This window comes from Bubalus kerabau, chromosome 4 (assembly GCF_029407905.1).
Source record: "Bubalus kerabau isolate K-KA32 ecotype Philippines breed swamp buffalo chromosome 4, PCC_UOA_SB_1v2, whole genome shotgun sequence".
NCBI classification, from domain to species: domain Eukaryota; kingdom Metazoa; phylum Chordata; class Mammalia; order Artiodactyla; family Bovidae; genus Bubalus; species Bubalus kerabau.
Window position 1 is genome coordinate 8,541,069 of NC_073627.1, and position 230,967 is coordinate 8,772,035.

At 52.4% G+C, this 230,967-nt stretch overlaps 15 protein-coding genes, 1 long non-coding RNA gene, 1 other non-coding gene and 1 pseudogene across 30 annotated transcripts; 5 read left to right on the forward strand and 13 right to left on the reverse strand.

Annotated features, from left to right (window-relative positions):
- Positions 1 to 380: 380 nt before the first annotated feature.
- WBP2 (WW domain binding protein 2) lies at positions 381 to 7,915 on the reverse strand. 2 transcript variants are annotated; one of them, XM_055575166.1, is made up of 8 exons: positions 7,758 to 7,915; positions 5,452 to 5,560; positions 4,144 to 4,279; positions 3,361 to 3,453; positions 2,431 to 2,565; positions 2,119 to 2,241; positions 1,599 to 1,675; positions 381 to 1,479 (listed from the first exon to the last, which is right to left on the reverse strand). In XM_055575166.1, exons 1-8 carry the CDS (start codon positions 7,814 to 7,816, stop codon positions 1,426 to 1,428), a joined length of 786 nt encoding a protein of 261 aa, XP_055431141.1. In that variant the 5' UTR covers positions 7,817 to 7,915; the 3' UTR covers positions 381 to 1,425. The 2 variants fall into 2 exon arrangements, with proteins under 2 accessions (XP_055431141.1, XP_055431142.1); XM_055575167.1 differs by lacking the exon at positions 2,431 to 2,565.
- A 9,814-nt stretch (positions 7,916 to 17,729) lies between these two features.
- Positions 17,730 to 19,759, forward strand: LOC129651115 (uncharacterized). Of its 2 annotated transcripts, XR_008714013.1 has the most exons (4): positions 17,730 to 18,045; positions 18,451 to 19,043; positions 19,184 to 19,325; positions 19,539 to 19,759. It is a non-coding gene; the product is annotated as an uncharacterized LOC129651115 (long non-coding RNA). The 2 variants fall into 2 exon arrangements; XR_008714012.1 differs by having other exon boundaries at positions 17,737 to 19,043.
- A 2,546-nt stretch (positions 19,760 to 22,305) lies between these two features.
- On the reverse strand, positions 22,306 to 26,727 carry TRIM47 (tripartite motif containing 47). Of its 2 annotated transcripts, none has more exons than XM_055579814.1 (6): positions 26,009 to 26,727; positions 24,942 to 25,037; positions 24,415 to 24,645; positions 24,055 to 24,253; positions 23,509 to 23,580; positions 22,306 to 23,242 (listed from the first exon to the last, which is right to left on the reverse strand). In XM_055579814.1, exons 1-6 carry the CDS (start codon positions 26,675 to 26,677, stop codon positions 22,605 to 22,607), a joined length of 1,905 nt encoding a protein of 634 aa, XP_055435789.1. In that variant the 5' UTR covers positions 26,678 to 26,727; the 3' UTR covers positions 22,306 to 22,604. The 2 variants fall into 2 exon arrangements, with proteins under 2 accessions (XP_055435789.1, XP_055435788.1); XM_055579813.1 differs by having other exon boundaries at positions 23,509 to 23,583.
- A 5,554-nt stretch (positions 26,728 to 32,281) lies between these two features.
- On the reverse strand, positions 32,282 to 32,533 carry LOC129651117 (40S ribosomal protein S27-like; annotated as a pseudogene).
- A 2,991-nt stretch (positions 32,534 to 35,524) lies between these two features.
- Positions 35,525 to 40,495, reverse strand: TRIM65 (tripartite motif containing 65). 2 transcript variants are annotated; one of them, XM_055575169.1, is made up of 6 exons: positions 39,946 to 40,495; positions 38,853 to 38,948; positions 38,389 to 38,622; positions 38,129 to 38,303; positions 37,924 to 37,989; positions 35,525 to 37,346 (listed from the first exon to the last, which is right to left on the reverse strand). In XM_055575169.1, exons 1-6 carry the CDS (start codon positions 40,357 to 40,359, stop codon positions 36,667 to 36,669), a joined length of 1,665 nt encoding a protein of 554 aa, XP_055431144.1. In that variant the 5' UTR covers positions 40,360 to 40,495; the 3' UTR covers positions 35,525 to 36,666. The 2 variants fall into 2 exon arrangements, with proteins under 2 accessions (XP_055431144.1, XP_055431145.1); XM_055575170.1 differs by lacking the exon at positions 37,924 to 37,989.
- A 1,330-nt stretch (positions 40,496 to 41,825) lies between these two features.
- On the reverse strand, positions 41,826 to 46,434 carry MRPL38 (mitochondrial ribosomal protein L38). The gene is made up of 9 exons (XM_055575171.1): positions 46,281 to 46,434; positions 45,967 to 46,146; positions 44,882 to 45,016; positions 44,594 to 44,802; positions 44,027 to 44,099; positions 43,814 to 43,859; positions 42,757 to 42,915; positions 42,375 to 42,511; positions 41,826 to 42,164 (listed from the first exon to the last, which is right to left on the reverse strand). Exons 1-9 carry the CDS (start codon positions 46,345 to 46,347, stop codon positions 42,028 to 42,030), a joined length of 1,143 nt encoding a protein of 380 aa, XP_055431146.1. The 5' UTR covers positions 46,348 to 46,434; the 3' UTR covers positions 41,826 to 42,027.
- A 5,334-nt stretch (positions 46,435 to 51,768) lies between these two features.
- FBF1 (Fas binding factor 1) lies at positions 51,769 to 73,231 on the reverse strand. Its single transcript, XM_055575168.1, has 31 exons — positions 73,098 to 73,231; positions 72,439 to 72,504; positions 71,621 to 71,704; positions 70,556 to 70,583; positions 69,932 to 69,973; positions 68,341 to 68,434; positions 67,653 to 67,713; positions 67,059 to 67,109; positions 66,314 to 66,452; positions 65,723 to 65,800; positions 65,030 to 65,149; positions 64,568 to 64,706; positions 64,317 to 64,450; positions 63,201 to 63,300; positions 61,552 to 62,001; positions 60,444 to 60,542; positions 60,012 to 60,100; positions 59,790 to 59,848; positions 58,875 to 59,015; positions 58,645 to 58,745; positions 58,322 to 58,528; positions 57,495 to 57,602; positions 57,266 to 57,405; positions 57,060 to 57,178; positions 56,005 to 56,127; positions 55,735 to 55,920; positions 55,137 to 55,313; positions 54,920 to 55,057; positions 54,699 to 54,816; positions 53,415 to 53,524; positions 51,769 to 52,861 (listed from the first exon to the last, which is right to left on the reverse strand). Exons 3-31 carry the CDS (start codon positions 71,621 to 71,623, stop codon positions 52,778 to 52,780), a joined length of 3,438 nt encoding a protein of 1,145 aa, XP_055431143.1. The 5' UTR covers positions 71,624 to 71,704; positions 72,439 to 72,504; positions 73,098 to 73,231; the 3' UTR covers positions 51,769 to 52,777.
- LOC129651903 (U6 spliceosomal RNA) lies at positions 56,647 to 56,749 on the reverse strand. The gene has a single exon (XR_008714400.1). It is a non-coding gene; the product is annotated as a U6 spliceosomal RNA (small nuclear RNA).
- Positions 73,232 to 74,138: 907 nt separating the features above from the next.
- ACOX1 (acyl-CoA oxidase 1) lies at positions 74,139 to 98,329 on the reverse strand. Of its 2 annotated transcripts, none has more exons than XM_055575172.1 (14): positions 98,036 to 98,329; positions 97,585 to 97,744; positions 86,955 to 87,115; positions 84,291 to 84,398; positions 82,859 to 82,978; positions 82,601 to 82,716; positions 82,027 to 82,196; positions 80,884 to 81,046; positions 80,168 to 80,358; positions 79,722 to 79,901; positions 79,484 to 79,589; positions 79,214 to 79,357; positions 78,838 to 79,044; positions 74,139 to 77,978 (listed from the first exon to the last, which is right to left on the reverse strand). In XM_055575172.1, the coding sequence occupies exons 1-14, from the start codon at positions 98,142 to 98,144 to the stop codon at positions 77,931 to 77,933; spliced, it is 1,983 nt and encodes a 660-aa protein (XP_055431147.1). In that variant the 5' UTR covers positions 98,145 to 98,329; the 3' UTR covers positions 74,139 to 77,930. The 2 variants fall into 2 exon arrangements, with proteins under 2 accessions (XP_055431147.1, XP_055431148.1); XM_055575173.1 differs by lacking the exon at positions 86,955 to 87,115 and adding an exon at positions 93,575 to 93,735.
- Positions 98,329 to 121,415, forward strand: TEN1 (TEN1 subunit of CST complex). Of its 5 annotated transcripts, XM_055575178.1 has the most exons (5): positions 98,363 to 98,461; positions 104,591 to 104,642; positions 109,437 to 109,533; positions 113,048 to 113,205; positions 121,062 to 121,415. In XM_055575178.1, the coding sequence occupies exons 3-5, from the start codon at positions 109,445 to 109,447 to the stop codon at positions 121,181 to 121,183; spliced, it is 369 nt and encodes a 122-aa protein (XP_055431153.1). In that variant the 5' UTR covers positions 98,363 to 98,461; positions 104,591 to 104,642; positions 109,437 to 109,444; the 3' UTR covers positions 121,184 to 121,415. The 5 variants fall into 5 exon arrangements, with proteins under 5 accessions (XP_055431151.1, XP_055431152.1, XP_055431153.1 ...); XM_055575176.1 differs by lacking the exon at positions 104,591 to 104,642 and having other exon boundaries at positions 98,329 to 98,461; XM_055575177.1 differs by lacking the exon at positions 104,591 to 104,642 and having other exon boundaries at positions 98,340 to 98,478.
- Positions 105,574 to 106,165, reverse strand: LOC129648655 (DNA-directed RNA polymerase III subunit RPC9-like). The gene has a single exon (XM_055575175.1). The coding sequence runs from the start codon at positions 106,083 to 106,085 to the stop codon at positions 105,639 to 105,641; it is 447 nt and encodes a 148-aa protein (XP_055431150.1). The 5' UTR covers positions 106,086 to 106,165; the 3' UTR covers positions 105,574 to 105,638.
- Positions 121,416 to 121,989: 574 nt separating the features above from the next.
- CDK3 (cyclin dependent kinase 3) lies at positions 121,990 to 125,926 on the forward strand. The gene is made up of 7 exons (XM_055579815.1): positions 121,990 to 122,277; positions 122,587 to 122,664; positions 122,745 to 122,865; positions 122,976 to 123,146; positions 123,230 to 123,331; positions 123,603 to 123,806; positions 125,051 to 125,926. Exons 1-7 carry the CDS (start codon positions 122,162 to 122,164, stop codon positions 125,174 to 125,176), a joined length of 918 nt encoding a protein of 305 aa, XP_055435790.1. The 5' UTR covers positions 121,990 to 122,161; the 3' UTR covers positions 125,177 to 125,926.
- A 462-nt stretch (positions 125,927 to 126,388) lies between these two features.
- Positions 126,389 to 144,471, reverse strand: EVPL (envoplakin). 2 transcript variants are annotated; one of them, XM_055579817.1, is made up of 22 exons: positions 144,374 to 144,471; positions 141,933 to 142,032; positions 141,194 to 141,348; positions 140,952 to 141,078; positions 139,832 to 139,957; positions 139,593 to 139,631; positions 139,330 to 139,491; positions 139,135 to 139,242; positions 138,864 to 138,959; positions 137,369 to 137,494; positions 136,337 to 136,483; positions 135,875 to 136,029; positions 135,612 to 135,709; positions 135,155 to 135,327; positions 133,719 to 133,897; positions 133,492 to 133,630; positions 133,170 to 133,363; positions 132,672 to 132,822; positions 131,422 to 131,505; positions 131,183 to 131,293; positions 130,992 to 131,084; positions 126,389 to 130,078 (listed from the first exon to the last, which is right to left on the reverse strand). In XM_055579817.1, the coding sequence occupies exons 1-22, from the start codon at positions 144,469 to 144,471 to the stop codon at positions 126,641 to 126,643; spliced, it is 6,099 nt and encodes a 2,032-aa protein (XP_055435792.1). In that variant the 3' UTR covers positions 126,389 to 126,640. The 2 variants fall into 2 exon arrangements, with proteins under 2 accessions (XP_055435792.1, XP_055435791.1); XM_055579816.1 differs by having other exon boundaries at positions 135,155 to 135,361; positions 135,580 to 135,709.
- Positions 144,472 to 153,749: 9,278 nt separating this feature from the next.
- On the reverse strand, positions 153,750 to 178,575 carry SRP68 (signal recognition particle 68). Of its 2 annotated transcripts, XM_055575181.1 has the most exons (16): positions 178,181 to 178,575; positions 176,264 to 176,330; positions 174,125 to 174,238; positions 170,961 to 171,156; positions 170,278 to 170,360; positions 169,924 to 170,033; positions 169,511 to 169,593; positions 169,052 to 169,192; positions 161,984 to 162,082; positions 160,993 to 161,057; positions 158,707 to 158,863; positions 157,736 to 157,830; positions 157,128 to 157,257; positions 155,471 to 155,546; positions 154,980 to 155,032; positions 153,750 to 154,563 (listed from the first exon to the last, which is right to left on the reverse strand). In XM_055575181.1, the coding sequence occupies exons 1-16, from the start codon at positions 178,362 to 178,364 to the stop codon at positions 154,336 to 154,338; spliced, it is 1,881 nt and encodes a 626-aa protein (XP_055431156.1). In that variant the 5' UTR covers positions 178,365 to 178,575; the 3' UTR covers positions 153,750 to 154,335. The 2 variants fall into 2 exon arrangements, with proteins under 2 accessions (XP_055431156.1, XP_055431157.1); XM_055575182.1 differs by lacking the exons at positions 169,052 to 169,192; positions 169,511 to 169,593; positions 169,924 to 170,033; ... (3 more) ...; positions 176,264 to 176,330; positions 178,181 to 178,575 and adding an exon at positions 166,635 to 166,939.
- A 6,343-nt stretch (positions 178,576 to 184,918) lies between these two features.
- On the forward strand, positions 184,919 to 187,457 carry GALR2 (galanin receptor 2). Its single transcript, XM_055579819.1, has 2 exons — positions 184,919 to 185,286; positions 186,601 to 187,457. The coding sequence occupies exons 1-2, from the start codon at positions 184,919 to 184,921 to the stop codon at positions 187,349 to 187,351; spliced, it is 1,119 nt and encodes a 372-aa protein (XP_055435794.1). The 3' UTR covers positions 187,352 to 187,457.
- A 1,212-nt stretch (positions 187,458 to 188,669) lies between these two features.
- Positions 188,670 to 192,169, forward strand: ZACN (zinc activated ion channel). Its single transcript, XM_055575187.1, has 9 exons — positions 188,670 to 188,763; positions 188,842 to 188,966; positions 189,105 to 189,149; positions 189,295 to 189,401; positions 189,645 to 189,814; positions 190,591 to 190,715; positions 190,828 to 191,035; positions 191,184 to 191,348; positions 191,979 to 192,169. The coding sequence occupies exons 1-9, from the start codon at positions 188,670 to 188,672 to the stop codon at positions 192,167 to 192,169; spliced, it is 1,230 nt and encodes a 409-aa protein (XP_055431162.1).
- A 937-nt stretch (positions 192,170 to 193,106) lies between these two features.
- EXOC7 (exocyst complex component 7) lies at positions 193,107 to 210,725 on the reverse strand. Of its 3 annotated transcripts, XM_055575184.1 has the most exons (20): positions 210,570 to 210,725; positions 210,321 to 210,386; positions 208,771 to 208,955; positions 208,488 to 208,593; positions 206,213 to 206,435; positions 203,611 to 203,778; positions 200,699 to 200,791; positions 199,746 to 199,814; positions 198,605 to 198,750; positions 198,203 to 198,355; positions 197,866 to 197,964; positions 197,442 to 197,504; positions 197,109 to 197,175; positions 195,572 to 195,637; positions 195,160 to 195,280; positions 194,848 to 194,943; positions 194,017 to 194,080; positions 193,775 to 193,816; positions 193,534 to 193,667; positions 193,107 to 193,286 (listed from the first exon to the last, which is right to left on the reverse strand). In XM_055575184.1, the coding sequence occupies exons 1-20, from the start codon at positions 210,627 to 210,629 to the stop codon at positions 193,184 to 193,186; spliced, it is 2,124 nt and encodes a 707-aa protein (XP_055431159.1). In that variant the 5' UTR covers positions 210,630 to 210,725; the 3' UTR covers positions 193,107 to 193,183. The 3 variants fall into 3 exon arrangements, with proteins under 3 accessions (XP_055431159.1, XP_055431160.1, XP_055431161.1); XM_055575185.1 differs by lacking the exon at positions 199,746 to 199,814; XM_055575186.1 differs by lacking the exons at positions 199,746 to 199,814; positions 200,699 to 200,791.
- A 15,867-nt stretch (positions 210,726 to 226,592) lies between these two features.
- Positions 226,593 to 229,542, reverse strand: FOXJ1 (forkhead box J1). Its single transcript, XM_055579820.1, has 2 exons — positions 229,045 to 229,542; positions 226,593 to 227,360 (listed from the first exon to the last, which is right to left on the reverse strand). Exons 1-2 carry the CDS (start codon positions 229,540 to 229,542, stop codon positions 226,593 to 226,595), a joined length of 1,266 nt encoding a protein of 421 aa, XP_055435795.1.
- Positions 229,543 to 230,967: the final 1,425 nt, after the last annotated feature.

Genomic DNA, 230,967 nt, shown 5'->3' on the forward strand with positions numbered 1-230,967 from the left:
GCTCTTCTCAAGGAGGGCCCCAGGGCCGCCTCGCCCTTTAGACCCACCCGGCACCTCAGGGCAGGGCAGTGACCATGCCAGCCAGTGGCGTGGAACAAACACCCATCCAGACCGGCTCCTGTATCCCAGGCCTCCCACTCCAGGCAGCTGCTGGGCCCGGGGCACTCCGTGGGTGGACACTGTTGCTGAGCAACCCCCGTGAGATGGACACAGGAGAGGCCTCGGTATCCTGGGCCCAAATGGGCCAAGCGAACAAGGGACTCTCACACGGGACGGAACACCATCGTCCCGGAGCCTTCCCCGCCCTCCTGGCCCGGCCGCAGGCCAGACAGCTCTCTTCCCCAAGAGCGCCTCCCTCGCCACACAGAGCCAGACAGGGGTCCAGTCACTTCATTTTTACTAGTTCACATTTTCAGCAAACAAATCAAGGTGCAAACAGGATTTATTTCACATTAATATATTAACTGAACTTTTTTTTTGGTCAAATAAATAGGGAATCCTCTAAATAACCATCTCCTCTCTTCACAGCCAGTCCAGGAGCAAGTGAGAGCAAAATGTTAGTGCATCTAGGGACACAGTGCCAACCAGGTACGAAGCTTAAAGGGAAGAAGGCGGGCTGAGGGGCTGGCAAGAGCTCACGGTCAACGCCCAGGCCGGGCCCCAGGGCTCTGGTTCCCAGCCCACCCGGCGGCCCCCAAGTGGATATGCATTCTCCAGTTCCAGTCCGAGAGGCCCCCTCTAGAGGGAAAGGAGAGGTGAACGGAAACAAATTCCAGAAAAAACAGCGAGGCAGCAGAGGGCTCTGCCCCCAGCCATGGCTGCCCCCAGACCACCCACCCTGGCGGCTGGTAGGAAACCCCAAACGTCGAAAGCGGAGGCGACAGGAAGACCCAGGACGAGGCAGGGACGGGAAGGTGAGTGTGAAGGTGGGCGGCCGGCTGGGGATGGAATGCAGGTGGACAGTCTGGCAGGCAGGAGGCTCTCCTCAGCCAGGCACAGACGAGGGCAGACGGAAAGAAGAGTGGTGCTTGGCAGGGTGCTGGGGCGGGGGCAGGGACGCGGGCAGGGCTCATGAGGCTGGGGGTAAAGCAGCTACAAAATCAGAGAGCTGGACTGCGGCGGAGGAGGTGGCCAGAGAGTCCCTCCATGGGCAGAAGCTACGAGAGCAGGATGGGGACAGGGCGCCCCCCGCCCCCCAATGGGATGACGCAGGAAGCCGGCGGGCTCTGGACTTGCGTGGGAAACTGGGAGGCACCGCCCCAAGTCAAGGGGCCCCCCCTTCCCTCGAGGCGAGTTCCTGATAACCGTTTTATATCAGAGCTGGAGGAAGGACAAGGCCCTCCCACTGTGCCCCACAACCCCGACTCAGCCCCAAGGGGAGGGGAGGAGAGAGCGAGGGGAGGCAGGAGGACGGGGTGGCGGGGTCTACTGGGTCTTCTTATCTTCGGGGGGGTAGTAGGGAGGTGGTGGAGGCTGGTTCTGAGGAAGAAAGGAAAGATCACGTTAGGACCGTCCGAACAAGGAGAGGTCTCTCCCGCCTCTGAACACCAGCAGCTAGGGCTGCGGGTCCCCCTCCAGCGTGTGCCCACCCCACTCACCGTGGGCATGTAGACGTTGTGTGGGTTGCCCGGGTTGTAATAGGCGCTGGCAGCTGCTTCCGCGGCCTTGGCTTCAGCTGTGAGAACACGCACACTCGGGACGAGCCCCAGAGACAGGCCTCCCCGCTGCCTCCAGCCGCCCTGCAACCCCGGCCCCCCAGTGCTCGGGTGGCTGGTGCCAAGGACCCAGTTCCATGAATCAAGCAGTGGTTAACCTTCCCTGAGTGCTTCCGGCACTATCGAGACACCCCCTGTACACCTCCCCATCCAATCTTCACCACGACACCCCCAGGTGGTTCTGTTGGCACATTTTGCGGATGAGAAGACTTGAGATACAGAGGGAAACCTTTCCCAGGGAGCACGGCCAGCTAAAGACAAGAGAGCGGGCTGCCATCTACTGATCTTTCTTCACCACCGGCCACCATGAGGCTGGTCCCCTGGGACTGTCCCTAGGCGAGTGGTCATGTGTTATCTGGGGCTTCTGCGCACCCGTGGGGAGCAGCCCAGGGGCTGAGCTCACCTGCAGAAGTGGAGGGGACATCAGGGCCACTGACCGGAGGCTCCATGGGCCCAGGGTAGGGCGGCGGTGGGGGCTGCACGTACCCCATGGCCCCATCCATCATGGGGGGTCCCGGATAGAACTCTGCTCGGCGAGAGGGACGGGACCCAGTGAGCGGCTCCGCCCTGGCCCCTCGGCTGGTGCCCCCCAGGCCCTCCAGCTGCTCCATCCGTCCTGAAGCAGGTCCAAGAACAAGTCTCCCCTATGCAACCCCTTGGCTTGGGTGGGGGCGGGAGGCGGGGGTGCGGGGTGGGCAGCAAAGGACACACTCACCAGGTGGGGGCGGTGGGTAGGGGTAGCCAGGAGGGCAGGGGTACATTCCATTGGCGACTGGCGGGGGGAAGACATAGGCCCCACTGGGCATGTAAGAGTAACCATAGGCTCCGCTGGGGGCTTCGCCTCGGGAGGCTACAGTACAAGGGGAGAGAGAAGTGAGTGTCTCCGGCCTCGGGCGGGCGCGGGGAGCTGCAGGGTCCCATGCCCCTCAGCCCTCCCCGCTCGAGGCTGCCTCGGGCAGGGACAGGGCGAGGGGTCTGGGTGGGGACAGAGGTCAGAGCTGGGGCAGAGGAGATGGGGCGGAGGGCATGGGGTGGAGGGAGGGATGGGAGGAAGGAGGCTCAGGGAGGGGCAAGAACAGAGCTGGGGGAGCCTGGGGCCAAGGTGAGGAGGTCTGCGGAACACAGCCCTTGGGGACTTCACAGGTTGCCTCATAGGAGCACAAAGGCTGGGTTTGTTTCTGTGAGGCCAAATGTCCTCGAGGCCAAATGGCTCTGGCAAATTGTCCTATACCTGCTCCAGGCAAAGGAACCTCAGCCTTTGGGGTACAGGGCGGTGATGTTAATTACAGGTTTCCTTCCCATCGCCTTGGTGGCTGAGACAGGAAAGAATCTGCCTACGATGCCTGGTCGGGAAGATCTGCTGGAGAAGGCAACGGTCACCCACTCTAGTCCTCTTGTCTGGAACATTCCATAGACAGAGGAGCCTGGCGGGCTACAGTCCAAGGAGTTGCAAAGAGTCAGAAAGGACTGAGTAGCTAACACTTTCATTTTCCCCTTCCCAACTCCCAGTCCTGGGCAGCCTGGGGCCCAGGAATTCACCTCCTGACTGCTTAAAAAGCAGAACTAAAAGGAAACAAACCCGAATGAACAAAACAGCACGCGCATTCCACGTGTCCTCAGCCCCGGATTCTGAGAGCCCCGATACCTTGAGACGCCGCCTGTAACATGCGCTGTCCAAATTCGATGGCGCCTCCGGACATAAAGGTCAGCTTGTAGCATGCAGAGCCTTCCCAGCCACCTGAGAAGAGAACAGCGCATCAACAGCTCAGGAGAAGAGCGTTCCGCCTGAAGAGATGGCTATACGTCCTCTCCAGGCCCCATCCAATGGCCTGCCACGCACATCGCACGCCAGCGCTGCGCCCAGGCCGGCCCCGTCCACTTCCTGCGCAGCCCTGTAAGCACAGCTGCACGGCCTCCCGCCCCCAGTGAAGCAGCAACAGCTGATTCAAGTTCAGAGCGGATCTCTCACTCCCAGGGGAGGGGGTCGTGGTGCTGAGAACAAACCCCTGCACCTCCAGCCTGGCTTCTGTCCAAAGGGGAACTGTGAGCTCAGCAGCAAGGCTCAGGCAGGGCTGAGTGTGGGGGAAAGTGAGAATGGTGCTGGGGTCTCTGGGGTCTGCCAAGAGCCTGCTGGCAAGCAGGCTGGGCGTGAGAGACGGGCTTGAGGGAAAAGGCCCCTGCCTCCCGCACACCTGACACAGCTCCCTCCCACACCTAACATCTGTCACGTGCCCCAGGTCACAATGAGCGTTTTCACTGGGTCTGCAGTCATTGAGCCGCCTTCGTTCTCTCTCTCTCTGATCTGAGCTGTCATCCTGAATGCCAGCATTTCCCAGCTCTTGGCAACTTCACCCCCCACTGAACGGCTGGCAGCCCAAGGGCTGGTCTTGGAAGCTACTCCGGAGCCCAGAGCCCCGTCGTCACCCACCTCCTGCTTCGGCCTTCACTGTCCCTTTGACGTAGTTTGCCCCAAACACAGGCTGCTTGATCTCACAGTCCTTCATCAGATAGAAGGGCATCATGAAGGACTGCATGGCATCCCTCGCCTTGGACAGAAAGATGACCTGCAAGGAGAGACCAGGGCCATCACCGCTCGGACCACAGCCAGCCTGGCTACCGCTTCCTCTGTGTGAGGCCGCCACTCCCAGGGCTGGGGTGGGTGGCCGCAGCCAGCACCCAGCAGCCCCAGGGCACTCTCTGCAACAGCCACCCCTGGAGGGTGCCTTTTGGAGTAAAAGGCCCCATGTGCAGCCGGACTGGGGAGGCCAGATGTGTGAATTCACAAGAAAAACGCGTGACTCAGGCCACATGTGTGAACAGGATGGCCTGCTCTTGTCACTCACGGGTGGTGAGGAGGCGGCGGACGCGGAGCCTCAGTGAAGAGGCTGCGAGGCGAGGGCAGAGGTGGGGGAAGGGCTCCCGAAGCAGGGGTCCAGCCTGAGCTCCACAGAACTGAAAGGGGGCAACGGCAGCAGGTGGCGGACTCCGGGAAAAGGGACGGCACTAACCTGCCCGTGGACTCTGCCCAATCAGCAAGGCTCTCACCCTGCGGGCAGAGAACCTGCTGTTTTATACCCATGACTTTAACCTGTGACTGGAGATGCCAACTTGAACCCCCAGAGACAGCGTTTTGAGACACCCATCCTGGGTCTCCTCTAAGGCCTGTGTGCTTCTCCCCTCTCCACCTCTAAGTCAGTTCTCGGGTGGCCCCAGGCAGCCATCTTCTTCCAAGAACATCATTTGTGTTTCTCTGGAAGTGTCTCTGAGTGTGCCCGGGGTACTCTTAGGTGAGGCCCATTCTGCAGGCTGGCATTTCTTGCTCTGCTGGGTTTGGCCGGGCTCTCTGCCCAGCCCAGAGGCTGCGGCTGTGCTACTGAATCCTATGGACCACACTTATCACTCTGGACGTTCACAAGGGCCTCATGGGCTACTCCTACAGAACTCAAAGTAACCACGGCCTCTCCCCCCAGGCCCAGGTCATTCCAGCAGCTGCACTGAACTCCAGACTGCTTGCAGCAGCCGCTGGGGAATTTGCATGGATTCACTGTCCAGCCGTCAGTTTTGCTGCACAAAGAGCCTGGTGGTTCGAGAACCAGAGAGATGTGACAGAAACATGCTGACATTCACCAGGGTTCAGAGGCCACTAAACTCACGAGGCTGAGGCTGACCTAAGGCTCTCACATCAGCCTCCTGGAGCCACGAGTCTCCAAACCAGCTGTCTCACTGTACAACTTACCCGGTATGGGGTAAGGTAGACGGTGCCTTTCTTGGTCCCTTTGAAGGCCTCTGGCACATTCCTCATGTCACTGAACGTAAGCTCGACATGGTCATAGGACATCAGGATGCTGTGAGAAAAGAGAACAGGCCCTGATGAGACTGCTGGAGTCACCATCTGTCACCCCCAAGGACTGAACCCTCCTGGGGAGCAGCTGCTTATGAGTAGCGGCCAGCATGTGGTTGTTTCAACACTGCTGTGAGGAGCATAACAACATAGCCATGGAAAAAATGAGCAAGCTGGGTTCCCCGAACCCCACCCACACAGCCCTGAAGTGACCAGTGTAGGGACTTCCCTGGCGGTCCAGTGGTTAGGACTCCCCATTCTCGCTGCGTAAGGCCCAGGTTCAACCCCTGGTCGGGGAACTAAAATCCCACAAGCCGCAGGGCACAGCCAGGAAAAAAAAGTGACCAGTGCAGTAGAAGAGCCGCAGGGCTTTGCAGACACCATAATCCCTCCAATCAGGTTAGACCATCTGGGTTAACTCTTCTGTTTTTCTTCCAGGTCCTTATGGCAGGTGCTCTGTTTCTGTTGGTTTGCCTTTTTAAGCCTGATGCCTAACTTTTTAAGACATGACTCTCCACCTTACCAAAGGGCTCACTTCAGGGTTCCTCTAAACCTGGGGTGCCTAAGCTGAGTCTGCAGGGGTACCAGTCCATGAGTCCTTGAGATGATCACACACGTGCTTTTTCCTGTGACAGTCCACAGCTCTCATCGCTCTCACAAGGATTCTTGATTTGAAGAGTGAGGTTCACTATTTAAGCTTTATATGCTGAATGGAGACTTCAGTTACTGTTTACACAACTTCTTCAGAAATGGGCTCAAGCATTTGCTAAAAACAAGGCACACCATTATGCAGCAGCACTGAGTCCTAAACCAGGTAGGAGGCCCAGGAGGACAGATAACATTCTTTTTTGTTTTCAAGATAACATTCTTGTCCTGGAAAAGCCCCACTGAGAGAGAAAGAACAGTCCCAGGAGATGGTACCAAATGGCATCAGCGGGGTTTGTCCACCCTGGGACTGGCTCGCACACAGAGAGGCTACACACCCAGGGCAATGTGAGGTTTCTCTGATTACAAGACAACGCAGTCCAAGTTCACGTGGTTCTGTTTGTCTTTTTTCCCCTCCCAGATATCACAACTTCCTTCACTGGGGAGGGCTAAGTGGAAAGAGGACCAGTACCAGAAAAGACAAGGAAAGCTCAGAGAAAAGAGGTCATGATCAGGAACAGGCTGGGCCTGGCAGGCCCTGAGCCGGTAACATGGAGAAAGAGTCAGTATTCTGAGCTCCCTGAGTGCTTTCCTCTGACTCAACAAGCATGCCGGGTTATAGCCCTGGGCTGAGTGCTGACCTTAACCAGTATCTAGGCTTTGATCCCACCAAGTCTCTTCTGGGGATTCTTTCTTTGCTCCTTCAAGAGGTGCTTTTGGGTCACTCCACCAGGGATGGCTGGTCTGATTCTCAACGCCCAAGGAGCAAGAGGAGAGAAGCCATTCAAGGAGTGGAAGGTAGGAGGAGAGACAGAACTGAGTGGGCAGTGGGCAGGACGGTGGGAGACTGCTCTGGGGAGTGACCCGAGCCAATAGGAATTCAAGGGAAACAGGCAAAGATGGACCTTTATAGGAAATATGTCAGGCATCTGACGATCGTTAACTATGTAATTTCACCTCTGGGCCTCAGTTTCTCACCTGGAAACTGAGCAGTTCTGGAATATACTGGAAGGCTACATACTGGTAGTTAAGGCTACTGACTTTGGAATCAAGACTCCTTTGCTGTTACAGCTCTGTGAGCTCAAGCAAGTTTCTTAACTTTCCTGTGCCTCAGTTTCCTTACATGTAAAATGTGTAGAGTAACAGCATCAGCCGCACAGGATTCACACACTGAAAAAAGGCAGAACAGATGTAGCCCCTCCCCAACACACAGTAAACGCCTAAATAAATGGCAATTATTTTTGTCTAAAGCTTTCCGTGTATCCTAACGTCTCCTACTCTGGGCAAGGGGTTCGAGGACGACCCGCGGGCTCCACTTGTCTCTGCAAGCCCCGGGTCCCATCCGGCCGCCCCGACCCCATCCCACAGCTGATCGCAACATCCCGGCCCCTCCCTCAACACCCACTCAGCTTCCCGCAGCCCCGCCCCCAGCCGTTACCCACCCCCCCAACACCCATCAGTTTCCCCTCTCCACGGGTTCACGCCCCGCCGCCCACCGCCCACACCCTCGACGCCCGCCCCTGCGGGCCTCTAGGGTTCTTCCGCACTGTCTTCACCTCTCGGTGTTGTTGACGATCACTCCGCCGCCCTCCGAGTGGTTCTTGTTGAGCGCCATAGTCCCTCGGAACAGGGTCCCGAACCTGGCGACGCAGTGCGCTTGCGCCCTTCTTCTGCCCGCCCCTGGTGGCGTCGTTCATATAAGTGCCAGCCAATCACAGCTCCCGTGCGGAAGCTGGCCCTACAGCCTGATCACTGGCGTCACGTGCTAATAGTTTACGGCCTCGCCCCCTCCCCCCTCCCCGGGTAGCGCCTGCATCACAAACAAGCTCAAGACTACAACTCCCAGAAGGCAACGCTCCCTCAACCCCGACCTCTCCCTACACGCTAGCGGAAGGATGCATTCTGGAACTTGTAGTCTCCGAGACCACAGGCCCCGATTGACTCCATGAGTTGCATTAACTAATCCCCACCCACCTCCACTCCGTCCTCCCAGGGAGCCGAATGAATAGTTCGGTTCGCCACAGAGGAATTAATCGTAAAGGCGCTGGAGGCAAAAGCTCATACCCACAGGACGGGGGTTGTAACCTACCCCAGCTGTAGGAGCGCTGATCACTAAGTGGGGCAGCTTCATTCCGTCTACAAACGTTTGGGGAGAACTTCTTATATGACTTTGCCCCCCACCCCTCACGCCAACACACACACACATACACACTTGAGTAATCACTGAGCCAGACAGATGAGTGCAAGACCAGTCTCTGTTTGGCAGAGAATCGTCAGGAAAAACTGCGATCGCTCCCATGAAATCAAACTCAAACCCTCCGAAGTGGGCGGTGGGAATCTCGGTGCGGGGAGAACCCGAGCCCAACGCCTGCATCTCATCGCCTCGTCCACCGCAGCTGGCCTCGCGGTGGCGCTGCTCCCTCTAGAACGTTTTGGCTTTGCCGCCCGGCCCTCCCAGCATTTTCCAGGCTCGAAGATTTTAAACCAGAGTAGGAGGAACTGAATGCAACTGGGCACAGTGCGGGACCGAATGCTTAGGGCTGACTCACGGTGACCCGGCACTGTGCGGTCCCCGCTCGGCCGCTGTAGTTTTGTAAACTTCCCCCACCTTCGAGGCGGGTCTTTACCGGGAATTATCGGAGTGGGAGTTCGGGCGGGGCAAGGGGGGTGGTGGTGGTGTCTCACTCCCCGCGGGGCGGTGCTGGTGCGTCATTGATTTTAAGGGATCAGAGTTTGATTTGAAGCACACTGCTAATTTCCTGACAAGTGGTGGCCAACTTTGTGATCCACCTGCTTGACTTTCGTTTTGAGTGAGATTTCTTAGGTTAAGGGTAAAAAACTAGAAAATATTATGAAGCAGGTAACAGTTTTCTATAAGGTCTTGTGTAAAACCAGGTTGGACATTGCAGGACAAGTGCGATGAAGTAGTACATCAGGGGACATGATGAAATCTGCCCTTGAAGGTTAGGTTAAATTCCATACATATGGGACTTTCCTGGGGGTCCAGTGGTTAAGACTCCCTGCTTGCACTGCAGGGGACAGTTTCCATCCCTGGTCAGGGAGTTAATGAAAGTCTCCTAGTCGTGTCTGACTCTTTGCAACTCCATGGACTGTATAACCTGCCAGGTTCCTCTGTCCGTGGAATTTTCCAGGCAAGAATACTGGGATCTTCTGGACCTAGGGATCAAACCCGGGTCCTCCTGCATTGCAGGCAGGTTCTTTACCGTTTGAGCCACCAGGTGGTAAAGGCAGGGCACAGCCTATATCCCTGGCACAGCCAAAAAAAAATCCACACATGCAATCTATGCAGTCGTTGAAAAGAATGAAGTCAAATTCTGTGTGCTGAAGTGAAAAGACTGCTAAGGTTCGTCTGAACAAATGGTGTATAAATATACTTACATTTGTCTAAAACATAAGATCTAGGTATTAAGTCTCTTGAAAGATCCACCAGGCATAGTTTTTGGCATTACTGCTTTGAAGCTCAGCTCTGGGAATTGGGGTGGGCAGGCTACTTTTTGTGCATTGTATGCTCTTTTATAGGACTTCCATGGTGGCTCAGATGGTAAAGTGTCTGCCTACAATGCAGAAGACATGGGTTTGATCCCTGGGTTGGGAAGATCCTCTGGAGAAGGAAATGGCAACCCACTCCAGTACTCTTGCCTGGAAAATCCCATGGATGGAGAAGTGTGGTAGGCTACAGTCCATGGGGTCGCAAAGAGTCAGACATGACTGAGCGGCGTCACTCTCATGCTCTTTTCTCCTGTTTGTTTACTGTGCACATTTTATTTATTTTTTGTCTATGCGGCATGCGGGCTGTCAGTTCCCCCACCAGGGATCTAACCCGTGTCCCCTGCAGTAGAAGCGCGGTGTCTTAACCACTGAACCACAAGGGAGGTCCCTACTGTGTGCATTTTAAATGTTAATAATACATTTCAAAAAGAAAGAGAGGAAAAAGAAAACTCACCCAATAATGGGTGTGCAAGAACAGCTGCTGTAAATACCATAAGAGGGAGAGTCTTGTTTTGTGGAGCCCGAAGCCTTCCCCGGTTTGGAGGCCCTGTGTAAGAACTAAAACACAGGATTATAAACACATCATGCTGTGGCCACACTGAGGCCTCAGGACAGGAGGGGAAATGTGATGAAGAGGAAGTCTGAGTGGAGCAAGATAGCAGGCTTAACCCATTCTGGCTTAAGTGTCCAACTTTTGCAAGTTTTGTAAAACACGTGACCATGTGAACGCATTGTTAGGGCTGCTCCCAGGCGGTGGACAGGGCAGGTCCTTTCCAGGACCACACTGAGGGACTCAAGGGCAGTTCATTGTTGAACCATGTCAGGGGTGGAGGTGGAGATAAATTAGAAGTTTGGGATTAACGTATACTACATATACTACTGTATGGCTTCCCAGATGGCTCAGTGGTAAAGAATCCGCCTGCCAAGCAGGAGACACAAGTTCGATCCCTGGGTCAGGAAGATCCCCTGGAGTAGGAAATGGCAGCACACTCTAGTATTCTTGCCTGGGAAATCTGATGAACAGAGTAGCCTCGGGGGCGACAGTCCATGGGGTCGCAAAGAGTCAGACACCACTTAGCGACTAAACAGCAAACAGCAGCAAACAGAAGGGACCTACTGTATAGCACAGGGAGCTACGCTCAATATATTGTAATACCTGTAATGGAAAAGAACCTGAAAAGGAATATATGGGTGTGTGTGTAACTGAATCATTGTGTTGTGCACTTGAAACTAACACATTATAAATTAACTATACCTCAAGAATAAAGTAAATAAAACAAAAACTGCTTAAGCATTTTGTCATGAATGCTATTTTTCCCCAGAAGGAGACTGTGAAGTGTATCACCTAAAAAGGAAAAAAGAAAGAGTCACAGATCAGGATTGAGACAATTTTAATTTTATATTGTGATGTCCTCTGAGGTTTTCTGTAATATGTTGTCTTTTAAAATCTGCTAATCCTTGTGCCCTAAATTGATTTCGTAATCCTCACTTTGAAAACTCCTATTCCAAAAGAAAGGATGAGGGTAGTGTGGGTGGGGGAAGCGGAGGAAAGGACAGGAGAGTGCTGGAGTTGATGTGAGTAATACCCCACTACGTTCCCCACGCCAGCCCGCCAGAGATGGGACCTGCATCTGCCCAACTCCTGGAGCTGAAACTGTCCCATATTTACGGTTCCCGGATTAGTTTACTAAAGGGTGTGTCAGAGAGATTTAGGTCATTCTCATCCTCTTGGTGAGGAGGAGAGTTTTGTTTCTCTTAGTACTTTTTAAAATTATTTATTTATGTATGGTTGCACTGGGTCTTCCTTTCTGCACTTGGGCTTTCTCTAGTTGCCATGAGTGGGGGCTACTCTGCTGTGGTGCACAGGCTTGTTGTGGGCTTCTCTTGTTTCTGAGCTCAAGTTCTAGGTGCACAGGCCAGCTGTGGCACACGGGCTCATTATTTGTGGCTCTCGGACTATAGAGTGTAGACTCAGTAGTTGTGGCAGCAGGCTTTAGTGCAGACTCTTCCTGGACTAGGGATTGAACCTGTGTCCCCTGCATCAGCAGATGGATTCTTATTCCCTGTACCACCGAGCATGTCTGAGAGTTTTTCTTTAGATGTCACATCTTTGTTTCACCCTTCAAGGCCTGCTGCTGCTGCTGCTGCTGCTAAGTCGCTTCAGTCGTGTCCGACTCTGTGCAACCCCATGGACTGCAGCCTACCAGGCTTCTCCGTCCATGGGATTCTCCAGGCAAGAACACTGGAGTGGGTTGCCATTTCCTTCTCCAGTGTGTGAAAGTGAAAGGTGAAAGTGAAGTTGCTCTGTCGTGTCTAGGAGACTCAAAAGACTGAGGGGCTTTTTTCCCTTTCTCAACCAAGAGGGCAGGCAAGCCTTCCTGTTCCTTAATAATAGTTCCCAGCTCTGGCTGAACACAGAAATTGTCACATAGCCTGAAGGTACACAGCCCCAGGCTCTTGCCTGGAGCCTACTATCTGTGACTGGGGCTGTAGGGGCTGGAGATTGCAGACGACAGAATGACTGGACCACTCCAGTACTCTTGCCTGGAAAACCCATGGACAGAGGAGCCTGGTGGGCTGCAGTCCATGGGGTCGCTAAGAGTCGGACACGACTGAGCGACTTCACTTTCATTTTTCTCTTTCATGCATTGGAGAAGGAAATGGCAACCCACTCCAGTATTCTTGCCTGGAGAATCCCAGGGACGGCAGAGCCTGGTGGGCTGCCGTCTATGGGGTCACACAGAGTCGGACACGACTGAAGTGACTTAGCATAGCATAGCATAGAGAGGTAAGGGGTGTTTTCCAGAGCCCTGAACTGGAGCGGAGTTTGGGGAATTCTCCAGTGGTACCCCCTCCAACCTGCCCTCTCATCTGTCCTGCTCCCACATAGCAATCCGAAGAGGTGGGTTGTGGTCAATGGGGGTCCTGAAGTGTGCTTTGGGGGGTTGTGTGAAATTGTCCAGCTATCTGAACAGAGAATTCAGTATAAAGAATTAACATAGGTATAAAGCTAGGAATGTTGCTTTAAAGGTAGGTCGCTAGGTAACAGAAAAGGTGAAAATAAATAATTCTAAGGTGTTCCAAAGGGACCTGAACCTAGGACTGGAGGAGCCAAAGGGCAAAGTCGGAATAATTATAATAAAACATAGGACTGTGAAGGAAATGCCCCTGGGGACTAAAACCTAATGCTTTGAGTGGGGTACATGCTCGCTGGTGGCGGTGTCTCTGAACAGGGCTCAGGGTAGCTAGTTCTGCAAGGGATGGAGAAACTGGCAAACTGCGTTTAGCTGCAGTTCCCTGGTGGCTCAGTGGTGAAAATCTGCCTGCCAATGCAGGGGACATGGGTTTCATCCCTGGGTCCAGAAGATCCCCTGGAGAAGGGAATGGCAACCCCCTCCAGTATTCTTGCCCAGGAAATCCCATGCACAGAGGAGCCTGGGGGGCTGCAATCCATGGGGTGGCAAAAGAGTCTGACACGACTAAACGACTAAACAAAGGAACTGCAGCTTCCGGGGTGAGGAAGCCTTCCAGAGATGAGGAAACAGCCAGCAGCTGGGAAGCAGTCGGCCCGCTTCTCCCCGCCCTGCAGGCCCTCTAGCGCCCCCTGTTGGCAGAACCCGACAAGGAGCCTCAGGTACTGGAGAATTGCAGCGTCTTAGACCCTGTATCCAGAAAAGGCAATGGCACCCCACTCCAGTACTCTTGCCTGGAAAATCCCATGGACCGAGGAGCCTGGTAGGCTGCAGTCCATGGGGTCGCTAGGAGTCGGACACGACTGAGCAACTTCACTTTCACTTTTCACTTTCATGCATTGGAGAAGGAAATGGTAATCCACTCCAGTGTTCTTGCCTGGAGAATCCCAGGGACAGGGGAGCCTGGTGGGCTGCTGTCTATGGGGTCGCACAGAGTCGGACACGATTAAAGCAACTTAGCAGTAGCAGTAGCAGCCCCTGTATCAACATTCAGAAAATGAAGATCATGGCATCCGGTCCCATCACTTCATGGTAAATAGATGGGGAAATAATGGAAACAGTGACAGACTTTATTTTCTTGAGCTCCAAAATCACTGCAGATGGCAACTGCAGCCATGAAATTAAAAGATGCTTGCTTCTTGGAAGAAAAGCTATGACCAACCCAGACAGCATATTAAAAAGCAGAGACATAACTATGCCAACAAAGATTCGTCTAGTCAAAGCTGTGGTTTTTCCAGTAGTCATGTGTGGATGTGAGAGTTGGACCATAAAGAAGAATTGATGCTTTTGAACTGTGGTGTTGGAGAAGACTCTTGAGAGTCCCTTGGACTGCAAGGAGATCAAACCAGTCAATCTTAAAGAAATCAATCCTGAATGTTCATTGGAAGGACTAATGCTGAAGCTGAAGCTCCAATACTTTGGCCACCTGATTCGAGGAGCCAACTCATTAGAAGAGACGCTGATGCTGGGAAAGACTGAAGGCAAGAGGAGAAGGGGACGACAGAGGATGAGATGGTTGGATGGCATCACCGACTCGATGCACATGAGTTTGAGTAAACTCTGGGAGATGGTGAAGGACAGGGAAGCCTGGCGTGCTGCAGTCCACAGGGTTGCAGAGTCAGACACGACAGAGCGACTGAACAACAACAAGCCCCTGTCCCACAGAGACCCGTTTACAGGGTGGATGTTGTGAGTTGAACTGTGTGCCCCCTCAAATGCATGTGTCAAAATCCTAACCCCTAGTGCCTTAAATCGTGACCTTATTTGGAAGGAGGGCTGTGGTAGATATAATTAGTTCAGATGAAGTCATTAGAGTGGGCCCTAGTCCAACATAACTAGTGTCCTTATAAAAAGGGGAAATTTGGGCACAGCTATGCACACAGGGAGACTGTCATGTGAAGACAAAGGCAGAGTGCCACAAGGACTGCCAAACATCGTCAGTAAACCCCCAGAAGCTATGGGAAAGGCTGGAACACATTCGCCTGAGAAGGGGCTGATCCTGCCAACACCTTGATCTCAGACTCCGGCCTCCCCAGAGCTGGGGGACAATGCATTTCTGTTGTTCAGGCCACCTAGTTTGTGTTACTTCGTTAGTCTGCTCAACCCAAGCAGACTCACACAGTGGGGCTGGGGCAGAAAGACAACTGTAGGTCACAATCTCCAAATCCTTGGGTGAGAGGAGGCTCACCACACGAGGACCCCTGGGGCCCAGACCACGGGCATCTCAGCTACTGCCCCATTGGAGACGTTTTCCTATCCCATGTGTATGCTCTTTTCTTAGTGACTGAGTCGTGTCTGACTCTTTGCAACCCTTTGGACTGTAGCCCATCAGGCTCCTCTGTCCATGAGATTTCCCAGGCAAGAATACTGGAGTGGGTTGCCATTTCCTCCTCCAGGGGTTAAGGGTCCGAACCTGCATCTCCCGCATTGCAGATGGATTCTTTTCTCGCTGAGCCATCCAGGAAGTCCCCTTCTACCCCATGGCACTGTATAGTGTAAGTAAGTGTTAGTCACTCAGTCGTGCCCGACTCTTTGAGACCCCATGGACTGCAGCCCACCGGGCTCCTCTGTCCATAAGATTTTCCAGGCAAGGATTCTGGAGTGGGTTGCCATTTCCTTCTCCAATGGCACTGTATAAACGCAGACTATCATTCTACTGAGGGGAAGACCCCCCAAATCCGCAAAAAAAAAAAAAAAAAAATCCCGAGATTGAATTTCTTACCCTCTTGGTGAAGGGCAGCTCATAATCAAATTTTATGATTTAGGAAAAAAATCAAAATTGACATTTCTTGTACCTGAGCATTATGGAACCTTTTCATACTCGATAATCTGCATTTTTTTCCTTCAGTCAGCCAGTCATCTTCTTGAGAAGGAAAACTCTTGGTAAGCCTCAACTTTCCGCCATCTGCTGTTGGTTGGTTGGGCTTCGAAGCTGGAGCGGTAGATGCCACGTGGGGCGGCAGTGATGGGAAGTGAGCTGTGTCAGGGCATGTCATTTTGGCCGCGGGTATTTCAGTAACACAGGTTCCTTGCTCCTCCATCAGGAAGCCCAGCCAGGGCTTGTCTGGGGCTGTTTCTGGTTACTATGGAGATGAGCTCCACCCGGCGGTTCCCCATCCAGACCTCCCTGCTCTGTGGAGTTCAGTATCCCAGGCACAGCTGCAAGGCCGATTCTGAGCGATTCCTGCTGTGGGAGTGTTTACACAACGCCCCTGCTCTCAAGTTCCCCTCTGTGCCTCCCACATCCCAGAAAGCCAGGAAGACCCAGGCATCACCTCTGACGTTGTCTCCACCCCAGCCCCGAGGAGTTGTGTCTGGAGGGACCCTTGTATAGGAGGAAGCTCAGGGAGGTGTCTGGAGGGGCTCCTGTGGCTCTGGGCCCCTTTCTGCTATTTCTGGGTCTTCCTTCCAAGAGGGTGGGGGGCAGGGAGGCTCCGCTCCATCTCCCTGGAAAGATGCATGATCTCTCTCATCCCTTTTTTTTTTTCCTTCTTTAAAACCATTTTTCACTTAAATAATAGAGTTGGGTTGGGGTTTTTTTTGGCCCTCCCGCAAGGCACGGGGGATCTTAACTCCCCAACCAGGCATCTAACCCAAGCTGCCTATAGTGGAAGCATGGAGCTCTAACCACTGGATAACCAGGGAATTCCCTATAGAGTGATTTTAAACTTTCAAATCTGATTGCGTTGTTTACCCATGTGAAACCCTGCCATGGGCTGCCCATTCCTCCTGATTAAAATCCAGAATCCTTACCAGGCTCTGCCCTACCAGGCCTGGCTACCACTTCACACCACTTGTCTTCCTTAAAACACTTTGGTCCCTGGGTGCTTGGCCCAGTCCCGAGCCCACACCCATCCTCTCCGTCTTGCTCACTCCTTGCCCTCCAGGCCTCAGCTGTCCCTTCAGGGAGGTCTTTCCTGAAAATGCCTGTCCGCCAGCCCCACTAGGGCCCCTTCTCAAGACCGCTATCTAATATCCTTTTTTAAAAAAATTTCTGTCCCTGGAAAATTTGTGTTTCGTTTTGTTTTGTAATATCGCAGAGGCAAAACTTTTCTTCAGCGTAAAAATACACTGGCTACATCACATAAAATTTACCACCGTTAAAGTGTGCAATTCGGTGGCATTAAGCATGATCCCATTATTGTGAGACTATGCCACGATCCTTCTCCAGAACTTATGCAACACCTCAAGTGGGAATTCTGACTCCAGTAAACACTAGCTCCTCAATCCCCCCGCCCCCCAGCCCCTCCCCCCCCACTACTTTCTGTTTTTATTAATTTGCCTATTCTCAGCGCCTTGTATAAGTGGAAACACACAAGATTTGTCCTTTCACATTTGGCTTATTTCACTTAGCATAATGTCTTCAAAGTTTATTCATGTAATAGCATGTGTCAGAATCTCAGTCTTTTTTAAGGCTGTTGTGTATTCAGACCACGCTGTGTTTATCCATTTGTCCATTGATGAACACTTGGGTTGTTCCCACCCTTAGGCTGTTGTGAATTATGTTGCTATGAACTTGGGTTTACAAGCATCTGAGTCCCTGCTTTTAGTTCTTTTGGATGTGTCCCAGGGGTGGAGTCCCTGCCCTTTTCTTGTGCAGTACTTATTAGGGCTACGACTATCATGGGGCCAGTGGTGTGGCTCAGGCATCTCTGTTGGGATTACTCACCACGGTATCCCCAGCCCTGAGTACAGCACATCGCACTGAATGCATAGTTGAGTGAGTGAGGGAAGTGCCCCATCTTGGTGGGTGGAGCAGTCCGGAGCGTCGTGGCACGTATAGTCTGGGCTAATCTTAGCTCCCAAAGAACAAATTCATGGAGTTTCCCAAGGACTGACAAAATTTCCAAGAGTATCAGTTTTATTTATTTTTGAAATATAAGTATACACGTTTTAATTTATTTTTAAGAATATATTCATATTTTAGAATCAGGACATGTACATGTATGACTAAGCAGCATGGTTGACACAGACCACATCCTCACCTCCTCCGTCCATGGGATTTTCCAGGCAAGAGTACTGGAGTGGGGTGCCATCGCCTTCTCCGAGATGGGGCTAAGTACCCTGCCTAAGGGCATATGGCTAGGAAATGGCCAAAGTGGAATTTTTAGCCCAGACTTTCTGATTCCAGAACTCACACACAAAACCATTCTTCTCCACTGCTGGAGCAGAGAAGTGCTACTCTTTATGTTATAGCCAATCAGAGATATTACAGAGTAAAATTAAAAACTGAGTGTCATTTACAGACAAAGTACCCAGGACCTCAAGGACTACCTCCTACCTGTCTCCGTGCTCGGGCTGTGAGCGCCTCCCCGGCCAATTCACTGAGGATGCTGGGAAGCAGATGGAGGCTTGCACCCAGGTGGGGCCCGTAAGGACCACTCAGGACCTCCTGCAGTTCTTAGGCATCTCCTGGAAGACATGATGGTGCAGAAAAGGAGTGACCTTGTGTTCTAGATTTTGAACATTGGCATCAAATGTTGAGTGTGTGGCAGCAAAAATGGAAATGAAGTGTTTCCTCTCCTGAGAACAAGAAAAGTAAAGAGAATGGTGAACAGGCTAGAGAAGAAATGTAAAGGGGCCTGAAAGACTTAATCACTCCTGGTTTTATTTCACCTGTCACTAATCTGTAGCGTCTGTTAGATTCGTCCTTCACAAAGCTAACCTATCACCCCCTGATGATATGTTTATTGCATCCTGCACCTGGCGTTAGCTCTCTCCTCACTCTCTTGAGGCAAATCACCCCTTATCGCTGTTTGCTTTTCAGAAAGAAGGTCAAATGCAGATGACCCAGAGACAAATAAACCCAGTTACCGGACTGTTTTGAAATAACACAAGAAGAAGAAAAACACAAGACCTTCATTACTTTGAGTTTATTATTTACCCTAAAACCATGAAATCCAGGCTACATAATGTCTCTCAATTCTCCTAGGAAGGGGGTACAGTCCTTGAGATGGTATCCTGCTGTGTCTTTCCCCCATGCATGGCAGTGAAATTAAGCCATCTTCCTTTTATTGTTGCTATTATTGATTAATTTATTTATTGGCTGAGCAGAGTCTTCGTTGCTGCGCGGGCTTTTCCCGAGTTGCAGACAGCAGGGGCTCCTCTCTAGTTGCGGTGCGCGGGCTTCTCATTGCCGTGGCTTGTCTTGTTGAGGAGTACAAGCTCTAGGGCATTCAGGCTTCAGAAGTGGCACACGGGCTCAGTAGCTGCAGCTCCTGGGCTTTAGAGCACAGCCAATAGCTGTGGTGCTCAGGCTTAGTTGCTCCACAGCATGTGGGATATTCCCGGATCAGGGATCAAACCCACGTCTCCTGCCTTGCAGGCAGCTTCTTTACCACTGAGCCACCAGGGAAGCCTGTAAGCCATCTTTCTATTTCCTCCAAATTCTGTCTCCATGTTTCTATTTGGCATCGGTGGACAGGGAGCGCAGATCTGGGGGACAGGTATGGGGCTGAATGGGACACAGACCCTGCAGCTAAATGCTGTCTTCTTCCCAGGGGAGAAAACCCAGCAACAGCAGAGACAACTGCAAGCCTCTGCCCCTCCCAGTTCAGCCCCATCTTCCTGGCCAGGCCCTCACTTTTAGCCAGTCTCAGTCCAGCCTCACCCTGTGCCTGGGAAGTGAAGAAAGGCACTTCTGTGAGTTCCTTGAGTGGGCTGGAGGAGGAGGAGGAGGAGGAGGGCGGGGGAGGTGGAGGGAGGAGGATGTGTCTACTCCTTCCCTCCTGGAATCGGGGGTGGGGGGATGGTGGGAGCAGGGAGGGGTGGAGGACCTAGCTGCCAAGAGGGGAGAGATGCTTGAGTCCGTTGACCAGCCTGTTGTTTGGAATTCTGGGGCTCATTTTCCCACAGAAACAAAGCTCAAGTGGCGGTTGGCTTCCCGCCTGGCCCAAAGGAGCCAGATTCGGCTAATAGCAACGCAGCCTCCGAAGACCCTTCACACTCTTCCCACACTGCCAATGTCTGTTATTGGCCCGACTCCCACGGGAGCTTCGGCAACCACAGGGCCTCAGGCCGCTCTGGAAGAAAGGACTCTGGTGGCTGTGGAAACTGGGGTCTGGGCTGGGAGCAGCTCTTCCACAGGCGACAGCACTGGGGAGCAGCATGTGTGTGTGTGTGTGTGTGTGTGTGTGTGTGTGTGTGTAGACATTTCTAAGCACATCCCTCAGTTTCTTCATCTGCAAATGGTGGCGCTAAAAAGCAGGTTTGGACTAGATCGATGGTTTTCTAACCTTTGTCTTTTTAACAGCTTCTCTTTTTTGCAAGTCATCTTGCATAAAATCTGTTCTGATTATAAAGCGTTGGCAGGGCCAATGAGGGGCTGGCCCCCTGGTATCCCTTCCCACCCCGCCAGCCTGCCCTGCCTCAGTGTCCCTCCTCAGAATTCCAGATGTCCTCAGAGTATGTTTGAAAAGTCATTAGGCTGGATCCACACACACAACTACACCCAGACAGACATGCAGACCTATACACTAATGCACAAACAACGTACAAGCACAGACACACACAGAGGCACACACAGACACCTAAACACACACATAGGCAAAGAGATACACCCAGAAACACACAGACGCTCACATACACCACATCTCTCCAGCTCTAGTATGATCCTACAATCAGAGAGGAAGTGCAGGGTTGCAGCTAATACTCCAGACTGGGGATGACAATGAAACTTGGGGTCAGCCTCAGCCAAAACCTTGTGAGCTATGTGGCCCTGGGTGAGCCGGTCCCCTGCTCTGAGCTGTAAATGTTAACCCTGGGATCTGAGATTAAGGTGTACAAGGTTCTGTGAGTCTCGAAGCTGGCAGTCACTCTGGTAACTTTCCAGGCGGCTCAGTGGTAAAGAATCCGGCTGCCAATTCAGGAGATGCGTGTTCGATCCCTAGGTCGGGAAGATCCCCTGGAGGAGGAAATGGTAACCCACTCCAGTATTCTTGCCTTGGAAATCCTAGGGACAGAGGAGCCTGGTGGGCTACAGTCCACGTGGTCGCAAAGACTGAACATCAACAAAGTCGCTCTGCAAGTGGCAGGGACACTGTGGCTGCAGACTTGACTAGTCAGGCCTGAATTGCAGGAAGGAAGCACCAGTCCTGTGCAGGCGCCTCGTGCATCTAACTCACTTTCGGTGGCATGCCGGGACCCTGCAGAATCTGGGACCTGAGTGTTCTCGCTAAGAGTGGGATGGGGCATTCCAGGGCAGGGGTGGGCGGGGCTCTGTGAAAGGTGGGAGGGTTCCGGAGGTGAGGGGACTCCCTATTGGTCTACGTTGCCACAGCAACGTGGAGGCGCAGCCTCCCCCATCAGCCCCCCGGCCCCGGTGAGCTGGGGCCCTTGGCTGTCAAGGAAACGGTGCCGAGAACACAGAGCCCCAGGAGCCAGCAGGCCCCGCCCGGAAAAACAACATCCTGGCTGTGGGGCACCAGCAGGCTCTGTGGGAGGGGCTATTTTTAGCTGGTGAGGCAGCCAGAGCAGGACTTGTATGGCTTTGCTGTCTGGCTGTATAACTCAGCCATTGTCCAGCTTGACCTTAGGCCCGGGGCTCAGAGGCCTCTGTCTGCCCTTGCTCTCCAGGCTCGGCCCTCCCTGGGGTGCACCTGAGCCACTGAGAACCCCCCGGGCGGCGGAGGCTGGCCTGAGAACACACCTTGTAGCCTCGGGAGCAAGTTCTCTGCCTTGAAATCAGTATGCAGGCGTCGCAAGCTGGGATGGGGTGGGGTGGGGGGTGGTCCTAGGGCCGCAGGGGGCCCTGGACCTTCCTAGGAGAGAGGCAGAGGCTCTACTGGGGCACAGAGCCCAGGGTCTCCCCAGCGTGGAGGCTGAGCCTGGTTCCAGCCACCCAGCTGGTGCAGAGATGTCAGGCAGCCTCTGAAGGAAGAGACAGGTCCTTTTAGGGAAGACATTCCCAGCTCCAGCCACACCCTGGGGTCGGTTCAGCCGCAGCCCTCATGAGCTGAGAAGGTGTGCGTATGAAAACAGCTCTCGTCTCAGACTTTGTTGCCCACGCCCAAGCGTCCTGCCCTGCTCTTGCGGAGTGTGAGGTCTGCGCTGAATCTTGGGCACTCTCCGGCAGGTTCCAGAACTAGGCTATAGCAACAAGGATGAAAATAGCTGGTGGGCACCAGACCATCCAAAGCAGACACGCGGGCAGCCAGAATGACTGTGGGGGTGGACCCCTCTGGGAGAAGCCACCTCTGGCTCTCCCTGCTCAGAACCTGGGAGTAGGGGGTGTGCAAAGGGTAGGCACCCCGTTTCAGCCTCCTTTTCCTGGGTCAGGGCTCTCCCGCCCAGTAGGAATCCTGGGACCAGGGCTTTGCTCCCTTCTCCTGCCTTTCAAGACCAGCTCAGGAAAGATGAGAAGTACGGGGAATTCTTGGTGGATGCAGAGAAGGTTGCTTCCCAGGCGGCTCAGTGGTAAAGAATCTGCCTGCCAATACAGGAGACGCGAGTTCGATCCCTGGGGTCAGGAAGATCCCCTGGAGGAGGAAATGGTAACCCGCTCCAGTATTCTTGCCTGGAAAATCTCATGGACAGAGGAGCCTAGAGGGCTGCAGTCCTTGATGTCACAAAGGGGCACAACTGAGCACGCACTCACGAGAGAAGAGTAGAAAAGGGAGTCGTTCAGAGACCAAACGTTTATTGAACACCTACTATGTGCCAGGCACTGTCCCAGGAACCTGGGAGAGGAGGGGTCAGGGTAGCCTGGAACTGTCCAAGCTGCAGTTCCTTCTCCCAGAAACAAGGCCTGCAGGGGAACAGGGTCTGGGGGGGCCTCCTCCCTGAGAGGTAGAAGGCCTTGGGTACAGAAGGTGGAGGCCTCTAGGAATGAGAAGGCTGGGGAATGTGTGGGGGTCCGAGGCTGGTGCCTTCTCTGGTTCAAACCAGGGGTGCAGAGAAGCAAGCTTCCCAGGAGCTGGGTCATCACCTCCTCTTGAGCACGGATATGCAGGACTTCTTGAGGGGCCCGATCTGCAAATGGGCATCAACACTCTCCAGGAAGAAGGCGGGCTTGAGCCTGCGCGTGAAGAGCCCCGCAAAGTGACTGTCCAGGCGGCTCTGAAAGGGGTCGACGGGGGAAGCCGGCGTGCCACTCCGGCGCCGGGAGGCCCTCAGCCTCCGTAGGAGGCTCATCTTGCCATCCCGCACGGCGTAGAAGGCCAGGGCTCGGTCAGCGTATTCCAGGCAGATCCCCACGGTGGGCGAGAAGGGGTGCGGCAGGGGCGCCTCCTGCCCGTGGAACCAGACGGAGAAGCTGCGTCCGTTCCACTGCAGGCAGCAGGAGTAGGCATTGCGGCCCAGCCGGCCCCGGTCGTAGGGCTCTTGTGGGGAGAAGTCTTCAGCCATGACCCCCACACTGACCCAGCCCTCGATGATCTCCACCTCCCAGTAATAGGTGCCCCGGTCCAGGGCGCCCTCGCCCAGCACCTGCTCGCAGTGGGTGAAGCGGGTGGGCGACTCGGGGTAGTTAATAGGACACAGCACCCTCTTCACGCCCTTGGTTCCAAACAGCTGCAGGAACTTGTCGGCCGTGTCACTGTCCAAGTCCACGATGTAGGCAACTGCCCCCACGGACCGGAGAGAAATCGGGGCTCAGGTCCAAGGTCAGGCAGGGCAGCCTTTCCCCGAGGGGCCCACCTCCCCCAAACACCTCTCCCGTCCTTTGCAACAGGCACAATTCAGCCATCACGGGGAGACCCCCGTGAGCTGACCTAGTTCACTCTCTGAACCGGGGACAGGAATCCCGGCCCATGGGCACTTAGGGCCCAGCCCAGCAGCCTTGGGAGAGCCCAGGTGAGCATCCTGGTGAGCCCAGGTATCAACTTACACTTGAGGAAGTAATCCCTAGGAGCCTCACTCTCCAGGTTGTTGGTGCTGTCAGGGTCCTGGGACTCAGCGTCTGCTGCCAAAGAGGAGACAGACGGTGAGGGTGTCCTTAGCTGCCTGTGGCTGGGCTGCACAAGATGACCCAGCTCTGAACCTGTGATTGAAATCCTTCTCCTCCTCCTCCATCCTCCCAGCACCCCAGGCCACCTGGGGACAGACACATGCCCAAATACGGTACCCTGTGTCCACACGCATGCTGGTCCTCGTTCTACGTCCCCTCCCCATCCCCGCCCCGCCCCATGTCCTCCCTGGGCTTCATCCCCTCTGAAGCCAGAGGGTGTGCCAGGACAGGCCCTCTCTGCCCCCCGCGCTGCGGCCAAAGGGGCTGACTCGTGATTACAGGGTGGTGGCTCGAGTCCCTGGCAGGGTTTGGGGTCCCACCCTGTGCTAGGCACAGTTTCCATCCTCCACTCCTGAGCGGGCACTGGGCCTGGGGCCCTGTGTGGGTAGCCTGGGGAAGGGTGAGTCACTTGCGGGGGGCGCCCACCTTCCGTGCCCGGCTTCTGCAGCCCATCTTCGTCACCGCCCAGCCCCTGCAGCTGCTCCCACTGGCTGGAACAGGCTGCAGCCAGGACGGCTCGCACCGCGCGCACAGCCTGGGAGGACTTGGTGAAGCTGAGCTCCTTCGGGGGTCCGGGCCCAGGGCCACACCCCTCCTCCAGGGCCAGCCTGAGCGCCAGGAGCTCCTGTGCCAAACAGATGCCCATTAAGGCTGAGCCGGCCGCAGCAGCTCCTCCGGGCAGGAGACAGACAGCTCCGCCAGGAGGCCGGCACAGCCACGAAGGCAGCCCCCCGCAGCCTCCTCCTGCAGCTTCGGTGCCCGCCGCACCCACGGAGCCGCCCTCACCTGCAGGAAGCTGACTGAGTCGGCTTCGGGGACCTGACTGAGGTTGTGGCGGGCCCTGCTGAGTCGGCTCCGCTGCTCCTCCTGCCGCCGCAGGTCACCCTGGGAGCGGCCCAGCATGGCCGCCTCCCCCTCGTCGATGAAGCCCAGCACCTGGGTCTGAAACCCCTGCAGGACGGCCGCAGCCTCGGCAAACAGCCGGCTCACCCTCTCCCGCTCTGCCACGGCTGCACTCTGCACAGGACAGTGGGGGGGCAGGCATTGAGGACAGAGAACACCCCGAAGACGTTTTGGCCACCTTCTCAGACCCCCGCCTTCCCACTATGTCTTGTTTGGGGGGGGTGGACAGAGGCACAAGCCCGAACTGCCCTGGGTCTGTGCCAGGTCAGGGGGGAGACAGGCGTGCTCAGTGGAGCTGGGCCACGCCCTGGGCACGGGTTTCTCTGGGGTGGAGGGTGCCATGCTGAAAGCTCACAGTGCCGGGAGCCTGCGGCAGGGGTGGACGGGGGCGGGGTTGGACGAGATCTGACCTTGATGAGGGCCACCGTGCGCCGGGACTGAGCGATGCCCGCGCCCAGCTCGTCCATGCGGTCCTCCACGGCGCTCAGGACTTTGGGCTGCTCGGCCTGTGGACGACACCCTCGAGGAGAAAGGGGTCTGGAAGTAGGGTCCCGGGCCTCACCAAGGGGGAGGTGGGGGTGACCAGGGGTCCAGGTGGACTGGGAGTGGTGATGATATACCAAAGGGGCCTCAAGCCCAGGCTGGTGCCCTTTCGGAATGCCCGGGAGAGGGCAGGCTGGTGGGCCATGGGCTGCCTGCCTCCCCTCTTTGGTGAGCAAGTCCAGGGCCCTCCGGGTTCTCCATGTTGCTCACTGTGATTTGAGAACTTCCCTCCGCGGGAAAGAAGCAGAAAGTGAGGAGGGGTCCTGCGCAAGGTCTGAGAATCACCGTCCCTCAAGAATCTGTGTCCCCAATCCAAGCCTGAAAAATGGGGATTCCGGGCAAATCCCCTGGGTCTTATGAGTCAGCACTTCAGGCAGGAGAGACGGAAAATCCCAAGGCCAGAGGCGCCAAGACCAGGCCTGGGGCCAAAGGAAACTGGGGGCGGAGGTAACAGGGCTGGACAGCCAGTACATGCGCCCACCACCAGCCCCCGGAACAGCCGGACAGAGCGGTCTGTGTGCTCAGTCCACCCTCCGCCGCACTCCTGTCGTCTGCCACACCCATCCAGACCCTCAGCCCAGGCAGATCTGAGCGGGACCGGCGGTAGCCCGGCCAAGGCACCGGCCGCCCGCCGGGTACCCTGCGGACCCCACCAGGCTCCTTTAACCACCCCCTCACCATGGGCTCCGCCCCAGCCTCAGTCTTCCAGCCCGATTTTTGCATCCTTTTCGAGTTCTCACTGGGTCCCTCCAACCCCCATTTTCATTCCAAAAAGAATGTCCCACAGCGAGCAGGTGACGGTCAGGGCTGGAAGGCACCGCGGAGATCTTCAGGTTAGAGAGGGGAATTAAGGATGGCAAAGCAATGAGGGGTCCTCGGCCGGCGCGCGAGCCCCATCACCCGCCCCAGCCCGCCCGCCGCGCCCGCGCCCTACCTCCTGGAGCGCGCGCTCCTGCTCCAGTGGCACGAGCTCGTGGCCCCGGTGCTCCTGGGCGGCGCAGGCCTCGCACAGGCACACGCGCTCGGCGCGGCAGTAGCGCTCGAGCGGCCGCAGGTGGCGCGGACACAGGCTCTCCTCCAGCCGGCGCAGCGGCGGCACCAGGCGGTGTCCGCGCAGCGCGGGGCTGCGCTCGTGCGGGCCCAGGTGCGCGGGACAGAAGGACGCGAGGCAGGAGAGGCAGGAGAGCGCGGCGGGCAGGGCGGCGCCTTCGGGGCACGCATCGCATCGCACCGGCTCCTCGCCGGGCGGCCATGACTCGGGCGCGCAGGGAGCCGACGGCTCCGGGGCGCTGGGCGGCGCGCTGGGTGTTGCTGGCTCGGGGGCCGGTGCCGGGCCGGGGCCGGGCCCCGGGCCCGAGCCCTGGCGGAGCTGCAGCAGCTCGGACAGCGTGTGGTTCTTGCGGAGCTGGAGGCCGTCGGGGAAGGGTTCCTGGCACAGCGGGCAGCGTGCCGTGCCTCCGGGGCCTCCGGCGCCACCCGCTCCGCGGTGCGGCCAGAGCGCGCCCAGGCAGGCGAGGCAGAAGTTGTGGCCGCAGGGCAGTGTCACCGGCTCCCGGAGCGGCTCCAGGCAGATGGGGCAGCTGAAGGGTCCACTCCCGTCCATGGCTCCGCGGCCGCGGCGCACCGCCTCCGCCAATCTCGCCTGGGAGGGACCCGGACCGTTGGCGACGCGGCGCCGCCCCCTGGGACAGAGGCCAAGGGTCCGGCCCCCGCCCGCCCCCGGCTCGGACCGCCCCCCAGCGCAAAAGGCCGGCCTGTACCCGGCCCCGTCCCGGACAGCGTGGGGTGGCCTCTGGGCCCCAGTCTGACCCCTAGGGGCTCCTGGAGGAAAGGGCAGAGAGAGAGAGGGCAGAGAGCAGAGAAGGCGACTGGAGGGGCCACACTGAAAGCAGGAGAGGAATTCACCCCTCCATGACCCACGATGGGGGTCCACCCCATGGCCAGCCAGGGCCTCCAGAGGGGCTGGGCAACCGCACGGTGTCAGGCAGGCACCTTTGCGCTCCAGACCCCTCCGCAGCACCTTTAGCCAAGTTGCTGAGCTGCTGAGACTTCCTGGTGGTCCAATAGCTAGGACTCCCCGTGCTCCCAGTGTTGGGGAACTGGGTTCCATCCCTGGTCAGGGAGTTAGATCCCACATGCTGCAACTAAGCAGCTGAATATTCCACATGCCCACAACGAAGATCAAAGATCCTGCATGCCACAACTAAGACCTGGCTCAGCCAAATAAATATAAAAAGAAAAAAGACAAAGTTGCTGAGCTGCAGGGAAAAATAACTGCTGATGGGTATATGTTTTTGCCTCTTAGTGACTCTATTTACCTCTGGTGGGGAACTTGGGCTTCTCTAAACTTAAAATGGGAAGTTGATGTCGTCCTCCAAGTCCACTGCCCTAGGAATTCAGTTCCAGCCCATGGACACTCACGCCATGCGCCAGGGGCTCAGGCTGCGGGTTTCCCAAGTGGAGGTGTTCGCTGAGACTAGTCTAACCACACACTTAAAATGGTGCATTTTAGTATATGTAAACTACACCTCCGTAATGTTAAATTAAAAAAAATAGAATGGCAACAAAATGACTAAAGGAGCACTGGTTTGTAACCCTAAGTATAAAACAAACTTCCATGAGTTCATGCTGTTCTAAATAAATCTCTGGATAAATAAATAAATGAGGGAGAATAGACAAATTTCCCACTCAGAGGAAGTCTGAGCAGTTTTGGCACATTCTCCAAGATGGAGAGTGGCTTCCCACTCTGCACGTGTGGAGGGTGCAGAGTGACTTCCTTCCAAAGGGAGCAGAAGAGTAACTTGACAGGGTACAGTGATGAAAACCAGCCCAGCCAGGTGATCAAGGTCAACATCAACAGTGATGTCATGTTCGGCAGTAAGTACCGTTGATATGATGTGGTCTTCCTACCCACAGTCCCACTCTGCTGCTGCTGCTGCTAAGTTGCTTCAGTCATGTCCGACTTTGTGTGACCCCCATAGATGGCAGTCCATCAGGCTCCACCGTCCCTGGGATTCTCCAGGCAAGAACACTGGAGCGGGTTGCCATTTCCTTCTCCAATGCATGAAAATGAAAAGTGAAAGTGAAGTTGCTCAGTCGTGTCCAACTCTTAGCGACCCCATGGACTACAGCCTACCAGGCTCCTCCATCCATGGGATTTTCCAGGCAAGAGTACTGGAGTGGGGTGCCATTACCTTCTCCTACAGCCCCACTGTAATTATTATTAAAACTTTAGACAGATCCCAATGGAGACACAGTCTACACAGCGCCTGATCAGAACCCCTTGAAACTCTCCAAGTCGTCAAACAGAAGCAGCTGCTAAGTCACTTCAGTCGTGTCCGACTCTGTACGACCCCATAGATTGCAGCCCACCAGGCTTCCCCGTCCCTGGGATTCTCCAGGCAAGAACACTGGAGTGGGTTGCCATTTCTTTCTTCAATGCATGAAAGTGAAAAGTGAAAGTGAAGTCGCTCAGTCGTGTGCTATTCTTCCCAACCCCATGGACTGCAGCCTTCCAGGCTCCTCCATCCATGGGATTTTCCAGGCAAGAGTACTAGAGTGGGGTGCCATTGCCTTCTCTGAGACAGAAGCAGGGAAAGTCTGAAAAATCGTCACAGCCAAGACGTGTGACGTGATAAATAAATGTCCTGTGTATTCTGGACATGTTCCTGAGAGAGAAAAAGGATGTTAGGGGGAAACAGGAAATTCAAATAAGTTATGGAATATAGTTCATAAGAATGTATTGATATTGGCTCTTTCATTGTGACAAATGTACCATAGTCATGATATGAGCAAAAGGACAAATTGGGAGGGAGGTGTAGGGGAATTCTGAGTGATCTTTGCAACTTTTCTGTAAACGTGTAACTATTTTAAAAGTTCATAAAACAGGTTCCCCTTGTGGCTCAGTGGTAAAGAATCCGCTGCTAGTATAGGAGACACAGGTTCGATCCCTGATCCAGGAAGATCCCACATACCACGGAGCAACTAAGCTCCTGCGCCACAACTATTGAGCCTGTGCTCCAGAGCTCAGGAGCTGCGACGTCTGAGCCCACGTGCCACAACTCCTGAAGCCCGAGCCCCCTAGAGCCTGTGCTCTGCAATGAGAGGCGCCTGCACACCGCAACTAGAGAGTAGCCCAAGCAGCAGTGAGGACTCAGCACAGCCAAAAATACATAAATAAAATTATTTTTAAAAAATTCATTAAAAAAAAATAAAGTAGCTGAGGCAATGCTTCCTACACCCAGGCCTGCAGACCTCCTGCTGATGAGAGGCCAAAGTGGAAGGAATACACAGATGGAGAGGGTTGATCCACATAGAGGTGGGGATTAGCCTTTCTTATTCCTCTAGGGCCCTTCTCAAAGGCTAGTGTAGTCTCAGACGTCTTTCCAGAGTGATGTTTTTATTTTTATATATTTATTTTTCTAGTGTTGGCCACACTGTGCTGCCTGTGGGATCGTAGTTCCTGACCAGGGATCGAACCCATGCCCCCTGCAGGGAAAGTGTGGAGTCTTAACCACTGGACCACTAGGGAAGTCCCCAGAGTAATGCTTTTAAATGCACAAAATAAAATGCACAGGGTTCCGTGGCAATCAATTACATTGAAATACAGGTGCAAAATATAAAGAAAACAAATTTGTGATAAAGTTATATCTGTGTTTCTTTAACACAAGAACAAGTAACAAGATCTGATGGAGGCCTAAGAATTCCTGCGTTTCTGAGACAGTGATGAATGTAAACATATTTCAAGTTCTCTGTCATTTCTGTAATACGCTATGAAAAATCTGTCATTTTTATTGGTGACAAGTCACAGCTATGGCTAATATCACTGTGGTGTGTTTTCTCCATTTGTAATAGAAAGAAACACTAGATTACCATTAGAGGACATTGAAAATAAAGAAAATTCCCACCTCCTCAAAACCCTGGGTTAAACATGTCTAATTCAGGGGGAATTCCCTGGTGGTCCAGGGGTTAAGACTTGGTGCTGTTACTGCCGTAGCTCGGATTCAGTCCCTGGTTGGCAAACTAAGACCCCGCAAGCCATGAGGCTCAGTCAAAAAAAAAAACACCAAAAAATCTAAAGCAGGAAAAGAGTCACAGATATAGAGAACAAACTTACCGGGGGGAAGGAGGTGGGACAAATTGGGAGATTGGGATTCACCGTGTACAATGTAAAAGGTATACACTGCTATGCATAAAATGAGAACCTACTATACGGCACAGGGAACTCTACTCAGTAAATGGGAAGGAAATCCAAAAGAGAGGGGATATATGTGTACGTATAACTGATGCATTTTGCTACACAGCAGAAACTTAACACGTTGGAAAACAGCTACACTCCAATAAAAATATAAAATCTGATGTAAAAACATGCTGTGCAGAGCCTCCTGGAAGGAGAGAAGAAAACTAAGATCTATTAAATATTAAAAGAGGGGTGGAATCCACTCCTGAGGAATCTGTGGGACGTGGGTGGGGGTGAAGTCATGGAGGCCTTCATGGAGGAAGTGTCATTTGAGTTGGGCTTTCACAGTCTGCTAGGGCTCGGAGGCCTGCAGAAACTAGGGTGGGAAAAGACCTTCTGGGCAGAGCAGTGGGTGGACCAGCCTGGGCGTGCCTGGTTTGGCAGAGAGGCGTCTAATGAGTTCCACAAGGAGCACTTGATCTTGATTGTCTCTTGTTTGCCAAGACGAGAGATGGTTCAGAGGCTCAGACATCAGAGGCTTGGCAGTCAGGCTGCCTGGGCTTGCTGAGACCACAGACCCGCTTGGCTTTGGAAGGGAGAGGAGGCACCACTCAGGTTTGCGGGTACATGCAGGGGACAAGTTCCGCCCTCCGCTCCCCACCTCACAGCCTGTTCAGGAAGGTGTACTCCTCCAGGAATGCCTGGAGATGTGATTTGTCAGGGTGGTGGCATTTTGATATCTCATCTCCATTATGGAAGCTTTTAAAGTTGCCCAATATATTAATTATTCTTTTTGTGGCTGTGCTGGTTGCTGTGCAGACTTTTCTCTAGTTGCACAAGCGGGGGCTACTCTCTTGCTGTGGAGCATGAGCTCTAGAGTTCCTGGGCTTCAGTAGTTGCGGCACTCGGGCTTAATTGCCCTGCGGTATGTGGGATCTTCCAAGATCAGGAATCAAACTCGTGTCTTCTGCATTGGCAGCTGGATTCTTTACCACTGAGCCACCGAGGAGCCCTATATTCATTATTCGTGAAATGAATTGGCTCTTAAGTAACTGACACTCTGCTCACGGCTGCATCTCACTCTGTCCTCTCCAGGACTCTCATGAAGGAGGGGTAATGGAATTCCAACAGGTTACATATCTTGCCAGAGGCCTCACACCTAGTCTTCCAGAGGAGGCAGAACTTAAACCCAGAACGTGCACCCTGAAAATAATCCTAAACCTCATAAATGACCCTGTCTGGCTGCTGCTGCTGCTGCTAAGTTGCTTCAGTCGTGTCTGACTCTGTGCGACCCCATAGACGGCAGCCCACCAGGCTCCCCTGTCCCTGGGATTCTCCAAGCAAGAACACTGGAGTGGGTTGCCATTTCCTTCCCCAGTGCATGAAAGTGAAAAGTGAAAAGTGAAAGGGAAGTCACTTAGTCGTGTCCGACTCTTAGCGACCCCATGGCCTACAGCCTACCAGGCTCCTCCATCCATGGGATTTTCCAGGCAAGAGTACTGGAGTGGGGTTGCCACTGCCTTCTCCGTGTCTGGCTGCAGTATTGCTTAAAAAAAAAAAAAAAAAAGTCAAGCAGGAACAAAAACAAACTGCAAAGGCAGTGGAACAAACAATAGTACTCAGCAAGCCAAGCTTAGCTTTGCTTGACTCTCTGGAAAAAGGAAATGGGAACCAAGCCATATCCCACAACAGCACTTCTTCTTTATGCTACTGGTGTACTTTAAAACATACGCATTTATTTCAAAATAATATATCTAGAGTATCTGAAAAATAAACAATTTAGTGAGGTGTATAATAAAAGCTGCAGTCCTGTATCCCACCTTTTTCAGATTCTGGCTTCCATGGACAACTAGGTTCAACCCTTCTGTCTCTTCTAGCACTTACCTCCATATGCCTAAAGCACACGGGTGTGAGCTTGAACATCTGGATGTTTGTGCTTGTATTTCTGGAGATTTTGATTTTTTTTTTTTTGATATCCAAAATGTGTTTATTGGGATGCTTTCCCATGCGTTCTGATACAGGGTACTTTCAGTGTTGCTTCTGTCTGAAGGAGCATCCTCCTGGAAGCCTTGCTTTTCCTCCTGTAGGTGGTCAGAGGACAGTTGAGCAACCAGCACACAAAACTACTCTTTGTGCGTGGCTAAAGCTGTTGGTGATTTTATAGCATCCTGGGCATCTCACATCCATGAAATAGGAATTGGGGCTCTGCACGAGGCACTTCTGATGGGGTTTCCTCTCCTCTTCTTGAGAGGGACAAAGGAGATCCTTTGCAAGAGGCATGTTCTCATGGCAAGGTTGTCACCGTCAGGAAGCAAGATATTGATTCCTTATCATTTCTCCTTTATGTTAAATTCCCCATTGCTTGGATCCCGGGGCTTCCCTTCCCTTCATTGATTTATTTCTTTATTTTTGAAAATTACATCCTCTGGGAGTTTCCTGGTAATGGATGCGGAAGTGTCTGCAAATGTCTTTGTTCAGGCTTCCCCATGATTGACAGTTTGGCTGGGTATGGAATTCTGAATAGAAATCCTTTCCTCCCTCAGAGTCCCAAAGACCTGGCTCCATTGTCTTCTAGTTTCCAGCCCTGCGTTACTTCAAGACACGTTTCCTAGTCACCATGCTGCTCCTTTCCGTTCCTCCCTCCACAGGCAGGATAGCCTCTGATTCTCTTTACCCCTCCCCTCTCTGGCCTCCAATCCACCAGCCCCAGAGGTCCCTGTCTTTTAAAATCTCTCCCGCCCTTCCCTTCTCTTGTTTTGTTCCTATGCCCACCTGCCAGGAGCCAGCACGGGAGTCCCCACCCATAAAAAGGTTATGTGGGAGAGTTCTGGTGGGCAAGGCGAGCCAGAACTCGAGGGGTGCCCCTCTGGGCCTGCCTGAGCGTCTACCCCCAAACCAGAGTCTGTCTGTTTTACTGCTTCATGACTTTCACCAACTCCTCTGACAGTCACAGGGGGCGGGGAGGGGGGGGTGGCTATCTCCGACCACCTTTTCTCTGATGGAAATCAACTTAGAGCTCTAGCTAATTAGCCTCCTGGGCATAATAGGAGTGTTTCAATCCAAACCCCTCAGATGGCTCTCTAACTTGCCTGACAGGCTTACCCGGGCTCCTACAGCTATGCATACGATTGTTTACAGTCTCCCAACTGTGAAAGGCACGGGAAGCTTAAGATATTCAAATAGTATAGAGCCTCTCGGAGAGTTAGAAATTGTCAGAATAGAACTAGTAGAAGATTTCATTGTTGAGCCAATGCTTGCTGCCAAGTTTCCACATCCCCTGTATTGTATCCTTGGAAGTGTATTAATTAATATAGTTGGTATGTGGAAAAAATAAGTAGTGGCCTTGATGTTAACAACTTTAGACCCTTAAGGTAATAAATTCTTTCCTTTGTTGTAAACCCACTGCACCTCTGCCCTATAGGAATGCAACTTTATCTAACACCTTCGGAGGATGGCGCCAAACTTTAAAGTAATTACTCTTAGAGAAAATAAGTCTTATGGTTGACAAACCTTTATCAGAGTCATAAAATGTTAACAGGCCTTCTGGCCAAAAGATGATGTAAATCACCTAAACCATTTGTATACGATAAGTTTGCAGAAAAGAAACCCTGGTTTCGATAAGGATCAAAGACTGCTGACTTTGCATGATTTCACACCCTCTATTATCCTCTATGTGCAACTTAGGGTATAAAAGCCCCTGTTGAAAATAAAGCTATGGGCCTTGCTCACCGAAGCTTGGTCTCCCCATGTCGTTCTTTCTCTTACCTTCTGGCTGAATTCCCATCTGGAGCGTGGAGGCTCGTCAAGCCTACTAATTTTGCCTGGGCTTCTAAGATCTGACCGGGGAGGCCTTAGTGTCTCCTCTCCTTCAGGAGAACGGGAGGACGCCTGCGGCCTACATAGGTGGTGCAAATTCCTTGTCTTGGAATTTTATTGGTTTTCCACATAAACCAAGTTATTCAGCCTCTTTTCTCCACTGAATTTCTTCACTGAGCTATCCCTATTTAACCACTCTTTATATCTTTAATTAACATTTAAGTAAGCTATTGTTTCCTGATTGCCAACACCATCCCCCCTTCGAATTCCCTGGATCCACCAGGGCTGGACCCCAGCACCCACCCTCCTGATTCTGCCTCACAGATGCCCAGAAACTGTGAGGACTGGAGCAGAGATGCTGGAAACACTCCTAGGCTCATCAGATGTGTCCCCTTTACAAATGTTATGCCCCAGAATCCATGTTTCTTTCTCCCTCTGCACCAGGGCATTTTTCCTGGTGAGGAGGGGGAGAGTTGTTAGAATCAGCAGGGCTGAGAGAATTTAATCTGAAGTAACTGTCCAGGAGAGTTAATTCTCGCCCTCACACTGACATGGGAAGCACTGCTCCACAGCACTCTATGGAGTTCATATAAATATGAACATCCCTGGTGGTCCACTGGTTTAGACTCTGAGCTCACAATGCAGGGAAGTGGGTTCAACCCCTGGTCAGGGAACTAGGGTCCCTCATGCCACATGGCATGGCACTCGCCCTCCCCCGCAAAAAAAGGCAGTAGTGTCATGTAAACAAAAGTTAGTGGTCACAGTATAGAACATTCCCACAGGACAGTGTGGAAAGGACCAACCACCTAATAAAAAAGTACATCCATAGATTAAATGACCCAAGACACTTTGCACTATGGAAGCAGGAAGGGGCTGGTCTTCCTCTCTCTGTCCCTTTTTCTGTGGGCTTGGCTAGCTGGACATTTGTGTAGGGGCTCTGGGATCAGGAGGGATGGTTAGAATCTGTCCGCTGGGGTAGCCAGTGAGAATGGCTACCTGGCCAGCCCAATCCTGTATCTACCCTCCTGGGGCTTTCAACTCCTGCTGTTAACCCAGCTGTCAGACTGTCACATAGTCAGACTGTCACAGACTGTCCAGGGTTAGAACCATCTTACCCTGTTTGGGGATCTCCCCACCTTAGGAATCTTTCTGGAAGCTCCTTGCCCAGGTTGCACCGATCACAGGCCTGGCCCCACCCTTAAACCGAGACCTGACAAGTGAGGCCACAAGGTGGAGTCTGCAGCCGCGGCACCACCAGGGACCAGTGACAATGTGGGGAGGGAAATCTATCTTATAGAAATATAAAAATATTTTCTAATTTTTGGAGTGTTTTTGCATGTTATCCTTTTCTAAAAAAGCTTTTATTGTCAAATACACATGAGTCTATAAAACATGCATGTACAGTGTAAAAAATTAGAAAGCAGACACCCTTGGGACCACTCCCCTGATCAAGAAGTACTTTCTTGTACAAAATTATTGCTCCCCAATGACCCAGCACCCTCATCTCCAGAAACACAAGATAAAACATGTACAAGGACCTGCAGGGAAACATGTTCTGAATGGCAAAATCCAAAATCAAAGGAGCGGGAGCTGTGCTGGCACCTACGCTTGATGCCCACAACCCGGGTAGGGATGAGCGGAGAATGATGGCAGCTGAGGCTGTGCCGTGACGACTGGCTGGCAGCCCGGGGGGCAGGAGTCAGCTGGCCTGATGCAAGGTTTCTTCATTTCGGTCCCTTGTATAAGAATAAAATCTTCAAGTCTCCATTGTGTCTTTGTTGAGTGATTCCTCTTTAGGGAATGTAGCCCACGTACAGGGCGATAAATATGGCCAAAACTTCCGGCTCAAAAGTCGTCATCTCAAGACTTCCCTGGCCAAGTGGTTAAGACTCCGACTCTCCACTGTAGGGGGCAAGGGTTTGATCCCTGGTTGGGGAAACTAAGATCCCACATGCTGCAGGGTGTGGCCTCCTCCCAAAAAGTCATCACGGCCATATTTTTATAGCCCCCACATAAAACATTTTGAAGTCCAATAATGGGTAAACAAATTCTGATTAGAATTTGGCTTTGTCATTAGGATGACCATTTATGTTGTGGTCATTCAGGGAGAAAATTTGAACAATGTGGAAAATGCTTATGTTAAATAAAAGATGCAGAAAAACACAATTGTTTATAGAATATGAGCACAGGATGTACAAAATAAAAGAGAAGATGAAAATATACCAAAATGTGAAGGAAAATAGAAAAGAAATGAGGACGGAGAAGGTAAAAATCAACCTTCTCAAGACTGCCTCTAGGAATCCTCTGTTCCGAGGTCTACACTGTCTTGGTAGGAGGTAAACTGGTGTTGCCCTGTGAGTGACTCTGTCCCGCCGTGGTGTGTCCTGCCCTGCATGTGCGCTCCTGCAGGACCTGGGCACCATGCTGGTCTCTGAGGTCCAGGCAGCCCTAGAACTGAGCTCCCATCTTCCTCCCTTGAGCCTCGCCCCCTTCAGAGAGGAGGGGAAGGTGAACTCCAGTTTGGAGGCTTCCTCCCGCCTCTTTCCAAGTGGCCCAGCCAGCTCCTGAGTTGGTCTTCCAGCCAACAACTGGTCCCACTAGAGCTGTGGCCTCAGGTCCCCAGGGGAGCAGCTGGGGCGGTTCTGGGGCCCATGGGAATGGTGGCACCTGGCCACCGGGGTGGCACTCGTCCCCTGCCTTTCTCCGCTGAGCCCCGAGGACTCTTTCTGGAGCCCTGGAGGAAGGGTGGCCTCGGGCTGATGGCACAAGGTCAGGGTCCGACCCTCGAGGAGCCAGAAAATGGGGTAGAGGGGCCGGGTGAAGACGGCATGGAAGGTGTGCAGGGGTTGGGTCTTGGGTTCCAGGCTGTAGAAGGTGAGGCAGCCAGAGGCCAGGTTCAAATCCACGCCCAGGAGCCGCCCTGACACGACTGGGAGGCGCTGGGCCTTCCCGTTGTGCCAGGCCTGGGTGCAGTCCTCCTGAATGCAGAGCCCCCAGGAGCTGGGCCCGCGGCCGATGTTGTCCGTGTGGGGCCCCTGCCTGCGCCTCGTCAGTTCCGAGTAGGCCACGCCCAGCGTCACCGAGTGGCTGGACGCACGCACCTCCCAGTAGTGCTGCCCGGCCTGGAAGCTCTGGGCACACTGCACCTGCCAGAGCTCGAAGCTGCCGGGCCCATCTGGGCCCCGGGGCTTTAGAAGGTGCTTTACCCGCTGGTCCTGCTGGGACAGGTAGAGGTGGCGGTTGGCGCTGACAGGGTCGAAGGTCAGGTTGCGATAATCTGTTGGGCAGAGGCAGATGGAAGGTGAGTGAGCAAGGGTGCCTGTGCCTAGCCGTCACTCTGTTGTCAGAGGGGACAGACAGCAACTGAACTTCCATCGACGGACCCCCAGACATCTGCGGGGGTTGCTGGAAGCTGAGCCAACGCGGACATCCTCTCAGCATCTGATCCTCCACGCGACCCCTGAGGTGGAACCTTCCATCGGCCTCATTTCACAGATGAGAAAACTGAGGTTCAGAAAGCTAATGTCATAGTGAGTGGAAGAATCGTGGTCGATCCCAGGTTCGTGCACCCAGAATCTCCTTAAACACTACACTCGCAGCATGTGTAAGAGGTGTGCACCCTGCAACAGGTACAGGGGGAGGGGGGGTCAGGCCGGCCCTAGGGAGGGGCGTGAAACAGGTTTCCTGGACAGAATAGTCAGGAAACAGTAGGTGCCCCCCGACACATGCAGAGGGACACACACATGTGCTCACAGTGCACCCATGAACACACACATACCCACGTGTGCATACAATGCACTCACACACATATGCTCACACAGGTGCAGACACACGTGTGCTCTAGGCCTTCTTACTCTGCCAGAGTCTCCTCCTCAGTGGACACACTGGGCTCAGGACTGGTGCCAGGAGACCTGGGGACTCTACGGAGCAAAGCAGGGTTTTAGGGGAGTCATCAGGAGGAGCACTCATGGGGGGCCAGGCCACTGACTCCTTTCCCACTCCCAGTGGGAGGGACAGCTGGACCCAGAGGGGCAGGCAGAGGTCTGGGATCAGCCTTACCCACAGAGCCCAAGTCAGCGGCTTCGGCTGGTACTCCGGAGTGAGCCCCCTCTTCCAGGAGGAGGGCACACAGCTGGCTCAGTGACTCCTTCAGGCCGCCCAGCTGCTGATCTTCGTCCCACTGTGGGAGAGTCAGTGGCCCGAGAGGGCCTGGGGGCACCAGTTGCTGTGATTCCTGAGCGCAGGGGACAGCTGCAGTAAGCCTGGGCACAAGGGGCAGGTGCACTGGCCCCCCGGCCCGCCTCCCTGAGGTCCGGTACCTGGAGGAAGGTCCAGTCATCCAGATGCTCCAGGAGGTGGCGAATCCTGCGATCACAGAGGGACACGGCCTCCAGGTGGCCCTGCAGGCGCTGTTTCTCCTGCTGGGCCTGCTCCAGGGCCTGGGTCTTGGCCACATTGATGTCCCTCAGAGCCCTGACCCGCTGCATCTCCAGGGCCTGCAGCAGGCGGCTGAACTTGCCAGAGATCACGGAGGTCAGGGTGCAGGCTGAGTTCTGGGTGGGCACGGGAGGAGCTGAGGACAGCTAGGGCCCTGGGCTGCCCACTGGGCTGAGGGGTGGGGAGCCAAGGTCTCTCTGCCCCCCGCCCCCCGGCCCTTCATTTCCTGCTGCCGGGAGGCATTTTCAAGGTAGCTCACACCTACTGCCCAGTGTCCCAGGGGCCGCTGGTGGCCGCCTGAAGGACACAGCACAAGAACATGTTGGGGGTGGCAGGGGCCTGGTACCTGGATCTGGCTGCTTCGCTGCTGCAGCTCCTGTAGCTGCCTCTGGGCCTGGGCGGCCTGCTGCTGGGTGACCTCCAGCGTGGCTCTCAGCTGGGCCTGTGGGCCCACCGGGGGACGAGTGACAAGAGGGAGCCAGGACTGGCTGTGAAGTCCCCCCTTAGCCAGTCAGCAAGCACCTGCAGATGCTCAGCCTCCCCTTGTGCCACCCGGGTGAGGCCCGCACACAGGGCATCAGTCTTGGTTCTGAGCCCTGGGGGAACTGGGTCAGGGTCCCAGGGAGGCCTGGACAAAGCCCCTGCCCTGTGGGGAGCAGAGTGGTGCCCAGGTGGTACAGAAACCTCGGGCTGAACACAAGCAACACGGCTGCTATACCCTCAGGACTGCAGGACGGCACCCCCGCTAGGACTTGGGGCCCTGCACCCGGTCAAGAGCCTGTCTTGCTTCTGCTCCCCCCGGCAACACCCTGAAGTGAAGGACCCATGTTATCCCCACTTCACAGAAGAGGAAGCAGGTCAGGGAAGTTCATAACTTGGCCAGGTCACTGGATTTTCCCAAGTGCAATGCTTGCGTCTGGGTCCGAGGCACAGAGCCTCCAGCACAGTACAGCGTGCTGGAGGTAGGAAGGGGCAGGGCAGAGTTTCCTGGTTCACCCTGACTCTCCCCCAAGGGCGCACAGTCCTACCCTCACACTACAGCATCACTGCCCCTCTCGCTAGCCAAGTTCTAGCTCCTTCAGTGCTTCTGCCGTCCAGCTGCACCACCTAGTTCTCCCGGCAAACTTCCACACCCCCTGCTCTGTATTCAGCCCCCAAGGCAGTAACCTCTTGTTCTGACTCTGCGTCCTCAGCAGCTGCGGGGATTGTCTGTGCTCCAGCCTCGGCTCTGGGCTCCTTGACCTCCTCACTCCATCCCGGCTACTCACTCCCGTATCCTCACCCTGGACCTGGCACCGGCCCTGCCATCTCTATTCCAAGCATTCCTGTCCTGACTGCCACCTCCTCTCAACCCGGAATCAAAACAGGGCCAAACCCGCGGCTGAAGCCGCCCGCCCCTGCCCGGGCGCAGAGAGCTGTGCGGGTCCCCGGCGAGTCACCTCGCGCGCCCGGCGTTCGGCGTCCAGCAGCACCCGCTCGTGGAGGCGACACTCCCGCACGGTACACACGCAACACACGCAGAGGCCCTCGGTGCGGCAGAAGAGCTCGAGCGGCCGGCCGTGCCGGGGGCAGCGCGCGCCAGGGCTGAGATCGGGGCCGGGGCCGGGGCCGGGGCCGGGGCCGGGCGTGGCGCGCAGCTCCTCCACCACGCCGCTCAGAGCTACGTTGCGGCGCAGCTCGGCTCCGTCCGGGAAGGGCTCCCGGCACTCGGGGCACACCTTCTCGCAGAGGCCCCACCAGTCCCGGATGCAGGCCCCACAGAAGTTGTGGCCGCAGAGCAGCGTCACCGGCTCCTTGTAGAGCTCCAGGCAGATGGAGCAGGTCAGCTTGTCCTCCAGCTGCTGCGCGGCCATGGCTGCGGCGGGCGGCCCCGGGCGCGCGGAAGGAAGGCCGGGGCCTCTTAAAGGGACCGCGGGCGCCGGGGTGTGGGTGGAGCGGGCGGAGCGAGGACCCGCTGGGGTGACAACCTTTCTTCCCCTCCGACCAGACCAGCCGCCACTCCCAGCGCCTGCCCGCTGCAGGACGCCCGTTCCGCCCAGGGCCGATGGCTCCTGCTCCGAGGCACCCCTGCCTGCCTTCTACTGCCCAGCCTGGGAGATGGGGTCCAGCTCTCTCTGGTCCCACCCTGGGACCTCATCCTGCTTCCCGAGAGCCTCAGTCCAACAGTTCACGTGCAGGGGATCTGGCCCCAGGTTCTGGAGACTAGAGCCTTGGGAAAGCCGTTGGGCTTCCAAGCCTCCTCCTGGCCAAGGGCCTCCACCAGAACCTCTTCTGAAGCCCTCATCTGAAAATCTAATACAAGTAACACTGACAAGTTATCTACCTCCCAGGGGGTTTGGCCATTAAATGAATCAGGACAGCACGTGGGAGTGTCTGGCAAGGAACAAGGGGCACACAGCTGGTGCTCATTAAATGCCCTCTGAACCATGGGGCTCTGCTGCGCTTTTTTCCTTGAGCTGAGTTTCAGCACTTGCCTGACTAGGGTGTCTCCCTTCTCTGGGCTATGCCTAATTTTGGTTCTTTTAAAGTAAACAGTGAGGTGGAAATGTCTGGTTACCAAGAGACAGAGACCAGAAAATAGTGGTTCCTTCTTACCCCCTTTAATGGAAACTCAAAGCAGTCTTCAACTGCATCAGAATACTGTGCTGGTGAGAGTCCTTGGTTTGCAGGTCCAAACTGTTCTGGAACCCTACTTCTTAAGAGAGTTGGTTTCCCTGCAGCCAAGCAAGAGGGGGTCTTGACCACTAGCCCACCATCCCTGGGGCAGTGTGCTGGGCCAGTGCGAGAGGCAGGGTTAACGTTCTCCTTTCTTTCTAACCCAGCTGGTTTAATTTTGAGGCAGGACATCCTCTCACTTCGATGCAGCAAACCTCGTATTGTCTTGTTTTGTAATATGTGTATAGTTTTTCTTCCTGATCTCTTGACTGGCTCCTAGGCAGTCTTCTCCTTTAGAGAAGAGAGATACCCTAACCACCCAGCAAGCATCCAGGAGCTTCCAGGGCCCTGAGCAGGGCGGTGTGCCCAGAGACCTGAGACCTGCCTGTGCCCCACCTGACAAACCTTCAAAGCACCTGGAGGCTGGGAGCATGAGGAAAGCCAGCGAGGGGACAATGCCCAGGGCTGCCAAATTTCTTTCAAGAGGCCTGTGGGAGCAGCGAGGGCCACTACCTGCATTTCTTCTGTACCCGTCTTCAGCCACTGGACCACAGGGCCTCTGACAGCGGAGGGGGCACCTCCCAGGGTGGGAGGCAGCCCTCTGCCAGCCAATAAAGCAACAGATTTCCACCAGGGGGCGCTCAGAACACAAACCCAGACCAGCTACAGCAAAAATCTTTATTGGAAACCCTACCCCCTAGCCTTCTTCCCTCCCAAGCCCTGAGCCTGCTGGGAGGGTGGCAGAAGGGCAGCCTTAGGCAGGAGAACCCTCATGCTTGGCCCCTCTATTGCCCCCACCTGCAGAGCCTGGCAGGGTGGCCTGAGAAGCCCCGTTCACTCTCTGAGGTGGGGGGCACTCCAGTCACTCAGTAGAAGCCATAGGTGGGTTCGTGACTGTCCCTGTATCGGTCCAGGTAGCGCAGGGGCTGCCGGTGGGGGAAGCACTTCTGCTTAGGGTGGTAAGGGGGTGGCCGCACAAACTCAAACACAGGCTCTCGCATGTCTGCAGAAGAGTGAAGGAGAGACACAGGTGTGGACTGCTGTTGGCCTGAGCCCGTCCGTCTGTCTGCTCCAGGGGACTGCCCAGCCAGCCCACCCCAGGAATAGCATGCCTGCTGCTGGCCCTCTCCTGCAGGTGCTTCTCCTGGCATGTCAGGGGAGGTCTGTGCACTCAGACTAGCTGCCCCCTCCCCCTTGCCCACTCTGCCCTTACCCAGGAGCTGGTGGAAGATGTGGGTGACTGAGTCATCCCAGCGGCACTGGAAGAAGGCCAGGCCAGCTGGGGTCATGGCATCTTGGTGTTTCTTGTAGAAATCAAAAGTGTGGAAGGTCCGCTGGGCAAGCTGGTAGCTGTAGGAGGAGGGGAGCATTTGAGAGTTGTGGGGGGACCAGAGCCCCACACCCCACCTCTGGTCCCACAGGCAATGCTGAGAAGCCCCTTAGGGTCTGCCTAGCACAGCACAACTACCCTTCTGCTCGCCTCAAGGCCCAAATGATGAGAGAGGAGACCTGAGGAAGACTGCCCATTACTGGGAAGCTGGCCTGAGCCCAGGGGGGAGCTGGCCTGAGCCCAGAGGTGGGGAGGCACAAATTACCAGGGTGAGGGCCGGGTGTCCCCAGAGAAGTCGATTGGCTTGTCCTGCTTGAAGAGAAGGAAGGCAAAGCGGTGGAAGCCAGAGCCTCGGGCAGGGAAGGGGGGCAGGTAGGGACACGTCTCCTCTCCTTCAGCCACTCTGCTGCCCGGGATGTTGGTGCTGGAGGGAGAAAAAGCATCTGTTAATTGCCACTCACCGCAGGCGGCAGCAGGAACATCCCCACACAATGCTCCCTAGAGACTGCTACAACTCTCCAGGAGGACCCTAAGATGATCTCCACTACACAGTCAGATAGGAAGAAGAGCTTTGTACACCCTCAGATGGAGAGCAGACGTGTGGGGGGCAGGGAAAGTAGGGGCTCAGAGGCCAACAAGAGCCCCAGGAACTGTCAGGATGAGAGCAAGCTCAAGCAGCTGGTTCCTGGCGCCAGGGGGCTGGTGGGGCGGCAGGGCCGCTCAGGCGGGAGAGCCACGCCACCTGGGACCGCTTCTCTCCTGATGTCCCGAAGGCTCTGGGTTTGTCAGGGAGTGTCTGCCCAGCCTGGCACTGGGATGGCCACTGTACCTGCCCCAGGTACAACTCGCCAGAGGGCCTGCTGCACAGGGTGGTAACTGCAGTCGAATAAAGTGCATGACCTCTGCCTCTAGGCCTGGCGCTCAGAACCAAGGGCCGCTGAGCAAACAAAAGGCAGCCCACAGGTGCCAGAGGCCTCTCATGGTCTCCTTTCCCATTTGTTTGTCACTGAGCCCCTGAGTGGCTGAGGCACATGGCGGCACGACCCTAGTCTCACAGGTGAGGAAATGAGTTCAGGGAGACAGAGGGGCCTGCAGGAGGGGCCGGAACCCACCGCCTGCTTTGCTTCTGTACCCTGGGTCAGCCCCTGATCATCCTTCAGGGTCCCTGACACCCTCAGGAAGCAGAGGTGAGGGACCACCTCTAGGGTTGGGAGGTGGTGGTTAATCCATGGTGGAGCCAAGACTCAAGTTCAAGTGCAGCTCTTTCGAGGATGCCGGAACCCCCTCCAACGCTGAGCCACACAACGATCCCAAGTACTTACACCAGCCAGTGCACGTACTCGGCGTCCGGTTCCAGCAGGTGTCCATCTACACACAAACACACCCCACTGACTGCGGGCACTGCCGCCCCCTCCCTCCTCCTCCCCTGGAAGGAGCTGGGTCTGGAGCTTCCACCTAGCCCTTCCCCCAGCTCCCCAGGGCCTCCCCAGGGAGGTGAGGGAGGCAGACATCCCCGTGAACCCCCAGACCCTTACCCAAGTTGGTGAGCAGCAGCGTCCACATGGAGCCCTCATCTGCCTCATAGGTCACCTCCGGGGGCTGGGCAGCCTGGTGGGGAAAGAACGAGGGCACTGTCACCCCATCAGGGACGAACAAGCTGTTCTAAATAGACCTTCATTCTGGAGGGCAGGAGCCTGAGGGAGCCTTGGAGAAAGGAGAGCCCATTCTGGACCAAGTGCCCTGGACAGCCCCTTGAGAGGCAAGTGAGCAAAGACTTATCAAAAGAGCCCTACAGAGCTGCCTGTCCAGAGATGTGAATCCCAAGAAGGCCAATGGCTAGGGGCCGGGAGGGCACTCTGATGGAGCTTTTTATTTTACATTCCCTTCTTTGTGATTACTTTATCATGGTGTTGTTTACTGGGAAATCAAAAAGAGACAGAGAACAAGAAAACCCCAGGTGAGCCTACACAGACACTGTGCTTGTGCCCTTGACCACCATAAAAACCGCCTCTGTAACTGCTTTCAAAAAGGAGCTGTCTCTGGCCCCATGGTGGGATGTGTCTATGCACACAGGGCAGGGAGGGGCACAGGCCAACAGTTACCTCAGTTGGAGTGACTTCATTGCCATAGTACACAGGTACCAAGTCGTCCTCGCCTATGGCATAGGCCACATGCAGGGGGACTCGGGGCACGAAGGTGGCCCCATGGAAGAGGTCCCGATAGAGGCCATAGTATTCGGCCAGACGCTGCTTGTGGTAGGGGCCACAGGTTCTCTCCCACTCGGCTCGCACGGCCTCCAAGGGGATGCTCGCTGGAAAGGAATGATGCCAGTGGGGAGGCGGGGTGGGGTCAGGGACACACTCAGGACCCCGTCCCTCGGGAAGGCTTACCTGTGCGGAGGTGAGTGGCCCGCTCTTCCTCCACACTGGCCCGCAGCTCCCGCAGGACCTGTTTCCGTTCCAGCAACTGTTGGGTCCGGCAGACCTTAGGTGAAGGCAAGCCAATGTCAACCGTGTCTTTGGGATCTGCGGAGGGAAGATGTGTTGGAGAAAGTGGAATCAGGGCTTCACTAAGCTCCCTGTCCATACTTTTCCCTTCACAGGGCAAACTCTGCTACTAAAGCTTAGCCTTTAATTCACAAAACTAAAACATACTGTGTTGTCAGCTTCACAGATGTGGACTTGTTCCAGTCACTAAGTAAACTGGATACAACGTGAGATTCTGTTTTCTAATCCCGAAACAAGGTTACATCTGTCTGCCTGCATGCATGCTAGGTCACCTCAGTAGTATCTGACTGTGCGACCCCATGGATTGTATGTAACCGGGCAGGCTCCTCTGTTCCTGGGATTCTCCAGGCAAGGATACTGGAGTGGGTTGCCATGTCCTCCTCCAGAGCATTATTTGTCTAGGTCATGGGAAACCCAGGCGGATGGTGACCTAATTATGGCTGGGATCACCTTCAAGCCTGTTCACAGCTGGCCGTGCAGGGTCCCTGGGTCACCATCCCCAGGGTTTTCAATTTAACTCAGCAAAGTACTGGTCATCTGTGGCAGGTGTAGAGATCTAGTGGTGGTCAAGGCAGGCAGGATCCCCGTTATTAGAGAGCTCACAGTCTGGGAGGGAAGCAGCGAAGAGTCAGGATGCAGTGTGGTGGCCAAGGTGACATCAACAGTGTTCTAGAAACACAGAAGGGCGTTCCAACCCAGAATTGGGACGGGGGCAGTTGGTCAGGAAAAGACTTTCGGTGTAGAAACATCAAAGGTGGAAATCTAATGATAAAGGAAGAGAATTTTCCAAGGAGGGGGACCAAAAGATATGAAAAATGCTGGCGGGACTAAGCCGCCCCAGTGCACACAGGAACGTGAGCAGGCCGTCTCCGTCAAACTCGGGGAATCCAAGCCGGCGGAACCCACCCCCGCCGCAACCTCCGAGTCCCAAGGCGGTGGGGTCACCGCCCAGCTCCGGACACCCCCACCTGACTCCTCTCCGAAATGCTCCCGGTACGTTCGCCACCAGTGCGGGTCCCGCGCCTCCCGCTCCGCACGGCGCCGGTAGCGGTCGAAGCTGCGGTACTTCTTCAGCCGCTCCAGGTTGCTCACGTCGATGTCCTCGTTGGGCATCGGCCCCAGAGGAGCGGCCCGGCGGCTCAGGGCGGCTGCGGGCGGAGAACAGGACATCAGGCTGGCCCCGGCCCGGCTCCCGAGGAGACCCGGAGCGGGAGCCGGCTCGAGCCTCAGGGTTCGGCTGGACTGGGACCTCCAAGAGCCCCTCACCCCCCAGAGCCCTCACCTGAGGTGCTGAAGCCCCGCCAACTCCAACTCCCGTTCAGCACGAACCGCCACCAGGGCGCCGCCATCTTCCCTCAGGCCGGCGCGCCGCCGCTCTGTGGACCCCGCATAGGAGGCCGGAGCGGCGCCTGAGCGCACAGCGCAGGTCCCGCCCCCCGCGTCCTGGGAGCCCCGCCCCCCGCGTCCTGGGAGCCCCGCCCCCCGCGTCCTGGGAGCCCCGCCCCCCGCGTCCTGGGAGCCCCGCCCCCCGCGTCCTGGGAGCCCCGCCCCCCGCGTCCTGGGAGCCCCGCCCCCCGCGTCCTGGGAGCCCCGCCCCCCGCGTCCTGGGAGCCCCGCCCCCCGCGTCCTGGGAGCCCCGCCCCCCGCGTCCTGGGAGCCCCGCCCCCCGCGTCCTGGGAGCCCCGCCCCCCGCGTCCTGGGCCCGAAGTCCTCCTCTTCCGGGCTGGAGGTGGCTGCGGGCATCCGGCTCCCCGGCTTCGGAAGTACCCAGTGGGAGGCGGGGCGGACCTGCGAGCGGTCCCGCGCTATGCCTGCCGTCGGCCACCAGGGGGCGACACAGACTGGGGGCGGTCGGGCGGGCTTGTAGCCGCCTTTGCTGGAGAAGGTCCGCCCGTTGCAGGGCTCTGGGTGGTGTTCTCGGGCTTCCCTGGTGGCTCAGCTGGTAAAGAATCCGCCTGCAGTGTGGGAGAACTGGGCTCAATCCATGGGTTGGGAAGATCCCCTGGGGAAGGGAAAGGCCACCCACTCCAGTATTTTGGCCTGGAGAATTCCACGGACTGGATAGTCCATGGCGTCGCAAAGTCGGACACGTGTTGTTCTCAAGGGTCATCTAACTCCTGAAGGTGGCGTCCTCAGCCCCTGCAGTGGTGTAGCAGCACGAGCAAGCAGTAGGGGTTGTGAGCAGGGACTCAGGAGTCCCCCTGCTTGGGTTCATATTCTAGGATGTGACTTTCCCTTCGCCTTTGCAGTTTTCCTCATTTGGAAAGAAAGTTGGTAGTAGTAGTGCTTATCTCATAGAGGGTGTTAAGGATTAAATGAATTAACATAAAGCATTTCCCGTGGTATGAAAGTGCTAGTCGCTCAGTCCTGCCCTACACTTTGTGACCCTACCGACTGTAGCCCGCCAGTGTCCTCTCTTCATGGGACTTCCCAGGAAAGAATACCGGAGTGGGTTCCCATTTCCTCCTTCAGGCAATCTTCCCCACCCAGGGGTGGGACCTGGGTCTCCTGCATTGCAGGTGAATTCTTTACTGTCTGAGCCCCCAGGGAAGACTAAACTGTGGTATGTGTGCTCAGCTGCTTAGTCGTGTCTGACTCTTTCCGACCTGGTAGACTGTAGCCCACTAGGCTCCTCTGTCCATGTGATTTTCCAGGCAAGAATAATGGAATAGGTTGTCATTTCCTCCTCCAAAACTGTGGTATATGTGTTAGCTTTTGATTACCTCCAGTTTTTTGCCTCTGCCCTATGAGATGGTTGGATGGTATCACCGACTTGGTGGACATGAGTTTGAGCAAGCTCCGAGAGTTGGTGATGGACTGGGAAGCCTGGCGTGCTGCAGGCCATGGGGTTGTAAAGGGTCAGACACGACTGAGCAACTGAACTGAAACCTTTTCAGAGTTGTGTTGTTCTTGGGATCCGGTTCTAACAAGATAAAACTTGATAACCAAGGTGACCTGGAGTGGCTTCTGCTCTGGCTCCTCTGTCCTGGAATTCAGGCTTCCATGACACCAACCCTTTGGTAACCCAGCAAAGGGCTCGTGTGCCCATGATGCAGAGCCAGACTCTGACAGTGGGTTTGGTTTGTGGCAAAGTAAAGACTTATTGCCAGACACCAAGGAGGGGAGTGGGAGACAAGCCTCAGATCTACCCCAACTTGGTCTTTGAGTTTGGAGGGTTTTTTTGTTTGTTTTTAAGGCTAGAACGAAGCTGGGGTCATCATTTTGTGACTTTTTCCCCACCCCACCCCCCATGACATTTCTTAGTTGAAGTTTTGGGTATCTGGATGTTTCTGGTTTACGACTCTCTAGCCAGGTGGTCCATGGCTTGAGGGGGTCTTTTGCCTAATCTTGTCCTTGAGAAACAGTCAAACTTTGCACATTAACAGTGATATCTCTAGTAGCAATCTTAGTATATTAACGATGTTATCAACAGCAGCAGTTTTAGTCATCTGACCTGATTAGTGTCCAGTTACCACAGGATTGAGGTCAGAAGGTAAAGGAAAGGGAATAGTTTTGGACTGAGAGATTAATTATAAACTTTATAAGGGAACACGTTTTTACGGGGACTTGGTTTCACATTTTTCAATTACTTAGCACTTTTCTCCCCTGCACAGGACCTTTGCATGTGCTGATCCTTCTGCCTTTCCCTCCTTACCTTTCCCCCCTGTTGCTAAGTTACCTCCTAGATCCAGTGAAGTTGTCCCTCCAGGAAGGCTTCCCTGATGTCCCAACCAGGGTTGGTGACCCATTCAGTTGCTCTGGTACTAGCAGAAGCTTGACCCTCACATTCACACAGAAATGGTGTGAGGGATCTCTTCATCCAGCAGGAAGTGGCCACACCTTGCATTTGGTTTTCATCAACAGCAGCTGAACAGCTGAGCTCACCGTCAGTGCACAGCTGCTGTATGTTAAGGCCAGTAAGACCAGTTCTGCCCTGAAGGAGTCATTGCTTATTAATTTGTGAAATCCTGCTCATCAACAGGAGGAAATGGCAACCCACTCCAGTATTCTTGCCTGGAGAATCCCAGGGATGGGGGAGCCTGGTGGGTTGCTGTCTACGGGGTCGCACAGAGTCGGACATGACTGAAGCGACTTAGCAGCAGCAGCAGCTGATCAACAGTATAGCCAAAGGTTCTGTAAACAGAGCAGGACCATGCCTCAGGCCAGGAGCACAGGGGTTCCTACCTTCTTAGCGTCCTGTGTGTTTACACCTGGCTCCTTTGCTATTTTATCTTTTACTTTTGCTCTGAATCCTCTTCTACTGGCCTCTAACCCCCCCACCCCCCACCCCCAGCCCGCCCTCTAGAATTGAAGACTCATGGGACCTCCAGGGGCAGAGGCACAGAGCTTGCTGGTCAATCAGATAGCTCCTATTTCTCCATTATGCCTTACTTTCTTTTAAAAGATGATTTATTTCTGCCCTTTTTTTTTTTTTTTTTTTTTTTTGGCCACACCTCACAGCATGGGGGATCTTAGTTCCCTGACCAGGGATCAAACTCATGCCCCTGCAGTGGAAGCTGGGAGTCTTAACTACTGGACCAACAGGGTAGTTCCAATTATTCCTTACTTTTGAAAAACATTCTGTTCTCTCACTGTCCTAGAACCGTCTAAGAGCGGGGTTAACTGGGTTCTAATTCAAAAGCCCAAGCAGGGATTCCCAATTGCGTCAACTTGAAACAAATAATAAACATGAATAACTCTTGAAACTGGAAGTATTAGCCCCACCGGTGTCTTTTATCACTGTTACTCCCTACCAATATTTCTCTCTCTACAGGGAACATCTAGGTTATGACCTTGAGGAGCTGTTTATCATTATGAAGGGAAAAAGATCAGCACATACATACATAACACTCCTGTGAGCAGCCTTCTCCCGCCTGTGGCCTACTGCTGCTAAGTCGCTTCGGTCATGTCCAACCCTGTGCGACCCCATAGACGGCAGCCCACCAGGCTGCCCCATCCCTGGGATTCTCCAGGCAAGAACACTGGAGTGGGTTGCCATTTCCTTCTCCAATGCATGGAAGTGAAAAGTGAAAGTGAAGTCGCTCAATCGTGTCCGACTCTTAGTGACCCCATGGACTGCAGCCCACCAGGCTCCTCCATCCATGGGATTTTCCAGGCAAGAGTACTGGAGTGAGGTGCCATTGCTTTCTCTGCGCCTGTGGCCTAGGAGAACGTTAATGAAAAGGGGATGAGCAAGCCACCTGCCACACCTTAATGCTGGGGACGGTGATTCAGAGCAGTTCCAGGCACTGGGTGAGTCAGCATGACTCAGTGCCCCTGGAACATCTCTACGTGGCTGTTTCATGGGCACCCAGTTGCCCAGGCCAGGAAGCTGGGGTCTTCCTTGGCATATTCTCCTTCCTGATCCTCCATGTCAGACCCCGGGTCCCCGTGCCATGTCCAGCACAGTGCCTTCTTGTCCCCACTCTTGCCCGCTCTGGTCAGTCTGGGCTCCACCCACAGCAGGTTTTCTAAAACATGAATGCAAATATGGTTGGATTTCCCTGGTGGTCCAGTGGTTGGGAATCCGCCTGCCAGTGCAGGGGACACGGGTTCGATCTCTGAGCTGGGAGGATGCCACATGCCGTGGGGCAACTAAGCCTGTGTACCACAACCACTAAGCCTGCACCCTAGAGCCCAGGCTCCGCAACAAGAGGAGCCACCGCAGGGAGAAGCCCACGAACCACAGCAGAGAAAAACCTGCACACAGCAATGAAGACTCAGCGGCACAGTCAAAAAATTAATTTAAAAAACCCACAAGTATGGTTCCATGCTGTTTTAAATCCTTCATTGCATACCCATTGCCCTGGAGGTAAAAGCTCAAACTTTAACAAGGTATTCAGAGCCTCATCAACCTGCCCCCTAATTCTAAGCTCATTCACTGTGGCCTTCTGCACAGCCTCCAACGTGTCATCACTTGTGATCCCCTCCTGTGATCACCCATGTATCTGTCAAGTGCTTGCTTAAATGCCAGCTTCTCCTAGACCACGCCCAACCTTAGGCCACGCCCCCAGCTCACCACACAGGTGGGAACTCATTAAGAGTGTTGAGAGGACTGAATTCCCAAGCTTCAACAAGGCTTTTAATAGCACATGGATGCTTCCCTCCTGGGTGTGGGCACCACCCCCAGCAGCAGTAGGGGATCTTCTACTTCACAGAAGCTCTGGGTACAGCACACTTTTCTAGGAGGCAGCTGTGATATGGCTGAGCGTCCTGGGCTTTGGAAACTGCCCAAGGACAGCTCAAACCCAGGTCTGGCTGTTTGCTGCCACCCTGGGCGGGTTATTTAACCTCTGAGTCTCAGTCCCTTCATCTGTGAAGTAAGGGTGGTAATCACACCCTCCTCTGGCCTGTGGTCCAGCCAGGAGAGCGGGGGCGGCTGGAGGGTCCCAGCCAGTCAGTTTTAGAGCAAATAACAGCCCTACAGAACAAACATTTCTGATAAATAGGTTCCAACCCTGATGAGCCGTGGCAAATTCTATGAACCCAGTCATGAAGGATATAGCAGTTCAGTGGGTCCAGGAAGAAGGTTGTAAATAACACGAGATCCTGCTGGAGGCTGTTCTCAAAGAGCAGAGACGCCCCTGGGCCCTCATGACCCCCTCGGCACTGCCCTCCTCCACCTTCCTGCTCCTCGGACAGTTCTCTCTGATGGGAGGTGAGAGAAGCCGCTCTCGAGGTAACTGCTGATTTTTCTTTTTCCCCAACCAGGGATCAAACCTGCGCATCTTGCGGTGGAAGTGCCAAGTCTTAACCACTAGACTGTCAGGGAAGTTCTGATAACTGCGATTTTATTAGTTGAGTCCTTGGGTCTGCAGCAGACAACTACCAACCCCCTCAGCCCTCTCCTGGTGCCCCTCTGGAAGGCCTTGGCCCACTGCCTGTACATGGAGAAGGGCAAAGCCCCCCACCTCGGGCAGCAGCCAGGGTGCGGCCCCTTCCGTTCCCCAGTGCTCTGTATACTCCCAGACAGGGGTGTGCTCTGTCATCTTCGTTTCCACTGCTGGGCTTCTGCAGCCAGTGAACAGCAAAGAGAAAAGCCTTCCATCCTTCCCCGCACCCCGTCACCCTCTGGGAAGTGTATCAGAAGAAGCCGATGAGCCCAGGGTCTGTGCCAGTGAGTCGGTTGCCCTGGCAGCTGGGAACAAGGCGCAGGTTTTGTGTGCCAGCCTGAGAGCAGGACGGACTGGCTGAGCCCCAAGAGCACGTCAGAACTCGAGGTAAAAGCGCCAGGCACAGCGCCCTCCTTGTCCCTGCAGCACCCCCACCTCATCAGCCAGGAGGCCAGAAGGCCCTGTAACATGTGTGGCCCGACTCTACATCCCCAAAGCGGGGAGATCCCATGCTCTCTGTCGGCCATTCCTTGTGGCAAGGGGGTAGAGAAGCCCCCGGCCTCAGGAGAGGCCCAGATGAAAAGATTCTAAAACCATCCACAGGCTGAGGGGCCCACAGAGCCCAGTCAGACCCTGGGTCCTGAGGTAGGAGTCTGTGGGAGCAGACCCACAGCTGCCACTGACAGTGTCGTGGGGCTGCCTGCCCTCAGGACGGCATCTCCCCAGAGGCCGCTGCCTCCTGGGGTGTCTGAGAGGCCTGGGCGCACCCACCTGCCTCAGCCATGGGCTGGGGGCTCACAAAGAACCCACTGGCACCCTGTCCACAGGAAGAGCTGAAATTAGGCCCTGGGCATCGAGGGGCTCTCCCGAGTGCCCCTGCTATGAGCTGGCAGCCAGAGGGTCTGTTGCAGGGTCTGAGGCCTCTGGTGAGGAAGCAGCTGGGCCTTCAGGCTGAGTGGGATGCCATGTTGTAGGAGGCTTTCTTAAGGGTCTCCAGGAAGAACTGTTCATTCTCCAGAAAGTCGTGGTCCTGAAAGGCAGAGCTAGGTGAGCAATCGCCCTCTGGCTCCTTCCTGCACCCGCTTCTGTGGACAGGGATGCAGATCGCTGGACTGGGCGTGAGGGGACCCTGGGGGTCAGCGGATCGATCAGTCCTCTCCCGACTGACGTCCTGGCTCTGCCTGGCTCTGGATCCGAGGGGGTGGGGCAGGGAACGTACCAGCTCTCCCTCCAGGGGAGGCCATGTGTCAGCACATGACATGGGCCCGCTCGGCCTGTCTGCAAACTGGAGAAAATTACAGTACCTGCCAGGGAGGGCTGTGCGAGGGGAGGCTCACAAGGCTCAGCGCAGAGCCTGGCGGGTAGGAAATGCTCCCTCAGTGACACCACGAGCGTCTGTGAGGCCTGGCCTTTACCTGCCGTGCTGCTCTCTGCCAGGAGTGGGGTGGGCTCGGCCCTCCCCGGGGCCAGGCTGTGCTTTCTCCCTCCTCTGCCTGAGCTTCTTGTCCCCACTGTGAACACGAGGAGCCCTGAGTCCAGGGGCAGCGGGTGGGCCTGGGTGGCCACTGCTCCAGGACGCTTACCTGCTCAGCTGTGTGTTTCAGCAGCACCAGCTTGGCGTAGAGATGTGAGGGACCCAGGCCGACCGGCGGTTGGCTGCACTGAGGAACGGCGGGGGCAGGTGCCACCGTGGCTGAAAGGCAGAGGAGGGCGGGGTCAGGGGGCAGTGTGGCAGGAGACCAGGACAGCCACAGCTGGATTCTGGGGCCTTCTCACCGCTGCGGGTGGGTGCGACCCAACCGACCTTCCGGGCACATCCAGCTTTCAAAAACCTCAGAAAATGCTCATGAGATCTCAGCTGCTAAGTCCAATTCTGAAAATTTATTCAAGGGAAATAATCAGGGAGAGATGTATGTATTTAACAAAGATTTCCACTGAAGTGCTAGTTACCTTATCAACAACAACAAAAAAAAATCAGTAGGAAATTAGTAAAAATATAGGACAACTCATAATGAAAATTATGTGGATTAAGAGTTAAATGTGTAATTACTGACATGAAAATATGTTCCATCTGAATATTTCTGAATGGAAAAAATAAAGGTACAAAACAATCTATGATGCAATCTCATTTTTTTTTTTAATGGAGGAGAAAGAGTAGCTTTATTTCTTTACCAGGCAAAGGGGGTATGGGCTAGCACCTCAAGAACTCAATTTTGTTTTTAAAAACATACACACAACAGTCTAGAATATTATGCACCAAAATGTTTATAAAGTGGTTCTAGAGAGTGGGTTGAAGGTTATTTTTTTTAATATAAGCATGGTCCACTTTAAAGCTTATCTGGCTGTGCTGAGTCTTATTTGCAGAACACGGGATCTAGCTCCCGACCATGGTTTCAACCCTGGCCCCTGCACTGGGAGCTTGGAGTCTTGGACACTGGGCTGCCAGGGAAGTCCGGAGGGAAATATTTTAAAAACTAGTTTCCCTTCTTCTATTTTTGACCTATTTTTCTATAACATGCATTACTAGCATAAAAAAAGAAATAACAAGATGACTTTAAGCTGCGGACTTCCCTGGTGGTCCAGTGGTCAAGAATCTGCCTTCCAATTCAGGGGACATGGGCTCCATCCCTGGTCCAGGACGATCCCACATACCACGGGTCAACTAAGCCTGTGTATTGTCACAAAGATCCACCAGAGCCAAAATTTAAAAAAAAATAAATGAAATAAAAATAACTAACTTAGGTTTTAAAAAAACAAACTCAGCTGCCTCCTATATTGAGCACACAGGAGGCTGGGCAGGATGTGGCTGGCATGCTTTGCCCAGTGGGCGGGCTGAGCCGATGTCCCCTCCTCCCGGAGTTACTTACCACTCAGGCTGGAGGCTGCGGGGTCCTGGGCCCTGGAGAGCAGCCCCACTGGGCCGGAGGGCAGGTCCTGTCGGACACGATCCAGCTGCAGCCGCTGCTGGGCCAGACTCAGATGCTCCTGTCCCGGGCCCCAGAGAGGAGGACACTGCAGTGAGGGCAGAAGGTGGGGGAGGGGTCCTGGGGAGGGGTGCCGGGGGCAGAGCCTCTGGGAGACACCTTGCCTGGTGCATGTGGTGCTCCTGCTGCCGCAGCCGCTCTTGCTGCTCCTGCACCAGCTGCAGCCGGGCCTGCTGCTCCGACTGCAGCTGCCGGGCGTCACGCAGGGCCCGCTCCCCTTCCTCGTACTTCTTCGAGGCCACCTGCGGGGAGCCCGGCTGGGTCAGCTGGGCTGGCAGAGGTCAGCGTGCCGCCCCCCACCCCCCGGCTGCGCCGTGGCACCTGGCTCATGCTCTCCACCTCCTCCGCACGCAGCCTGATGCGCTGGGCAGCGGCGCTGACCCTCTCCTTCTCCAGACGCAGCTCCTGCCGCTCCCGCTCGAGGGCCTCCCTCTCGGCTGCCAGCTGGTCCTCTTTGGCCCGGAGCTCACTGGCCCTGATCTTCAGCTCTGCCTGCTCCTGGAGATGTTAAAGCCTGGCTGCATTCTCCTTCCTGGAGTTGAACTGGGCTCTGGGGACCCGCAGGTCACCCTGCCTCATTGCTGGGGCTGAACTCCACCCTGACTCTGGGAGGAGGTGGCGGGAGACCTGGCGCCAAACCCCAGGCTCAATTTCTCTGAATCCATTTCTTCATTTCTAGAATATCTAAGTCATGGGAAGGTGATGAGGATTAAAAGAGCAAATGAGTATAAAGAAGCAGTAAAAGCAAGTTGTTACTATGATGATTGTGGTTGTTTCAATTCCGCAGTGGTGACTCTTATTACCGCTGCGTGCTTTCTGAAGCTGACCATCCTGGGGAGGATCAGACCGTGAGGGCCAGGGTAGGGAGAGAGGCAGGGCTGTGCGGGGTTCCCACCATCCGGGAGGCTCTGGGTCCTACCTTGGCCAGGCTGACGAGGGTGCCCTCCCGCTGGGTGTCCACCTGCAGCGCCCGCTCCGCCTCGCGCTCGGCCCGCTCCTTACTCAGCTTCTGTTGGGTGAAGAACTCGGCCCACTCGGCCGCCAGGCGCCGCCGCTCCTCCCCGCATTTGTGCATGACGGACTTCTGCTCCTCCAGCAAGGCGCTCTGGGGCGAGGGGGCAAGGGCCCCGGTGAGCATCCCTGGGCCTGATGGCAGGGATGCAGCCAATCGTGGTGCGTCTGGACTCACCTTGGCCCTCTCCAGCTCCTCCCGCTCCATGGCTATCTGCTGGACCATGACCTTCCTCTGCTCCTCCAGAGCGCGCTGTGCCGCCTCGGCCTTGGACTGCTCGGCATGCACCCGCCAGCGTTCCTGCGGGCCCGGCAGGGTCAGGGCTGAGCGCTCCAGCCCCTGGAGGCTCCACCTGCTCCCAAGACAGGCCTGAATGCTCCCCAGGGAGCTGAGCAAACCACCCTCATCTGGCTTTTCCCACGCTATGCCACAAACACCAACTTTCCTGAGCAGTAAAAATGGGAAGGAGCCTGGGGACTGGTTTGAGGCAGGCACTGAGTCAAGTGCTTGATAGGGCTGAATAAACATGGTTCAGGATATAAAAACATCTGTGTCCACATACTGACAGGTCTATAGGGTATCTGTGATGTCATCAGTGGCTACCTCGGGCTACTGGATACTTTTTCTTTACTGTTGCCAGTTATTCTAATTTTTTCAATGACATGTATCATCTTAGAACTTTGTACAAAGAAAGAAAAGGTTATTACTATTTCTGAATTCATCAAATATTTACTGTATCAATTCTCTCAGGAATTGCTTTTTTGTTTGGTAGGGGTCAATGTGAGTTGTTTTTTCCCACAAGTGCAGCCAATTATTTTCACCACTTATTAGATTATAACCAATTTGCCTGTCCTTGCACTGGGTCATGCTAATCTTGTCTATGTCATTCCAATTTTAGTACATGTGCTGCTGAAACAAGCACGAAAGGGCATGATTTTTTAAAGCACAAAGCCTGCTCTTATAGATGCAAGAGATGAAGGGAGTTTAAAGACAGCTCAGGAGACAAGAGCATTTCTCCCAAAGTCACATCAGTGATGGCATCAGTGATGAGCGGGTAGGGGCTAGACGGGGTGGGCTGGGGGCACTTCTGGAGGCTGGGGAGGTGGGAGTCCCTGCAAAGGCAGGAAGGGGCAAGAGAGACAAAGAAAAGCACCGAGGAGGCCAGGGCAGAGGACAGCTGCCCAGTGCCGGGTAGACAGGCCCTGCAACAGGGGCAGGAGGACGGGCCCCACCTGCTCCAGCAGCCGGCTCTGCTCGCCCAGGCGTGCCTCCATTTTCCCGATGACCTCCTGGAGCCGACTCCGCTCTTCCTCCATGTCCCGCTGCTGCCGGCTCAGCCTCTCCTGCAGCGCTGGAGGAGGCCCACAGGGTGCTCACTGCCCACCCACCTGCCTTCCCATCGGCAGGGACAGGACGGAGGAGCCCGGGGCCCCAGTACCTTGGAGCTGCTTGTCCTGCTGCCGGATCCCCAGCTCCCGCTCCTGGGAGGTGCTGAGGTGTGAGGCCTCCACACGGGAGGACAGCTCGTGCAGGCTGCTGGAGAACTTCTCCATCTGCTCGATGATGCCGTTCAGGGACCTGGGGTGCAGGGGGCGGGGCTCGGGTCATGAAGGCCTGGTCCCCCGGCCCCGCCCTGCTGGGGGAGCAGAGCCTGATGGCGAGCCTACCGTGTGTGGGAGGTGGCGCTGGTTACGGCGTCAATCTCCCGGTCCTTCAGCAGCTTCAGCCGCTGCAGCTGCGCCTCGTGGTCCTTGCGCATCTCCAGGATGGAGGCCCTAGGGGATGGGGTCGGGGGGAGGGCGGCGCAGTGAACACCCTGGGCAGCTCCGTCCGGGAGGGGGCTGCTCTGGACGGTCCGTGCTCTGTGGCCTCTCCTCCCCGGCACCAGGCACTGCCTCCGTTTCCCTGGCTCCTACGTCTTCTTATCTTTCTTGCTGCCTTGATGCCACATCCTCTCTCTTGGGGAAGATTCCTTGTTATTCAGCCAAGGACACCTGACAGGGGCCTGACAAGCCTTTCGTGTCTAGCCAATCTGAGCCGTGGGGAAAGGCCGACTCAGCCCACCTTGGCCGACCCCCTCATGTGCCTTTTCTTTAGTTCTGCTTTCCTCTGGAAAGGCAATCAGATCCACAGGCCAGGCACAACCTTTTCCAGGGCTGATGCAGTTACTAGCTTCGAGTGGTCCGGCTGATGGGTTGGTTCACCTGTGCTTAATTAGCGCTTGGGTTACTTGCTGCTGCCAGGCCCTGCTTCAATAGCCAGTGACCTTGGGCCCTGCCAGGATGCCCTCGCTACTCTGAAGGAGTGGGGGGATCCCCACCAGGGGTGGGAGGGTACGTGAGATGGGTCAGTGAGGTGGGCCTCAGTTCTCAGTCCTCATCTGGAAGCAAGGGGTCAAGCCTTGGTACAGAGGCTGCTGAGCCCACGGCTTGGGGTCTCAGGGCAATTGGCTTCCTCTGGCCAGCCCTGAAGCCGGCCCCCGGCCCCTCCTCACCGCTGCAGCTCCCGGAGCCGCTCCATCTCCTGGTCTTTCTCCTGTGTGGCGGCCGCCAAGCGCCGCTGGTGCTGGGCCGTGAGTTCAGCGCGGGCCTGCTCGGCCTCCTGGCAGTGCGACAGATACTGGGCAGACAGCTCCTCGTTCTCTCTCTGCAGCCGCTCTTCCCGTTGCTGGTACGATGCTTCTAGCACCTTGACTCGGCTCCTGCCAACAGAACACCCAACCGTGAGGCTCAGAAGGGGAGGCCAGAGGGCCCTCAGGGCACCCGAGCTGGGGCTGGCCCTGAGCCACGGGCAGCCTGGGCTGGAGGAGCTGGGTACCTGTGAGCACACTCGATGAGCTCCAGGTCTGCCTGGTGCCGCTGCTGCAAACTCTCCAGCAGCAGCTTGTGCTGGGTCCGCTCTAGTTCCAGCTTCCGCACCTGGGCCATGGCATGGAGGGAGGGGACGGAGTGGAGAGTCCCTCAGGCTGCCGGGGGAAGCCGTCCAGCCCTCACGGCACACCCTCCCACTAGCCCTGCCCTGGAAGCTGCTGCCCCTCTGCCCCTCACCTGGGCCTCGAGCTCCGCCAGCCGGGCCTGACTCTGCAGGAGGGTGGCCTGGAGCTCAGCGGTGCCGCTCTGAAGCTGAGCCTGTGCCGCCAGGAGCTGCTGCTGGTACTCAGAGCCGGGCAGCAGGCTCCAGGCCAGGGACTGGAGGAGAGGGGGAGAGACGTGCCCCATCAGGTAGGGGACAGGACCCCAGCTGAGCTCACCTCTGACCTGCCAGGCTCTGCGCCTGACCTGTGGCTGGAGACAGGGACAGGGTCATGACACCCAGAGGCCAAGGATGAGACCTGGAGGGTCATATGGTCCCTGTCCTCCCCTCTCAGGTCAGGTTGGGGAAAATGAGTCTCCCCCATGCCCTCAGAACAACATCCTCCCAGCAGGGGTTCCACATAAACAGCGGGTCCCCACAGAGTTCCAGCTACAACAGAAGGTGGTGACCCCGGCCCTGCTGTCAGGCCTGAAGTCCCAATGCAGAGCAATGCTCTGGGTCCTGCAGGCTGCCCACCACCCACCCACCATCGCAGAGGCGCTTCCAGGTTCCCGGGAAGCGCTCCACAGGGGCTCCTGTGGGGCCAGGCCTCCTCGGGCCCGGCGGGCACAGGTGCTATTGCGCCTGGGCAATGTGGGCGGTGGGAGGACGGCAGTGGAGGAGGTTTTCTAGATGGAGCAGCAGGACAGCTGAGCCCTGCACTCTGAGTGAAGCATTCACAGCTGCCTCTGCCTGGGGGCCACCTCAGTTCTCCACTGGTGCCGGCAAGTGAGCACCCAACCCTGTCCAGGAGAGGCAGGCGATTGCTGGTAGGGAGACAGGGGCGCCGGCTGAGAGGACAACGCATTCCTCCTGGCAGTTTGGCAGGTGCTGCCTCTGAGCACAGGAGAACTGCCCCATGAGCCCGCCTGTTTGTTCACCCTCCCTACCTGAACAGGCACAGAAGGCCCTGAGGGTTCCTGGGAATTCGGGAAAACAACTGCAGGCTCTGAAAAATCAACGGCACAGAAATGAGGAGGTACAGGGAGGCCGGCAGTCTAGGCGTGTGCTCGGGAGAGCCTGGCTTCATGTCTGCCTGCAGGGACCCCCGAAGGAAGCTCTCAGTGCCTCTCCACCCAGAGTTAACCTCCCAAACAAAGCAGAACACACACCTGTGCCAGAGTGGTCTCCAGGGGCTCTTCCCCTTTTTGGGTCACCTGCATGGAGGGCCAAGGCGGCCTTGTTCCAAGTCACGGGGGACCTGTGGACATGGGGTGGGGGTGGCAAGGTGAGCAGCCTGCTGCGAAGGATACAGGGAGGAGGGGAGGGCTGGTCTGGCAGGAAAGGCGAAGGCCAGGGTCAAGTCATAGGCTGGAAAGGCCTGAAGGCTGGTAGCTTACTAAGAGTGGGGTCTCAGCTGGAAAAGGGGACGGGGATCTGGCTTCAGGTCCCCTGACTCAGTGGGTCTCGTGCATGGTCTTGGATCCCATACACCACACTGACCACGTGGAGCCCAGCACAACCGCCCACTGTTCTAGGGACGGGGGCTCGGGCTGGCCCCCTGCACCTCACCCGCCTGCAGCCCCGCCTCGGACTGGACGTACCCAGAGGCGGCAGGCGGGGACCGTGGCCCTTGCGCTGCTGTTCCTGGGATCTCCCCAGCAGATGCTGGCTCGAGCCCTTGGGTGTTGGCAGCAGGCTGACTGAGAAAGCAAGTGTCAGTATGAAGGCAGGAGAAGGTCTGGGTTAGGCTGGACGAGGGCGGGCTGGGACAAAGCCCAGGAGGGAAGCTGCAAGGCCGCCCCTCTTCCCAACCCCCTCCACCTTCCTCCTGTTGCCACCATCCCGTCTTGGGAATCCTCCTCACGGTCTGAGCCCCTGGCCTTCTGCAGCCCTCCCAGGGGCAACCACCTGGTAACGTCTAAGGAGCAGCTGTGGCCCTGCACGGGCACCATGGCCCTGCTCTGGTCCATGCCATGCCCGCAGCGTCCACTGAGGCCCTGCCCACTCGCCCACCGGCTCCAGTGCCCCGTGGTTCCTCTCGTCTCCATCCGCTTTTCCCTGTCCGTTCTCGGCTCTCGGGGCCAGTGAGGAAGCTTTCCCTTCCCTTGGGTTTCAAGTCCAGGTCCAGACTGCCCTCCTTGCTTACTCAACCCCAGGGTGGGGTGACATGCCCAGCCTGTCACACAACTGCCCACCTCACCTCCCCTTTGCTCTGGCTGCAGAGCTTCCTCTGGATGGTCCCAGCCCACTCTGGGGCTGCTCCCTGTCCTCCCCCACATTCCAGCCTCCCCCAGGAGCCCCCTGGCAGCCACTGTCTTCTCGAACACTCCCCAAGAGCACAAGTGATCCCCCACACATGTTGCCTGCTTTAGCTTGGTCAGCAGAGCCACTGGACACCGGGTGTCCTGCCAGCCCGAGGGCGCTGTGGACAGAGCCCTGCTCGGAGGCACCAGGAAGGCTGTGTGAGCCACATGAGGGCACCCTGGGTCTCCTGCCCAACCAGGCCAGCGCCTGGCCCCACGGCAGCAGGGCGTGAGCATCAGCAGCCCCCCAGCTCCCAAAGGTGGGGAGCCAGACGCTCTCCCCATGCCCAGAGATGGGGAGAAGCATGGCTGAGAGACTGCACTCTGCCCACAGTCAGCACAATGGGGGCGCTGCTGACGGAGGCGCTGAGTCCTCCCTCCGGAGAGACGGCGGCCTGAGCCCTACCTGCGGGAACACGGCCGGCCGGCTGCCCCCGCCAAGTGCTGGCCCTCAGAGGCCGCGGCGCGCTCCGCTCTGGCCAGACCTTGGGCCTTCTTCCGGGACAGGGCGTGGCTCAGCCAGTCCTCGTCTGCCTCCTCCTCAGATGCTCCTGGCTCTGCAGCCTGGCTGCCTCTGGCAGGAGGGCCGGTACCCTCGGCGGGTGCTTTTGCCCCCGAGGAGGAGGGCAGCCCAGCCGGGGCAGGGTGGCGGATGGGGGCGGAATGCTGGCTCGCAGGAGGGGGGCCCCTCCGAGCCTCCCTGCCTGGGGAGTGGGGGAGCAGGTCCGAGCCGTCGTCCTTGAGACCCAGCCAGTCGGCGCCTCCCCTCCTGGGCGGGGTAGGGCTGGAGGCTGCGGGGGTGCTCTGCCTGGAGCCAGCTTCTCCCTTGGGGTCTGTGCCGCCATCTAAGAACCTACTTCAAGACAGAGAAGAGGGGAGTCTAAGGCAGGCCAAGCAGCCTTTCCCAAGAACTCTTGACGGGCCTTTCCCTTCACTGCCTGGGGGGACTAAGGGGCCCACAGTAAGAAGTCAGGATGCCTGGGGCCCTGCTCAGCCAGAGCCACGGCGAGCCAAGTGAGGTCTGCAAAACACCTTGATTCAGTCACGAAAACCAGGGACAAATCCATCTGCAGCAAATAGGACCAACCACAGGCACACACACCCAGAGAAAAGTCAGCTGAGTCAAGCACTTCTAGGCTTTCCGTCAACAGTCATTCCGTCACTCACTTATGCATTTGGCCATTGTCTCTTGTGACTCAGCTGGTAAAGAATCCGCCTGCAATGTGGGAGACCTGGGCTTGATCCCTGGTTTGGGAAGATCCCCCAGAGAAGGAAAAGGCTACCCACTCCAGTATTTTGGCCTGGAGAATTCCATGGACTGTATAGTCCATGGGGTCACAAAGAGTCAGATACAACTGAGCAACTTCGCTCTATGAGTTACTGGCAGGCGGTAGCAGGTTCCAAGGTTTAAGGGAAGAGTTGATACACATGTGTGCAAGGTTACTGAGATGGAAAGAGAGGCTGAGGAAGCCGACGTGACATAATGTTAACACCATGGAGCCTGGAGAAAGGATAGGAGGGAGTTGTTCTCACAACTCTTCCATCAGTTTGAAATTATTTAAAAATATAAAGTTTAAAATATATATTGGGAGAAAAAAAAAATCTCCAAATTCAGAAAAATCCATGCACTAGCTTAACATTTTGTTGCCAACTGGGACGAGACCACTGTTAGGACGGTCAAGGCAGAGCCCAGGGCCGGGCTTCCCGGGAGCTGAGTCTGAGAAGCTGCTGCCCGAGATTCCCTCTTGCTCCCCCGGGTCTGGGTGTTCCTCACGGAGAAGGGGACCAGCTGACATCACAGCAGTTTCTGGTTCCCTGGGGCTTCCAGCTGAGTCAAGTCCACCTCTTCCTTACTCTTCTAAGGAGGCTGGGAGCAGAATCCAGGGTCCGCTCCTTCTGGGGAGGCGTCCCAACCCCTTGGCCTGGACTGCTGGGCACTGGCCACTCCCCTCCTTTGGCGTCCACGGAGTCTAGTGCCTCCCAAACAAGCCTGGTGGTGGGATGGGGTGAGGGGGCCCCCCACTTTCTCAGCAGGGAACTCTGCCTCAGGCTTACCTGACAGCCTGCCGGCGGGACTGTCGGCCCTCCGAGGAGCCCACAGTGGGCTGGTAGGCCCCAAAGGTGAAGTCCTTGTCACCCCAGGTGTCTTCTTTGTCTGTGAATGAAGGAACCCGTGATCTAGAGCAGGTGGAGTTGACCTGTGAGTGCTGCAGAATGCTGGGTTTGAAAAGGGCTGAGCTAGCAGCTTAATGGGTAAGACGAGTGATGGGGACGCGGAGGCGGAGGAAGCCATGTGAGGGGCTGGGCATCAGTCTACACCTCTAGCCTCAGCACACAGAACATCACCGTGAGCTGTGAAAAGTGCACCTGAGAAGCCCGGCCCCGACCCCTGCGGGTGAGGCCGGGTGAGCTCGTGTGTCCCAACAAGGGCTCCGAGCCGATGGGCCGTGGGCCGATCCTCTGAACAGAGCAACACTGGCCAGAGCAGCGTCTTTCAAACCGTGAGCTGCTGCCTATTAGCAGGTTGAGAAACTAATAAGTTACAACCGATATATTTAATCGTCAAAGTGCTTAGTTGCTCAGTCGTGTCCAGCTCTTTGAGACCCCATGGACTGTAGCCTGCTAGGCTCTTCTGCCAGTGGGATTTTCCAGGCAAGAATACTGGAGCGGGATGCCATTTCCTGCTGCTGCTGCTAAGTCGCTTCAGTCGTGTCCAACTCTGTGCGACCCCATAGATGGCAGCCCACCAGGCTCCCCCGTCCCTGGGATTCTCCAGGCAAGAACACTGGAGTGGGTTGCCATTTCCTTCTCCAATGCATGAAAGTGAAAAGTGAAAGTAAAGTTGCTCAGTCGTGTCTGATTCTTAGCAACCCCATGGACTGCAGCCTACCAGGCTCCTCCGTCCTTGGGATTTTCCAGGCAAGAGTACTGGAGTGGGTTGCCGTTGCCTTCTCTGAGTCAAAGAGCATATAAACCAAAAAAAACAACAGAGACTTGAACACGGTGACGATTATTTTCTGACACTTTTGACCCAGTTCATAAATATGAATAATACAATGTGTGTGTGTGTGTGTGTGTGTGTGTGTGTCATGATGTAAAGCTTATTTCTTATTATGGCTCCTGGTAAAAACCTGTTCTGTCCCTCTGCCCCCACCCCACAAGCCTCCTCACCCTGTGGCCGCTGGTACTTCTTGTCCAGCTTGAACTCCCTGTGCTCGCCGGTGCCTGGCTGGGCTAGGAGCTTGGCAGCAGGGCCCCGACCCAGCAGCTCATCCAGCTTGGAGCGGGCAGGGAGGGGCCCTTCCCTGCAGGAAGGGACAAGGGGCAGGTACCTGTGAGCACCAGGGGTTCCTGGGGGGGCCACACTGTACCCTCCCTCTCGCTTTTCCCTGGTGGCACTCTCCACGCCCAGGGACCCTTACTGGTCGCCCGCCTGCCTCTTCTCTGCCTTGGGGCTGTCTCCAAACCCCAGGGTGGCCATGATGTCGTCCCCATCGTCAAAGAGCAGCTCTTCCTTCTTTCGGACTGGAGTGTCCCCAGGAGTTAGAGGGATAGAGGGCCCTGAGAAACAGAACACAGGGCACAGTGGCCTCAGCCTTCTGGTCCTCAACTGTGCGGTTTGAATGGGCTGAGGGGGCGTTTCTCTACCTTTGAGTGGAACAGCAGGCACAGCAGCGTCTGGTCCCACCCTGGCACCCGACTCCCCCCCAGCCTGACTCCTGGGCGCTCCCATCCCCTCTCCCTTCCCTCTTCCCAGAGACTGATGACCTCTTGGTCCAGGATCTAAGACCCCTGGTCCCTGCCTGGTGGGGTCTCTGGATCTGCACTGGCAAGTTCGGTGAGTCAACTGCAGCAGCTCCAGGAACGTAGAAAGCCCACCCTACCGTGATCTCCGACCGGGGCTGGGTTCTTTTTGGAAGAGGTTTTCGTCTCTGTGGAGGGCAGCTTCTTGGGGATTCCATCCTCATCATCAGAGAGAAGTCCTGCCAGGGGGTCTTCTGAGCCTCACGGGCAGAAGGGGAAGCAAAGGGCGGACTGTATGTCGCGTTCAGGAAAACCAGTGCTGTACTGCCCTGGGGGAGTTACTGACCGGAGAGCTGTAGCTGCTCTGGCACCTATGCAAGGCGCTCAGCATCTGGGGGCCTGGGGTAGCGGGGCGCCGATACAGGGCAGACTGGGCCAGGGGAGAGGAAGCAGGGAGAGCGGCCCCAGGGCCCGCATTCCAGCGTGACTGCCCCAGGCTCTGCTGTCTGCACCAGCCTTCTAGGAACATCCCCGAGGCTTGAGAAGGCAAGTAAAATGTCAGGGAGTGCATGAAGGACAAGGGACTTTCCCTCACGCTTTATAATCTTCAGTTTGACCCCTGGCTTCCAAGTCCGGGCAAATAAGTGCCCAGATATCCCAGCCAGAGGGGCACAATTAGTCCCTTCCTCAATTCGTGAGGAACAAAATCAACGGCACCAACTGTCTGCTCCACATCTGACAGACAGTCTGTCAGCCCTCGGGCAAACAAGCATCCAAACTGGAGCGATGGAAACTGAAGCGTCCTAGAGCCATGACTGCAGGGCCTGCGGTACCTTCCAAGGAGAACTTCCTGTACTGATGCCCAAAGCTGGAGGGAGACGGAGGTAGCTTCTTGGTGGGAATGGCATCTCCTACAGGCAGCAAAGAGGAGCCAAGGTCACAGGCCTGGGTCTCTTCTGGCCTACATGCTGCCACACCGTGACGGGGACCCCGGGCTGCCGTGTATTTCCATCTGGTGGCTGAGGGCTTGTGGCCGTGGACACAGCTGTGGGACAGGTCTATACCGCCCTGGATCTCAATCAGGCTTTTGGCCTGGAAATGCGGTCTGGAAGTGACCTTCGGCCCTCTATTCACAAGTTGCTCCAAACAGGAACATGGGTTGGGCCGAAGCAAAAGTTACCATAAAATTCTGCAATTTAACTCAAATGGATTCTCCAGGAGTCCGAGGAAGTGGGGGCGGGGGCGGTGGGAAGCTCAACTCATCTCCCTCCCCAACCATAAACGCTCCAACACACAGGTGCACAGTGAGATCCTGGTCTTCCCCCTCCCAGGCAGAGAGAACCCACAGGGCATGAGGCCTTCTGTCTAAGCATCTCCCACATCCCCAGAGTGTCTTCTCATTTGAGGAGCTATGTCCTACTCACCTTTCTCATTGGCGGTTAACACACCGGCGATTTTAAGGGGACTAGGCGGCTCTTCTTTCCCAGAGTCCTTTGCAGGCCTTTTGTTTGAGGCTAGACTTGGCTTCAGCCCTAAGAGGTCAGCATCCATTTCATCGAGGTCCTGGAAAAGCAGGAAGGAGGAAGGAATCCCCACAGGTGCTCAGCTGGCAGGTGCTAAACACCCCCAGGCTCTGAGAAGCCTGGTAAGGATGCTGCCTCCAACTTCCATGTGGAACAGATGGGGACTTGGGTGGGGGACCCATCCCAACAAGGTTACAGGACAAAGACAGAGGCAGGGCCGAAACCCAAAGGCTCCACACAGTCGGTCTCAGATAAGCCGAAAGGTTTCCGGCTGGTGCTCCCACCAGCCCTCATAAGCAGCTGCCACCTCGAGAGGAGAATGGGAGGGAGCCTCAAACTTGCTTTCAGCAGCTTCTCACAAAAACTTAGCAAATGCCGAAGCTGTTTGCAGTAGAAACGAAACAGCAGGGTCCTGGGGTTTAAGGTTACCCAAGGTGTGGACTTCCCTGGTGGTCCAGGGGTTTAGAATCTGCCTTCCACTGCAGGGAAGGGTGTGGGTTTGATCCCTGGTCAGGGAACTAAGATCCCACATGCTGTGAAGTGCAGCCAATGAATACATAAATAAATAAATGAAGGAACAAGAGGGAGAATGAAGGCTTGGTGTAAAACAGTGTCCCAGCCCATCTCCTCGAAGCTGTTTCCTTACCTTCATGGCCTGCAGCAGAGACTGCGGGTCTGCATCAGAGATGTCTGAAACCTACATGATGGAAGGGTCAGGAGAGACATGCTGGTCAAGGCCCAACAAAACTCAGGACCCTTATCACCTGGCTCCTGTTAGGGCAGGAGCAGAGCTGGGCGAGGGGAGGAGCATAATTTGGAGGGTTCTGCCCTCACGGTGCTCATATGAAGTCAAACCTGACCAGCTGTGGACACTCACAAAGCGCTGCTGCTTTCGGGTCCTCCCAAAAGGAAGTCTACGGCCATCACAAAACAAATTAAGCTACTTTCCCTCCCCATGATCGGACAGCGTGGAGTTTATTATGGGAAGTGCCATAAGAAGGGGCAACTGTCGAGCCTCCAGCAGCTGCTTGGAGCTCTCCTTTCTAGCTCATCTCACCGGGAGGAATGAAAAGGATTTGCTCTGAGTCCACTTGGCAGCCCTTGGGTACTGTTTTAAGAACAAACTGGCTTTGTGGGGACTTGTAAGCCTTCTGTGGGCAGTCCCTCAGACACAACAGCCGTCTCACTGTCTCTGGGGGTGAGCAGAGCCAGTGACGAGGAGAGAACAGGCCAGGCTCACCTCGGCATCAGCTCCCGCCAGGCCTGCCTGGGTGATGAAGGCATCGTCTTCCAGGAGGGACCTGCAAAGGAGCAGAGTCTATACCAGCACCCCCACCCCCATGGTCCCCAGGGCACTAGATGATTCAGGGAAGGAGAAGGAGCTTAGAGGGGCCAAGTGAGCCTAGACAGACTCCAGAAGGACAGAATTGCTGAATGGAATCTCACAAGTCACCGAATGTGATGATTTTTAAGTTTGTTAAAAATGTACAGTCCCTTTAAAAGCAACAGGTAGGAGAGAAAAACAGAACTATCTGGGCTAAAATGAAGGTGGAGAGTGGAGTGCTCACAAAGTGCCTCCCTCTTTCTCACAACCGTGGGGAAAGTTCAGAAGAACAATCTGAGTCACCAATTTGAGAGTCAAGCATCTAGGCCAATCCTCTTATTCTGAGGGTAAGAAAACAGAGGCTCAGAGAGCTTCAGGAATTGCCCAAGGTCACACAGTAAGCAGGACTGGAAGCCGGAACCTCTGACCTCCAGTTCAGTTCCCTTCCCACCCCTCCAGGATCCTCCGTTGCCCTGGAGTTGAAGGGAGGACAGGAAGGTTGTGGCCCTACAAGCAGGACCCACCGTGAGTGGAGAGGGAGGGAAGGGCAGGAGCATTCGGCCTGAAATGGGGCTTGGATGCCCGGGCGGCCCCATGTGCTCACTTTGGTCTAGGCCCGGAGGGAGGGGGCACCTGGGCTACACCTGGGGCGTCTCTGGCACGTGACGTAAGTTTAACGGGCTTCTCAGGTGGTGTCACTGAAAAAAAGAAAATAAAAGATATGATTCGGCCACAGAGAACTGGAGTCAAGATGGAAAGGACTGCACCTTGCCCACCAAGCTGTCTCCCACATCTTCCTACTGAGAGAGGGGTCTTTTTGGAGAAAGGAAACTGATCCTTGAGGCAGGTCTCTTAAAAAACCTGAATGGAGGAGGGCATCATATATTTCCAAGCAGGAAGTCAACCCAACTGGTGCCAAATCAAGAGGCTGTTCCCACCCCCGACCAGGAAAGCGGAAACAACGCACTTCCATCACCCATGGGCTTGCTTTGTGCATGTTTCTGGGCCAAGGTGGGGGGAATCTCAGCCACGCTGCGGCTGGTGAGCTTTGCTGACCCCAAAGCCCTGTTTCTCAGTGCAGCAGACATGGACACACAGGGCAAGGGACTTGTGTCCAGAATACAGAAAGAACTCTTACAAACTCAGCAATAAAAAGGCAAATAACTCAGTTTGAAAACTGGGTAAAGATCTGAATAGACCTTTCTTCAAAGATATAAATGGCCAGGAAACACATGAAGAGATGTTCAAGGTCATTAGTCATCATTAGTCATTAGGGAAATGCCCATCGAAATCACAATGAGATTTAACTTTACACCCACTAAGACTGCTATTTGTTGTCGTTTGTTTAGTTGCTAAGTTGTGTCCGACTCTTCTGTGACCTCATGGACTGGAGCCTGCCAGGCTCCTCTGTCCATGGGATTTCTCAGGCAAGAATACTGGAGTGGCTTGCCATTTCCTTCTCCAGGATGGATATAATGAAAAAGAAAATAACAATTACTGGCAAGAATGTGGGGAAATTGGAACTCTCTTACGCTGCTGATGGGAAGGTACACTGGTACAGTTCCTGTGGGAAATAGTTTGGGGGTTCTTCAAAAACTTAAACACAGAGTTATCATATAATCCCATAATTCAACACCTACGTTTATACCCGAAAGAACCGAACACATAAGCCCACACAAAAACTTGTATATGGTTGTTCATAACAGCATTATTCATAACAGCCTAGCTGAAATGTGGAAACCACCCAAACGTCCATCAACTGATGAATGGCCAAATGAAATGGGGCGCATAGAACAATGGAATATTGTCCAGCCATGCAAGGGAATGGAGAGAGGAATGTTACAGTGCAGACGAGCCTCGAATACGGGGAAAGGAAGCCGGATGCAAAAGCCTCATACTGTATGACTCCATTTAATGTAAGATAAGGCAAATTCATAGAGAAAGAAAGTTAATTAAGTGGTTGCCTAGGGGTGGAGGAGGGGAGAGTGAGCAGTGACTGCTAATGGTGTGGAGTTTCTTTACAGGGTGACGAGAATGTTCTAAATTCAGCTGTGGTGGTGACTGCACCCTTTATACTACATGTCGCTGAACCGTACACTTTATACAAGACTGAACTTTATGTGAATTATATCTCAGTTAATAAAAGAGAGAGAGAGCAAGCCTGAATCAGGGGGTTCTGGGGAAGGGGCACTTACCCTCATCTCCCAGGAGGTCACCAAGGACATCATCGATGGAGTCTGGAACAGGAAAAGGGCCACCGTGACTTCAGGAGGAAAGAAGGGTCCTTTAGGGCCTCCTAGCTTGAGACCTCATCCAGGATACCCCACCTGGATACTTCTGGATACAGAGCCCAACAAAAAGGATTTTTCCCTGAGTCCCATCTGTTGTTTATTTCTGAATTACTCTGAGGGCCAGCAAGGCGGCATAGGGAGTTCCGTAGGAAAGTACAAGCTACCTTTGGGATTACAGGGAAAACAGCAAGACTCACACCAAGGGACTTCCTGCTCCCAAGGGAGGGGGCCTGGATTCAGTCCCTGGTCAGGGAACTAGTGACTGCATGCTCCGTTGTATCTGACATTTTGCAACCCCATGGACTTTGTTGCCCTCCAGGCTCCTCTGTCCATAGAATTTTCCAGGGTACTAGCTAGATCCTACAACTAAAGATCCCAAGCGCCAAAACTAAGACTTGGCACAAATAAATATTAAAAAAAAAAAAAAAGACATTCACTGAGAACATTCAGGCAGACATTTCTAAGTCATGTGGACCCAAGGCGGGGGAATTATTTTTGGCTTATGGGTGATGTTTCATCCCCACTTACCTTTCAATCTTTTCTTGGTTTTTGGTGCCTAAAAAGGGAAAAACAAATCCCATGAACAAGATCAGACAGTGAATGTGTACTAAAACCCAGAATGCAGAATGAATTGTTTTGCCTTTTGCAAAGATGGGGACAAGGAGCACCAGTGACATTTGGGGACAGATGGCCTTTATGGTTTTCTTAGAGTTTCTCAGAATAGACTCATTCAGAGCATGAAAAGGGCCACCCCCAACCAGCAGTGGATGCCACAGTGGGTGCTATCTGGTGGGTGGAAGTCTCTCCTTTCCCCCAGATTTCAGACGCCACATATAACCCCTCCCAGGATGTAATGTTTTCCTCTAATCCATGTCCCTGACTGTTCAGTATCAGTGACAGACACGTAAAAGTGCTTTCCAGATGGATATTCAGAGGCTCAAAAGAGATGCTTGCTTACTGTTTAATAAGAAGTTGCTTTTTTTCTTTTATGCCGTGCTACACAGCTTGCTGGACCAGGGATCGAACTCATGCCCCCTGCATTGGGAAGCACAGAGTCTTAACCACTGGACCTGCCAGAGAAGTCCCATTAGTAAGTTTGATATCCAAAATCATCACTCTTCTTTGGGGCCACCCAGTCCCCAAAGTACTTCATGCAGTCAAGCTCTTGGAGGTGGAGGCAGGGGGGAGGGTAGACTCCCATTTCCACACACCTGCTCTGATTCTGTGCTGTTGGAGAAGACTCTTGAGAGTCCCTTGGACTGCAAGGAGATCCAACCAGTCAATCCTAAAGGAAATCAGTCCTGAATACTCATTGGAAGGACTGATGCTGAAGCTGAAACTCCAATACTTTGGCCACCTGATGTGAAGAGCTGACTCATTTGAAAAGACCCTGATGCTGGGAAAAACTGAAGGCAGGAGGAGAAGGGGAAGATGAGATGGTTGGATGGCATCATTGACTCAATGGACATTGAGTTTGAGTAAGCTCTGGGAATTGGTGATGGACAGGGAAGCCTGGTGTGCTGCAGTCCATGGGGTCCCAAGGAGTCGGACACGACTTAGTGACTGAACTAAACTGCTCTGCATTCTGCTTACCATTTCAAGGCTCTGGGGGCTGCTTCTAGCTCCTTCACAGTGCTGTCCAGCTCACTGGAATTCTGCCTGTCAGGCTCATCCTCCCTAATGAAGAAAATTAAAGTGTCTGCTCACAAACAATTTGGCTTTAACAGTGCTTGAGTCAAAGATTGATAAAGCCTTCTCTCACTTTACTCATTCAAAAGGTCAAAACCTATTTCCATCAGTTAAAAATTTCTTATGGTGGGTGATTCAGATGAGAGGCAAAGTGTTCTGGGTAACTTTTTGAGGCTTGGAGATTATTTGAAAAAAGTGCAGTGGTCCTCATTCCTTATTCTGAAAGAGGATACAGAAAATAGCAGGTCCCCATCTTAGAAAGATGGGCTTCCCTGGTGGCTTAGATGGTAAAGCGTCTGCCTGCAATGTGAGAGACCTGGGTTCGATTCCTGGGTCGGGAAGATCCCCTGGAGAAGGAAATGGCAATCCACTCCAGCACTCTTGCTTGGAAAATCCCACGAATGGAGGAGCCTGATAGGCTACAGTCCATGGGGTCCCAAAGAGTCGGATACGACTGAGCGACTTCACTTTCATCTTAGAAAAGAGGTGGGGGTCTGGCTCTGTGGTCAATACACCTTTCCAGGCAACACTCAGGACTACTTTACCAGCAGCAATCAGCACACAGAACGGATGTGAAAGCTGGTTACTCTTTGATAGTATTTTCACTATTGGTGGAAAATTTCCCCCTTTAACTGTAAATCCAACTCACTCCATTAGTGGTGAACTGTTTTCCCCAGAATTATTCTTTCCCGCCCGCTCCTCAAAAAGTTACGCAAACTGACCTTTGGCACAGCTTGGAAGAAAGTAATAAGAGGTGGGCAGCTCTAGTTGTCTGGTGCCGGCCTGTCCTGTTATTAGAATGCAAAGTTAATGTGGGGTTACTACACAGGGGCCACTCTGAATGCTTGAGTTTCTCCTTCTCTGTAATGGCAGTGTTCACGACCCAACGTGTTTTTGTCTCCTATCACATCTAGGAGCGTCTCCCATTTCCCAGTGATCCTGTCCCAGCCTCGCAGACCGTGGGAATTTCTAAGGGAGGCTGCAAAGGCCTCAGGACCACAAGGACCATCGCATCGTTGTGCACAGCCAACTCCGTGCCAGGCGTTTTAAGATCCCTTAGCTAGGGCCCTCCCGGTGTCACCCCCTCGGTCCTCGCGCCCAGCCCATCTCGATCCCGAGAGCAGCCTATGATCCTTCCAGCCCCTGAAATCCTCCCCACGCTCCCTGCCCCCCGCCCCCCGGTTACGTGCCATTCCCCTCGGAGACGCAGCCCCTGGGACGTGTCCCAGACATAGCTGACGGTCCAGGCTCCACTCCAGCCCGGTTCAGTAGAGGCCTCCAGCTTCGGAGCGCTACGGACGCCAATCTCTCGGTCGCCCGGCCTCCGGAAGAAAGGAGAGGCGCGAAGCATCCTGGGGGTTGTAGTCCTAAGCCCGCTCACCTGCTAGAGCCAAGGGAGTCTGGGGCGCTGGAATGAACCACACTTCCTAGGGTGCCCCTCCGCGGCCGTTAGTCGGCTCACCGCCTCGTTAGCCGCTGGGCGCGTTGCTAGGAACTGCCTGAACGCCCCTTTGCTAAGCCGGCGGTACGTGGGTTCCGAGGCCGGTGAGCTTCTTTCTCCCGGTTTTCTGCAGAACTACCACTACCTGGGCTCCAAAGTGAAGTGAAGTGAAAGTCGGTCAGTCGTGTCCGACTCTTTGCGACCCCATGGACTATACAGTCCATGGAATTCTCCAGGCCGGAATACTTGAGTGGGTAGCCTTTCCCTTCTCCGGGGATCTTCCCAAACCAGGGATTGAACCTAGGTCGCCCGCATTGCCGGAGAAGGCAATGGCGCCCCACTCCAGTACTCTTGCCTGGAAAATCCCATGGATGGAGGAGCCTGGTGGGCTTCAGTCCATGGGGTCGCTAAAGAATCACACGACCCAGCGACTTCACTTTCACTTTCATGCATTGGAGAAAGAAATGGCAACCCACTCCAGTGTTCTTGCCTGGAGAATCCCAGGGACAGGGGAACCTGGTGGGCTGCCGTCTCTGGGGTCGCACAGAGTCGGACACGACTGAAGCGACTTAGCGGCAGCAGCAGCTCCCGCATTTCGGGCGGATTCTTTACCAGCTGAGCCACAGGGAAAGCCCACCTAGGCTCCAAACCAGTTAAAGTTCTTCCAGGAACTTCCCTGGTGGCCCAGTATTAAAACTCCGCACTTCCACTGCAGGGAGCACGGGTTCGATCCCTGGTCTAGGAAGTAAGATTCAACATGCTCTACCGGGCAGCCAAAAAAAAAAAAAAAAAGGTTATTTCAACATTCTTTTGAGGGCTGACTGGTGGAAAGGTGGAGAGCATGAGAAATGTGCTGAGTGGAAAATGATGGGCAGTGAAACCATAAAGACTAGGAAAGTGGCTGTGACCTTCAATTATGAACGCAGAAGCTGTGAAGCCAGGATGAAACCCAACACCATCACCTAATAAAGACAGTAACACTTTTTGTGTTGATTATAGAGTTTATTAAGGGTTCTTCAATTTTACAAAAGAAGATGGGGTTAGTGGCTTAGCTTATTCGAAGGTTGGTGGGTCACCACTGTCCAACCATGACTCAGTCTTTGGACCTGTGCACCTCCTCAACTACTCCCACCTTCACTGACATGTCCTGCCAGGCATGCGGAACAATACATGCTAAATACACTCCATCAGGTAGGAACCAAACTCAAACCACGACAGTTAAAGGGGTAAGAAGGTAGCAAATTATATGCGCCAAAGTAATTTCCTCAAATTCATAACAATTGGAAATGTTTACAAGCAGTCATCAGTTGGATTATTATGCAGGTGATTCACATTGTTACCTAATCTGTGAAACAGTTGACAGTAATGTGGTTAAACTGTTTTGCTTCAGAATTCTTAATATCCCTCCCAATGTTCCATGATTTTCCTAGAGATAATCAGTGGCTCACTTATATTTAAGAAAAAATAAAAATAAAAAATTCTCTGAAACCTAGGAATTTGCAGTCTACAAAGGCTAACATCTGGTAACTCTAAAATTTCCTTATGTTTCTATATTTACTATCATGGACCACAGGAATAATAATGAAAATTTGAGTTTGAGAGCTATAAGCAAAACTCCACCAGTGTTTTAAAATGAAAAGACATTTTATTCATTTACGGTGACTTGGTCTAATCCTCCAGGAATGGAATAATAAATATTCAATTAGCTGATCTCTGCATTTTTCCATGAAAACCTTTATGAGTCAGGAGACTCAACAGAAGATTCTTGGCCTCAAGTAGAATCATCAGTTTCCTGGCAAGGTTCCTCTCCAGTTGGTGCAGCAGCTACTGCTTGAGGACAGTCTATAACTCCAGGCATACCTTGCACAGTACACAAAATGGTTAGTGGGTGTTATAGGCCATCTGCATCTAGTTTTCTTTTTACTGAGATGGATAGAAAAAGAACTCAGAAAGGGGTAGGACTCTGAGCAACAGTCATTAGAGGAATTTTTGTTCCCTAGAGAACTCAAGGATCATGAATCAATATATTTCCGCAACCAAAGCCTTGCACTGAAGAAAATCCAATAATTGAGTTCTAATAACATGTTAATGTTACAAATGGTTAAATGCCTCCAGGTGTATGTTATCTGAAATTACCACCAGTGAGTTCTCAGAAAGTATGTGAACATGGTTAATGTTGCAATTAAGTGAATGTTCTGAAGATAAGCTGCTACTTAGTGGTATGATGTTCTGAAGACAAGAACAGGAAGGCCCGCAAAGGCTTTGGGACCAACTGTGCTTTGAGGTCACTTATGTGCAACACTGAAGTACTTCTCAGTGTCTACTGAGTAGATACGAAGTAGAAATCCAAATACTTCAGGATGTAGCAAACTTCATCCATTACAAACAGCAAAAACCTCCTGGATCTTTCAAAGGGTTATGTCAGTATCATCTAATAGAAACAATAATTCTGCTCAGGTTTATCATCATTTTGGAGATTAGGTTGAAATTTATCTGTACTCTTTATGAAAATGGCTCACAAAAGAACCCAACAGAACCACCCTTATCTGTGGCAAAGTCTGGCTTCTAAGGGATAGCAAGCTGGGCCTGCTGCTTCCTTATGAGAAACCAACAAATCTGTATTCCTGCATGGACAGAGCACTCAAATACTCTACAAAGACAGCACCATCTATCTGCTGAGGCAGGTCTCACTCCTTCCTTCCTTCTTTTGTTCAGTGTTACCTAAATCTACATCTTAAAATTCTTCATAATTTAAATTTGTTTAATTTTATGTGGTACATTCTTTCCATCTTGATAGTGACAAATTCTTGAGGTCTTATGGTACCTTTATTCTTTAATTACAGTGAATAAGTTCAAAACATTCCAATGTTAATAAAAATACTATCAATATGAGATCTAGCTTTTAAATATAAAGCTCAAGGTGCTGGACTGAAGGTGGCTCTGACAGAGTCCACCACCATGTTTCAAACTGCTTAGATCCCAGATCTATGAAGCTGGATTGTGTGGGTGTCATTTCAAAAACCCTCATGTCCTGGCCATGGGTTAGCCCTCTGTGAATAAGATTTTTAACCACTAACTGGAAACAATTCTATATTTAACAGTTTAATATTAAGCAATCTGAATTTACTGTTATTTCCCAGAATCTGATCTAGTCCCAAGAGATACCCGTACGAGATTTACAGAGTGCTTTTTAACTTCAATGTTAACACAATTATCAATTAGTTCTCCTGGTGGAAAGATTAAGGCTTCTGTCAACAGGCAGTATTTCTTCTGCTGGACCTTAAAGTCTCCTATTACTAGTTTCACTGGGATAGATTTTATGTAAGGTTCCAAGAAGGGAATTACAGTTCCCTGAATTACATACTACATTCTCAAGACTGACTCTAGAACAACTGGCTTCGTGAGACAGAGGTTACAAATACAGTTACAACAACAAGAAAATTAAGTGATTTGTTTTACATTGATTTGAAGAAAAAATTCATCATGAGATACATGTTTAGCTTTTAAATATAGAATGATTGTACAAATTAGACTTCAGCTGAAAGGACAATTTAGCAAGTCAGATAAAGCTCCTAGAAACATACTGAAAATAAAACCAGATATACCGTAAGAAACATTCTATGGATCTTCCATTTATCCTTTAGCCACTGTTTCAATGATTATATTTTCTGATTAAAAAATCAGAACACATGGTTTGTCAAAGGACTTTCCTGGGTATAAGAGGCAATGAGTGACGCTTTTATTTTTCTAAGGCCAGACCTCCAAGCATTTTAATGGCTTCGGCCAGAGTGCCAGAATATAGGAAATTTGGATTGTTCTAGAAAATGTAGTTACCGTGGTCACCAAAGTTACAGTAACCATAACTGATAGCTCTCCACGCCCTTATTCTTCTAAGAAGGAACTGTGACTATTTTTCTCCTTTCTTTAGCATCTTTCTCAGGAGAGGGAGATCAAAACCACTGATCTGGAGATCTCATCAGTTGCCAAAAGTTATATGTAGAGATGACTTGGCTGCCTCCCTCTTCCTGAGAAGTTGAGGCAAAGGGAGCTATAATGCTACTAGAGGGACAATTTAGGGAACCCTCCGACGGAAGCTTAGCTCCGAATTACACAGGGCAGGGACCCTGCAGGAGCCTGTGCTCAAGAAATCTTAGGGTTGGAAAGATGCTACTGTGAACACTTAAGGTAGGAGCAATACATCAATAAAGAAGGGCAAGCAGGCAGGAGAGGCGTCAGTGTGTCAGGCATGAGCTCACAGGTTTCCTGATTAGTTTCTTTTCCCCAGTCTCTCTTCTTCGCTCCTGCTTTCTAGCCGGGACCCCTGGCAGCTGTGTTAGGACATGAGCAAGAAAATTGGGAAGGGTTCTACCCTGCTTAAAAAAACACCTCTGCTTAAAAACACTTGTATATCCAGTGATTAGCAATTAAGATGTGAAAATAATTAACTACTTAGTAGTTAAATTTTACTAATTATCAAAAGTCCTGGCCTCCTGGGATCAGCAGCAATACAGATGGAAGTCGCACTGCATTTCTTAAAACTTTTTCTGAATGCTTAATAGTCTCTTTCAGTGTTAATTGCACTTGTAAAACACATCTGGTTTTCTCCTTTAATTTGCAAAATCTGTTTTCTTTTTTCATTTATAAAAAGAGGAAAGGGTCAATTTATCACTTGCTCTACAGCTTTTCTGAATTTGATCAAGATTCCACACAGTTTGTGTGACAGGTGTAAGAACAGCTCCTTTCAGGGCAGACTGCACTTATCATCAAGCCACGTCAGAGCTTGGACTGCATCGACTTTAGGTGCTTGTAAGACTCATGGACCTGCAGGGAAAGGAGAGAGAAAACATTACTGATAAGGAACCTGCAATTTAAAATAGCTTTTTTTTTTTTTTTGCTGCACTGGCTCTTTATTGTGACTCGGAGGCTCTTTGTTGTGGTGCAGGGGCTTCTCGAGTTGTGGCGCGAGGGCTCTCTAGTTGCCCCATGGGATGTGGGATCCCAACCAGGGATCAAACCCCCGTTTCCTGCATTGGAAGGTGGATTCTTAACCACTAGCCCACCAGGGAAGTCCCAAAATAACGTACTTTTAATCAAAAAATTATTTGAACCTTATATGGATCCTGATTCAAAAAAATCAAAGGTGGGTGGGGGGAGAATTGAGCTAACTGGGGAAAAATCTGGACACTGACTGGCTAGTTCATGATATGAAAGAATTATTGTTAATTTGTTTAGGTGTGAGAATGGTACTGCAGTTATGCTTTTTTAAAAAAGGAATCCTTATCTTTCAGAGATACATACTGAAATATTTATGAATAAAATTATCTGATACCTTGGATTGGCCTCAAAATAATTCTCAGTTGGAAGGTTCAGATGAAATGGACTGGTCATGGGCAGACAGTTGCTGAAACACGCTCAAGGGAACAGGGAGATGCACTGCAGTGTACTATTTATGCGTATGTTTGAAATTTTTCAATTGTTGTTAGTTAAGGAAACTAAAAGCCCACATACTATAGGAAAGGTCTTGTTCCCTTCAGAACCTGTTGCTCAAATAAAGGGACTGTCTGAAGTGGTCATGAGAGCTCTCAAAGCTTCCCCAGGTGGTCATTCTCTGAGGGCCTTCCTGCTTTAATATTTAAATGAATAACTTCAAAAGGTGAAAGACACTTTTTTCTTTTTTTACCTCTGTTTTGTTCAGTGGGGATTTCTTGGCCCATTCAAACAAGTTTTCGTACACATTTCCATCATAGCGGCCAAGCACAGAGCCCAGTGTCACATCCTGAAAATCAAATGCATCCACCAGAGCAACCGCGTCAGGGCGAATCGCAGTCAGCAGCTCCTTGATGCGCCCATTCACCTGGGTGATCTGAGACTCTGTCATGATGCTCCCCTAAAGCGAAGAAACGAGCAAGCAAGCACAGACGTTATAAGGTACATATACAGACAGATGTTTATGAATATATAGACACACATATATGCACAACTACAAATAAACCAAAATTATTTTCTATAAAAAATTAAAAAGTAAATAAAGGGACTTAAACTTAGAAAATCCTGACCTGAAGAAAATCCCCTGCATTCTGACTGATTCCATACAAAGAATACAAGAGACACAAACGCCTTAGGACAGCTTGGATGGACTTCTCTTGAATCTGGAGGACTTTTTCCGAAAAGAGCTTAACCGCCACATAGTGGCAATGTGCCTAGATATAAGGAAAACACCAGAATGTAAGAATCTCTGAAAAAGATTCAGCAGTGATAAGGTTTCTGTACTAAGACAATGAGGGGGGTGGTGAAGGACGGGGGAGGGGAGGAGAACCATCACTGACCTCACTTGCCCGAACAAGGTCAATGGACGTTAGGTTCCACGCTACTTCCTTGCTTTTTCTGTGAATCACTTCAGTCTGAAGGTTTTTAGCAGCAATTTCTACTAATCTGTTTTTTAAAAAAAAAAAAAAAAAAAAACCTAGAAAACTGGAGCCCAAGAAGGTGACAGTGAATACTCGTGCCTCCCCCTGGGCCTGGGGCCCCTGCAGCTGCGGCCCCAGCTCTCTCAGGTGCACTCACCTGGCCGCTCGAAGCTTGTACGCCTCTGTCAGGCTGTCGGGGCTGTTGATATCCACCATGGTTGGCCAGACGGCCACTTGCTGTGGCTGGATGCGCTGGCTGGGCAGGTCATTCAAGTAGGACACCATGCCACACACCAACTTGCCTGAGTGCACCTGGTCGTAACTTTTCATCAGGAACCTAGAAGTCACCAGGACACATGCTTTCAGTAACTATGCTTCCCGTGAAACAGAAATAAAGTGAACTCCTGTAATGACTTTAAACTATGTGACGGGGTTTCATACTAGTCTGAGCACAAGATAAACATCCTGCGTCAGGATGGAAGGCAAAATGACATCTTTCAGGAACAAACATAATGCGAAGAGAAAACACGGGAACAGGTATCAGTGGAAAGGACTTGGACATTCCTGAGAACATAGGATAGAAATCATGAATTAGACTCTAACCTGGCTGTCTGCAACATCATGACAGTGTTTTCCCCCTCGAAGGTGCAGGTTGGGGTAAAATTGACATAAATATTTGGAAGTCCACTGCAGTGAGAATAGCCATGTCCGCCACAAGCCATCCGACAGGCTTCAATAGCTGTGTTCGTTGTCCAGGACGTGAAAGCCTTCAGCCCAGCGGTGAGCGCGTGAAGCTGAAGGGGGAAGCACAGGTCATCAGGACGTCTGCAGTGCTGACAGCCTGCGTTCCAAGTAGACACACTTAACAGAAACTGTCACTTGCAGAATCACTTGCCAGGGTTAAGTGGCAAGTGCTTAGTTGCTTAGGGCTCTGTGCTGTCATTGCCAGGGGCCTGGTTTGATCCCTGATTAGGAAACTAAGATCCCGCAAGCAGCCTGGTGTGGCCAAAAAAAACAAATAAAATCACTTGCCATGTATATAAACTGAAAAACATCCTCATCTAATTAGTCTAAACTAGTAACATTACCACATTCCTTTCTGAACTGTTTTATGTAGCAAAAAAATGTACCACTTAGGTTCTTTCGCTCAATAAAGGACCAACATAGTACAGTAATTCTGAAATTTAAAAACATGGATAAATCCATAAAAATATGGATTCTTTTCAAGGTATCCCAATGTTTAATTTTCTCTGCACACGATCGCACAGGGAAGTATGAACAAGAAGGGTTCCCACAAGGGACAGAGACCCGACACAGACCTCGGGCAGCTCACTCAGGTCCCCGTGGCCAATGTCTTCATTAATCCGAAGATAGGTCTCTTTCATGTATGCGCCTACAAACTGGAAGGCATAGGCAGTGGCCAGGAGGGGAAAAAGTTTATATTGCTGGGTTTGATAATCCAAAATCTGTGGTTCTGGTTCACTAAAGTATATGAAAAAAGGAAAAACGAACAAAAATAAATAAATAAATAAATCCCTATACAGAGCTCACTACATGCCAGATTCTGGACTAAGCACTTTGATAAATTAATTTATCTAATCCTCACAAAGATCCTGTGAAGTAATTTTTATTAGCTCTATTTTACAGATGGGGAAAATGAGGTTAAGAACCTACCCGGGGTCACAGAGCTAGTAAGCGGCAGATTCTTGATTTAAATCTAGGCTATTTGGCTACAGAAGACCACACTCTGAACCACCCTGTTGAACACGTGAACAGGATTTTCTAGTTGACATTTGTATTTTTCTTAATCTTTCCAGTCTTTCCAGTTTGGCTATGAAAATAGTATCTCATGGCAACATAAAGAACCAAACTTCGTTAACTTCACAGGAGAAAGGCAATGTTAAAGGGTGTAGCTGGTAGAATAAACTATATTGTGACCATTAATAGGAGAAGACCCAGTGTACTAAGTTTAATATTTAAAGTCTAAGAAGGTCCACTGAGCATGCAAAAAGAGTCTGCTCTTACCAATTTCTTTATTTCTTCTTTAAGAGTAAAAAGTTTATCAAAGAGTCATGCCCAATTAGTAGGTGGAAATAAGAACAAACTATGTCCAGGAACACAACAGGGAATCGAGTTTAATGTCCCTTTCACTATACCCAATTTGTAGTTGTTAGCAGCAATTAGAACCTTCACACCACACCTTCAGTGTTTTGAACACTTCACTTATAAAGCTCTAGTAATATTATCGTTTTTCTTAGAAGGTTAAAGGTAATAATTAGGTGCTTATTCTCATCCTTCCACTTAAGGAAGTTTAGATTCTAAGTAGCAGACCTAGTACACTGCCATTCTAGCTAATTTTATAACAAATGCACTTTCTCCACATCACATTTGGGAATTTTGATACCTGGATGGGGTTCACGCCAGACTTTTAGTACTCAGCTCATCTCAGACTTTACCCTTACCCTGGATTGATTTCAGACTGATGCCTCACAGCACTGTATCGGATGGCAATGGTGCATGCCTTAGACAGACACCGAGCGGATTCTCCCACGAGGAAGGACCTGATGAACACCATGGTCCCGTAGGTCAGCTTGTTATTCAGGGGTTTTACATATGTGCCATCAGGCTTCACCTGGAAAAAGAACATGAGATGGATGCTTCCTTCTGTTAAACCCAAGTGGCAGTTTATTCTCAAAGTGTGGTCCCCAGAAAGGCAGCATCAGCACCACCTGATGCTCAGTCCCCGACCTGACCTCCTAAATCAGAAACTCTCGGCGCTAAGTAGTCTAGGTTTTAGCAGCCTTCCAGGCGACTCTAATGTATGCCAAAGTGGGAGCCCCACTGGTTTAGCAAACCAAGACATGCTCTTCACACCTGTCAACTGATCGGATCTCATGGTCACAATAAAAGCATCATCAGAAGTAAAAAATCTGTTATACCTTCTAAACGAACAGACCATTCCAACCCTATGATTATCAATGGCCACTGAAACCCCCATGTCTGACACGTCTGCTCCTATTTTCCATCTCACTGTACCTGGGCATGTTTCATCAGCATGTTTTCTCTGGGAATACGATAGTTGTCCATCTTCAAGTAGCCATTATCCATCTCATCATAGCCAAACTTGGGGCCAATGTCTCCTACGGTAATACCTACCGCAGATGAAAGGAGAGTCACAAGGTGTTTAGGTTCTGGGATTCCTGGCTCCCCTCCTCTTCTTTAGTTACATATTCTACTTTTTGCAGAAGATAGTGACTGGTTTAATTTTCCATCTCAACATTAGATAATCCTAACCTGGCAAAGGCTTATGGGTCCCAAGTTCACGAATAGGTACAATGAAGGCATGTAATCCATAGCATTCTCCCTGAGTGAAGAGCTGGGCAAGTACGATAGCATGATTTGAAGTTTTTCCAACTGCAATATAAAAGAGAACGAGAGAGGAAAGTGAGCAAATGTTCTTACATTTTCAAAAGACAGAAACAAAAGAGAGAAAAGCATATGTTAAATATAAGACTAAGATTCCATCAATAGCAAAATTCATTAAATTTTGGCAAAGTAAGCCTTCATTTTAAAAATACACACGTATGTATATATGTGTGTGTGTATTTTTACTAGAGTATAATTGACATATAACATTATCTAAGTTAAAGGTAGACAACATGTTAATTTGATAGCATTTGAAAGAAGATAGTTTTACTTGTTCTACTTATTTTTCATTCATTTACATAAAGACATTTTTAGGATAATCATAGAACATTAAATTACTTCCTTTTTCTCCCTTAAGGCAGGGCTTTCCAAAACAGTAGCTACTAGCCACATGCGGCTATTTACATTTAAATTAATTATAATGAAATAAAATAGAAGATTCAGTTCCTCAGTCAGCTAGTTACATTTCCAGTGTTCAGGTGGCCAGTGGCTACCACGCTGAACGGCAAAGATAGAGGCTATTCCACCACTGCAGAATACTCCATTGTACTATAGGACACAGCTGCTTTAAGAGATTTTTGGTTAGTGCATTCAGAAATATTTCCCTTTTATTGCATGCTAGTTTTTTTCCTTATCAAAATGTAATACCACATATTAAAATATATAATGTGGATAACAAAATCCTTCATTTGAAATATATGTATCCTAAAACAATAATTCAGAATAGAAGACAATATTAAATAAATTTTACATCAAAGCTATTATAACAAAAATTTAAAAACTAAAATACTTTTCTTTTTTAAAAAATATTCATTTCTATTTCTGTTTTGATTATTTATTTGGCTGTTCCAAGTCTTAGTTACAGCATACGGGATCTTTAGTTGAAGCATGTGGGATCTATTTCCCTGACCAGGGATTGCACCCAGGCCCCCTGCATAGGGAGGGTACAGTCTTAGCCACTGAACCACCAGGGAAGTCTCTCAAATACTTTCCAATACATAAATGACTAACCAAACTGGGAATACTAAATTACTTTAAATGATGATTATGGAAATTATGCTAACACATGGGAATGCTAAGATAAAAATCTATGAAAAGCAGCAAAATTGACAGCTGTCCTCTGCACTTTACAAGTGTATAAATATCTGTAACAGGTAACACAAGAGAATGTGAAAAGCTCAGCATAGTTTAAGCCCTAAGAGTTCTTTGTATATTTCAAAATTATATTCTCATAGACGCTATATATTCTAAACACAATGTTATAATAAACATCCAGTTACTATTAAAAAAATTCACTTACGTCCACCAGGCCACCACTTGATGGAGGTCACAGTAGGACTGTTGAGAATGAACTCCTGGGTTTCAGGGTCATAAGTGGCTGTGGTTTCCAAGCCTCGAAGGTGGGTTCCTAAGGAAATGAATTATACCTACTTCAAATAGAATATGGGAAAAAACAGGTACAGGGTAAAATCTGCCCAGTTCCTTTAAAGCGCTAGCATCTCAGAGAGTAACAACATCTAACAATAAAACATCTGTAGATGAGCTACAAATGGTTGATAACCAAGATCCTGAATTTCTGATGCTTAAATCAGATAGTTCGTATTAAGCTGAAAATATAAATGTCAAGCATGTTCCATTTCTGTATTTGATTTACTGCACTGCAGTGGATAGGGAACATTTATTTACATCAACCAAAAGAAAATGTAAAGACAGATAAGAATCATAGTTGCCTAAGATCACAGGCTATGACTTTAACATGGAAGTTAACTGTCCTTTTAAAAGCATCTCTGAGTTGTTAGTGTGCTAATTTCAACTCATTTGTCTTGTGTCCACCACACCAATTCAACATTCTGGAATTCTGTATTATAACAAAGAACGAGATAACACATGACAGAAGAGACTGAAGCTAAAGTTCTTGTAAACTGAGAATTTATTTCAGAATGAATGCTAGAAAGGAAAACAAGTTTTAAAACTTTAAAAGTTATAACCATTTTAGGGAAAAGAAGACCTGGAATGGTGACTTTTTAAAAATTTCTAAAAGTCCCAACAATAAGGTCCAAGTTCACCCTGTAGGCTTCTAACACTAGACTTTCACTTATTCCTGACTGGTTCACAACTTTCATGTTCATTGGAGATGGACAGGGATTTGTGTTTTAAACTCTAATGAAAAAGTGAAAGTCGCTCAGTTGGGTCTGACTCTGCGACCCCATGGACTATACAGTCCATGGAATTCTCCAGGCCAGAATACTGGAGTGGGTAGCCTTTTCCTTCTCTGCTGCTGCTAAGTCGCTTCAGTCGTATCCGACTCTGTTCGACCCCATAGACGGCAGCCCACCAGGCTCTCCGTCCCTGGGATTCTCCAGGCAAGAACACTGGAGTGGGTTGCCATTTCCTTCTCCAATGCATGAAAGTGAAAAGTGAAAGTGAAGTCGCTCAGTCGTGTCTGACTCCTAGCGACCCCATGGACTGCAGCCTACCAGGCCCCTCCGTCCATGGGATTTTCCAGGCAAGAGTACTGGAGTGGGTTGCCATTGTCTTCTCTAGGAGGGATCAAACCCAGGTCTCCCGCATTGCAGGCAAATTCTTTACTAGCTGAGCCACAACGGAAGCCCAAGAATACTGGAGTGGGTAGCTGATCCCTTCAGTGGATCTTCCCGACCCAGGAATCGAAGTGGGGTCTCCTGTATTGCAGGCAGATTCTTTACCAACTGAGCTATCAGGCAAGCCCTTAAATCCTAATACAAACGTGCCAAAATTCTTTGAAAAAAGTTACAGAAAAGTGTTCTATGTGACCCTCTCCCTATCCTGAAGTCAATGATGAGAACTTTTTACCAGATTGCTTTGAAAATGCCAGATTTCATTCACCACTTAAAATTAATTGTAAAACATTCAGAAACTTCCAAGTTGAATAACAGAAATGGCCAGTTTATGGGTGATCAACCTTCCCCCAGATGGGAATCAAGGAATCAGACAGTGAGACTCCTTTCACCAAAGAAGAAACTTTTATAGAACAGGTAATGACAGAGGGTTTTCAAATGCACAACTGAACCAAATAGTATTCCACTTTGTGTCTTAGGAACATCCTGTAAAATACTATTTAGCATCGAAGCTGAAAGTTAAATGAGTAATCAAATTAAGATAAAGCTGTTACAGGAATAAGGAACAAAGAGCAAATATACACTAGACCAGCTGTTCTGAAACCTCTGATTAGGCAAACAGAAGCCAGAAGTAGATGAATGGGTACCATTCAAACACAAATACCAATACAGAATGCGTGCTACCAGGAATAGCCACCAGCTTGAGCCCCATCCAGTTCACAGAGAAAGGTAGGTCGGGGATGCAAAGAAAAAAAGAAAAGTGGTACATACAGAATGTGAAATCAATTACCTGGAAGTACAACTTATCTTATTTTTACTAAACTTTGGCCAAAGCCACCTTTAGAAGTCTACTGAATTTAGTGAATCAACACAAATAATGTCAAGGTAAAAAATCCTGCATGTTTTGGTTATATAGGCCACTCACTTCCCTTTTGCACACATGCTATTAACATGTATTTCTTCTGGAATCTGTGTAAGTTCATTAAGGTATCAGTATCAAAGGGAATCATAGTAATGAAGAAAAAGAGATGGGTTCAGACTCTCCATACAAATTCTGTACAAAAGCAGTGAACCTGAAAAACCACTTAGTAAGTAAGACCTAACTCTTAATTCTTGATCTGCTGAAGGGGAAACGTGAATAAGTAATCAGTATATCTGTGATAACATGAGCTTTAATTTCCGCTGACCAAGGCATTGTCTACGCCAAGACTTCCACATGTGAAAACCTGGAGCGCTGCAGAAAGACTGCATTTAAACAGATCTCACACAGCACGTGGAGACACCACCGCTGGCACCGATGGACGCTCCATGTGCCCTAGGCTTGCAGAGCCCCACCCAACCCAGAAGGTAGACTGAATGCACCATACCATGACCCATCTCTGTTTGGGCATAAGTGCCAACGATCTCCAAGTTCCAGGCAGGCATGAAGAAGCGCTCCTGCTGTTCCTCGGTTGCCTGGTGCAGCAAGGTGGGCAGGAACATGCCCAAGTGAAGATCCAGAGGCCCAGGCCGCCCTTGATGCACAAAGCTTCAAAGAAATACCAAGGATGGGCATTTGAGAGTCATCAGATGTGAGATCAGCAATTTGAACAAACAGCAAGGAAAGGAGAAAAAAAATACCTTCTGTTAAGTATGAATTAGTTGAGTAGACTTCATCATGGATAGGAGCACTGCCCCTTTCTGTATTACATTATAACTCTTGGTTACTTCCATTTTTCTTAAATTGGTGAGAAGTATTTTCTAATGCGACTCATTTCTAAAATAACTTGGCAGGGACTGGGAACTGATTCCAAAGCCTGTGCAGCCAAAACTATGTGACCAAGGCAAAGGATTACAGCCTTGAAATTAAGGTAAATAAAAATTCTGAAGAGGCTTGATGGAATGGAAAATTGAAGTTGTATAATGACATATATTCTAATGAAAAGTTGAGATGGGAAAACACAAAAGTTCTCTTGGAAAAAATTTTTCCAGGATCTAATAATAATGTTTCTGGGTTGGAAAACTTTTCTATTTGTCTATAAAACATCCAGCATTAATCCATATTCCTCACATAATTTTGGTCATTTCATTTGGATTCATTAAAATATCCAGCCACATGCTATTGAAACAATTTAATACAAAAACTGACGGTGCTCTTCACTCCAGTAATTAATTTCAGAAATAAAAAGACATGCAATTTTTAGTGAAGATCATGATATTCACAAATAACAAATTCATGCATAACAATCGCTCCATTACAATCATATGGGAATTATCAAAATTATAATAAACATGTTAACTGTCATTTAAAATCCAATTTCTAAAGTCATTCTTTTTCATTTAAAATTTGCAAGTGCCCTAGACTTTTATGTGAATTTATTTCTAATAGGAAATAGTGCTATACAGCTTTGTAATGTTGCATGCTATTGGCATTTTTATCTAAATTCCAGCTCTAAATTAATCAATTCTATATTGCTCTTACTATGTTCTTTATCTTAGAAATGAGCCTAAACATTTCAGTTTCAAAACTTCTCCATTTGTTCCACCTGAGGAAGAAAATAATCAAGGGGAGGGTGCTGTAGGTGAGGGCTGATCTGTAATGTCTTTCCACAAGGGTTGGGGTGAGCTGAGCTTTCAGCTAACCAATCACATGAAAATCAAAAAATGCATGAATAACTTCCTCATTTTACCAAGAAATTAAAGCTGAGGTGAATTAAGTGTTTTCAGGTCAGAAAGACAATGGCAGGACTTCCCTGGTGGTCCAGTGGTTAGGACTCCAAGCTTCCAATGAGGGTAGGGGGACAGGTTCATTCCTAGTTGGGAAACTAAAGATCCCACAGGCCTCAAAGCACAGCCAAAAAAAAAAGATCATGGCAAAACAACGACAAGAATCTCATAGCCTAATCATGTCTTCTAGTGCTATCTGTGCTGAGGATGACGGTGGGGACATTAGAAAGACCTGCCAAATCAGTTAAGATTTGGAAGCGTCAAACTGGAAATCCTGTAAGATATTACCACTGGTGGCAACTGAGTGAATGGCCCATGGGATGTTTCTGGGCTATTTTTGCAACTTCCTATGAATCTATAGTCATTTCAAAATAAAAAGTTTTTTTTTTTTTTTTTAATAAATAGTGAAAATCCTTGGAAAAACAACATTCCTGGGATGAGAGAGTACCTTTCACTCACAAACAGAAATGTCAGCTGTCCTGTTTTTAAAGGAACGGTGTGCAGGAAGAAAAATTAAAGTGTGCCTGCTGCTGCTGCTGCTGCGTCGCTTCAGTCGTGTCTGACTCTGTGCAACCCCAGAGACGGAAGCCCACCAGGCTCCCCCGTCCCTGGGATTCTCCAGGCAAGAACACTGGAGTGGGTTGCCATTTCCTTCTCCAATGCATGAAAGTGAAAAGTGAAAGGGAAGTCGCACAGTCGTGTCCGACTCCTAGCGACCCCATGGACTGCAGCCTTCCAGGCTCCTCCGTCCATGGGATTTCCAGGCAAGAGTACTGGAGTGGGGTGCCACTGCCTTCTCTGAAAGTGAGCCTAGGAGAAGGCAATGGCACCTCACTCCAGTACTCTTGCCTGGCGAATCCCATGGACGGAGGAGCCTGGTAGGCTGCAGTCCATGGGGTCGCTAGGAGTCGGACACGACTGAGCGACTTCCCTTTCACTTTTCACTTTCATGCATTGGAGAAGGAAATGGCAACCCACTCCAGTGTTCTTGCCTGGAGAATCCCAGGGACGGGGGAACCTGGTGGGCTACCGTCTATGGGGTCGCACAGAGTCGGACACGACTGAAGCGACGCAGCAGCAGCAGCAGGAGCTGTAAGAAGAGAACTCTGAACTACGACCAAAAGTTGTGGCCTGAGGCCAACCACTCTCAGTGCTGAGAGCCTACTTTTCCATGGCTATAAACCAGAGCAATTCCTGGTGAAGGAGAGGTCACTCTGAGGCGCCCTTCAGACTCATCGTGGGCGGGTGTGTATCAGGGAATAATGCCAATACCAAGGGTTACCGCAGAGTACCCTGAGAAGGGCAAGGGGAAAACTACTATCATCACAAACTGTTCTGAAGCTGAAAGTTGTTTCCAGGAGTAAAATGTCTCTTGTAACTAGGGTAAGGATTATTCAGAAGCGAAGGAAATGTAGAAACGTTACAAGGACAAAGTTACCTGGATAGTTTTTGATTTAAATCAAGTATTGATATTTGCTGTAACCTTTATGCATGATAAAGATCATAAATTATTTTAAATTAATTTACTTTATAATTGCAAAGCACCAACATTTTACTTGGTAAGGAGCTGCAGTCAATTCTTTCAAAAGTGTCAACACCAAAAGGCTTTTTCCCTGTATCTCCTACATGATACAGGGCAGGGAAGGCTGGCCAGTAGTGAGGACAAACGATTAGATTAACAACATATTGAGAAAGGAAGAAATCAAAATAGCAACTCAGTGGACAGCATGATTATAATCCTTGGAAATCAACAACAAAACACCAACACCATCAATCATAAATTAATTTAGCAAAGCTATAGGCTTTAAAAAATCATTCATTCTTATCCATTAGAACCATTCAAATAGAAATCCCACTAAAGAGAAAGGTGATTTATAACAGCAACAAAATATTTTTATATTTTAAATAAGTTAGCTCAGAATATTAAATATTTAATTATGAAAACACATAAATACCTACTAGGATGAATGAAAGATCAGAGTAACAGAAAAGAAATTGCTAATTCTGAGCTCAGAGTATGAAGGAAAATTAGTACTTCTCAAGAAAATACTGGGATTTAATGTAACACAGGTTTTAAATTCCTATAGAATATGTTTTAGAACTTGATAAATTGAGATCAGAATTTATCAAAAAGAATAAGTATGCAAGAACACTAAATACAAATATCTTGAAACATAGGCTGTAACAATAGTAAGCTTATCCTATCAGATTTTTAACTATCTTTAAAATAACAATGAGCCAAAGCTTATGATGTTAGAGAAAACAGAAACAAATTAATGTAATATATTTAAGGTTCCATAAATAAATTGAAACTATTACAAAACTCTAAGATAAACTAGAAAGAACGTAATAAAGTGAAAGAGCTATTAGTTAATAAACATGAATACTGTATGTGAGACTGATCACTCTGTATCATACATAAGTAAAAACATTAAACACAAATTCAACAAACAAAAACGGGAATAAAATGGAAGCTAATTACCCAAGATATGAGAAGAAAACTTATACCTAGTCAGAGACAGATGCACTAAGGCCAAAATATTTAATGAAATAGAGCCAACAAAAACAATATAATTTTCTAAGATCAACATGCAGATTCTATTTATCCAACACTCAAAGGAGAACATGCCAGTTCATACATATGAAATGCAGAGAGTAATATCTAGGCTCATTAGCATTGGTAAATGAAAACTTTAATTCTTAGATATAAAAGTAGCAAAAAACCAAAGTGACCATGTTGATGGGACAAAGGAGACACGAGTACACTAAATACATCAAAACCTACTCCATGTCTTATGCAACAACATCTATAAAGTACTCATTCTCTTCAAATGTAATCATTCGTCTCTGAGGAAGGTATTCCAAAGGCATAACCCAAAGAACACAGCTTTTGTAGACGTTTATATTGTTATTACTAACAGTGGGGAAATTAGAATATCCAGGGAGCAAGTCTCATGGGAAGGCCAACAGGGAAGAGAATCACTCTGGGGAAAAAAAGAGGATGGGAGGCTATCGGAGAGACAGAGCAGTGAGATCCAGGAAAAGGAAGATTAGAGACTTACAAGATCAAGTGCATGACCTATTTTTCAAGCTTCAAAGGAAGAATATTTTCACCGTTTAGTATTAGAGATGGGAATCTGCAATGATACTGCAGCATCTTCAAGGATGGTAAGTATGTACTATAGAAGCTCTATTTTCCTGAATAATTATAATAACAGAAAAGGCAAAAAGAATCCCTATGAAGTGGCTAGAACTTGAAATGATCAAATAACCATGATGACCAAGACATTATCTGCTTTGTGACCTGGAGAGACATATGGTCTGGAGATGATTAACCCTAGACCATGTCCCAGACAGTCTCTTTAACAATGGAGCCCCGGGGAGAGGGTGCCCTCCTTGGTCCAGGATTCTGCCTTTGATTAGGGCTCGCAGATCCACAGACCCAGTATGTGTTGGGCTTATGTGCCTGTACAGACAGAAGTGTGTTTAAAGGAGGGAAGAGAGAACACTGGTGAGCTAGACTTTCTGCAGGTGGTTGAATTTTAAGATTCTTGAGGATCCTGGAATAAGACTGAGCACTTTTAATTTCTTCACTTCTCAGAGGCTTCCTAGAAGTGAAAGAATCCCAAACTGGAAGTTACAGCTAATTCTGTAAGAACGTGAGACAATCACTGTTGACCAATGTTCCAAAGTCTCAGAATTTAAGTAGTCAAATCGTCATCCTGTACAAGTTGCTCTATTTCCAGTCCCGCTGATGCTGAAGTACTTTTTATATATTCTCTATAAGATTATACTCTCACGGGATGTTAATTAGCCAACAGACTAGCTTTTTAGGAAAAGAACAGCACTCAGCGAAGCACAACTAATATGAACTGACAAAGTTCCAGCAAGAAACAAGACCTAATTTTAAAACTCTGTTCTCTAATAAACCATAGAGATCAAGACAAAGTTGGTTTCAAACACAAGAAAACATTTGGAAACTAGAAGGAAGAAGAGAAAAAAACTAACAAATACAATCTTGCCCAGAGCAGCACAGGACCTTAATCCAACCCTCGGCGCTCCTCAAATCAATGAAGTTTAAGTCTTCAATTCTTCCTCTCTTCTTGCAAATATACATGGGAAATATACTTCAAAAATAGAGGCAGAAGGATAAGACAGACCAACAAAAGATAAACAGATCAGACTCATTTAGTTTCACAAGAGTTTACATCTAATGTCTCCGGAAAACAGTATACCTCTTAAAGTCAAATAAACTCATTGATGAATTTGAAAACAAACAAACAAAAAAGGATTCTGTACCACAAAGCTATTTCAAGATCACAAAACACCCACACACACTCCAGGAGAGGAACACTGTAGGAATGCGATCTTTCTTCCCTTAGGACACCTTCCCTCAGGTCTGACCATCCTGGGGTGCCTGGTAGGGTATTCATAAAACTGTCCCATGACCAGGATCTGCAGTGCCCATAGGCATTATGAGAAAGGACATTTACTTAAACCAATTCACAAGCCAAAAAGCACCAAATCAAACACAAAAGAGGAATGTCCCTGATATCTGCATCCTTTCTTCCTTCCTTTGCTTTCTTTTATTTACACGAGGGAAACATTTTGATAATTAGGAATGACATGGGGCAGCTCAAATTCAAGACCCTTAAGCCCGTCAGTGGCCTTGTCTATGAAAACAAACTTGTTCCACAAGACCAAACACAAAAACTTTTTTAAAGGTTTTCAGAACAATTTAACCAAGAATTCCTGGTAATTCAAAGTCCATGGGCAGGTACAGAAAAATGAATAAAAAGAAACTAAATGAAGAGCATCATGGACTTTTTCCCAAACCCCCTAGCAGCCTTCAGCACTTTAACCCTCTGTCTCATTAAAATCCACATTTTTAACTTCATTAAAGCAAAGCATCTTCCACGTGTTGCTGAGGCATGAAGCCTCTTAAGAACTTCCAACTAGGTCTTTTAAATCAGACACCCACACAATGGAGCACTTTGCCATATTTTCAACCCCACCTTTCCAAACTGCTCGATACCCATTTTAACTGGGTGTACACAGCAACGGTAAAAAATAACAATGATACATCTTTCAGGCCAGAATCTTGGACCAGTTTATGGGGAAATAAACTATGAAGAAACAGGTTGAATTTTAAGATTTATCAATTTAATAATAAAATTCCAAACGTGTAGCAGGAGGGTAAAAAAAAAGGTCAAATGCCCAGAGTCATTTGTTAACTGAAGACCTGACTGGGCTACCCACTGACCCTCAAATGTGGACTAACCGTGGCCCATTTCCGTTTGGGCGTAGGTGCCAATTATCTCGAGTCCTTTGGATGAATGCAGCCATTTCTCTTGCTGAGCAGTGGTGCCCTGATTCAGCAAGGTAGGAATAAACATGGAGTAATTGAGGCCCACAGGTTCCACAAAATTGACCAAATGTAGTCTACAGGAGAGAAAAGAAAAGGTTCTCAGCCTTATTCTAGAAACTGGATTCTACCACCATTCTCGCCAGACCCATTTGGCCCTGAGGATGAGTTAGACAAATTTAAACCCCTTTCTTATGAAATTAAGACTCAAACTTATCATACGCTACCTAAAAAGCCAACGGCAGAATCTAGTGGTATCTCTTCTCCTCCTAGTCATGTCAGGGCCAGGATTCTGAATTTCACACTTAATCCAGGAAGCAAATTCTACCCATGTTTTAGCCTCAGACCTCTTTTGTTTATTATTTTGTTGGTTTGATTTCTTGGAACATGAGTGTGTGTTTTTGCTTTATTTTTAGGCTTTACTTGTCTTGAAAATCAAAAGAAACTCCATAGAACATTTACATTTGCTGAGCTGTTATCAAAATGTCCTAAAGAAGAATAATTTAAACTACTTTCCCCTAGTAACCAAAGCAAATGTCCAGGATAGTATGTATACATTCTGGGGCCAAAGCACAAATCTATAAAGATCTTCAGAGTTTACAGATGGGTAAAGCAGGTAATGTGAATATGTTAAAAATGACAAAGGGTCTCTGAAAATTAGTCCAGATTAAGGGAATTTTAATTTTAATGAAATTCAGTCTTTAATGATTTTCCACTAAAAGAATCTGTGAAGTAGTCAATACAAGTTATATACACTAGTCAGCATCAGCCATGCCAAGTTAGAGATTTTACAGGGGTCTGTTCTGTCAGCTCTGTCTATATAAACAGCTTAAGGTGCAAAGTATCAGGTGACCCTCATGATGTTCCAAGGGAGGGACAGAAGCAGTGTCACCACCAGGTCCTGGCTTGAGAACAAGCAGAGCATAAATTCAAGAGAAAGAGGGGGTAGGCTGCCAACTCACTTTTGGGGATGCCCTAAAACCATACCACCACCTTTTAGAGGACAGATTCAAACATTCAAGGAGTGCCTGGACTAGCCAACATCAAAAATGGTTTTTAACCCTGAGGTTCTCTGATTTTCACACAAATACTAAAAGTTAATTTAGACCCCAAGGAGAGAAAGAGGGCAAAGGAGGCGGAGGAACAGAAGAGGCGAGTGAGTTTCTAGGTAAGTCTCACAGAAGCTGTTCTAGAGAGAGAAGTAAGACGTTCTGCAAAAAACATACCCATCTCATTACGGTGGGATAATGTGGAGGTAAATATAAAAACCGGCCTCTCAAAGGCAAGGGCACCATAACACTCCCTAACAGCCATGCTTTATTGACTTCCCTGGTGGCTCAGATGGTAAAGCATCTGCCTGCAATGCGGAAGACCCGGGTTCAATCCCTGGGTCGGGAAGATCCTCTGGAGAAGGAAATTGCAACCCACTCCAGTACTCTTGCCTGGAAAATCCCATGGACAGAGGAGCGTGGTAGGCTACAGTCCATGGGGTCGCAAAGAGTTGGACACGACTGAGCCACGTCACTTTCACTGAAGGAGGAAATGAACCTGCAAGACTTTCTGAGTAATAAAAGCAGTAATTCAGTTGCTAAAAACAGTAGCAATACAAGACACAGCCATTCCCTTATGGGAAATGAGAAGGCTCTGGGTTGGTAAAGTGCTGATGCTGACACAAAATAATTAATTCTAGCAACAGAGGGAAAAAATATGTGACACAAAATAAAGACTGTCAAATACTTATGTTTTTGACATACTGAGATTTTTTTTTTGAGGCCTCTTGAAGTTAACTAAAGAACAATATCTGAGCACTGTTTTAAGTTATGTTTTTTTAAGCACTGTTTTAGGTTATGTTTAATCCTCCCTGAAGACTCTTTTCAAGGAACTAGCTTTAAAAACCTAAGAGGGATTAAAAAAAAAAAAAAAAAGACTGGTTCACATTTGCTACTTTAAAAATACTTTAGTTTTTGCATAACAAAGAGTATAGTTAAAAGACAACATTACAGAAAAGGAGATCAGGAAAGGAATTTGTATATTCCCCAAATAGCAAAGTCTTACTTTCTCAAGGAATGGAGAGAAGAATTCTTCTACTGCTTGAGTTGAGAAAACTCAAAGTATTTTACTAATATTTTAGTCAGTTTCAAAATATTCTCATGTTTCATTTTGTGATAGGGAAACTGGATATAAAATGGACCAGTAAATGCCCCAAATCCCTAGGAAGAGAAATATTACTATATTTCATTAATCATAGCATCCCTCTCCCCAAAGCCAATTTTAGCATTTAAGACATCCAATATATCTGACAATTAATGGTAGGTCACAGTTGAGTTTTTTAGTGATACATAAAACATAGATGTGAGTAACAATCGATGGTGTTCAGTAACTGCCAAGACTAATGAAACATTCTCTAACAAACATTGATCTTCCTGTCATAGCCCAGAAATACTGAAAGGATGTCAAAGGGCCTGCCACAGGTTGTATTTTGTCTTTTCCCCAAATAGTGAGGTCTGAGTCATAAAATACATTAAAGAAAAAAAAAAAAAACCAAAACCCAAAAAAACTGGCTTGGTGTCCCCTGATTTTTAACTCACATGAAGGACTGTGTTCTATGCCACTGTGACTTCACTGGAGTCTACTTACACGTTGCACACCACCACAGATTATGAAATCTAACTCTGAAACACACGGCCGCAGCCATTTAAAAGTAAAACAAAACAAACCTCTTGTTTTAAGAAAAAATCTAATTTTACTAATTTTACAAGTTCACAAACTCAATTCAGGTAAATCAGAAACAGAATTTTCTAGGAGTTACTCCACCTCAATATCCTCACAGCCACAAGTTACAAATTTTAAAAAATAAAAAAAAGAGCATTTGGAAGTTAGTAAGTACTCTGGACTACCAAATTAACTGTATTTTTATAACTAAAATGGAAAGAAGTTCTGAGTGTGGGCTGGAGTAAATTTCTTCCTGATAAGAATAACCAGGTCGAACTCGAAAATAGATACCAAATATATCAGTTGGTAGTTGTATAAGGGAGGAATGCCTATTGCAACATAAAGACAGAGCCTGTAACATGTTTCATTGTTTCATTTTTCTTGGCTCTTAAATATGTACCATCCAAATCATTTACCCTCTATTGATGAAAATATTGGCGTTCTTAAAAAATGTAGAGACCTAAAACAGGAAATGCCCAGTAATAAATGAGAAGAAACGCTGCAAGTCAAAGGCATGTTATACTAACACTACATAATTATAGTGTATATTTACATAAAGGCAAAAAAAAAGTGTGTGTCTTATTTCTAACTAAAAACACAACAAAAAGATGGTTTGAAAAAAGAACATACTCTGTCAGAAGTAGGACCAAGGCATTTTTTATGACGTCTCATATGCACAGGAGGGCCATTTAAATACCCTCACCAGATTCAACAAAGCTGGGGGTTCTCAGAATACTTCATATCCATTCTGAGGCTTGACTAAAGTTCTTCCTCATATTATCCATTATTTTAAACTCAAGAGCTACATTAGTATATGAAAATACAATCTGTTACTGCTCCAAAATATTTAATGTTTGGTCTTTGCAAAGGAAAACATCCTTCTAAATTCAGCTTCTAAATTTAGCAGGCCTCCTTAGAAGAAGCAAAGTCATTCTGCATTTAAATCGCTCAAAACTGAGAGGTCTGGACCGCATGTGTATGATTCTTGAGAAAGAAAATTACAGCATCTCCACAACAAGCTTTCTACAAACATCAGCCCTTTAAAAGGCTTAAATATCAAAGGAAACATCATTGTCCACACATAGAACTTTAAAATGGCATGAAAAGATGTGAATTTGAGTCTTCAAATGCCAAACACTATGAAAAAGGATACCACAGATGGCGAATTCAAGGTTCAGGCTTAGGCCCTTGCTCTTAAGCTAAGGCATACCTACTTTTTAAACCACATGATTTCATCAGGATCTGCGATGCCAAACTTCCTCATCTTCTGCACCATGGTGGCACTCTTCTTAACAGCCACCTCGTAACGCTGGCTACGGCTGAGGAAATTCAGGTTCTCGTGCTGGAAGTCGGGGTCTTTCAGAATGAGGTTCTCTGGTAGGGAGTTAAAGGGTACCAAGAGGAAGACAAGAAATTCACGGCTCCGTTAAAGCTCTCTGGATCCCACCAGGTTTCAGCCTCACGGGCACAGGTCCTCCCTCGCGATGGCCGACTGCCCCCGCCACAGCCTCCCCTGGAAGTGCGGGGGTCCCGCGGCTCCCCTCAAGCCGGGCCAGAGGTTGTGGCCTAGGCCCTACGGCGCCCCCACACCCCCGACGCCTCCCGGGGGGAACCGCCAGCTCTGCTGGGGAAAGGCGGGGAGGAGGCCTGGCCAGCTGCCCTCACCGATCTCTCGGCGGCGCCGAGTGTTCTCGGGGCTGCCGTCCAGGACATTCGTGAGCAGCTCCGGGTTGAAGCTGGCGCCGGCCCGCTCTTTCTGCAGGTCTGGATTCATGGTAACGGCCGGCTGAGGCAGCGCGGGGCCGAGGCGGCGGCTGAGGCAGTGCAGGTGGCGGCGGCGACGGCAGGAGTCCGCAGCTCCTGCGCGAGGCCGACACTAAGAGCCCGCCTCAGTACAAGGCGAGTCCCCGCCCCCCGGCCGCCTCGGCCCGCCCCTTCTCCTTCACCGCGGCCCCAAGGCGCGTGACCGACCGCGGACAGGGCGTGAGGCGGCGGCTGTGCCGCTGTGGGCGCCGCCGGGGCGAGCGAGTCCCCTGTCCTCGGCCAGTGGCGCCTCAGAGCAGCCCCCTGACAAGCGGACCCCGGAAGAAGGTCAAGGAATTGCCCAGGTGGTGCTGGTGGTGGTGCGGGGGGGGAACCGAGACGCTCTCAGCAACCCGCCCCTCCCTCGTCAGGCGGTCCCACGGGGTGGAAAAAGGCCGCCCGCGGCCGCCCGCGCACCCACACGGCTTCACCGGGGGGTTGGGAAGGGGCGGGACCACGCGGCTGAGGAGGACTGCGCCTGCGCCCCGGGACCCGCCCGCGCCGCCGCTTCCGGGTCCGCGCGCAGTGTCCTCCCGGGACGTGAGAGGGGGAGGGGGTCTCCAGGGCTGCTGCGGGTGAGCCGGGCCTTCTTGAGATGGCTCGGGGAGGTCGTAGGGTTTTTCCCAAAACCCTGTAAGAGTGGAGGCAAAAGGACGGGGACAAAAGGTCGCACTGAGGAGAGGCTCCAACCATCCACTTGTTAAGATAATAGCATCTCTGCTGCCAGAGACGAAGGCGGCGGGGAAGCAGAGTGTGAGATAGCTAGCGCTCCCCCGACCCCGCATTTATTATGGGTTGTGGGTGTGGGCTTCAGTTCAGTCGCTCAGTCCTGTCCGACTCCTTGCGACCCCATGGACTGCAGCACGCCAGCCTTCCCTGTCCATCACCAACTCCCAGAGCTTGCTCGGACTCATGTCCATGCAGTCGGTGATTCCATCCAACCATCTCATTCTCTGCCCTCCCCTTCTCCCGCCTTCAATCTTTCCCAGCATCAGGGTCCTTTCCAATGAGTTGACTCTTCGCATCAGGTGGCCAGAGTATTGAAGCTTCAGCTTCAGCATCAGTCCTTCCAATGAATATTCAGAGTTGATTTCCTTTACGATTGACTGGTTTGATCTCCTTGGAGTCCAAGGGACTCTCAAGAGTCTTCTGCAACACCTCAGTTCAAAAGCATCAATTTTTCTGCTCTCAGCTTTCTTTATAGTGCAACTCTCACATCCATACATGACCACTGGGAAAACCATAGCCTTGACTAGACGGACCTTTGTTGACAAAGTGATGTCTCTGCTTTTTAATATGTTGTCTAGGTTGGTCGTAACTTTCCTTCCCAGGAGTAAGCGTCTTTTCATTTCATGGCTCCGTAGTCACAGTTAGTAGTATTTTAATAAGACATTAAAAAAATAAAAATGTAGGAAAATCTGCGATGAGTAAAATAGCAAAATTTTAAGTAGAGACAAGATCTTGAGTACTGATTGTTCCTTTTATCTCAGACTCCAATGTACCTGGGCAGAAGTCTCAGATAACCCCTGCTGTTTTTTATGCCCCCAGGCATCACACTGTTTAGTCTGGCTACTGTGTATTTCTTTTGTTTAAAAGCTGGCCCTCACAGCCACTATGGAGAACAGTGTGGAGATTCCTCAAAAACTGGAAATAGAATTGCCATAGGACCCAACAATCCCACTGCTGGGCATACATACCCAGGAAACAAGAATCGAAAGAGATACTTGTACCCCAATGTTCATCTCAGCACTGTTAACAATAGCCAGGACATGGAAGCAACCTAGATGTCCATTGGCAGACAAATGGATAAGAAAGCTGTGGTACATATACACAATGGAGTATTACTCAGCTATTGAAAAGAATGCATTTGAATCAGTTCTAATGAGGCGGTGAAACTGGAGCCTATTTTAGAGAGAGAGGTTAGGTCAGAAAGAAAAACACCAATACAGTATATTAGTGCATATATATGGAATTTAGAAAGATAGTAACGATGACCCTATATGCGAGACAGCAAAAGAGACACAGATGTAAAGAACAGACTTTTGGACTCTGTGGGAGAAGGCGAGGGTGGGATGGTTTGAGAGAATAGCATTGAAACATGTATATTATCATATGTGAACTAGATCGCTAGTCCAGGTTCGATGCATGAGACAGGGTGCCCAGGGCTGGTGCACTGGGATGACCCTGAGGGATGGGATGGGAGGGAGATGGGAAGGGAAGGGTTCAGGATGGGGAACACATATACACCCATGGCTGATTCATGTCAATGTATGGCAAAAACCACCACAATATTTTAAAGTAATCAGCCTCCAATAAAAAAAAAATGAGAGCTGGCTGTCTTGTGCAACAGAAACTAACATTTCATTATAAAGCCAATATACTCCAATTAAAAGAAAAAGAAAATTATTAAAAAAAAAACAAAGCTTGCTCTCTAATATCACCAACATAATCTGTTGACTAAACAAATCTGAGTTGATTGCTTACTCAGTAAGGGTGACTGCTGCTTGGCAAAGCCTGGGCAGTGCCTCAGAGAGACAGTAAGGCCACAATTTATTGAGAATTGGAAGTTTGGTTTAAGATGAGTCTCTTAGTTCAGGGTTTTGATTAAGACTTGATACAAACCACTGCACAAGAGTCAAAATTAGCAGAAAGGGCAAGGCAGGGGAACTCAAAAAATCTCAGTGAACAAGCTAGTTGTTGATATTCAAACCCGCTTTCTGGACTGGACCGTCGGGAATAGTAAAAGATGCTGATGAAGACCCAGCATCGCGAAGTTAAGTTAATGTGGGCAGTAAGATGTAGTTTGGATTCTCTGTGAATGGTCTGATTGTAGGGGGGGTAAATGGTATTGGTTTTCACTCTCTTCTTCATGAATATATCCATCCATCTGATAAATATTTAATAATTTTCCAGACACTGTCAGGCACAGGGGCTATACCGGGGAGTATGTGGAGTCATGGCCCTCAAGGAACTGATAAGCTAGTGGGAGACATCAACATTAACCAAGTAAACAGATCTTATCATTTGAAATTCTTTTATTTAGTGGATTGCACTGAGGATGGAGTGACTGGGGCTGGTGAGAATGCCATTTTAGATGAGGTGGACAGGGCTGGTCTTGCTGAGGCGATAGACAGCCTGAGAGCTGAGGATGGGAGAGACCCAGCCACGTGAAAGTCTGGGGAAGCCTGTTCAAGTCTGCAACAAAGCAAATGTGTAGTTCTGAGGTGAAGATGAGCTAGAGGAGGGGTGATGGCAAAACAGGCACAGATCCCACGTGGCATTTTGGCTAATGGAGACTTGTAATTTTAACAGTTATAATAAGTGGTTAAGTGCCGGGGTCCAGCCCCAGCTGATCCAGGGTATTCGAAGGAGAGATGGCATAGGCGAGGGTCAGGAAACAACTGCTTAATTACACGTTAATTAAGGATACAAAGAGTAATAGAATGAGGATAGCTCAGTAGGAAAATTCAGTGGAGAAAAGAGGCTGAGTAGCTTGGTTTACGCGGGGGACCAATAAAACTTCAAGACAAGAAGCTTGCACCACTTACGTAGGCCACAGGCGTCCTTCCGTTCTCCCGAAGGAGAGGAGACACTGAGGCCTCCCCGGTCGGATCTTAGAAGCCCAGGCATAATTAGTAAGCATGGTGGGTTCCGCGCTCCAGATGGAGACTCAACCAGAGTGAGAGAGAGAGAGACATGGGGAGACCAGTCTTTCAAGGAACTGATCCCAATTCTTTATTTTCCATGGTCTACTTTTATACACTGAGATGTTATGCAAAAGTCACGCGGGGTCAGCAGTCCTGACTTTTATCAAAGTCAGGTGCTTCATACAAATGTATACAGAGGTCTTAGGGGTGTTACATCATCTTCTGGCCGGGGGGCCTGCTGACAATTTACGACCCTCTCCTTGTGACAGCGGTCAGTCAACCAGGACACTTATTTCTCCAGGGGTGATTATTCTTAAAACAGACGCCACCCAAATAAAGTTACATTCCTATAGGGTGAGGGTGTAGTGGGTTTTAGTTAAGGAAAGAATTTACTTAGCCTAAGGTCTAACGTGATTAATATCAAAGGTTAATACTTATTTCTTTTATATATTCATTAATGTGTGTAAGGGCAGGGGATATGGAGACTTAGCAGTAAACATTGGCTCAACAAATGAAAAACCCTTCACCAATACAATTTCTAATCAGCCCATTATACTTATACTAATAATTTTCTAACTCTTCTAAGGAACCTGTTTTTAGAAGGTTTAAAGCATCTCGTGCCTCTCACAGTTGGGAGGCTGTGAGCAATCACATGTGGCCGGACAAGCCTGTCAGGCAGGCTAGAGAACCTTCAGAGGAGTTTGTAGGTTAAAACACTCCTATCACGCCCAGGAATTATTATTAACTGGAGCTCTAAGTTAACTCCTTCTCCGAAAGAGGTGGTGGGGGACAGCCCCCTGTAAAGCCAGAGGTGTAGGTGAGAGCACAAAGTAGTAAAGTAGGCAGGCTCTGGTTATGGGGGTAGATGCTCGAGGATTTCCAGGGGGACTCCTGAGGCTCGATCCCGCCTTTGCGTATGTCGAGCCTCCTTCCTCATGACCTTTGCCGTGGGCGGAGTGCCTCACGCCGGCCCCCAACAGTTAAGGGACTTCCAAAATCACTGAGGGCGGTGACTGCAGCCTTGAAATGAAAAGATGCTTGCTCCTTGGAAGGAATCCTATGAGAAACCTAGTCAGCGTAATAAAAAGCAAAGACCTCACTTTGCCAACAAAGGTCCATATAGTTAAAGCTGTGGTTTTTCCAGTCATGTACAGATGTGAGAGTTGGACCATGAAGAAAGATGAGCACCAAAGATCAGATGCTTTCAAACTGTGCTGGCAAAGACCTTTGAGAGTCCCTTGGACTGCAAGGAGATCAAATCAGTCAGTCCTAAAGGAAATCAACCCTGAATATTCATTGGAAGGACTTTTGCTGAAGCTGAAGCTCCAATACTTTGGCCACCTGATGCAAAGACCCAACTTATTGGGAAAGCTCCTATACTGGAAAAGATTGAGGGCAAAGGAGAAGGAGGCAGCAGAGGATGAAATGGTTAGATAGCATCACGGACTCAATGGACTTGAATTTGAGCAAACTCCGGGAGATCATGGAAGACAGAGGCGCCTGGCATGCTACAGTCCATGAGATCGCAAAGATTCGGACACAGCTTAGCTGCTGAACAACAAGGGACTTCCCAGCTGGTCCAGTGACTAAGAGTCCAAGCTCCCCATGCAGGGAGCCTGGGTCGGGTCCCTGGTCAGGGAACTAGATCCACAGGCCACGGCAAAGATTCCATGTGGCATCTAAGACCCAGAGCAGCCAAATAAATAAATAAATACATAAGTAGATATCAAAAAGAATGACTCCTGGCTTGAGCATATGGAAGACAGTGGGGCTGTAAGAGATAGAGAGGGTGGCTGGTAGGTGGTATTAAAGCCATAGGACTTGGTTCTGGTTGAAACATTGTCCTCTTTTGTCAATTTCCTCTCCCTGGGAGAGGACATAAATGGTCAAAGTGAACAGGAGAACGGCAGTTATCAAATTAAGGACATGTAATGTCAATACAATACTATTCCAAACCTTTCTGTGGACTTATAATTGTCCAATGAAGTCCTTTATCACAATTTTTTCCTCCCAACCAAGGTCCATGGATCATGAATTATATTTAGCTGTAGTAGTTTGCTAGAACTACCATAACAAAGCACCACAGACCAAGTGGCTTAATCAACAGGGATTTGTTGTGTCAGGATTCTGGAAGCCAGAAGTTACAGTCAGGGTGTCAGCAGGGTGGTTCCTTCTGAGGCTGTGAATGAGTACCTGCTCCATGCCTCTCAGCTTCTGATAGCTTGCTGGCAATCGTTGGTGTTCCTTGGCTAGTGTAGTATCTCTGACTTCATCTTCACCTGGCTTCCTCCCTTTGTGCATGTCCGTCCCTGTTCAGACTTTTCCCTTTTTAGAAAGATACCAGTTATACTGGATGAGGCCCTCAGGAATGACCTCATTTTAACGTGGTTACCTCTGAAGAATCTCTATAGAAAGTCACATTCTGAGGTCCTGGGGGTTATGACTTCAACGTTACTTTTTTTTGTGGGGGGGCAGGAATTCCACCTGTAAGAGTTGTCCAAAAGTTTGTTGTTGTTGTTTAAGTTGTGTCTGACTCTTTGTGACCCCGTGAACGGCAGCATGCCAAATTCCCCTGTCCTTCACTATCTTTTGGAGTTTGCTCAAATTCATGTCCACCTGGTCGGTGATGCCATCTTAACATCACTTGAGCCTCTTTTAACCAGAGCGATTTGTCTTCCGTGATTATGACACTTGCTTTGTGGACAGTCTCTCAATTCAGATTTGTCTGATATTTCTTCATGATTAGATTCAGATTATGCATTTTCTACAGGAATATCACAGAAGCGTGTCCTCTGAGCGTCACATCCAGGAGGCACATGAAGGTTGTATTTGCTCACTTTCTTCACTGTGAACTAGACTGTTTTCCCCTTTGTAATTAATAAGTAGTCTGTGGGAGATACTTGTTGAGACCATATACATATCCTGTTCTTTATCTTTTTAAAAAATGTTATTTATTTGGCCGCACCAGATCATAGTTGCGGTGCACGGGATCCTCAGTCTTTGTTGTGGTTTGCAGGCTGTTTATTTTTTATTTTTTTGAAGAGCTGTCCAGCCCGTTCTTTTATTTAGTTATTTTTAAAATATTTATTTGGACACGGTATCTTCGATCTTCGTTGTAGCATGCAGGAATCTTTTTTTTTTTTTTCTGAGTTGCAGCATGTGGGATCTAGTTCCCTGACCAGGGATGGAACCTGGGTCCCATACATTGGGAATGTGGAGTCTTAAGCCACTGGATCGCCAAGTTCCTAGGCCAGTCTTTTCTTATAGCTATTGTTTTTAAGGAAAAGATTCCTCTAAGGTGAGCCAAGCTCAGTGGCTCACTTTAACTTAGAGCAACTATTTGCTGGTTCATGAGTTTCCAGCCATCTAACAGGATTCTCCTAAGTCAGGTCTCACTCCAGCAGTGCTCTGCATCCCTGCTTGGGAAGCTCCAAGGGAAGCAGATGAAATTAATTAGGATACAGCCCATCAAAGCCAAGGCAAGTATTTTACCAGCTGTGTACAGAGGCCTTCCCACAACCATGGCAAAGGCCACAGAAGAAATATTTTTACCACTGAGAGTTCTACAGTCACTGTCCTTTTTGACTCACTCCTCCTCTTTTCAGCTCTCTGCCCTGACAATCTCAGCCAGTCCACCATGTTTGTTCTCACAGAGGCACAAGGATTTCTTTTAAGATTATTTTTGTGGTTTACCCAACTAACCGGGAAATCAGGCCTGTTGGGATAGATGGTAAAATCAAATAAACAATCCTCTGAATGTCTGGGAAACGGCTGCTGGGCCTTCAACTTCAGGAGACACTCGGGCCAGCTGTGCTCTTCTACGCAGGGTCCTCCTCGTCCATTGCCACGTCGTCGCTGGCATTCTGCTGCTGCTCGGCCTCTGGCCCCGCGGGGAGGATGCTTGTGACGGTGTGGAGCAGAGCTTCGATCTGCTCCTCTGTCAGCCGTTCCTCACTCTCCTCCACCATCAGCTGGATCTCAACAGCAGTCACAGGCCTGTGATTCAGCAGCTGAAGCTTTTCAGCTTTGGTCAACTTGTGGCTTTTCATTGCTGTCAGAAATTCTCTCACAATCTCAGGACTCTGGTGCTTGCATGGTGTTTTTGATATGTATTTTAATGTTTCATATGTGATAGTATTCAAGTTCTGTTGCCCAGAACTGTGTTTATTCTTTCCACTTTCTTTACGCTGCTCTTTCAAATCAGTTAGTAACTGGAACACCTCATAGTTAATGAGCAGCGCAGCATTGGCATCCTTCACTTCCATATTGCCTCCGCCTCTTCTCCTCGGGTCACCAGCACACGCCGAGCTCCAGGCCTCCACGCCGCGGCTCCCGGCTCCGCGCCGAACTCCCTCTGCAGGCTGTTTAGCTGAGGCACGCAAACTCTTAGTTGCAGCACGTGGGACCTAGTTCCCTGACCAGGAATCGAACTGGCACCCCCAGCATAGGGAGTGTGGAGTCTTAGCCACTGGACACCAGGGAAGTCCCTGAATAACCTGTTCTTCAGACTTTTACCCAATAACTTTTCACATCCGTTGATGCTTCTTCCCTGAATTTACTTCTACTCTGGTGATTGCAGAACGTTTAAAGGCGTAGTGAAGTAGTCATTTTCTTTTGTCACTGTAAAATTCATTTAGTTGAGATCACACTTAAATTGGAAGTAATCCCCACGTGATAGAATCTTTTGAGGCCATAGGTCAAATCATGTGACGTAACTTGAGTTTTAACAATGGCGATTCATTGTGTATTATAAGACTAACAAAGAATTGTAACTGTAAACACATGAATGAATGACTTCTGGGTCGGTGAACACAGGGCTTGGCTGCGCAAGTGACAGGAAAGGGCATAGAAGCACCACAGCCCACCCCACCTCCTGTGTTCTATGCGTCTCTCCTTTTCGGTTGTTCCTGAGTTATATCCTTACCTTTTTGTGATAAACCAGTAACCTGTTCTAATTGTGGAGTGGTAAACATGTATGATACAGTTTCTTGTCCACAAGAAACAAGTCCTAAGCCGACAAAAGCTATGATGAACTTAGTTATAAGTGTTTCTTCTCTGATCTTCAATCCCATTGAAGAAACCTGGGCAGTTCCTTCAGAAAAGATGAAAGAAGCAGTCAGAAGCAGTCACTGGGTCACCACCCTTCCTGAACAGTATTTTCAAACCTCCCAGTCGTTAAAAAGAAGAATATTTTTCATACCATGGATTTTTCTCCTAGAAGTGGATATTTTACCTTGAGGAATGAAAAGGCTTGAAGTACAGGTTGTACCATTATTCAGATTTCTAGAGAGATTGTTTGAAATCCAGTTGAGCCACGAGAGAAGCCTGTTCTGATATATCTTCACAGAAACGTTCCTGAATGTATGATAATATATGGATAATGATTTATGGAGCCAGCTGTGCTTATTAAGTCAACAGAAATATCTGAATAAACACATAGCAACTTTTGTTTGAAGGAAAAAACTGAGGTTAAAATTTACAAGAGAGGGCTTACCTGATGGTACAGTGGATAAGAATCTGCCTGCCAATGCAGGGGACACAGGTTTGACCCCTGGTCTGGGAAGATTCTGCCTGAGGAGGAGCAACTTAGCCCAGGAACCACAACTGCTGAGCCCGTGTGCTGCAACTGCTGAAGCCCGCATGCCTGGAGCCTGTGCTCCTGCATGGTAATTTTAAAAATAAAAATTAATGACCTAGTTAATTATAGTTTAACTATAATTACCATTTAAAAAGAAGAATATTTTTCATACCATGGATTGTTCTCCTAGAAGTGGGTATTTTACCTTGAGGAATGAAAAGGCTTGAAGTACAGGTTGTACCACTATTCAGATTTCCATGGTAATTATTCATATTTACCATTACCATTAATAATGGTAATTATTCCATTATTCATATTCCATGGTAATCAGTGCTTCTGCATGGTAATTTTAAAAATTAAAATTAATGACCTAGTTAATTATAGTTTAACTTATACATGGTACTTGAGAGTAGAAGAATTACTTTAAAAAAGATTCTCAAGTTTCAGCATTTTGCTAGATTGGATGGGATTGTCCCCATTATCAACAACAGCAACCACTATATTTTTTCCTCTCTTGACTGTTTTGGGGGTTTGGTTCTGTTTTTTGTTTCTCTCTCAGGCCAGAGATGATTAGGGGACTGTCTCTGGTAGCCAGATAGCTCTCTCAAAGGTCGCAGCTATGAAGGATGTCTGTTTGGAGGAACCCCTGAGTAAGTCGCTTCTCCACTACACTGGCCAAACTCATTCTTGGCGCACGATACTGACATGACCGTGGAGCATGGGTCAACAACCATCCCCTATGACCGCCTTGCTAGAGGATATTGCAAACACTTGTGCAAGAGTCTAGGTTACATTAAACTTGGGGAATAGAGTTGTGTCATCTGATTTTCAGAAGGATCTTGAAATTATTTACTTACTATTTTCTTGGCTCAGATCTCCATTTGCTTGCCCAATCCAGAAACAGTTGAAGACCAACACTTTCAGGATGCCTTTGAAAGTAAAAGTGAAGTCGCTCAGTCGTGTCCCAGTCTTTGCAACCCCATGGATTGTAGCCTCCCAGGCTCCTCTGTCCATGGGATTTTCCAGGCAAGAATACTGGAGTGGGTTGCCACCTCCTTCTCCAGGAGATCTGCCCCACCCAGGGATTGAACCCAGGTTTCCCTCACTGTAGGAAGACGCTTTACCATCTGAGCCACCAGGGAAGTCCTTTAGTCAGGATGCCTTTAGTTAGTCCTGAATCCGTGCTTATCTAACATTTTGAAAAAAATGAAAATCATTCAAAAATGAAAAGTTTATTTTAAAAATGTGAAGACACCCTTTATGTACAACTATGAAAGTGTCAAAATGTATTAAGTGAAAAAAAAATCAAGAACAGCATGTATACTATAGTATAGATGGGAAATAAAGATATACTCACCTTTGTCTTTATTTGAATAATGAAAAGATAAAAATTTTATGAAAACAGGTTCACCTCGGCAGAGATTGGCAAACATCAGCATGGGCCAAGCCAACCCATCGCATGTTTTTGTAAATAAAGTTGGAAGGAAATAAAGTACACTTATTCATTATGTATTGGCTACGAGAGTTTTCATACTAGGATGGCAGAGGTCAGTAGTGACAGAAGTCACATTATTATCTGCCTTTTACTGACCCTTTTAGGGGCTTGAGGAGGGAAACGGTTGCGTAGGAATTAGAGTGGGAATAATACACTCTCTGAATTCCCAGGTGGCTCAGTGGTAAAGAATCCTCCTGCCAATGCAGGAGACACAGTTTCTATCTATCCCTGGGTCGAGAAGATCCCTTGGAGAAGGAAGTGGCAACTTGCTCCAGTATGCTTACCTGGGAAATCTCATGGACAGAGGAGCCTGGCTGGCTACAGTCCGTGGGGTGACAAGAGAGTCAGACTCAGCTTAGCGGCTAAACAACAACAAATACACTTTCCACATAGATCTATCAAAAAATCTTTTTAAATTTTGAAACACCTCCCCCTGGAACTAGCTTTTCAGATGTTGCTGGTCTCACGTCTGTTAATCTCCATCTCGTGGTTGGCTTAGTTTGTCATTGTCTTCAGAAGCCCATGTCAACTATTTGGTTACAGGAGCAGTGATGCTGCCCAAACCCGGGATCTATTTCTTCCCCTGGGAGGTCAGCGCTGGCCAGGTTCCTGATGGGGACACAGTGAGGACATTTGGCAGGTGAGAATGTTTTTCTTCACGTGATGCTGGGGGGAGTGTTTAAAAAAAAAAATGGAGTCTTTTAATATAGTTTGAAATTATTTTTTAATTATATATTTTTAATTATTTTTAAATGATTTATTTTATATTTTAAGTTTATTATTGTTTTAAAAAGCAAAATTCTTATAATTTTATCTAATTATTTAAAAAATACTAAAAAAATCAATGTATATTCATTGTAAGAAATGTTGATAATCTGTAAACGTGTAAAGAAAACCAGCAAAAATCACCGACCATTAACCTTTTGTTGATTATATGCTTTTTCATGTGTGTATGTATATGTATACGTGGGTGTGTATACACACAATATGTGTATAAACATATATACTGTGTTAGTCACATATTTCAGTGCAGCGTTAGTGACTCACTCATGTCCGACTCTTTTCGACTGTAGCCCACCAGGCTCCTATGTCCATGGAATTCTCTAGGTAAGAATACTAGTCTAGGTAGCTATTCCCTTCTCCAAGGCATCTTCCCAACCCAGCGATCAAACCCTGGTCTCCTGCATTGCAGGCGGATTCTTTACCTTCTGAGCCACCAGGGAAGCCCCTAGTCACATATTGCTGGGTAACAAATCGCCCCAAAATTTAGTGGCTTCAAATGACCACAAAAGTTTATTTTTTTCATATGTACCGTGGGTCAGGAATTAGGAAATGGCTTTGTTGGGTGGTTCTGGCTCAGACTAGCTTTGAAGATTGTAATTGAGATGTTGGCCGGGGCTGCCAGCATCTGAAGGCTGGCGTGCAGCTAGAGGATCTGATTCTACAGGGACTTACATGTTGGGCAGTTTTGTGCTGCCTCTCGTCATGCAGGCTCACTTTCTCAAAAATATGGATTTCAGTATATGGCTGCTTGAAGGTCTTCATAATCTGGCAGCTGACTTTCTCCAGAAGGAGTAACTCAACAGAGCCAACAAAGATAAAGCCACAGTATCAATGATCTCATCTCAGAAATCACTCTAAGTCATCTCTGCAATGTTTTGTTGGTTATACGCAAGTCAGCACTAGTTAGGGTGATAGGAGGTTGCACAGGGATGTGCATGCCAGGAGATAAAAATCACTGGAGGGATTTCCCTGGTGGTACAGTGGCTAAGAATCCACTTTTCAATGCAGGGACACAGGTTTGATCCCTGGGCAGGGAACTAAGATCTCACATGTTGCAGGGCAACTAAGCCTGAGAACCACAAGGAAGAGCCCACGTGCCGAAACAAAGACCTAGTGCAACCAAAAAAAAAAAAAAAAAAAATAGAATCATTGGGGCCTGTCTTGGAGACATATCAGTTCAGTTCAGTTCAGTCGCTCAGTCGTGTCCGACTCCAATCCTATGGACTGCAGCACTCCAGGCCTCCCTGTCCATCACCAACTCCCAGAGTTTACTCAAACTCAATGTCCATTGAGTTGGTGATGCCATCCAACCATCTCATCCTCTTTCGTCCCCTTCTCCTCCCACCTTCAATCTTTCCCAGCATCAGGATCTATTCTGATGAGTCAGTTCTTCGCATCAGGTGGCCAAAGTATTGGCGTTTCAGCTTCAGCATCAGTCCTTCCAAAGAATATTCAGGACTGATTTCCTTTAGGATGGACTGGTTAGATCTCTTTGCAGTCAAGGGACTCTTAAGAGTCTTCTCCAACAGCACAGAATCAGAGCAGGTGTGTGGAAATGGGAGTCTGCCCTCCCCCCTGCCTCCACCTCCAAGAGCTTGAGTACATGAAGTACTCTGGGGGCTGGGTGGCCCCAAAGAAGAATGATGGTTAGGAGCATGGATATCAAACTTATTAATGGGACTTCTCTGGTGGGTCCAGTGGTTATTCTTATGGAGGTTAAAGAAAACTTGATCCCTACCCCACAGCACACACACACATGAATTATTCTAACTGGATCATCAGTGTACAAGATAAAACTATAAAATTGTTTAGAAGAAAATAGAAGATCTTCACATACACCTTGAGACAGGCAAAGATTTCCTGGACTCAGAAAACAAAAGCCATAAAAGAGCAATAATGAATAAATTTGGACTTCAACAAAATTAAAAGCTTCTCATTAAAAGATACCATCAAGAAGATTAAAAGGCAAGCCACAAACAGGGAGATGTTTGGGAGTGATATATGTATATTGTATATATTCAATAAATGATTTGTATTTAGAATATATGAAGAACTCATATAATCCAATAATAAGAACATAAAGAACTTAATTTTTATTTATATATTTTTTATTTTGTTGGCCACACCATGTGGCTTGTGGGATCTTTTTTCCCTGACAAGGGATTGAACCCAGGCCCTCAGCAGTGTAAGTGCAGAGTCCTAACAGTTGGACCACCAAGGAATTCCTAATAAAGAACTTAATTTTTAAATAGGTAAAAGACTTCAACAAACACTGTCAGAGAAGATATCCAGATCGCAGATAAGCACATGAAAATTTGTTCAAAATCATGTGTCATTAAGGAAATGCAAATTAAAACCACAATGATATGGTATTTCATGCTCACTAGAGTGGCTAAAGGATGGACCATATCAAGTGCTGACAAGGATTTGGAGTAGCTAGAACCCTCATACATTGCTGGGGGGGAAGTAAAGTGACAGCACCACTTAGAAAAATAATTTGGCAGTTTCCTTTACACAGACAGATTGACCATGCGACCCAGAAATCCCACTTGGGTATTTCCCCACAAGAAATGAAAACATGTTCAGCACAAGTTCATAAGCAGACTAAATCAGCTGGGAAATGGATAATAATAATGTACTAGTCCATTCAACAGAGTGCTAACAAGCAATACAAAAACGAGCAAGCTACTGATTTATGAAACACATAAATGGGTCTCAGAACCATTATGCTGAGTCAAAGAAGCTAGACACAGACGGATACATACTTTTGGGTTCCATTCACATGAGATGCTTAAGCAGGAAAGCTCATCTATGGAGACCAAGAGCAGATCAGTGATTGCCTGATGTGGGAGATGGGAAGACTGAGTTCAGAGGGGCACAAGGGGATTTTGGTGGGTGATGGAAATGTGCCAAAGCTTGACTGAGGTTCTCCCTTGCACAGTGGATACTTCTGTCAACAGTCAATGAACAAGTCCCTTAAATTTTTTTTTTTAATACTTTTTATGTATTTGGCTGCACTGAGTCTTAGTTGCGGCCCTCGGGATCTTTAGTCATGGCATGCAAACTCTTGGTCGAGGCATGTAGGATCTAGTTCCCTGACCAGGGATTGATACCTGGGCCGCTGCATTGGGAACTTGAAGTCTTAGCCACCAGACCACCAGGAAAGTCTCAAACAGATGTCTTTTAATGAATGTAATTTATACTTCAATTATATAGACCAAAACAATGTTTTCTGTTGCTACCACTTTAATTTCTCTGATCCGAGCAGGGCTGAACATTTTCCCATGGACATCCTGGCCTCCCAGAACCTTTTGAGCCTTGGGGTGATTCTGTCAATGGATGGAAATGATCCCATGTACCCTGACCTGCAGGTTGTGCAACTACGACATGACCCAGTCCCAAGTAACCCTGATGGCTCAACTCAGATCTGACCAGCACCCAATCCTCATCTGTACCAAGTTGGTGGAGCCATTCCAAGCCCAGGTGGGCTCCCTCTACACTGTCCTTGGGGAACTGGAGCACCAGAAGGGTAAGCCTTGACCTCACACAGTCTCTTGGGTGCTTGGGCCTGGCTTCTAACCCAGTGTGGGTCCCTCATTGAGGTTAACATTCCTTCCAGATCAGTAGGGACTCAAGGGATAGAGATGTGATCGCCTTTCCAGTGGACCTGCCATAGGGGAGCAAGAAAGTGGGGAGAGAAAGCCTTCGTTTCTGAAGGTCTAGAATGTGCCAGGCTTGTGGTTTGCTTAAAAGTTTTTGAATCTACTCACGAGCCCTTAATCTGAGTTATCTTATGGCTATTTCATAGATGAGAAAACCAAGACCCAGAGAGGTTGGAGTAAGAGGCCAAGAAGTAAGAGGGGCTAGAGTAAGAGGCCAGGAAGTCAGGGTGAGAGAAATAGAAAAGAAGCAACCTGGGAGAATCTCCATGGCATCGGGAGTAGAACTCGGATTCTTTGCCTCCCTCTCTGGCCGTCCGTGTGCCATTTTGGTCCTATGGTTTATATAACTAGTACATCTTGTGTTTGGTTATTCTAGTTCAACATTATTTCATAAGATTCCTCTGTGTCTCGAAATTTTTTCTAAAGTATTTAATGGCTATATAATATTTTATAGATTCAGTTCAGTTCAGTCGCTCAGTCGTGTCCGACCCTTTGTGACCCCATGAATCACACCACGCCAGGCCTCCCTGTCCATCACCAACTCCCGGAGTTCACTCAAACTCATGTCCATCGAGTCGGTGATGCCATCCAGCCATCTCATCCCCTGTCGTCCCCTTCTCCTCCTACCCCCAATCCCTCCCAGCATCAGATTAGATGTATATACTAATTCACACAGGGCTTCCCAGGTGGCTCAGTGGTAACGAATCTGCCAGCCAATGCAGGAGACACAGGAGAATTGGGTTCAACCCCTGGATCAGGAAGATCCCCTGGAGGAGGAAAGGGCAACCCATTCCGGTATTCTTGCTAGGGAAATCCCATGGACAGAGGGGCCTGGTGGGCCATAGTCCATGGGCTTGCAGAGTCGGACACAACTGAGCACGCACGCACACACACGCACGCACGCATGCACTAATTCCCACAAACATTAGACATCAGCGTTGTTTTCCATTTCTTGCTCTTATAAGCACACTGTACATTAATTCATTAAAAACTATGGTATATTCAGTTCGAGAATATTATACAACCACCAAAAATGATGTTATAAACATATCTATTGACATGAAAAGATGTTCATAGTATTTTACTAAAGAAAAAGCAGTTTATAAAACTATCTGTATCATTTGATCTCACTTTTGTTAGATGGACATTTTTATACATGCAAAAGTTTGAAATATCATTTGCCAAAATGTTAAGAATAATTATGTCTGGGTGGTAGAACTGTAGGATTCCCTATACTTTTATTAGCATTTTACAATGAAAATATATTGCTTTATAGCCTGGCGGGGGTGGAGGAGCGGAATCCAGTTTAAAAAAACTCTATCTCGATATATATTAAAAACGCTACAGTTAATATCCTTGTGTTCTAATTTTTGTTCATTTTCTGATTATTTCTTCAGGGTAGTTTCCTAAAAGTGGGATTGCTCCATTAAAGGATATGTCTCTTGATTTACACTGCCAACTTACTTTCTGAAAGTTTCAGTGGTTTTTAACTCTGGATGAAATGCACTAGAAGAAAGCAATTAAATGGAGCTTACTTTAATTATGTTTGGTTTAATAAAAGTTAATCTTTATTCAGGCTTAAGCCTTTGAGCTCAGAGTCCTTGCCCTCTTAATTGATTTCAAAGAAGTATCAGGAGAAGGGGTGGAATTGAGGACAAAGGACCTGGAATAAATGATTTCCACTTTGACCTCAGCCCACATCACCCGAGGCTGCCCTAGCAGGGAGTCCTGGGAGCTCTTAGGAGTTGGAACTCAAAGGTCTGATTGCAGATAACAGAGATAGAGGTTGAAACAAAGGTGGGACCAGGGCCTGGAGTGGACATTTAGAATTATTTGTGGAAAGAAAAATAGAAAAAACTGGAAAGTCCAAATTCAACCCAAATAACTTTTTAAAATTTAACGTTTTCAAATCAAACATACACAAAAGTAGAATGAGCCTCCACATACCTGTCGCCCAGATTCAACAGAGGTCCGCATTCCACTGGTCTGTGTCTTCATCGCCCACATGCATTTCCTTTTTTTTTTCCCCTGCGTTGTGATGTACGTAGGATCTTAGCTCCCCAGCCAAAGATTAAGCCCTCACCCCCTGCATTGGGAGCATGACTACTGGACCAACAGGGAAGTCTCTTACCTACTTATTTTGCTGGTGTATTTTAGAGCAAATTTGACATTGTTTTTATTTATCCATAAATACTTCAATGTGTATCTCTAAGAAAATCACGATCGCGCCCAACAAAATTAATAGCTAGTCCTTAATATACTCTAGGACATAGCTTATCCCTGTTCATTCCCCTCCTTGGTCCCAAAATGGCTTTTGAGAAAAAGTTAAGTTGAAAAGCAGGAGCTAAACAAAATCCATGCATTGCTTTTGGGTTACATATCCCAGGTCTTTACAGCAGTTCTGTCTTACTTTCTTTTTTATTTTTCTAGATGCCATTTATTGGAGACCATGGGTCTGGGATTAGTCATCGGCTTCCTCCTCCTTGCATTAAACCTGCTCCTCCTTCCTTTGATTTTATCCTGCCTTTTTCTGAATGGATTTTATTTCAGGGAAAGTTCTTTAGTGAAGTATCACAGTGAATAAGGAGAAACCATTAAATTCTAGCCCTGAGGAAAGAATAAACCCAGGTGACGGTTGTTCTCGCTGGCTGCTCAAATCTGTAAGTGGAAGTTTGTGGGGAGTGTAGCAGCCTGCCCTGCTGATCAAACATTACAAATAGCTGACCCCTCAACTGTGGGCCTCTGGTGAGAACAAAGACAGTACCACCCTGATGTATTCTTTTTTTTTTTTTTTTTTTTTTACTTTCTAAAAATTTTTTTGTCCATGCCATGTGGCATGTGAGACCTTAGTTCCCCAACCAGGAATTAAACCCCCGCCCCCCGCATTGAAAGTGAGGAATCTTAACCACCGGACTGCCAGGGAAGTTCCTTGCTGGGCTGTATGCTTGACAAAAACAAACAAACCCAGGAAGCTTAATAGTCAAGCCAGCAGCTTGACTAATAATCAATATTATTATTATAATCAATAATCCAGCAGCATTTTTCCTAGGCTCCAACTAGTTTCCCATTTCTCATCATTTTTCATCACCATCTGTATTTTTTTTTTCTTTCCTAAAAAAATTTTCCCTCGGTTTCTAATTTCTGAGGCATACAGACTCATCATTCGAGACTGACACAGGGAAGAAAGACAACAGTGAGGAGGGAGGGCAGAGTGTGGGCTGAGCTTTGCCGTGGCCGCTGACCTCCAGCCTGAGTTGGCATGTCTGGCCCCCCCAGCCAGGTCCAAAGTCCTCTGGGGACACAAAAGTCAATCAGACACAGGCCCTGCCCCATGGCAAGGTCTGCGGTTCTGAGGAGAGATAAGAGGCTGCCTCAGGTCATCTTTCTGAAATGTTTGCGGGCAAAAGAGAGAAAATGCCAGTGCCTGCCCCTTGGAGCAGGCCAGGACAGCCTGCAGGGCTCAGGGCTTCTGGCCCAGTGATTAAGGGGTGAGGACACAGGCTGCCTTGGGGCTCTTATCATAAGTCCCACCTCTTCTGGTTTCCTGCCCCTCGTAGGCCTTCCTTGTGTCCTCTCGAACTTTCGTAATGTTATAATCCAAATGACGTTTCCTTGCTCAGTTACCCAGTTCTGTTATTTAAGACAGAAGTGACATTCTGAGCTTCTGCAGTAAAGAATTACCAAATTAAAGAGAGGACTGCTTTCCATGTTTGCACTTTGCTGAAAATTCTTTTTCCCAGGGTCTATAAAGCATGTGTTTGTTTTTATATTTTACTATTTTTGTTTTGTTTTTATTAATTACTGCTTTTTATATTGTCACTATTTTATTTCCAGCCCCTTTCCTATGCTCTCATCTTCTCTGGGACTTTCCTGAAACCTAGCTTTTGTCCCAGACAGCAGTTCCCCTCCCACACAGAGCTTCCCAGGTCGCCCATGTCCCAGAACCCAGAGTCAGGGCCGGAGTCTAGCCAGCTCTTCAAGTTTGTCACCCACACCTCCCCTCTCCGCCCCTGCACGGACCAGTTCTGCCTCCAAGCACCTCTACCCCATGCTTCCTCCACACCCAAGACCACCCGCCTCTGCCATCCGAAACTGGGTTCCACCCTCGGTATCTTTCTGCCCTCTGCCTCGTCACCACTGGGACCTGAAGACTTTGGACTCCATTTTCTCCGACCTCCTCTCCCTTCCAGCTGGACTTTGCTATCATTTCAATCGCTTTCCTAGCAGAAGTTCCAGCCCCTCACCTTCATTGCTCCTTCCTGATTAAGCCCCAGTCTCCACCCTCTTGGTTCGGTTCAGTTCAGTTGCTCAGTCGTGTCCGACTCTTTGCGACCCCATGGACCACAGCATGCCAGGCCTCCTTGTCCATCACCAATGCCTCAGGTCCATTGAGTCGGTGATGCCATCCAACCTTTTCATCCTGTGTTTTCCCCTTCTCCCACCTTCAATCTTTCCCAGCATCAGGGTCTTTTCCAATGAGTCAGTTCTTTACATCAGGTGGCCAAAGTATCAGTCCTTCCAATGAATGTTCAGGACTGATTTCCTTTAGGATGGACTGGTTGGATCTCCTTGCTGTCCAAGGGACTCTCAAGAGTCTTCTCCAACACCACAGTTCAAAAGCATCAATTTTTCGGCTCTCAGCTTTCTTTATAGTCCAACTCTCACATCCATACATGACTACTGGAAAAACCATAGCTTTGACTACATTACTTTGTTGGCAAAGTAATGTCTCTGCTTTTTAATGTGCTGTCTAGGTTGGTCATAACTATTCTTCCAAGGAGCAAGAGTCTTAATTTCACGGCTGCAGTCACCATCTGCAGTGATTTTGGAGCCCAAAAAAATAAAGTCTGTCACTGTTTCAACTGTTTCCCCATCTATTTGCCATGAAGTGATGGGACCAGATGCCATGATCTTAGTTTTCTGAATGTTGAGTTTTAAGCCAACTTTTTCACTGTCCTCTTTCACTTTCATCAAGAGGCTCTTTAGTTATTGTTTGCTTTCTGCCATAAGGGTGGTGTCATCTGCATACCTGAGATTATTGATATTGATATCCCAGCAATCTTGATTCCAACTTGTGCTTCATCCACCCCAGCGTTTCTCATGATGTACTCTGCATATAAGTTAAATAAGCAGGGTGATAATATACAGCCTTGACGTACTCCTTTCCCAATTTGGAACCAGTCTGTTGCTCCATGTCCAGTTGTAACTGTTGCTTCATGACCTGCATACAGATTTCTCAGGAGGCTGGTCAGGTGGTCTGGTATTCCCATCTCTTTAAGAATTTTCCACAGTTTGTTGTGATCCACACGGTCAAAGGCTTTGGCATAGTCAATAAAACAGAAGTAGATGTTTTTCTGGAGCTCTCTTGCTTTTTCGATGATCCAACGGATGTTGGCAATTTGATTGCCACCGTCTCAGGTCCCACCTAACTGTTGATGTAGAAAGTTCACAAAGCTCCAGGGGTTCCCCTGGTTTCAAGGTTTGTTATCTCCTCTGGCTGGAACCTGCCTAGAATTCCTTCCACGTGTCCTGATCAGTCCCCTTCCGCCCACCCCACCCAACCCCCAGTGGGCAACAGCTACTTTAGGCATTCACCTGTCACGCAGGAACCCCTACATCATCACCTCCCCGGTCCTTCCCAGTGCATCTCCTCACCTCCTACATCCCACGTTAAACAGGCCACAGCAGCAGTTTTCCCCATAAGTATATGCATCCGCGCCATGAGGGGGCAGATAAAAAGAGCAACCAGAAGCCAGTGGGTTGAGGTGTGAGTCTGAGATAAGGAAGGGGTGATATGGAAAAAACAGACCTTCTTTTAGGAAGTTTGACTGTGGAGGGAGGAGGGGTCATAGCTAGGTAGATATAGAGCCAAACTTGACCGCTTATTGTTGTTGCTATTATTTTAATACAGAAGAGACTTAAGTGCTTTATATGCTGGAGGGAAGAACCAGTGGTAACAGGTTAAGGGTTCAGCTGAGAAAGCAAAGCCCCAGCAGGAGGGCAGGTGTTCATCACAGCACAGGGGCGCTGCGCCCCAGGCAGGACGGAGCCTCCTCTCTCCCAGACTGGAGGAAAGGAGCTACTGATGGGTGTGGCTGTTGTTGTCCTTCAGCCACTAAGGCTCTTGGCAGTCCCGTGGACTGCAGCACACCAGGCTCCTCGTCCTCCATTGTCTTCCAAAGTTTGCTCACGTCCGTGATGCCATCTAACCATCTCAACCTCATGGCGCTGATGCATATAATAGGGAAGACTGCTGCTGCAGGTTCTTTTTATCTTTACAAGAAGAGATTACCCTAAATGACCATTTCTTGGGGTTCATCAGCTCCTTTCTCTCACCCCTGCTCTTCAGATGTTCTTCTTTTATTCCATTTATATAGACCTTTCAAAGATGGACAGCCCCATGCCCACCTGATGCAGGCTTAGCAGCCTCTGCAGTCCAAGTGCTGGGGCAGCGAAGCTGGTGGCACACGGGCAACCTCTTGTTTCAAACGAGCTCATCTTTAACACAGTTCAGCTGCGTTAAAGTTTGAAATGTAGACAGTCGAAGCCTCTGAATTCTGCCCTTGGGCTGTGTTAAATCAATAAAGTGGCCTAGACTAGAAGGAAGGTCAGGCATAGACTCGAACCACAGAATGCTTCTATCTCAAAACGGCATCAAAGAATACAGGAGAATGTTCTAGAACATTTATTGTATTCACTGACGTGCTCAGAGAGCAGAGAAAACGTAGTGGAAACAAAAACAGTTAGGAGGACAAACTCCAGATGTCCTTCCTGTTTGGTGTCACCTGGACGTTGACAAACCTCTCCACTGGGAGACCACAGCATCTCCTAGAAGCTCCCACGGCCGCTGGTCCAGGGTGGGATGATCTGCCCCTATTAGGCTAGACTCTCCCCTTGGATTGACTAAATATGGGGTTCTCAGGAAGTCCAGTGGTTAAGACTCCATGCTCCCAACGCAGGGGGCGCGGTGTGATCCCTGATCAGGGAACTAAGATCCAACATGCTGTGCAACATGGCTGGGGGTGGGGAGGGGAACAACAACTTAAGGAGCTTTATTAATATCATTAAAAGTCTTCTGTGTTTGTTGGGAACTGTATTCATTAAAAAAAAAAAAAATGGGGCTACTTCTCTGGTGGTCCAGTGGCTAAGACTTCACACTCCCAATGCAGAGAGCCTGGGTTCGATCCCTGGTCAGGGAACTAGATCCCACATGCTGCAGCTAAGAGTTTACACGCCGCAGAGAAGATAGAAGATCCCATGTGCCGAAACCAAGACCCAGCGCGGCCAAATAAATAGATGAATTTGTTTTTCAGTGTGGGGTTCTCTTTGTCTCGATTCCCATGATGCCAAGGGGCCCTCTGGTACAAATGGAGAACTAGGATGTGATAGACACCCTTCCTCAATCGGGGCCTTTGAGCCCTGCAGAGAAGCTGGCAGGAGTTAGCATGACAAAAGAGCGGGGCAGCGGCCACATCTTTCTGGGGCTTCTCCCAGGAGAAGTGGACTTTTCAGGCCACCCACCTAAGTTCCATGTCTGTAGTTTGTGGCGGGCCCAACAGTTCTGAGGCCCAGGTAGACAAGTTGCCAGCATCCATCCTTCTCACCTGCGCCCTGTCAGACTCTCTGTCAAAACTCAGGACCGAGGATAAATTGAGGAGAAACAGAATGCCTCTGAAGGGTGCGTTGCTGACCCTGCCTGAGTCTTGGTGTCTGTTTGTTTCAGACGGAAGCTGCGTGGTGAAGGCCCGGGTGCTGACGTGTGTGGAAGGAATGAACCTCCCCTTGTTAGAACAAGCCATCCGGGAGCAGAGGCTGTACCAGCAAGAGAGGGACAGCGGCCAGTAGAGAGCAAACCAGGAGCTCCTGGGAATGCCACCTTCCCGCCTGGCCGGATGCTGGAGCTGCTGCAGAGAAGATGCAGGAGCGTCCCCCGAGTGACAGCCTTTGTCTGGAGAGACGAGGGGAGGGCAGCCTACAGCTCTGAGGCCGGGTGCTGGGGCGCCGGGGCGCTGGGCCTCGTGTGGGTCCTGGACAGTTCCAGAATGTCCCGGTGAATAAAGCCTAGTGGTGTGACTGAGCAGTGCATGCACGTGGTGCAGTGCCGGCAGGGGCCAGGAGGGGGAGCCTCAGAGCAGGCAGCCTGCCTGGAAGAGAGGCTGCAGGATCGCAGGGTTTCTGGTGAATTCTGGGCTGAGGGCCTGAGGGGAGGCTGCTGTGGTGGGTGGCCCAGGACCGGGTGGAGGGGCCCAGGACGCAGCGGGGGCCGTTCCTGCCAAGGTTCTGCCCTCAGGAGGCCGAGCATCTCCAAACAGGCAGGGTTCAGCCCCTCAACCTGGCCACACGGCCTAGTGCGGCGCTGTGACTTCTGAAGCCCTTCCTCACCCCTGACCTCCGCCCTGAGTTGACCCTGGGCCCCCCAGGGCAGCCCCTCTGGGCAGCCTTCCACCCTGGGGCCAGGACCCAGGCAGGGGCGGGTGCTGGGCAGGGGAAGTTTGGACCCTCCTGCGCTCTGTAGCCCAGCTCTGGGGCAGCTGCTTCCTGGGGCCTGGGGGTTCCTGCCTGGCCTGGGCTGCAGCCTCCCTCCATGACAGGTTCCTGGGGATGGGCTGGGGCTGGGGTGGAGGGTGGGAGCCGGGCCTGGGCCTGGTCTGCCTGGCCGGCAGAGCAGGGTGAGCCCTGGGGGCCACAGGCCTCAGGAACCCCGGGCACCTGGGTGGGGGGGCCCAGCAAGGGTGTGCCGTGGAGGCTGAAGGGGCAGCAGGGGTGCTGGGCTCGGGGGGGAACGCCCCAGGCGCCCTCTGTTTCCAGGGCAGCTCTGCGGACATGGCCATGTTCCAGAAGGTGGAGAAGATCGGAGAGGGCACCTATGGGGTGGTGTACAAGGCCAAGAACAGGGAGACCGGGCAGCTCGTGGCCCTCAAGAAGATCAGGCTGGATTTGTGAGTGCCGGGGTAGCCTCTGAGACCCCCTGGTTTGGAGTGACCCGGCTATCCTCCTGACCCTCATCTCAGAGTCTTGTATTCGACTCCTTTTCTGACTGCTGCTCACTCACGTAGTGGGGGTGCAGCCCTCATTCATCCTCACCCTGACCAGGCTTCGCCCCGGGCCTCTGGGGGTGATAAGTACGTGCCCAGGAGATGGGCCATCCTTATGTTATACATAAAACAGCCCCCCAACCCTCCCCACCCCGCTGCCAGAAGCACCCTGCCCAGCTTCTCACTCCACTGCTGCACCCTCCTCTCCTCCAGGGAGACCGAGGGGGTCCCAAGCACTGCCATCAGGGAGATCTCCCTGCTCAAAGAGCTTAAGCACCCCAACATCGTCAGGTGAGGCGGGCAGGGGATGGGGCAGTGGGCCTGTCCCAGCCCGACTGGGAGCCACGTGTTGACTGGTACCGCCTGGCCAGGCTGCTGGACGTGGTTCACAGCGAGAAGAAGCTTTACCTGGTGTTTGAGTTCCTTAGCCAGGACCTGAAGAAGTACATGGACTCCACCCCGGCCTCCGAGCTCCCCCTGCACCTAGTCAAGGTACCGGGAGAAGGACGGGCTGACCAGCAAGGGGGCCGTTGTTTGACCAGCAAGTCAGCCCCCACCCCACCTCCGCTCTGCCAGCTCCTTTCTCTTGCCCACTGTTCCAGAGTTACCTCTTCCAGCTGCTGCAGGGGGTGAGCTTCTGCCACTCGCATCGGGTCATCCATCGAGACTTGAAGCCCCAGAATCTGCTCATCAATGAGTTGGGGACCATCAAGCTGGCTGACTTTGGACTGGCTCGAGCCTTCGGGGTGCCTCTGCGCACCTACACCCATGAGGTACCAGGGGACAGAGTGGGAGAGAAGGGATGTCACCTGTGCACCCAGCCACCCTGAATGATACTGTTTTCTTGCTCCCCCAGGTGGTGACACTCTGGTATCGTGCCCCTGAGATCCTCTTGGGCTGCAAGTTCTACTCCACGGCTGTGGATATCTGGAGCATCGGTTGCATCTTTGCAGAGATGGTAGACAGAGGGATAAACATGGCCAGAGGGAGGCCACAGGCAGGGTCCTCCTGGGGTGGGGGGACGTGGGGGCTGTGAATCTCCTATTAAAAGTAGATTAAGGGGTGTTTGGGATTGCGTTAAAGGTCTTTTTCCAGAAAAGGTCAGGATTTTTAGCACAGCCCTGGGAAAGATGTCTGGAAGGTGCCTCCCTGGTCTGGCTGCTCATCTGATACTGGGTTCTGTATGACAAGGGAACAGACCCCACGCTTTCTCCCCTTCCCCACTCCAGGTGACCCGCAGAGCCCTGTTTCCAGGCGACTCTGAGATTGACCAACTCTTCCGTATCTTTCGGACCCTGGGGACACCCAGTGAGGCCATGTGGCCAGGAGTCACCCAGCTGCCTGACTATAAGGGCAGTTTTCCCAAGTGGACCAGTAAGGGGCTGGAGGAGGTCGTGCCCAACCTGGAGCCAGAGGGCCAGGACCTGCTCTTGGTAGGTACAGGTAGGCGGCAGGGAGGCCAAGGCTTCCTCATGCCAGCTGCTGCTCTCGCTAGAAGTGTCTGCTTTGTCATCCAGCCTCTTATGTAACCCTGGCTCCTTCTGGGGCAAAACCCGTCTCTTTTCTGACTTCTGTACACAGTTGGCTTGTCCCTGTGCGTATCAGTTGCACCTGGAGGCCTCTCCCACAATAAGTCCAATGTTCATCAACCTTTTTAAAACTGCCCTCTTCCACTTAGCTTTGTTTTTACACTGTGATGTATGTGTGTGTTCAGTCACTCAGTCGTGTCCAACTCTCTGTGACCCTTTGGACTGTAGCCACCAAGCTTCTGTGTCCATGGGATTCGTCAGGCAAGAATGTTGGAGTGGGTTGCCATTTCCTACTCCAGGGGATCATCCCAACACAGAGATTGAACCCAGGTCTCTTGTGTCTCCTGCATTGGCCAGCGGATTCTTTGCCGCTGGGAAGCCCTGTACTGTGATACATGCCATTTCTCTTGGTTGGCCTGTGTTTTGGTAATTTTTTCCTGTGGATATTATTCAGAACGGGCTGCCTCCCCGCTTCCTCAGCCCCCGCCACAGGCTTTGGTCACCACTCCAGGTGTACCGTCTTGACCCCTTGGGCTGGCCCAGGTCAGGATGCCCAGAGGGGTCCAGGCATCCATTCTTGCCCCCAAAGACTCAGAGCACGTTTTTCTCTTGAGTCTGATGTTGGGTCACAGGAAGGCAGGGCAGCAAGTTCATCTTCACGCTGTGTGCCCAGCTTTCCTGAGGGCTGTGTGCGCCTCCCAACCCAGTGCTGGGGGGCAGTGTGGACTTCCCACCAAGACTCCTCACCCTCCATCCTGGCTGCTTTAAGCTGGGGAGGTCCTTCTACCCCCCATCTGGGTTTAGGGATTTTTGTTTCTGCCCCACTCACAAGCATACTTCCTGGACATGCTTGGCCCCTCTTCCTGATACTTAGATCTGTCTTGACTAGAAGTGGGCTGGAGCCTGGAAAGCTCTCTAAGGACGAGGAGAGACTGACTCAGCCTCAGTAGCATGAAGGAGACAGGGGGTGACTCAACAGGGTTGGACTAGAACAAAGTCTTTGTCCCCAGATTCCGGGAGTGTCTGGAACTGGTTCTCCAGCTGGGAGGTAGTGGCTTTGGGCAGTTCTGGGTTTGAAGGCAGCTGCTTTGGGGCTGTGGGGCCCTGGCCACACCCGGGGCCCAGCCTCTCTCCTCCTCTCTCCGCAGCAACTCCTGCAGTACGACCCCAGCCGGCGGATCTCAGCCAAGGCCGCCCTGGCCCACCCCTACTTCTCGTCCACCGAGACCTCCTCGGCGCCCCACCAGTGTATGCGGGAGCATTTCTGCCGCTGAGAACGTGCGGGGCCCACCGCCTCAAAGCCCCTCTGCAGCTGCTGCCCCCGCCCCCCTCCCCCCCCCCCCCGCTGCCTCCCTATTCACTCCCCAAGAAAGGGGACACACCTGGGGAGAGAGCAGTTTGGCATCAGCTGTCCGAGGGCTGAGTTTGGGTTAGTCCTGCCAGCAGGCTAGCAAGCTCCTGTGTTGTTTGCTGGGTTTCCCTTTTCAAGATAGGGGCACAGAAGCCCACTGCCTGAGGAGGTCCGTTAGAGGCGGGGTCCCTGGGCACCAGACTGGTAGGTGCCAAGGAGAGCAGAAAGCCTGCCTGGGCCGCCAGCAAGACCCTCCTAGCGCCCCTTGGCTGCCCTGCCCTCAGCTGCAGAGCAAGACCCCCAAGGAAGGGGTTCCCCCCCAGCTGTTCTTTTTAGATTTAAAATGTTATGGGGGAAGAGCTGAGTTCCAGTTAAGAGTCCCATGTTAAAACAGGAGGCGGAGCCAGGGGGAGAGGCCATTTTCCTGATCCCGAGGGGAGGTCGGATGTTCTAAGTAGCTGTCTCCTCACCGCGGATATGCTTATGTTTGTATGCCTCTGGCTTCAAGAACAGAAAATAAAAGTGATGTATCCCTGAGTTTTCTAGTGTTTCTCTCTGCTCTGGGAGGACGTCAGGGACGTGCCAACAAGGGGGAGGTTGACAGAGGGCTGGAGACAGCGTCTGCCCTGAACTGGGTGGCCCTGAGCTGGCTGTGGGGAGGGCCTGATCTTCCAAGACCTGTCCCTGTCAGGTCCTTCCCGGAGTGAAATGAGCCACTGTCCTCTGAAAGTCCCCGTTCCCAGCAGGGCCAGCTAGGTGTGTCCACTCCCCACCTAGGAGTGCCATCCCTCCTGCTCACGCCCCAGAGATATCGACTCTGTTCTCAAACGAGAACAAGACACCAGGAGAAACCAGCCAAAAGACGTAGACTGACCGGGCAGATGAAAATGTGTACTTCCGCTTACCACCTCACTCAACCCCCTCGAATTGTATGTAATTATTTTATACCGTTAGGTTAATCATGTTTCAATGATGGCTTGCAATTGGAATTATCTTTTTTTTGATCTGGCTATTGATTGTGAAAACTGATAAACATCTTTTACTATTTTTTACATATTTACTATAAATATGTAATAACTGATAAACATATCTTACTATCTTTTACATATTTACTAAAAGAGAATAAAAAAAAGACACCAGGAGAATTCGTTTATTGGAAGCACAGGGTGAGGGAGGAGCCGGGAAAGCAGAGCTGCTGGCTCAGGGGATGGGTCAGGGGATACCAAAGTTACGGGAGGGAGTCCAACACCAAGAACGCTTGAGAAACAGCACATCAACGAGACAGAGGGAAGACCCACTCCCCTGGGTTAAGCTGCTCTGGGGGCCAGGGGTGCGTGCATCCTCCCCTCCCCATCCCCAATCACTCCCCGTGACTGCTCGGCCCCCATCAACGCAGGGAGCGCGGGACAGTGGGGGAGGCCGAGCGGTAGCAGCGGTACCCCTCTAGCGAGGCTGGGAGGAGCAGCAGGCCGCTCAGGGGGTCCTTCCGGCAACGCCCCATGGCCTCCTTGTAGCTCAGTCGCTCCTTGGAAATGGGATCTGTCAAGTCCTTCTCGTAACTGGCTTCATCTTGCAGGAGCTGGGCCAGCTCCTCACTGATCATGCCGGAGAGCACAGCCTGCGCCACGGGGATACGGCCGGTCCTCTTGGGGTCGATGAGCCCCCCGGTCAGGTGCTGCACCCGCAGGTGCGGGAGCACGCTTTCCTGGGGCATCCAGCCCTTCTGGACAGCCTCGCCCACCGACAGCCTCTTCTTGGTCACGGGGTCCTCAATGCCCGTGAAGGCCTTCTGCGCGTTGAGCAGCCTCTGGGTTGAGCCGCTCTCGATCAGCCCCCGCTCCACCGCCTTGTGCACGGAGTAGCGCTCCCGGCTCAGGAGGTCCACGATGCCCCCCGTGGCCGCCTGAGCCTCCAGCAGCTTCTGCCCGGTGATGGGGTCCAGCATGTTCTTGGCCACGGCCGTCTTGATGGTGCACTTGTTGTCCGTGGTCGTGTCGTAGACGCCGGCGATGGGGAAGCTGTCCTCGCTGAGCCCGAGAGAGAAGCTGGGGGAGAAGAGACCGGTGCTCTGGGAGGCCGGGGAGGCGAGCGGGGACTTGGAGATGATGGCGCCGATGGAGAGGGAGGGGCAGGGCTTGGTCTCCCCGGCCACGAGCAGAGCAAATTCGCTGATGGGGAGCTGGCCATCCTTGTAGAGATGGTACTCCTCTTTGGAGATGCGCCGGCTGCGCAGGGCGGCCTCGATGGAGTACTGTTTCCCGCTCTTGCGGTCCAGGAGCACAGACTCCTCCCCGTGGGGGCCCGAGGTGGTGACCTCCTCCCAGTCACACTCGAGATCCTGCAGCTGGAGGTACTGGCTTCGGTCGATGACGCCCCTCTTGTAGGCCTCGTATGGGGACATGTCCTTCCCCGTCTCGGGCTCCAGGATGGAGATCTTGGTGGAGATGTTGGTCTCTCGTGTCTGGGTCTCCTGGTTGAGCTCCTCCCGGCTCACCTGGGTGTGGAGGTCCCGCAGGGTCCGCTCCTTCTCGTAGATCTGGTCCTTCTCGCGGAGGATGGCTGACTCGAGCTGCGAGAGTTCCTGGCTCCGCTGGGCTGCCCTCTGCCGCTCGCTCTCCGTCTTCTGGCTGAGCAGCTTGGACTCCTGCAGGCGCAGCACCCGCTGCTGCTTCTGCCTCTCCAGCTCCCGCAGCTCCTGCTGCAACTGCCTGCACTCCTGGCTCGCCCGGTTCTGGGTTTTCTGGAGCTCGGCCTCCTCCCGAGCCCAGGTCCTCCCCAGCGCCTCGGCCCGCTCCACCCGCTCCCGTAGGCGCCTCACCTCCTCCTCCCGGCTCTCCCGGGCTGCACGCTCCCGGTTGAGCGCCTCCCACACCCGGGCACGCTCTCCCTCCAGCACCGGGTCCTTCTCCACCCTGATCACTTCCTTGTAGATGGTCTTCTCCTGCAGCTTGGTCTTCTGGAGCACGTCGATCTGCACCTGAAGGTTCTTGCACTCCCGATGCACCTCAGTCGCCTGGATCTTCTCCTGGGCCAGGTCTTGCCGGAGGGCCACCGTGGACTTCTCCAGGTCCGGGTCCTTCTCCAGCTGGACTACCTCCTCCATGATGATCTTCTCCTGCACTGCTGGAGGCCGCTTCTCCAGCTCCTGGAGCTTTAGGGTCAGCTGCCGCAGCTCCCTCTCCACAGCCAGCTTCTTACTACGGTCCTCCTGGAAGCTGAGTCGGCCCTCGTCCTCCTGCACAGCGGCCCGCAGCTGCTGCACCTCCCGTTCCAACTGCCGCCGCCTGCCGGCCTCCTCATCCAGGCTCTGGCTCAGCCGGCTGTGCTCCTCATGGAGCTTCGGGTCCTTCTGGGTGACCACCACCTCCTGCACCACCACCCTCTCCTCGGGCTGCCGCCTCTCCAGCAGCAGGTACTTGTTCTGCAGCTCGTGGACCGCGTCCTCGGCTGCCCGCCGCTTCTGGGTGGCCTCCCGCACCTCCTGGCGCAGCCGCTGGGCTTCCTGCTCCAGGACGGGGTCCTTCTCACGGCGCACCACCTCCTTGTTCACCGTCTTGGTCTCCACCTTGGAGCGTTCACGCCGCCACTCGTCACGCTCCCCCTGCAGCCGGATGAGCTGCTCCTGGGCCCGTCCACTGCCGTTGACCAGCTCATTGAGCTGGGCCTTCAGGCGGTCGATCTCCCGCAGCAGCTCGGGGTTCTTCTCGTGCCGCACCAGCTCCTGCGTCACCTCCTTGTACTCCACGGTGGGCTTCTGGGCCCGCAGCACCACCAGCTCAGACAGCAGCCGTTCCACCTCCTGCTCCATGCCGCTCCTCTTGCGGCCAGTCTCCTGCAGCTCAGCCCGGAGCCGTGCGATCTCCTGCTGTGTCTCCGGGTCCACCCGGAAGGTCTCCTGCACACGCTCCTGCAGATCCACCCGGGGCTTCTGCTTCTCCACCGCGCTGTGCTTGCTTTGCAGCTTCTTCAGCTCCCTGGCCAGCACCTCGTTCTCACTCCTCTGCGCCTCCAGGAGGCTCCTCAGCCTGGACGCCTCCTGGAGGAGCCTGGGGTCCTGTTCCACCTTCTTCACCTCCTTCACGATCACCTTGGGCTCCACGGCGCGGATTGCTGCCTCCAGCTCCACGACTCGAGCCTGCAGCTTGGCCACGGCATCCTCTGCCCCTTTCCGCTGGGCCACAGCCTCCTGCATCTTCAGCCTCAGGGCCTGGGCTGCCTGGAGCATCTCCAGGTCCTTCTCCACCTTGACCACTTCTTTCACCACGACTGTCTCTTTCACATTCACCTCCTTCTGCTCAAGGGCCAGCAACTCTGCCTTCAGTGCCTCCAGCTGGGCCGAGACGGCGGTGTTCTCCTCTTGCAGGAGCTGGAGCTCAATGTTGAGCTGGGCTGCCTGGCTGTCCAGGCCGGGGTCCCTCTCGATCTGGATGACCTCCTTGGTCAGCAGGTGAGGTTCCGTGGCCTTCCTCTGGCTCTCCAGCTGCATGACCTTCTGGGCCAGTGCCTCCAGGTCTGCCTGCAGGCCGGCCCTCTTCTTGCCCTCGTCCTCCACCTGGGACTTCACCCTGGACAGGTTGCTCTCCAGCTGGGGATCCCGGTAGAACTCCACCACTTCCTTCTCCTCCAGTTTCTCCACGGGCCGCTGGGTCTTCAGCTGCAGCAACTGGCTCCTCTGCTCCTCCAGCTCGCGTTGTACCTGGGCCACCCGCTTCCTCTCCTCCTCTAGCTGGGACCTCAGGGCCTCTGACTTCCTGCCCACCTGGGCTGGGCTCTTGGACCCCTGCTGGGCGTTAGGTGTCACCTGGATGTCCTCACTGAGCTCTTTCTGCAGAGGAAGAGGGGAGAGTCCTGGGGTAAAGGGAGGAAAGGGATAAGCCCCTGCCCAAAGACCCTGATGCTGGGAAAGATTGAGGGCAGGAGGAGAAGGGGCGATAGAAGATGAGATGGCTGGATGGCATCAGCAATTCAATGGACATGAATTTGAGCCAACTCCAGGAGATGGTGAAGGACAGAGAAATCTGGCATGCTGCAGTCCGTAGAGTTGCCAAGAGTCCGATATTAAGCGACTGAACAACTGAACAACAACACCCCACTCTCCTGAGATCAGGACCCTTCCCTGCTTTCTGAGACTTCCCAGTAGGTCCTGGGAGGCAGAACTGAAGATCTGAGGTGTTTGAAGGTAGGATTTTTAAGAGGCTTCATCAATGCCCAGTGTGCTAGGATGTAAGGCAGTGTTCAGGCTGCATTTGCATGAGAATGTGAAAGAAAGAAGGTCCTCCCTTCCCAACCTTTCCCTGCTCCCCTTCCACCCAGGCTCCCAGAAATGGGCCTGTGCTCCTCTGGGCCATCCTGGGATACACCTCTGGGTGGGAGGAGGCTGGCCAGTTCCTTGGCCACTCACTGAGAGTCGTGGAGAGATCCCAGCTCCTGGTCTCCCAGGGATGGAGACCTAGGTGGCCTCTTGCCCATGAGGGCTGGGTCCTGAGGCTGAAGACTGCGGGATTTTCTCCTGTCCCCACCGGGGTGCTGCCCAGGGGCTAAGCTGTGACTACACTGAGTGACATCTCCTGGTACTAACTCTGAGATGGAAACCAGCCTGTAAGGGCTGCTGGGGGAGGCAGAGAGCCACACCTCCCTCAGGCCGCTGAGCCTGTCCCGGGGCTGAGTGTGAGCAGGTAGGGAAGTCTGCCCAGTCAACCACCCGCCCAGGCTGCCTAGGGTGGGCATCACCCCCATACCTTCTCCAGAATCTTTCTGGCAAATTCCAGCTGGTGCAGTTGCTGCTGGTGGGCAGCTGCCACCTCAGTGTAGGCCTTCGTCAGGTTCTTCTCCTGGAGAGGCCAAGGGAGTGGGTGGGCCAGCGTCAGCTCCTCCCTCAGAGGCTGCAGAGCTGGCAGCCTGGGAATGAGGAACAAAGAGCCCGGCTCACCTGGGCTTGGATGCTGTCCTGCAGGGGCGCAACTCGGGGTCTCTTGGGGGCCGATCCCCCCTGGGTGGGCTCCAGGGAACCGCGGTAGGTGTCTGCCTGCAGCTCATAGTCCTGAGCAGGTGGGGAAGGACACAGACTGGCTGTCAGTGGGGGGAGCTAGGGGAGGGGGAGTAGGGGACTGGCGGAAGGAGGGAGGGGGAGGGGGAGATAAAGAGGGAGGAGCTGAAGGGACTGCTTACCTGGAGGGCCGCCTGCAGGTGCTGGGAGAGGCGGGACGCCATGGCTCTGTCCTGCTCGCGGCCCTGGATCTCCTGCAGCAGTCTCTGCCGGGGCAGGAGGGAGGGTCAGGGGACCCCCCCGCTCACCTAGGCTTGCCTCCAGGCCCACGGGCAGCCAGCAGCACCCAGGGGCAGCGAGCGCTCTGTGGGAAGCTGCCTTCCACCACCCCACCCCCACCCCCGGCCGTGACCCACCGCGGCCTCTGCTCGAAACATCTCACCCCCAACACACACATCCTGGTCACACTACTTAGGCCTTAGGCCTCAGGCTCAGTGTCAGTTCCTTCCAGACCACTTGCTCTGACCCCATGGGTGTCCTTACAAAGGGCTCCCAGAGCACTGGCTTCTCCACCAAAGCACTTATCAGCATCACGGCCTGAGATGCACTGGCCTCCCCCCAAAACTGCAGGCTGCCTGAGGGCAGGCTGTACCCAGCCCCTTTTCATTACAAGCATGTATGATGCTGGGAAAGACTGAAGGCAGGAGGAGAAGGGGGACAACAGAGGATGATTTGGTTGGACAGCATCACTGACTCAATGGACATGAGTCTGAACAAACCCCAGGAAATAGAGAAGGACAGGGAAGCCCGGCGTGCTGCAGTCCACGGGGTCACAAAGAGCCAGACATGACTTAGTGACTGAGCAGCAGCAGCAACAATAGTAAGGAGGTATGAGGAAGAGGATGCTTAGGAGTTGGTACCTCCAGGAACACAAAGCCCACTGCCCACCTTGGGCCAGACAGAGAAGGGCTGGCTGTTTTCCTAGACAAAGTGAAAGTGAAAGTTAAGTCTCTCAGTCGTGCCCAACTCTTTGCGACCCCATGGACTGTAGCCTACCAGGCTCCTCCATCCATGGAATTTTCCAGGCAAGAATACTGGAGTGGGTTGCCATTTCCTTCTCCAAGAGATCTTCCTGACCCAGGGATTGAACCCAGGTCTCCCGCATTGTAGGCAGACCCGTTACTGTCTGAGCCACCGTGGACAAAGTGTAGCATTTTGGGTGGCGGGGGTGGTGGTGAGCAAAGCAAAGTCTCTGGGGTCTGAGCTTTGAGGTCATTAAAACACTGGCCACTAGAGGGCGGGCCACACACGCACAGGCTGCTCTCCCCGTTAGGAAGGCGGCCAGGGAACTGGGCCTGGCTTGAGGGCTCAGCTCCGGGTAAGAGGCAGGGAGAGAGGCCGCCCCACACTCCCTGCAGCCCCAGCTCCTCACCTTCTGCGCCTGCAGTTTGTAGGCGATCTGGCTGGGCCCATCGCTGGGCCGCACCTTGTTGTGGGGCAGACGCTCCAGCCAGGCGTTCAGGTTGTCCGTGCAGTTCTTGAACTGCTGGTAGGTGAGGCCGGCATCCTGCATCATCTTCTCCCTGCAGGAGGAGGAGCAGAGGTGAGAGTGGCCCTCGGGGGTCAGGCGAGGGGTGTGCGGAGGAGGCTGGTGAGTTCCTCCGTCCCTGGGACAGGTCGGGAGGCCTGACTGACTCGCCATGCTGATCCTCTCAACTCTGGCTGGGTGGCTGGAGCTGGGCATTCAGAGATGGACCGACACTTTCTACCAGGCACCACCTGGGAGGCTGATGCTATTATCGTACCATTTTAGAGGAGAGAAGCTGAGCCTCAGAGAGGTGCGCTCACCCATCCAAGGCCCCACAGCTCATCAGCCACGGCCACCACACTGTGGGCCTATGCTGTGAGCCCCAGCGGCCCGGCCACTCACCGCAGGTCCAACTGGTCCCCCACGGCGTGGTAGCGGTCGGTGAGGGCCCGCACCTGGCGCTGCTGGTGAGGCAGGTCTTTGCAGAACTCGCGGAAATTGTTCTGCAATGCGCTGCACATGTGCTCCACAGCCTTCAGCTGGCGGTGTAGCCCGAGCACACAGGCCTGCTGCTCCAGCAGCTCCCTCCGCCGGCGCTGGGGCAGGAGGGGACACAACGTACCCTTGTGGTTTGGTCGGATGCCAGGACCACCCTCCACTTGCCCCCCAGCTCCTGGGTCAGCCTGCACCCCCACTCCTGCCAGGAGGCCGCCCGGCCCCTCACCTTCAGCTCGCTGACCCTCTCCTGCAGCGCGCCCGGGCCCGCGGGGATGGGGGCCTCCTGTGCCAGGGCAGACTCGAAGCCTCGGATGACCTTGTCTGCATCCCGGATCTGCCGCTCCAGACCCAGGGCGGCCTTGGCCCTGTCGCAAGGGGAGGCCCAGGGTCGGACACCTCCTTGGCCGCACCCCCGAGGCCTTGCCCAGCAGCCCCCGCCTCCAGGGCACTCACTTCTCCCCGTAGAGGCCGCAGAGAACCTGCACGTCCCTGTACTTGTTCTTGACGCTGTTGAGGACCACGGGCAGATGCAAGGCAGCGGGCCCCGAGGGCTGTCCCGACAGAAACGCCTCACACTTCTGCTGGGCCGCCTCCTTCTCTGCTCCCAGGCTCTGCAGCCGCTGGGCCGTGCCCTGGGGTGCATCGGGGGTCTCAGGATCTCTGGTTCTGGGCAGGTGGCTTCCACCCAGCCCTCCCGCTATGTCAACCTAACTCTGCTTGCGAGGCCTCCAGAATGTGGCGTGGACATGCTCGGGCTCAGTTTCTAGGTAGATGACCGTAGGCAGGTCAACCTCTCTGACCCTCAGTCTCCTCATCTACAAATGCTTAATGGGAGGATGAAATGAGACCCTGTGAGTCAGGAGCTGCCGCCCACCTTGGTCTTCACATCACTGTCCTGTTCTCAAAACCTTCAGTTCCCTGCCCCTTCCCCCCAGTCAAGCAGCAAAGCCCTAGCTCCACCCACTTGGGATTATGATTTTGTCAATTATTTTATCAGTTATTCACTCGCTGATTCCATGATCCATTAGAGCTGGCTCCACACCACATATTGCCCACCTTCCAGGCTAACTGGGCCCCCAACACCTCTGATGTGGAAGAGGACCTTCAAAACCCAAGGACCGGGGACTTCCCTGGCAGTCCAGTGGTTAAGACACTGTGCTTCCACTGCAGAAGGCATGGGTTCGCTCCCTGGTCGGGGAACTAAGATCCTGCCCAGGTTAGTGGTAACCTGGGCCCAGCATGGGCAGAGGTATTGTCCAGGCTGTCACCCCACAGTGCCTCCTTCTGCCACTCCTCCTTCCTTGCCTGGCCCCCCAGGACCCCAGCTGAAACACCTCTCCCACCTCTGGAGCCCTGCCTCCCCTGGTCGGGCCCCTGACCGAGCTGAAACGCCCCAGAACGTGGCGGAGTGAAGAAGACCGAGGTGCACAATCATGAACAACATGCTTCACATTTTAAAAGCCAAATCCAAACAATATATCTGAGTAGAAATCGGTTTGGAAGGATACAACCCGAACTTCTCCCCCTGACCCCCCACCCCCGGGTGTGGGGAAGGGGTGGCTTTCACTGTTAGCGCTTCTGAGCCCTTCTGTGACCATGTTTACACCCCTGCACTCTCTCCAGGGAGGCTCCCCGTCAGCCACCCCAGAGAAACCACCCCTAAGATGCTGCAAGCCCATTTTCAGGGATGAGGAAACCAAGGCCCAGAGAGGTTAAGCGAATTGCCCAGAGTCACAGAGCAGGTCAGGCAAAGAGCCAGGATGGGAAGGAGCCTGAGGGAGCCCTGGACTGTCTGCTCACTTCTTCCACCTCGGGGGCCTGCGGCTGCCCCCACAGCTGCCTCCCCAGGGCTGAACCGTTTTTTATCCCAGCTGCCCTGGCTCACCCACCTGGTGGTTCTGGATGCGGCCCTCGAGGTCCTCGAGTGGTGCGGTGCGGCTCAGCGGGGCCCGTGCCCAGGCCAGCAGCTGCTTCTCTATCTGCCCCAGGTCCTCCTCCAACCGGGTCATCTGTGTCAGGAGCTTCTGGGCCTGTGGGTCGGGTGGGCCCGAGCTGCTTGGAGCTGGGGGAAGAGAGTGCCTCTGAGGGTCCAGGGCCTGCCTCGTGTCTGCCTGCCTGCTGGGCCCCTCCGTGAGCCCCCGCAGAGGGTCCCGTGTGGGGGAGGGTGGTGGGCAGGGCCTCACTGAGGGAGGGACATCAGGCTTGCCAACCCAGGGAATGGAACCCCCAGATCAGAGCCTTTAATTCAGGGTCACCCCCTGCCCGTGGCAGCCCCTGGGTGACCAGAGTAGGCATCTACTCCTATTTCAACAACGCCTCCCTCTTTCCCTGGCCAGCCCTCAGTACCCTGCTGGCTGGGTCGTAAGGGCTCCTTGGCACTGGCCTTCAGGCGGCTCTGGACTGTGGTCAGTTTCTGCTTCAGTGCCTGCAGCTCCAAGGCAAGCCTGGAACAAGGGGGCAGTCAGAGAAGGACAGTCCTCCATGCTCTCCCCCAGCTCCCGCAGTCACACATTTAGGCAAAGGGCAGGCGACGGCCTCAAACCGCAGGGCCTGGTCTGGGTGGGTCCACAGCCTGCATCCTGCCCCTCTGGGTCCCCAGGAGGACCCACCCAGAGGCCCTGGCCACGGCTTCAGGGTCCGGAGCTGGGATGCAGAAGCAGGCAGCTGGGGCCCGCTTGGGCTCGCCTGCCTGGCCCTGGACCACCCAGGTGTGCGGGTCAGTGTTGTCCACCAGTGTATACTGCTCACCCCGCAGCAGCTGCACCTGTTGGGGCACGGAGGGGGCGGGGAGGTGGGGGAGGGGCCGTGCAGGCCTAGGGGCCAGGCTGGAGAAGGGATCGAGGCCCAGCAGAGGCCAGTAGGGTAGGGGCTAGGGACGGGGCCAGGGAGGGACAGGAAGTGCCGGGGTCAGGACAGGGACGGGCCAGGGGCTGGACAGGGCTTGGAGCGGGTGGTGCTGGAGCAGGGGTGGGGCGGGGCATTGGCCAGAGTGGGTAGGAGGGGGCAGGGGAGGGACTGGGGGTGGTAGGCGAGGGGCGGGTGGGCCCGGAGGACTCGAGTGGAGACTGTACTTCTCCTGAGTCCCAGTCACAGATGCTGTCCACACGCAGGGGCTGCGGGGGCAGGTTCCTTCTCTGGGGCAGAGGGGCCACCCCCTGGCTCCGCAGCTGCAGGTCCTTGACAGTCTTTTCGGCCATGGTCAGCTGCTTCTCCTCTGCCTGCAGTGACCCAGGCAATGGAGGCTCAGGCCAACCCACCTGTGCCCCCCAGGAGGGCCAGGAAGGGGTCCTGGCTGTCATGAAGACAGGGTCTCTTAGTCAGCAACGTAAAGCGAGCCCCTCCCCGGGCACCCAGGATCCTAGAGTCTGCTGGTTGGGGTGGGGCAGGTGGCTGCCCAGAAACCAACCCCAGGCCTGCAGAGTGGGAGCTGGAGGGGTGTCAGAGCTCTTCTGGGCAGTCCCTGCCGCATTGTGTGTGCGTGCGTGCGAAGTCACTTCATCATGTCTGACTCTGTGTGACCCCATGGACTGTAGCCTGCCATGCTCCTCTGTCCATGGGATTCTCCAGGCAAGAATACTGGAGTAGGTTGCCATGCCCTCCTCCAAGGGATCATCCCCACCCAGGGGTCGAACCCACATCTCTTATGTCTCCTGCATTGGCAAGCAGGAGGGCTTCCCTGGTGGCTCAGCTGGTAAAGAATCTGCCTGCAATACGGGAGACCTGGGTTGCATCCCTGGGTTGGGAAGATCCCCTGGAGAAGGGAAAGGCTACCCACTCCACTGTTCTGGCCTGGAGAATTCCATGGACTGTATAGTCCTTGGGGTCACGAAGAGTCAGACACGACTGAGTGACTTTCACTTTCTTTACCACTAGCACCACCTGGGAAGGCCTGTCACGTTACAGGCGAGGAAACTGAGATCCAGAGGTGGGAAGGGCTTGCAGCTGACAGACCAGGCTCCTCCGGCTGCAGTGAAGCCCCTCCTCCCGCCCTCAGGGCAGGGGATCCAGGCAGGACTAAGCACCCTGGAGGCGTGAGGCCCAGACACCCAGGCAGGCCCGGTGTCCAGGAGCGGCTACGGGGAGGGGCCAGGGGGCCATCTCACCTCCAGCTGCCGCAGCATCTCCGTTAGGGCACCAGGCGGGCCCTCCAGGGCAGGGCTGTACTGGCTGTCCAGGCTGGAGTTGAGCTTTGCCAGGGTCTGGCTGACAGAATCTGCCTCTTCCTGGAACTGAAGTCGGTGGGTGGTCAGGGGCGGAGCTGGGGCACTTACTGCCCACCACCCTGCAAACCAGCTAAACCCAAACTGGCTGAACCCAAAGTGCCACTCGCCGTCGGCCTTTCTACCCAGGCAGTGGGACCTTCCAACTGAAGTGCTCGGCAAATCAGGCGTTTTGGGGTCACTGAACTTAATTTCTTTTAGTGTCGTAAAACACGTTGTTTTTCATCCTTCCTGCACAGATGAAGGGCGGTGCCCCTCCTGGAGGACTCACTCCAGCACCGGGAGTCCTGGCTGGGATCCAGGGGTGGGTGCCCAGGGCGTCTCTGAGCAGAAGCTACGAGTGTGCTTTAAAGAGACAGCCCACAGTTGGGTGACACCACGGGATTCTCGTCAGTGGATGTGCTAACGTATAGTGGATATATAGGAAAATGTCCTTAATAAAAAAGAAAAAAGGGAAAACTTTTGGCTTCTTTTTTCCTCAAAGTCTATAAACCATTTTAGTTGGAAACTACCAAAAAACCCCCAAAAAAAGTCCCTATTGGGCATTCCCTGGTGGTCCAGTGCTTAGGTCTCAGCACTTTCGCCATGGACCTGGGTTCAATCCCTCTTGGGGGAACTATGATCTCACAAGCTGTGTGGTACAGCCAAAAAAAAAGTCCCCATTGTGGATATATATTTTTAATTTTTTTTTGTTTTCAAAAAAACAAAAATTCTCTGTTATTTTTATAGACAGGACTGTTGTCTATTATAGTCTGTTATATCAATGTTTCTCAACCCTTGTTTCATTATTGAACCTTCTAAGGAGCTTTTTAAAAAAAAATTTTTTTTTTTTGTTTCATACATGATAAATTTTTTTTTTTAATTAATTTACTTATCTCGCTGTGCTGGGTCTTAGTTGTGCATGTGGGATCTTTAGTTGCAGCGTTAGAACTCTTACTTGCATGAGACCTAGTTCTCTGATCAGGAAGTGAACCCCGGGCCCCCTGCATTGGGAGTGCAGAGTCTTAACTGCTGGGGCACCAGAGACGTACCTCTGAGTAACTTTTCCCTTTTTTTGTCCTTACTTTCCCCATCATTGACATGAAATTTTAACATCACGGATATTCTGTATATTATTTACATATGCATATCGTGATTTATTTTTTATGAAAAAAAAGTTCTTTTTTTTTCACTTTCAAGAACAAACATTCACACCCCCAGGAGTGACGTCACCCTGTTGAGAATTCGTGAGTGACATTATTTTCCTCTGGGACCCAGTCACAACGATGCAGCTCTGTCGTTTTCATGAGGTGCCTTGGCCCCCGAGATGCGCATAGTGCCCCCGCCCGGCCCCGCTCGGCCCGCTCGGCCCCGCCCCGCCCCGCCCCGCCCGGCTCACCCTGCGGTAGTCCTCCACGTGCTGCAGCTGGCTCTCCTGGCAGATGCAAAGGTTCAGGAAGTTCTGCCACTCCACCTTCAGGGCCTCCTGGTGGGCCTGGGGCAGCAGTGTGGAGCCCTCAGGCCGCGCCCGACCTGGTCCGTCCACCCGCCCACCCGCTCGGCTGGCCCTGCCCACTGCCCCCGCTGGCCCGGCCCGGTCTCCCCAGCCTCCCCGGAGAGCTCCCTGACCGAGAGCTCCCGAGGCAGCGGGGAGTGTCCGGCCCTCGCACCTGGATGGGCCCCACGGCCGGATGCCCGAGCTCCACCATGCGCTCCCCGTCGTCCTCCAGCTGGTTCACGCACTGCTCCTGGCTCAGCAGCTCGTGCTGCTTGAAGTGCTGGGAGAGGATCGAGGCCGAGGCGCTGGCGGTGAGGACCAGGCCGGCCTTGTCCCCCCCACCCCGCCCCCACCCGCCCCCGCTGACCTCATACTCCCTCCGCAGGCCCGCGGGGTCGGCCAGGTGGTCGCTCCAGTCTTGCTGCAGGATGCGCTGCTGCTGCTGGGCCAGGGCGTTCAGCTGGCGCGTGCAGCCCTGCAGGTGCGTGTACAGGCTGCCCAGGCTCTGCCCTCGCCACGAGGCAGCCTTCTGCGCTCGGATGCGGGGAGAGAGGCACCATCAGGCTGCGCCCAGGAAGGCTGGCCTCGTCAAGGGCGCAGGCAGCCCACCCAGCCCACCCTGGGGCTCACCAGGAGGTCCCGGTATTGGCTCCGGATGGTGGCTGCGTCCTGTCTCAACCAAGGGGGAGAAAACGCAGGCCCAGTGAGAGATGAGGTACAGGGGAAAATGCACCCCACATCCCTGGGCCTCCCCTGCCCCTCCTCCATCCCCAGTCCCCGAGGACCAGCCAGACCTCGCTCAGGCTCTGATGGGAGAAATGGAACCAGGGCTTGGGCCAAACAGGGGCGTGTGTCAACGGCTCACCCACCGGCCCTACGAGGGTCCGCAGCTGTTGCCCGTAGGCCTCGATCTCCTTCTGCAGGATATTGTGTTCGGCGACCTGCTGCTCCAGCTCCGCCATACCTGGCCCGTACTGGCCCTCGCAGACCTGCTTCTGCAGAAGAGCTGGCTGCTCAGCTTTGCCACAGGGCCTGGGGTGGGGAGCCCCACACCCACCCAGCATCCCCCTCCACCCAGCATCCCCATCAGCAGGGGATGGAGCTGGTCATTTGGGCAGAGGGTGGACAGGCCAGGCGCTGCCTGGGTGAATGGCTGCAGCTCACCCTGGGGCACGTGCTAAGTTGCTTCAGTCGTGTCGGACTCTGTGCAACCCCAGGGACTATAGCCCGCCAGGCTCCTCTGTCCATGGAATTCTCCAGGCAAGAATACTGGAGTGGGTTGCCATGTCCTTCTCCAGGGGATCTTCCCGACCCAGGGATTGAACCTGCATCTCTTATGTCTCCTGCATTGGCAGGCGGGTTCTTTACCTCTAGCATCACATGGGACACCCTGGGGAACATGCTAGTCTCCAGTGGCCCTGGCTGAGGCCTCAGGGTCACGTGACTGTGGATCCTGAATCCCACTGGTCCCCAGTCTCAAGGCTCAGCTCTGAAAATCTCCCCGCTCTGCCCTGCCTCCTGCCTGGACACCTCCAGCCTGGCTCCTGAATCTGCACACACCCTGCCCTGTCCATGCCCTCCCCTGTCCCTTAAGAGTTGGACACGACTGAGCGACTGAACTGAACTGTCCCTTCATTGGCATCACGGCACCCCTTCTGTCGTGACAGCAAAGCACAATTCCTCACCCGATGTTCCGGGGGCCCTTGACCTGGTTCTCCCTCCCTGCCCAGAAAAGACCTTTTTCCATCACACGGCAGGCTTCCTCCAGGCAGGAGCCTCTGTTCTTTTTTTCTGAAATATCCTTTCCTCACCACTTCACCTCATCCCAACCGAGCTCTCCCACCTGCAGGAAGCCCTCCATGATTGCACGGTCTCTTCTACCCCCTCCCTTTTCAGAGACCCAGCCCCCACCCAGGTCCAAGGATGCATCAGCCCCTGCCGAAACGCAGCCCTGTGTCGCCCTCTGACGGCTGCTGGGTGACCCCTGACCTGCTTCTGCTCCAGCACCCTTGCCCAGTCGACCCTGGGCCCCATGTCGGGCGGCAGCACCATCTTCTCGTACAGGGCGCGGTACTCGGCGCACTCCTGGGTCACCCGCTCGTGCAGCTGCTTGATGCTGCCAAGGAAGTGGCCAGCAGGTCGGAGCCGGGTCTGGGGCTCCCCTGGGACCCCCGGCGCCTCCATCCTGGACCCCCAGCTCCTGCCGCTGCCACCCCCTGCCCCACACTCACTCCTTCTCGATCTCCTCGGCCTGTGGGTGCTTGAGCCGCTGGGCCTTGTCCACATCCAGGAAGAGGTCTTTCAGCAGCACCTCGGCCTCCTTCAGGCTGCGGCCCACCTCCTGCCGGTGCTGCAGGGCCTGGCGCTGCTCGCTGTGCTGCCGGTCCTGAGGCAGGGAAGGCATCCTTGCTGCTCGAGACCCCTGCCATCCCAGGGACCCTGGCCAACCTTGGTGCCCACACCGGGAGAGGGCGAAGTGTGAGCACCAGTGAGGCGGACTCAGGGACACAGGGGAGGTCCTCTGACCCCCCTGCAGGAACCAATCAGGGAGGCCTTCCTGCAGGTGGGAGGGCTTTGGGGGATGGGGTGAAGTGGTGAGGACAGCACATTTCAGAAAAAAGGAACAGACGTTCCTGCCTAGAGAAAGCCTGGGAAGAAATGGAAAATGGGGTTTTCTAAGCAGGTAGGCAGAACCAGGTCAAGGGCCCCCTGAACATCAGGTGAAGAGCTCTGCTTTGACGTCACTATAGAAGGGGTGCCATGACGATGAAGGGACAGGGGAGGGCATGGCGGTGGGAACCCACCAGAGAAGGTGTGCCAAGCCCTCAGTTCCACTGTGTTTGGGGAGTGACCAGGGAAGGACAGGACCGTCTGTGTATCTTTACCAAGGTGAGTGGGCACCTCTGGGACCACCAGGCATGGCAACAAGTCTCTCACGCCCCCGCGCCCTGCCATCTTCCCCAGCTTCACCTGCTGCAGCTTCTTCTGGGTCTCCAGAATGTCCCTCTCCACCTGGTCGGCATTGGCCTGCATGCGGGAGATCAGCAGGGCCAGCTCCTGAGTGGCAGCTCTGATGAGGGGTGGAGACAGAGGGCAGCCTGGTTGGCAAAGTTCCCTGTTTCCCTTGGGCAGAGGTCTGCCCACCTAGGTGGGATCCCCTGCCTGCACCCGCCCTGTCCTGCCCTACAGCCGAGCTCAGTGGCCTAGGAGGGTGGAGTCAAGACCTGGGGAGCCCTGGCCTCTCAGTAGAAATCTCTGTGAGCTACGCAGTCCTGGGCAGGGGAGCTCTGCCTTCATTGAGGGTTCAGAAAATGAGGGTCCTGGGTGTGGGTGGCACCGTGGAGCTGCCATCTCCCCATCAAGGAAGTGCCTCCCGACCCCACCCTGCTCCCTGCTGCTGCTTCAGGCTGGAGAGGAGGCAGCCCGCAGGGGAGCACATGATTCACTGGCTCGGCCCCTAATACCTGAGGCTCACAGCTGGATCCTGAGAGGGGTGGGTGAGCTGGCTGGGGGCAGGGGAACAGCACTAAGTCCCCCAGCTCAGCTTCCTCCCACGCCAGCCCTGTCTCCCTCCACCGCACCAGGCTTTGCAGGGCCTGCCTGGGATTAGCAAGCTTGCAGAGGAGACACACAGCACCCGGTGGGGGAGGTGGGCCATGAGATTGCCAGGGAACCCCAACACTTTCCAGATTCGGGGGTTCAGAGCCCAAGCTTGGACCTGACTCGCTCCAGGTGGCACAGCCAGGAGGAGCAGAGGATGAGCCTGAACCAGGGTCCTTTCCCAGGGCCGTCTCCCAGCCTCTACAGGGTGCCAGCTGTGGGCTCCAGCTCACTCTCTGGGACCTAGAGGGGCGAGCAGACCTAATAAGAACGTGGTCTAAGTCTCAGGAGCACAGCACCCTGTGAGGTCACCGTCCCTGCAGAGGGGTGGCAACACGGGCTGGGCCTTGAACCAGGGGTCCAAGGAGAAGCCCCCTCCAAGCAGAAGGGCCGTGCCACAAAGAGACAGTCTGAAAGAACTCTGACCCGCAGCCTGGCTTTTATCTTCCTCTATCCCTGCAGCTGTGTGGTCTTGGGCAAGTTACTTAACCTCTCTGGGCCTAAGGCTCCTCACCTAGAGGCCAACGCTCTAGTATATCGACCTCCTCACCGTCTTACTGTGTGAAGAAAACTAGCATCCTGTCAGCGCCCGGTAAGTGCTTGTTTTTACTCCTCTAAAGGGATCTGAAGGCTGGGACCTGTCCATTCTGTTTACGATGGCATCCCCAGGGCCTAGAGCAGTCCCAGCACACAGTAGGTGCTCCATAAATAGGCACACAGTAGGTGCTCCATAAATATGTGCTAAACAAATGGATTGCACGGGAGGGGACTGATGTGCCCTCCTGGGGCCACCGCCCGAGGACAGGGCTGAGGGGAAGGAGATGACCGGGAGCCGCCCTGGGGCCGGGAGCTACAGGTCCGGAATCCTGGGAGGGCTGCTCCCGCTGGGAGGAGCCCACTCCGTCCTGGGCAGGGCCCAGAGCCCCAGGGGGGACAGGTCACTCCAGTGAGAGTCTTAACCACCATCTTTCCTGTCCGCCCAGAAGCCCAGCCTCTGTGTCCTTGCCCTGATCCCTATCGGGTGCTGGGCCTTTCATCTCAGCCCCCACCTCCGCACCCGGGACCCCGGGCGAACTGCCGCCTCCACCTAGCAGAGGGGGCTGACGGCCAGTGAGCGGAAGAAGGCTGCCCGAGCCTGTCTGCAGAGCATGGGGCTCTGGGTGGGGGCGGCGGGCTGGGGCCCCTGCTGAGAGCTGGGTGAACTGAGAAAGGCTCTGAGACATCTGTGGGCCCCCTCCTGCTTCCCCATAGCACCCCTCCACACACACACCCGGTGAAGCAATCATCTCAACTCCATAACAAAGCCCTCGAGGCCCAAGGTGCCAGCCGGTGGGGAAAGCAGCAGCCTGGACCTGGAGCAGCACAGCCCCGCCTCCCTGCCTCTGGGCAGTCCGCAGCCCACCTCTTGGCTTCTCTGGCCTCAGTCCTTCTGCCCACCCTGTGCCCAGGTCCCATGGGTCATCTCAGGGTAAGTGGAGCCTAGAGGGCAGAGCCGTGGATGGAGAGCCGTGCCCTCCAGCCTCCTCACCTCCCAGCAGAGGAGGAAAGCTCAGGCCCCTGTCTAGCATGTCTGTAGAGCCCTCAGGCTGCACCCCCCAGCACGTGGGGAGCTCTAGGCCATGCCTGGGCCCCTGCCAGGGCTGGAGCTGGGCCTGGGCTGGGAAGAGAGTCCACCCCCAGGCTCTTTAGCCTCAGGACACCAAATGCCAGCGCTGGGCTGGTCCCCGGCTCTGGCCGGCTGCCTCCAGGTGGCTGGAGCCCCTGGGTCTGGAGCCATCCTGGCTCCGGCCCCCACCCCCGGCCGCGCTCACCTGCTGTGCTTGTTGGGGGACCCCTTGGGGGAGCCTTTGGCCGGGGAGCCCTTGGGGGACCCCTTCCCCTGAGAGCTTTTGCTCAGCCCCTTGAACATGGTCCTGAAGGCAGGCGCAGGCCTGGGCTAGGCTCGGCCGGCGAGAGCGGGTGGGCGGCGGGCAGCGGGCAGCAGGCGTGCGTCCTCGCTGGCTGCTCAGCTGGGCTCTGGTGAAGTGGGGCGGCTGGGCACCAGGCGGGCAGTTTCTGGGCGGGTCCTCCCTGCAGGTGAGGCGGTGAGGGGGCCAGGGCTGCGTGCATGCACCCCCACTCCCCACACCACACTCTCCTCTGCTCCTGCACAACCAGTTTGGGAGGAAAGGGTACAGCCCAGAGGGCGGGGCGCCCGGGCCTGCCTGAGTCTCAGAGAAGGTTCAGACTTGTTACACCCAATGCCCAGAGCCAGAGGGAGCCAGCCATGATCACGCCCAGACGGGGAAATAGCCGGGCCCAGGGGAGACAGGGCTCCAGACAGACGGACGCGCGTTGCACACGCAGGCTCAGAGATCGAGGCCGGGCTTTAGAGCTCGGGGTTAATGAACACCTCCAGCCCACACCCTGCTATCAGGCACACCTCTTCACCCAGGACTCTCCACCGGGGGGCTGCTCCCTGCCAGCTCAGGGTGGGCGGAGGGACCCCGGGCTCTCTGCTCTCCCCCAGGGCGTCCGGGTCTCTGCTCTGTGTCCTCCACTGACAGGGTGGGGCAGCCAGGGGGCATTCTCCCTGGACAACGGCACAAGTACCTTTTAAACGTGGACACCACCCAGCCGGCTCCCTGGAGCCCCACCCCACCGTGCCGCAGAACGCTTTTCCTGGCCGTCTGGCTCTCCCATCTGTCTGTGGCTCCCGGGCCAGATGCAGTCAGATGTGCATTGCTGGGATCCTCAGAGAGTTGCAGACCAGCTCTAGAGGGGCCGGGACTCCCCCAAGGGCCCCAGCACCCAGCCTTTGGGTGCTGCTGAGTCCAGGGTCTGGCTGAACCTCCTAGGAACCCACTGCTTTTTAAAAAATAATTTTGTTTATTTTTGGCTGTGCTGGTTTTCATTGCCACCGGACTTTTCTCTAGTTGCGGCGAGCGGGGGCTATTCTGTTGTGGTGGGCTAGTTGCTCTGAGGCATGTGGGATCTTCCCGGACTAGGGATGGGGTCTATGTCTCCTGCGTTGGCAGGCGGATTCTTCACCACTGGGCCACCAGGGAAGCCCTGGGAACCCACTGTTACTTGGGTTTCCTACCTGCCTCTCCTCCTTCCCCAAAGTGGCCCCTGGTGGTTTTTCTGGAGTCAGATGGAGTGTCCAACAGCAGTGCCTATTTACTGGTCTTTTCTTCACACTGAGGTCCAGGGAGGTCATCTTGGTAGCTGCCTTCTCCCACAGTGGCCTCCAGGGTCTTCAAGAAAGGCATGGGTTCCTTGTCTCCAGGCGTTCGTTTCACCGGCCCAGCTCAAGTCACTCCTAAAAATCTGGAGACATTCCCTGGAATCATTGCAGTTTCGGTGGAAGAAGGGTTTGAGGGGGAGCAAGGTGAGGGGAGGGAGGCAGACAGGCTGGGTTAGGATCATTAGGGCATCCTGGCAGGCCCAGCTGAGGGCAGAAGACATTTAGAGAACAGACAAGGGGCCCAGCAGACTGGGGAGACCAGGGACAGAGGCCACGTGCCCCCTGGGAGCAGAAAAGGCCTGAGTCTCTTTGGGCTGCATCTCGAGAAGAATTGAATTGAATTGAATTTGGCCCTGGAGAAGGGACAGGAGTCACCCATCCTGGAGGTGGGGAGGAGGGGCTGACAGTGGGGGTGGGGGTGGGGAGCGGAGCAGGAGGCCTTGACCCAACAGGGAACTGTTGGGCTGGCCAAAACATTCGTTCGGGTTTTCCCATACTATCTTATGGAACAGAACAGGGACGTAGCAACAGGGAAGCAGAGTGGTTTCCAGGGTTCTTCTCCCAGCTGAGTGTGATGGTGAGATGGAGCCAGAGAAGGAAGGCTGGGCCCGGAGGCCACTCACCCTCTGCCCTAGCCCCTCTCTCCATGTTAGTCCCGGGTGACAATCGTCTTCTAACCATTCGTTGCATACCTGTCATTTTCTGTTTTCAGAAAGGGGCCCATTTGCTGAAATGACTTTCGGGCTCAGGACCCAGTCCAATGACTGGCTTCTTATAGCAGATCCGAGAGTCGGCTCACGTCCTCATCTCTGAGGTCGGGCAAGTGACAGCAGTATCCCAGGAGAGCCAAGACAGATGACAGCAGCCCTCAGCCCACTCCTGTTTCCCTGAGAACTCCAGGCCCTTTCTTGGGAGGGGGTGGTCACTGGATTCCCCAGGGGAGAATGGCTAGACTCCAGCGCCAGGAACGGAGGCATCCCATGGAGGCCCCGCTGGAGGCTGAATTCTGAAACGTTAGAGCTTTGCCTCTTCTCTGCAGAAGCACCCCACCCCCAGCCCCGGAAATAAATGAGTATCACAGAGGGCCCTCACACGCCCGAGATTAAGATGAACTGATTCACTGCAAGAAAAGCAAGAGCTGAATCCCTGGCGTGACCGTCTAACATCAGGTCAAATCAGAGCGCAGCTCCCAGATGGGGCTGGCATGCAGGAGGCAGGAGCAGCCAGGTCTCCAAGGTGGTTGTCACTGCGGGATGGTCCTCTTCAGAGGAGCCCTGGCCCCCAGGACTAAGGCATCGGAGAAAGGATGGAGGCAAAGAAAGATGCAGGCTCTTCAACATCTGAGAAAAATATTTAGAAGGCTGGGAGGGGACCGACAGCCTCGGTGGCCACCTGTGCCGTCCCAGCCCCTGTCACTCTTGAGCCCTTGAAATGAGCCCACTCTGAACTGAGAGATGCTGTAAGTACAGAATTCACGCCAGACTTCAAAGACGTAGTATGAAAAGAGGATGTGAAATATCTCAATAGTGTTTTAGATTGTCAAAGTGTTAGTGTCCTACTCTTTGCGACCCCATGGACCCCACCAGGCTCCTCTGTCCATGGAATTCTCCAGGCAAGAGTACTGGAGTGGGTTGCCATGCCCTCCTCCAGCGAATCTTCCCAACCCAGGGATCAAACCTGTGTCTCCTGCATTGCAGGCAGATTCTTTACTGTCTGAGACACCAGGGAAGCGGAGTTTCATATTGATTACATGTCAAAGTGATCTTTTGGATATATTGTGTTAAATGAAACATTATTTAAAAAAACTGATTTTGCCTATTGCTTTTTATTTTTTGGTTTATAAACAGCTGAAATTCATTGCTTCCAGCTCTGCAGGTGGGACATCTGAGGTCTGAGCACCAGTGTGGTCAGTGAGAGCACTCTTCAGGGTCACGGATTCTCATGTTTTCCTCGCATAGGGGAAGGGGTGTTACTATTTTCATTTAACGTGGCTACTAGAAAGTGTAAAATTAAAGATAAGACTTGCATCTGTGGCTGACATCATAATTCTATCAGACAGCTCTGACCCAGAAGCCGGACTGGGTGTCCTGTTTCAGCCTTCCTGGGTCTCACTTCTATAGCATCTTCTCCTTTGGAACCAGGCAGGAGGCCCAGGACCTGGCTTCCCATCCCGCCCCTGAGGCCTTCCCCTCGCCTGGCATGTGCTTCTCCCTCTGCGGACTGAGATGTTTGAGATCAATGGATCCTCAACCTCCCTCCAGCACTGTGACTTTTGTTTTTCCCATAAGTTTATTTATTTGGCTGCGCCGGGTCTTAGTTGAGGCAAGCGGGATCTTCGGTCTCCACTGGGGCATGGGGGATCTTTAGTTGCAGCATGTAGGATCTAGTTCCCCGACCAGGGATCAAAGTCAGCATTGGGAGTGCGGAGTCTTAGCCAGTGGACCACCAGGGAAGGCCCTTCAGCGCCGTGACTCTGAGTGGCAGCTTACTCACATGCCCCAGCCTGGTGCTTCCAGGAAAGCCATGTGGGCTACTCACAGCTCGTGGGGCCCAAGGCCCAAGCCGTGGGGTGATTAGAGCTGAAAGCGGTGCGGCTCCCAGCTGGGAACCTGTCACGTGTGCACGCAGCTAGGCAACAGGGTGGCAGCCTGGATACTGTGCTAGGGTGGCTGGCTTAGGCTGCCCACTCGCTCCTCCCGCTCCAGGGGTCCTGCAGGGAGGGGCAGTCTGCTCCCTGCTGCTCCTTGCGGAAGCAACTTGCCAACTTTGCCCTGGGAACCATAACCTGTCAGGCTTCCATATCTCCCGGATCAGGACAAGCTTGGCCATCTCAGGAAATGGCCCTCTGTTTGTGTTTGTACAGAGCTCTGCTAGCAGACCCTTGGAGCCGAGCTGGCTGGTAACAGTTCCTTGGCCAGCTGAGGAGCAGAGGCACCTTCACCGACTGGGCAGAAGGGATGAGGGCTGGGGGTGGGGACCAGTCCTGGGCCTCCTCCTGTCCGTAGGAGCTGGGGGAGGTAGAGGCTGAGGCCCCAGGAATCCACCGGGTGGTTTGGAGGAGGCTCTCTTGGCTGCAAGTCTGCCCAGCAAGTCTGATAAAAAGGAATGCCGAAGACTGGCCTGGAGAGAAGCAGGTGAGCATGGCTTGCCCAACTAGAGCAGGGAGGGCAGAAAAAGGAGCTGGTCATTCCATCTGGGCCTTTTATAGGGAGAATCGAGAGGCAGCAACTCCAACAAACCCAGTCCCGCCCATGTTGAGAGAACAGGGTTTCCCATACTAGATGGCGAGACAGAGAACACAGAAAGGACCTCAGGAGTGCTCAGGTCCCGAGTTGGCTGGGAGGGCAAAGCCAAGGATGCTTTGGCTGTCTGCCCCTCCCGGGAAGCGATTCCCTTTCCCCAGCCTCGGGTCACAGTAGCTCCAGTTCCCCCGTGGACCCGTGCTGGTACAGCCCACACTTCCCGGCCACAGCAGCAGCCTGCTGCACAAGCCATGCCCACCTTCTGGAAGTCTGCAGCCTGCCCACACTCACTGCGGGGCCTCCAGGTCTCCCCAAGCTGCCCAGGGGCTCCGGGCCTTTCTGTCACCCTAAAGACAATGAGAAGCCTTAACAGCCAGGTCTGGGGATATGCAGCCCTATTGTGGAGTTCAGGTTTAATGGAGGTGGCTTAGCCGTGTCCCTCACAAGTTCCTTGATGGCTTAGAATCTGCCTGCAATACGGGAGACCTGGGTTTGATCCTCTGGTCGGGAAGATCCCCTGGAGAAGGGAATGGCAACCCACTCCAGTATTCTCTGGAATGGAGTATTATTCCATGGACAGAGGAGCCTGGCGGGCTAGAGTTCATGAGGTCACAAAGAGTTGGACACGACTGGGTCACACACACACACACACTCACAAGGTCAACAGTGCATGCACACGGGCACACGCACGCACACACACACTCTCTCACGCGCGCGCGCACACTCTCTCTCTCTCTCTCTCTCTCTCTCTCGATAGGCCAACAGCCCAGCCCAGCAGCTGGGGAGTTATACTGTCTGAACTAAAGCAGCCGGGGTTCAGATGTACCAAGCCACATCTCAATAGTCTCAGGAAGAAAGATTTATAAAACAAACAAGAAAAAAGGAAGAACTATTAAGTCTTCAGAGCTGAGGGGTAAGCCTTCCTAATCAGTCCTTATTGCCAGGAAATTGGAAAGCACACAGTGCAGCTCATTAGACTCACCTGTTGTCCTAACGATGTCGCTACAAGACTCAGCCCCCTGCGGGGGAAGAGGAAGAAGGTGGTGGGGCCTGCCCAGAGTGCAGAAGGTGGTGGTGAGCGTGCGGGCCCCACCAACTCCGTGCACAGGAGCCTGGACCCTGGGCTTAGATGGTATGGCTACAGTGAGAAAAGACTGTTCTAGATTGAGTCCCAGCTAGGCAGGGGCTCCTCCCGCGAGGCCCAGGTCAGGGCTCAGTTGTGAAGGGCGCCTACGGACAGCAGTGGAGGGAGAAGCATGGTGTTGGTTTTTAATATATAAATGCTGAATTGGCTGTGCCGGGTCTTGGTTGCGGGATGAGAGGTCTTCGATCTTTGCTGCGGCATGCAGGGTCTTTAGTTGTGGCATGTGGGATCTAGTTCCCTAACCAGGGATTGAACCTGGGCCTCCTACACTGGGAGAGAGGAGTCTTAGCCACTGGACCACCAGGGACGTCGCCAAGCATGGTGTTCTAATGCCAGCTCCATCCATGGGGGAGCAAAGGGAAGGAAATTTATTTGTCAAGGGCCTGCCTACTAGGTACTAAGGCCTCTGCATGTCAGAGAACCAGATGCCCCCGGCTTCCAGGGGACGACCCCCACCCCTCTTCCATTCCAAGGTGAGTGAGAGCTCCCAACCATCAGTAGCTTTCAGGGACCAGTTCCCTGCCCGTTGTAACTGCACTTCCTGCCAGAAGGTCCCTGGGAAAAGTCCAGCCTAACTGAAAGGCCGTGGTTCTTTTCCAAGGGGTCATTCAACTGCAGACTGAGCGTGAGGACACGTGGTTGAAGGGTACAGCTAATGGAGGTGAACGAAACCAGCTGCTGAAAACGGGGACCACAGAGAAGCAAGGCTCCCCTTCCCAACACAATGACAATGACGACAGTGGCCGTGGCAGAGGCAGGAAAGCAGTGACGCCGCCTCGAAGCCCTGCAGGGATCAGCCCCAGGGCCCCAGGGTCTCGAACTGCTGCCAGGATCCTGCCCTGAAAACAAAAACAACAAAACCAAACCGTAACGCAGACCACAGTCCCTTAGAGGCTTCAGATGGTCAGATAAAAGTTTTCCACAAGTGTTCCATCAGTATTCATCAGCTGAGGTTATATTTTAGCTTGTACCAGCTAACAGTGCGGCTGGAGAACATTCGCAGAGCTTCTATGGTGCTTACAGGGAGGGCAGCCCTGGGCAGTGAGAGGCCATGCTGGCCACTTGTGATCTCGCGCCAAGCAGAGGGTTCCCAGCATCTCACAGAACCACAGGCCGGGCTCTTTCTTCCAGTTGGTGGTGTCAGGATGGAGACAGTTTCCAATTTATCTCTTTGCTTTGGAACATCAATCAATTTTATAGCTAAATCTGGTTTCCATCTCCTCTGTAGCAACAAGTGTCTTCCAAAACACTAAAAAAAGAACACACACATATTTTTGCTATCTTTGGACATTTTCCTAAGACCTCTGAAGGTTCCAAGCTTCTCAAAGCTGTAGATGGCCGCGTGCTGTTTAGAATCCTGTGATCAACTAGCTTTTGTGTGTAATTGATGCCAAGTGTGGGGAAGATCAGCATCCCCACAGCGACGACAGAGAGCAGGTCCTGCCCTGGAGCCGGCGTCCTCTCCGGGGGGTCGGGGGAACCATTGCCTCAGCTGTGGGAGGAAAGACCGGCGAGGGTCCGGGCCAGTGAGGGCGGATGGGTGCGCTGCCCCACAGGCCGTCACCTCTTGGCCATGATGAAAGGCTCAGGTTGCCACCGGAGAAAAGAGGTGGAACCAAGCCTGGCAGTGTTTCATTTCAAACAGAATCCAAGAATTCTCACCTAGTTTAATGGAAAACTGGCCAGTACAGCAAAACAGTGCATGCAAAAACCAAAGGGCCAGGAGGCTAAGCAGCGCAGGGCCTGGCCATCCCCAACCGCCTTTTTCCCCCAACAAAGCCAACACAGCTAAGGATGACAAACTTGGCCAAATTGTGTCTTTCCTACCCAAGGCTCAGCGTTTATTCCTCTCGGTTGCATGCAGAGCATTGACCTGGTGGAGCTCTGACCTGGTGGAGCTCTGACCTCTAACGCTTCTGTAGATTGAGACTGTCACCACCTGACAGGTAAGGAAATAAAAAGCAGGAACACAGCGGCCCTCAGGCATGCTCTCCAAGTGTAGGCTCGGCTGAGCTTCCCCTCGTCCTCTTGGATCTGGGGAGACAGACAAGTCTTCCAGGACCACATCCTGCTGACCGCACCGCCACCCGTCCTGCGGGAGGGACGAGCCGAAGCAGCAGGACAGACCCGCCCAAGGCACTGTGTCCACTTCCCTCCCTCACACCCTCAACCTCCCCCTGGGAAGGCAGGAGCGGGTGGCCTCTGCAGATTCATCCTGTGAACCCACCCAGTGAAGACGGCTGCTCCCCGGGCCTCTGAACCCGTTCCCATGAGACGCGTCAGCCGCTCCTGGGCCTGAGACAGGATGGGGTTCTGCCCCCCAGTGACACAGCCTGTTCAATGTCCGGGGATTCCAGGTGAAGAGATGTGAGAGCTAAGCGTGACCTCTGCCCTGCAGGGCTGTCTTCTCAGGTAAATACGTGCTTTTAATACTAAACACGTCTGGTCAAAGTCTCACAAGCTGAAGAGCAGGGCCACTGTGTGGAGAGGAGTTCCTACTGTTTCTTTTTCATGAGAAAGCTTAGAAAAGGCTCAGTCTGAATGACCAACCCAGGATTCTGGCTCCCCCTTGTTGCCCGCACTCTAAAGAAAGTAGGAAAACCTGGAAGGGCCTACTCTGAGCAAGACAAACGGACACCTTCCCAGATGAGAACAGGACCTTCTACCCTTATCATAGGATGCCGCCCCCACCAGTGCCAGACACTGGCCCAAGTTGGCTGGAGGACTGCCCACACAGCGGGGCCTCGAACTGGGTTCCCGAGACTGCAGGACACCCCAGCTGTGGCTGCAGCCCAGGTCAGCGCTGAGAAGAGGCGAGGGAGGTGCAGAACCTTAGACCCCAGGCCTGAGGCTGCCAAGGGCGCTGGGGAATGGGATAGGGCTGAGGGAGAAGCAAGGTCCCCAGGGCTCTGCCCACCGCCCGTCAGGAACACTGACTGGGTCTTTGGGACCAAGATCCAGGACCTCAACCTAAGGTCATCTGTGCTGCACCTTCAAGAGGTGGGGACAGAGAAAAGGATATCCCTAACCTGTATAGCACAGATAATGAAACTTCCAATTAGAAGGAAAAAATCCGCTTCCTGAGGCTCACTGACCCAAAGCAAACCCCAGAGGGAGAGGAGTGCGTCTCCCCAAGCACCTCCAGCGCGATGCTCAGGTCTAACAGACACAGCTGCTCTTCCTCCCACCACTTCCGGCAAGCCCCTCCGCGGTCCACCGGGAAGACAGCGGCACCATTGAGCCCACAGAGCTTCATGCATCTCATGGTTAAGTCACTTTTATTCCTTGCTGTCCGACCTTGCTTTTGGGAATTCTATTGCTGATGCTGTAATAGAGATAAAAAAGTGACTGAGAAAAAACAAGAGTAAGGAGGGAAACTGACTAAAATATGACAGCATATAAAAATTACAGGTGGGGAAATCCTGTAGGGCCTCTACACTCTTATCAGGCATCAGACAGACCCAGGCGGCCCGGAAGCCAGGGAGCACGTGACAGGACAGGATTTTGCAACAAGGCTCCCAAGGAGAGAGCCGGGACCAGACGGGAAAGAGGGAGTGTAAAGAACGGGCAGAGCAGCCAGCATCTTTGCCTTTTAATAGAAGATTTGTTTTCATCATTTCTGAGGGTAACATATTTCTTCTAAAAATAGAGCTCTTTGCTTGTTCTGAAACTTCTCAACTTTCGCTCAGAGGTGGAGGGGAATAAGGCTGACTGTAACCCTGGGGTGACGCTGCCAATGTCTCCTTGTCTCAGACCAACTCTTCAAGGGCTCCTGGGTGCTCACAGCAAGGATGAGTTCATTCAAATCCATGGTACTGAAGAAACACGACAAAGCATGCGAGCCCCCGTCCGTGCCAGGTGTGGACCCCACGAAAACATTCCTGACCGTGGCTCAGATGAGACCAGGTGGCAGGGCCCTCCCCGGGGGAGGACGACACAGGACCCTGCACACGTTTACCAGAAGACGACAGGGTGTCCTTCTAGCACACTGGGTGGGAATGAAGTGTACATACACACGAGACACAGGAAGGCGGGGCCGAGGATGGTACACTCCTGCCCGGGGCCGACGCGGACCTGGACTTAGTATCACGGAACCTGCTGGGGTTTTCTCACAACACAGATTGATAGTTAGACTCTCCCCTGCCCCGAGGACGAGCCTGGTTAGCTCCTGAATCCAAAGATGCCCTTGATGTATCCGGTGAGGCCGCTCTTGGCCTTCTGCTCCAGCTTGTCCTCGAGGGGTGGGAAAGCCACGTGGTTGAGGGCCAGGTCAAAGAACAAAGGCTTGCAGGGGACGGGCTGGAATCCCGGCGGGAAGTACACCAGGTTGGCTTGCTTGGTGACAAGGGAAGGGTCCAGGCAGAAGGTCTCAAACCGTTCAACCAAGGGCTGGAAGTCAAACCAAAGCAGGAACCCAGAGTTAATCACCGCCCATCAGTGGAACATTCGATCCCCACAAACCTCCTGTGAGGGGCCATTATGTCCTCACTTTGTTCATAGCTGAGAGTCACTGAAATTTAGAGAGGCTGAGAGTGGTGGGCTGGAGTGGGTACAAGCCTGTCCGATGTCTGAGTTGGAGCCAGAGCCCCTAGCCAGAGTGCACAGCAGGTCCCTAACTTTATCTGGGGCCATTTACGTGACACCTAGCGCACCTTACACAGGCAGCTTTCAGGTCCGGAGTAAGAGAAGCGGGAAGGGAGGGTGCTTCCTGAGAAACGTAGGGTCCTCTGCTCTACAGATGAGCACACGCTCCTAGGGAGTCCCGAAATCCTGTTTATTCTTCAAAAGCCACAGCCCAGACTTACCTTATTGTCTTTGACTTGGGAAGAGGTTTCTGTCTGGTGGGCGTCGTTTGTATCTGAAAGTTTCACAGGATTCAGTGAGAACATGGACTTAACGCAACAGGCTCGAATGATACCTATCACCCGCCTGGATCCTAAACCCCAGGGGTAAAGGCAGCCCATCTGTGGGGAGTCAGCCCTCTCCCACCCAAGGCAGACAAGTCATGCCGATAACAGACCACACACCCAGAACCAGCGTGCTCAGCCCAGCACAGCCAGCGTGGCTGCCTGGGACAGGCAGGGGGACCGCATGCCAGGGTGCCTCTAGATTCTTCCACATAACCTGATGCCTCACTGGAGCCGAGCAAACGGCAGGAAAAAACTAAAATCTCACAGATGAACCGAAACAACCCCTTTCAGTCTTACACCAGTGGCGCAGGGGGTGGGAGAGAAGAGGAGCAGCAGAGAAGGGGAGTCTGCGGGCACAGGCCGCAGGGGAGAGGCGTGTGGCTCACCCAGGATCGCGGCTGCCTGCAGGGAGCACTTCTCCGACCTCACTTGTGTGATGAGCTCCTGCACGTCCGGCAGGTCCTGTAACAACAAGGAAAACATGGAACTGTGAGCCGGGGCCGGGCCAGAGAGGTGCACCAAACTAACCTGAGCTAAGTAACCCGACTGGTGTTTTCAGGGATTTCAGGTAATTTAAACATTTTCCCTATTAAAAAAAGCAATGCATAGAAACTAGCCTGTTTCAAGGGAAGAAATCTATGCCATGTCTTAAGTAATACTGCCTGAAAATAATAATAATGACAAAGATTACATTAACACATTTATCATACACCAAATGCATTATGTGCCAGGCACTGCCCTAAGCAATCCACACAATCGTCAATTTCATCTTCATGATAATCCCGAGACAGTCTGTACCTGCATTTTACAGGTGAGAAGACAAAGCAAAGAGAGGCCAAAGAACGTGTCCAGTCATGTCCCCGGTGGCCGCAGGCCAGGACCCAGAGCCTGGCCGCCTGGCTTGAGGACCTCAGTCCCTACCCACAGCCCTTCTCTTGCCTCAGCTTCTCACTTGGCAGAATCTGGAATGATCGGTCAGGTCTGGATACTGCTGCACCCCTCACGCCTGCTTCCTGTTAGTTCCCCCCTAACCTAAACCCCGGCATGTTAGGGCAGATGGGCTTTCATGAAACCCTTCTTACTTCTCTCCGGAGACAGACCGTCCACACTGTTTTGTCTCCACATTCCAACAACACCGCACCCGACCATGCTGCCACACTGCCCACGCCCGCCTCCCACCTACTCCTATTTCGCTCCCTTCTTTTGTATTTGGAGGTGGGTTCTATGCAAGTCTTGTGGCTGCAGCAAAACCACAAGCTCTCTGAAGGCAGAAACCCGAGTTTTCTCTACGGTTGAGCCCAGGGCTGTTCCAGGCAGACACTCCCACACTGGCTGTAACGGTGGTAACAGTAACCTTAACCCCGCTTTTCTGAATAATCTCTACTTGTAAAATATACATGGTTCCCCTGGGCCACTGCTTTAAGAATCTCTGTAACCTCACAGCAGTCCATAAGCTTAAAAATCTAGTTGTCATTCAAAAATCAGTAAAATACACCAGATTGGCACATAAGCTTTGACATATACCCTATCACCTGGCAGTCTTACTAAAGTAAAATACACTTTTAGACCCCATAGACCTGTGTCCTGGCCTGAGAATCTGCATTTCTAGCAAACTCCCAAATGCTGCTGCTGGTGGTCCCCACGCACTCGTGCCGAGAGGCTTCACCAGTGATTCTCCACTTGGCTGCAGAGTAGAATCACTGAAGGGCTTAAAAAAGCCTCAGTGCAAAGAAGTAAATAAATATTATAAAAACCCCAATTCTTATCCCACACCAATTAGAGCCAGACATCCACCTTGGAAGCAGTTCCAACACGGAGCCGAGCCTGAACAGTGCTCTGGGGCGGTGCACCAGGTGAAGGCCGTCTCTCTTAGTACCTGAGTCGTCTTCAGGCCTGGAACGCCGCCACAAGTCACACCCACAGCTCCCGGGCACTCAGGCGCACCACATCCCATGGCTGACCAAGCAGGACCCGCCTGATAAGGCATCACAGCCTCACAGCCAACCGCTCAGGTCTCAGAAACAGGCGAGGCCACTGGCTTACCTTGAGGCTGTTCTTGAAGGCTCCGGCGTCGGAATTCACTTCGTCTGCGTATTTCAGGACCCTGTCATACAGGACAAGGGCTTCACTCCACTTCTTCACCAGCACGTAGGACTGAGCGATGAAGAAACACCTGATGGGGAAGGAAAGAGCCACAGTATTCTTAAGCAACGATCACCCAAGATCAAGGCTTTCCTTGCTGTTTAGGCTAAATAAATTGTCAAGTCTCTTAACGTCAGGCTCATTCCCTGGGGTGGGAGATTTCACCATTTTCACTGTTCCTGTTTGCCAGGCTAACCCGCAGACTCCTCCCTGAAACTGGAGCTGACTGACAGTGTAGGTCCAAAGCTGACCCACTGTCTTTTACTTATTGATAACTCTACAAAAAAGCTGTAATTACCAAGGCCCAGGAAGGAAGATGAAGACAGGCAGGAAGGAGGGATGTTGTCCAGCTGCAAATGCTACCTACACCGCCCACACATCTAGGTCCTAACTTCATCTCTGCTCATGTCTTTCAAAAACCAAAACCCAACCTTCCAGGGACGTGCTCCCAAAGCTTCTAGAACCTTCCAATGGTTGAGGGGAGCCCTGCCCATCCCAGGGGAACTTACCTGTAAGCCTTGTAGACCAGAGTTTTAAGGCCTATCTCTTTCTGAAAGGCTCTATCCTCCTCTAAGCCAGGAAGCTGGAGCAATTCCACCAAATTCTGCACAAAAGACGTAACAGGAAAACTCATGAAGAGGGGGACCCACACTGAGTGTTTAACAGAAGATGTGGAAGGACAGACGTGGGCAGAAAGAGCGAGCCTGGGCTTCAGATAACGGGGACGTCTGTGACGAATGATTCAGCCACAGCCTCACCTGGGGTCACCTCCGCCCTCCTGACCCTGAGCCCATGTGGCCTCTTTCTCTCAGTCACGATTCACCTTCTTCAGAGACTCCCTGGACCCGCTCAGCTGGAGGGGATCCCTCTGGCTCTGAACTCTCATTTCAGATGGCCTGCTTGTGTGGCGCCTACACAGACACCTTGACTGCGGGCAGGGGTCTCAAACTCCCTCACGGATGAGCTCCCAGGGGGGCCAAGGCAGCGTGGCCTCAGGTCCCAGGACACATCAAGACACGTGGGCGACCAGCCTGCACAGGAAGTGCTCAGTGAATGAATACCAGGGGGTTTACTCGTGTCTGCACATCCACATGGGCTTCCCTGGTGGCTCAGTGGTAAAGAACCAGCCCGCCAATGCAGGAGACATGGGTTTGATCCTTGGGCTGGGAAGACCCCCTGGAGAAGGGAATGGCAACCCAGTCCAGTATTCTGTCCATGGGAAATCCCATGGACAGAGGAGCCTGGTAAGCTATAAACCACAGGGTCACAGAAGACTCAGACATGACTAAGAGTCTAAACAACAACAAAACACATCAGTATGTCTGGATATCAGGTTTATGGACGGCTGAACTGGTATGAAAACAAGAACTTCTGTCTTTCACCGAGTCACCAACAGCTCCTGGCTATCACAACCCTTTTGCTATGTCATTTTGTAGCCAACCCACGCACAGGACAGGCTTTGCCAGCCCACCGGGGTCACCTGCAGAATGATGTCATAGAGCCGGATCAGGTCCTGGGGCCGAGGGGCGCGCTTGCTGTCATCATCCGGCTGCTGCTGCAGCAGGGCCTTCTGCAGCCCTTTAGCCATGTTCTCGTTCCGCTTGATCGCTGTTGACAGCTTGATGTACGTCAGATAGCTGGAATGGACCACATGTCAGCTCAGGTGATGCTCAGGGAAGCGGATGTGCTGGGAAGAGCACTGGACCACAAGCTGGGCTGCCCTGGGGAGCTGTGGGTGAGGGCGTGTCACCCGGCAGGGCTGGGAGGCTTGGGCCTCAACCTCCAAGGGCCTTCAACTCTGGCTGCTGTTCGGTGGCGAACTCGCAGGGGACCCGTATGAGGCCTTATGACAAAATTTGATTTTAATTTGAATTATATCTTCTGTATCTTTAGAGAGTTAACCAATTTCAGAGGACACTGCTGGTCCTTAAGATGAGAGATGGAGAGCAAGCTAGTTCCTGAAATAAGGACTAAATAAATAAAATAGCGTCGCTTGTGTAGGAGTCAGGTGGAAGGCCAGAGGGGTCAGGGTGAAAAGCAGGAGTAGAACTGGTGAGAGGCTGTAGAAGAAAGTGGTAATAAACGCTGAAAGCCAAAATCAAGAAGTAGCAACGTACACACGTCATTTAGACACATGGAAGTAAATACCAAAAGAATTTGTTAAAGAATTAAAACTGGCCCCTTCTTTTTCTTTTTGCTGCACTGTGAGGCTTGTGGGAACTTAGTTCCTGACCATGGACTGGACCTGTGCCCCCCTCATTGAAAGTGCAGAGTCCTAACCACTGGGACACCAGGGAATCCTCAAAAGTGGCCGCATCTGAGAAGTCATGAGATGGGCTTTCCTAGAGCTCTGCAGAAAAATCAGACTCTCCAAACAAATAACTGTTATTCACTGAGTGGAACAGGAATCTAGATACATTTTTATTAAGATACCAGAGCTTTATTAAAATACAAGAGCTACTGGATTCCTGACTTTAACCCACCCCAAAGCTGGCCTCTGGTCCTAACTGCTCACCATCCCTATACCAGCTACATGTGGAGGCGGGAAGAAAGATTCAGGGCAAGGGGGCTTCACAGTGTGGAAGTGTCCTGAGCCCCGCTGAAGCTCTCCTGGTCTTTCAAGGCTAGGAGGCTGACAACTGCCTTTGCCTCTTGGTGGCTGTTAACTACCAACACGTCCCCTAACCTCCTACAGCCTTGTTTCTCATGGGCTTGTTGAAACAGAAGGGAGATAAGGACTGTTTCTGCTAATATTCTGTGCATCTGAACCATAAGGCAGTCAATGTGACATAATACCAAATTCTCTAAGAATGGAGATTAAGGCAGGGAGAGGAGTTTTTTTGGTTTTGTTTTTATTAAAATGGCCGGGGGCGGGGGTTGGGAATGACTGAAAATATTGCCAGGTTCACTAAAAAGTTGTAAGCAGTGACTAAGACATTAAAAATTTCAAGGTCACATGGAAAGAACACCTGGGGAGAAGTGCTTCCTCCTTCCTTCTGTGAAACAAAATGACCCATCTTTAAAAAACTTAAACTTGACAAGGCAATTTGAAAATGGGTATGAAAGAGCAAATGAATAAAAACAATCAAGATGTGCCCGAGGAGAAAGCTGGTGGGGTGGGGGTGGGGGGATGAAGAGCTGGACCAGACACCAAGACCTATGATAAAGTTACAGTGAATCACGGCGCTGGTGTCAGTGCAGACAGACAAATCAGCCGAGCAGAGAGTCCAGACAGCGAGCGCGCAGGGAGCGTGGAACGTCCGCCTGCACGCCAGCGGGGAAGGACAAACCGGTCCATACATTGCACCCTGGAACAATCCGTCACCCTCGTGGAAAAAGGTGACGCGGATCCTTACCGCACTCAAAAATAAACTCTAGATGGAATTAAAGTTGGGTTGAACTTGAACTTAAATGTGGACAGGACAACATAAGCCATTCAGAACGCAGATGAGAGTCACTCTAGGAGCCTGGCGCTCCTAGAAGGAGAGCGGTGAGCTCTGGAAGAGGGGGGAGGAATCAGCAAGGGGGCCACAGGGAACTTCAAAGTTATCGGTTACATTCTAGTTCTTCTGTTGTACAAAAATGGGAAATCATACAGGTATGAGAATAATATACACGTGCAAATCTCATATGCGAAAATGTGCACAGATGCATTCATATTTTAATATATATCGATAAATTATAATGTGCATAAACACTGCGCATACTCTTTTGTTCCAAAGACACATCATGCAAGGTTAAAAAGTAAAAATGTCACATCTCTTACCTGTGCAGGTACTGAAGGTTAGATACCTTCCCCGACTCCACATCTAGGGTGTAATCTCTCTGTTTCTGCAGGAAGTAAGAAGGTAGAGACAAAATGGCTGATTACGTCCTTGGCTCTGACCACCTCATTCAATGGTGTGGACCTCAAAGTGCCCTGCAACACAGGCACAGACTCTAGGAAGTTGAGGTCCTCAAATATCAGAGAACTCCTGGGCTTTTCTGGAACAACAAGGTCACTCAGTTTCCACTGACAAAGAAAAACCAGACGTGAACGAGAACTCAGAGTAACGGCCAGGAAGGCCTCCTGGCCCCTGTGTCCAGTGTTTAGACTCAAAGCATTAAAGCAGACGGTCCGCAGGCCACGGCTCCGTTTTAGGATCTGTGTCTTAGAGCCAAGGTCTATGCCTCGTGCTGTCAGCTCCTGCCTTCCGGATCGACTGAAGAATGGCCCTAAAGGGAGGAACCTGTGAAGATGTGATCTTACACAGCAGGAGACCTTACAGATGTGGAGAAGTTAAGGATCTCTTGATTAGCCTGGACAGAAAAATCAGATGTCTTCTCTACGAGTCCAGACATAACAGAAAAAATAGAGACAGGTGGAATGAACAAAGGGAGAGGGAAATTACAAAGGGAGAATAAACAGGGTTTTTGGCAACAGGGAAGAAAGACAAAAATGGTTCTGAGGTTTTCAGCCTAGATGCCTGAATGAATCACAGTGATATTATTAGAAAAAGGGAGTGCTAGAGAAATCCACCTGGAGATATGGATTTGAGACCAGAGGCTCAACAGGTAAAACATGAAGCCATTAGGAGAAGCAGGACAGAGGGAAAAGAGTCTCTCAACCTGGTGGAGCCCAGAGGAGGCTTCTCTTGTTGGTCAGCCAATCGCCACGCTAAATGCAACGGTGGCCAAGAGACCCTGCCCTGGACTGAGACACACGGGCCAAAGGGGACCTCACTCGAGCGAGAGCCGGGGACTCGGCTCAGTCCTACCTGATCCGACTTGAGCTCTTCCCGCACGGCCTGGATGGCGTCCCGACACTCACTGAGCATGGATTCGAACAGACGCTCCTTGGTTTCTTCACTCTCAGCCTAAACAAAGGCAGAAGGTGGTGAAAGAGTTTCTTTTTGAGTAAGTCATGGTATTCTGATGGGAGGAGGGCATGATGGCGCTTTGATTCTTCCGTTAGCCATGAATACACACATCCAACCAAAAAACAGCCTGGAACAGAGATCATTTCAACTGTTAATATTCTTTATCATATACAATGTTTCTTATGGTTTTATTCATTAATTTGTACGGAAATGAGAAGCGTATATATATAGATGTAAAGTGAACATACCGAAAAAGCATCGATACCACTGAGCTAAACCATCAACCGACAGAGGCTTTCATCTTTCCTCTAGCGTAGAACTTTCTACTGTTTTCCTTCAATGCCTCTACCTGCGCTCAGGACCAGCACCTGGCATCTCGGGGGAGCTTTATGGACTAGATTCGGGGCACTGCCACCTCACACTGATGCACAGCACAAGTTTCTTTCCCTTGCAAATGTAACCCAACAGGGTTGTAGATACTGGATTTCTTCTAAGTCCCAAGTAGGTGAGTGACATTACTAATCAATAACCAACCAAAGATATATTTCTCTCTTAAATGCCACATGAGGTTTTCCTGCATACAGGAGTTATTCCATTCAGCTATGCTGAGAACATCTCAGGGCAGATGAAGTTGACAAGCATTTAACAACAGTCTCTGCAGAGCACAGGGCGTTGCCCCTTTGCTAGCCAACCGGGATAAGGCAAAAAGTGATTCATTAACTGAATACCTGCCAAACCACATTATCATCCTAAAGAATCTGACTAAGCAGGTGGGAATGGACAAAAAGCAGAAAGGAGATAAACCTGTGTTACTGGCAGACCCACTCTGACATTAGAACATCAACATTCCCATAATTATATTTGACTTTCCACAGAAACTAACATTCAATCTGATCTCTTGACATTCAACTGACCTCCAGAAAAGCTCAAAAGAAAACCCAGTACTGCCCACTCCTTTAAGATATGGTTGGGAGGGGCCTTCAGAAAAACCTTTTCTTCTCTTAAGAGCTCTCATGTTTTTCCCAGTTTCCAGTGTGGGGAAGAAAAAAAAAAAAAACCTTCCTTGTAAATTACCCAATATAAATCAAACATATTTTTCTATTTATACATTACTTGACTTCGGAGAAGGCAATGGCACCCCACTCCAGTACTCTTGCCTGGAAAATCCCATGGACGGAGGAGTCTGATAGGCTGCAGTCCATGGGGTCACTAAGAGTCAAGACACGACTGAGCAACTTTTCACTTTTCACTTTCATGCGCTGGAGAAGGAAATGGCAACCCACTCCAGTGTTCTTGCCTGGAGAATCCCAGGGACAGGGGAGCCTGGTGGGCTGCCGTCTATGGGGTCGCACAGACTCGGACACGACTGAGGCGACTTAGCAGCAGCAGCAGCAGTTACTTGACTTTCTTGTTGTTCAGTAACTTAGGAACAAATCAGGGGCATGGCTATTCTACAAATTTATAAAGGCAAACCCAGACACCATTAACACACTGTAGGCTAGAGCAGGGCTGTCCACTAGCACTCTCTGTGATGGTGACATCCCTGCGCGGTCCAGTGTGGTGTCATCAACTACAGGTGGCTGCTGAGCACCCGCAAGTTTAATCAACGTAAACAGCCGTATGTGTTCAGGTGGCTACCGTACCAGACAGCCCGGCTCTGGAGAAACACACTTCACACCAAACACCGTTAAGGATCTCAAGTCAGCAAGATTCTTAGTACTCATTTAATCAAGCTAGCCAAGTTTTTCAAAGTATAAATCCTGTGGAACAGGGCAGCTGCAGAGTTAACAACTGGAATAAGATATGAAAACAGACCCGGACCAGCCACACACATACCAGAGCCACGTCGTGAGCAGGCAAGATGAACTCCAGCACCAGCCTGGTATCATGCAATCCAGCAAACATGCCACCGACACCCTTCCAGAAAATTCTTCATTCCCCTGGGATCTTACAAAGGTCTTAAACCACAATGAGGGGAAAGGCCGATCTGGATCACAGGCCGTCAGTCGGCTGTGTTGTTCTTATGCAGACATACTGCACAGGGACAGAGACCGCTCATCTCTGGAGCAGAACCTCTCACGGTTCTCCCTGGGCTGGGCAAAATGTCCACAGAGGAAGCCTGAAACACATGTTGCTACTTCACTCTTATTCTGTAAACCTATCTCGGAGGCAAAGGTAATCCTGAAGGGATGGTGGAACAAGAAACACCTCTCCACATGTATGCAGAGGGAGGGTCCCTCAGGACCCACATGCAGACAGCTCAGGTCTGCCATGGAACCAGCAAGAACCGCTTCTGCACACACGGGCAAACTCCCTGCAGAAGAATTTGTGGCCGGCCTAGACCTTCCCGTGTGGACCCGTGACAGGGAGAAACCCGTAGCCCAGAAGTAACGCATTTTGCTGCTGCTGCTGCTAAGTCGCTTGAGTCGTGTCCGACTCTGTGTGACCCCAGGGACTGCAGCCTACCAGGCTTCTCCGTCCCTGGGATTCTCCAGGCAAGAACACTGGAGTGGGTTGCCATTTCCTTCTCCAATGCATGAAAGTGGAAAGTGAAAGGGAAGTTGCTCAGTCGTGTCTTGACTCTTAGCGACCCCATGGACTGCAGCCTACCAGGCTCCTCCGTCCATGGGATTTTCCGGGCAATAGTACTGGAGTGGCGTGTCATTGCCTTCTCCAAGGCAGTACTAATAAACAAAGCTTGAGATCAACTTTTATAAAACTTCACACACTCTCAAAAGTGCTTTTCCACAGCACCAAGGCATGTCTCAAGGCTGAGGAAAACCAGCTGTGTGTGTCCTGAGGCGAGACCCTCAGCTCTTAAAGACAGAGCTCCCAGACTGTTTTCACTTGTCTACTTGGTGTGACAGAGACAGCAAGGTGAGTCCAACCACATTCTCCACCACACCTGTAGGAGAACCAAGGGAATGGGAGCCCAGCCTCCCTCGGCACAGTGAGGTCTAGGAAAAAATAAACAGAAATCGAGTAAAGGAGGACACAAACCTCAAGTAAAAATAGACTGTTTTTTTAACAAAAAGGAGAAGTGATCTCCTTCCAGTCAAATATTAAAGTATTAGTCATAACCTGAGAATAAGAATCATCAAACCTATAGACATTTTTAACCTGCCCCCAGCCCCAGCTGCATGACATCCTCAAATCACCACCAAGACAATTCAGGCGTGATCAAGTATTAACAAAGCAAAATAAAAACAAATGAGAAAGTAAGACCATATTAAAGACATGAAGATCTAAAGCTTGGCTAAAGAAAGGAAGGCTGTTGCAGCTGGATTTTGGCAGTTGATTAAGCCTCAGCTCCAATCTTTGCAGTTTAGTATTATCCCCTTGAATTATTTCTTTCTTCTTGCTTTTCAGTAAACTGTTGTTTTAGTATTTAAAGGTCATAAAAACCTCTACAAGCAACCAAGAAGCGGGGGCTACCCGATTCCCCCAACCCAGTCCCCAGAGGGTGGGAAACTCCACAGCAGCAGGGCTGGGAAATAGGCAGGGAGAAGCCCTGTCTCCTGGGCAGAGGACAACTCGATGCGATAAGGAGAACCGGCCAATCGCCTGCCAGGTGCACCAGCGAGCGCGCGGTTCTTCTGGAGATTAGCCCCGAACAGCCAAAGGGCCTTTCCCATGCGTAATAACCCAGGGCTCACCCATTCAGTACACAGTTAATCAGCCACAGAGCTACGCCTGAAACCTAAGGGTTTAACCAAACTTCATTTGACACTGTACTTAAATTATTTCCTTACTGGCTTGACCTGGTGTATGTGTGATGCAGCGTATCAGGCATGTAACTGTTTTTAAGGTTAAAACTTTAATGGGATTCCTAGGATTAATACACATTTTGTTTGCTCAATCAAATTATTTAAAGGTCTCGGATATTCAAGCGATCCTAATTCACCATAAGAGCCTTAAAGACCACAATTAACTGTATTCACCACAACCAGCATATTAACCAGGCACTTAACAGAAGACAACACTACAGGTTCTACGAACACTATAATAAGAGGATATTATAAACTGTCAATAAAACCAACAATTTACATGAAATTAATACATTACTTTAGAAATATAAAATCCAAACTGACACAAGATTAAATAGAAAATCTGAATAGCCCTCCAACTCGTGAAGGAATTATATATTTTTTAAAACAAGCAAAAACAAATTATAAAAATCTTCCCACAAAGAAAACTCCAGGCCCAATAGTGTGAATTTTAACGACCATTTAAGGAGAAAACAAAAAGTTACATACTCGTTCAGAAAGCAGAGGAGGGAACATCTCCAAACTTGTTTTACAAGGTATATATAACCCTGACACCAACCCTAAACAAAACCACCTGCCATTATCTGTATAAAGGACTTTTAAAAAGAACATATTTAACAACATAAACACACACTCTGAAGGTGAGGTGGGAACACAAAACTAACGGCAGTCGCGATGAGATGACTGACCACGAGAATATCTATTCAGGGCTAATGTCGCTGCTTTTTCTCACCAATATTATCAAAACGCTGGCCAATCTTGTTTTTTTAGTATTTACTTACTTGGCCGCATCAGGTTGTAGTTTGGGCATGCGGGCTCTTTCACTGCGGCACACCAGTCTCTAGTGCTGTGTGAGCTTAGCTGCTCCGCAGCGTGTGGGATCCCAGTTCCCCGACCAAGGACTGAACTGGTGTTCCCTGCACTGCAAGGCAGACTCCCAAGCACTGTACCACTAGGGAATTTCTTTGAACTGCTTTGTAAGGGGGACTATGACCTGGAGATCCGCAAGTCAGCCCTTCACCTACACCAAAACCCGAGTTTGAGAGTAATCCTTTTAATATGTGCACAAAGCTCAACTAGTCACCATGCGATTGAAGTGATCTTCAATTTTAAAGGCAACAGCTTCATGTGCAATTGTGAAATGCTTTTCACCTGGTCTAATTTAGCCCAATCTGAATTACTTTATGAATTAAGGCAAAAATACCTCCCCCATTTAAATTTTATTCTCTATTTGTAAAAAAGCAAAAGAAAGGTAAATTCAGATAAAACACGCCTGTATCTTCTCCTCCCATGTGGGAAACCCCTACCCTCAGTAACCTTCTGAAGTGGAGAGGATTCTCCTGTGAAGGACTACTTTTTTCCATTAAGATTTCCATTAAAATTCAACATTTTCAGTCAGGGGCCCAGGACTCTGCTTTTCTGTTAAGTGAAATTACATTTAGCTTTTCACCAAAACCACGTAAAACGATCCTGTTCCTAATCTTCCTGATGAATCTAAGGCTATGTGGAAAACTTCAAGGAACACGAGCTTTGGAATCAAAAGGGTATGGTTTCAAATGCAGGCACTCCCTTCTATCAGACATATGGTTATGGACAGGTGACAGCTTTCCCATCCGTAAAATGAGCATCACCCACCTCACAGGGTGGAAGAGAGAAACACAGGAGAGCGTTAAGCAGTGTATCCAGGACATAAAGGAGGATCATTACACTCCCGCTTGTCTCTGTGGTGTCTGTCCAGGTGACTACCAGGTAATAAAAAATTTGGTGAAATAATTTGTCAGAACATGAAAAATCCTTACAACATGTTAGTGAAAAAAATGTGAAATTGGATCTCAGTCTAATTCTAACAAAAAAGTTATATCTTGCAAATATGAAGGGCTTATTTTCCTTTTTAGTACAATGCAGTATCAGTGAAGGTATATGGGAAGTCAGACTGTAGGCTGATCTCTTATAAACACTTCTATTGTATAAATGGTAAGCATGAATAACTTTTAAAGTTACTTAGTAAATGTTAACTTGTCCTGTCCTTTACCTGATCTATGTCTGTGGCCCCATTCCTTAGGAGTCTCTATTTTATTTGCCCCCATTGACCCCCCTCCCTCCCCGCTCCCTATTCTACCCAGAATTCCTACCCGATTGTCACTGATGCCTGGCACAGATCTGTGGCAGTTCTCTCCTTCCAGTATGTATCCAGCTGCATAATTTAAATGGTTGCTATCAGCCCTAGTCAACAAGAGAGACGTCTATACTCTTAAGTGCCAATAAAATGCTCTCAGAAAAAGTTTAGTCCTTTAGATGAATGAAAACTCAACTTTCCAGTACTGTTCTAATCTTCTGTCCTATAAGCAAATAAAGGGGGAGGTGAGGGGCCATATGCAATACAGATAAAAGGCTCAAAGAAACCCTTCAGTTGTTGAAAGCTGCCCCCAACCAAAGGAGCCACTTTGGAACAAGTCACTGAAAGGCCTGGATACTTAACAACCCATCAGCACAACTATCAAAGCGCCTCACAGACATATCCCTCTAGAGACAGCAGCCTGCTGTGAAGTCTCATGAAATGCCACTGGTCCCTGCTGAGGCTGGAGACACAGGGAGTAGCGTGGTCTTTTTTTCAGATGTTCTTCACCTAATACAGAGAAGGAACTCTAAAAAATGCCTCATCACTGTCTACTCCAAACAAACCAAGATCAGCAGAATCTCTTCTCTTCTGGAACTCATTTGGGTGTTCACACCCACAATCAGGTAAAAATTATGTCAGCAGGAGCATCGGGCAGTACAGCTCTGCATGAATACTGCATAAATACCACACGTAAAACAAGCAGATCGGGTTTAGCCAGGCTGTCTTTCAAGGACCCAGGGACAAGAGGTGACCCTTCAGGGCTGGAAGGTGAGGATGAGAGGTCAGAGAGACACAAGACCAACAGCCACGCTGCTGCACCACCTGCTGGGCCAAATGTCAGCCCTGACTTGAAGCAGCCCTCTGCCACTCCCATTTTCACTGAAGGCTATCACTGTCAATTTCTTTGGCCTCTACACAGGAAAACTCCTCGATAAACTCAGCTTTCAAAAGGATTCTACTCAAGAGCATGCATCTTGAGATGGTTACCCAAATCCTAATCAGCAACAAAATATCGTATCTTCAACACACAAGGACAACCTGCAGACACACCAAGAGAACAGAACAGGCCCAGCTCCTTACCTGGGCGATGGCGGCCTCGTTGTCGGCCAAGCCCAGTAAAAAGATCCTCACTTTGTCGATCTTCACGGGAACCGTCCTGCCCCTCCATTCCACTTCACTCATGGTGGCTGCCTGCTTGGCTCGCGTCTGAGTGATCAATGCCTAGAAAGTAGTTATAAAATGTTAAAGCTTCAACTGTGGATGTGAGTGATCAAGGTGAAGCTCACTGGGAACTATTGTTTGTCTCTTCCTGTAACTAACATATAACATATCCCTGGGGCAGGGAACTAAAATCCCACAAGCCACAAGGCATGGCAAAAAAAAAAAAAAATTAAGTGACAAAAAGTTTGCATTAAAAATAGATATAAATATGCATAGATCAATAGCAATTATCCCTGGATGAGGGGATTGTGTGTTACTTCTTTTACTGGACGTTTTTTCAAACCAAAGACTTTTCACAGAATGCACATACTAGATTACCTCCAATTTTTCAGCCAGGAGACCCTCAGTGCCCCCAGACCTCAATCTCATCTGCATGAGTTCATTGATAGCTGACTGGTCCCCTGAGAAAAAGAGAGAGAGACTGAGTGGAAAACTCTCAAAGGTCTTGGTTGTTTCCTCAAGAACTCTCAGATTCAACTCCAAGCTCGTCCCTGTCCACCAGCACATTTCAATGAATCCTAAGTCCTTTCATAAGGCTCTGGGTGAGCACAGATACGGCAGGGCCAAAACTGAAGCTAGGGAACTGCCTTCTGGATGTCGAGCAGAGCTGATGCGGACAATTGTACTCTTTTCATCAATGCAAACCCACAGCAAAGATGGACGTGGGGGAAAGGGAGGAAAGGTACAGCCCTTCTCCAGATGCTGCAGCCGCCTGTCGCAGCCCTGCTCACCAATGTTGTAGGCGCAGTAGCGAATGTTGGGCGAGATCTCCTCCACCCGCTGGTTGTACAGCACAGCCTGCTCTTCTGTGAAGGCGCTGGCCAGCTTCTCGTAGATAGTCCTGCCAGGCAAGGAACATCACGGTTCATAGCAGCCTCACTTTAAGAAAATAAACTCACAAGGAACACAGATCAACTACCAGAACCAGCAAGTTCTGAGGGTGAAAGAGAACAATCCACATTTCTCAAGAGAAGGCAAAAAGAAACAAACCGTAGTAACGTTCACAGAAGCAATCACTGGCTGATCTGCGGCTTGCATGTGACTGCTACCCAAACTGGCCACAGCCTTTGGGCCAGAGGACTTACTTGCATTTATTAAAAGCCTCAATGGCGGCTTTCCACTCTTGATGTTCGAACCGCAGCATTCCTGAGAGGTAAGCTGTGTAAGCCTGTGAGGTGACGGGAAAAGAGACACTGCTTCAATACCCAGGAACCAGGGTACAGCCTGACCTCTACTCACGTCAAACTCTGATATCAAGAATAGATATTCATTCAGGTTGATTCTAAAAAAATCAAAAAATGTGTCACACTAATAAAATGTGACCTGTGGGTGATTTATGATTCATTTACTTCCCAGGAGAGAACTTCAAAATAAAGAAAATTTGCTCTCTTTGTTTTATTTAACAACCCACTTCTGGGCTATACCATTAGCATCAAAAGTTGAATATAAACTTGAAATCTCTTCCATCCCTTTTCAAATACTCATTAAGAACAAAATTCTTACTTTGTGAACTTCCAAGATGTAAGTTTTTCACATACATATCAAAAGAAGCACGGGCTTTCTTAAAAGTTAGAGCCAATTCTTAAAATCCAGGAGCTCAAAAACAAAAACAAGAGCCAACTTCACCTTTTAAAAGCAAGGTTTTTTCCTCCCCTAATTATCAACATACAATGGAAGAGACTCTGTTCTGTTTAACTGTATTATTATTATTTTTAAAGTCACATCTCTAATCTCCACAATAAAGCAAAGCTGATGTGATGACACTAACCTGAGCCTCCAACTTGGTCTTGGCATCCACACGATTGCTCTCACACAAGCGTTCCAACTCCTCGGCATGCTTCACAGCTTTGCGCAGGCGAGACAACAAGTGGAACCGTTTTCGGGGCTCGGTGTTGGCTTCCTGTTTGAGCTGCATGGCATAGCTCCAGGCTCTCTCAGCATCCATCAGAACCAGAAGCAAATATCTACATCAGAGACAGAAGAGGCCGACTGAAAACAGCAAAGACCAGGAGCACCAGACTCGGGTATCCTCTGAGGAACAATCCTCGGCCTCGCAACTTTTCCCTACGCCTTCCTTTGCTTTCCTCCTCGGAGCTGCTCTTCTCACAGCATAACCATGGTTCCCAAATCAGCATCTCCGGTAGGTTTCTAATCACCTACTAGACACATCTCATTGAAAAACCTGCTACCACCTCAAACTTGGCAAACCCAGACTTGCTGTTGTTAGTTGCTCAGTCGTGTCTGACTCTTTGCGACTCCATAGACTGTAGCCCGCCAGGTTCCTCTGTCCATGAGATTTTCCAGGCCAGAATACTGGAGTGGGTAGCCAATCCCTTTTCCAGGGGATCTTCCTGACATAGGGATCGAACCTACGTTTCCTGCGTTGCAGGCAGATTCTTTACCGCTGCGCCACCTGGAAAGCCCTTACTGAAGTACAATGGACTCAAAATTCTGCATTAGTTTCACATGCAGGGTAGGAGGTATCACTGACTATATTCCCCATGTTGTACATTACATCCCCATGAACCATGACTGGGGAATCATTTCATAACTGCAAGTCTTTACCTCTTAATCCCCTTCCCCTATTTTACCGACTCCTTCCTACTTCCCTTCCCTCTGGCAACCACCAACTTGTTCTCTATGAGTCTGTTTTATTTGTTCAGTTGTTTTTTAGATTCCACATAGACTAGAAAATGCACGGTATCTGTCTTCCTCTAATTTCACTTAACATGATACTCTCCAAGTTCATCCAGGTTGCGGCAAATGGCAAGATTTCATTCCTCTTTATGGCTGAGTTACACATATGTAAACAATCTTGCTTTTAAAAGGTGAAGTTGGCATCTCTTGTTTTTGAGCTCTTGGTTTAAATACAGATATAGAGGGACATCCCTGGTGGTACAATGGTTAAGACTTCACACTCCCAATGCAGGGGCCCAGGCTCCATCCCGTATCAGGGCCCCAGATCCTGCATGCCACAGCTAGTACCTGGTGCAGCCAAGTCAGTCAGTCCGAGAAACTGACCCCCAGACTATTAACACACACTGCTTGATCGAGTAATCCTGTCACGTTAACCACCATGTATACACTCAGCAACGAAACACAAAACTCTTAGGTAGTACTTTACATATGGCCAGATTTCACTTGAGATATACTGATTTAAGGCCACAGGACTGGAAAAGGTCAGTTTTCATTCCAATCCCAAAGAGAGGCAATGCCAAAGAATGTTTAAACTACCACACAATTGCACTCATCTCACAGGCTAGTAAAGTAATGCTCAAAATTCTCCAAGCCAGGCTTCAGCAATACACGAACGATGAACTTCCAGATGTTTAAGCTGGTTTTAGAAAATGCAGAGGAACCAGAGATCAAATTGCCAACATCCGCTGGATCATGGAAAAAGCAAGAGAGTTCCAGAAAAACATCTACTTCTGCTTATTGACTTTGCCAAAGTCTTTGACTGTGTGGATCACAATAAACTGTGGAAAATTCTTAAAGAGATGGGAATACCAGACCACCCACCTGCCTGTTGAGAAATCTGTATGCAGGTCAGGAAGCAACAGTTAGAACCGGACAGGGGACATCAAACTGGTTCCAAATTGGGAAAGGAGTACGTCAAGGCTGTATACTGTCACCCGGCTTATTTAACTTATATGCAGAGTACATCATGAGAAATGCTGGGCTGGATGAAGCACAAACTGGAATCAAGATTGCCAGGAGAAATATCAATAAACTCAGATATGCAGATAACACCACCCTTATGGCAGAAAGTGAAGAAGAACTAAAGAGCCTCTTGATGAAAATGAGGGTGAAAAATCTGGCTTAAAGCTCAACATCCAAAAACTAAGATCATGGCATCCAGTCCCATCACTTCATGGCAAACAGATGGGGAAACAGTGGAAACAGTGCCAGACTTTATTTTTGGGGGCTCTAAAATCACTGCAGATGTGACTGCAGCCATGAAATTAAGAGACGCTTGCTCCTTGGAAGAAAAGTTATGACCAACCTAGACAGCATATTAAAAAGCAGCCAACAAAGGTCTGTTTGCCAACAAAGGTCCGTCTAGTCAAAGCTATGGTTTTTCCAGTAGTCATGGAGGTATGTTGAGAGTTGGACTATAAAGAAAGCTGAGTGCCGAAGAATTGATGCTTTTGAACTGTGGTGTTGGAGAAGACTCTTGAAGAGTCCCTTGGACAGCAAGGAGATCCAACCAGTCCATCCTAAAGGAAATCAGTCCTGAACATTCATTGGAAGGACTGATGCTGAAGCTGAAACTCCAATACTTTGGCCACCTGATGCAAAGAACTGACTCATTTGAAAAGACCCTGCTGCTGGGAGAGATGAAGGCAGGAGGAGAAGGGGATGACAGAGGATGAGATGGTTGGATGGCATCACCAACTCAATGGGCATGAGTTGGGTAAACTCCAGGAGCTGGTTCTGGACAGGGAGGCCTGGCATGCTGCAGTCCATGGAGTTGCAAAGAGTCAGACACGACTGAGCAACTGAACTGAACAGACACTGAAATTTGCATTCCAGAAACCTTACCTAATAATCAATTAGGTTATTAGTCTAATCACTGACTTCAACATTTACCATTCCACCAGTTATTTCTGAACAAGTTACAGAGTCTCTCTGAGCCTGTTTTCTGTTTGTTTTGTTTTTTGGGGGCCATGCTGTGCAGCATGTGAGATCCTAATGTCCTGATCAGGGATTGAACCTGTATCCCCTGCATTGGGAGTGCAGGGTTTTAACCACTGGACCGCCAGTGAAGTCCCAGTTTCCTCATAATGGAGGAGGAGTAGTAAAGATGCCTATTCCACAGAGCTGCTACAAAAACCACATGAAATAACTCAAGTGTGTGGCGCGACATCTGTCACACTGTAACTGTTCAATAAATGTATTAACAAGAGGTACTCAGCACTGAGCAGTCAATACCTGTTATCGGTCAGAAGATCTTCAGTTACTTTTTTCCCTGTGAATTTGTGTCTGTTCCCCATCTTAAAGTTGAGTGTTTTCCGAAGACGTCTTTGTCTACGCGAACAGTAGCCCCTGTAAGAAACCACAACCAAAATCCTTTCAGCTAAGGTGAAAGTACTTTCAATAGTAAGTTCTATAATAAGGCAAGGTCAAAAGTTTGGGATATTCTACTTATGGTTGCTATAGATACCACCATCCTCTTGCAAATGTTTACTGAATGCAAACATGCAAGGCGATATGACTAGAATTACAGAAAACATGAAGAAACAGAGGACACGGTGCCCATTCTCAAAGAACCACACTCAAGTTGGAGAGAATCATGAAGATAAAATGGCAACCACAAAAACGAGGCAAATGGCAAATCGAAAGTGACATGAGTAACCTTGCTTTTCTTGTTAACCCCCTTCACTGGACTGGACTTATGGTGGGCTTTGAAAGAATGAGTAGGATTCTGATGGATGTAAAAGGGAAGAAGGGGCATCCTGACGGAGAGAGTGTGATGACAAGGAAGACATGGAGAAAGGAACTATAAGCATATCTGAAGAAAAATGAGGTGAACGAGGATATCACCAAGAAATATGATAAACACCACCTCTTATGCCAAGCCTCTCTCTTCTGTACTCAAGCAGTTTTTAATTCTTACTTCCACTTTAGTTTGAGAATATTATAATCATGTTCTTACATCTCTCACTAATATAAACGCCTTGAGTACAAAGATGATTTTATTTTCAAATTTCTCCCAATGTCTTAGCACAGTGCCTAACATATAGATGTGCAATAAAAGTATTTTGACTAAGCTAGTGTAAAAGTACATGCAAAATTTTACCACTCTTACTCAAAACAGCATAAAATTTATAATATAAAATGATATTTAAATGGTAACTTCAACATCTCAGTCTTAAAGCTACCACGGAACGGGGTATTAAAAAAAAAAAGTCTGACTGAATCTATGAACTATAGGTCTTTTTCAATTCATAATTATGCTTTAATTATCACTTACCCTTTTATATAAAAATCAAATGGAACACACACATTATGGATAGAAATGCAAATTGGTAAAAATTTTCTGGCAATCCATTTATCAAGATCCTTAAAAATGGTCATACTTCCTGAACGGACAGTCTACTTTTACACTAAGGAAATAATCAAAAATACAAAGAGGAATGATCAGAGAGTCACGGGAACAAAATTTTTAAGCCTACAAAACTGGCTACCATATAAATAACCAACTCAGGGAAACAGGTAAATAAACTATGGTATGTCTATATAGTTGATATAGATATATATCAGGTTATAATACAACTAATACAAATCACATGTACAGAACATTTTTATAAACATGGAGAAATACTTAATACATAATGTCCGGCAAAAGAGCAGGATACAAAGTTGTATACACAATGTGAGCAAACTTATGGGAAAAAAAGTGTAGAAAAAGACTAGAAGAACAAAAATACTATTTGGTAGCACACATACACAAATACATTTACGTACTAAAACACAGAAATAGGGACTAAAATGTACACAAAGTCATTTTTATGTTATATTTTACTACCAAAAGATCTAATTGAAAATTGAACATTAAAAAGATTAATAATAACTAGGAAAAAAAAACAACAACACAAAATTGGAGTCCCAACAGCCATTCAACTGGGGGATAAAAGCAGACTATGATTCACCCCTGCAATGGAATACCACTGAGTAATGTGTTAGGTGAGAGAATCTGGTCACAAAAGGCCATGTTTCGGAAAAAGCAAAACTACAAGGACAGGACTCAGAAGAGCAAATGCCAAGAGCTGGGATATAACCCAGATTCTGTAACATGGTTAAACTTAAAAAAAAAAAAAAAAAAAAAAAAAAAATCACCAAATTCCTTGTTATTTTCGCCTGAAGCTTCCATGTATCTGCAACACGTTAAGGAAAAATGGATAAAAAGATTCGCTCTTTTTAAATTTGAAAATTAACTATCTTTTTGAGAATTTGATATAGACTTTCCAGGTATACTTTCTGGTAAGGCACAGTAGTGAGGGTAGTAACAAAGGCAAACCAAGTCTGAAAAGGCCAGAGATGTCTCTACACCTTGCAAGTGATACTAACCTGTACCTCTGAAAGTCTCCATGCCGTAAACCGTGCTGCTGCTGGGATTCCTTTATAATCTGAAGAACTAGAGTCAAGATTAAGGAAAAGCTTACAGTGCCAAGAATCCAAATAATCCAAAACATTCACCCATATTAGTACCGTTAATCTATTTGTATCATATCACAGCTCATTCAACATTTCTAAAATGCTTACTACATTAACTAGTGAAATCTCTAGTGACCATTTTCAATAGTTACCTTGTCAGAGGACAGGGCTGCTGCTGCTAAGTCTAGTCCGACTCTGTGGGACCCCATAGACAGCAGCCCAACAGGCTCCTCTGTCCCTGGGATTCTCTAGGCAAGGATACTGGAGTGGGTTGCCATTTACTTCTCCAATGCATGAAAGGGAAAAGTGAAAGTGAAGTCGCTCAGTTGTGCTGGACTCTTAGCGACCCCATGGACTGCAGCCTACCAGGCTCCTCCGTCCATGGGGTTCTCCAGGCAAGAGCACTGGAGTGGGTGCTATTGCCTTCTCAGGAGGACAGGGCTAAGCATGTACAAAACCTGATAGCCTGAACTTTCAGTTACTACTTCAAACTAGAAAAGGAGGGCATCCATAGTCATTGAAGATTAACGAGACCCAACAATTTAAATAAAGCTGCTGGATTCTATTGATAAATGCTGACTACATTTGGGGTGGTTCCCAGTGATTTACACCTGGACCTAGTGTTTTTACTCCTTTACGCGGATTCAGGTTATGAATGACGTGTACTACTAGTCTATTTGCATAACCTTCTACAACTGCCAAACCTGACTTTCCTTAACAGCTGTGATGCTGTCTGCGCCTATGGTAAGCACATGCCAACCAAAGCAGGCCACAGTTTGCATTAAAATACCAGTTTTTCTTTTAAAAGAAAAGGCATTGACCAAATTCTCCTCTTGAAGAATTTTAAAAATATTTTAAGATTATGTCCCAAACATTGGGAAGTCCAATGACCTTTGACTACCATTTTAGTTTTCTTTTAAAGTTTCCTCAATGCTTCTTTATAGGAATATTTTAAAACACTGAACAACGAAAGGGCTATGTCAACAACTAAAAAGAGACCAGCGTGTACAAGATCTGTAGTAAAATCACAGCAATCTAACATCCATTTGGAAGGATATCACCAGTTCAAAAAGTAAAACTTCAATCTGCTGAAAAACTTCAGTATGTTAAAAAGTCAAGCTACATGTACTATTTCACAAATTCGCCTACATTTTCATTTCAAAAAGCCACAAACTAATACCATAAACACTCAACTGTGATACACTCTGATGAAAACTAGAAACCGATTCCTCAACAGCTCATCTGAATGACTCGACAAGACAAAAGGCCCTACGAGGCATATTAAGAGAACTACACAAGTAACGTTAACAATCTTTGATGGTTTATATTCAAAACGGGCAATAAGCCTTTCCTTGGAACAGTCAACCTTCGCTTCCACTTGCAGAGAATCAAACTGTACTTTTTACTATGCACTCTACGACGGCTGTCCGACAGAACTATTAAGCCAAAACGCCGAGACTGCAGTTTCCTTCTCCCCACTTCAGCGGCCCCAGGTGCCAAGTTCATCAGAGTGGCCTGTGTCAGCCCCACCACCAGCCCCCGCCCCCCAACTGGGCAGCTGCGGGGAAACTGCCGAAAACTGCCCCATTTTCTGGCGCCGACTGAAAAAAGAGAACGTTCCCCAGCGCGGAGGGCAGAGGAGATGCGAAGAAAAGCCAGTCGAAGAGCAGACCCTGGAACTATTAAGTGCCCAAAAAGTAGGGGCGAGAGCAAGTGCACCTCTCGGCCTCTCCTGCCTAGGATGAGGCGGCCCCACCGCCTCTCCAGCCCGCCGGCCCGCCAGATCGACACGTAGTCATTGCCGAGTTAGGCCCGACTACTGTAGGATACTCTCCAAACTCAGGCTGTCCCCGAATTCTTTGTGTGCCTTCGAGCCAGCCGAAGGCCGCTCATTTTCCTTATTTTCCTCTCCTCCGGCACTGCGTCCACCACCGCTCCCGCCGCTGCCCCCGCCGCTACTGCCGCCGCTGCCGCCGCCTCCGGGAACCTGCTTCTCAGCAGCCATCTTGCCCATGCGCCGCAGAGCAGGACGGGATAGAGGAAGCGAGACGACGCGGGTGGCAGAGAGCCCGGCCGGCTCGGACTGGCTGACGGGATAGCGGCGGACTCCGCCGCCGCCGGCCCTGCCCGCAGGTAACCGGCACTTGTGGTAGCGCGCCTGCGCGTGGATGCCGATTCTGGGTCTGCAGCGGTGGCGGGATTAGGGCTTGAGGGCCCTGGAGGCGCGAGGACGAGGTAGCTGTTAAGGTCTCCTGGAGGCAGTCTTCCTTGGATAGAGGACCCTGAGATGTTCCCCCGGCCCCCACCTCCTGCATCCCTGCGCGGGAGACCCCGTTGGATAAGACCTTTGCATCCCGGAGTGTCTTCCTCCCCGGGAACCTGGGAGATGGGATTCCCACTCTAAGGAAGGAAACACCCCGCCTGGGAGGGGACCGCCTCTGTCTGCGCCGTCCTCTGGAGCCGGCCGTAATGCAGGAACTCTCAGATGCATGGGGATCTGTGCCCTTCTTTGGACTTTGGGGCGCGCTCGAGTAGTCCGAGCAGAGAGAACTGTTGAAGCATGCAAGACTGTGAACCTTTGCTCTGCAATATGGCACTGCAAGCTCTAATTCTGGCTCTGTCGTTATGGCTGGGAGATATGGGCAAATAGCTTAATCTCTGTCTAAACCTTTCTTCCCTCATCTGTGAATGCGTGAAAGTGGTGCAGTCGTGTCCGACTCTTGGCGACCGCATAGACTGTAGCCTGCCAGTCTTCTCTGTCCATGGAATTCCCCAGGCCAGAATACTGGAGTGGAGTGGGTAGCTGTTCCCTTCTCCAGGGGATCTGCCTGACCCAAGGATGGAACCCAGGTCCCACATAGCGGGCAGATTCTTTACTGCCTGAGCCACCAAAGAAGCTCCAATTAGGCATGTTGCGAAGACTAAATGAAATGGTGTATTTCTGAAGTAAGTCTGCAGTAATCATTAGAAAGGAGAGTGTTAGTCACTCAGTTGTGTCCGACTCTTTGTGACCCCATGGACTGTAGCCCTCCAGGTTCCTCTGCCCATGGGATTTCCCAGGCAAGAATACTGGAGTGGGTTGCCATTCCTTTCTCCAGGGGATCTTCCCAACCCAGGGATTGAACCCGGTCTCCTGCATTGCGGGGCGGATTCTTTACCATCTGAGCCTCCAGGTGATAGGCACTAATCATTAGGGAAATGCAAATCAAAACCACCATGAGCCATCACCTTACATCCATTAGAAGGGCTGCTGCTGCTGCTGCTGCTAAGTCGCTTCAGTTGTGTCCGACTCTGTGCGACCCCATAGACAGCAGCCCATCAGGCTCCCCGTCCCTGGGATTCTCCAGGCAAGAACACTGGAGTGGGTTGCCATTTCCTTCTCCAATGCCTGGAAGTGAAAAGTGAAAGGGAAGTCGCTCAGTCGTGTCCGACTCTTAGCGACCCCATGGACTGCAGCCTACCAGGCTCCTCTGTCCATGGGATTTTCCAGGCAAGAGTACTGTTTTTTAAATAACAGTACTAGAAAATAACATGTATTGGTGAGGATATGGAGAAATTGTAACTACTGCACTTTTAGTGCAAACATAAAGTGGTACATCCACAGTGGAAGACAGTGTGGCAGCTCTTCAGAAAATTAAAAGAATTACCATATGCTCCAGCAATTCCACTTCTGGGTATATGTCCAAAAGAACTAAAGGCAGGGTCTTGAGATATTTGTACACCCACGTTTATACCAGCATTATTAACAATAACCAACAGATGGAAGAAACTCAGTGGCCCTCAAGGAATAAGCAAAATATGGTCTAATCCCTACAATGGAATATTATTCAGCCTTAAAAATGAAGGAAATTCTGACACTGCTACAACATGATTGAAGTTTGAAAATATTGTGCTAAGTAAGCCAGTCACCAAAAGACAGACATGGTAGGATTCCACTTAAATGAGGTATGTAGTGTAGTGAAATCCATAGAAAGTAGAATGGTGGTTGCCAGGGGCTGGAGGAAAGGGAAATGGCGAGGTAGTGCTTAATGTGTATAGAGTCTCAGTTTCGCAAGATCAAAAAGTTCTGGAGATTGGTTTCACACCAATGTGAATATTCTTAACACTACTGACTGCACACAAAATATTTAAGGTGGAAAACTGTGTTTTTTATATTTTACCATGACTAAAAATAATATCTAGGGAATTCCCTAGTAGTCCAGTGGTTAGGACTCTACACTTTCACTGCCAAGAGCATGGATTCAATCCTTGGTTGGAGAACTAAAGATCCCACAAGCCATACAATACGGCCAAAGTTTTTTTTAATTAAAAAATAAATTATCAGTTCAGTCGCTCAGTCGTGTCCGACTCTGCGACCCCATGGACTGAAGCACGCCAGGCTTCTCTGTCCATCACCAACTCCCAGAGCTTGCTCAAACTCATGTCCGTCAAGTCGGTGATGCCATCCATCTCATCCTTTGTCGTTCCCTTCTTTTCCTGCCTTCAGTCTTTCCCAGCATCACGGTCTTTTCCAGTTCTTCGCATCAGGTGGCCAAAGTATTGGCGTTTCAGCTTCAGCATCAGTCCTTCCAATGAATATTCAGGACTGATTTCCTTTAGGATGGACTGGTTGGATCTCCTTGCAGTCCAAGGGACTCTCAAGAGTCTTCTCCAACACCACAGTTCAAAAGCATCAATTCTTTGGCGCTCAGCTTTCTTTATAGTCCAACTCTCACATCCATACCTGACTACTGGAAAAACCATAGCTTTGACTAGAGGGACCTTTGTCAGCAAAGTAAAAAAATAAATAATTTTTTTTAAAAGTCAGTCTGGGACTTCCCTGGCGGTCCAATGGTTAAGACTCTGAACTTCCTGCTCTGAACCAGCAGGGGGCACTGGTTCAATTATCTCTGGTTAGGGAACTGAGATCCTACATGGCCAGAGGGAAAAAAAGAAGGGAGGGGAAAAAAAGTCTCCTAAATGTCTATCAACAAATGAAATGGATAAATGTAATTATTACACAATGGGACAATATTTGCCCATAAAAAGGAATGAAGTACTGATACATTACAGATGAATCTTGAAAAATTAGGCTAAGTGAAAGAAGTTATACACAAAAGGTCACATGTTGTGTGATTTCATTCATATAAAATGTCTGGAACAGGTAAAGCTATAGATTCAAGTGGTGAAGAGGAGCCCGAGGAAAGTTCAAGGCTAGTGTAGGAGCGCTTATCAGGAAAAGAAAATGCCCTTCCAGAAACTCCAACCTGTGATTAACTGACAGCAATAACCTTTTAGAGCTTCCCTAAAGGCTCAAGTGGTAAACAGTCTGCCTGCAAAGCACAAGACCCAAGAGACTTGGGTTTGGTCCCTGGGTAGGGAAGAGCCCCTGGGAGAGAAAATGGCCTGGAAAATCCCATGGGTGGCTGGAAAAGAGACTGTATACATAGTGACAGAAAGAGTGGTGGGCTAGGGTTGAGGTGATTTCTTTTGGCGGGAGCAAAAATGTCCTAAGATGGTGGTGTTTGCACAACTTAGTGACTATCAGATCAGATCAGATCAGATCAGTTGCTCAGTCGTGTCTGACTCTTTGCGACCCCATGAATCGTAGCACACCAGGCCTCCCTGTCCATCACCAACTCCTGGAGTTCACCCAGACTCACATCCATCGAGTCAGTGATGCCATCCAGCCATCTCATCCTCTGTCGTCCCTTTCTCCTCCTGCCCCCAATCCCTCCCAGCATCAGAGTCTTTTCCAATGAGTCAACTCTTCGCACGAGGTGGCCAAAGTACTGGAGTTTCAGCTTTAGCATCATTCCTTCCAAAGAAATCCCAGGGCTGATCTCCTTCAGAATGGACTGGTTGGATCTCCTTGCAGTCCAAGGGACTCTCCAGAGTCTTCTCCAACACCACAGTTCAAAAGCATCAATTCTTCGGCGCTCAGCCTTCTTCACAGTCCAACTCTCACATCCATACATGACCACAGGAAAAACCATAGCCTTGACTAGATGAACCTTTGTTGGCAAAGTAATGTCTCTGCTTTTGAATATGTTATCTAGGTTGGACATAACTTTCCTTCCAAGGAGTAAGCGTCTTTTAAAGCAAATAAACACTGTATATGAGTAAACTCCATGGTGTGTGAATTACATTTCAATAAAGCCTTTTTTTTTTTTTTAAGTCAGATCAATGTTAGTACTCTAGTCAAAACTGTCATGGCTTCTCTTTTTACTCAGACTAGAAGCCTTCCTCACAATGGAAAAAATCCTGCATGCTATGCCTCTCATGTTCTCTCCTACCAATCTCTTTGTTCATTCAACTGAAGCCATACCCCCTCCTTGCTTAGGGACACAGACACACTTCTGCTTTAGGGCCTTTGCACTGGCTGTTCCATCTGGAATTCAAGTTCCTTAGATATCAGCTAGGCTAGCCCCGTCTCCTCGTCCAAGTCTTTGCTTAAATGTTACCTTCTTAATGAGGTCTGCTTGACCACCCCATCTTCAATTGCACCATCACCACCACTCCAGTACTCCTAATTCTCTCACTCTATAATTTACCTGCAAGTACTTATCAACTGATTAATAACTTGAGTTACATTTATTGTCTCTCTCCCCTGCTAGAAAAGAAGCTCATGAAGGACCTTGATCTTAGTAGAGCTCACTGGTAAATCCCGAGGACCCAGTACAGTGCCCGGAAATGAGTAGGTGCTGTACAAGTGTGTATTGAATAAATGAATGGCAAGCATCTCAGAAAAATGAACAGTTGTTATCTTCCTAATCCATTAATAAGCAGGCAGGGCAGAGGTGTAAATAAGGTTTTCTTACGGAGAGGAGCAAGCAGCTGGGCTCCTGAGGCTGAGGTTCTGGGTGAGGGGGAGTGGAAAAAGGAAGTTTTTGACTAGGACCCCAGGAACAGGACTGGAGAAGGAAATGGCAACCCACTCCAGTAGTCTTGCCTGGAAAACCCAACAGACAGAGGAGCCTGGTGGGCTACAGTCCATGGGTCACAAAAGATGAGACCCGAGTTAGTGACTAAACAGCAAGGAACAGGGCAAGGAAAAGTGAAGCAGGGTTAAGCTGCAGAAGGTGGTGATGTTCAAACCCAATTTTAAAGTTATATAGAAACAGTCATGATTCCGGGTCACAAACTTTTGATGCTTAGTATGTCAACATCTATCTGAGGGCTCCCCTCATAGCTCAATTGGTAAATCATCTGCCTGAAATGCAGGAGACCTGGGTTCAATTCCTGGGTCGGGAAGGAAATGGCACCCCACTCCAATATTCTTGCCTGGAAAATCCCATGGACAGAGGAGCCTGGCAGGCTACAGTCCATGGGGTCACAAAGGGTCAGACACGACTTAGCGACTAAACCACCACCATGTCAACATCATAAATAAATATTTAAGTGTTTTTGCAACTTAAACACCCTCCTGGCTATCTCAGAAAATGCTGCTGATGCATATCAATAACTCTGCTGTCGTTGGTTTGTTTAATTTGGCTGTGCCCCTCTTCGATGTGGCACGAGGGATCTGAGTTCCATGACCCTGGCCGCCTGCACTGGTGTGGAGTCTTAACTACAGGACCCCTGGAGAAGTCTCAGTTCTGCTGTTTTGTGTTTCCTTTTTATTTCCCCTTGTTGGATATCTGGATAGAGTAAGGAAAAAGAGAAGAAGACTTTGATTCATTCAGATTCTACCAACTGGCCTCAGGTCTCACACACACACACCTCCCATTCTCATCAGAGCCCTCTAGAAGGTGTTATTAGCCCATACTGTAATATTGAGGAAACGGAGGCAGGGCGCTGGGAACGGAGCCTGACACACAGGAGATGCTCAGTAAACTTTTACTGGACTGAACAGAGTGGGAAACGCTCAGCGCGGGAGAGAAGGGAACGAAATCCTTCCACCTTTCCCTTGTCTCTTCCCTGGGGTTCCTGTGAGGCGCGATGCTCCTGGGAATTAAAAGCCGGAAGAGGCGTGGAGCACGCGGCAATGGCATCCCACTCGCCAGGTCGGGAAAACTGCAGCCCCCTACCCAATCCGCCCCCGCTCCTCGTCACCCCCACCTCCACACTTTAGGGGGCACCTGGAACTCTCTGGAGGACGCCTCCCAGCCTGCCCTGGGAGGTCCGGCGCGCCCGCCAGGCTGCAGAGAAGCACAGAGGCGCGCCCACAGGTCCCTGCGGTCGGTCCCTCCGGCATCTGCCCCGGAGGCCGGTTCGCTGCTCATCTCGGCACAGCTCGAAGCCGGAGGCTGGAGCGCGCCGACGAAGCCGGAGGGCCAGGGAGCAGGAACGCGCTCGGCCCTCGACCCCGGGGTGGGCTGCTTGTGCCTTGGCCAGGGCGCGCCGGGGTCCCTGGGCAGCCCTTCCCCCGGCGCGGTCGGCCGCCAGCGGGATCATCCCCACTTCGGCGGCTCGCTCCTCCCCTTGATCTCCGCGCACCCCCTTCTCCTGCCCCAGCCGCGGAGATCATTCCGCTCGCAGCTCCGCCGAGTCGCGCCGGGCGCTGCAGCGGCTGGAGCCCCCGGAGCTGCGCGCTCGCCAGGACCCAGACGGCTGCCGGAGCCCAGGCAGCCCCGGGGCGGCGGCACCATGAATGGCTCGGGTGGCCTGGACACCGAGGACACAAGCGAGGCGGGAGGCGGGAACAGCTGGCAGCTTGAGGCGGTCATCGTGCCCACGCTCTTTGCGCTCATCTTCCTCGTGGGCACCGTAGGCAACGCACTGGTGCTGGCCGTGCTGCTTCGCAGTGGCCAGGCGGTCAGCACAACCAACCTGTTCATCCTCAATCTGGGCGTGGCCGACCTGTGTTTCATCGTGTGCTGCGTGCCCTTCCAGGCCACCATCTACACCCTGGACGACTGGGTGTTCGGCTCGCTGCTTTGCAAGGCGGTGCACTTCCTCATCTTCCTCACCATGCACGCCAGCAGCTTCACGCTGGCCGCCGTCTCCCTGGACCGGTGAGCTGGCATCCCAGGGGGTCGCACACGCAGGCTAGAGCTGAGAGGAAGGGGGCTGCACTTGAGGGTCAAGGAGAGATGTGCAGAGAGGAGAGAGAGAAGGCTAGGAAGGAAGGGGCACCAGGAGGGAGTGAAAGACAGCAGGTGTGTTGGAGGAAAACGAGGAGGAAGAATGGGGGACCTTGGTGTCCCTCTGTTAGGTGCCTCCTCAGGGACTCCAGGCTCCTCAGGGACTCAGGACCTCAGCTCTCCAGCCCTTCGCTGTCTGATAAAGCATGGCCTTTCTGGGTAGGAAGCGTTTTCCCATGCTGAGTTTCATTTGAGGGTCAAGGCCCCTTGGGAGGCTGGGACAGGAAGAATTGCTGTGCCCAGTTTACAGACCAAACCGGGTTTATAAGTGATTCGCTCAGAGTGGCCTATCCTGTAACCCTGTGCCTGAAGTCAGCCGTCTGTCTCCTCTTGTCAAGCTCAGGCACCTCCACCTCGCTGGCCTCCAAACCACAGTTTGCTCGGCACAGTCTACTCTGGCTCCGACTGCAGAATCTGGGTCCTTTGTGAGGGCCCACACCAAACTCCAAGCAAGCCCGCCCCAGGGGCCCTAGGTTGGTCCCACCCTACCCCACCCCACCTCTGCACCCTACCAACAGGCCTGGAGTCAAGGGCAGGAGAAGAGTGGGCCCAAGGGTCCCCCTGAATGCTGAAGCTTGGAAGGACACCGGGATGATTCCTGGGGTGGGAATCCTGGTCTGACTCTGCTACCTCCCTGGCCCCCTCCGTCCTCAGGTTCCTTCCCTGGACAGGCAAAGAGGTGAAGCCACATTCCCCATGCACCAGCGCCCCCGCCCCCAGTTCCACTGAGCACTAAGTGTGTCAGTTCCGATAGGCTAGCGCCGGATTCTTTAAGAAATCCCCTCTGTACCTTGCCTGAGGTGTCTCCAGGCTGTCTCTTAGAGCCTCAGCGCCTGGGTCCTACCTCTGGGGGCAACATCACTGGTGAGGAATCACAGCCTGCCAGAACCCCGAAGCCGGTTTAATCTTGGGGGTGTCCGCCGGGGTGGAGTCTGACAGTGCTCGTAGTCTCAGAAAGAACAAATGAATAGCCTTTCCTGCTCCCGAGTCCCGCCCCACGGGTGGGCGCGGCTGAGGGTGTCCGGGATGGGATGCTCGGTGTCTCCCTCTGGGCTTGTGCGGCGTTACGCTGCGCTGGAGAACTTTCCGGACGGTGAGTGCGGGACTCGAGGTGGAGGGGTCCGGCCTGGCTCCCGCGAATCCTGCTGGCTCACCCGACGTCTTGCTTTCTGGCCTGACCCGCAGGTACCTGGCCATCCGCTATCCACTGCACTCCCGCGAGCTGCGCACGCCTCGCAACGCGATGGCGGCCATCAGTCTCGTCTGGGGGCTCTCGCTGCTCTTCTCCGCGCCGTACCTGAGTTACTATCGCCAGTCCCGGTTAGCCAACCTGACCGTGTGCCACCCGGCGTGGAGCGCGCCGCGCCGCCGCGCCATGGACCTCTGCACCTTCGTCGTCAGCTATCTGCTGCCGGTCCTGGTGCTCGGCCTGACCTACGCGCTCACCCTGCGCTACCTCTGGTGCGCCGTCGACCCGGCGGCCGCCGGCTCGGGCGCCCGGCGCGCCAAGCGTAAGGTGACACGCATGATCATCATCGTGACCGCGCTCTTCTGCCTCTGCTGGATGCCTCACCACACGCTGATCCTCTGCGTGTGGTTCGGCCGTTTTCCTCTTACGCGCGCCACTTACGCGCTGCGCATCCTCTCGCACCTGGTCTCCTATGCCAACTCCTGCGTCAACCCCATCGTCTACGCTCTCGTCTCCAAGCACTTCCGCAAGGGTTTCCGAGAGATCTGCGCGGGCCTGTTGCGCCGCGCCCCGCGCAGAGCCTCGGGCCGCGTGTGCGTCGCGCCCCGGGCCCCCCACGGCGGCAGCGTGCTGGAGCGCGAGTCGACTGACCCTCTGCCCCTGTGCCGGCGCCTCTCCGCGGCCAGTCGTCCAGCCACGTTCCCGACCTGTCCGGGAAGGACCCAAAGGCCCCCAAAGGCATCTTGACAGTTAAGTTGACTTAAGGGCACTAAGGGGGTATGCTTGGGTACTGAACGATTGGAGTCAGAGGTTGGGGGATCGTGGAGGGAAATTCATTTGTTAATAAAACGTGCAAACCATTCCACGTGCTGTGGCGCGCTGTCTCTGCCTGTCTCAGGGGCCCCAGGCTCCATGGTGAGAAGCCTCTGGGACTTCCCAGGGGAGCTCTGGATGGATGAGTACAAGAGAGGGGCCTGCACTGAAGGCAGCAGAGTTAAAATCCGCCTAGAAACCCCTAATGGATACTGGGGAGTGTGTGACGACCTAAGATGACCTAAGGCTCTTTGCACGTGGCCATCTGGACACGCCAGGTGTATATAAATCGAGGAAACAGCAGCTGCCAGTGAGCAGCACAAAAGCAAGCTGTCAGAGCATGCTGGACAAGTCAGATGATGACAGACTTGGCAGACCTGGACACTGTGTGTGTTCCCATTAGCGTTTGTGTGCAGGTGTGTGGCAGGTCCTCGCCTGTTGCCAGCTCTCTGAGGCTCTATGGAGTCACGCCAACCAGATCAGCGCCTAACCACCTTCAGCCCTTGAGTTTCCTTCCCTCCCTGCAGCTGTCTGGGACCTGGTCTCCAAGGCAGGTTTATCCTTAGGTTAGGAAAGTCACCCCCACAGCCATCAGTCCTGCTCTAGGGTGCACAGTGGTGTTTCTAAGGCACTGCTGGCCTGGGGCAGCCTGAGAATCCTACAGGGAGCAGAAATACCCCAGGGGCTTTGGTCAGAAGCGAGCCCCTAGCTGTTCCCAGGTTTGCCCCACTTTTGGAGTCCTTGAGCCAAGGCCTTTGACATGAAATTAGTTGTTTGAGGAGAGGCAGGGAAACTCTCAAGGGTGTGCCACCTTCACATGGCTGGGCACAGAGCGCTGTGGTAAGGGTTTCGGTGCTTAGCCAGGCAGGTGCCTGCTGTGGAAACCCAGGTTGCACCTGCCCAGATTGGAAGGACCTTGTCAGGGAAAGGTGTGTGTGTGTTTAGGCAGGGGTCCCATGCATGCCTCGTCTGCTTGGTGAGTCTTGAATGTGAAAACTGGTTCCAGGTGGGGGAAATGGAGCGTGGGCCTGGAAGCCTGGGCAGATGCAAGTTGGGCGGGGCTGGGTCCTGAGCTTTGTCTTTCGGTGTTTGCGGAACCTGGGGTGCAGGTGTGCCAAGTCTAAGGCTCCAGGGTCGTTGCACAGAACAGCTGCCTCCAACTGACTGCCCAGTCTCCCAGAGAAGTGACTGAAATAGAGGTTGTAGCTTAGGCGCTGCTGCTCCATCCAGTCCCCCTGCATAGCCTCTCATGATGGCCCTGCGGCTCCTGCTGCATCTCACCTTCCTCGGGCTCGGAACCACTCAGCCTTTGGCTCAGCAGCAGGGCTTTAGCGCGCCGGCATTCGGTAGGTAGAGACCATAAGGCCTTGAGCTTTGGGATTTGGGTCCCAAGGCACAGGGTGACCTCGATCTCCACCCTTCAGACTGGCCATCCTCCTCCAACCTCAACTCACCCCAGGAGGTTCCGGATCACATCCAGATTCCGAACAATGGAAGCAAGCCCCTGGTGGTGGACGTGCAGGTGTTTGTGTCCAATGTGTTTAACGTGGTAAGTGTCCTGAGGACCCGGGGGGCCCCAAGTACTGAGCTGGAGATGGAACAGGGCTCAGCCTAGTGAACGCCAGGGTCTCCTGCCTTCGTGCCACAGTGCCCACCCCCGAGGTGACACACCGTTCCCTTCCCCCAGGACATCCTTCGGTACACAGTGTCCTCCACGTTGCTGCTTCGGCTGGTGAGCATCCATGGCGGGTGGGGGCTGAGGAAGGGAGAGACCCCTGTGAGTCCAGCACAGACGTACTGGCCTTTGTCAACCTGCTAAGCCCAGGGGCACATATACACGGACACTGGGAGCCTTAGTAGCATCCTTGTGTCCCCAGTCCTGGCTGAACACACGCCTGGCCTTGAACTCAACTGGGCACCAGCGGAACCCAATCATGCTGCCCTGGGACGTACTCTGGATGCCGAGACTCACTGTTTGGGAGGCGTAAGTGAGGCAGGGGTTGTTTTCCCTGGCATGGGCCAGGCGCAGCCTTCTCTATTACTCATCTGGAGCCGGGAGGTCCTCTTACTGAATATCCCCCTCCTGGTGGCCCCGCCAGACCACTGGCACGACTCCCGTGCACTATGGTGCCCTACCTTCCAGAACCCCGAGGGCAGTGCACAGCAGCTGGGAACATGCTGGGGTTCCCCCTCCTCCCCCTTCTGAGGGGTGCCTGTCCCTCTGCAGCCTCTGGGTGAATTGGCAGGACAAGAGCCCGCAGGCCCGCGTAGACAGGGACGGCCACATCGAGTTCTACCTGGCCCTCACCACGGAGACCAACTGCGACTTTGAGCTCTTCCACTTCCCCAGGGACCAGAGCGACTGCCACCTCACCTTCTTCGCTTTCAGCAACACTGGTGCTGGCAGAACAGGAGCTGGGGGATGGTGGGGGGGAGCCGCTGGCCCCCAGCAAACACTGACCTGGGGGACCGGGCCTGGGTCGCACCCGCCCACCCCCGGCTTAGGGGAGCTGGGCACGCTTCTTTCACTCCATATGTCCCACTCAAACAGTGGCCACATCTCCCGGTCCTCCCCTGCTGTAGGCTGTGGGCCCCTCCAGTCTTCTTCCCCCACCCCCAGAGCAACAGTTCTGGGCCAACAGCCAGGGCCGAACTGCACACTTGTGTCCAGCCCAGAGGCGCAGGCTGCTGCAGCCTCACTCCTGGAAACATCCTGAAGGTGTAGCCACCCACTGATTATCCCACAAACCCAGCAGGTGATGTTCAACTCGGCAGAGTAGTCCCACTTTCCCTTCCATCCCTCCCCTCTGGGAAATACCACAGCTGCCGCCCCACGAATCCTAGTATTTCAGGTGTGAGATGATACACTGGTGAGTGAGTCTGTGAGCATGTCCCCTGCCCCTCTGTGAAGTGGTGCAAAGTGCGTTTATTTTTACAATGAAAATTCATTTTATGAATCTGAGATGGCCCTTCCTCTAAGTGGAGAAAACTTGGGGTATTGCTAAATCAGTTTGGAAAGCCCCTGGACAGACCAGCTTCCAAGTCTGCCCCCAGCAATCATCAGAGGGCTCCGTCGTCCCTGGCTCCAGTCCGTCCCTGCCCCTACTGCCAAGACAGATGCAGGCACAGGGTATTTCTTTCTGAGTTCACCGTTCTCACCCATCCCCTTTCAGTGACGGAGCTGGAGTTCCAGGTCCACGCGGTGAACGAGATTGTGAGTGTCAAGAGGGAGTTCATGGTTCAGGATCTGAAAACCCAAATCCCGCCCCAGCACCTGGTACCCTGCTTCCAGGTGACGGTGAGTTGGGAGATGGTTACCGAGGGCTGAGGGGGGTGTTGGGGATGCACAGTCAGAGCCCACGACCTCACTCTTCTATGCCCAACCCCTGAACGCCCTGTCTTCCTTCCAGTTGCGCCTGCAGAACACAGCACTAAAGGCCATCTTAACGCTCCTGGTCCCTGGGGAGGCGCTGCTGTTGGCTGACCTTTGCGGGGGGCTGCTGCCCCTCTACACTGAGCGCATCGCCTACAAGGTGACCCTGCTTCTGAGCTACCTCGTCTTCCACTCCTCCCTGATACAGGCCCTGCCCAGCTCCTCCTCCTGCAACCCCCTGCTAGGTAAGGCCCTGCCCTTGCCGCTCTGTGCTGGGTCTGCCTCACTCTGCCCCCCGCCTGCTGTCACCGGAGCCAGGGTGCCTCTGCTCAGGTCCCGGGGCCCGTGAGGCCAGGCCTGGCTCCTGACCGCTCTTCTCCGCCCCCTCTCCAGTTTACTACTTCACCGTCCTGCTGCTGCTGCTCTTTGTCAGCACCACCGAGACTGTGCTGTTGACCGGGCTCCTGGCCCGGGGCAACCTCAGGGCAGAGGACAGCCCCAGCCCAGCGCTGAAGGGGGAGCAGCACGACCACGGGAAGCCAGGGCCTAACCCTGAAGGTGGGCAGGGGCTGGGGCCCCTTCCTGGGGGGGTGGATAAGGAGGTCTAGGGGCAGAGCTGGCAGACTGAGGCTGCAGGTCACCGGGCTCTTTAGAGGTTCCTGCACCCTTCTCGGCCAGCTCTGCTCTCCAGACTCCACTGTGGCTGCACTCGCAAGCAGCAGGTCTGGAGCAGGGAGCAGAATCAGCCACCCTAAGCCCCAGTGACTTCAGACTCCCTGGGCTTCCCAGGTGGCACTAGGGGTATAGAGCCCACCTGCCAATGCAGGAGACATAAGAGACATGGGTTCAATCCCTGGGTCAGGAAGATCCCCTGGAGGAGAGTATGGCAACCCACTCCAGTATTCTTGCCTGGAGAATCCCATGGACAGAGGAGCCTGGAAGGCTACAGTCCACGGGGTCACAAAGAGTCGGACACGACTGAAGTGACTGAGCACAGGAAAACGCTGTGCCTTGCACAGCCTCTCTCAGAGGGCACTTCTTCAACTCATGATGATCTAGAAGGGGCCAGACCCGATTGTTCCTTAGTTGTGAATCTGATGAAGGGGGACACAGACTCGCACTCAGGTTCACCCTTGTGCACACGCAGAGCATGCAGTACGTCTTCTTTTACTCTTCCTGTCCACACAGAAGCCCCTGGAGCAGGGAAGGGGTCCAGAAGGAGCTGGGCGGAGGCTGCTGACCACATCTTCTTCCAGGTGTATGTGGTAGGGGTGGCGTGTAGCCAGGTCATCTTCATTGTGCTTTGGATGTGGGCGACATGCAAGTCGGACCCAGCCCCTGGAGCGGCCTCACCCCACGGCAGGCAGCCCAGGCTGTAACGGGCAGGGCCCAGGGCTGCAGACCTGGGGGGCGAGGGCTGTGACGGGGCCTCTGGAGGGGGAGGGAGGTGGACTCTCCTCCCTCAGCCTGGAGGACCCTAGGCCACCCCGAGCTCTCCTTCCTGTGAGCATGTAAGCAAGGAGTGTGGAATAAACACATCGCCCCAGAGCAAGGGCGCCTCTGGGGTTTGTCTTGTCGCGCTCAGCTGTTCACTTTTGTTGGAGTAGGTGGGGCCCCATCTCACATCCCTGAGCCCCGCTCTGCTCCAGACTGTCTCACTACTGTCCGCTGGTCCCCCGTCCCCACACACAGCCTAACTGCTCCTTCGGCAACCGCTGCAGCTTGGCCTCGGGCCAGGAGTGCTGGAGCCGCAGAGACAGGCCCGGGACGGTCAGGACCCCTTCTGTGAGCTCCGGCCAGTGCTCAGAGGGCAGGGAGAGCACTTCTACTCCAGCCACCAGGACGCACCTCGTGGGCAGAACTCCCCAGGCGGCAGAACTGTGGGGGTAAGGCAGGCATTCTCTGCACTGAGTCTGAGAGCAGTCCAACCCCCTTGCTTTTCTGCAGGGCCTGGGGCTGCGGTGTGGCCTGCTCCTCTGAGCCTGACCCTCAGGCCTGGGCTGAACAGCATTTTCCACCCCAGTCCCAAGCTGGCCTGGAAGCAGGGCTACTCAGCCCTCCTCCTCCCGTCCCGTGAGGCAGCTGTGGGCACAGACCTCTGTCTGCCTTCTCTGTGTTTCTTGACTTGAAGCCATCCTGTGGCTTCTGCAGGCTGTGGTCAGAGTGATGAACCCCAAGGTTCTGGGAGAGTGCTGCTTGGGTAGGGAATGGGGGCTGCGAGAGGAAGGGCAGACCAGGACTTGAGGACTCGGGGGCGGGGCTCCTGGCCCGGTGGCAGAGCAAGGCCCGTCGCAAAGGATGCCACACTCACCCGGCCCAGAGGCAAGTCCACACCTGTTTATCTGTCCAGTAACACAGCTGCTCTGGCAGAGCCAGGCAGGGGCATCGGCAGCTCAGGCCGAGGTGTCAAAGAGGCGATCGATCATGTCCCCCACCTGCTCCACGCGGTACTTGATGTACTTCTCCGGGTTCTTGGTGAAGGGCACGCTGCCATACCTGCCCAGGTGGTGAGGTCAGAGAGGGCAGGCCGAGCCCCTCCCCAGCTCTGCCTCAGCCTAAGGCCCTCCTAATGGGGTGCCCCTGAGTCATGTTTTGGTCTGGCCCCACACCAAAGCCATAGGCGCTGGGTCTGCCACCTGAACCCACCTCCCTCTCTCCACGTTTTCTCAAAGAAAAGAGCCCAGAGGTCCAGTTGGGGCAGAGGGGGCGTGTGGGGCTGGGAAGTCAGAGATGGAGGGCTCACCTGTTTAGAAAGGCCCCATAGGTCTCCTTAACGATACTTTTCTGAGCTTGGCGGATCTTGTCCCTCTGCTCCGTGTCGGGAATTGCCCAGGCCTTCTGGATCTTGCACAACTCCTCAAGGCCATCGTTGAAGCCCTGGCCACCAAACAGGGGGAAGTAACAGTGACCCAGAGAAAAACGTTCGGGTCTGTGTTGCTACGGGAGCGGCATCAATCGACGGAGGGGAGAAGATCCTGACTTACCTTAAAACGCTCCTTGATCATCTGCCGCTCCTTGTCCCGAAGCTGGGGGGCCGGGGGAGATGGCAGACAAAGCAGAGCTCAGAGCAGAGGCGCCCTGCCCCTGGCTCCTTCCCTTCTGCCCTCGGGGCCACAGGCATCTCTGCTTTCTCATCCTGGTTGTTTATTTTTTTCCCAGAGAGACAACACAGAGCACCGTATCCACTAGCCATCCCTCCCCTCCCCAGCCCAGGCCTTCAGCCCACCTTGACTCCAGGCTGGACCACAGGTAGATTCTTCTCGGCAATGTAGTCAGTCACCTTTAGCCAACTGCCAGGCAGGGAGGGAAGCACAGGGCAGAAAAGGGACAGCCTCAGGCCCCTGCTCCCTTTCCTGGGGTTTTGTTTTTTTTTAAAAATCTCTTCATTTACTGGGGTAGGTGGTGAGGGCAGGGATCAGTTTGGGTCAAAACTGAGCAAAACACAGCAGAGATTCTTCTTCCCCCCCTTGGGAATAAAAATGTTCAAGCTGCTCACTTTTAAAATTAAGGACGGGAAACCGAGCACTCAATAGACTGATCCAGCACTACCGAGTGCACTTCATGTCGGCGTCGCAGCCGATTTAGACGGAGAAGCAGGTGAGAAAGGAGGAGCAGAGCACAGACAAACAGGGAGGAAGAGGGAGATACAGCCACGGGGAAGAAACATCCAAAGCGAGAGACACACAGACTAAGAAACAGGAGGAGAGGACCAGAGGCAGCCCAGAGAGCGGGGCTCGGCCAAGTTCAAGGGCCCCTGCGACCTTGCTCTTTGCTCGGCCAAAATGTTACCCACATCTCTGACAGTCAACCATTCTTAGCTGTCACCCTTGGCAGACTACCCTTGAACAGACTGGCAAAGCGCCCCTTCCCTGCCAAGGAGTAGGGAGTGGGAGGGGGCTTCCCACCCCCTACAAAAGTGATTAAAAAGCAGAGGATTGGGGTCCACTGGGCAGCAGTTCCCCACCACTGACCCCACGCTGACCGGGCCCAGCGTCCCCAGGCTCTAGGAAGGAAGTGTGAGTGGTGGGTACATAGGTCGGGGCGGGGGGTTCCCCACCTGCGCTGGTAGGTCTGGATCTGCTGCTCGATGTGCTCCCGGTAGGAGCGCTCAGCAGTCTTCTGGGTCACAGCCACCAACTGGATCAGCTCGGACCTGGGGTGGGAGCAGGGGGGAGAGGAGAGAGCGGAGGTCCAACAGGCTGCCGGCCTCCGCAGCAGCCCTGGCGGGGCCTGCCTCCCGCCTCCCTGGGTCCTGGGCCCACCAAGGGCAAAGGGGTGCCCTCCCCACTGGGACACCAGGGGGCACAGCCATCCCCAGGAGGCTGGGCCGAGGCAGGTGAGCCCCAGAGCAGCCCCCGCGGCCACTTACTTCTCCAGGGCCTTGAGGATGTAGTTGTAGTTGTTGTGCAGGAAGATGGCACTCAGAGCCGGGTCCTCATACACCTTGGATTTGCTCAGCAGGTTCAACTGCAGGTTGCCCAGGACTTTACCTGCACAGGGAAGGATGTGGTCACCTACCAACCACGGAATCTGATCCGCAAACCAACTCCCACTCGTCGCTCCTTGTCCCTCCCGGACCCAAGACCCCACCAGACTTGGGAGCCCTTGGCCCAGCCCCCACAGCCCCCCAGCCAGAGGTTAGGTTGCAATTCTAAAGGTCGGGGCAGGGTGGGGGGCCCTCAGGAGCGGGGCCGGGACTAGCAGGAGCACACAAAGAGGAGAAGGAAGGGAAGAGGCAGGAGGCCGGGTGCTGGGGCTGCTGGCTGGCGGGGACCACTCACAGATGTAGGTGCTCAGTAGACGCTTGCTGAACTCGGAGCTGTAGCTGGTGGCAGAGGAACTGGTCTCTGTGAGAGGAGAAGTCCTGTTACTGCGGCCGTGGCAGCAGCCGAGACCCTCTCTGGCCTCCCCTTGGCCCGGGGAGCAGCTAGGGAAACCCTGGGAGGAACCTTCCTCAGGCAGAGCTGGGTATGTCCTGAGCTATGGGGCTCGCTTCCCGCTGAGGGGAGCACTTCCTGGGACTCTTCTGGAATCCGGGGAGACCCCTCCATGGTCTTGGGTGGTGGGGTTAATGAGCTGACCTCCAAGGACCGGCAGGAAGACAGGCAGGACAGGCGTGGGGACAGGCCCTTCCCCCAACCCAAGCTGGGTGGTACCTACAAGGCCCATGTATCCCATTTATTAGCAGCAGAGTTTTAGAATAAGCCCCTGATGGCCTCTCCACCTTCTTCCCCACCACCCATAAGCTCCTCTACCAGACCAGAGGGGTCCTGCCCACACAGAGCAGAAGGCCAGGGGGTTGGGGAGTGGACAGGGTAGGAAGGGGACAGGGAGGTGCTGGACCAGCCCGAAGGGTGTAGTCAGGGTGCTGGGCACAGCAGGATGCTGTCTGCAGAAGCCCAGAGACAGAAACTGGCGGTCAGGGAGCTGAGGGGGTCAGGAGCACCCTGAAAGAACCCATGCCCCTCTGACCCTGCTCCAACTGGGGCCCTGAGCCTGTCCAGGGGCCTCTGTGCCCAGGGAACCTCACCCACAGGGCTTCAGAGAGGGAGGATGGGGCTGCCGAGCCCTGCTGCTTACCTCGGGGGTCTAAAGGAATATTGTATGTGTCCCCAAGAACTACGCAGTGAGAGGCAGTGCGCACAGAAGGGAAGGGGGGAGACAAAGGAGGGAGAAAGATGCAAAGAGCAAAACAGGTTAGAGACGGCCGCCACACCCGAGCCAAGCAGCCCACGCCCCTCGACGCCGGGACACAGACAGCAGGACAGCCCAGGCTGGACCCCCACAGGCCAGGGACACACTGGGAGGTGGACATCAGGAGAACGACAGGCCAGAGGCTGCCCCCAGGATGCAGGGTACAGGGAAGGCCCAGGGCTGGGTCTCAGCGCGCGCCTCCCCACGTGCTGACTTCCCAACCCCGGTCACGGAAAGACACCAGGCTGGCCCGGAGAAGCCAGCCGGGCCCGCTCAGTGGGTCAGCGGTGTGAGACCAGGTAGGAGGACAGGCAACACAAGAGGAGGTGGGGAGATGCAGAAGGAGGGGGAGCGGGCAGGGAAGACACCTTCAGACAAGTGGGGTCTGCGCTCCAGGGCGAGGACAGTGGAGGGAGCTGGGGGGACGGAGGCCAGGGCAGGCCGTCAGACCCCGCTTTCCTGATGCTGGGTCTTATGGCCCAAGAGGCTTGGAGGGGAGAGGGTCCTGTCACAGGCCATGACTCCTTTCCACCCCCCAGGATGGGTGGAATCTCCTCACTCAGAGACGTCTCCAGCCCAGAGGGAGGAATGGGGTGGGGGGCCCCGCTGGGAGGTGTCAAGTACCTTGGGAGGCCAGCATGGCACCCGCCGTCTCCTGGAAGTCCAGGAGCTGCTGCAGGAAGAGGATGGCCTGTGTGGGGAGAAAACGGGGCCAAGAAGAAGGTCAAGGGCAGGACCCAAAGGCTGGATCAGCCCCCACGGTGCAGCCCCTCTGGTCATTCCAGGACAGGTGAGGGCAGGTGTCTGCCGGTGAAACAGCTGGCAGCAAACTTGCCGCTTCAGCCTGTGGGTCTGGCCTCCGGGGAAAGGCCCCGTCTGCAGGGGGTGCTCAGCGCCTCCCGCCCATCCTGCCACCTGCGCCCTTTGCCCACCCCAGGAGTCCCCGGAAGCACCTACGTTGCTTGTGAGCTCGTGCACGGTGCCATCCTTGGGCATGTTGTATTCCTTGTCCGGGTCGTTCTGTGGGACAGACAGCCTGAGTCCCTGGGACAGCTCCTAAGGATGCCCCAGCCCACCCAGCACCTGTCTGTGGGCCCACAGCGCCACCTCCTGGCAGACACGCGTCAGGACACCCCATCGGGCACAAACTAAAAAGCAAGAGGGACCTAAAGGAGCTTGATGCCTCGGGTGGGGGCCTCTGGGAAAGAAACGGAGGCCCGTGGGTACTGACAGGAGACCAGCAGCACGGCTGGCCGGCTTCCCCGCAGGGCAGGCCCACCCCACTTGGAGGCCTGCTCTCAGGAGTTCCTGAGACCGTTGGCAGTGGCCCTGCCTGCAGCCCCGCCGGCCGGCCTGGGTGGCGTGGACAGAGGAAAGGCACCTTGATGTTGTCGGCAAAGTCCTCCAGCGCTTTGGCTCCCACGGTCTCCATGGAGGTGATGAGGCTGGGCAGCTTGTTCTTGGTGCTGGCGGCCGTGCCCTGAGGATGTAGCCACATGGCTGCACAGGGCTCCAGAGCCCTGCTCCTTCCCAGCCCCCCGCCCCGGGGACTGTCTCTTCTCCTCACTCCCCCAAGAGCACCTCCACCCGCCCAGGGCCCCGGGGAAGCTGCCGCTGCCCCTCACTCTGAGCAGAGAATGCGGTTCTCCTGGGAGGCCCTGCTGGGCGGCGGGACTCCTCCTCCCGGCGTCCCCAAGGGCCCCCCTGCCCCCACATACCTGGAGCACCTGGTCAAACTCAGGCTTGGTCTGCTTGAGGTGCCGCAGGATGGGGAAGACAGTAAGCACGGCTGAGAAGTCGTGGCGGATGATGGCCTTGCGGGCGGCCACCACAATGTTCTCGCCTTCGAGCATGAGCCCGTCCAGGGCGTCCTGAGAGAGTGGGGCAGGGGGAGGGCTCAGGGAAGGGGCGGCCAGCTGGCTCCCACGGCCGGTGAGGGCAGCCAGAAGGGTATGGGGGGCAGTGTGCCTCCGATCAGGACACATCACCCAGTTCAGAGGCCCCAGGATCAGGGTGGAGGCAGTGGCTGGAGTTAAGGGCTAGGAACCTGGCCCGGACTCAAGCTTCTGCAGGGACAGCTCTCACTTGGGGCATCTGGTCGAGGCGGGGCGGGGCCAGACCTGTATCAAAGAGTCGAAAGTCTTTTTCTGATGGTGCTCAGGGATGACGTCCGTCAGCAGCTGGTACTCGCTCTGGGCCAGCTTAACAAAGGCACTGACGCAGTGAATGTAGGCATCGGTTTCCACGTCCAGCATGTCATCTCTCCCTGGGGGGACAGCAGGGCCCCTGAGCTTCTGGTTTGGGGTAGCCCCTCTCCCTGCTGGGGTGGGGGGGCCGTGAATCTCTCCAGCTCCTGGGCTGCAGCCAGATTGGCAGCAGATGGGAGGAAGACTGCTGGCAGAAAGCTGAGAGGACTCTAGCAGAGCCGCCAGGGTTTGAGGGGAAAAAAAGGGGCTGAGTCCAACCTTGGCCTGAACTTCATTTTCAGCTCTGCTGTGGGCAGTATTACTGTCCCAGAGCGTCAGGTATGGGAGGTGTGGGGGAGATGGATTCAAGGACAAGAAGACCCCTCAGTCGACTTCCCGGAGAAGACACGTCTGACCCCAGACGGGGGATTTTGAACTGTACTGGGAAGACGACACTCAGGGATGGGCAAGAGGCAACGTCCACCCCGAGGAGGCTGGCGCCATCTCAGAAGATGCTGGGCCTCTGAAGGCAGACACTGGCCTGGCCAGGCCTTCTGGAATGTATAAAAAGGCGGTGGGCTCTGGTCTATGAGGCTAGCTGACATGGGATCAAAGTTGGAGAGCAGGCCACGTAAGCCCCAGAGAGGGAGGGTTGCTTGGTCGTCAGCTGCCCCGGGAGGAGCGGGGGGTCCCTCCACGGTACTGGAGGCTGGGGCAGTGGTGTCCGCAGGCAACCAGATGCTACGTGCCAAGGGACGGGCTCCGAGGGGGCCAGAGCCTTGGAGCTGCTGCTGGAGTCAGGTGCGGGCGCTCCCTGCCCTCCAAGGGGCCGCCTGCAGCTTCTGCCCTCAGCCCAGGCCTGGAGAGCCCAGCCTGCACTCCCGTCTGGAGAGAGGCAGGGAGACCTAGTGCCCGAGAGAGAGAGAGAGAGAGAGGAGGAGACCGGGGAGAGAGAGAGGCGAGTAGGCCTGGCTCGTCCTTGAAGCGGAGGCCGGCTGGGCAGCGGGAGCGGGCCCTCCGGGGGGTGGCCGGGAGTGCGGCAGTGGCGGCCCGCGGGCTGGGCTGCGGTACTCACCGGCCAGTGGCCCGGCCTTGTCGTTCAGGGCCTCGGACAGGTGCTTAACTCGGAAATCATGCTCGTGACCTAGCGAGACGTCGGCCGCAAACACAAGCAGCGTTTATCCAGGGGCGGATGGCTGCCTCTTGGGTGGGGGTAGGGGCTGAGAAGGAGCCCTCAATCTCCAGGGGGCGGATATGAGATGGGGTGCATGGAGGGGGGCACTGGAGAGGGCTCTGAGCCCCTCCTCTGTCTCAGACCACCTTGGGAACAGCCGTTTCAAGCCTGACTTGCAGTGCCTGGACCGCCCTCGGGAGCCGGCTTCCCCAAACCCGGAGGCTGAGAAAGCTGTGAGGACCACAGAGGGTTTCTGAAGAGTTTCCGGCAGCTGCGGAAGGTCTGATGCTCAGCCCCAGGGGCTGTGTCTCACCGTATTTGGGGAGAGGTCCAGTTAGAGATATGTCACTGCCCAATGAATGGGGACAGGCTCCTTTTGTCCCCCAGGGTCATTGTTTTGAAGGCGGATCTGGTCCACCGGGGCAGGGCTGTCCCTCCTCTGATGGGAGACAGGGGGGACACAGGCTGCGCACGCTCCCCCTTCTGAAAGTGGGGGGTGGCGGAGGGCAGCCAGCTTGGCCCTGCCACTGCTGGTCTGAGCGTGAAAGGGCTGCCCGTGACAGAGAACTTTCTCAGAGTTCAAACGGGAGACAAGAAGGACAGAGACAGGATGGGGAGGGGGCGGGAAGCCTCCCGGGGGGCAGAGCCGCCGTCAGCCAGACAGGACTGGGCCAAGACCACAAAGGCTGCCCCCGAGCCAGCCAGCAGGGCTCAGTGGCCCCAGGGACCTCAGTTCCCCCCGCCCCTCTCAGGCTTGTGCCAGAGGCCCTCTGGGGGGTGGAGGCTCTGCCCTGCCACGGGAGTGGACACACGGTGGAGGAGGAGGGAACTGGAGAGGAACACAGGGTGATTACCTTCCAGAGGAATGAGGTTAGAGCCCCCCTTTTTCCCATCTAGACCATGCTGGGAATATTGTTTCAGAAGGTTCTGAGCCTTACGGATCGTCCCTGTCACCAGAGCCACACAGAGAGGAGACAAGAAGACCTAGGAAATGAGCGAGAGAAAACAGCAGCAGCCCTCCACCGAGCCCTCTCCCCCAGGCCCGCACCCACCCCCAGCAGTGAGCACGCCCGGACGGAGGAACAGAGCTGTTTCATTCCCCCAGGGGACTCCTGGTTCTGCCAGTGACCCTCGTGGTTCTGGGTCTGAGTTCATTTGAGGAAGTGCAGCGGGTGAAGGAGATGAGATGGGCAAAGATCCACCAGGAGAAGCCAAAAATTAAAAAAAAACAAAAAACAGTACTGAGTGGCACTTGGTTTATAGGCCCCGGGACAGAGGAGCAAGTCATGGAGCTCTCGAGCCCAGAAAGGGAGATCCTGGGGACACCTCGAGGCCCTTGGATCCTCTCCCAAGGGCAGGCCGAGCTCTCCGGGCACGCTCAGTGCCAGAAGCAGCCAAGCAGCAGCCCACCGAAAGCAGGAGACCCGGGAGGTGGCGAAATGGGACTGGGCTTCCAGGGACAGCAGTGGGAGGCTTGGAGATCCAGAGGCAGAGTGGCCCACACACCAGGGGAGGGACCCGAACCATCAGAGCTCTTGGGAATGACTCAAAAGACGAGGAAAAGTTAACAGAGGCCACCACACAGAGAGCTGGAGCGGGAGGGCCGCAGGAAAGGGGGCATGCTCTTGGCATGGGGGGAAAAAACCAACAGTTAGTATCACACGTGAGAACAACCACAACAACGCCGCGGTGCCCACAGCCTCTCGGGTCAGCTACCTCTACGGGAGCGAGACAGCTCGGGGAAGAACACGTGGGGGAAATAAAACAGCACTCAAAACGGATGCGTGCAGCGGCCTCGTCAACAAAGCTGGGGGCAGGGGAGGCACCGTGAGGGTAACTCCGGTCCCTCTCCCCTGGGGACTCCTGGATGCCCCCGGGCATCTCTGAACACAGGGAGGCTGCTTGGGTCCTGGCAGCTCCCTAAAAGGCTTGGGGAGGCGGGACATTTCTCTCTGTGCACACCAACCACAATTAGCTACTAACAACCGAGTTCGGGGCTCCGGTTCAGCATCTGTCTCGCCGTGTTCTTTCTTCAGCGAGCGGCCTCACTAATGAGCCAATCGGTTTCCTGCCCCACAGCCGAGCGGGAGCAGATGGGCCCATGCGGCCTTCAGGAGCCTCGCCAGCACGTCCGCGTGGATGTGGGCTGGGGACACTGATCTGGCAGCCGCCATGCCCATCAGGCGCCCAACTACCTTGGACGATGCCGACGTCAGTGTTTCATCACCCACCGCGCCTCCCAGCTTCGCTCCTCAAGAGCTGGGAACCACGTCCTGGGGGCCTGTCTCCCTAGTTTCTGGCATCAGTTCTGAGCTCCCCCCACCCCGAGCTTCTGACAACTCTTGAAACCCCACAGAAACCAAAGGGACCCTCACAGCTACAGCCCTCCATTTGGCAGGCTTGAAGTCAAGGCTGCTTTAGGTCCAGCAGGAGCACCGAGATCAGACCCCGGCTCCCCTGCAGGGCCAGCAGTGTTCCTGGATGCAGTCTGGGTCCTGGGGTGCCCATCGGAGAAAAGACAGAGGGGAGGAGAGCGCAGGCCTGCCGGGGCCCAAGGAGCCCCACAGCCTCGCTGAGCCGAGGCAGAGACGGACAGGCCCGTGTGGCGGGTGGCTATGGCCACACAGGCAGCCTTACTAGAGTCCCCATTTGCGGCCAGTTCTCCAAGGGGGGCGGCCAGGACATCCACACTGGAGGGGAAGGGCCCCTGGCTTCCCTCATGCCACGCCCACTGGTGCCCTGCCTGCGGGCAGCCTCTGCTCTGCCGTGTCTCCAAACCCTGAACAAAGGCCTGAGGAGGAGCGGGTTTTCAGGGCAACTGTGAACAGGCAACCCTGCTCCCTGAGGGGCAGGGAAGGAGAGCGCCGTCACGAAGGACGGTCCCACCAGTGCCTCTGGGCACGTGAGGCAACAGCAGCTGGACCAGGTGGGCTGAGGCGGAAGACGCCCCTGGCCTCACTGGCTCTCTCTCTCCCTGGGGTCTGCAGTGGTCCCTCACCCTGGAAGACCCCAGCCTCTCGAGGGCAACACCTCTCAGCAGCCAGACACAGCCAGGCTTGCCAAGCGGATGACACATCCAGAGGGCCACTGTGTACCTGGAGCACAGACTACGGGGCACACGATGACGGGAAGAAGGCCAGACAGCTGCTCGCCCAGGACACCCACGGCCCAGGCCTCTCCCACCTCAGCAACCCTCCCCCGACTCCCCACGGCTGGACACGAGCTTCGAGTGGAACCCAAAAGCCCAACTGTGTCCTTCGGAGAGGATGGCCTGGGATTTTTTTTTTTCTTTCTGGATGGATGGACTGTGAAAGAGTAAACTCTCCCCTCTCCACTTCCTAACCACGCGTCAGGTCAAGCGGCCTGGGCTTCCTGGAAGATGAAGCCCGCCGTGCCTGCCCCGTCCCATTCCACGGTTCTGGTGGCGGCAGCAGGCCTGGCCTTTCCACAAGATGACGGAGAGAGGCCGAGGGCGCCCAGCGAGCGGCTGCCCCGGCACCCCTGTCAGCCCACCTCTCCAGGACTGTGACCCTCCGCTCCAAGGACCCATATGCAGCCCCCAGACTCGTGAGAAAGGAGCTCACCGGACCAGGCTTTGCTGGGTGGGCAGACACCTGCTTTCTGTCCCGTGTACCTATGGTCAGGGGTACTGTGAGGACAAGCTCTACAGGGGCCGACGCTGCTCACCCTGGGGTGGGCCTGGGCAACCCAGGTCCCAGGTGGCCTTCGGGATGGTTCTGAGGTGGGCCAGCGGTGGGGGGCTCACCTGGCCGCTTGACCGGCTTCTTGGTGGGTGTGTCTTTCCTCTTGTTGGGGATGGCAGGGGAGTAGGGGACCCCAGAGGAAGAGCTGCTCTTCCGGAAATGCTCCTTCAGGCCTTTGATGGAGCGGTCCAGCTGGCTGGAGCGGATCTGGTAGTAGACGTTCATGAAATCTGAGGGAAGACGGGCAACAGCTGAGGTCCCTGCCCCTGGCCCAGGAGCCTCCCTCTCCCCTCCAGACACAGCTCCTCGGGGCAGCAGTGGGTACCTGCTATTGCTACCTGCGAACCTCTTCCTAGCAGCCCCCAGCGCAGCCTCGTCCCAAATTAAACAAAGTTTTATGAGAGAAACTATCCCCCAACAGAACCAACAGTTGTGAGTTGTTTTCTGTTGTTTTTTTTTTTTACTATGCCACACAGCATGTGGTTCTTGGTTCCCTGACCAAGGATCGAATCCGTGCTCCCTACAGTAGAATCAGAGTCCTAACCACTGGGCCACCAGAGAGCTCCCTTTGAAAGTAATGTTTTTTAATTTTTAATTTTGTTTGTTTATTTTTGGCCACACCCCAAGGCTTGTGGGATCTTAGTTCCCAGACGGGGGTTTGAACGCAGGCCTGTGGAACTGAAAGCGGAGTCCTAACCACTGGACTGCTAGGGAATTCCTGGTTAAGTTTTTTTTTTTAGATAAAAAAAATACAAAGTTAACACCCAGCTTCCACTTGGTAAGAGGTCAAAGGATGTGATTTCTGGGTCGGGAAGATCCCCTGGAGAAGGGATAGGCTACCCACTCCAGTATTCTTGGGCTTCCCTGGTGGCTTGGTCAGTAAAGAATCTGCCCGCAATGCGGGAGACCCAGGTTCAATCCCTAAGTCAGGAAGTCCTTCTCCTTGGAGAAGGAAATGGCAACCTACTCCAGTATTCTTGCCTAGATAATCCCATGGACAGAGGAGCCTGGTGAGGTAAAATCCATGGGGTTGCAAAGAGTCGTACATGACTCCAGCAACTGAGCATGCAAAGGATGTGAGCAAGGCGTAGGCAGTAAAGAGACAAGAAGTGAAGTGAACTGAAGTCGCTCAGTCATGTCCGACTCTGCGACCCCATGGACTGTGGCCTGCCAGGTTCCTCCGTCCATGGGATTTTCCAGGCAAGAATACTGGAATGGGTTGCCATTTCCTCCTCCAGGGGATCTTCCCAACCCAGGGATCGAACCCAGGTCTCCTGCATTGTAGGCAGATGCTTTTACCATCTGAGCCACCAGGGAAGTCCCAATGAATGCCAGTAAGTGAAAAAAATAGACCATTCTTTAGCTGTGAATGAAGTGAAAATTTAAAAAAATGAAAGGATCGTGACAGCCCAGTCAAATAGCTAAGATAAATGAAGTTAAGGAAGAATAAACAGCTGGAGGATTGTCGACGGTCAGTCCACCGGCCCCATCTGTCCGGAGAGGAACGTAAGATGGCAAGAAGGTTACAGATCTGTTCAGACAGCTCTACCTGATAACTGCACCTTTGAGAAAATATCCCAAAGAACTTCCTAAATAAGAAGACCAAGCAGTGTAACCATGTTCACTCTGTCACTTTATCAATACTGGAAAATTAGAAAAGAAAAAAGTCCAAATGAGTGAGGAAAAAAGATACAGATGCCACGGTACATTTCTGCAGCTCCGAACCAATGTGTCACTAGCATGTGAAATGGACCAAAGCACAGAGGTTCTGGCTGAAGGAGGCAGGGGGTCTGGAGGCATCCCCTGGCCTCCCTTATCCCAAGGGAGCCCCTGGATCGCTCCTGCCAACCCCTCGGCTCCCAGAGTGCAGTTCGTGAGCCACAGACAAGCCTGTGTGGTTGGTACAGGCAGCCCTGAGACCCGGCACCACACAGTCCTCGAGAAGGAGGGGGACAGTGGTAAGGCACACTGGCAGCTTGGTGCGTGTACACACTACCAAAGGGAAGAAGAATGTGGAGGACTAAGCAGCTTAAAATTGAATATTCATTAGTTTTTTTAAAATTTTTGTTTAACTCAGGAGTTTTCTTTTAAAAATCCTGGGACAGGCCAAAGAAATGATGGGACCAACACACCACAGAATATCAAAAAGAATGTCAAAAAGAATGAAGCAGATATACATGTACTGATATGGAATGCTCTCAAGGCATGTCACTAAGTTAAAAACAAAAACCAGAAAACAATTGTCAGAGAGGACAACTGTCCTTCCACCTGGGAACGAGGGGGAGATACGCACATATTTACTCTCTCTCTCACACACATAAAGATTTTTTTGGAAGGCTGTAAACAACCTTAACAGTACTCATCTTTGGGTTATGCCGTAGGCATCAGGGAAGCGGGGAGGTGAACTTCTGTTTTTCACCTAAACCTTTCTGTGCCATTTAAAATTTTTATAATTAATTGGGGGGAGAAAAGGAAGAAACAGGAGAAAGGAAGGTATATAAAGAAACGGTTGGATTTGCTAGATTCACAATTTGACACACACGTTCGGGATTTATGGCTCACGTTGTCTCCTACTAAACTCTATCAAAGACATGCAAGTGGATTAAAGAAACGAAGGGGAGGCCCGCTCCCTCTGGCCTGCCACCAGCACCCTGGCCGTCTCACCTTGGTTGCGGCCGTATTCCACCAGCCAGCGGGAGATGCGGACCACGTCGTGCAGCACGCTCTCGGGCAGGTGCTCCAGGGGCACCTCCTCCTGGAGCTCCAGGTCGTCCTCACCACCGATCAGATCCAGGATGAGCACTGGGGACACCACCTTGCTGTGCCGGGTCATCAGGCTGCGGAACTCGGACTCCAGCGACTCCTTCCCCCGCTCAAACAGCAGCTTCTATGGGACGGAGGGAGGGCGAGGGGAAAGATGAGGGTCCGCAGCTGCTCCAGCACTCAGCTGGCCCTCGCCTCCCCATACCCTTCCTTTCCCTTCCTGCTTCTGGGTCCCAGCCCTCCTCTGCCTTCACTTCCTTTTTCCCAGAGAAGAAACGCTCGGAAGCCTTCCTGTATTATTTCTTTCCCTTGTGTTCTCTTAAAATGTATGCTTGCAGGTGAAATCCAGAGTTTTACAAAAAGTAGGTGCTTACAGGTATCAGCTGATTATTTTCTCATTCCACCATTAATTTGTGTTCTTGTTAGAAAAGGGTTTGTTAGAAACCCTTGTTAGAAAAGCAAAAGAAAAAAACATAAATTGGATGTCAAAAACTTATGTGCTGAAAATTATGCCATCAAAAAAGCGAAAAGAGGGGGACTTCCCGGACTGTCCAAGGCTTAAGACTCCATACTTCCACTGACGGAGGCGAGGGTTCAATCCCTGGCCAGGGAATTGAGATCCCACATGCCATGCTGTGAGCACTCCCCCGCGCCCCGCTCCAAAAAAAAAAGTGAAAAGACAATCCATAAAATGAAGGGAAATACTTGCAAATCATGTATCTGATAAGTGATAGGTATTCAGAGCAGACAAGAGAATCAAAAATATACGCCCACACAAAAGTATGTACACAAGAGTTCACAGCAAAAAAAAAAAAAAAAAAAAAGAGTTCACAGCAACACCACTCATAGCAACACTGCTCGTAACCACCAAAAAGATGAATGGACAAACTGTGGTAGGTCCATTGAATGCAATATAATTCAGCCCTACAATGGAGTGAAGCGCTGACACACGTTACCACACAGATGAACCTTGTGAACAGGCAATCTGAAAGAAGCTCGATTCAAAAGGTCACATATTGTGTGATTCCATTTGCACAAGTCCAGAATAGGCAAATGTACAAAGAAAATATGAGTGAGTACTAGTGGCGGGGAGAATGGGGGAGGCGAGGGAAGAAGAGGGACTGCCAACGTGTTTCTTTTTACAGGGGATGAATATGTTATGAAATTTATTCCAGGGATGTTGCATGACTCGGGGATTATTAAAACTACTAAATTACTGATTACTAAACTACTAAGTTTTATACTTCAGATGGGTAAAACTTTATTGGTATGTGAATTATATCTCAATAAAGATGCTTTAAAAATAGAGAAGTTGGAGTGTTTCTGCTTACTTGAAAAGTAAGTCCTCTAGGGTAAACCTGGAGTTGTCTATTTTTTGTCTTCTCCTTCTCTAGCCCACCCCCACACCCAAGTTCTAGCACAGAGCTCTTCACTCTGTGACCTGAACTTGGTAGAGACCCTCAAGAACAAAGTTCTCCAACCCCTGACATTCCAATCTCTGAGTCCAGGCTGCCACTGATGGGCTGCAGTATACTGGTTATACTGGTGTGTCCCCTCTGGGTTACTAGTGTGACAATATACTGATCCTGTCAGCCTTCTGTGTAGCCAGGTGGCAATGGTTGGTTATACAATGTGAATGTCACTGAACTGCTCCCTTAAAGATGGTTAGAAATGGTAATTTTTATATTATGTATTTTTCACTACAATAAAAAAATATTCATGCATTTATAAAAATCAAATGTGAAATTTATATTTCATAGGTAACTTGTGTGTTCTCTGGTGGCTCAGTGGTACAGAACCTGCCTGCCTATGCAGGAGATCTCTGAGTTGAGAAGATCCCCTGGAGAAGGAAATGGCAACCCACTCCAGTATTTTTGCCTGGGAAATCCCATGGACAGAAGAGCCTGGCAGACTACAGTCCATGGGGTTGCAAAAGAGTCAGACACAACTCAGCAACTAAACAACAACTTTTAATTTAGCTAAATTATTAAAATGCAATCAAAATGTATACCTGTGATTCCTGAAACAGAGATTTCAATGTCTGTAGTATGTGCATGGTATTATATACTTCTCTTCATTCAACTATATTATCTTTTAGCTGGTTCAGTGTCATTCATGAGACCTGGGCAGGGACTGGTGTCTCCCAACCTCTCACATCACTCTGCTGGCCCCTTACCACTTTGTTGAGCTCTGGGCTGTCTGGGCTATTGTCCTGGAAATACTCCACAGCCTTCTGAATCTTGGCCATGCTTCCCAGGTACTCCTCTAGCCTACCTGTGGGCCTGGAAAGGAGAAGAGCCATATTAGCCCAGGCAGATGGAAGATGAAGAGGAATTGTATTTGGAAATGGGAGAACAGAATTAACACAGGGGACTCTAGGCTTATATATATTCTACCCCCCTTCCAAAGCCTACTGGTCCAAGAGGCATTAGGAATGTGACACTCTGGCCCGAGCTCACCCCTCCCTGATGATCTTCTCAGTGTCACTGGCCACGTGGTAGTAGCTGATGACGTGGTCCAAACAGGATAGGGTCTTCTCGACATTCTCCTGCAGCCGCTGCAGGTTCTCTGTCTGCTTGTGCACGGGGATGATGGAGTTCTCCAGCTTCATAAGGCGACTCTCAAAGGATGACAGGATAGACACCTGCGGGGGGAAGCCTCATACTCTCAGGCCTCAGGGCTGTCCCAGCACTGCTTCGGCCCCCCAGCCAGGTCTTCGGCATTTGCTGTGGTTTTCTAGGCAGTAGGCTCCAAGAGGAGAAGGACAGGGTATAACTATTCCCCACTGTATCCCCAGGATCTACCACGTGCCTGGCAGATTGGAGGTGGCCCAAATAAACTGGCTGAAGTTTGATCTGAAGGCGAGGCAAGCATTACATTAACTCCTCAGAAAATCACCACAGGATGGCTTCCCTTCCACCCCTTAAAGCCAGATCTCAATTTATGTTCTCTCTGATGCTTTCCTAGACTGAACAGGAACTAGTTTCATACAGAGTAGCCTCAAATGCATTCCTGGTACCTTCAAACCTCCTCTCTCTAAGGCAATGGCATTCCACTCCAGTACTCTTGCCTGGAAAATCCCATGGATGGAGGAGCCTGGTGGGCTGCAGTCCATGGGGTCACTAAAGTCAGACACGACCAAGCGACTTCACTTTCACTTTCACGCATTGAAGAAGGAAATGGCAACCCAATCCAGTGTTCTTGCCTGGAGAATCCCAGGGACAGGGGAGCCTGGTGGGCTGCCGTCTATGGGGTCGCACAGAGTTGGACACGACTGAAGCGACTTAGCAGCAGCAGCAGCAGCACTTGATGACTGTGTTACTGAATACATATCCACGTTTCTATCTACTACTCAGTTTGGGTTTTCCAGGCTCTTTTAGGAATAAGAAAGGAAGTTCATGTTTATTGTGTACCTATTGTATACCAGATACCGTGCAAGAGGCATTTCCACGCATTAGCTTCTATGACCTTCACAGCTACAAGGGAGATTAGCATCGTCTATTTTAGCAGAGGAGGTAACTGAGGCTCAGAGCTACCTGTCAGGAGCCACACATAAATAAGTGGAGGGGCAAGGGCTAGATCCCACATCTGTCTGATTTCTGGCTCATTTTACCCCTCCAGCTATCTGTAGTGACAGCTGAGTCTCCTGCCCTCAGTAACCTCAGAAGTGGTAACCCCACCGGTGATACCCACACTTAAATTGAGGGTGACCCATGGCCAGTACCCAGCCCACTTAAGTCAGTCTCACTAAATGTTTGCGGAAGGAGAGAAAGAAGAATGGAGAACTCAGGCAGAAAGCAGAAATGTGGGAGGCTGCAGCACCCTCGGCGAAGGGGCGGGCAAGGGGAAGAGAGTGTAAGAGAAGTGTAACACTGTTGCTAGGGAAACCCAGACGTTACCACCCATCACCACCCAGGCCAGAAGCCTCAGGCGTTAGGTACCCAAACCCCTGGGTCGCAGAGTTCTCTCTCCAGCGTCTGGAGGCCCTCCCAGCTGAGGGGTTACTCACCATGTTCTTGGTGAGCTGGTCGCTCTTCTCCAGGCTGTCTCGGATGAAGGACAGCGTCTCTTCCTCCTGCGGAGCGGAGGGGAGGACATCACCACAAGCCAGAGACCACCGCATCCCGGCTCCACAGCCTCGCCCGGACCCGACTGCCTGGTACCCGGCCCCCTCCCACTCCTGCTACCTCCCTGAGTAGACGCCCGGCCCGGATCTCGGCCCCTTCCCTCACCTCCTCCCCCGCCTCCCCAGCCCCACCTGCTTCAGCTTGTCCTCGATCTCCCGCCGCCGGGCGGACGCCTCCTGCGGGGGGATCATGACTTCGACCTCCCTGCGTGCGGCTCCCACAGCCCAGCGTCTCCCTTCCGAGAGCCCTCTCGGTTCCCGTCCCTGTCACACCCACTTCCGCCCGTGGCCCCCTCCCCGGGGCGCGCTTGCCGCCATATTTGGAGTGGCAGGCGGAAGTGCGCCTGCGTGAAACTAAGGGACGGGGACCCCGGCAGGTGGCCATCTTGGGTGTGGCGGGGAGGTGCACCCGGGTTTCACCTTGATGCGTGTTGCCACCCTCATCAGAGAAGGTTCTCTAGCGGTGTTTTGTCCCGCAGCTGGCACAACAGTTACAGCTCACTTGCCGTCTTCGTGGGAAGGCTGACTCTTTTCACAAAGATTAATAACAAATTCGTTTGTCCGGATCCAGGCACAGATGAGGCGTTCCCCCGCAAAGCACAGCACAGAGCTTGTCACACAGCAGGCGCCTAATGTGTGCTCATTTAATGACTGAGGGACCTATGTAGTCGTGTCCCCCTTCGGCCCTAAAAGTTCTCACGGAATGCGCCCTGTGTGCAAGCCCTGGCCCGGGCGAAGAATGCTCGCCCATGGCCCCAGCGGCATCCATAACTACAATCCCGACTTGTGAGGGGCTGGGCCAAATTCCTGGGGTAGGAGGGGTTCTGGGAGCACTCATCCCGGGGACTGGTATGGAACCGGAGATAAGCTCCAAGCTCCACACTAGGGTGTCTGTTTTGGAGAGAGATACATGGTTTTATTTGCTGGGGGTGAGGGCCGGGCCGCGGGTAGAGAGTGGCTTCAGCGGTGTATTTCCCCAGGTCTGGAAACAGTGCAAGGGGAAGGCTGAAAAAGCCCAGACCTGTCCGCGGGGTTAGAACCCAGGTGGTGTTCTCAGTGATGGAGGCGCTGAGGCCTGTTTGCGGGTGCTCAGACACAAGGGGAGCGTTTCTCAGGGCCTCTGAGGACATCAGAAAGGCCTGGAGGGCTGGTAGGCACCCTCTTGCAAGGGGCCAAAATGTCTCAGCTCCTTTGCCCGGAGTCTCCTCTAATTAGTTCGGGGCCAGCCAGGGGTGGGGAAGTGGCCCTGGATCAGGGCTCCTGCAGGGATGAATGTTCTGCATTCACCACAGACACAGCTCCTGTAAAACCTAGTGTTACTCCCTCCTCCATTGCAGAGGCTCACCCTGCCTCTGGTCCCACCCTGGGGTGGTAAGTGGCTGCACAGCTTTGTTGAGGCATCCAGGTACAGTAAGATAGACAATGAAGCATATACTGGTGGGTAAGAAGGTTTGGGGGGCACCAAGTTATAGGGTTACCAAGGCTCTCCCAGGGGCCAGTTCCACAAAAAGGAGGAAGAAGTGGGACTGAGCCCCTGGAGGGGGATTGGACAGCTTTCTTTCGGGGCGAGAGGACAGTTTCAGATCTGGTTGATGGCCGTGAAAGTACTGATGAAGAAAATATCTGGGAGGCGCACCCCTGTTGCAGATGAGGGAGATAAAAAGGCAGAATCCTTGTGTAAGGACAGCTAGGATGACTCCATTGAGGCAGCTCTTGTGCAGTCCTGAGAACCAAGTGAAAGGAAAAGTTTAAATTGTTAGCAGCCAGAGAAAAGAAAAAGTGGACTAGAGAGCTTTGGTGGAAAGGACTTTGGGCTCAGATGGACCAGCCCTAAGAGCCTCATTCAACACTTAACCCCTTTGAGCAGCACCCAGCCCACAGTAGACACTCCAGAAAATATGAATAACATCATCTCAAGAAGAAATCCTTTATGGCTGTGAACAAATACTTTGAGCTTTTTTATATTCTCATTGCAATTTTGTAAACTATATACATGTGTATTTTGTATTTTCTCAAATATCCTTCTCTAAGGGCAGTCTGCTTGCTCCTTGTGAGGAAAGCTATGACAAACCTAGACAATGTATTAAAAAGCAGACACATCACTCTGCAGACAAAGGTCCGTATAGTCAAACATGTGATTTTTTCCAGTAGTCATGTAAAAATATGAGAGTTGGACCATAAAGAAGGCTGAGCATGGAAGAACTGATGCTTCCAAACTGTGTTGCTAGAGAAGATTCTTGAGTCCCTCGGACAGCAAGGAGATCAAACCAGTTAATCCTAAAGGAAATCAATCTCCATTATTCATTGGCAGAACTGATGCTGAAGCTCCAATACTTTGGCTACCTCATGCGAACAGCTGACTCATTGGAAAAGATCTGATACTGGGAAAGATTGAAGGCGAAAGGAGAAGGGGACAGCGGAGGATGAGATGGTTAGATAGCACCACTGACTGAATGGACATGAATCTGAGCAAACTCTGGGTGATGGTAAAAGTCGGGGGACCCTGGTCCACGGGGTCACGAGGAGTCGGACACGACTTAGCGCCTGAACAACAAAGTGCAGTTTGGTAGCCAACCACCATGATTCAAGAGCCTTCTTTAGCCCAGCTTTGTTACAGGCACCACCTTGCAGTAGCTTGTCTAATCTTCACAATAAACTTACAAGCCAGGCACAGCTGTTCATCTCCCTTCTGCAGAGGAGGAAGGTCAGGCTCAGAGAGGTCACAGCTGCGCTGAGTCAACACAGCTGGCCAAGAGACTGCTGTGCTCTGCCTCCCCAGGCCAGGTAGCTCGGGACTTGTGCATGCTGTTATGCAAAGCTGTCAATCTGACTCTCAAGAAAATCCATTGTGAAATGTGAATCCATTATTATATTTATAGCAGCCATATCTAGTAAAGAGTAGATACGAAAAGAATGAAAAGATGAGTTTATTTTTTTCAGGTGAGCTTTAACATTATTTTCACAACTGTAAGTTGAATGTCCTCCGTGTAAACTGGTTTGAATCACGGTGGTGGGGCGAGTGTTCCCCCTCCCCCAGGGCCGAGGCCAGGCTGGGCCAAGTGGGACACGAGGGGGCGCCCGATGCCCACTGGTACCTTTCCACCGCGCCCCCTGGAACCTCCGAGAATGTCCAGCGGGTGCCAGAAAAGGAGGAGAAAGACCGAAGACAGGTGGATGGATGGATAGAAACAGAAAAGGAGGTGGCGGGGGGGGGCGGCAAATGGGGCGCTGAAAAGGAGAGGAACGCGGGCAGCAAATAAATGAGGAAAACTCGAGAGGGCATGGAGGAGAGAACGTGCAGGAAGACGGGCACAAACCGGGGGCTGGGGGGCGTTCGGGGCCTTTCTGCGGGTGCCCCCTCCCCCTATTCCCCGAACCGGCGAGCAGCGGTGACGTCAGGCGCTGGCACCCACTGCACTTCGGCCCCGAAACTCCTGGCAACCGAGGACGCCAGCGGCCGGGTGGTTGGCAAAGAGGGAAGCCGGGCGCCCCGCGCGCCCCCGCAGCCCCACCTCCGCGCCCCCCGCGCTCCCGCAGCCTCGCGCCCCAGAGGAGCGGCTCTCTGGGGGCCGTGTTCCCTGAACGTGACTCAGCGCTTTCTCTGCGCCTCCGAGCGTCCCCATCCCGGGAGGCCTTGTGCTTGGGGGAGTGGAGACCCCAGGCGGATGGATGGACCCATGGCCTCCCTCTGCCTGCGGGCTGGGGCCTGGAATCACCCACACACAGGCCGTCCTGCCAGGCAGGTGGATCATTGTGGGGAGGGAGCAGGTTAAATCGTTTGTCCATTAAGCCCAGGGTTCCTGTAGGCAAGGAGAGAGAAAGAGAGGGGAGCCTTCCTTACGGGGCTCACAGCCTAGGCAGGGTGCCCTTCTGCTGGCTTTTTAAAATTTATTTATTGTCTCCAGTTTTACTGAGAAGTGACTGACATACATCAGTGCATAAGGTGTACAGCATGATGGTTGAATTGTATATACAGCTAATCCTTGAACAGCAAGCATGGGTTTGAACTATGGGAGTCCACCTGGATTTTTTTCAGTGAATATACACTAGGATAGAAGGCGATGGCACCCCACTCCAGTACTCTTTTGCCTGGAAAATCCCATGGACGGAGGAGCCTGGTGGGCTGCAGTCCATGGGGTCACTAAGAGTCCGGCACAACTGAGCAACTTCACTCTCACTTTTCACTTTCATGCATTGGAGAAATGGCAACCCACTCCAGTGTTCTTGCCTGGAGAATCCTAGGGACGGGGGAGCCTGGTGGGCTGTCGTCTATGGGGTCGCACAGAGTCGGACACGACTGAAGCGACTTAGCAGCAGCAGCAGTACACGGTAGAACAGAGGATTGAAAGGGCCAGCTGTAAAGTTACATGGGAATTTTCCACTGCCCTAGGGTCAGTGCCTCTAACCCCTGCTGTTCAAAGGTCAACTGTCTTGTGAAATGATTACCACAATAGGTTTAGTTGTCATCCATCATCTCAAATAGAATCCAAAGTAAAGAAAAAAAAAAAGTTCTCCTTCTGATGAGAACTTAGGACCTACTGGGTTAACAACTTTTCTGTCTATCACAAAGCAGTGTTAACTGGAGTCCTCATGTTGTAAATTACATCTCCAGTTCTTGTTTATCTGATAACTGGAAGTTTGTACCATTTTAACCACCTTTCTCCAATTCCCCCTCGGCCCACCCCTGCTTCTGGTAATTACAAATATGATCTCTTTTTCTGAGTTTGGTGGTTTTTCTAAATTCCATATGTAAGTGAGCTCATTCATGACTTTTTCTTCTCTTTTGTTTTTTTGAACACACTGCTCGGATGTGGGATCCTAATTCCCCAACCAGAGATCAAACCCATGTCCCCACTGCAGTGTGGAGTCCTAACAACTAGTCCACCAGGAAGTTCCCCCAGGGCACTCTTGGGACCCACTTGCTTTGTGGGTTTGGTCTTCTGCCGTGTGTGTGCCCGCCGCTTCCATGCAAGGGTCCTCCCATCCCTCAGGTATTCATTGAATGAATGAATGAGCAGAGACCAGTGATCAGCGTATGCAGTTCTCCATGTATACCACCTACGGGGCAACACACACAATCACACCTTCAACAGCGGCTTTTTTAATAAGGCCAAGGAGGAGGGGTGAGCTGGGAGGCAAGGCCCGGGGTCCCTGAGGGCAGGGAGGGCTGACCCAGCCGTCTTTCCCCTGGCTCTCCACAGTCTGCCCAGCTCAGAGCACTGGCTTCTGGCTCCAAGTCACTGAGAAATGGGGCATGCACTCCCACCCCCTCCATCCGTTCCGCCATGCTCTGTTGAGCACACACCATGTGCCACTCCCAGCTCTTGGCAGGTGCCATGGAGAACCAGGCACAGCTTCTGCCTTCCTGGAGCTCCCCATCCAGCAGGAGAGGCCCGCAATGCCAAAGTGGTGAAATCAAGGGCACTGGAGGATGGCAGTGAGTGGAGAGGTGGCAAAGGTCCAGATGGGTCCCCCAGCCAGTAGTGCCCAGGAGAAGCCAACCCCATCTGTGCTGACATCCTCAGAGCCCTGTCCTCTCTCTGTGCCTCAGTTTCCTTTTCTGCAGGTGACACTGGAAGGCTCTCAACATTTCCTGCAGACTAAACATCTGTGCCTCTATGACTGAGAACCATTCCAGGTGCCCCCTCCCTCCTGCAAAGGGGGCAAACAGACCAGCATTGACAGTGCCCCTGCCCCAAGCCTAGGCTTGCAGATTCTGGGGTCTGCCAGGGGCCCAGCCAGCTGATGTGGGTTCCTGGAGCTCAGCTCACGACCTTCCCCAACAAATGTAAACTCCAGGCAGCAGTCAGGAGCCCCTAGGTGGGCAGTCTGTGCTGGCAGCAGGGGAAGGGCATGAGCATCAGGCAGGAAGAGGACAGAACCCCCAGCCCCTGTCCTCTGAGCTTGAGTCATGCAACAGACTGCTGGGATGAAGCAGGAAGAGAGGTCATGATGGAGGTCTTCTCCCAAACTGGGTTCTGGATTCACCAAATGAAATGGCTCAGGGTCTCGAGTAGGCCTTAGGGGGTGGGCTTTCCAGAACTCTGGCTGGTTGGAGGCAGAGCGAGTGTCCAGAGACACTGCCCCAACCTTCCCAGCCTTTCCTTGATGATGCGGCCCTGCTGTCCTTGGTTGGGGTAACAGTATGGGAACCTCAATGTGTGTAACCAATTCTCAAGCAGAAGTGCGGAAAGGGTTGGGGTGAGTCTTACCAGCATGGTAGAGTTCTTCCAGCTCGGGGCCCACGGTTGGGGACTCTGAAAAGAGTTACCCAGGTGAAAGGGGAGAGTGGGAGGGTGTTTGCTCAGGGCAGAGGGCAGGGGTGGAAATAGCAATTCTGGGTAATACATCAGTGTGACTGATCACGGAGGAGGGGTAGGTGGGAAGTGAGTGGCGAGCAAGGGAAGATCTTGATGGTGTTTAGAGCCTTCTGTAGGCGAGGGAAGTCATTGCAGGGTTCTCAACCGATGAGTGACATGGCCAGAAGAGCACTTGACAAGAGTCCCGCTGGCCCCTTATCCTCCCCAGCAATGAGCCAGCCAGCTGGGTGTCCCCCTGCACGCCCTTGCCCACCTCCTCTCCTGCCTGTCTCTCTGTCCTGTCCTCTCCTGTCCTCTCTGCATCTTGCTGAATACCTGTGCTGACTCTTCTACAATCAACTCAACATAGTCCAGTGAAGGATTTGTCTTGTCTTCCCAAGCCCCATTCACATGAAAAAGATTAAAAAAAAAAAATTTTTGTTTTGGCTACACTGGGTCTTTGTTGCTATGCGTGGGTCTTCTCTAGTTTCGGCAAGCAGGGGCTACCCTCTAGCGGTAGCGTGTGGGTTTCTCGTGGCGGTGGCTTCTCTTGTTGCGGAGCACAGGCTCTAGGCGTGTGGGTCTCGATAGTTGTGGTGCACGGGCTTAGTTGCCCTGTGGCATGTGGAGTCCTCCCAGGTCAGGGATTGAACCCATGTCCCCTGCATTGGCAGGCTGGATTCTTAATTTCAGGACAACAGGGAAGTCCTGAAAAGGATTAAAAAAACACAAAAAACACCCTAGGACTCACCTAGTGGTCCAGTGGTTAAGACTCTAGGCTTCCACTGCAGGGAGCTTGGGGTCGATCCCTGGTTGGGGAACTAAGATCCTACATGCTGCATGGTTCAGACAAAAAAACAAAAATGCTTTCTACAAGAATGTTCATAGCAGCTTTAGTCACAATAGCCCCAAACTGGAAGCAGCCCAAATATCTATCAAGTAGAGAATGGATAAACAAACGGCTCTAGTTGTCTGGTAGAATACTACTCAGCCGTGAAAACGGACAAACTGCCGCTGCGTGTGACAAGGTAGTTACATTTCAAAATTGACATGTTGAGGGAAAGAAGCCAAACACAGAGTACAAAGTGTTTGATACCATCTATAGGAAATTCTAGAGTAGGAAAACCTGACTTGTGGTGGTGGAAATCGAATGAGTGGTTGTTGCTTGGGGACCGGGGGCAGGGGCAGGAGGGCTTGCCTGGGCCGTGCTCACACACTGGGGTGCCTTTCCAAAGCTGAGTCTCCTAGAACCATCCTTCGATACCCAGAAGCCTCTCAGCCATCCCTCAACTGTGTGCCTCACACTCTCTGTACCCCCAGCCTGACTCCCCCTTCCCTTCCCTTTCACGCTGCATTCCCCGCTCAGGCAACAGTGACACCACCGCCCACCAGTCTCAGAGGGCACCAAGGGGCCTCTCACAGTGGCCTCCCAGCCCTGAGAAGACCACTCTGCCCGATCCTGGGAGTGAACCTGGAGAGTTACCCTGGCAAGACCACCCCGCTGCCCAACTCAGTGGGTCAGGAAATCTCCCTAAGACCAGGTCTTGCCCATATTTATGTCCATGCAGACTCTGGTCCACAGGTGTAAGGAAACATTGACCAGGCAACCAGGTGATGTCTGACCAGGGTTTCTAGCACCTGGGACCGGGGCGTCCTCCCTGCAGGTGGGAAATCCCCGCCCCGCCCCGAGTCCTGCCAGCTGGAGGCAGGAGACGTTGTGGGCCTGATACGTTGGTTGCAGAGTCTCAAGGAGGCCAAGGCTGGCTTCCCCATGTACCTGTTCCTCTCTGTTTATTTACTTAGTTATTTTGGCGGTGCTGGGTCTTAGTTGCCGGGATCTTTATTGCATGGGGCATGTGAACTTTTAGTCGCCGGGATGGATGTGGGATCTAGTTCCCTGACCAGGGATAGAACCCCAACCCCCTGCATTGGGAGCATGGAGTCTTACCCTCTGGACCACCAGGAAGTCCTTCCTGTTCCCTTTTTTTTTTCTGTCTCCGGGTTCCTGAGTGCCCTACTGCGTCACTCCAGATCGCTCCTTCCTCCTTACACCCATTGCACTGTCCACTAGCTCGAGCCGGAATCAGAGGTCCCCACAGTCCTCTCGTGCACCCCAGCACAGCCCCCTTCCCCCGCCCCCAACTCCCCACCCCACTCCCCACCATCACCATCTTCCCTCTTGAAGCAAGAGGCACTGCAGAGTGACTGCTCCGCTGGGCTGGGGCAGGGCTCACCCTTCCTTCCTCCTCCTGTTCCCACTAGAGGGGTCCATCCTTTGCTCTCCCAGCATCCCGTCCACCCAGCACCTGCGATCCACCCTCTCCCCGGGCTAGCCCCTTCTCTCCTGCAGGCACACGCAGGTCAGCTCATCTTAAAACAGCTTCCCTGTGTTCACCACAGCTGACCCTCTCCTCCCTTCTGCCCTGTTCTGAGCTCTGGAGTTTGCTGCCTGCTCTCAGACTCTGGGCTCTACCCCCATGGTGCTAATGAGATGCCCTGTGGGAGGCCAGGAGCCCTCCTGGGCAAACGTTGGCTTCCTTCCGAGCCCACCCTGACCTGTTGACTCTCACTGCGGCTCCGTGGGGCGGCCGCCTCCAGGAATGGGAGTGTCTGTGTAGGTGTGTCTAGGGGGCCGGGAGCGGGCGGGGTGAGGTAAGAGGCTCCCTCCTGCCCCAAGGGTGGCCCTTCTCCAGGCTCGGTCCTCACCCTCTGCTCTCCTCTTTGATCCCACTTCTGGAAGAGTCCATGAACCTGGGCTACAGCTTTTACCTTCATGAGGTCCGGGGGGGACTGCGCCTAAGTCTTGGCTCTATCTCCTTCCGGTTTGGAGCACCATACTGGTTAACGGACAGACTCCGCTCTCTCCACTGAAGGACTTGGGGTGACCTCCCCAGGACAGGGCTAATGCCAGGGTCACCTCTTCCCTCTCCCAAAAGGCTCTAGTTCATTTCCTAATTCACGTGGTTACCCACACCGTGTGAATTCCACAGGTGTCTGTCACTCTCCACCCCTTCAAACCATCCTTCATTTTCCCCGGGGGCGGGGGGAGTCGTTTTCATTGTGTAGCCACATCTTGGATTGTCATTCATATCTGTCTCTTCCCAAGTCCCTTTGGAGGTCACTGTGGGTCATCTCGGAGAAGGCGATGGCACCCCACTCCAGTACTCGTGCCTGGAAAATCCCATGGACAGAGGAGCCCGGTAGGCTGCAGTCCATGGGGTCGCTCAGAGTCGGACAGGACTGAGCGACTTCACTTTTACTTTTCACCTTCATGCATTGGAGAAGGAACTGGCAACCCACTCCAGTATTCTTGCCTGGAGAATCCCAGGGACAGGGGAGCCTGGTGGGCTGCCGTCTATGGGGTCGCACAGAGTCGGACACGACTGAAGCGACTTAGCAGTAGCAGCAGTGGGTCATCTATGTGGAGGGGTCTGGGAAGTGACTTGTCCTTCAGAGAAGAGCTTTCTGAGCCCAAGGATAGCAGAGCCTATGAGCTGATTATTTGGGTGGGGGGCCAGGGTGGGGGTCGCCATCTCTTGTGGGCCAGTTGGTGATTTTCTTCCTCTTTGCTTAGGAGACCTTCAATGTCCCCCTCCCAACAGAACCCACAGGTGGAGTAGGGAGCCTAGGGAGGCCCGGGGAATGTGGCTGGGGGTTGAGTCCTGGCCTTCTGTGAGATCCTCCCACCCCACGCCTCTCTCCAAAACTGGCCTTGAACTGGCGGGCCCAAGCGCGCCCGGCCCTGCGGCATAGCATTAGCGCAGGCCCAGCCTCCCAGGCAGTCTCTGCCAGGCCAGGCTTAATCGTTAGCCACACAGCAGGCACAGGGAACTCTCAGGCACCTCACAGAGCTCCCAACCTCAGCTTAGACTCTGGGTAGCTGGGCTCCATGGCCATCAAGCTCAGTGGCTCATCCTGGTGCACCTCGGGGTGGGACCCGCAGGGACAGATGAGCTGGGCACCCCTCTGACCTGGTGACCTTGTAGCCAGGTGCAGACAGGTCAAAGGCCATCTACTGATCCTGTGGATTTGGGTGGGGTAATAAAAGATGGGAGAGAGGGGGCTCGAATGCTGGTTCCACCGCACAGCCCTGCCGCTTGGGCCTCTGTGTCCTTATTCCCAGGGTCTCAGCCCCCGGGGAGCTGGGGACTGGAGGAGCAGATGAGAATGAGAAAGGCCCAGCCTCTCTCACCTCTCTCCATCCCTTCCCTCTGGTTCCTCATCCGGTATCCCCTCCCCTCCCTCCTCACCTGGCTCGCACTGCCACACATCCCACTTGGCTTCAGCGGGCATCAGGGCCCCCCTCCCTCTTTTATTGCCCCACCCAGACCCACAGGATCAGCAAAGGGCAGCATGGGGCTTTCCTCAAAGGCCCCCCAGGACAGAATGCTCTGCACCCCTGGGAGCATCAGGAAGCACCCTGGGCCCAGTGACCGTGACCGTGACCCTGGTAGTGTTCACTGTCTGCGGTCACATCTTGTCGAAATGACTTGGCTGTTTTTCTACCTTTTGTTGATCCGGCTCCTTCATTCGTTCATTCTTTGGTGCATTCATTCCTTCAGTACTTCGGAAGCTGGGGCCTGTCCTTGATGCTGCAGATATAGGAATGCTTCAGGTTATCAGCCCGCAGGGGTCTACAGGCCCATGGGCTCCTGGGAATGAAAACTCTCAGAGGCGGGGTCTGTATGCCACCCTGCCACATCCCTCGACCCCCTGTCCACGGTTCACTTTAGGCAAGTTGGAGGGAATGGGGTGCCTCTAGGGTTGGGGGCAGGGCTTGGTGCACAGAGTGGGGGCGGGGAAGAGCCACTGACAGAGCTGGTGGGTGGCTGGGTGAGGGGTGGAGAAAGATTGGCATCCTCTCAGCCTCAACTTAATTCCCTGGGCAAACAGCAGCGCTGGGAGCGCTGCTGGCAATCCACTGCGGCTTCAAAGGGCCTTGGGGCCATGGACTGTGTGGGCCATGGGCAAGGCGCCAGGCTTCCCCACTTCCTGGAGCGCTTGCATTCCTGGGAGCTCAGCTATCTGCTTCCTTCCAGGGGAAAGAGGGTCAGGGTCTTGGACCCTGCTGTCCTGCCCTCAGATCGGCATCTGGGGGCCGGAGTGGGGGGCAGCCAGACTTGCAGCCCAGCCTCCTGGCTTGGTGAACGTGTACCCTGCCTCTCCCTGCCCTGCTGTACCATCTGGTTGGCTTCTGGGGGACAGTACCCTCCAGCTGGTCCCTGCCCTCCAGTGACACAGGGAGAGTTCAGGCCCCAGCAAGCCAGTCATGATGCCTCCGACCTGTCCCCACCTGGGAGCCTCGGAGTAGCCTGGACACAGGGGCCTCTGGAGGAAGGTGACCCCCCGGGGCTTCAGGCACCTCCTTGGCTCACACTGGCCCATGCAGGCCCAGCCTGGGCGGCCTCCCAAAGCCCCCTCCCCGGTGCCACTGCCTCCCCTCCCTTGTCACCTGTGTTTTCCTCTTCACCATACAAGAATGTGTCAGCAGGACCCGGGGCCACTCTGCCACCCATTGTGAAAGCAGGCTTCTCTCCACATCCCCACCTCTGACAAGCCCAGGCCTGCCCCGCGGGGCCAACCCCCTGTCCCCTGCCGGGAGTCCAAATACACCTGTTTACCTTTGGGCCTCAGCCAGGGATGGGGACGGAAGCTCGCCTGACTCCTGACCAGTGGCCCCCACCGGCCCTCCCAGGCCTCCCTTCCACCCTCCACTCACTCTTCCTTCTGCAGGTCTGGGTGCCCAGAACACCTGGGTGGGGGAGGCGTGATGGCAGGAGAGTGTGTCCTGCCCTAGGCCAGCTCTGCAGGAGGCCTGACCCATTTGCTCCAGGACAGCATGGGACCCCATGCTGGGGGGCCTTCCAGACATCCTGAGAGTCATGGGAGCCAGGAGTGGCTGGTCCTGTGGAATGGGATGTGCTCTGGACAGAGGAGGAGGACCCCCAAAGCCTGAGCTCCTGCCCTTTCCCCCTTCATCACTTTCATGGCTGGGGGATCCTTGGGGAAGGGAGGATGGGGAAAAGGTGGCAAGTTAGGAGACAGAAGGGTGGCCTCTTGCTTTGAGAAGGGACTGTTCCTAACACCTGAGAATGAAGTGGCTCAGGGCCTTCTTACCTCAAAAGTGGAAACCAGGGCTTCTATGGAGGCTCAGTGGTATAGAATCTGCCTGCCAAGGCAGAAAACATGAGTTCGATGCCTAATTCAGGAGGAATCCACCTACCAAAGAGCAGTTCAACCCATGTGCCATGACAATTGAGCCTGTGCTCTAGAGCCCCGGAGAGTGCCTAGAGACCGTGACTCACAAGAGAAGCTACTGTAAGGAGAAGCCCGTGTACCACAGCTAGAGAGTAGCCCCTTCTCGTCACAACCAGAGAAAGCCCACGCAACAGTGAAGACCCAGCACAACCAAAAAAGAAGTAGACATCAAAGGAAATGAGAAACCTGCTCAGAGAGCTTGGGTCACGGGCTCAAAGCCACACAGCTCAAAAGAGAAAAGACAACTCAATGCGACGTGGGGTCCTGGATTTAGATGCTGGAATGGAGAGGAGCATTACCAGGCCAGCAAGATGTGATTACCAAGTCAGTGTCAATTTCCTGATTGTGACGATGGTACTAGGGTTATCATGGAAGCATGTGCTTGTTCTAAGGAAATACACACTAAAGTATTTAGTAATAATGGAGCATCCTGTCTACAACTTAGTCAATGGTGCAAGATATATTTTGATTGGGATTACATTGAACCTACAAATAAATCTGAAGTAAATGAACGTCATTTTTATTTTTTTAATTTAAAAAATATTTTTATTTATTTGACTGCACCTGGTCTATCTGCGGCATGTGGGGTCTACTTCCCTGACCAGGGATCGAACCTAGGCCCCCCCTGCTTTGGGAGCACAGAGTCGTAGCCACTGGACCACCAGGGAAGTCCCTGAACATCTTTTTTAAAAAGCCACCCAGCTAAGGGTCAGGGCAGGAATGAATAGGAGGGACAGGATTGGATACTCATGCTTCCCACCTTTCACTCTTTCCTCCCCCTATCAGTGCGACGAAGCCCTGTGTTTGGCTGACTTCACAGCCCCCATCTCAGCTTTGGCTGCTCCTAGAAAGTGTCTTCAGAGAAGGCAATGGCAACCCACTCCAGTACTCTTGCCTGGAAAATCCCATGGACGGAGAAGCCTGGTAGGCTGCAGTCCATGGGGTCGCTAAGAGTCCGGCATGACTGAGCGACTTCACTTTCATGCATTGGAGAAGGAAATGGCAACCCACTCCAGTGTTCTTGCCTGGAGAATCTGTCTATGGGGTCACACAGAGTCGGACACGACTGAAGCGACTTAGCAGCAGCAGCAGCAGCAGAAAGTGTCTTTGGACCCTTAGAAGTACCGATGCCTGCCGCCCCACACTGCACCCCCCATCCCAGGCATGGGGATTTTCAACTCCTGGTGGTTCTTCCTGGTGGTTCTTCCTGGCAGCCAGAGACTCCTTCAGCCTTTCCTCACCTGCACCCTGACCTTGCCCCACTCCCCCAGGATGGGCCCAGGCAGAGGGTGAGGAGGAAGGACAGTGACAGGCCCCCTCTGTCAATCCAGGCTGTACCCCATTTGGCGGGGGCTGGAGGCTGATCCTGGGGCCCAGTGGAGAGCCTGGAGCCCCCGTGTTCCCCTAGTGCTGGGGAACGTGCGGAGGAAGGCTGGTGGGTGGTGGGGAGAGGGAGGGAGTCAATGCTGTGGGGGGGCGTGTCTCAAGAGGGAAGACGGGGCAGCCTCCTCAGCGAGCTGTGGGAAGAGAGTGGGCTGGCACCCGAGTTCAGTAAGGCCCAGCCCGCTGGCCTTGCAGTGTGCTCACCCTTCTGAAATATTTGGAATAATTAGCAAGTGAAAGCAGCAAGTTAACCGGGGAATGCCAGGTTGGCCAGGAGCCAGCCTCAAGTGCAGGGAAAGAAAGGGGCTTCGGGGGAAGAAGGGGTCCGCGGAGACTGGGCAGGATTGTGTGGGACAGTGCCTCTGTTTGTGCCTGCCTGTGTGTGTGTGTGCGCGCGCGCGTGTGTGTGTGTGTGTGTGTGTGTGTGCTCACGCGTGCTGGGGGAAGGAGCTGTGCTGGCAGGGCTAGGTGGGGGCCGGGGGTGGGGAGTGATAGGTTCCAGGCAAAGCTGGGGCGAGGGGGTTGAAAGGTGCCCGCTGAGTGTCACCCATTTCCTGTGCCTCAGTTTCCCCATCAGAACTCTGGTAGGTTGGTTCCCCACAGGCTGGAACCTGACGGTGGGAGAGTAGGGTCTAGGCACCCTGTCTTTCATCTCCCCTGGTGGCCTTCCTCACCCTCAGTCTGCATTGGAGGGAAGGTGCCAGGTGGGGTGATTGCACCCGAGGGTGGGAAGTAGGGGCCCTGGGGCTGGGGCCCTCTGACCTCACACCCTGTCCCTCCAGAAAGGGACCGAGGAAGGGAGGAGCTGGAGACAGGCCCAGGCGAGGACTGAAGGCAAGCCTGGGCAGGCCCCCGTGGTGGGGGACTTGGGGGACGTGAACCGAGCCCTGGGCAAGCCCGGCCTTTGTGAGTCCCCGGGGCCAGGGAGGGGGCTGCGCCTCCTTTGCTGCCGCCCGCTGGGGACAGCAGGTGCTGTCTCCACACTGCACAGGTAGAGGCGCTAGGGCCTGGCTGCAGGGGACCCCTCCCCAGGGCTGCCTCTCAGTCCTTGTCTCTGGGGACACAGAGGTCATGGGGAGGGCATCAGCTGGCACTCTGCAGGCCTTTGGTGCCCCCACCCCGTCTTCCTCCCAGCCATTCCCCCTTGGCAGTGAAACCCCCCAAAAAACTGGCCCCCACTTTTCCCCAAACAAATTTGCAAGCAGGTCCATTTTAAATTTTTTAAAAGCTTTATTTTTAAAAATGTTTTACTGTAAATAACTTTTCATGAAAAAGTTAAGTTGCCTCACGGGGCAGGAGGGTGGATGTGGGACACAGCCCAAGGGGCTCAGGGTGGAGCAAGGCACTCCCCTGCACAAGCACAGGCAGGGGGCTCGGGTGATCCCCCGTTTTCTGGTCCCAGTGGTTCTAGCAAGCACCGTGTCCCTCCCGGTTAAGCCTCAGCTATAGCTACACTCACTACATTAGTCTTTCTGTCCCCCCTTCCCTCTGCAGCTTGGCTGCTCCTGTCCCCAACCCTGCAGAAACCCAACTCCCCGCTGCTCTCAGCCTCAAGTTGGGCTCAAAGATTAGGGATTTATACCTCTAGAGATGGGGCCAGAAGGCCCCAGAGGCCTTAGAAAATCTCCTGGCTCCACCCGGCACCCCAACCTCGGTTCAGTCTCCTCTCTCTGGCCCCCTTCCCCAGCTCCGCCCCACATACTGTCGGCCTGGCCCCAGGGAAGCTCGGCCGGGAGAGGCCCCTAGGGGGTTAATTTGCAGTCACCTAATTAGCACTTGTTGTACCTGGGAACTTTCTCCGGATGGAGACCTGGGGAGGAGAGCCAGAGAGGGAGAAGTCTAGAGGCTAAGAGGCTCTGGGGCGGACCCTGTACTGTGGCTTCCAGCCTGAGCAGGGACCCTCCAAGCTGTAGCTCTCAAAGTGAAGGGGCCCGAGTGTGTCCCTGGGGCCGGGAAGAAGTGGATCAATGAAACACTGTGTATGGGGGCTGGGGAGGGGAGGCAGCAATTCTGGTCCTAGGTCCCAGTTCTCAGCCGCCTGGGCTGGAATCTGAGGACGGCCCGGGCTGCGCGCCCTGTGTCCTTGTGGGGTCAGCTTTGGGAGACCTGGCCCAGCCCCTGCCTGGGCAGTAGGGTTTCCATAGGCCTGCACTGGGGGGCAGTCTGGGCCCAGACGTGGGCGCTGTCCGGAGGGGGAGGGGCAGGGCCTGGTTTCTTACAAGAAGGCACCCACGCTGGCCCAGTCGTGCAGGTCGGTGGCCAGGGTGGCATCTCCGGCCTCAAAGAGGGGCTCCGGGGGGAGGCAGCTACTGCCGCTCTCGTCCCAAGGGTGCTGCAGGAAGGACGTGGCCAGGAAGGTCTCATCGAAGTCCAGGCTGTCGGCAGCCTGCTCCACTGAAGCCCCCCACGTAGCTGGGCAGTCGATGTGGTGGCCGTGGACGGTGAGGTCCACGTCCCCGTGCGAGGCGGGGCTCATTGGTGGGCTCAGCTCCAGGGCCTCCAGCGAGCCCAGCTCCCCGCCCAGAGTGCCAGCGTCGAAGATGGCCTCCCAGTCAAAGTTGCCCTTGAGGGGTTCCAGCTCGCCCTGCTCCTCCTGGGTGAGCAGCAGGGTGCTGGGGGGCCGAGGGACCTTGGCCACCCGCTTGGGCAGCGGCTGTTTGCGCTTATGCCCGAGCCTGCCCTCACCCGCACCCCAGCCCGCCTCCCCGGTGGCCTCCTCAAACTCCCGCAGCAGCTGTTGGGCCTCAGTGTTCACGGTCAGCGGCCCGGCCCATGGGGCGGCGCTGGGCTCTTGTGCGGCCTGGCGGGCGAAGGCTGGGTGGATGTGGACCGGGGGCAGCCGCCGCTTCTTGAAGGCTCCGCTCAGCAGCCGCTCTGCGTACTGGGGGTCGATGCGCCAGAAGCCCCCCTTGCCAGGCTCGTCCTTCTCCCGAGGCACCTTGATGAAGCACTTGTTCAGGGACAAGTTGTGGCGGATGGAATTCTGGACACAGGGAGAGAGGAGAGGAGGGTGGGTAAGTGGGCAGGGTTGGAGATGGGGGGCACCCAGTGCCAGTCCCCACAACCAGCTTCTCTCCGATGGGGGCCGCTGGGAGGGATGGAGGGCAGCAGAGGCGCAGCTCAGACCAGGAGGCTCTGGGACACCAGCCACGGGGCACCGGGAGTGCTGTCGGGGGTTTTTGTTCCCTGTTGCCAGGATATCTGCCTGCTCAGTCATCCGAGCCCTGAGCCGCAGGATGGCTCTCAGTGCCACCCTGTCCTGCCCTCCCTCCCCTCCCCTGCTGCTTGCAGCCTCTGGCCAAAGGCCTCGGCTCCCCCAGGGCCTGGACGGCCATCTCCTCTCTGCCTAGGCCTGGCTGGCCTTCTCTGTTTGTGAAGTGAGTGAGTGGGTGTGAGTGTGTGTATGTGTGTGTGTGGGGAGGGAGGTGGAATCTGATGAGTTTCCTTGTTTGTAGAGCCGGCCGCTGGCCTGGGCCCTCACTCCCCCGCCACCCCAACACTCCCCTCCTCCCATTCCAGGCTCTGAGGCCGCGGTTGATTATTACCCAGCCAAGAGGGCCAAGGGCATAGCACTCATTCCTGGGGCCTCTCAGGTTTGGGGTAGGGTGGCTGGGGGATCTCTGCTTTCTCACCAAGGTTACAAATGGTACTGCCCCCCCGGGTCAGAGCCCAAGCAAATGTGGAACATCTTGGAACTGTGATCCTGTGGCCTGTGACACAGGGAGTGATCCGCGCATCCTGGGTCTCTGTCTCCAAGAGGCAGATGATCGAAGATGCTGATGGTCAAATATGCTCAGGGCAAGGTGTGCCCAGCCTTCCATCACTACCCTGCTTTGTTCATGCCTGCGTGCACAGTCCCAACCACGTTGGGGAACAGCGGTCTGGGGCTTGGATGGTGGGGCCGGCAGGTGGGTAGTGCCCCCTAGCAAGACTGGGATGTTTACATGGCGGCCTGGGCCCCTTGGCTGCTCTGTGCCAGGTTCTGGAGACTTGGAACATGAAGCCAGTGTGGGAGGCACAGCCCCTGTGGAAAGCACCTGGCTCAGGTAATTGTCCCCCCAGGGAGGTTCATGAGAAGGGTGGGGAGGGGAGTGGTGGCAGGAAACCAGGGAGGGTTTGGGGTGGGGGATGGGACAACAGCTTTAGGAAGGCCGCACAGCCCTTCCATGGGGACACAGCTGGCCTTCACACCCCAGAGCACAGCCCCTCTCACCTCCCTGTCCTCCTCCAGCCAACTGAAACCAGGCAGGATGTAGAGCCTGTTTCCGATTCCAGTCCAGCCCTGACAAACTGGCCTGGAGCAGGGTCGTGTCTAGGAATTCTAGGACTTGGGACAAAAATGTGTCCCTCAGTCCATCAACCTCCCTCTAGGGGGCCAGCGTCCACACATAGTTTAGCCCTGGTCTTTGGACTGGGCCTGCTGGATGGGTGACAAGTTCTTTCCACTTCAACCTCAAATTCAACACCCCTAAAGCCCTCTGAACATCCGCCCTCCTTCCTCTCTGAAGTCAGAGTAGGGGCAGTTCCAAGCACTGGGCTCCCTAGAGGTCCTTCCTCGACGGCCTTCCTCCCTCGGGCCCTGGCTTGACGGCGGCGCCTGCGGATCTGGATCCGCGATGCCAGTCCAGCCCGCGGGAGCGTGGGCCGGGCTGGAGGGCCTCCCCTACCTGCCAAGTGGGATCAGCGTGGCGGAAGTAGCAGAAGTTGTCCGTGATCCACTTGTAGATGGCCGACAGGGTGATCTTGGTGGCCTTGCTGGCCTGCATGGCCATGCAGATGAGCGTGGCGTATGAGTAGGGCGGCTTCACGTGCGGGTTGGTGGCATAGTCCACGTCGTCGGGAGGCGGGGCCTGCAGCCCCGGGGGCGCGCTCCGCGACGTGCACGACGACGTGGGCTTGCCGGGCGTGTGCGGCTGCCCCAGGCAGGCGGGGTCGGCCGCCAGGGGAGACCCCGGCGCGGCCGAGCCTGGCACCTGGTGGTAGCCGTGGGGGTCGGTGCCCCCCGAGGGCAGGGCGGGAGCCTTGGCGTTGAGAATAGAGAATTCCTGCAGCCACTGCAGGCTGGTCAGGCTGTCATCCAGAGCGTCGGGCTCCTCCAGGCCGCCCTCTGACCCGGGCTCCTCCGCCGCCCCTGCCCCCGAGAGGCGTAGCCAGCTCTCCGCCATATCTGCGGGGACTCTCCGAGGGGGCGGTCAACATCCACGAGCCGAGCCGAGGGTGTCCGGCCGAGCTCTCTGGCCCGCTGACGCCCGCGGCTCGAGTTACACAGTCTCTCGGAAGACCGCTTCCATCCCGCGACCCGGGGGTCGCTTCCTCCGAATGGAGTGAGGTGCCTGCGGGGACCATAGCGGGAACTGAGCCCTCTTCCCCTACCTCCGACGAGAGAGTGTGCGCAAGGAGTTGGGGGGGGGGCTCCTCTAAAATTGTCCCCGCAGCTGGGGAGGATCTTTTACTGCCTTGGTCTGGGAAACAGAAGCTGTGCCCGGTGGTCCAACCTCCGCAGGGTCCGCCTGGCTCTTCCTCTTTGATGTTTTAGAGGAGACTTAATTAGCCAAACGAGGGAAGAGTGTAAGGGACATCCGAAGCCATTCTCTTCTCCCTAAGAGTGGGATATCAAGCCCTCTCCCCTCCCTCCATAACAAATGGAAACGGGGCGAGGGAGCCCAGGAGGGCAGTATCTTTGAAAAGGGCTGTTAGGATGAGGGAGCAAGGGGAAGGAAGGAAGGAAACAGGATAGAGAGTTGTAGGGATGCGGGAAGTGAGTGTCCCCCAAACTTCTCTGATGTCGTCCCCCGGGCCCGCCACTTACAGACGCCCTCCCTTTCCGCGGCCTGCAGACTACCCCGTCCCTTACCTGACTCAGAGCGCAGCACGGGCCAAAGGAATGTTCTGGAAGAAGTTCCTCCCACTCCCTGCGGCTCTCTGACACCCCACCCCCAGCTCGATGGCCCAGCCAGCAGTCCTTGTCGCCCCCACGCCCGACGGCGCCTCTCTGAACGCCAGAGGCCGGGGGACCGGCATTAAGTAGCAGCTCCGAAGGCTTCTCCTGCTGCTATGGCGACGCTCCGCCCCTATAAACAGCTTCCGCTTCTACCATTGGTCAGTGTGTCTCCAAGGGGACCGCAGGTTCTTAACACTCTCTCTGGCGGTAACTCTCTTCGAACTCCCTCCTCCTGCCGCCTTCTCCCGCGCCACGCAGCCCCCTACCCGCCACCCGGTCCCGGCTCCAAACATTCCCGCGCAAGGGCCCCGCGCAGGGTTCGGAGAGGCGCGCGGTTCGGCGCTCCAGCCGGCGCCCCGGGAGAGCCGTCCGCTGCGGGCACCTCACTCCCGCCCTACCCCCACCCCCCCACCCCACAACCTTCCCGTCTGGGCTGCTCTGAGGTGTAGACGGCTCCTGGGACGCAGCCTGGGGCGCGGAGACCAAGGCTGGGAGCGGCTTAGACTCGGGGACCGCGTGCTTGGGGTTTTCCTTTCCTCTCTGGGTTGTGAGTGGCACTTCCGCACGTTTCTGCGGCCTATCCCGGTCTCCCGACCCTGATTGTCGAGTGGTGCCCGCAGGCAGGTCTGACTCTCCGATGCCACCTGCC

What these genes read in the sequence shown, in the direction of transcription:
- FBF1 (XM_055575168.1), bottom strand. An exon ending in TGGAGACCACTCTGGCACAG is followed by an intron (nt 59,849 to 60,011) that starts GTGTGTGTTCTG and finishes TTGATTTTTCAG; the next exon opens with AGCCTGCAGTTGTTTTCCCG. An exon ending in CGGCTCCGGGAGCTGCAGCG is followed by an intron (nt 57,603 to 58,321) that starts GTGAGGAGGGGC and finishes CCCATCCCCTAG; the next exon opens with GGCCTCCATCCTGGAGATGC.
- MRPL38 (XM_055575171.1), bottom strand. Translation starts at nt 46,347, where the DNA reads ATGGCGGCGCCCTGGTGGCGGTTCGTGCTGAACGGGAGTTGGAGTTGG. An exon ending in GCATTTCGGAGAGGAGTCAG is followed by an intron (nt 45,017 to 45,966) that starts GTGGGGGTGTCC and finishes TTCCCTCCGCAG; the next exon opens with ATCCCAAAGACACGGTTGAC. An exon ending in GACACCCGGCCCTCACCCTG is followed by an intron (nt 42,512 to 42,756) that starts GTAATTTGTGCC and finishes CTCCTCCTACAG; the next exon opens with CTACCAGCTTGCCCAGCGGA.
- TEN1 (XM_055575176.1), top strand. Translation starts at nt 109,445, where the DNA reads ATGCTGCCCAAACCCGGGATCTATTTCTTCCCCTGGGAGGTCAGCGCT. An exon ending in ACAGTGAGGACATTTGGCAG is followed by an intron (nt 109,534 to 113,047) that starts GTGAGAATGTTT and finishes CCTGACCTGCAG; the next exon opens with GTTGTGCAACTACGACATGA. An exon ending in GGAACTGGAGCACCAGAAGG is followed by an intron (nt 113,206 to 121,061) that starts GTAAGCCTTGAC and finishes TGTTTGTTTCAG; the next exon opens with ACGGAAGCTGCGTGGTGAAG.
- LOC129648655 (XM_055575175.1), bottom strand. Translation starts at nt 106,085, where the DNA reads ATGGAAGTGAAGGATGCCAATGCTGCGCTGCTCATTAACTATGAGGTG.
- ACOX1 (XM_055575172.1), bottom strand. Translation starts at nt 98,144, where the DNA reads ATGAATCCAGACCTGCAGAAAGAGCGGGCCGGCGCCAGCTTCAACCCG. An exon ending in TGCTGATGAAACATGCCCAG is followed by an intron (nt 82,197 to 82,600) that starts GTACAGTGAGAT and finishes TTCTTTTTCCAG; the next exon opens with GTGAAGCCTGATGGCACATA. An exon ending in CAGTCTGAAATCAATCCAGG is followed by an intron (nt 81,047 to 82,026) that starts GTAAGGGTAAAG and finishes CATATACTTTAG; the next exon opens with TGAACCAGAACCACAGATTT.
- FOXJ1 (XM_055579820.1), bottom strand. Translation starts at nt 229,542, where the DNA reads ATGGCGGAGAGCTGGCTACGCCTCTCGGGGGCAGGGGCGGCGGAGGAG. An exon ending in ACGCTGATCCCACTTGGCAG is followed by an intron (nt 227,361 to 229,044) that starts GTAGGGGAGGCC and finishes CCCTGTGTCCAG; the next exon opens with AATTCCATCCGCCACAACTT.
- ZACN (XM_055575187.1), top strand. Translation starts at nt 188,670, where the DNA reads ATGGCCCTGCGGCTCCTGCTGCATCTCACCTTCCTCGGGCTCGGAACC. An exon ending in CTTTAGCGCGCCGGCATTCG is followed by an intron (nt 188,764 to 188,841) that starts GTAGGTAGAGAC and finishes TCCACCCTTCAG; the next exon opens with ACTGGCCATCCTCCTCCAAC. An exon ending in TGTCCAATGTGTTTAACGTG is followed by an intron (nt 188,967 to 189,104) that starts GTAAGTGTCCTG and finishes CCCTTCCCCCAG; the next exon opens with GACATCCTTCGGTACACAGT.
- GALR2 (XM_055579819.1), top strand. Translation starts at nt 184,919, where the DNA reads ATGAATGGCTCGGGTGGCCTGGACACCGAGGACACAAGCGAGGCGGGA. An exon ending in GCCGCCGTCTCCCTGGACCG is followed by an intron (nt 185,287 to 186,600) that starts GTGAGCTGGCAT and finishes CCTGACCCGCAG; the next exon opens with GTACCTGGCCATCCGCTATC.
- CDK3 (XM_055579815.1), top strand. Translation starts at nt 122,162, where the DNA reads ATGGCCATGTTCCAGAAGGTGGAGAAGATCGGAGAGGGCACCTATGGG. An exon ending in AAGCACCCCAACATCGTCAG is followed by an intron (nt 122,665 to 122,744) that starts GTGAGGCGGGCA and finishes CCGCCTGGCCAG; the next exon opens with GCTGCTGGACGTGGTTCACA. An exon ending in AGGGCCAGGACCTGCTCTTG is followed by an intron (nt 123,807 to 125,050) that starts GTAGGTACAGGT and finishes CTCTCTCCGCAG; the next exon opens with CAACTCCTGCAGTACGACCC.
- EXOC7 (XM_055575184.1), bottom strand. Translation starts at nt 210,629, where the DNA reads ATGATCCCCCCGCAGGAGGCGTCCGCCCGGCGGCGGGAGATCGAGGAC. An exon ending in GCCCAGAGCTCAACAAAGTG is followed by an intron (nt 206,436 to 208,487) that starts GTAAGGGGCCAG and finishes TCCGTCCCATAG; the next exon opens with AAGCTGCTGTTTGAGCGGGG. An exon ending in TATGGGGCCTTTCTAAACAG is followed by an intron (nt 193,287 to 193,533) that starts GTGAGCCCTCCA and finishes CCACCTGGGCAG; the next exon opens with GTATGGCAGCGTGCCCTTCA.
- SRP68 (XM_055575181.1), bottom strand. Translation starts at nt 178,364, where the DNA reads ATGGGCAAGATGGCTGCTGAGAAGCAGGTTCCCGGAGGCGGCGGCAGC. An exon ending in AACCTTCAGTACCTGCACAG is followed by an intron (nt 158,864 to 160,992) that starts GTAAGAGATGTG and finishes GGTCCATTCCAG; the next exon opens with CTATCTGACGTACATCAAGC. An exon ending in GCAGGCAGCCGCGATCCTGG is followed by an intron (nt 155,033 to 155,470) that starts GTGAGCCACACG and finishes TGAAACTTTCAG; the next exon opens with ATACAAACGACGCCCACCAG.
- TRIM65 (XM_055575169.1), bottom strand. Translation starts at nt 40,359, where the DNA reads ATGGCCGCGCAGCAGCTGGAGGACAAGCTGACCTGCTCCATCTGCCTG. An exon ending in AGCGAAGCAGCCAGATCCAG is followed by an intron (nt 38,623 to 38,852) that starts GTACCAGGCCCC and finishes GTGCCCACCCAG; the next exon opens with AACTCAGCCTGCACCCTGAC. An exon ending in ATGACTGGACCTTCCTCCAG is followed by an intron (nt 38,304 to 38,388) that starts GTACCGGACCTC and finishes CCCTGCGCTCAG; the next exon opens with GAATCACAGCAACTGGTGCC.
- TRIM47 (XM_055579813.1), bottom strand. Translation starts at nt 26,677, where the DNA reads ATGGACGGGAGTGGACCCTTCAGCTGCCCCATCTGCCTGGAGCCGCTC. An exon ending in AGGAGCGCGCGCTCCAGGAG is followed by an intron (nt 25,038 to 26,008) that starts GTAGGGCGCGGG and finishes TGTCGTCCACAG; the next exon opens with GCCGAGCAGCCCAAAGTCCT. An exon ending in GCAGAAGCCGGGCACGGAAG is followed by an intron (nt 23,584 to 24,054) that starts GTGGGCGCCCCC and finishes CCTCTTTGGCAG; the next exon opens with CAGACGCTGAGTCCCAGGAC.
- WBP2 (XM_055575166.1), bottom strand. Translation starts at nt 7,816, where the DNA reads ATGGCGCTCAACAAGAACCACTCGGAGGGCGGCGGAGTGATCGTCAAC. An exon ending in ATCGTCAACAACACCGAGAG is followed by an intron (nt 5,561 to 7,757) that starts GTGAAGACAGTG and finishes CTTTTCTCACAG; the next exon opens with CATCCTGATGTCCTATGACC. An exon ending in CTACCCACCGCCCCCACCTG is followed by an intron (nt 2,242 to 2,430) that starts GTGAGTGTGTCC and finishes CTCGCCGAGCAG; the next exon opens with AGTTCTATCCGGGACCCCCC.
- EVPL (XM_055579816.1), bottom strand. Translation starts at nt 144,471, where the DNA reads ATGTTCAAGGGGCTGAGCAAAAGCTCTCAGGGGAAGGGGTCCCCCAAG. An exon ending in ACGTGGAGGACTACCGCAGG is followed by an intron (nt 137,495 to 138,863) that starts GTGAGCCGGGCG and finishes CACCGACTTCAG; the next exon opens with TTCCAGGAAGAGGCAGATTC. An exon ending in GCCGTGGCCAGGGCCTCTGG is followed by an intron (nt 135,710 to 135,874) that starts GTGGGTCCTCCT and finishes CCCTTGTTCCAG; the next exon opens with GCTTGCCTTGGAGCTGCAGG.